Source organism: Talpa occidentalis, unplaced genomic scaffold, assembly GCF_014898055.3.
Source record: "Talpa occidentalis isolate TD23 unplaced genomic scaffold, MPIMG_talOcc4v2.1 talOcc4.10, whole genome shotgun sequence".
Classification (NCBI taxonomy): domain Eukaryota; kingdom Metazoa; phylum Chordata; class Mammalia; order Eulipotyphla; family Talpidae; genus Talpa; species Talpa occidentalis.
This window is the reverse complement of record NW_023600993.1, coordinates 95,439,557-95,726,686: the sequence shown is the minus strand read 5'-3', so window position 1 is coordinate 95,726,686 and position 287,130 is coordinate 95,439,557. Positions and strand designations below refer to the sequence as shown.

Below are 287,130 nucleotides of genomic sequence, written 5' to 3'. Positions count from 1 at the left end.
GAAGCAAGGCATATTTTTTTTTGCTAGTTTGGAGCTCCTTTAAAAAAAAAAAAAACATCTTTTAAACTTGTGAAATATAATAAACATACAAGCTTGGTAAAATATAAATATATAGTTTTGCGAATATTTTAAAAAGCTTACATCTGTGACTACCCCCAGGTAAAGAACCAGAAGACACGTTAATATTGGTATTAATGGTGAATATTACTATTTATTGTTATTATTGGGATCCCTCTGATCCCAGTGTCCTCCCTCCACCCCATAGGTAATCCTTATACTGACAGTGGGAGACTCGGTTCCTTGCTTTTATTTCTATTTTTCCCCAAGTTCCTTCAGAATACAAAAGGCCCCTCCACCCAGGCTTCAGCCCTGTGGCTGCGGGAGAGAGGAGGGTCTGGGGTCTGTCTACAGGAGCCCTTGCCAGAGCAGGGAGCAGTCTGTAGGGTGGTGGAGGGGGCCGGGATTGTAGGGTCCAGGGGAGCCCCTGGACTGCCCCGCTGTGGTCTGCACAGGAACCCAGCAGGATTGCGGCTCTCCCTCAGCAGCCCTTAGGGCCAGCTAGCTTAGCTCTGAGGCCTCACCCCAGGGAGTGGCTACCCTGGCCCCTCCGGAGGCGCCCCTCCAGAGGGGAGCTCAGAAGAAAGGGATTGGTGCTGGGCAAGGATGCTTTTGCTGCTGGCCAGGAGCTGTGAACCAGAGGCCACCCACAGGGAGAATTACTGGGCGGCTACCCTCAGCCTCTTTCTCCTCCCGCTTCCCCAAATTCCGGCCAGTGTATCCTTTCAGGCACAGCCGCCAAGTAAAGGGCACCTGTGGGTTGCTCACCCTGGAGTGGCCGCTTCCCATTGCTCCTCAGCCAGGCCCTGGCCAATGGATTCTTCTGAACTCTGCTTCCATAGAAATCATCTCTTGCAAGAACTCTTCCCTGCTGCTCCCTGGTCCTATGGAGTTCTTCCCTCAGTGGCACCAAGCATCCTCCACGTCACCCCTCATCCTTCTACTCTCTGACTCAAGGGCCAGGAAAAAACCCCTATAGCGATTTCATAACCTCTTATGATTTAAGGGATTTTTAAGGTTTAAAATTCATAATTCATAATTTATTTTAAAATAATTGCATACTTATTTTCGATTATTTTCTGCTGTTTCTCTTCTGTTTATCTAGGAGTGAGCTTATATTTCAAAATACTTTCCTTTACATCAGGAGATAAAACATTCTTCAATATATTTAACATTAAAGTAATGATGACTATTAGTGATAAATAGTAACAGAGTTCTAAACACTTGGGAGGATGCATCAGTGAATAAAATAAGCAATGTTCCTTACCCTCTGGCTGACATTCAAGTGGAGGAGACAGAAAATGAACAAATGAATCAATAGATTAAAAAGTACAGTAAATTCTCACTTAACAGTTTGACCAGGTTCTTAGAAACTGTGACTCGAAGCAAAAGGACACAGAAACAGCAGGTCCTGGAATAAGGTGGTTTGATTCAATATCAGTCAACTTGGTTTTTTACTCATCAACATTATAATGAAACAATTTTATTTGAGGACCTGATGATATCATCTCTGGTATTATTCCTAATCCATAACGACTGCCTATTGCTTTTTGCCATCTCATCAGGTAATATAGGCCAATTTACTATTTTTTTACTCTTACCCACAATTTATATTAAAAGACCAAGATTATTTCAAAATAAAGATCTCTTCTTCAATGGAAACACTTTTTTTTGTATTCTGTACCAGTAGAAGTTACCCTCCTTATGAGTCAGTAGCAGTCTCATGAAATGTGGTTATAAAGAAGAAAAATTCTTTATGAAAAGACAGCATCAGTTTTCATTGCCTTTTTGTTTTTTAAAGATTTATTTTTATTTATTTATTTATACAGGCACTGGGTACAGTCAGAAGGGCAGGAGGGTGAGAGAATTCACCAGAGCCAGAGTGGGGAGCAGAGCAGGCAGAAGGACCGAAGTACACTGCTGAGGGGAGCAGCGGGTATAGCAGGAGAGGTCTGCGCGCCATGTGGGACCCTCCTCCGGTGGCCGGAGAGCAGCCGGGGATTGAACCGGCGCTGCAGAGGCTGCGGGCAGCCTCGCAACCCAGCGCTCAACCGCTGCGCCGCCTGGGAGGCCCCAGTTTTCATTGCCTTTTATTTAATCTTGCAGTTTATGTATATATTTATGTCCAATCTGGCCAAAGCACATTTGTAACTTCAGATAATTTCCCTGCAACCATTCCACAAATTTAGAGATTTGACATTTTTCAAAAAAATTAAAACTACCATCAAAACAAAGACATGAAAAAGTGACCTTCAAAAAATTAGACTAACAATATTTCTTTGTCCCGGAGAGGCTGGGACTTCTAGATAATTTCTATAATCTCTAAATTTGGGCAACAAAAGTGATACATATATGACATTTATGAAATTACATTTAGCATTCAATAAAAAATGTTACTTTTTGGTAGCAGACAAATTTTTGGTGCTAATTTTCCATTTCTGTTGAAAACGTCAAGTCATGTGCTTCTTCAAATGTGGTTCTAACAAATCTAAACCAATAATCTAAACCATTAATTTCTGAACAAAGGTCAAAATTATGATACTGTGATTTAAAATTTTGAAACCTTAAGAGATGGATTTTTTAGAGATTTAATTAAAAATGGTGCTGAGCATTTACTTTATTAAACTTTTCTCTTTGTCAGGATCTGTAAACTACTCTTTAATATGCAAGTCACCCATATTCCAAACCAACATTTTTACCTCCATGTCACCTATGGTGATGTTACAATTCTGTCCTTTCTTCATTTATTAGTTGAGCTGTTTAACAAGAAACTCATCTACTCTGGCTACTCAGTGCTTCAGTTCACATAGGAGAGGCAAGAAAAATGTTCATTCTTTATTTACCAGTTTTTAAAACAGTGAGTTGATTTCTTGTAAGGTGGCGTTACTTTTAAAGTACAACTTTGAATCCATGGATTTAAACATAAGTATGTGTTCCATTCACAGCAATTAATCTTATTATGCTCAAGTTGTCCCGCCTTCAGCCTGTGAGAGCCTTTCTTTCATTGGCTCCTTCCTGTGTCCTCCTGAAATGCCCTTTGTGAAATGTGGCTTCAGGATCATCCAGCCTCAAACCTTGGAAATGTGTTTCAGCAAATTGTAAAACTTTATGGAGAGATTTTATTTTTTATTAATTTTTAAAGATTTATATATTCATACAAGAAGTGGGGTGTATGCCAGAGGTGCAAGGGGTGGGAGGACTCATCAGAGACAGAGAGGGGAGCAGAACAGGTGGATCCACTGAAATCCACTGCTAGGAGGAGCCGTGAAGCAACTCTAACCCTTCTGCTCACAGAAGTGAGACTATTTTTAAAGGCTGATGTATCTGCAGTTATTAAGGAAGTTCACCCATTCAAAGCCAGTGCTCCGTGCATAGTAAATAGTTAATAAATGTTGACTGGCTGAATAGATGATCACCTTCCCTTGATTTTAAGTATCTTGATGTTAGAGACCATTGGCTTCTAAGAAGTCTTTGTTGAATAGATAAAGAAGGAATGAAAACCAACAAGTGGTACCACTGTTCTTAGACAGGTTAGAACCCCCAAATACGTTGTTTTCTACCACCCCCTGGTGGGGAAGGGCAGAGAATCATCCTCTAATGCCTTAATGTCTTCTAGTGCAATGTTTTCCAAACTTAGATCCTCACCCATTAGTGAGTTGTAAAATGTGACCAGCATTTAAAAAAAAAACCATGAATTGAATTTATAATTGAATTGAAATATAGAGCTCCTCACATATAACATAATCTTCAAACTGTCATGAACTGTCATGAAGCTATAATTATAGCTGCATCGATATATCTATTAGTATATTTATTCACACATATGCTACACATACAACTTTATGTGTATACTGGACCACAAGCTGTGTTAAATGGATAGATGTTAACGATTAGCTATCTAGAGGAAAATGCCTAAGCATAGATGTACAAAAGTTTACCATACATATTTCTTAATATGAAGACTGTAGAGCCCATAATTTACAGAGGAGAAAATAGACAAAGACTGTACTGTAAATTCTATAGAGTGAATTGATTCTCACAGAATGCTGTCATTGATTTTTGCTGGACTCTTGTGTTCATGGCCAACCTACATTTTCAATTCAATTGTGTTTTGACAAAGATGTATCACAATCTAGAAAATCAACAAACCCCTTCCCCCCAAAAAATAAGCCTGGCACTTCCAATTTCCTGAGTGTAAATACTTCTGCTGTGGCTAGTTTCAAGCAACCAATATGATGTCACTGAACATGGACTTGGGAGGAGCTGGACAGTAGCAAAATGGACACATTTTATAAATGTAAGCCTAGATAATAATAAAATACAGTAAAAATAATTAGAATGAGTTTTGAGTATTTGTTTTGAGAATTGTTATTAATTCTTAGTTTATCTACTTTTTAATAATGGTTGTGTTTAATAATCAGCTTGCAAAAGTCCTAAAAATTTAATAAGCGTCTCACAGGCATACCACTGGACTCACAGCATAAATATGTGTGTCCTAATAAGGGCAGAAGTTTTAAAAAAGGAAAGATGGAAAATCCCCAGAGAATTACAGTGTTTCAGCTCTATAAAATTACAATTTAACTCAGTCTTCAAAAATCTCTCCAGGGATAAAGCTGCAGACCTCAAATGAAACACACCAATTTCCGTTCTATGGAAATACAGATATGAAATAAACAGACCAAATTCAAGGTGGTTGTAATGGGTTGAATGGGGATCTCCAAAGAGAGAAGTCAAAGTTTTAATCTGTGACACCTATGAATGTGATTTTATTTGGAAACACAATCTTTTTTTTTTAAGATTTATTTTATTTTATTTTGTTTTATTTTATTTTATGCATACAAGAGCTGGAGTGTAGGCCAGAGGTGCGGGGTATTGGGGGGTGAGAGGATTCACCAGACAGAGTGGGGAGCAGAACAGGCAGATTGACTGAAATATACTGCTGAGGGGAGCAGCCAGCAAGACAGGAGAGGCCTGCTGCGCCATGCGGGTCACCTCCCTGACCAGGGATCGAACTCATGTTGCAGTGGCTGTTGATAACTTGATAGTGCTGACACTTAGCCCCTTGTGCCTTAACACCAGGGAGGCCCTGGAAATACAATCTTTTAATTAAGGTAATTTCAAGACTAGACTATCCTGGATTTAGGATAATAGACAAGAGAGGACATTCGGAGACACAGAAAGGAGAAGACCACCTGGAGAGGAGGCAGAAATTGGATTTATGCCAGGGATGGCCAGCAGTTACCAGAAGCTAGGATACAGGCACTGGTATTAAAAAGCACAAACCACAACTTTCCAGATCTAATTGACTTTATTAAATGATTCATGAATCAGGCAGCATCCCATCTTTAGGCTGCAAATTGCAGAGTATTTAAAAACAGAAAGCGGGTGGGGCAAGGTTATTAGCAGAAGAAAAGATTATTTCGGGTAAAGCCAACTTCCCTGGGTGAGGGGGAGCGTATGATGTGCAAATGACTTCACAGGTGTTTCCAGGTGCTGATCAGGAAACCCCTGTTTGGTTTAGGATCACACATTGGGGAGAGGTTGAAACTGCAATGGGTATTAAGTCTGAGTGAGGGCTCAGCATAAAGAACTCCATCTTAGGCCTGTTTTTTCTATCTTTAACAGAGGGAAATCCTCTTTAGAGCCTCCAGAAGGCCCTAATTGCTAATAGCTTGATTTTAGACTTCTGGTTTCCAGAAGTGTGAGAGAACAACTTTCTGTTATTTTAAGCCAACACATTTGTTGTAATTTGTTATGGCAGCCCTGGAAAATGAATACAGTGGCAAAGAAATGACTCAAGGTTGGGCAACACTGAATTAGATACCCGCCAGGGAGAGGGTTTAGCTCCATGATCACTTGAGTGACTGAATTACCAATGCGCTCATCTAATCTTACTAACTCCCAGAGCCCGGTATTTTCACTCAAGATAATAGGTTTTCTTAAGTAAAAATAAATGAGTATATAATTTAAAATTTAAAGTTAATAACTACTGTGTGCATTTATTTCTAAGGAAATTTAACCTCATGTTTCTATACCTGGATCATGGTAAGGAACCCCTGAGTTCACCAATGGAAGGGTGATCTCTTGTCTTCCCATTTTACAGATAAGCAAACTAAGGCTCGGACAGAAGCGATGTCTCCAAGAGGGACTACATGATGCTGTGACTGAAGCAGTCTTCAGTTCCCACAGTGCTACATTTATTCTTCCAGCAAACAGTTGTGCCAACGCTTTTTCTGTTTTCCCAGAACAGAGCAAGAAGCAGCGACTGAAAGTAAAACCAGTTCACAGACCTAGTTGTCCAGCTGCGAGACCCATAAAAATAAAAATAAAGCAAGGGAGGGCCTCCCCGGTGGCTCAGCGGGTTGAGCACTGCGCTGGGACGCTATCCACGGCCTCTGCAGCACAGGTTCGATTCCAGGTCAGCCAGGGAGATACCCACATGGCGCGGCAGACCTCTCCTGTGGTGCCCGCTGCTCCCCTCAGCGGTGTATTTCGGTCCATCTGCCTGTTCTGTTCCCCGCTCTCTCTGGTGAATCCTCTCACCCTCCCGCGCCTCTGGCCTGTACTCCAGTCTTGTATAAATAATTAAATTAAAAAAAAAAAAAGAAAAGAAAAGGCACTGGGATCCGGGAGCTCGGCGACGCGGGGCTGCAGAGGCCACCAGCGACCAGCAGGGGGAGCACGCGGGCCCCGGAGCGCCTCGGGGGCGGGGCGCGCCCAGCGCGCATGCGCCCGCAGGTAGCCTCGGCCCCACCCGGGCGGAGGCCGGGACGGTGGCCGAGAGGGCGCGGGCGGCGGACGGTGGCCGACGAGGTCCGGCATGGAGCACCTGGAGCGCTGCGCGTGGCTCCTCAGGGGGACGCTGGTGCGGGCTGCGGTGCGACGTTACCTTCCCTTGGCGCTCGTCGCCTCCATGCTGGTGGGCTCCGTCCTCAAGGAGCTCTCCCCGCTGCCCGAGAGCTACCTCAGCAACAAGCGCAACGTCCTGAACGTGTGAGTGCGCCCCGGCCCCCCCTGCCCGCCATGGCCGGCCCGCCCCGGGTCCGGGGAGCCGGGCTTGGCGCCCCGAGGGATGTCAGGGGCGGGCAGGCCGTCTCCCGAGCGTGACAGCGGCACCTGCACGCGCGGAGCGCCCCTGCGGGACTCCAGGACTATGTGGTGTCCCTGACAGTTCGTGTTTGCACACCCAGGCGGGACACCCTGCGCTTGCCTGGGCAGTGACAGCCGCGGGGTGTGTGCACTGGGTGTGTGCAGAGGGGCGTGTGTAGAGGGGCGTGTGTCTGTGTGTGTCTTTATATGGGGAGACATGGCGGGGAAGATGCACAGGCCTATATCGCTGCTACCCCCCAGTTCTCCCCTCTGGAGTTAGGAGTTGGGCCCTGGCCTGGGGAGCTGTCACCCGCCTCCTGCCTGCTGTGTCAGACCCGCGCCTCCGCCCCAAGGCCTTTCCCTGGGCTGGGGACCAAGCCCGCCTCTCCATGGCGAGAGCCTTGTCCCAGCCTGTGACTAAAGTCCCACTCCAAGATAGTGGCGCTGGAGTGGAACCTGCCAGCCCATGACCTTTCCTCTGGATCTCCGTGGACCTTCTAAGTGCTCAGAGTTGATGGCCATGGTCCAGGAAAGCAGTCCCAGCCAGCAGGGCTCTTTGCAACATCTGCTGAATTCTGCCCACTCCCTCCTTCTTTCCTTAACTCCTGAATTTTAATGTTTCCTACTGGAACAATTTGTTCCAGTAGGGGAAACTTTGAGAAGTTTCTCCCTGATGTGAGCCTGCATTCTTTTTTTAGAAGAAGCGTCAGCTTGGTCTCCTAAAAGACAACCCAACTTTGTTTATGGACTTCAAACCCTGGTTTCTCTCCCAGGCAGCTTGGTCACATGCCTGGCAGGTCTTGGTTGTGGCAGGATCCTTGCATGTTAGTCCCAGAGGAGATTTTGGTGACAGGCTCTTGGGTGGTCTCTGTGAAATCTTTGGAACCCAGGGAAGAGTCATTCTGTCCTTGGTCCACCTTTCTTCCCTCTGGAGGATGGGCTAAGAATAGAACATGAAAGCGGAGGAAGCCCCAAGTAGCTTGTAATGTGTTTACTACGCCAGTCTCCGGGGCAGCCACCTTTGGTGAGAGCAGGTGAAGCAGATGAGGCAGCTGCTGCTTTGTCTGGCTTGGGTGAGCAGGGCCTAGGCAGCCTGGCAGACAAGTCTCTGTTTGGTGGTAGCCTTGGATTCTGGCATTTCGTTACAAGCCTCTGCTGCTAGTGACTCATTGGCTCTGGAATGTGGTCCCCTTAATTCTGTTCAATAGCTGAAGAAACTGGCCTAGAGAGTGTAGTGAGTCAAGTCAGAGTCAGGATTTGAACGTGGGTCACCTAGTATGAAATCAAGTTCTGTTCCAAGATCATTTATGCCATGCAGGAAAGACCCATGGTGCAGAAAAAGCATGGGCATTGCTGGCCAAACCTTGGGTTGCTCTGCGACTGGTTGTGTGAGTGACCCTCCACTAGTTACCTAATGTTTCTGAGCTTTGATTCTTTATCTCAAAAGGGAGCAAATGAGAGCCTCCCTGGTGGTGCAGCAGTTAAAGACACAGTGCTATCAGGCTATTTCCATCCACTGCAACATGAATTCAATTCCTGGCTAGGGAGCTGACCTACATGACGCAGCAGACTTCTCCTATCTCGCCCGCTGCTCCCCTCAACAGTGTATTTAAGAATCTCTGCCTGCTCCCTACTCTGTCTCTGGTGAATCCTCTCACCTCCCTCACCTCTGGCCTGTACCCCAGTTGTTGTATGCATAAATAAATGAATCATTAAAAAAGGGGGGGAGCAAATGATACCTTCCACCCAGGGTTGTGACTGTTCTGTGAGAAAGTAAGTGGATGTGAAAGCTCCTGGCATTTGCTAGATGCTCGGTTATTTGCTAAGCAAACCCTGGATTTGAATCCTAGCTCCACCATTTATGACCTCCACTTTGGACATTATGCTGCTCGTGGCTCAGTTTTCTTATCTGTAAAATGGTGTGTGTGGGGGGGTAATTACAATCCCTACCTCATGGAGTTGTTTAAGGATCAAATAGTTAAGATCTTTAAAGTACTCTGAAGTGAGGCTACTCTACTGTTGTCTGTGACTTTTATACAGTTGTCTGTCAGCTTTTCCCTTTTTCCCTCCCTTGGAGGGAAACCTAGAGACCTGAGTCATGTCCCCTGTCTTCACTTCTGCTTTCCTCCTCTGCTAGGTATTTTGTCAAAGTGGCCTGGGCCTGGACCTTCTGTCTCCTCCTGCCTTTCATCGCCCTCACCAATTACTACCTGACAGGCAAGGCGGGCTTGGTCCTGCGGCGGCTGAGCACCCTGCTTGTGGGCACAGCCATCTGGTATGTCTGCACAGCCCTCTTCTCCAACATTGAACACTACACGGGCAGCTGCTACCAGTCGCCGGCACTAGAGGGGATCAGAAAGGAGCACCAGAATAAGCAGCAGTGCCACGGAGGGGGAGGCTTTTGGTATGGCTTTGACATCTCGGGCCACTCCTTCCTGCTGACCTTCTGCGCCCTCGTGATTGTGGAGGAGATGGCTGTGCTGCACGAGGTGAAGACGGATCGAGGCCATTTCCTCCATACTGCCATCACCACCCTGGTGGTTGCCCTGGGCTTCCTGACCTTGATTTGGGTGTGGATGTTTCTGTGCACGGCTGTTTATTTCCATGACTTGTCCCAGAAAGTGTTCGGCACCCTCTTCGGTCTGCTGGGCTGGTATGGGACATACGGCTTTTGGTATCTGAAATCCTTTTCCCCCGGACTTCCTCCCCAGAGCTCTTGTTTGAATTTGAAACGAGACAGTTACAAGAAATAAAAGAGAAGCAAAGGGGGTGACACCAGGACAATGGCTAATGTATTTTTCATTTATTTTTCTTAGTTATTTGACTAAATGATTGCTCCTACTTCAGAGAGGAAGCTTGCCAGTTTTGGTGAGTGGAGGTAGAGTCTGGGGAGTGAGTTCAGCCCTTGGCAACTTCACCTGGTGTCACAAGCGCCACCATTACCCATCGGGTACTTTTCATCCCTGGCAAGACTTGGACTGTCCTTTATGTCCCTAGAGGACGGAGTCAGGAAAGCCTCTGTTGTGACTGGAAGGGAAGCCAGGGCCTCGGCGCCCTCCCTGCTGCCATGACTCCTCCTGATTCTGGTTGTCTTCTGTTCCAATGGCTGTTAATGCTGTTATTTAATCATTATTCCCTCTGGTCAATTTTGCATAAGCATTTATTTCCAGCAGGGTTCTTTAACAACCAGCTGCCTGAAAGACACCATCAGGTTGTAGTATTTATTTCATCTGTGGAATGTTAAATATTGCAACTGGCTGGTGATTAGCTATTTAAACAAACTGGAGTGCCTCTGTGTGACTGAATATTGGGTGAATTTTATGTAATGAGCATTGATGATGTTCTGTCCATGTTGTCTACTGTTACCTATTGGTTTTAGAACCATTTGTCACTTTTTTTTTTCCTTTCCTTTTAAGTGAACACTTTATAGTTTTTAATGACGACCATGGCATTTTGTTCTTGGTTGATAAAACTCCTGAAAAATAACTCAGAACTGCAGCGCTGCACCTCTGGCACATGTGTACATGCCTTGAGGTTTTTTATGAACATTAATTTACTTTTTATAAACCAAGCTCTTGGCTTATGGTATAAAATTCCATCTCACAGGGCTGTTTGTTTATAAGAATTAAACCAGAAAGCAGACATTATAACAATGACTCCATGAGTTATAAACTGAGTCAGAATAATTTTGCAAAACAGGCGTATTTGCACTGAAACTTTCCTGACCACACACGAGTGGTGTGCACCATCGAGAACGAGGAGTACGTTGATCACTCAGCTGAAAGTGGCCCTTGGCACTTCACCTTTGGACAAGGTTAATATAGTGGGAGATGAAGGAAATGCTTCTAATGGCAGGGAGCCAACCTGTTTGCAAAGATGTCCTCATTAAATGGTGGCATGTCTTTGGCCCCACCCTTCTCTTGCATCATCAGCCAAACCAAACCTAGACCTCTTGAACTCTTTTTTCCCCTGGCAGCAACTCTCCATTTCCAGCCTTGTCCTGTGACCCGCACTGTGAGGGTGCTGGGAAGAGTAGAATCCTGTCACCCCATCTCACAAGGGCACAGTTACCCACACACACACACACACATACATACACGCTCTCACTACAGGCTAGTCTCTTTAAATCCTTTAAACCAGGCCCCTTGACTTTTGGGTAGTCCGTGAGGGTGCTCTGATGTCCCTTCCCCACCCCCCAATCTAGCCTGATAACATTAACTGACAGGTAAGAATTATACTTGACTGACTTAACTCCAGCTAAGGTTGCTAGGAGCACGAAGGCTGGAATAGCCTGGGTAAATTGTATTTCATAATTCATATAAAGATGTATTTGAAATATGTATTCTTAAGGGCTGCTGGTTGATTTGTATCGCTCGAAGTGTGTGGTATGTTGTACCCACAGTGGCAGAAGCACCTGTGATGGTGAGAGGGCGGAAGTGCCCACCCAGTGCCTTCGTGGCATTGGCAAAATGGGGTGACCTCCAGGAGCGGGTTTTTTGTTCTGGGGTGTTTATAGCCATAAACTGGGGATAGGATCTGTGCCGGGGGCTTGTTGAAAGGATTGGAAGTTCTCCTAAGTTTCATGTTCAGCAGCAACAGGCACAAGGTCACTCCAGAGTTCATTTGTTACATTTAAATCTGATATCTCCTTCAGCCTTGAATCAGCAAGTGTCAGTTTTCCAGCCCAGTGTACTGATTAGTCTTCCACTACTTCCTGCTCATTTTTGCCTTGTTCTTGGGAACAAGATCTCTCTCCCTACCAGAGAGAGTATGTGTAGCTGAACTAGTTCGATTTTAGGCAAACATGAGATGTGGGTTCAGATGGTGGCACTAATGTGATGGCTGCCTAACCACCACGGGCAAGCCTCATTTTCCTCATCTGTAAAGTGGGATGATAATGTCAGGATTATGGGAAAGGATGCATGTGACCTGACTATCCCAAGTGCTGGCAGGCGATCATCCTCAGCCTCCTATTCCTTGACCAGGCCTTGGGAACTTTGTGGCGCCTCTGGAGAAGGCAAGGGAATGCACATCTGTTGAGTGCCATCTGGGGACTGAGTCTCCTGTTGAAATAGTCTTGTGTCGTCTTTTGGAAAGTGTCTGTTGCCCCCAGGTGCTGAACAAGAGGCTGCCCAGGGCTTCCATGATCACGGAAAACCGCCTTGCTGTGTTATCTGTCGGTGCTGGGGTTCTTGCACTGAAGCCTCATTTTTCACATGCATCTGTCATAGTCTGAGTACCAGATTGTATTTAGAGAATGGCTCTTGCCACTGTTATGTACACACAGATCGCGCGTGTGTAAACAAGCGAATTAAGTAAATTAGAGATAATAAAATCCCATATTCCAGCATTTCGTGTGTTCCTTTCTAAAACCCTTAATAAAGTCCAAAACCCAGCGAAAGATCAGCCCACTTTGTGAAGGCAGTGTAGCTCTTTCTTGAGCCACTTGTTATTTAGAGGGGAGTTCTTGGCTGTAGTTTTTCTTATTTTTTCTCCTAAATCCTGTAAACTAAATATGTGTTCAGTCATTTCTTAGCTTGATTTACACCTTCCCACTGCCATGTCCGTGTCTTAAAGTCCTGAGACCTGGATCAGAAAACTGTTGGGAACAGTTTTCTTGGCAGAGAAGAGTTAAGCCTCATTGAAGTAACATGGAAGAACAGCTACAAAGTTCACGCAGATGAGCCTTGTGGCCCTGGAAGCTTCTACATATGTGAGGGCTTTTGTGTCATTTAGTGCCCACTCATTTGTCAGCCTGACCTACTTGGCACCTCCAGTGAGTGTGTTGAAATCTCAGTGGCTCCCAGATTAGAATCTCCTCACACGCAGACTTCCCTGTTCAGATTCCTTCAGCAGAAGCAAACCCTTCATGATTCATACTGCGGGCCAGGAACGGGTGGGATGATAAATGCCCTCCCTCAAAGCTTTTGTGGCCTGAAGTCCATCCTTTTAGTGCTTATGATGTGTGCTGGTTACAAAGACAAATGTGATACATCTCTGCATTGGAGGGAGTTTTTAGTCTTTGGGAGAAGACAGAAGGAACCAGCATCACCATAAAGTGTTCTGAGTACCTGGGCCAGGTCAAGGCCTGGGAACGCAGGAGGAGACAACCAACAACCCTGGGAATTAGAGAACATTTTCAGAGAAGTTAACGATGCTTTTGGGTTTTGAAGGATAAAGAGGAGTTCAAGCAATTGGACAGAGAAGGAAATTCAAGAAAGTAAGGACAGCCCACAAAGACACACAAATATGTTGCCATGGTTTTTACTGAGACATCCTTTCTCAGGAAACCAAGCTGTCCCATCATTTTCAAGAGTGAAAGAGCCTACAGCGAAATAAGCCAGAAAGAAAAAGAAAAATACCGGATGGTCTCACTCATAGCAGGAACTTAGAAAACCTAAATAAGAGACCAGGAAAAAGACTAATCAAGACAAAGTAAAAATCAAAATCAACAAGGGCCTCCCTGGTGGCGCAGCGGTTGAGCGCTGGGTTGCGAAGCTGCCCGTGGCCTCTGTGGCGCCGGTTCGATCCCCGGCTGCTCCCCGGCCACTGGAGGAGGGTCCCGCATGGCGCGCAGACCTCTCCTGCCGCCCGCTGCTCCCCTCAGCAGTGTACTTCGGTCCTTCTGCCTGCTCTGCTCCCCGCTCTGGCTCTGGTGAATTCTCTCACCCTCCCGCGCTTCTGACTGTACCCAGTGCATGTATAAATAAATAAAAATAATACTTTAAAAAAAAAAGAGTGAAAGAGCCTAAAGAAAGGCAGAATTTCTAAAGGGCTGTCAATGGAGGTCTTGGCTGTTCCCTGCCGTACTATAAAGAACACTCAGCTAGAAGTTGGAATTCATGGCTCTGAGTTGTGTTCTGCCACACTTTTGCTAAAATTTTTTGTGTGAAGTTGAATTAGTCACTCAGTGTCTCAATGTTGGTTTCTCTGTCTGGTAAGTGGTGGGAGTGGACTGGATAATCTCACCAACTCTTCCATTCCGTTCTGTTTCTCTGCTTGGTGAAACGTTCTTCCCAAGGTAGTTATGACCTCTAGGAAACTGCCACTTAGAGCTAAAGTCGCAGCTGGTTCCCTGGTAAGTAATGAGAGAGACCCGCGACTTTCTCTGCTTCAACAGAGACCCTCCTCTGTGGGTCCATGTGGACTTAACAGAAAAGGGGGTGGCATTGAACCTAGTTCCCAAAGGGATGCACTGCAGAAGCCTTTACAACTCCCCAAATCAAGCCATTTTTGATGACTATGAAGGAAAAGGTAAGTTCTGTTAAGAAAAACCCTTTGCTGTATCATCATTACCTTCAGAGAAAGCCCCAGAAACTCTTGTCCAATCTCTGGTGAACACAAGCAGCAAAGAAAGCAGCTACTCTCATGCCTTGGGGAGGGGGAGATTGCACATTGGTGCCACTGCCGTGGTACCTGAGGCAGCCTAGTATCCAAATTTAAGATGTGCAGACTAACAGTCTCAATTTAGGGAATTGCACTGTGATATTTAAAAAAGTTCATCCCATCATGCTCAGCGAAATAAGCCAGAAAGAAAAAGAAAAGTACTGGATGGTCTCACTCATAGCAGGAATCTAGAAAACCTAAATAAGAGACCAGGAAAAAGAATAACTATAAGAAAGAAAAAATCAAAATCAACAAACAACTGTGAACCAGAGACACACAGTGGGGGGTGGTGGGGGGGGCGGTGCGGGGAAAGGAGGGATTGGGGTCAAAATAAGGGGGGTGCAATTGTATGGGGAATATAAAAATAAAATTAAAAGTTCATCCCAATAAATTTTGAAGATCTATTTGGCTTTGTTCAGTGATTCATGCACGAGGCACATCCCATCTAGCAAGTAGAGAGGCACTAGGGAATTACACAAAATGCAAAGATTATCGTCAGAACGTGGGACAAGGTTATTAGCAAAAGAACAGAAAGCTTAGTTCAGGCAGTCTCCCGTGGGGGATACTGGGGTCTTACCATGCAGGTGACCTCTCTGGTGCTGACCAAGAAGCTCCAGGTTGATTGGTTTAAAATTTCACTTGAGGGTGTTGGGCAGGGAAGAGAGACAACGCCTCCTCCAGTGGGCGATGGAAGGCCTGTTGGGTCCCGTGGTTGCTGACCCGTGCATGGGTGGGCACCCTTTCTGGCCTCCTGGCCTTATTCGAGCAGGGTTCTGAATATTGACATTTACAGTTTCCTAATTCTGGTTCTGCCATGTGCTCTAGATGTGTGACCTTGAACGAGTTCCTCCACCTCTGGGTCTCAGTTTCCCCATCTATAAAAAGGGGGATAATGTCATTGTCCACCTCAGAGTTGTGAGAAGTAAATGAATCGATACCTGTAAGGTCATAGAACGGGACCTAGTATGAGAGGCTCTATGTAAATGTCTTCCAAGTGCACAGTAAGTCCCTAAGGTGCCATCACTACCCTGACATTACCCACCGCTTGTCAGTGTTTCCATTTGGAACAACCTGGAGGTACTTGAAAGGTCTAGTCAGTGAATGTGCAATGTTTGTGACCTAGTGGGGACAGTCTCCCAGACAGCAGTCTGGTTTCAGGGTTAATGGGGGAGGAGAGCTGGGGAAATGAGAGAGATTTTCCAGACGAGCTGAAAGGCAAGGGCGCCCGTGTATCTGTGGGGTCCTTTTGGCCAAGGTAAAGTTAGCCCCCTGGCTGAGTGTATCTGCCGACAGTGAGCGATGGCTTTGGCCCTGCGAGAGACTGAACACCTGTCACGAGACACGAAGTGACTGTGCAACCTGAGCTGCTTATTTTGGGGGATGGCTGGGAGCTTGTCGTGGGGCCCTTGCGCCCGCTGCCTCCCCCTCCCCTCTGCTCTGGCAGCGTGCGACTGCACGGCATGCGTGTGTGTGAGGTGGGTAATGCCTGGGAGGTGAGTAGGTGGCAGGAGCATGGAGCCACCCTGATTAGCATCTTAGTTTCTGAGCCAAGTTATCCAGGTCCTGCCCAAACAGGCCGCTGTCTCCCTTTCCCAACTCCACTCCTTTCAGCTCTTCTTGCCTTCTGCTTGCATTTCCTGGGCATGCTGGATCCGTGACAGACCCCTCTGCTCCTGGGCACCCATAGGTGAGTGGGGCATAAACTGACTCTCATCTGGAGTTATTAGAAGCACCAGCCTGAAGCAAGCAAACCATATTCAAATCCTGCCTCTCAGCTGTGTGATCTTAAGCAAGTCACTGAGCCTCTCTGGACTTGTAACTCATCTATTAAAAGGGGATAATACTGTCTTTCTGCCACTAGTCTTTGGCTTAATGAAATCACGGATGGGAAAATAATCTATAAGCTGCTTGTTGTTGAAGAGATTTACCTTGCCCATTGAATGTCTCTCAGAAGCCTGGACATTGTAACTCCTACTTGTCCCTCATACCCTTGAGATGTTTTGATGCCATCAATGTAATTTTTAAAGTAATATTGGGTACACTTAGTAGCAACTGGGGTGGAATTGTGAGGAAGGCTTGCTGTGTGGAGCCTCCAGTAAGCCCCACTAGGAGAACTCACCACATACCCCTAGGACTTTAAATCATGTCACATGCAAATAACAATTTTCCTATTGAGAAATCGTCTGGCTTGCTACTGAGCTCTGGCAGAGAGGGAACACCTGGCTGGGAGACTCCAGGTGAGTGTGCAACCAGAGCGGCTCTTCGGAGCTATATGTCACCTGATGCAGCAAGGCACAGAGCCAGGCCTGGGCAGCAGCAGGTTGACATCTAGTGAACGTGAAGCAGCTCAGAGTATGTCACCTATTCCTGCCACATGGCCACCTCTTCCTCAATCAGTGCCTAAAGCCTTGTGACAAATACCCAGTGCTCAATTGATGGAGGAAGAAAAAAAACAACTGGAAGTGGATAGTTGCAGCACTGCAGGATGTCCTGAAAGACAATGGAGAAGGAAATCTTTCAGTGACCAGAACTTGAAGCAGGGCACTTTGTGGTCCAGCAATATGGATCTACACATGTTCAGGGGATGAAAGGCTTCATCAGACATCAGGAACACAGAAGGGCAAGGTTGCCTGTTGGTGGTCTGCGGGAGAAGGTATGTGGATGGGCTGCTAGCAATGTATACAGAAGGTGGGGGATCTTTGTCTGTGAATATTCCTCCCAAAGGTACTTAGTATAGGAGACTCTTAACAAATTGGAGGATAAAATGACATTCTGTAGGTGTCAGTCATTTCCTTTCTTAAGCAACTCTTTCCTTGCCCAGTGGCTCATGTACAGATGGCCATAGAAAATGAGGTAGAGTTTATAAGTGGATACAATGTGGACTTCCTCTCAACGAGATTGATTTAGTGGGCCTCCCCGGTGGTGCAGCAGTTGAGCACCGGGCTGTGAAGCTGCCTGCAGTCTCTGCAGCGCCGGTTCGATCCCTGGCCCCCAGCAAGGGTCCCACATGGTGCGCAGACCTCTTCTGCTGCACCTGCTGCTCCCCTCAGCAGTGTATTTCATCAGTCTGCCTGTTCTGTTCCCTGCTCTGGCTCTGGTGTATTCTCTCACCCTCCCGCGCTTCTGACTGTACCCAGTGCTTGTATAAATAAATAAATCTTTTAAAAAAATAAAATAAAAAATAAAAGATTGATTTAACGATAATGGCTGAGAGCCTGACTTGCAAAGGAACCACCTGTTACATTGACCCCTTTCATCATAGAGCAGCAATTTGTATGTAGATTTGGCTTTTTGACCACCATATCCATATAACCGGTCATGCAACATTGCATTATCACAGCAGAAGAAATGCAGCAGTGTGATTACACCTATGGAATTTTCTGGTCTCACTGGGTACTCCATTATCTAGAAGCAAGTGGACTTACAGAACATTGAAATAGATTGAAGATTCTGTTATAGCACCAGCTGAGAGACATGCAATGTCTCACAGCACTAACCACAGTGCTGTTTTTCCCACACCAGGATAAACTGGATCCAGGAATACTGAGGAATACTTCTAGTGGGGAATATATCAATTGTCCATAGAAACTACTTGCAAAATGTAAGTTTCTCTGCTCATTGGGGTGATTGGTCCTCATCACCAAGGGTAGATTAGCTTGTTGCAACAATAGTGGCATGGAAGACTATGTATGGGGGCTATCGGATTCTCTGAGTGCCCCATAGTCCTTCCATGTCCAATAGTACAAGATTAATCAAAGACCACAGCAATTCAAGATTTGAGTCATTTAACCAAGTAAAATACCCCAACCAGCTGGGGTAATTGCTGAGGGAAGAGAAAATATAGACTAAGTAGTGGGGAAGAGGCTGATCTGCATCAACAGCGGTCTTGGCATCAACTGCAGAAATGAGGACTGTGTGGCTATGAGTACCTTCTCCCTTTCGTGTTGTGTGTGTGTGCTTCGTATGTAAGGAATAATGGTGATGGCTAAATGTATACATTAACCTGCCTGTTATAGTGTGTTAAGGTAAGACTGTGATTCTAGAACTGCAAGAGAACCCAGAGGCATCCAGAGTGGTGTTACTGACAAATGGGCCTTTGTGAGTCTCATGTTTGGAGAGAGGCTGGGTGTGTCCTCATTTCAGGAGAGCAGTTGGTCCTGTTAAGGTCACGCATGATGATTGCTGTTGCCTGAGTTCAATTATGAGTGGAGGGCACTGTAAGGGGTTTGAGTGGCCAAGGGAGTGGACAGTGCCAGGTGGTCTCTGGTGTCTAAGTTCCACCTTTCATCCAGGCTGACTTTCCTTTTTTTTTCTTTCAAGATTCATTTATTTATGCATACAAGAGCTTGGGTGCAGGCCAGAGATGTGGGGGGTGAGAGGATTCACCAGAGACAGAGTGGGGAGCAGAACAGGCAGATCTACTGAAATACACTGCTGAGGGGAGCAGCGGGCAAGACAAGAGAGGTCTGCTGCGCCATGTGGGTAGCTCCCTGGCCGGGGATTGAGCTAGTGCTGGGGCTGCAGATAGCTTCATAGTGCTGTGTCTTAACCCCTTGAGTCACCAGGGAGGCCCCTGGACTGACTTTTCATCTTGATTTTTAAAAAGGCAAATTCTTTTGTATTTTTGCAAAATAATTAAAAGTTTGTCTTATGTTCTATAAGCTATGCTCCTGGTTTAATGGTCTTTGGACATTTTAACACATTTTCCTCTCTGGGAAATTGTGGGTCCTGGGGCCCTGGGTACACCCTGAAGGTCCACTACAAGTGGACATGAGCAGACAGTTGTGAACATCCTCCGTAAACTGTGACACTGTGTCCAAGCAAGGTGGGCTTATGTCAAGGTCACAACTTTCAGTCTATCCAGAAGCCACCCCCCACCCCCAACCGCAGCAACTTGAGACCTGGGCTCAATGCTGGTTCATCTGCAGAGAACTGAGTCTGAGCCTCGTGTCTCAACCCCTCTGGCCCCAAACTTTGGAAAGGAGAGCTAGAAGGACAACACAGGTTTAGATATGAAAAGCAACTGCTCCTCCTGAATGCTTTATTGGGGGCTTTCAGTGGCTCTAAGCAGGAGCGGCAGTGACACCCAGACCCTCTCCCAACATGCAAAAGGCACAGGAAAGTGAGACACGACCAGGGTGGGCAGCGTGGATGCAGAGACCCCCCTGCGTGACATGGTGAGGAGCCCCAGGAGTGATGGGAAAGGTGGGCATTAAAGGAGATGGCTTTGGCAGAGGCTGGGAGAGGGACCCAAGGACATCGACCTCCAGACCCACCCCTGCGCTCGGGCCGGGACTGACCTTCCGAGAGAAAGTCAACATGGCTTTACTGAAAGTCACTTCACATGGTGGGAAAACGCAACTCCAGGCAGGGAGAGGATGAGGACAGGATGTGGTGGCTGCCTGCAGGGACTTCTGGTAAAGTGCCAAACCCCAAACCAGGAGGAGAATGAGAGAGGTGTTCCTGGTGTCGGTCCCAGACATGGCCTGGTGGTTGGGTGCCACTGCCTCGGCTCCAGCCAGTGCCGTCTCAGTCCATGGCCAGGAGAAGACGAAGCCCCTTTGGTCTTCAGGGGCCGCCCGCAGGGTCTCCCGGTCTCCAGCCCCACCCAGAGGTACTACTTAGAAGAGTGGAGTCTTGATGTTGGCTTTGTCCTGTGGAAGAGTTCCCTGGGCAAGAGGGAAGGGAGGCCAGGGGTCAGACTCTCTGCGCCCCAGCACCTCCCAAATCTGGGCCCTGGTGGATGAAATGACCTGGGACTCACCTCAGATCCTAACCAGTGCCCACAGTTCATCTGGAGACCTCGGATCGAAAGAAAAGGCGTTCGTGTTCTGCTTCTGTCCTCTCTCGCTTACTCTCTCTCTGCTTTAGCGGAGTCGTGGCCTCAACTCGCGGCATTGGCAACGTCTACTTCTAAACTATGGAATGTTTCACATTGACGATAGAATTACTCCGGACAAGGGGCGGGGAGGGGCTGCCCAGATGTTCATGAGACAGTGCGTTACTGAGAGCTCGTTGGGAATCACACAGCACAGAGACACCGACAGTCAGACACCAGCCAGGCTGGCTCTAGATGTATTTTTTCTTGAGGTACCAGTAGGCAAAGTAGCCCATCCCGCCCAGGGAGCCCATGAGGAAGGACGCCCCAAAGAAAGACGGTGGTTTCCGCTTGACCAGCCGGAAGGCGTTGGGAATGACGGCCGACAGCAGGGTCGTGTGGATGTCCCCCAGAACTTTCCGGAAGGCAAAGCGCTTCTGGACCCTCTCGAAGAAGGACTGCAGGTTGGGCCGGCTGCCGTCTTCCCAGTATTTCTTGGACAGTCCCAGGAACTTGAGGCGGTGCAGCGTGGCTCCCAGGAGGACGTCGGCCAGCGTGAAGGCACAGCCGCAGAGCCACAGCTCACACTTCTGCCCTGCGGGGGTTGAGAGGAGCGGGAGGAGAGGGATCAGCCCTTCTCCCTGATGCCCACGTCTCTCTGGTTGGTCCTGACTTTTGTCTGCTTGCTGTGGTTTCCCCAAAGTCATTCATGCCTGTACAACTTGGCTGATTTTTGCCTTACCTTTGAACTACCTCTACTGTTATTTTTTCCTTTGAATCAACTGACTTTTTAAGTGCAAATATGTGTATTCAAACCCTCGTCTCATATACCCAACTGTCCGTTCTACATCTCCACTGGGGTGCCCACATTGCATTCAACCCCAGCTGAATGCCTGATCATCACCCTCAAGCCCAGCACCCTGCACGCCAGTAAAATCACCTCCACACCTCTGGTTGCCCAGGCCTAATGCCTCAAGCCTCGTTCTCTTTCTCTCAAGTCCTTCTCTTTCTTTCATTCCGCAATACAATTTGTGAGCAATTCCCAGCCACTTTATCTTCAAAATACACCCAGACCCCCAACCATCCTGGTGCCAATTAACTCTAACCTGACACGTGCCCTTCAACGGTTTCCTGTTACAGCCCGTGAGTCCCTACAGTCTACTCTCCGCTCAGCAGCAGGAGGGGGCCTGCTGAAACCTGAGTCAGATCACGTCACTTCCCTGCTCAGAATCCTCTCGTGACTCACCATGCTGGACAAAGCAAAACTGAAGCCCCTCCAGGGGCCTAGAGGCTCCAGGGGATCTGACCCTGAGGAACCTTTCAGACCCTGGACGACTCTTCTCCCCCCCAACTGCACCCCAAGTCCCTCTTCTTTGGTCACCTGGCCTCTTTGTGGGTGCTCTTGTGGGCATGTTCCCATCAGGACCTTTGCACTTGCTGTTCCCTCTGCCTGGAGCAATCTCCTGCCCCCCACCTTCCCTAGTCACCACCCCATTTCACTTTCCTTCTGCAGCTGAACTTCCTGAGTCCTCTGCTTGAGCTTCCTCCCTCCCTGGGGTCTCTGGTTCAGGGGAAAGCCAGTTGTCTTAAAGAACTTCGAGCAGCCGGACAGAAGTGCCTATGTGGTGAGGTCTCTGGCCAACAGCCAGTGGGGAACCGAGACCCCTAGTTAAGAACCATGTCCCCAAGCCATCTCAGAAGTGGATGGAGCCTCCAGCTCAAATGACTGCAAGGCCCACGAACAGCTTGGCTGCACTGGCATCACAGAAGCCCAAATTAGAACCACCCAGCCAAGTGCTTCTGAATTCCTGACTCACAAAAATGTGTGATGTATGTTTCTGGCTTATCACAAAAATGTGTGATATAATAAATGTTTTTGGTTTAAGCCACTAAAGTTCAGGAACAGTTTGTTACACAGCAACAGATAACTAATACAGCAGGTCTCGGTTCCTCTTTCTGTCTCCCTCCACTCGCTCCTCGATGAAACCATCCAGTTCTACAGCTTTACACATCATCTTGAATAAGCCCAGTTATCTTGCCACAGGGCAGTGAAATGCTGCCTTCTCTTGGGAGACCTCCAGACCACAGCAGAGAGTGGGGATAGGAGACTCCCCATCTAGGGACCACCCGAGGATGCTTGTCCAAAGCTGTTCTCTAGGACCTTCCACTCTGGCCTCTATCAGGTTAGACCCTGATCTCCCTGGATCATACAGGCAGTTCATATTTCCAGACACTTCCATACCACATGCCGGGCAATGTCCTAAGCCACTCACATGCATTTTCATATGGATCCTCACAACAGTCCTTCTACAGAACAGAAGAGGCACTGAGCTGGGGCTCTTCCATCTGTGTGACCTTGGGAAGGCTGCTGAACCCCCTGTGACTTCCTTCCCTGTTAACTGGGGCTACTAATATTACTGCCTTCTGGACTTGTTATGGGGATTAAATGATTTGCAATATGTGAAATACTTAGAGCAGTTCCTGGCATGCAGTAAGCACTACTAAATATATAAATTGAATGGGCTGAAATGCATCCCTGCTCTTTCCCCAACGCCCCTCCCCAGTCATTTGTTAAAGCCCTGCTATCTCAGAATATGACTATATTTGGAGAAGGGACCTTCAAAGAGATGAGTAAGTCAAAATAGGCCATTAGGGCTGGCCCTAATAGAATCTGGTGATGTCCTGATAAGAAAAGGAAGTTTTGTCACACAGACCCTGGGGCAAGTCTACAGAGGAGGGGCCCCTTGAGGACACAGTCAGAGGTAGATGTCTGCAGGCCAAGGAGAGCGGCCTCAGAGAGCCAAACCTGCCAACACCTTGATCTTGGACTTCTAGCCTTCAGAACTGTGGGGAAGGAAATCTCTGCTGTTTAAGCCACCCTCTGTGATGCTTTGATACGGTAGCCCTAGAAAACTTGATACATAAACACATAAAGTACACCTAAGAATCAAGGGCATCCCATGGGCCAGTATTGGAAATGCCATGCCCTTTGAGCCCTCAGCACTCTTCCAGAATGGCTCCCCTCAAGCACCCTCTGACAGAAATGAGACAGTTCCTTGGGCCTTGCTGGTGGCGCAAGGGGTTAAGTTGCAGCTCTATGAAGCTATCAGCAGCCACTGCAGTATGAGTTGGATCCCCTGATCCTCTGGCCAGGGAGCTGACCCACATGGCACAGCAGACCTCTCCTGTCTCGCCCGCTGCTCCCCTCAGCAGTGTATTTCAGTGGATCTGCCTGTTCTGCTCCCCACTCTGTCTCTGGTGAATCCTCTCACCACCCGCACCTCTGGCCTGTACCCCAGTTCTTGTATGCATAAATAAATATTTTTTAAAAAGACTGTTTCTCCTTGAGGTCTGTGTTATTTTTACTCATGTATCCATACCATATTTTTTTCCAGAGAGGATTCAAGGAGTCATGTGAAGGTGTCTTGTGTGGGGGACCTCAGCTATGAGATGTTGGAAGAACATGGTCCCATTGAGAGGGCACAAATATTTTTCTTTAAAGATTTATCTTTTGGGCCTCCCCGGTGGCGCAGCGGTTGAGCGCTGGGTTGCGAAGCTGTCCACGGCCTCTGAGGCGCGGGTTCTATCCCCGGCTGCTCCCCGGCCACCGGAGGAGGGTCCCACATGGCGCGCAGACCTCTCCTGCCGCCCGCTGCTCCCCTCAGCAGTGTACTTCGGTCCTTCTGCCTGTTGTGCTCCCCGCTCTGGCTCTGGTGAATTCTCTCACCCTCCCGCGCTTCTGACTGTACCCAGTGCATGTATAAACAAAACAAACAAACAAATAAATAAATAAATAAAACATGCCTCTATAAAAAAAAATAAATAAATAAAGATTTATCTTTTATTTATGCATACAAGAGCTGGGGTGCCCGCCAGAGGTGCGGGGGGGGGTGGGGGGTGAGAGGATTTACCAGAGACAGAGTGGGGAGCAGAACAGGCAGACCAACTGAAATACACTGTTGAGGGGAGCAGCGGGTGAGACAGGAGAGGTCTGCTGTGCCATGTGGGTCAGCTCCCTGGCTAGGGATTAAACTCGTGCTGCAGTGGCTGCTGATAGCTTCAAAGTGCTGAGACTTAATGCCTTAGGCCACCAGGGAGGTTCTGGGACATCTATTCTTACCCAAACAGCATCTTATGAGCTGTGTGGCCATGAGCAAGTCACTTATTTCTCTGAGGCTGTTTTTCCATTTGGGGAATATGTGAGCTCGTAGCTGTCATATGTATTAAACTAGTGTGTTCCAGGCACTGTGCTGAGTGCTTTTCACTTTTTATGAGTCCAGCAAGGTGAGGGTCAGGTTGTATTTTAAGTTGTATTATTAACATCCCATTTATAGATGAGGAAACTGAGGCTCCAAAAGCAAAAGCAACCTGTCCAAGTCAGCTGGAGCTCTAACTCACATCCACCTGACTCTCACCCATGTCTTAGAGCACCGTGCTCCACAATCTTCCCCCTACCTAGACATGTGTGTGTGTGTGTGTGTGTGAGGCTGTGAGTGTAGCAGGGTGCTCTGTGTAGGCTGCATAAATTTGCATAGTTGATGATAAGATTTATAGGTTACCTAAAACAGAGCAAGCCGGGAAGATTCAGAATGAAATTTGAAGAAAGGTGCTGTGAGAATAGTGTATAAAAGGGAAAAGGAGCAGAATGGTGAGTGTACTCCAGGCTGGAAAGGCTGTGGGAGCCAAGGTGTGAAGATGGGAATGCAGCTGGTGTGCTCAGGTCTGGAGGAGCTGCTTGAGCTGGAGTTAAGGTCAGAGTCTGGGTGAGCCTGGATGTCTGGCTGCAGCAGGAAGAGGCTGTGTCCTCAGGGGAAGGGTGAAATGGTATGGTGGGGAGTGATCACCACCACCACCATTATCTCCACCAAACTTTATTAAATTCTACTATGTGCTAAGTGCTCTGTGTGAATCGCTCCATGCAGCGTCTCAACAACTCTCTGAGGCAGGCTCTATTATTATCCCCATTACAGATGGGAAACTGAAGGGCCAGAGAGGCAAAGTACCTGACTCACAGTCTCTTAACTAGTAAATGGCCAACCTAGGGCTTAAACCAAGGTCTTGTAGTCCATGATCCTAACCATCTGGGATGCCCTCTGAGGTCTTTTGGATAAAAGAGACTGGGACTGGACAAGGGCAGGTAGGGCTGGATGGGTTCCAGCACCCACCTACCCACGAGCTGCCACCTACCCTCGTTCTCCAGCTTCCTCTTCTCCAGCTCAGCCTCGATCTGGTCCAGCACCATGGCCAGCTCCCCGAGGATCTTCTTCAGGTAGCTCACGTCATCATGCTCCAGGATCTTGGCCTAAAGGGTGGGACAGGCAGGAGCCAGAAGGGCTGAGTTGACCTCAAGAAAGACCAAGGATGGAAGGAGCTTGGCCCAACCCCTCTCTGCAAACCTCTTTCAAATATCTTCTGCAGTGTCTAGTAGGCCTCACTGTTACAAAGCACTCTGATCTGGCATGCACAACAGCTCTGGGCTTGGGTGTCCTGCCCAGATCCCTTTTCTGGGTCTGGTATACTCATGCACCCAGCTGTGAGGGTTAACTGATAGTGGCTCATAGCTCCCCCTTCTCAATGGAATTTTCTCTTGGACAAAGAAGAGCTGCCTGGAAATACTTGGGAGGTTACCCCACTATCTTCCCTGCAAGGCATATACAGGCAATGACTGGCTGATGTAGGGGTATAAAAGGCCGGCCTTTTGTCTCAAGTTGATTGATTCTGTGGTACCCACCACATATGCTCAGAGCAGCCTATGGTATCAGGTGAATTTGGTCCTTCCTCCTTCCTGTCCGTCCTGCCCCTACTGAATTCTCCTCAGAGCACACCTCAATATTTCACTTACCTGAGAACCTGTGTCCAGTGCTCTCTGCTTTTAGGGATACAACCTAAGACATGATAGAACAGAGGCTCCAGGGGGACAGCAACTTGCCCAAGGTAATTAACCAGTAAATAAATGACAGACGAGGTGGGGCTGGAAAAGCAAGCCAGTAGTTTTCCTATTTCGTGTTATCAGCTGATCCTCCACTTAGAACAAGCTTCTCCCGGTTGTTATGTTACAGGGAAAGGACAGTGGGGGAGAGGAAGGGACACAGACACTCACCATGAGTTTCTTCTGTTTAGAAAGGTAGGGCTCAGAGAGTTGGGGCTCCTCTTCATGGTCCAATTTCATGAGGTCTGTGGTGGCGTTGGCTAAATGTCCTGGGGAGAGAATGGGGGTGGTCCTTCCTTCTGATACCAGTGCTGCCTCCATCCCTTCCCCCCACCCCCCACAGCTTGGAGTGGTCCCATTCAAACACTGATCTGGGAAGTAACAATACCAGCAGCCAACACTGTTCCTTTAAAATCCAGGACAGGTCTTGGCAGAACAAGAGCCCATGAGGGATGAATGAATGAATACATGAATGAATGAATGGTAATGAGTGAGAGAATGACTATAACTGTTCAGTCTCTGCCTTTTGAGATTTAATCATTCACCACCCTACTTCCTGGCCTGACACCTCCCTACTCCCACCCCAGTAAGCATTCTCTCAGCTCTTTCAGCTTTGGGGCTCTATTAAGTTTCATGGATGTTGATGAATGTGAAGGTCAAATACAGCATCCTCTCCTGCCAGTCGCCTGGAACTGCCCAGGTGGTCTCTTTAGACTCCAGGAGGGCAGATCAGGCCTAGGAAGGACTTTGGACTGACGGGGTGGGGGGTCACCTCAGGATGACTTGTGCACCCTTTGAAGTACCTCTTCCTCTCCCCAAGCTGGGCACAAACCCCGAGATCTCCTGGGCCTCCTCAAAGGAGAAAGTGGACTGGCTCTGCTCTGGATCCTCCATGCCTTCTAGATAGAAGCGTTCTGTTTTTTTTAAACAACTGCACAGCCCTTGGTTATTGCAGCCATTCATACAAGTCATCCTCTGGTGACACCCGCCCCCCCCCCCCCCAGTCAGCCCAAGGTCCTCCTGGGCTTGGTCTGCCCTTTTGGAGTCTAACGAGACCACATGGGCAGTTCCAGGGAAGTGGTAAGAGAAAAGCTGCTGCATTTGACCTTCACTTTCATAAAACATCCATGAAACTTAATATAGCCCCAAAGCTGAAAGCTGGGTGCACACGTCCGTGTGTAACTGCAGGAGAAGCTCCATGGCCTGGGCCTTTTCCTTTTTGACCCAGAGGGCCAGGCTACCCTCCGGACAGATGGGTCAATGTCCTTTGTCTGCCCTGGAATGACTACTTGTCATCTTTCTGCCCCCAGGGAGCTATGGCCCTGAGATGGTAGCAGCTGTGCCTGTCCCATTTGACCCAAGCCCCCTGCCCAGGGCCTGGGTTTTTGACTGAGGGGTCAACAACCCCTTATATGCTGTTCACTGAGGGGCAACAGGACAATGTAGGTAGATCCTGCTTCTTGTCCACAGCTGTAAGGAGAGGAGACTGAATTCCACTCTTGTCCCCTTCCCCACCTTCGACCATCAGCCTCATTCCTTTGGCAGGGAGAAGGTGACACTGAACAACAGTTGTCTCCTTAGAGGCATCACTCTCCTGCTGTCTACAGGACTTCATGGTGTCTGCATAGAGCCCGGACCAGTCGTTAAAGAGATGCTGATGGATAATCTGATTTAATCCAACTCCCACTGACTGGGTGCTGGGCAGGAAAGGAGCCAGGCTGTGGGCACGAGCAGGCTGGCGGTCAGAGTACCTGGATGATGCTTGAGAAATCAGAGACCTCACTGGGGGCCTGGCCATACCTGGGCAACCTTCCTTGGGGACACCAAACTTGATGTCACTCAGTGCCCTGGGTCTCCAATCACAGTCCTGACTTTCCCGGGCCCTGATCCCAGGGGTCTGGGTCTAGGGCTCCTGTGGGAGGGTGCCCCAGCTCCCCATGGACAACACAGAAGTCTGGGGGGACAGTCAGCCCTGTAGCCTCTGTGTGGAATGCTAGGACAAGAGCAGGGGGCAGGAGAGGGAAATGAGAGAGAGCCCCGGAGAAAGGGGTTGGGGGTGAGAATAAGGTACCCCAGCAGGAGGAAGAGGAGGAGGGCAAAGAAGAGGGCCCTGGGGGGCTCTGGCGGCAGCCCCGCACTCACTGCGGATCTCGGCCGTGGCGTACTTGGGGATCATGGAGTCGGTGGTGAGCTCAGGGTGCAGGATGCAGCCGTGCGTGTAGGCGTCCATGGGCAGCGCGTCCAGCAGCTCCCGGTACTGCAGCACCCGTGCGTGCTGAGGGCTGCCCGCCTCGGGCATCAGGGCCACCACGTGCTCTGCGGGCACCGGGACTGGCGTGTGGGCGGGCCGGGGCCAACCTCACTGCCCACCTCCCGATTCAAACAGACCAGCTTCTGGCACCACCCCCACCCCAGCATCTTGGAACTCTGAACCCCTTGTGGCACTGCCCACCCGCCCCTGACTGGTGATAAAGTCCCCACCCGCTGAGAGGGGATCTTTTGGGTGGGGCCACTTCCTCACTGGAAGCAGCCCAGCTGTGCCCTGGGGGCAGTTCCTCTCAGCTCTAGGCTTGTTGCCAGACTTCAAGAGCAACTGGAAACCTCAGTATTTAATACCGAACTCTCCTTGATTTTTAAGTGTTGGCAATTCATTCGTAGTCTTTTTAAACAGTGCAGGTCAGAACCCCAACCCCTCCCAGCAGCTGTTTGAAGTCTCTGCCAAGGCCAGCAAGCTCCTAAAGCTGAGAAAGGCCAAAGAGGGGGAGAGGGCATAGGGTTCTGTGGGATTCTGGGGTGTCGTGGGGTTCCTGGGCATGCTTACAGGATGACTGTGCTTACAGGAGTGTTTCAGAGCCCTGGACCCGACCCAAGCTCTAGCATCCCTGGAAGATCTGGGCCCTGCCTGTGGGGTTAGCAGGGCTTGGGGCCTGCTAGGGCCTGAGGGGCTGTAGCGGTGCCTGTGACTCCGGGGCTCTTGAAGAGGGAGGTCATAGCCCCTGAGCTCCTTAGGGGAGTGTCTGAGCCATGCCATCTCCCTGGAGTGTCAGAGGGGGTGTCTGTGGGTCCCCCAGGGATTTATGGCTGCGCCCATGCTCTGCAGTTCCTGGGGGGCATCTGAGCCCTGCCTGGAGCCTCATGATTCCTTTCTGGGGAGACTGGGACTCCCCCATGGCCCCAGTGGGTTTCCCCTGACCTCCGTGGCCCCTGCCTGAGTCCGCGGGGCCCCAGGGCCCGTGCTCACCCCAGCGGGTGGGGCAGCCATACCTCCCGTGAAGGTGCGCTCCACGTAGTCGATGATCTGGTCGTAGTCGCTGATGATGTTGTCGCGGTGGATGATGACCGGCACCTCCTCGCCCAGGTTGAGCCGCATGAACCAGGGCTCCTTGTGCTCGCTCTGCGGCAGGCTGACATCCCGCTCCTCACACACCAGGCCCTTCTCGGCGATCACCAGCCGCACCTGCAGGTGCCAGGGTCAGAGCGGGGAAGGCGGCGGACACTGCCTGGGCGGGCGGGGCGTGCGGGGAGGGAGTCACACACAGGAGGGACACGTTGCTTCCTGCCCATTCTCGTGCATCTGGCGGGGGTGGGGACCATGGGGGTGGGGACCATGGGGGTGGAGGGTGTGATCTCCCAGGTGCCTGGTGATGGAGGAGGATATTTCCCCTCTGGGGAAGAGGGGCGGTGCTGCCTGGTGCCCAGGGCCAGGGGTTCATAGCTGGACACACCTGCGGAGATTTCTAGCTCTGCTGTGTGAGTTTGGGCAGATTCCTTGAACTTTCTGAGCCTCAGTTCCCTTATTTGCAAAATGGAAGCCTTAATAGCACAGCATAGTGCCGGGCATGCAGACAGCACTGGGTGATTGTGAGTGGACTCGGTCTGGCCTCAGCAGTGGATCTGGTCAGGAAATTTGCATAAATTCGTATATAATCAACAGCCAAAAATACTCAATTATTTGGGAAACAAAGCAAGGTGAAGAATAATTTGCCAGTATCAGTCAAGCCTTTTATTTCCCCCAATACCTTCCCATATGGTTGTTAGACAGTAGCCTCCAGAGAAGGGCAGAGCAGGAACTATCGCTCTGTTTTTCTTTCTCTTTTAGAGATTTATTTTTTTTATTTATGCAAAAAAGAACTGGGGTGTAGGCCAGAGGTATGGAGGGTGAGAGGACTCACCAGAGACAGAACAGGGAATAGAACAGGCAGATCTACTGAAATACACTGCTGAGGGGAGCAGCGGAGTGAGACCGGAGAGGTCTGCTGCACCATGTGGGTCACCTCCCTGGCAGGGGATCGAAACCGTGCTGCAGTAGCTGTTGATAGCTTGATAGCACTGAGACTTTAACCCCTGTGCCACCAAGGAGGCCCTCTTTGTTTTTCTTGATGAGAAAACAAAAACCCAGGTTTTGAAGGCAGACCAACCTGAACTTGAAGTCTGCTTCTGCTATTAATTTGCTGTGTGACCTTGGGCAATTCAGTTGACCTATGTGATCCCTAGTTTTTGTGAAATGAGGACGTGGTCCACTCCTTCAAGAGTGGTACCAAGGAGGCTGAGATGGGATGACTTGGATTAAGTCCCAGCATGGGAAGTTGGTACATGGGTTTTAATGTCACTATTAATAAGACTTTACTACCACATACACACACAGAGAGACACACCACCAACTGCCCTGCACCCCTGGTTGATGTCCTAGAGTGCTAACATGAACAACCCTTAAGTTTGGTTGACTGTGGGAAGGGAGAACATTCATTCACAGTAGAATTTGCTTCATTAGCCAGAAGTGGGTCCTGCAGGTGGGGCTGGGAGGCAGGGACCCGGACCCTCACCTCTGCCACAACTTTGCTATGTGACCTTAGAACTACCACTGCCCCTTTCTGAGCCTCCTTTTTCTCATTAGTAAAACAAGAGTCTGGACAAGAGCTGTGCTTCGAGCTGACACTACATCAGACCTTGCAGGAGTCAGGACTGGCTCCGCCACCCCTCCCCAGCAGCGGGAGGGAACTGCAGGTTCTGTCTGAGAGTGGGGAGGAACTGTGGCAGAGTGAGCATGGGGGAGGCATCTGTTGGGTCTGGGTGTGTGAGTGTGTGGGTGTGGGAGTGCATGCACCTAAGCATGAGTGGGAAGGGGGCGTTGAGTGCGTGTGTGCATGCGGGTAGGTGTATCTGGATGAGTGTATGAGTGTGAGCATTAGAGATCGCATGTGTGTGCAGCAGACACATGGGCACAGACCCATGTATCTGTAGGTGAGAGCATGCCTGAGTGGGTATATTTGAACTCATGGGTGATGCCCACGCCCTGGAGGAGTCCCAGAACAGTCAAAGCTGGGGTTCTCTGGAGCTGAAGGCCTTTTTCCCTTCCTCCTGCCCATCCTGGTGTCCACTGGCCTCAGAGAGCAGGCTCCCTTGGCCATCCAGCCTCTGGACCAGGCTGAAATCAGACCAGGTCTTTGGGTTGGCAGGACCAGGTATTTGGCTTTCTGTCCTGGCAGGGGGCCTGCCTCCAGGGACAATTCCCAGAGCTCTTGCCCTGGGACTCAACTGAGGGTGCCAGGTGGGGCTGCTGCCTGGGGAGGGGACTATCTTAGAGGCACAACAGTCCTGCTTGGAGCTGTCTCTGGGTCATGCCAGCAGGCGGCCAAGGAGACTTTCTCCTTCAGCTGAGCTTCAGGCCAGAGCTGTGTGCTGTCCTGCGGGGGAGGGGACACGGGAGGAAGCCAGGCCTGGGGGAAGGGCACGCATCTACCAAGGCCATCTGCCATCTCTGCCTCCCCAAGCCTGGCCCAGGCTGTGATCACCGCTCAGTGTGACAGATCAACCACCCAGGGCAAATGATCTTTCCTGTGGGTGCCTGGAAGTCACCCATGGGTATGTCATTGTCACTATTAGGTGCTGTCCTTCTTCACCCGGGCCCTTGTTTATGAGGGCTGGCGATGGGGTGAGCTGGCGTCTTTGCCTAGCATTTTAGTTGCTGTGTGACTCTGTAAAAGACACTTAGAGTCTCTGTGCCTCTGTTTGTTTATCTCAAATACTTCTTAAAAAATTCATGAACTATTTCTTGGAGCAGTTTTAGGCTGACAGAATTGAATAGGTTTGTTAACTCTACCACCTTATGGTTATAAATCCATCGCTTTTATTTCACACTTTATTCATGTATTCATCACACTTAGTCACCGAGTGCCCACTCTGCACCAGATCCTGTTCTCAGTGCCGGAGACTCAGCTCCCTGCCCTTAGGGAGATGGCATGCAAGCGGGACAGGCAGGTGTACCAGGTAAAGTAAGAAGCTGCATCAAAAGATGGTGAGTTCGCAGTAATAAAGAAAAACACCGAGCAAGATAAAAGGATCTGGAGATGCCAGAGCCCAGCAGGGGGATGGCTGACAACTTAAAATAGTGTGATCCTTTCTGAGATGGAGACATTTGGGCAAAGGCGAGCGTGAGTGTCCCCACAGGGGAGTCAGGCAGAAGAGAAGCTGGTGCAAAGGCCCTGAGGCTGGGGCATGACTGCATGTTTGACTAACAGTGAGGAGGCCTGGGTGCCCGGCTGAGGGTGGATGGGAGACAATGTGAGGAGGCAGAGGGATTGTGCTTTTAATTGAAACACCCAGACCCAAGGGTCCATGAATTCAGGGAGTCCTTGACCTTGGATGGGAAAATTGCGTGTTTATTTTCAGTAATCTCAAACTGACAGCTTTTTCTTCAATTATGAGTGTGGGCGGCCAAGCCTGGTAGTGTTAGCAGTGCCTGGATATATTGTCACCAATCGAAGTCAGATCCAGCCCCCCTTCACAGTTGTTGTAGTGACATTCCTCACGACTCCCCATCACAGCAGTTAGCAGACCTGCCTCTAGCCAGTTACATAATGGGTTAATCCAGAAACATTTGTTATTATATAACAGCTATTTTTTTAAACTATGTGGATGCTATTCTTCAATAGGATTGGTTTCCCTTCTAATCAAACCATCCCATGAGACTTATTTTATTCAATTAAAGGCAATGTTTTGAGAAAGGTGCAGAGGCTTCCCTGAGAGATGAGGGGTCCATGATCCAAGCAAAGTTTGGATCCCACGGTAAGACCTGGGGTTGCTGTAGGTATGCTTGGCTTTTTCCTGGAGTGACCTGGTGTCAGAGCAGAGGGGTGTTGAGATCTGCAGTTCTCAGCTGTGTGCCTGGGGAGGGAAGGCAGTGCGGGGCGAGCCAGCAAGGCCAGGACTGGGGGGACCAGTGCCCAAGAGCTTGCAGAGCAAGGCCCAGAGAGGGAGGGAGCAATAACAGGTCACTGTCCTTCCCTACTGCCATGTAGGGCAGGACTCCAGGACATCTGCTTGGTCTCGGGCATGAGAACTGACCCCTGTTCAGACCCAGAGCCAGGTCTCTAATTTCTAGGGGATGAAGGCCAGGCCAAGGGCTCCCCATAGGTATATCCAAGACAAAAGCTGGCCCTGAGCAGATGGGGTAAGGGAACTTTGAACCAGGCCTGCTACAGGGAGCCAGGGCTGGCCCTCCAAGACTCACCCTGGTGGAAGCAGCAACAGCAATAGCCAACTCTTATATAGCGTTTTTCTAAGGCCTTTACATATATTAACCCACTTAATCTTGCAAAAGCCTAATGCGCTCATTCCTAGTATCAAGCTCATTTTACAAAAGCAGAAACAGACACAGAGAGAGTAAGTAACTTGCCCAAAGTCACACAGCTAGTAAGTAGCAATCTTGGTTTTGAAAAAAATGACGGTGTGAGGACAGAAGGACACTCAAAGAGCTCAGAGCACAGAGGTAAGACAGCTCTTCCTGCCTGGGGAGGGAGGGAGGCAGCTTGTCTCAGACAGCAAGACTATTTTCCTGTTGAGGAAGCTGAGGACCAGAGACCATTAGGACTTACCCAGGTCACACAGCCAGTGAGTGGGAATGCTTGGTGTTTTACTGGTGTTTTAACTCCCTTCGACATGAGGAAGCTTGGGGCAGGAAGAGCCTCAGAAGCATGCTAGCACACATCTAGAGTCTCCTCCGAGCCACGTGTCCCTATGTTTGTGCCTGAAAGTTCACTATTGTGACATTGCTCTAAGGGTGTGACCAGCTCAAGACGGTTGCCTCTTCACATCCCTCTGTGTATCTGCAGCTCTTGCTCCTAAACAGCTGAGGAGAGCCTCAAAGCTGGGGCATGGCAGAGGTGGGGTGTGCCCTCCTGTCCTGCAAGTACAACAGCACTAACTGAGCACTCTGCCTCCCAGGTGCTGTTCTAGGTGATTTGTCTGGATTGTTTTGTGATTCCTCACAAGTATCCTACCAGGGAGGTGCTATTGTCCACCCCCCACCCCCACCTCACCCCAGTAGTGGGGCGACTACCCAGCTGGTTAGTAGTGGGGCTGAGACTGGATCCATGGTGGTATGGCCGTGGGGTTTGGGCTCTGGGCCCCCTCGTGTCATGATGCCCTCCAGCTCTGGCATAGTCCCTAGGGGCTCATGGCCACCGCCATACCTGGGGGTGGGCTATTTTCTGTTGTCAGTAGTTCATGTGCCATTAAGGACAGGCTTCTGAGGGAGCTGGTGCATGCAGGGACCAGCTCCCTGTCCGCAGGTCCTTCAGGAATGAAGGGAGGGAAGGAAACTCACCCACTAAGCAACTGCTACATGTCCTCTCAGTCCTGCCCGAATTCCCTACATAGGTCCTCTCAATCCTGCAGGAATTCCCAGATGAGGATGTTGAGGCACAGGGAGGTAATGTGATTTGCCCAAGGTCACATAGCCATGAAGCATTCGAGATGAAACTGGAGCCCAGTCTGACTGCAGAGCCTTTGCACCAGGCTACACTGCCTCTAGAACCTACCATGGACCCTTGGGCCATATGATGGCCCTGATGGGAGCGGGTGGAGGATGCCCAGGCTACACTGGTCAGAGGCTTGTTTACAAGTGGAATTGCAGTGAGTGGTTCCGTCCCTAACTAAAGTGTCACCTTAGCCCTGCGTTCAGGCCGAATAGGAATTATTCCATGAAAGGAAGAGCAAGAAGCTCCTTCAGGGATGGTGATGGGAGGTGTCACCACCCCCTACCCCCCGCCCTCTATCTGGTCCCCCAGCTACGGGGGCCTGGCTCCTCTGTGTGGGAGGTGATTCAGGAGTCTGGAGGTCAGTCTGCTTTATCTCTAACCTCCCAACAAACGGCTAGGGACTGGCACCCAGTAGGTGCTCAGCAAGCATGGGAGGCACACAGAGGAGTCCCAGGGTGACCTTGGTGAACACACCCCATTACCTGACACTTTAGTGACATCAGAACACCTATATCCTGACAGACTTAGCCCGCGCCAGGCACTGCCATCAGCACTTTTTGTGCCTCGTCTCCTTTGCATCCACAAAAGCCTTTGAGGAAGGTGCTGCCATGACTCCATTTTATAGATTATAAAACTGAAGCTTTGGAAAGGCAAAGTGGTCTGTCCAGAGATCGACGGTGAATTTCGGGGGAAATAGCTCTTCCCCTGGGGACTCTCTGACCTCAGGGTCTACTCAGAGGTGGACCAGCTTGGTCATCATCACCTGGTAGCTTGTTGGCAATGCAGCAGCTGGGGCCTCCCTCCAGACCTACTGAATCAGAACCTCTGGATGGGACCCAGCAGCCTGTGTTTGAACCAGCATCAGGCAGTGAGCCGATGAAAGCTCGAGTTTGAGCAGTGCCCGCCTAGGACTCTAAGCTACACTGCCTCTTCACAGTCCTCTCAGCAGCCCTGAGAATGGGTTGGAATTAGAATGCTCTATTATTGTTGTTATTACTATTTCTGTTGTATATCCCATTTTCCAGATGTGGAACTGAACCAAGACTCAAACCCAAGTCTTTTGTTTCCAAGGGCCTTTCTCTGTAGGGAATCTGTTTCTGCATCTGGAAAATGAGTGAGTGAAGCCAAAGAATCTTCCAGGGAGAAGACAGGTCCCCGGGTGCCTCTTGGGCCCAGCAGGACCTGGGGCTGCTGCGCCCTGGCCATGGTGCTGAATCCTTGCCTCCAGCTCTTAACAGGGTGGGGGATTGTGCCCCTACAGGCGCCGGCGTCTTACAGGCCCAGAGCCGGGCCCTCACGCTCAGGAAGCGGGAACCCCTATACCTCAGCACCTGGCTGGATTCCCAGCTGGCCCCCACTGATCCTGGGTCTGAGAAGGGGCAGAGGGGCGGTCTGTGCCTTTAAGAGCAAAACATAGATCTTAGGGCCTGAGCCCTGCTGGTCTGGGGAGAGGGTTAACTCCTTCCTTCTCAGCTCAAAATAAAGGGGTGGGGGGTGGGAAACTAGGGCCGACCCTCCAAGTCCAGGCAGAGGAAGGCCCCGGCCAGCGGGGGCAGGGGCCAGAGGAGCTGGGGGGGGGGCAGTAGTATCTGGGACAGCAGCAGGGAGGGAGGGGCTGCGAAGAGGCGACCAGTACTGGAGGCTGGACCCCAGGAACCGCTCCTCCTCCTTCCCCGCAGCAGCCACCCCTTCCTACAGGCCGCCTTCCCGGCCATGCCCATTGCCTGCCCCTGGCCTTTGTCTCTCTCGTCAGTCCTCCAACAGACCAGGTGTTTCCAGGAGGGAAGGGTGCAGAATGGGTGTCCCTAGAATTGGGGACCATGCCCCTGGAGCCCCAGACAGGACTGGTCATTCCCTGGAGAAGAGACTGGCCACCAGACTCCTGGCGCAAAGCAACCCCAGATTCTCCACTCGCGGCCCTCCCCAGGTCCTCAGACCCCTGGCGCCGGCCCCCCCACGATCCCCTCCCCCCACGATCCCCTCCCCCAGCCCGCGCCGCGGGCTCCCCGCTCCCCCGGGCTCTACCTTCTGCGAGCTGAAGGACTGGGTCCAGTGGTACAGAACCAGGCTCTCCTTGGGCCAATGGGCGGGGCTGGACGCCTCGGGCGCCTCTGGGGCCTCCACCGGCTTGGCCGCATCGCTCTCCAGCGCCGAGATGGGCCACCAGCTGCAGTTGGTGGGGGTCAGGTTGTTGGGGGTCGCCATGACAGCCCGGAATCGGAGGGAGAAAAGAAGGAGCCTCCGGTGGCGGCAGCTCGCTCTCGCCCTGCATCACATGGCCTCCGCGAGCCTGCCTCTCTCCCTCGCTGGCTCCCTCCCTCCCTCTCCGTGAATGTCATTACTCACTGGGCGAGTGGGGGAGGGACAGGGGATCCCGGGGCTCCTTCCCTCCTGTCCCCTTGGCCCGCCCCGGCCAGGGCTTGAGAAGCCATCCATCCTCTCCATCAGGCTCCCTGCAAGGATGCAAGCAGACATAGGGGAGTGGGCCATGCCCCCCAAATAGCTCATGTTTGGCCAGTCAGCTGCTGAAGATTCCACCATTATAAATACATTTGGCCTCAATCTTCTAAGAAGCAAGTACCTCTTAGGACAACCGGTTTTGTAGAGACTCACTCCTTTTATTAATGAGTGTCTGGAAATAAACTTGTCTCTCTTTGAAGCTGTTATTTTCTAACTTTTCTCCTAAGGACCTCTAAGGGCAGAAGGAATAAACTATGATTTATTATTGAACAGACACATAGCACTTAGTGTATGCCCAGCCCTCTCCCGAGGGCTTTGCAATCAGCAACTCATTTAGCCCCCGCAAGAATCTTACTAGTCTCATTTTACAGAGAAGGAAACTGAGGCACAGAAAGGCTAAGTGACCTTGCCCAAGGTCACCTAGCTAGTAAGTGGGGGAGCTGAGATTCAAACCCAAGGCTGTCTGGCTCCAGACTCTATGCTCTTAGCCATGAGGTCATGATAACATGATATTAATATAAACAACAGCACAGCAAGCATTTATTAATGTAGGCGTTTTACATGCATCATCTCATTTCATCTGCACAGTAATCATTTTTCCTCGATGAGGAAGGTGAGACTCAGAGATGTCAAGTCATTGGTCCAAGGTCACATCTTCCCTAGAGGAGTCGGAGGCACAGCTCGAGGTGCCCAGAGGACGCCAGTAATGCCTTTGCAGTTACTTAGTTTATTGTAAACATTCATGGGCTCTTTACCTGAAATTCCTTGTATGCCCATGCTTCCCTTCCTATATATATTGTGGTAAAAATTTATTTAGAATTGAGCAAAAGATGCACCAGGAAAATCAGCCTCTCAGCTGCCACCAGCCCCACCCCATGTCATGTCACTCAGTGGTCCTGGGCACATTGCCCTTCAAGGAGTATGGCCCTTGAAAATCAGTGTCCTTCCTTCTACCCCACAACAGAGTTCGGTGGCATGCAGATTTCCCTTTTCGCTTTGGCCGCCAGGAAACTTGTAGCTACATTTTCTGTTAAGTCCCAGTTGCCTGGTTCAACAAATCCTCTTCCTCACCCTTTTATGACATTTTAATTTTTTCTTTCTCCTCAAAGTGTCTTGCTATTCATGCTCTGATTTTGGAAAGGATATGACATGTCTTGAAGGAAAATCCAAATGTCTGAAGCCAAAGAAGCAAGACCTTAAAATTGTGATTGTGGTGGAAAAATTACCCCATCTGTGCTTTTGACCTGAATGCATCCACAGAGCCTGAATCACAGCACTTACACTCAAATGTATGCTCACTCTCTCAAGAAATATTTACTGTGGGGCCTCCCTGGCGGTGCAAGGGGTAAGCACAGCACTAAGAAGCTATCCACAGACTCTGCAGCATGAGTTTGATCCCTGGCCGGCCAGGGAGATACCCACATGGCTCAGCAGACCTCTCCTGTCTCACCCGCTGCTCCCCTCAACAGTGTTTTCAGTCAGTCTGCCTGTTCTGCTCCCCACTCTGTCTGTGGTGAATCTTTTCACCCTCCCACACCTCTGGCCGGTACCCCAGTTCTTGTATGTATACATAAATAAATCTTTTTAAAAAAGAAATACTAACTGTGCATCCTCTAGGTACTAGGTACTTGGATGGCATCAGAGAGATAGTGATAATATGACAGACGTTGGTGTGCTCTTTGCATTTTTTGCTTTGCAATGCATCTTGGAAAGAGTTTCCTATCAGCACAAAAGGTCTAACCCATATTTTATAACAGTCTACACTGCCTGGATGTACCATAACATACTTGCTAAACAACTACTATTGATGGACATATATGCTGTATCTAATCTTGTTATAAAAATGATGCAGTAGATATCCTTATTCACATATATGCAGGCACATGTTTGACTATAACTTCTATGATACATGCCTAGAAATGGCATTGCTGGATGAAAGAATAAATCTTTGTCAAGGTTCCCACCAAGAGGCTGTACCTATGCTCCCCACTAACAATCTAGGAAAGTGTCTTTTTCCCTAAGCCTTGCCAACACGGCATATTTTTAAATATTTTTTTCTTCTTGAATCTACAGGTGAAATGGAACCTTACTTTTTATTTGCTTTTCTTTCATGACTTTTTATCATAAAAATTCAAACACATGAAACAGCAAAGAAAATAGCTCAATGAACACCCACATACCCATCACCTAGATATAGTCATTGTTAAAAATTTGCCATATTTTCTTTAATTTGGGTGGAAGAGTTTGAAGCATTTTGAAATAAATTAAAGGCATCATATTTCACCAACTCAATAATCTAATTTATATCTAACATAGGCCCTCTTCTTACATAAAACAATACTTTTCCCCCCATGTTTAAAAAATTAGCAAAATGGCCCTAATACATAGTTCATATCCAAAGCTCTCCATTTATATTTGAAATGTCTTCATAGCTGATTCCAAGCAGGGTTCAGTCAAGGGCTCTGCAATGAATTCTGTTGTTATATCTCTCAAGTATCTTTTAATCTAGAAGAGTCACCCCTGCATCTTTCCCCCCAAGACAATGACTCATGAAGAGACAGCTGGTTCTCCCCCCTCAAGTTCCACTTTGGGGTCTGACTGTTCATTGCGGTGTCCTTTAACTCATGATACTCTCCTTCGTGCTGCCCATGAGTTAGTATTTAGGTCTAAAGGATAGATTAACGTCAGATTAAACATTTTGGGCCAAGAATCTAAGGAATACTTGAAGTACCGTGTGTACTGTGAGCTTCATTTTGCCTTCATCAGGAGCTCCATAATGCCATGTTGTCCTGCTATTGATGATGCCAGTTTGATGGCTGGGTTAAGTGGTGACCATATCTCTCCATGATCAATGTCTATTTCTTCTCCTCTTACCTTGTGGGTATCCGGCTCCTTCCCATCCATTGACCACTCTTGACCGAATCAATTATCAGGGGTTGCAAAATGATTGTCTAAGTTAGTCCTTTCATCTGCTTATCAGCTGGCACTCTTTATTTGAATTTCATTAATTATGAGTGAAGTTAACCATCCTTTCAAGTGTTTAAAAGCCATTTTAATTTCTTTCCTAGGGAATTGTCGGGGCAATTATAGCACAGTGAGATGAGTGCTGTGATGGGGTGAGGATGGGGGTTGTAGTAGGGCTGGGCAGAGACACCTTCCCACCCCACCTGAATACTGGACACATCAAGGAGGGCTTCACGGAGGTGGTGGCTCTCAGTATGGGTTCCTCCAAAGCAGCCCCTGAGACAAGAATGTAGGATAAATCGTAAATGACACAGGAAAGACAGCCAAGAAAGGTTGTTGTCAAGTAAGTTAGCATTATGGGCAATTGGAGCGTATCCCATGGGGAAATTCTGCAGCCCATTTAAAGTGGCTGGGCATTAGCCCACCCAAGGAGGGAGAGAGCTGGGGTACTTATACACCTAGTCCTGTCAGTCACAGTGCATCTTGGGGTGCTTCTTGGGACGGTGTTCATTCCCCAGCATTTCAAGTTTGCTCTGCAGTTGGCAGAGTGGGTTCCAGTGACCACAAAAAGCCCTTACACTTAGGCAATGAGTGTGGGTATTGCCAGCTGGGTGTCAGAAGCATGCACTGAAATGGTAAAAGTAGGGGGTCCAGGTAAGGCACCGCCCGCCTCTGCCCAAGGACCTCTAAGCAGAAACTTTAAGGATGAGGAGGAATTAACCAGATGAGGAGAAGATGTGGAAAAAACAAACGCTCTAGACAGCGAGAGGAGCAGGTGCAAAGGTCCTGAGATGAGAGATGAAGCTGAGCCGTCATGCCAGGAATTAACACGTCTGTGTGTTCTTTAGCCAGACCCTTCATAGAAACGCCATGAGAATACGAATGTCCACACTGGCAGGTGGGAAAGCAGAGGCTGAGAAAACATGAAACATGACCCCTAACCAGCTAGGATGCAGCACAGCTGGGGCTGGGATTCAAGTCTAGCTGGTCCCCCAAACACCCGAGTCTCTTGCGCAGGGCCGGTGCAGTGGTCGGGTTGGGAGGCAGTTTCACCTGCAAGGATCATCAGCAGGTTTGGCTTCCAAATTCTGGGCAAGGATGAAAGCCTCTCCTGGGAGGTAGAAGTGGCCTGAAGGAATTCTCTGGAAAAACCCTACAGCAAAGCCTTCTCTATCTATGACATCAGAACCAGCTGGCACAGGAAGCTATTGAAACCAGAGAAATGTAAATGTGACACGACCAGGTATGAACACCAGGTATGTTGGGGACGGGGGTCTCATCCAGGGGGCGGGGGTGGACAGCGGCTCCTGACCTGCCACCTGGTGCCCTGGTGAAGGCACATGTGACAGCCAGCCATTCCCGGTTTTCAAGAACCAGGAATCCAGATGTTTGTGTGAAATTGCTCATTTAAAAATGTGTAACTAAATTAAAAATAAACACACTGGTGCAGAAATAACAAAACACATTTGTGGGTCAGATCAAGTCCTCACATTGTCAGTTTGCAGCTTGTGCGTGAGATAATTTAGGTCTCGCCACCATCCTGCAGGCAGCACCGGCTACCGGGTCAGAGAAGCAGCCCAACCCAAGTTGCTTTACACAACGTAAGTTTATTTTCATTCACTTAAAATCCAGTTGCAGGGGCTGAGGTGTGCACCCTCCCCTCCACATTGCTACCCAATGGGTAGACAGCGGACTGAGGAAATGGAGGGCTGGGTGTGTGTTCCTCACCTCTGTCCTGTCCCCTTGGCCAGGACCCAGTCTATGGCCCCTCCCCCTAAATGCAGAGCAGAGCTGGGAAATTTGGTCCCCGCTGGTGGCAGCCACGTTCTACCAAGGACTACCCTGTGTATTGAGTACCAGACCTCCCGGAGGTGGTTGCCCATCCCTGCCCCTCGGGGTTGTTACCATCTCCATTTAACAGATGAAGAAATGCATCTCAGAGAGGCAAAGCAGCCTTTGAGAGACTCTGGAGCCAGGGGCGCTGTCTTTCTGACTCTCATCTAGGGATCTTCCCTCCACCTCAGTGTTCCCCAAACTTGCGGTCTCCTAAGAATCACTTCTGGCAGTTGCTAAAGCACAGGTTCCTGGGCCTCCCTCCAGAGCTGGCACCTGGGGCCCTGTATTTCAGTGGAGAATCCCAGGAGGTTCTTCCACCAGACTCCACACCAGAGTGCACTTTAGGATTATCTGTGGAGTTGTGTGAAATGCTAATCTGTTCACCCCAACCCTTAGAAACTATCCAGTTGGTCTGCAGGGAGTAGCCCTGCCAGGGAGGTGTCTATAAAGCCCCCAGGTGAATCTGACACGCATCTAAGGAAGGGGACCATCACCTCTGTACCCAGACCAAACCGGGGTGTTCATCACAGGGACCTGTGCTTTTCTAATTAAAAGGGGGCAAGGGGCCTCCCTAGTGGCCCAGCATGGGTTAGTCTCAGTGCTTTGGTCTCTGCAGCCTGAGCTCGAGCCCGAGCCAGGGAGCTGAATCACGTGGCGCAGCAGAGCTCTCCTGTCTCGCCCGCTGCTCCCCTCAGCAGTGTATTTCAGTCAATCTACCTGCTCTGCTCCCCACTCTGCCTCTAGTGAATGCTCTCACCATCCCCCACCCCTGCACCTCTGTCCTACACCTCAGTTCACTTACTAAATAAATCTTTTAAAAAAATAAATAAAGGGGGACTGAGAGAGAGAGAGTGCAATGATCAAAATGAGCTTGTATCCTGAGAATCAACATTTTAAAAACTCTTCAACTGTTCTAATGTGTAGTCTAGGTTGAGACCTAAGGATAAACCAGCCAGTGAGTCAAACCTCCCTCATTTTGAAAGCAGTCCCAGGGGATGTGCTACTTCTGCCCTAGGCGTTCTCTTCTCAAAGGGTGGTCTGAATTACAGCACATCCTAGGGAGCTTCGTGAGAAATGCAGAATGTCAGGCCTGCCCAAGACCTGCTGAATCAAATCCACAGCTTAACCAGACCCCTGCCCCCCACCCCAGCCCTGCACCCACATCATGAGAGGCAGGGCTAAGGCACATGGGCTCTTTTTGGGACACAGCAGGTAAGGGTCCCTGATCAGAGCCCACACATCTTCTCTCCCCTCCACACCCACCTCTTGACATGGCAGAACATTTTCTGTGGTGTCACCAGCAGAGTCTCCTCAAAGGTCTGGGCCTCACTGCCCCCATGCTGGGGCCATCTGTCCCAGATATTCAGCTGGAAGGTCCAGACATGCGCAGTTTGATGGGTTAACAGGGGCCTTGCAGGCCCCCCCCCCTCCAGGGAAACACATCACTCACACCAGACTTGACCAGAAGACCAGGCCAGGGGGTTGGCCCCTCCCCTGAAGAAGATCTTCAGATCTGCAGGTTGGAAAAGACACTTGTTTTATGAGCTTAGGGAATCTATCAGAGGAAGTTATAGGGAGGGAGGTCATGGTTCAATAAAAGAAAAGTTTCTGATAAACAGGAAGGGGCTGCGGGAGGGTGATAGCTTCCTGTTCCTGGAGAAGAAAAATTGTTGAAAGGCCTTCGTTCAGTGTCTCAGGACTGGGTGTGAGCCAGAAGGAGGCTTCCACTCCAGCCTGAGACAAGCAGGCCCCTCAAAGCAGGAAGACTGCATCACAGGCGAGAAGAGGTCAGGGAGAAGGATTCAGGCTTCCAGAACCTGGGCCCAGGATTCAGGCTTCCAGAACCTGGGCCCAGGTTACTCCCTCATGGCAGCAATTTGCTTAAATACAAACTACTGGTTGTGTGTGAGACAATTTCTGTGTTGGCCTCCACCTGTTTGAAAGCTCAGTGAGGTCAGGGGCTGTTAGGTCCACAGCGTGCCTGGCATAGGGTCTGGCCTGCAACAGCATCTAGCCAGTAAAGATTTTGTTGACTTAAATGTGATTGGTTGGAAATAAGAACAAATCCCTTGTTTGCCCCTCATTGGTCATTTTTATACACTCTAGAAGCTGATATCATTTTGTGTTCCTGAAAGCACTTTAGTGGAGTGTTCAAATGTTCCATGTGTTTCTTCTTGTTTTTACATTAAGTTCTAATTTTTCCCCCTCCACTTTATATCTGCATGGCTTCTTTGTAACAGCCAAACAACCAAAATAGCCTCACTGGCTCACAAAGGGGGCTTGTTAAGCTATGCCTAGCTAAATAATGGAACAGAAGTTGCCAGAGTATCAAAAAACAAGTTCCATAAATTAGTGAGTGAAAATAGCAGGTGGCAAAATAGCTTGTAAAGATCCCATTAAAATACTTTCAATGTATGTGCTAGAAAATGTCTGAAACAGTGGTTCTTGTTTTGAGGGGAGAGCCAGAAATCTGACTAAGAGTTTAATGAGAGGTAGAAATCCAAACTCACAAACAATTCTAGTAGATTCAGGGTGTCCTTCCCCCCAAAGCCTGTTATCTAGAAGAAGCCCAAAAAGACCCCAAAAGCAGGGCCTCTGGGTGGGAAAAAGGTGGGGCTACTTTTTGCTTGACTCTCTCTTCTGACTTTATCCTGTTCTGAGCATCTATTACTTTAGAGTACGAAAAACTCACCAAGAGGAACTGATTGCTTTAAATTCCATTTTCAATCTCTAATTCATTTTATCCAGCCTTATCTAATTGGCAATGTTTTTATTTGAGAAAATTGCAAATTGAAAACTAGAGAACTCTTCCGCTAAGCAGGGAGCGAGGCAGCTGAGGCTCTGGCAGGGAAGTGATGGGTCCCAGGGCAGCTGCCAGGTGAGAGCAGAACTCAAGTTGACCTGCAGGGGCGTCATTCCCCTGCCCTTCCTGAATGGTTCTCTCTGGCTTACAGGTTGGGTGCTTGACTCCACCCGCGTGATTCCTGTGGATTCCACCTGTGCCTCTGCTGACCAGAAACCCACAGCGGGCAGCAGACCAGCACTGAACTGTGAAGTCCTGTCCCGGGCACCTGGCCATGAACCTTCTGCCCACTCTGAATGTCTGTGTTGGGCGACTTCACCCCATGCGATGGGCAAAGGCTACAGCAAGTCTATGCCATTTCTGCCATGTGGGACATTTTCCTGGGACTGTCCAGGCTTTGCTCTGAGCCAAGAGAAAGGGGCAGACACTTCTCCAGGAGTCCTGACCATGCTGGGCCAGGCTTAGCAGCCGGCTCCACTCATTTTCCACTCACACAGGACCCCCGGGAGGGAGGGGAAGGCAGTCACACTGCACCAGAGCCTCAGCCAGCAGTTCCCAGCCCCGTAGAAGCTCAGGGCCTTGACCTAGTGGGACATCCGGGGAATCTCACACTGCCAGTGGTCTGAGGCTTCAAATTGAGACATGAGGATTGTTTCTGGTGTGTAGGCGGATGAGTTGTGACAATGTTTTGTGTGCCCCAAGGTCAGCTGCACAATACATTTTGTTCTGGGACCTTGGCCCAGCAGTGTCTCTGGGCTGACATGGGTCTTGGAGGTGGTTCATGGGTGCCTACCAAGAGAAGAGGCTTTGAAAGAGTAAAAGCGAAATTCTGAAGGGCAGAGGATGCAAGACTTGAACCTGAAATATTGATGGCTTCTCAAGACCTATACTGAGGAATTTTTAAAGATTTATTTATGCATATAAGAGCTGGGGTGCAGGCCAGAGGTTTAGGGGGTGAGAGGATTCACCAGAGACAGAGTGGGGAGCAGAACAGGCAGACTGACTGAAATACACTGCTGAGGGGAGCAGCGGGTGAGATAGGAGAGGTCGGTTGTGCTATGTTGGTTAGCTTCCTGGCCTGTGATTGGGGCTCGAACTCGTGCTGCAGTGGCTGCAATAGCTTCATAGCTGCTGATTGCTTCATAGTGCTGAGACTTAACCCCTTGTGCCACCAGGGAGGCCCCTGAACTGAGGAATTCTTTCTACACCTTATCAGGGAAAAACAAGTAGGTATATCCATGATTAAATCTTAAGAACATAGTAATTGTAACGTAGGTCTAAGAAGCGTAATAGCTGCAGGAAAACCAAAATAATACCGGCAGCGGTCCTACATGGCAGGATGGCCTATTTCCCTGCTATTTCTTTGTGTATTAATTTGTACTCATGATCCACACACGTGAACCCATATACACATGAACCTGTACTCGTGATCTTCATACAACCCTGTTATTCTTAGAAAAAAGACTAATGGGATATGCTCCCTGGACATAATGGTGTCGTTAGTCTTCCATGAGAGGAACCCCTACTAAGCAGCAGTTGCGAAGACCCCGGCCAGGGTGGGTGGTATGCGTTCTGCCTTGCCTGCTCTCCTGTCTGCGGCCCCCAGCAGTGAGGACCCCCTAAATTACCCTTAATGAAATTTAAAGATAACTAAAGGACATGCCTGCTTTGTTCTTTGGACTTAAGAGATCTCAATTTGAGGGAACTTATTTATGGCTGGACAATAATGACCAAAAAGGGGTATTGATTAAAAAAAAAATCTCTCATGAATTTTCAAAAAGATTACAAAAATAACACATCTACCATAACAAATTGAAGTAATAAAGAAGTAAAAATAACTCCATTCTCCCAAAGAAGGATGGAATAAAATAAAGCATCAATTTTAAATTACCAGATTGGCAAGATTAAACAATGACAATCAATGTCCAGCACTGACCAGGGTGCGGGCCAGGGTTTCCAGCCTTGGCATTGGTCACACAGTGCTTTGCATGGGGGCTGCCCTATTTATTGAAGGATCTTTGGCAACACTTCTGGCCTTTACCCACTAGGTGCCAGCAGCGTCTTCACTACTATCTCCTAGGCTGTGACAACTGAAAATGTCTCTAGGTACTGCCAAATGTCCCGATTGGTGGGGGGATTGAGTGTGTGCCAAATTGTTCCCGGCTGAGAGGCCCTATAGGCACAGGGCCGCCCAGACATCCCTGGTGGGAGCGGGGAGCAGTAGTGAGTCTGGAAGTTTGACATGGCTATCAGGTCCCAACGTGTGTGCAGCTTCACTTCATACAGCTTCACTTCATACAGTTACAAGAGTACAAACTTCCTTGACAAACATTTATGTTGTACCTTTGGGAATATTTTAAAAACTGGCATGAGCCAAATGATTTTCCTAGAAGTTGGGGAAGTGTGTGTGTATTTCTCTCACCAAAGATGTTGAGAGATCTTCAAAATAAAACTGTTGAGGGGAAAGAGCAAGGTGCAGACCAGTGTAGAGGACAAGTCTGTAAAATGTGAAGAACCCAATTGTGTGAGCATGTGCACACGTGTTACATGTTGAAAGAATACACACAGCCATGGGTGGAAGCAGAAGGAAGGAGGGCTCAGTGGAGTGTGGAGGAAGATTACTGGTGCTTTGGTGGTAGGTGTGGTGTGACCCTGTAGCCTAGAACACAGAATGTTGTCAATCCAGTTACTTTAATAAGCATAATTTTAAAAAAGAAAATAGACTGAAGGCAGATGTCCATATACACACAAACAAGGATTTTTAGCCCAGAGTTCTTTATTTTTTTTTCTTTTAAAGATTTATTTATTTATACAAGCACTGGGTACAGTCAGAAGCGCGGGAGGGTGAGAGAATTCACCAGAGCGGGGAACAGAACAGGTAGACTGACGAAGTACACTGCTGAGGGGAGCAGCGGGTGAGGCAGGAGAGGTCTGCGCGCCATGTGGGACCCTCGCCCGGCAGCTGGGAATTGAAGTGGTGCTGCAGGGGCTGTGGGCAGCTTCGCAACCCAGCGCTCAACCACTGTGCCACCGGGGAGGCCCCCCCAGAGTTCTTTATTATAACACACACATACACAACTACCCAAAAAACAGAAAATGGTTCACTGAAAAAGAAATTATGAATTTATTTAAATGGACTATTACAGCTATTAAAATCATATTTTTGAGGAATATTCTGTGATAAGGAATGTGCTTACAATGTAATAGTTAATGAAGAAAAGCAGACTATAAAAACTGTACAGAGAGTTTAGCAGCAATTAAAACACATACATTTAATATAAAAATAGCAGCTAACACTGATCGGGCATTCCCTGTGAGCCAGGCTGTCCCGTCACACTCAATTCTCCGCAAGCCCCACTTTTCAGAGGAATAAATGGAGACACCGGGACTTGGGCAGTGGTCCGAGGCCACTTAGGGGTGAGGGTGGTGAGGCAAGACTTGTAAAGGGCCACCAGGCTCTCAGGGCCTTCAAAATACAAACAAGAGGCTGACTTGGTCATCCCTGTGTGGGGGCCCAAAGGACACACAGTGTTTTTCTTTTTATTTCCCAAATTTTCTATAGTGGTATTATTTTCTTGTTGTTAAGATTATATATCAGAAAAACAGTAAGTTAGCATGTTAAAAGGCTTCCAAAGTACAGGGGGTGATAAATAATCTGTAGGAGCCAGATGGATGAGAGCTCGGCAATCCAATTCAATTGGATTCAGTTGACTGGAAAGGCCAGGTGACAAAGCTCAGGGAACCCCTTCCATTCTGAACCCATCGTGTCCTGACAGGTGTTTATGGCAAAGATGGCCAGCAGAGATGACCATTAGGACACGGGGCCTGAGGTGTGGTGAGGAAAAGGTCCAAAGGGTGTAAGGGATAGTGGTGGGGGACCTTTACACCACGGGAAAAATCTGGAAAGGTGAGAGAAGAGATGATGCGTTTGCATGCATGAAATAAGTGGAGTGAGCTTCCTGAGAAGGTAGGGGAGATGGAAGTGAAGTGCTGCTGGAGGAGGTCTTAGGGGAAGAGCATCCGAAGAAGGAGGGAAAGATTGGCTGCAGAGACACGCGTGCGAGAGGATGCAGCCAGGCCCGATGGCTTCTGGCGCCTTTCTGATGAAACCTTTTCTTATTCCCTCAGGCAGGATTACGTCCTCATGAACATCTAAGCAGAGAATGAGGAAATACTTTGACAGATCATAGTTAATCATCAACACCGAGAGGGGAGGCTGGCTTAGAGCGCATGCAGGGCAGGGAGACAATTCCTGGGAGTTTGGCTGAGCCACGAAACTGAGCTCTGACAGTTCAAACACGGAGTAACTTAAAGACTCTTAGGGAGGAGACAGGCTCAACTCCAGCTAACTAAAGGCTTAGTTCAACAGCTTCAGAGCAGGACCCTTTAAGCCCAGGATGCAGGGTCAGGACTTGAGTATCATCTGGCAGGTCCATGCTATAAAGTCTGGTGCCCCGGCCCTGCCCACCATCCTAAGAGGCAGATGCCACTGCTTCTCAGTGCCCTGAGTAGCTTCAGCTTTTCTATCTGCAGATACACAGTGCAGATAGACAGTCTTAGCTTGCATCTATCTTACAGACCTTTCCTCAGTTCACAGAGAGCTTCCTTTCCCAGTCACGCAGCATTTCGGGGTGCCGACGCACCAGTTCCTGTGCCCAGCCCTCTCCAGTGGCCACCTGGCTTGTTTCCAGTCTTTTGCTTTTGTAACCAATGCTGCCATGGCTAAGTTATTACGTTTACGTACAAATGTCATCTACGGGTGGATTCGGGTAGAGCCATTTCACAATCCACCAGTACTGGGTGAAAGTGCCTCTTGCCTACTGCCCTGCCCGGCACCTCTAACCCCCTGGAGTGCTGTCGAACCCGGGGAGTACTGCTGCCCACCTGACAGGTCAAAGTCGGTAGCTCCGGAAACAGGTGTTTATCTTGAAGCTTGAGACTGCCTCTTCAATAGGTGTAAGGGACATTTGTATTTCTTTTTCTGCAAACCCCCATTCATGCCCTTTTCTGCCCTAGTCCTTAACTTAGCGTCAGTGGCTTTCTCAGAGGGTCATGTGACTCAGACAAGGTCAAGAGTCACAGGAAGAAAAGAGAAGCTCCCCCTGACCCAGCATGTATCTTGTGACATATATGTAGATTGTTTTAGTTTTAAAAATGTTTTGTTGAAGTGCAATACATATACAGGTATATGCCTATTCTACATGTGTGCGGATGAATTTTCACAAACTAAAGATCCATCAGCGTCAAGAATATTATCAGCACCTTGAAGCCCCTCTCAATGCTCCCTTCCAGTTCTCACATTTACAGACTCTTCTCTTCTGTAGCTTTACTGCCTGGTTCTATTTTTTGGCTTCAACACCATCCTGATGCTACCATACAGCTTAGATTGCAAAGCTGAGGTGGAAGGTGTGATTCACTAGCCCTGGGTCTTCAAGTTTGGCACAGCAAAGGGCTCTACCAGTCAGGGCAAGAGACTCTGCCATCCTCAGGCTCCCTCTGCTGGCGATGAGGCGCTACCAGGGAACGCTCCGAGGAATGCCTTGAGTCCTAGGGCTCCTACTGCTGTCAATTTTACAGTTATGGTTCTGAGAAATCAGTGGGCACGTCTTTCTCTGCGGAATGAGATGGTGGACGTGGACCCACTCACACATTTGATAGGCGCAGGGGAGGTCCCTGTGCCAGGCCCCAGGGACTTTGCTAAGACCAGCTCTGTTTCAGTGTCCTCATCTGGAAAATAAGGATAGTAACATTAATCTCCTTGGATTGAGAGAATTAAGATGAGTTTTCTGACACAGAGAAAGTGCTCTGAAAGTACTAGCTTTCATTATTATCTTCCATCTACACGTTATCTTTGTTTCCTGCTGACTGGATTCAATAGTCATATTGTAACAGGGTGGTTCCCAGATGGCAGAACCCATTTAGAATAGGCAGGTTTGCGGGGTTTGGGCTGCCCCTCTCCCTGTCCTATAACAATATTAGAAAACAGGCAATAATATCCATTTGGCAGCTCAGACTAGAAAGCCAAGTGTCACTGCCCACTTTCCTCACTTCTGTTCACATCCAGTCTCTCGTCAGACTCTTCGGGACAGTCAGTCTGTGACCGTCTCACCTCCCGGTGGCCACCTGCTCTTAGACCAACGCCAGCCCAGGCCAGCGTCACTGTGCCACCGCCGCTGAAGTAAATGTGGGATTTCTCTTTCACAGCTCCCATGGTCTTTAAGATAAATCTCTTAGCAAGGTCTTTCTGCCCTGATTTCTGCTTTCATCTGCACTTCAAATGTCCTGTGTCCAAAACTAAATTCTCCGCCTTCCCCAAATCTGCCATCCTCCAGGGACGTCCCTCCTTGAACGGCGCCACCTCCGGCCACTCGTTCCCTCAGCCTGGGCACAGCGGCTCCCTGGGCTGGCCTCTGTAGGCTGTGCCCTCCTACATCATCCTCTGGTCATTCTGGCCTTCACTTAGGTGACGCTCACATTTTCTGACTGGCCTTACGTTTCCCTCCACCCTCTAAGAGGCCACCAGAGAGCTACAGCGACCCCAGCACACGCCTATTTTGCTTCAGGACAAAATCCAAGCTTCATAACAGGATTCTGTCCTTGAGTAGCTTTGGATTCTCTCCCCAATCTCACCTCACCCCCCTCCCACTTTCTGCATCAATGTCTGATTTTCAAAATCAGTTTAGACAGAATCTCCTCTAGGGAGCTTCTCTGAGACACCCCTTGCACCTCCAGACTGGCCAGTGCAACCTTTCTGGTGGCCACAGAGTGTCCAGCGCCCCTGCTTAGATGGTGCTCTCCAAGGAGCCCGAAAGCCAAGGGCTTCTGCCCGGCACTGGGCAGGGCGCTCACTCCACTCTCTGGAAAGCAGAAGTGGGAACTTGGGACGTGAAAGGTCCCATGGCTACAGCTCTCTTCACTCTCCTAGTCTTCCAGAATGATCAGCACACATTCAATTCCCACTGCATTGGTAACAGAGAGTATTTTATAACAGGATAATTGTGGTGATTCAAAATATTTAAGTAGTTTTTGGCACATAGTGAACATTCAATGTGACGAGTAATTAGAGTGCCAGATGAGAGGTGAGCCCTGGGGATATAAAGTATTTTCATCAAGCCTGGCATGCCAGCATTTTAAGGAGTCACCATTTATTGTTGGTATAATTAAGAAAAGAAATGCTCCAAATTAAACTAGGAGGATTACAAAATGCATCCAGATTTTCCGAATGGGAAAATGTGCTTCAGTGGAAAAAAGTAGTTGAAAAGAGACAAGTCTCTGACTTCAACTAGCTATTCTATTCTATTCTATTCTATTCTATTCTATTCTATTCTATTCTATTCTATTCTATTCTATTCGATCCATCAGTGAGGGGAGCTGATGGATAATGAATGTGTATTGTTAGGCAGTGGTAAGTACTAAAATGAAAAATAAAGGGGCAGAGAGAGGGGGGCTACTGTGAAAGCTAGGGAAGCCTCTCTGGGGGCTGGTAGGACAGCAGAGATTTGAAAGGAGAGAAATTGTGGGTAGACAACATTCCAAGCAGAGGGAACATCACACAAGAAAGACCTAAGAGAAGACACAAGCATCCCCCGCTTTCCCAGCGTTTGTGTTATGTCACTTCACTTTTATGAAGGGTCTATTCTAGGAGCTGTTTTCGCCAATGGAAAGAAATCCAAAAGAGACTCTTAGCTTTTACAAAGAAAAAGGAGAAAAGCAAAGGTAGAGTTCAGCACAGGCTTTGCAGGGGCCATGCTACAGGAAGCGCACACCTGAGCGGAGAGCGGCTCTGACAAGCTGCTCTCCTGGAACTACTTTACACAGTGTGTGCGGCATTTCATTCCTGCTTCCACTATGTTAGTTTCTGTGATATTTGGTAAGTCATTTTTTGGGGTCTGGAATGCTCACTTTTCCACATAAATTAGTGGTAGCTGCTTATCTGCTTAACATCATTTTTGCTTAAGGTTTCATGGGAACACTCTACTTTCCAATAGTGAGGGAAACTTGAATACCTGGTGAGTTCAAGGATTGGCAAAGCAAATCTGGAACACAGACCCAGACTGTGGGCAGTCAATTTCCTCAAAGGGTAGTTCCCATCAGCAAGTATCCCTGATCCAGTTGGAGGTTGTAAGGGTGGTGAGATTGAGGCTAAGTGGAGTAACTCAGTTATGGGAGCGTGACTATAGGGTCAGTCCGACTAGATTTGAATCCCAGTTCTGTCACTTATAAGTTATGTAACTTTGGACAATGTTTTAAGCTTAGTTTCTTCCCTTAGCTGTTAAATGGACATAATAAAAGCACCTGTGTGTTCAAGTTATGAAGATTAAGTGAGACAATCCTTAAAATTAATCATTATCACCATCTTTTACTTCAAAGTAATTTTAAAAATTATATCAAATATAAGAAAAAAGTTAATTTAGTTGAGCTGTAAAACACAGACTTCTCTTCCAGATTACCAACTGTAAGCTGGCAGTCACACTACTGGGGAAATAAATTTTTTAAGGCTCTGAATTTGCCTTTTCCAGATGTTTTTAAAGTTATCTTCCTATATAAATTGTTTTTGCAGCATAATTGGTGGAATGAAGTCTCCCCTATCAATCCCTTATAAGATTCATATGACAAAAAGAAGGTACTGTTTAAGGTATTTTACAGCTTTCTGATTAATTTAAGTCCAAGTCAATTTCTTGAATATAAAGCCCACATATAAGTTCAGGGTGTTTTTCCTTAGGAAAGATCTTACGTTGCTGGTGCAGGAGGCAGGCCTGGCTTTTTGTTTCCTCAGATCACATGTTTTGCAGCTTTTCTACCTCACCACACAGTAGACCATGCCTATAAGTAATAACTTGAAATTCAAGGCTACCACAGTTAATGCAAACGGACAGAGTTTGATATTTCTAAGAGGTTCTTACTTTCCAAGTACTTCCTGAGTTGCGAGCCACATTTTCTGAAAGCACTTGACTTTATGATGGAGTCATGCTTATATAAATAAAACAAAGCACTTTAAAGCTTTTTTAGTTTTCAGAATTTTAAACCATAATAGGTAAAGAAGGTAAAATGATGAATGGCATTCCAAAATTGCATTGTGTCTGACACCTCCAGGAACTGTGTCAGACTCTGGGAATTTGTTACTTAGAATTAGTCCTTGCTCTTAAGAAAGTGTGAGTTTTAGGCCTCCCTGGTGGCACAAGGGGTTAAGCAGCACATTACGAAGCTGTCAGCAGCCTCTGCAGCACGAGTTCGATCCCCAGCTGGCCAGGGAGCTACCCACATGGCGCAGCAGACCTCTCCTGTCACGCTTGCTGCTCTACCCTCAGCAGTTTATTTCAGCCTGTCTGTCTGTTCTGTTCCCCACTCTGCCTGTGGTTAATCCTCTCACCCCCCAAATCTCTGGCCTGTACCCCAGCTCTTGTATGCATAAATAAATAAATCTTTCAAAAAAAGTGTGAGTTTTAGCTGAAGCAATATTTTCAAATGTTGACTTAAAAAACATACATTTGATCTTGATGCAATTCTAAAAAGCACCGTATTTTCCTTTTATATTCTTTTCTAAGAAATGTTGAGAGATGGGCAGTCTTCTGACATCCTTTAAACTCTGACTCACTCACTGGCATTGTGTGACATAGGACAAGGGCTCCAGAATAAGCTGTCCAAAATCTCTGAGCTCCAATCCTCCCCACCTGTAAAATCACAAGGATATTAAATGAGAACATGCACTTGGGTATATGGAAGGCAGTCATATCACTAGAATCATTAGACTCCATGTTGAATCTTTGCAATTACCAGGTGTTTCATTCATCCCCTGTGGATTATTGTGCCTCTGATACCAGCAAGGAGAATTTAAAATGTTTTAGCCAGGGTCGAATACATGCTTCATGTTTAATAATCTTATACAATGACCTGCAGATTCCATTCCCAGAAAACAGTCAGGCATTCTAAGGCCTGGCTATAGTGAAGATAGATATACTGAACAATTTTCAGCAGCCTGTCTCCTTAGGTGATTATAACTGAGGTACTGGGAGGATGGGCGGAGTGATATAGTTTAGGTCCCTCTAACAACCCTCAACCTAGCGTTGGCCCAGAACCAACTCCATTGAGGAAAGCCAGTTTTTTTTTCCATAAAGCTCTGAAATGTGCAGGCAGAAAGCCAGGATGTGGAGGGTCAGGAGGCAAGTCAGATCAGCAGAGCCAGTCCCTGCAATGGAGGGGTGACAGCTGCAGCACTGACCACCCCTTCGCTGTTTGCCGAGCAAGCAACTGAGACACAAACGGAAAAATACCTAAAGTCACCTACTGAGGGGAACTGCCTTATACCTCTTTGCAAAAGTTGGTGTGCATGTGCATTTCTCTGTGAAGAGAGGCTATAATTTTCACCATATCCCGGAAAAGTTCATGCTTGGGAAAAAAAGAGATTCGAAGATACAATCCAACGTCCTCGCTTCACAGATAAACTGAAGCCCGGAGAGGGAACAGCAGCTGCACTAAGAGGAGCAGGGGCATCACAAGCGAAGGCATTCCCGTTCCCATCCCGGCCCCCGACGCTGGCGCCCCGCGACCCCCGCTCACTCCTGGCGGCTGGTCCAGGGAGGTCCCGGGCGGCTGCGGCCGCGCGCTCAGACCCGGCTGCTTGTCGCGAAGATTCCGCACCCCGGCTTCACCCGCAGAGGCCCCTGTCTTGGTGGCTCGGGCTAGGGCGCCAGACTCAGGGCGACCTCGCTGCCGCGGAGGGGGAACAGCGTCGCTCGCGCACCTGCCCCCCGCTGGAAGCGGGCGCGCCCGGAGCCCGGGAGCGAACCCGCGGCGGGAGGAGGAGGGAACGGAGAGAATAACAGGAAGTGACGTCAGGCGCACGTGCTTCCGAGAGGGGCGGGTTCGTGCTGTTTGGGAGGCGCGGCAGCTGCCCCGCGCCTGCGCAGCCGCCGCCTGACGCGCCGCCGAGTCACTGGGGTGGGAGGAGCATGAGCAGGGGGCGGGGCGCGCGCCTGAGGGACGCAGGCGCAGTGCGACTCGGAGGCGCGGGCCGCCCCCTCCGCGGGTTTGGATCCGGGTCAGTCAGGCGCGGCGACCGGGGAGAGACGATCTGGACTGACGGGACTGGGTCCCCGGAGCGCCCCCGCCGCGAGGAGGTGAGTGTCCCGACGCCGCGGGGAGGGGCCGCGGGGCCGCGTCCTGGTGTCCGCCGCCCTGGCCGCGGGCGGCTTCCTGTGGGCCCGCCCGCCCCTCGCCGCGTCGGCCCCGGCGCTGGCTGCGGGGCTGGGCCGGGCTGGGCCTCTCCGCGCCCCTCGGCCGCCGCGGCCTGGCCCGCCGGGCTCGCGCCCGCCGCTTCCCGCCTTCCTGCCCGCCGCGGCCGCCGCCCGCTCCCGCCCGCCCCGCCCCCCGCCCGCTCCCCGCCCGCTCCCGCGCGGCGGCCGCTTCCCCTTTCGCCCTCCGCGGCCACCCTTTGCCCCTTCCCGCCCTTTCCTGCTCGCTCGGAGCCCCGGGCCCCGGCGGCCTCTGCGGCCCCGGCTGCAGCCCCGCCGGGCCGGGAGCGCCCCGAGGAGCGCCTTCTAGCCGGGGCCCCGGCGGGCGACGCGGGGCCTGGACAGCTCCCCGCTCCCCGAGGCCCCCGAACCCCGGTTCTGCTCCTGCGGACGAGCCGCGTTCCGGGGGCGGAGGACCGGCGGCTGCTCAGCCCTCGCCGCGAGAGGGGCGCGCGGAGGAGGGAGCCCCGTCCGGGGCCGGGGGTTGCAGCCGAGGCCGGGGTCCTCGTGCCCGGGGCCCCCGCTTCCTGGGGCTGGGCAGGGTCTGAGTCTTCAACATTGTGATGACACGCTGACGTGCGGGGCCTTTATTGATCATTTTCGGGTCTTTTCAGGGTCCTGCAAAGTTGGACCTCGGCTTGAGGTGAAAGAGTTTTTGGTTAAAACTGCAGGATATTAATGAGTGTGACACATGCCTCTCGTTGGTGGTCAGGGAAAACCAGAGACCGGCCCTTTTGATGGACAAATGAATAATTTCTCGTTTTTGAAAAGTTGGGGGAAATCCGGGCAACCTTAAATTGGCTCGTGATTGATCTTCAAGCAAAATAGCTTCAAATAGGTCTTTCAGAGCTTTGGTCTCTGTGGAGGTTGTTCTACCTCGATAAGTCAGTGCAGCTAAAACATCAAGAATCGCTCCCACAAATTTAATATTAATGCAGAAGGGCAAGCCAGTCCTTGGTTTCCTGAAGTTAGTTGTACAGCTCTTGATTTCAGTGAATGGGGATCTGGGACTACAGAGTGGCATAATAAGCCTCTGGTAATTACAAATAGGCTCCAATTTAGCTCTTCAGGCCATGCTTGAGACTCACCTTTGCTCTGAGTTAATGTAGCTCTGGAAGAACCTGAGTAATCAGAATGCAGAGTCTGAAAATAGTTTAGATGGAAGTTCATTTCTGAAGTTTCAGTCTGTAGCCAGTTTTTATTTTGGTCTGTTTGGGTTTTTAAATGATAGTTCTTTTCAGTTGACGAAAATATTAACCAAGTTTGTTTTAATGTCTAGAGTGATCCGGTCACCTGCAGTGCTATTAAGTTAGCACTGTGTAATTAAAAGTTCCATATCTGGGTGCAGAGCTTCTCAGCACAGTGTTAGGGCAGGGATGAGAGTTCAGTCCTTACAGCAGTGGGGTTCCCAGTCCCGGTATGCGTCAAGTTCATCCCTGTATCCCTAGCATCCTCCAGTCTAGTGCTAAAGCACATGGTGGGAACTCTGTAAATATTTGTGGAAGGAAGGAATTTCTGCCTATAATATTCAGCAGCATATATTTATATGTACTGATTTCCAGGGAAGCCTGAAGAGGGGTTGTATGCGGATTTTTTAACTCTGCGGATTTTTTAACTCTTAGAGTTAAAAAATCTTAGAGGTTTTAACTCTAAGAGCCAATAGTTACAGCATTTGACTGGTCATGAAGTTATTGAGGAAAAATACAGGTCAAACTTTAGTTCTGCCAGCAGGAAGAAGTTGTTTACAATCTGTGATAGCACCCTTATGGATGTAGTGGAGCTTCAAAAATATTAGACTATGTGATCTTAGCTTACCTCTCCCAGGTATATAAGGTATTACTGTGTATCCGGGGAAGATTGTTCTCTAAATCGAGAGACCCGTGAAGTATAGAATCGATAATGTTTCCTCAAGTTCATCTACTGGTTAAATAAATCAGCACAGTACATGTGGGGAGTGTACTTAAATTTTTTTTCTTAAAAACTTGAGGTAAAAGCTAACAATTCTTTGGAGACTATTTTCAAAGACATCTGCCTAAAATACTTTCTTCTACACATAAGTAAGTGAAACAAATGATTTGGATTCCTTGATTCTCTTTTCTGCTCCTGATACTACATATTATGACACCTTAACCTTTGGAATATTAGAGATCTCACAATAACATCAAACCCACCCCTGAGAAATGAGCAGATATGGAACCAGAGAGGGTCCAAGAGTCCATAGAGGCACTGCTCCCTTTGAGAGTGCCTGGGGGTGTAGGGTGGGGGGATGGGGCTAGGGGTAGCAAGTTAGAAATAAATTAAGGTGAATCCTTTGCTTCAAAAACTTGCCATTTTCTATTTGTTGTTTTACTTTTATTCTTTCTGACTGCCTGTGATAGGTTCATAGGTACTGGTTTATTTTTTTGTTCAAGATTTGGTATTTATTACCCTGAATGAAAAAATAATTGGGGGCATTAGATTCAAAGAATTTATTAACAAATTTTCATGCTGTGTTTCTTGTTGCTTTGGTCAGTCTCCCTCTATCCCTCCCCTCACCCCCTTTTTTTGTTTAAATATAAAAATTGGGGTGGAAGAAATGGAGAACTTTCATTAATCAAGAGTAAAATGATTAAGTGGAGATCATTTAAAGGCTTAACTATAGAAAAATAATTTGTATATTCTGCCTCTTTGGACTATTTATCTTTTTGAATTACGAGTGCAGTTCATTTATTTTTTTATTTAATAATTAAATTGTTTTGTTTAATAATTCTTCAAACCTATTAAATGAAAATAGATCAGCTTTATAGGTAACTTGTGGCATAATTTGTAATCTTTAAAACATGTTTGTAAACTTGTTCTCTGAAGCATGTCTTCTTGAATCTGATAACTGGGTCAGAATTGCTTTTTAAAGAAATGCTCTTATGTGTCATGAAGTTAAACTTAGCTGGAAATTTTAGGGTTAGACAGATCAGTAGCCTTTTAAAGAATCAGAATGCTGTATGTTATGCTTCCACCTCCCAACCCCTCTTTTTCTGATGGAAAGATCGTCTTGTCTGTTGGTCTCTAGACCTCTACAACTGGATAGGACCCTTCTCCCCCCTTGTTAAAAAGTATGCTTTAGTGTTGATTTTAGGTCATCTAGTTTCCCACTGTGTAATCATATTGGCATCCAATTTTTGTACAGCTTAAATTCTACTATAGCAAATACACATTTTTTTTTTTTTTTGGTATCATTTGTCTCCTTTTAAGAAATAAAAACCTACAGTCTCCTAATCATCAGCACGGAAACTTCCTTTTAGAAAAGAAATTTGCTTTTTTGCTTTCTCCTCCCACTCCCCAACAAGCAGAAACAGAATTAGGAATATAGAGTTCGACAGCAGGTATACTTTTGGTAAACCTACCTGTTTTCACTTTCCTCATTTTATTTTTATTTTATTTTTCAGTATTAACGGGAACATCTATAGTAGTGTGTAAAAGCTTTCACAATGAAATCCGAAGCCAAGGATGGGGAAGAGGAGAGTCTACAAACTGCTTTCAAGAAATTAAGAGTAGATGCATCAGGGTAATAAATATGTAATACTGTATTTGGAAATTGCTTACCTGATTTAAATAGCCTTTCCTCTGACGAGCTCTTTGTCTTCTGAAATCACTTATTATTCTTAGAACATTTTAATGCTAATAGTATGACATCCTGCTAGATTTGGTATAGCATTGTTTTTACTTATAAAAGAAATGCTTCTGTTAAATTTTGAAAATAGCACTAATTTGTACTCCAAGGTTGGGTGTTTTGGTTTTCCTTCACCACCCCCCTCTTTTTAATCAAACATTATCAAGCAGTGTCCCATCAGGGATTCCCTACACATCTTTAGGGAATCATAGTATTTTTCACTAAAAGTGAATTGGCTCAATAGAAATCTGTGCAGACATTGTCGATTTCATGGGCTCTGATTGCTGAGCTTATCACTATGGAAACCTCTATTCATTAGGATTCTGTTACTGAGATCAATAATCTTGGACCCTTTGGCCAAACTAATTAGAGCACCTGCAGACCAGCTGCTGTCTCAATGTTAATATTTTACCCTTTGTAAAATGTTGTGTGCAGAATTCTGCTCATCACTATTCTTTACCCCAAACCAGAAGAAATCTCACGTTTTTAATGGATACAAGTATAACTCTTTTCCTGAATGAAAAATAAACACGGGAAGCTCAGAGTAGAACACTCCATACCAAGGAATAATAATCCTTAAAATGAATTACTTGCTTACCATTCCTTAGACTGTGACTTATGTGCGCCCTATACATTGTTTAATCCTCACTACTAACTTTGAAGGTATGCGCCACTGTTATTCCAGCTTTCAGGTGAGCCCTAGATGAATTAAGTCACTTGCTAAACATCACATTGATCAGAAGTGGGAGAGCTGGGATTCAATCCCAGACAATTTGTCTCTAGAACTGGTGCTCTTAACTATTCCTTTATGTGGCACTTTGAAGACAACATGAAGAAATGCATACACACCTGGCATACCAGGTAGTGAAAACTAAATGGATGTTAGTTGTTTTTATAGCTGTCTGCTGATCTAGTACTATTCTGGCCAGAGGTATTATCCTAACAGGTTCACACAGTCACTCTAATAGGTGCTCACATTTGCTTCCATGACACTTCAAATAAGTTTCTTTTTCCTCTCAGTGGTTTTTCTTACATGGTCAGCTCATTTTGAAATTGATCAGTGCTTTATAAGCCATTTGGGAAACGGAAACACATTGGCCCAGATTGTGGTCATAGGATATTCCTTCGTGATTTCTGGTGTAGAAATAAAATTCTTTAAAATTGGAATGTGTACACACACATAAATCCTACCGTGTATGAATTCATATAAATAACTCTTGATTTACAGATGTTTTTCCTGGTGTTTTAGAAGTTGGAACATAAAATTAAGCCATTTCAGTACCTCTTAGGATGACTTGGAACATTAAAAAAACTTTCAAAATATCTATAATATGTGGTTGAATACAGTGTAATTGTGGCATATGATATGTCTTAAGTAAAATTATAGAAAAAGAAGAGGTAGTGGAGAACATTTGTGAAAACCAAATGTAAGAAGAAGATGTGAGTCATTAGCATGACTAAGGGAAAAAAGACTTGTGTGTGGTGTCTCATATATTTCTGGTTGTTTCATATTGTTGCTGATTTACAAATGGGACATCTGAGGTACTGACTCATAAACTAAACAAGCCTTGCTAGGAATTTAGTATGATCCTGTTCAACAGGTTTTGATTCATAATGGTATTTGTCTTATCAGGATAAATCTCTATATTTATATAAAACATATAATCTTTTTTTATCTGACTAAAAAGTAATACATGCTTGCCACAGAAGAATTCACAGAAACAGAAAGTAAAAATCAGTTTTTAACCATAACCACTGGCTGGTAATTACTGACATTCTTCACATAGCACCATATTCTTTATATAATTGAAAAATAATGTGTATAGACATGTATATCCCTACTGCCATGCCACTAAAAGTTCTTTATACACTAATTTTTAATAATTTCCTACCATTGCGTTGTATGGCCATAATTTATATAATACAGTATTTCTATTATTAGACACTTAGTTTATTCCCAGTTACCTTTTACTTTAATACCTTTTTACGTTAGATTAATGTCTGTAAAGGATTTTTTTCAATAGCACAGCATGAGTAATAGTGTGTGTATGTGTATTGAAAAGGCCTGGAGAGATTTATCCCAAAGTGTTAATGTTGGTAATCTCTGGGTTGTGAGATTATAGATAATTCTTTTTCTCCTGCCTTTGAAAATTTTCTTCACAGGGAACTCGTGTAATTTTAAACTGCAAGGATTTAATTCTGAGTAATATTTCAAGTTTATTACTTGTGAAAATTATTTTCCCAACAGTTGCATAATATTTGAAAATACTCATTTTCAAGTTAGATTGATTCTCCTAAAGTTTTTTTTGCGCCTGAACTTAGCTCCCATGGCTCTGATTTGCTCACATAAAGTAAGTGGTCAGTGTCATTAGCATTCTTCCTGGACATGAGGCCTGATCTGCCCCAGATAAACAGCCTAAAGGTCTATTTATAGCCTGCTGCTGGTTATTCTTAAGAATCACTCTTTGACTTATAAAACTGTGGGCTTCTTGGGATCCTCTAAATTTTATTTTGGAGGAAAATTTATACCAAAGCTGAGCAATTTTTGAGAAACCCAACTAGAAAGAAAACTGAAGTATTCATATAAGTTGTATTTCAGCTGGTGAGAGCAGTAAGTTCTCCTTTCACAGTTTCCTGTAACTGTAAACTTTGCTCGTCTTCAGGTCCATAGTGTCTCTGTCTGTGGGAGAAGGCACCAGCGTCAGAGCATCGGTCAGAACAGCAGCAGATGATAGCAAGCCTAAAACTGCGTGTGCATCTAAAGACAGTTGGCATGGGTAAGCGCTTCTTATTGCAGATGGTTTTTATCTCAATACCTTAAAATATTACTGACTTTTCTCTCCTGAGTATCCATCCAGGAAAGAATGTGTTAGGTATAGAACCTAAGACCCCCAAATTAGAGAAGACCTATGCTCCTCAAGTGTGAATTTGCCCAGACTTGCTGTGTGGCCTGGCCCATAGTCATTTTTCATGAATGTTCTGCATATGTTTGAGAAGAACAAATCATCTCTACTCACCCCTGGGTTCTATATAAGTCCACTAAATAAAACTTTTAAATGGTATTTGAATCTTTTTCACAAAAAATTTTTGTCAGCTTGACTTATCAGTAATTGACAGTGGTATGTTGAAATTGCCCCGGTGGGAATAAATTTGTGTATTTTCCCCTTACCTTCTATATTTTTGCATTTTGAAGCTATTTTATTAGGTTCAAACAGTCTCGGTTCATAGCCGTTTAGACTGTTTTCTTAAGACTATACTTTCAGGGATCATTTTAATAGCTCGTTTCTAGAATGTTTTCTTCCTAGTAATTTGAGATTTTTATTATATAGTGACATTCTTTATCCCGCAAATGGCTTTTGTCTTCAAATCTATTTTATCTGGGCTTAATACCGCTAATCCAATTGTCTTTGTTTAGTATTTGCCTGGTGTGTAGTTTTCTATTTTACTTTCAAACATTCTGTCTTTAAAATTTTTAGGTCTGTCTCATATAAAAATACCTATGGCTAGGTATAGTTTTGTTTTATCTAACCTAATAGATTTTTTTAACTCCTAAATTTAGTTATTTACATTTGTTTTGATTATTGATACATTTGGACTTGTTTCTGTTGTTTCACCTTTATGCTATCTTGTCTTGCTGTTTTCTGTTTTGCTTTTCCCTCTCTTTCCACTTTCTCTCCCACCTTTAAAACACTGTTTGAAATGGGTCTGTTTGCTTTTCCCCCCACTAGTTTTCCTTCTGCTGGCTTGGGGATGGCGTACCTTATTTCTGTTCTTTCAGTAGTTAGCCTTGCAGTTCTTGCATACATGCTTAATAAAGACAAAATATCTTAACCCTCTTCCTTAGAAATCCTTTTATTATGACTTCCTGACTTCTTTGGTTTAGTTGCCCAGTATTTTAGTTCTATTCCTACTTTTTAATCTCACAAATTAGGTTTTACTTAACCTATTTTATTACCACTTCAATAGGTTATTTAGGTTGATCTCATAATTTTTTTGCTCATCATTCTTGCATGTCAGGCCTTATGTATAGGATCACTTTCTTCTGAAAGCACTTCCTTCAGGAATTCCTTCAGGTCTGTAACTTGTAAATTGGGCCTCTGCATTATGCAATAACTTCACATAGAATAAATTTGAATGGTGCCATCTGGATTTGTATAGCCTGTCCTGTTGGTAAAGATACTTTGCCCTATCTGAAAATGTCCATTTCATTTTTGTTCTTGACAGACATACCTAATTTAATATGTTCGCAGCCACAGTTCTAGGTTGAAAGTTAAATTCTCTTAACACTTGAAGGTATTCATTGTTTTCTGGTTTCATTGTTGGTATTGAAAAGCCTATTTTCAATCTGATTGTTGTTTTGGAAATGATCTGTCTAGTCTCTGACTGCTTTTAAGATGCTCCTATTTTTGGTATTTTACAGTTTGCCTGCAGTGAGTTTAGAAGTGGATTTCTTATTTGTCCTGCTTCAGTGCCCTATATCTGTAGATCTCTCCTTTCATCAATGCAGAAAATTTCTTACCCATTATCTCCTCAAAAGTCACTTGTCGTCCGTTCTCTGTGCTCTTTCTCTTAGAGACTCCAGACTTCCCATTCTGTCTTACAGGCCTCTCCTACTGCCTTCTAGGTCAGGGCTTGGCAAACTTATTCTGTAAAAGGGCCAAATAGTAAATATTTTAGGCTTTGGAGGCCAAGAGGCAAGATCTAAGGATATCGTGTATGTGCTGCTGTCAGGGAGAAAACTCCTGCCCTGCCCTGCGTGCCTGGTCATGGTGGGTGGGCACGCTGTGTTCAGTGACTGACAGTGTCAGGATGAAATGTCTGGCCTGGCAGGGTGGATGGGTGAGGGCCGTGGCAGGGTCACTTTTTGTCTCAGTGTCGCCCAGATTCTGTCCTGGCTCTCAACTGAGGTTCTCCTATCAGTGCCCCGCGCTTGCCCCCAGCAGAGCCCCAGTGTGTAGATAGATGGTAGCCTGCATGAGCCCTGGACAGTGGTGTGGTGCACCTGCTGGCAGTGTGGAGGGGAAAATGGGTGAAGGGGTCACCCTCGCCTGGTGTCTGTGGCTCATGGACGAAAGCAGATAGTGGACTGATATGACCTGTAGACTGCAGTTTACTGACTTCTGAGTAATTCAGATTTATCTTCCAGTTCAGTAACTCTCCCTTAGTTTTATGTGCTCTGCTGTTTAGCCCATCTGTGTTTCATGTGTAAAGCTTTATTTCTTAAAGTTATATTTTCACATTTGCTTGGCAGTTTTGAGTGTCTTTTTTCTTTGTTTAGTTCTTTAAATATTTTACAAAAGGTTATATAGTGTGTCTGATAATTCCCAATACCTGAGAACTTCAGGGAGTGTAAATCTGTGTGTCAGCTGTTACCAGTGATAGAAATGACCCCTGATCTGCTGCCCTGGGCAGTGATCATGGCATTAGCCTCACAGTGATATGGTCATGGTATTCAGGACCTAGGGCGCAGTGCTTAGGTTTTGTACATCAGTTTAAATCATCAGTGCAGGGTGCTTCCTCCAGATCCACAAGCCAGAGGCTCCCAAACCACAGCTCGGAACAGTAGATACTCTGCCTGGCCCACGTGATTCAGTTAAAAATTACCCGTTAGCTTACCTGTGTATGTAGCTACTTAATAAAGAGATGTTGAAGTTTTTGATACATAGAGACTTAGTAGGTAGCTTGAAAATGGGGGCAAACGCAGATAAGGTTTAGATTCAATGTGAATATACAAGCTGTCCTGCCTTGTGTAGTTTGTCACTTCAGAGCCAGTAAATCTGAAGGTGGTCCACTTTCATGGAGAATCGGTTCAGGAGAGTTCTGTACCCCAACATCTTGTGTTTTTTTTCCTTAGGTCTACAAGAAAGTCTTCCCGAGGAGCAGTAAGAACCCAGCGCCGTCGACGTTCTAAGTCTCCTGTCCTTCATCCTCCAAAGTTTATACATTGCAGTACAATAGCTTCTTCTTCCAGCAACCAGCTCAAGCACAAAAGCCAGACTGACTCCCCTGATGGCAGCAGTGGGCTGGGAATTTCAACCCCTAAAGAGTTCCATGCAGGAGAATGCTCTGCTTCTCTCGATACTAATCACACAGGGGCGGTTGTTGAGCCTTTGCGAACTTCGGTTCCGAGGCTTCCATCAGAGAGTAAGAAGGAAGACTCCCCTGATGCTACCCAAGCCTCCCAAGCAAGTCTCAAGGCCAATGATCTCTCTGACTTTCAATCCGTTTCCCAGCTAAACCAGGGCAAGCCATGTGCATGCATAGGCAAGGAGTGCCAATGTAAGAGATGGCACGATATGGAAGTGTATTCCTTTTCAGGCCTGCAGAACGTGCCTCCATTGGCCCCAGAGCGAAGATCCACGCTTGAGGACTACTCTCAGTCGCTCCATACGAGAATTCTGTCTGGCTCCCCTCGCTCCTGTTCTGAGCAAGCGCGAGTCTATGTGGATGATGTGACCATTGAGGACCTGTCAGGCTACATGGAATATTATTTGTATATTCCCAAGAAAATGTCCCACATGGCAGAAATGATGTACACCTGATAGCAGGAAGCTAACTAATATGCTTTAAACCAATGAAGGGTTGTCAGAGAGATGTAGTTAATAATGGCAGACCTGCGGCCACTTTGCGTGAGAAGACATCTCCTCCTGCTCACTGTGCTTGCAATAAAAACTTTTCTTGGCATCTCAGTTAATCTCCATTCTTTAAACTTACTCTCTGAGTTCTTATATACCCATCAAGGCAAGCAGATCAAAGAGAAGTCCCTCTCATTTACTAATGTTTCGAGGGGTGAAGAAACGATAAACTTGTTGACTGGTAGCAGTGGGTATTTGGTAAAGCCTTTGTAAAAACAGTGCATTTTTCAGATGTGCTTAAGATTTGGTGGCCAAGGAAAATGCAATGTGGTTTTGTGACTGGACTGAACATTTGTCATGCTGTAGTGGCCAGCCCAGAATATTAGAAGTGACATGACTGATTTAAGCCATCTCTGATTTAACGCAAGATTTATTGTGTCTTTAAAGGTTTCTTACGTTATTGTTAAGCCAGAGATCTAAGGTTTAGATTCAATATGAATAAAAACTAGCTGGCCTGCCCTGTATTGTTTGAGAGACTCATTAACCATCACTAAATAAACCCCTGCTGGTGCTGTTCACCCTGAGGCGTGTCACGTGAAGTTTCTCCTTTAAGAAACCACTGGCTGGGGGCTGCTTCAGTTGGAGGGAGGGGGTGTGCTATTTGGTAATGACCTCCATCTCTGGCACTCGAATACTGTCAGCATGTTTTTGGCAATTATAATGTGGACCTTGTGCCTCAGTTTCACGTGTTCTGGATAGATATCTCCTTGGATGACCCTCCTAGCCCAGCACCTCCACAGGGGTTTTATAGATGCTGTATTCAGTATTTCTGATCATCCAGCCCCAAAGCCCCCAATTTCAGCTGGAGAAGGAGTTCTTGTCTTGTTTACGTGACTCCAAAGTGGATTTTGCAGATGTCAAATAACTTGCATTTTAATTCAGACCATCTTAAGCATACCCACCAAATGGGGTGATATCTGTGCAGCTATTTTAACAATGTTAACAAAGTTTGTTTTATTTAGATAATAAACTCAGTTGTTACTCTGAGTAAACACCCCACAAACATTAAAGTTTATTCTTAACGGTGGGACCTGGGCTTCACCAGAGTCATGTGTACCTGGAGAGTTGGGAAGGACATTTACTAGAAAATCTGGACTTGTGAGAGACCCCTGCTAGTTACTAGCTTAGTATGGATCCAGTAACATGTGAAGGCTGCCGTGAGCAGGAGAACAAAATGCGCTGTCATCGCACCAGAAACAGTGATGGAGGCTGCTGACTACCAGGAACAGAAGGCCCAGGATTCATCTAAGGCTTGGGCTCAGAAGCGCTGTCTCAGGACGCGGCGAGACTCTGCTACACTTCACACTTGTGGATCCCAAAGAGCCTTTGTTTATGTGGGCTTTATTTATCACGTTAGAAACTAAAGCTAGGAAGCTTTGAAACTAGGTATTCATTTTTTAAAAACCTACTGCCTGTTAACATTTCCAGTTGAAAAATTATAATATTAAGGAGAAAAGTGGCATTGCTTTAACATTTTTGCAAATCTAATGTTTGGCTTAATAGAACACAGATTCTGGTGGCAGCTGCTGCATTCAACTTAGGATGTTGCCTGTCATGTGGCCTCTGGAAAACTAATGAGAATGAGCATGAAAGCAATGTTACTATGATGAAAATGTTCTCACCGCGCTATGTTGAAAGATCGGCTTGAGATCATTTGGAGAACCACTAATCTGGGCTATTTGAGAGCTTCTGGGTATAAAGTACCAATGAGCCCACTTTCACCTCTGATGAGAGTAATGGAATAAATTGGGTTTAACATGTTACATGAATTAAGGTAGTTCCCAAGTCTCTTAAGTCCTTTTTAGTTTGCTTTCAAACCAGTGGTCTGGTTATTTAGTCAATTCTGTCTACCAACTAGACAGTCACCAGAGAAGGAAAAATGATGCCTGTTGTTCTTGCAAGGCTGTCAGGAAGGGAGTCAAGGTGGAAAAGACAGAGTTCCAATGGTTGGGTAACCTGCTGGAGTCCAAACTCAGATGAGCGCTTAGCCATGCCAGGTTCCTGGAAATCAGCTGTAAGTAATCACATCTCAGTGGAAAACTTCCTCAGAACACAAAGCTGGAGCTAACAATGGCAGCTCATCCCACTTAGGCCAAGTGTAATAAGGGCATCTCATCTGGACATTGACCTTTTTGCCAGTGCAACTTACTGAACCAATCAATACATCCTGGAAAATGGATTCAGATTATAGATTGCAGGAGGGTGTTTTACTCTGATGTTTTGAAAAGCACCATCCTGACGTGCCTTCAGTAACTAACCATTGAACATTTATTCAACAAATATATATCAGAGGCCTACAACACACCAGCTGTACTCTACTGGGTGCTGGGAATAGAACACCTTTCTGTCCTCAATGGAGTAAGTGCTGTGAAGAGGGTTAGGAGACAGGGCTGGCACAAGGGGAGGTTTGCTATCTTACTGGGGTGGTCAGAGAAGTTTCTGAAGAGATGGTGATGTGAGCAGAGTCCTGAGGAAAGGGAGGGAGTGAGCCATGTGGATTTTGGGGGTGAAGAGCATTCCCTTGTTCAAAAGAAAAAAAAAAAAAGGATATTGGTGTGGTTGAAGTGGGTGAGGTCACAGCACAGGCAGAGCTGCCCAGATTGTGGAGCACCTTGAAGAAGGAGCCATTGGAGAGGAATTGGGATGGATTATAAGTCTCGTCTTTTAAAAAGAGTACTGGCTACAGTGTGCAGACTAATTGGGGAGCGGGGGAAGGGGATGCACAAGGGTGGTTAGGAGGCTACCGCAGTAAACTAGGCCATGGTTTCTGGTGGCTGAGATGCCGGGCAGTGCTGCAGTGATGGATTCTGGAATTATTATTTTTTTTTTTATAATTTTTTTTTTATAGAGGCATGTTTTTTTATTTATTTTATTATTTGTTTTGTTTTGTTTGTTTGTTTGTTTATACAAGCACTGGGTACAGTCAGAAGCGCGGGAGGGTGAGAGAATTCACCAGAGCCAGAGCGGGGAGCAGAGCAGGCAGAAGGACCGAGGTACACTGCTGAGGGGAGCAGCGGGCGGCAGGAGAGGTCTGCGCGCCATGTGGGACCCTCCTCTGGTGGCCGGGGAGCAGCCGGGGATCGAACCGGCACCGCAGAGGCTGCGGGCAGCTTTGCAACCCAGCGCTCAACCGCTGCACCACCGGGGAGGCCCGATTCTGGAATTATTTTTAAAGTTGAGCCTGAAGGGGTTTGTTACAGGATTGGATATGGGGTGTTAGATTTAAGGGTGACTGCAAAGATTTAAATGATCTGGGATTTGACTGAAGGAACAGATCTGAGAAAGGAAATTGGGAGTTTGGTTTTTCTTCTTGTCCCATGCAAGATGCCTCGGTCTCACCTAGAGAAGCTGAGTTAGTGATGGGAGATGTGACTCGAGATTGGGAGAGAGATAATGGGCTTCGAAGCCATCAGTATGGATGTTAGCTGACTCAGTTGTGATGAAAGAAAATCACCTAGGAAGTGATAATCTGTCACACAACAGATTATCCGGGAGTCCTCAACTCCCAATGTCAGGGGCATGTCCTACTCAGCAAAAGACTGAGTAGGAGAAGCCAGTGATGCTGCTCCAGGGGTTCTCTGACAGGAGTTCTAGGATTCAGGTGCAAAAGCAGTTCAAGAAGGGAGCTGTCCGCTCCCAGATACTGCTGAGAAGGAAAGATGAGGAGCACCCACTATGTGCAGCCACTGGGCATACAAGGGGAGGTCAGCCTAAGTGCCATCACTTAGTAGGTGTTCATGCATTTTCAGAGAATGAAGGTAATCCTTGCTTCAAAAAAGTTTGGAGGAGAAGCCAATGTGTGGGACCCACCCACAGCCTGGAAACTTGTCTGGAGAGACCAGCCTTCAGCCGAGTCCTCAATGACAGAGGAAAACTCAAGTGGATTTCAGTGTGCAGTGCTTTCTGTTCTGGATTTTCAGTTCCCTCCCCTCCAGACTCTCCGAGAAGCCGTGATGCTTGAGAAATTTCTAAGAAGAAAATAGAACAAGTACTGCCTCCACTCCCCGCCAACCTCCCCACTAAATAACAAAGACCCCTGGAGCGAGAAGAGACCCGGGGAAAGAATGGGACAGCCACCTTCAAAGCCGTTTGCAAGTCCATTCCAAGTCCAGTGAATGCCCTTCCCTCAGAACTTGGTTCCTAAAGAAAATCCGCTGTGGTGCACAGCGGGCCACAAGAGGTCTCCCTTTCCCTTAAAGGGAAGGCAAAAGCCAGAGCTCATGAAAAATCTCAGGTAAGGTCAGTGCCACGTCTGGCAAAGTCTTTTCTCGCACCTTTAAGGAATCAACGTGTCCTTTTATTGACAAGATAGATCAGCAGTTTCAAGCATGAGGCTAATGTTTAAAACCAGAGGGTAATGTTGAGTAAACACTTGCTGGGAGGAAACGAGCGCTGCAGTGTCGAGATTTAGGGGAGATAGACAGACTTGGGGTGATACGCTCCTCACTCTTTGGTAACTCTTATTAAGCATAATGGATTGAAAAAAATACTTATGTGAGTAAAATATTAATAGTATTAATATTTGTAAACATTTGTTTTAAACATTTGTTTTAAGTATTTGTTAAATGTTTAGTGTGTCCTAAGTTGCAGTATTAACTCATGTCATCCTCAGCCAGTGGTGTAAGGTAGATACTGAGATCTTTAATAGTAATGAGGTCTGGAGACAGCCACTTTCACAGATGGAGAATTTGTGATTTAGAGGAGTTAACAATTGGTCCAAGCCACACAGAACTGGGTAGAATTGCAGTTTGGATACATTTCTCACTCCACAACTCCCTACCCTCCGTAGTAGCCTATGGTAAATAAATGGACTCATTAATTTGGAAATGCTATTAAGAATCAGTTTCTTAATTTGAAGACAGACAGTTCTTACTCAGGGATGAAAGTTGGATTTGTCTGAGACACTTTTAAAAAGAATACAATTGAGCAAATCTTCTGGAACCTTCTGATTCCATGGTGGAAGCAGGAGGGTCGCTAGAATCGGTTGGTGTTTGTTAAGTTCTAAATGCATCTTATGTGCACCCCGCCCCCCACCTTGGTAGGGCCACCACAGGGAGCCATGCAGATGAACAGAGGCTAAATGTGCACAGGCAGAACAGCTCCCTGGAGCCTAGACGTATGAACGAGATTGATTTGCCTGGTGTTAGTGCGAACGGTACTGAACTTGGGCGACTTAAGCTCCTCCAGCTTCCTGTGTGAGATGCTCTTTCCTCTCCCCTGGAGAACAGAGCTGGGAAGAAACTGCTGAGTCTCCAAAGACCTTGGTGAGACCTGGCAAAAGCAGAAGTGGGGGTGGGAGCCGAGGGGGGACCATTGAGGTGTCCTTAGAAATGAACAGCGAAGCAGGCAGGCTGTCAGCCTGGCTGGTGGTGGCGGGAAACCCCGGAGGATACAGTCTTTACCCACTGGTTGTGCCTGTCCGCCTCGCAGACAGCCAGTGACAGTGAGCGACCGTGAGCTGAGAGGCTGCGTAGTGGCTGGTGGAGGCACGTGGCCCCAGAAGGAGCCCTAGAAGGTGGGGGGCTGTGAACGACAAGGAGCAGACTAGTAAGAACCGGGAATCAGTGGGAAGAAGTGAGAGAACATTTTCTATCGGGTTCTGAAGCAAGAACGAAACTTCTGCAGTGACAGTGGCCTGTGACAGCCACCCTGGACATCAGGGTCTCCCTGAGGATCCTCAAGGCAGATAATAGTGGAATGTTCTCAAGTGCTTCCACTTGCTTTTCAGTGTTTCTACCCTACTTCCTATCCTCCCCTTCTCTCTCTCTCTCTCTCTCTCTCTCTCTCTCTCTTTCTCTCACACACACACACACACACACACACACACACACACACAGAGCTTCCTCTTCTTGCTGGCCCCACCCTTCCCAGGATCTCTCTATACTCTGTGCTCTGTACTCCTGTGCCCAGGCTGGCTGGGTAGGGGTTTCCAGTCCTTAGCCCAGGCCACAGCTTCCTGTCAGGGAGATTTCTCTGTCCCTTTACTGGAGTTGGTGGGAATCCCCAGTCCCTTCACTCCCGACGCTGCCCCAAGCGCTGTCTGAAGTGTGGCCTCGTAGGACAGCAGCACGAGGGAGCTCGGAGAGGCCACAATACCTGTGGGTATTGCTGAGAAGACCTCATTCCCCCTCCCGCCCCAGCGCAGCCCCGAGGCTCAGAGACAGAGACAGGGCAGGCTCCCGCCCTGCAGCGGCAAAGGGAGCCGATCTGTCTGTGCCGGTCGTGGTGGTTCTCCGGGGCTGCCCCAGGATGCAGGGACTTAGGGGGTGTGCTTGGGCACTGGGCTCAGGCGTCTCCGCTTCCCAGACCCGCCCCCCTCATCTTCTCACTTCCCTCCTCTGCTTTCAAAAGCCGATGTCAACCCTGCCCGTTCCTTTCTCTTTAGGTCACCAGATTCCTTTATGGGGTTGGCAGTGCCCTGTGGCCCCAGGTCCTGTCAGGGCATGTGCGGTGGGGGCGCTGAGCTTGGCCAGCCTCTGCGCTCCGGGAGATTGTAAGTGTCCCGGCACGGGGTGTTCCCTGTCCCTCCGCTCCCCTGCTGCCCCTGATTACCCTGGCGGCTTCCTTCCCCTGAGACCCAGGGTACCCTGAGGGTGGAAGGCAGGCTTCCCCCGGGCAAGAGGAGCCCCCGAATGGCCCAGCAGCCTGCTCCGTCTCAGCCTCCGGTCCTCCTCCTCCGGCCACTCCCTGGGGCTGGAAACACCCCTCCTGCTTGGAAGGAGGCTGGGCGGCCGGGGGGTTATTTTGGGAGCAGCCTCCGAGATCCAATGGCCTTGTTAGGGCAACACTGACCTTTCCGTCTGGGAGGAGGGCAGGACTGGAGAGGGGGCGGGCAGCAGGGAGAGCGACAGCCCGCACACCCACCGGGGCAGCCGAGGAGGAAGCCCGCCTGGGAGGGGGCTGGCACCCCAGGGAAGTCTCCCCTCTTTGAAACAGACTGGGGATCCTCCACCCCCACCCTTCCCTGGGCTTCTTAAAGGGATCACACCGTCTTTCCCTTGGACTCCGTGGGAGCCAGCCCCGGGACACCGTGGACACTTTGAATCTTCGCCTCCCGCCTGCCTCCTCCCCGCTGGCCGGCGCCCCTGGCCGGCGCGGGCCTCCCAGGCATGGCACTGACCAGCCGCCCCGGTGCTGACCTGGCTCCTGGGCTTTGCCCGCCTCCTGTGGCATCTTGCTTTCCCAGTCCTGGGGCTCCGTGGTGAGTCGGGGGGGCCCAGCCCTGACCCTGCTTGAAGAGCGTCGGGGGCAGCAGCCCCCGCCCTCACCCGCAAGCTGGAGGACCGCGAGGCTGTCGGCGGCTACGATGACATGAGCGGAGGCCGCTTTGACTTTGACGATGGCGGGGCCTACTGCGGGGGCTGGGAGGCGGGCAAGGCCCACGGGCACGGGCTGTGCACCGGCCCCAAGGGCCAGGGCGAGTACTCGGGCTCCTGGAACTTTGGCTTTGAAGTGGCGGGTGTCTACACCTGGCCCAGCGGCAACACCTTCGAGGGCTACTGGAGCCAGGGCAAGCGGCACGGGCTGGGCATAGAGACCAAGGGCCGCTGGCTCTACAAGGGCGAGTGGACGCACGGCTTCAAGGGGCGCTACGGCATCCGGCAGAGCAGCAGCAGCGGCGCCAAGTACGAGGGCACCTGGAACAATGGCCTGCAGGACGGCTATGGCACCGAGACCTACGCGGACGGAGGTGAGCCCTGCCTGGGTCTGCAGAGTGGCGTGGGGGGCGGGATGCTGAGGGCACTGGGAGGGTGGGTGGGATCGGGGGATAAGTTACTGGCTCTGGCCAGGCGCTGCTGCCTGCTCTCAGCATCCATCTGTTTGTCAGTAAATGTGAGAGGATGGGCAGGAACGCTCAGTGCCCTGTACACACTCATTGAACACACATTCCACAAGACCTGGTGCCACTGCTGGTGTGTCAGGTAAACAGCTGGCGCGCAGACTCTACCTTGTGCTCTAGAATGGGGTCTAATTTCAGCCTTGCCGTGGCATTTATTTTCAAGCCCAGATCATGGAGGGTTCTGTTCATTCATCCAGTGTCTATCTGCCCACCCACCCATGCCCTTACCCACCTAGGCACCCACCCGCCCAATTGTTCAGTGTATATTTCTGCTACCTCCTACTTGCCAGGCATTGTAGAAGGGGTTAGACATAAAGGGAAATAAGGGGTAGCCCAGGACTTCAAAGATAGGGGTGCAGACAATTATACCCAAGTTTACACTGAGCGGTGGTAGACGAGCAGTTAGAGGTAAGGAGGGCTGGAATGATCGAGAACAGGGGACTCTGGGCTGGTCTGGATGGGAAATTGTGTTTGTGAGCGTGGGGGTGGGAGAGGGAAGAATGTGTGAAAGGGATCCGTAGCTTGAGAGTCCTCAGCGGGTTATGGAAATGGAGAGAAGTTTTCTGTGGCAAAACCGCCCTGGGAAGTGGCCGAGCAGATGACAGCACTAGTCCACGGGGTGTATCATTTTTCTAGGTCTCAGTCTCCTCGTCCCGAAAAGGCTGGCTCAGCTGAGGTCCAGAGAGCGCTTTAGAAAATCAGTATTTTCTCAAATGCAGGTAGTGGACAGGCAGCACCCACCAGCTAGAAATGCAAATCCAGGGCCTCACCTGGACCTTCCGAGTCCTCAGCTCTGAGAGTGGGCACGGAAATCAGTGCCGACATGCTTGTTGGGCATTTTTTAATACATGTTAAAGTTTAGATGTTTTGCTTTAAATCCAGGGTTTGCAAACTATCGAGAGAGCCTGCCGCCTATTCCTGTATGATCTGTGAGCTGAGAGTGGTTTTACGTTTTGAAATGTTCGAAAAAAATATAAAGAATACTATTTGCGACCTGACAATGGTGTGAAAGTCTCTACATAACATCCCTGACATTGCCTTGGCTTACGAAGCCCAACATATTTACTATCTGACTCTTTCCAGAAAGTTTGTCGGCTTTTGCTTTAAATGGCCATTCAAGCTCCTTCCAGCTCAGGAGAATCCCATGAAATCTCCATAAAGTGGAGGAGCTGACACAGTTAACTCAAAACTGAGGCTCATTGAAAACATAGATTTGACATCCGGAGGCATTTGTAGTATATTATAGTCGCCGCTGTTCTCTCCTCCTTATGAAGGGGGCAGGACATGGGGAGTCAGGAGTGGGCTGGGGGGTGCAGGAAGGGGCATGTACCAGCCGAGCGTGAAGGCTGGCTCAGCTGAGGTCCAGAGAGCGACTCCTGTCTGGATTGCCGGCTGGTGGGCATTTGGGGGAGGCTGGCTCTCAAATGCGTCTGGATGGTAATGGGGTCATGTCCCTGCGGTTCTGTGGGCTCATGGCAACCACACTGGCGGGAACTGGGCAGTGCTGAGGACAAATTCTGGCTGCACACTTTCTAATTCGCTGACCTTGAGCCATTTGCTGAACCTCTACAGTTCAGTGCAATTCAATCACCAGAGGTTTATGCCGGACACTGTGCTTAGCACTGCGATGAGCAGAGAGCCAGCCTCAGTTTCTCCAACTATAACATGTAGCTGATCCTGGAATGCTTCCGAGGCGTCAGCTCCCGGTATACCAGGTCCGTGGTACATCTGTGCCAAGAGTTCCTTTCCTCCGTTCCCCACCCAGCTAAGGGGGGGGGTGTATGAGTGGGGGGGATTGGATGGGATTCACAGGCACACACCTTTCTGGGAAACTGGACTGATCCCCCAGTATATCTAAAGGGGGGAACCATTCATTCACACAGCCAATATGACAGAGCGCCTATTACATGTCAGCACATCCCACAGAGAGTTCCAGGGCCGGAGCAGTCAGCAAGCAAAGTCCTCAGGGAGCTCTCTGTCCAGTGAGGAAGATAGAAATAAACCAAAAAACAAGCATATACGCTATCTCCAGAAGTTTCTAGTGTTACCAAAAAAAGAGCAGAGCAGGAAGAGAGGGATGTTTTGGATAGAGTGATCTGAAAAGCAGGATGGGGAGGACTAGCAAGGGGATAAAGAGGAATTGTGACTGCAAAGACTGAGCGGCAGAGCTGGGCTTGTAGGTTTGAGGAACAGCAAGAAAGCCAGGGAGACTGGAACAGAGTGAGCGAGGGGAACAGGCAGGGTTGACAGGGAATTATGGGCATGGGCCAGATCACACAGGATTTGTAGGACTGTGGGGTTTTCCCCAGGTGTGCCCAGGAACTTTGCAGGCCAGGTAAACAGAAGACCTGCACCTCTGGTTTGTCAGAGCCCAGATTCTGCTCCCAAATGAGAAGGCCCCACATCCAGGGGCCCTAGAAACTTCACAGATCCTCTCTTCCAAGCCACTCAAGAGGTGCCACTCTCCAAAATTAGATGTGGCCACTGCTTCGGAAAATGTCTTTAATCAACCTGTCATCAGTTCCCTGAGGGTTCGTTAAGGACCTACCCTTTGCCCCCTCCTGGGTAGCACTGAGGGGAACGTGGGCAAATAAGAATGTGTGCTTAGGAAGAGTTGGGAGTTCGGCAGCCCTGAGTTTTTCCCCTGGCCCTTCTGTACTTTTTAATGTCTTGGAGTCTTAGTTTCTCGTCCTTAAAATGGATTTACATGAACCTCTACTAAGATATTTCATGGGATAAATGGGTAGGCAATAAATGGCTGTTGCTATTATCATTAACTATCATTAGTTCACTGGCTGAAGATTTATTGTGTGGTTATTATGAAGCCAATACCACATAGACTGTGCATTGTGGGGAGTGTGACATGAGCAGGCCCCTGCCTGTGACAGAACTTGCATTAGTGTGCTGCTGGGTGCTAGGCAGATGGGTACAGGGCCTTAAGGGAGCAGGAAGCCTGCAGCTAACCCCACTCTCGCATTCAGGCATTCGGGGAAGCTTCCTGGAATAAGTGGCAAACAGACCCTGGAGCAGGGAGTGAGCCAGGTGACAGCATGGAGGTGAGCGCTGCGGGTGGAGAGAACAGAGTGCGCAGAAGCCAGAGGTCTGAGGCCTGCAGCTTCTGCCCAGGTTGGAGAACTCTTGGGCAAATGCCCCTTTTCCTACCCTCCCTCCCCGCTTTGGCTGCAAGGTAATTGCTGTGGAAAAAGGCCTCCCAAACTGGAGGTCTGGCAAAATCAATCTGGTAGCTTCTGATCTGCACCTTTTAAATGAAAGCATGGCATGGAATGGAGTCGAGAAGTATCAGTGTGTTTCACAGAGAATCGGATAAAGCTCTGTGTATACTTGTAAGTGGATACACGTGCCTGAATACACGTGGGGGTGGTGTAGAAGGCAGTTCTTACTGTCGGTCATGGTCAAAGTTTGAGGATCCCTGCTCTAAAATGACTGGACCTGGCCTGCTCATGGAAGCCCCGTCACGCCTGCCTCCCCAGACCTCTCCCTCCTCCACACCTGTCATTGGGGCTGAAAGTCAAACTCTCCGGTTCTCTTGTGGGAGTGGAAGTGGTGAAGGCAAAGGCGCTCCATCCTCCCAAACCCTAGTAAGTCTCTAGGCAGCCCCCTCTCCCTGCCACCCCCAGAGTCCTCATTCCTCCCCTAGCCATATATAGAAAAACTAAAAATAGCTGCTGACTTAAAGCTCTGAAGCCAGCACGCATCCACTCGAGCCCTCAAGTAGTCACTCTCTGGGTGGATGCTGGGTGGTCCCGACCCCAGAGACCCACAGATGCCAGCACTATGTGGGCATCAGTGACCTTTGCTCCTGGAGGTCGGTGACCTGGGGCCTGCGCCATGGCTCAGAAACCCAGGAACACCCTGAAACTTCAGGCAACATGTGTGCATGAGTGCTCGGATTATCTGTGTTTTCTTTTTTTTTTTTTAAGTTTTATTTATTTATGCATACAAGAACTGGGGTACACGCCAGAGGTGTGGGGGGTGAGAGGATTCACCAGAGACAGAGTGCAGAGCAGAACAGGCAGACTGACTGACATACACTGCTGAGCAGGGAGTGAGACAGGAGCAGAGGGGAGACAGGAAAGGTCTGCTGCGCCATGTGGGTAGCTCCCTGGCCGGGGATCGAACTCATGCTGCAGTGGCTGCGGACAGCTTCATAGGTTGCATCTTAACCCCTTGCGCCACCAGGGAGGCCTATCTGTGTTTTCTAGAAAGAGAAAGCAATCTGCTGCTTGAATAAATTCGAGAACCATTTGTGTACTGGTGTAATCCCTTCAAACTGTGCTGGGGAAAAAACCAGTCTTTTTTTCATGAAGCTAATATTAATAGTTAACATCACTGGAGCACTTACTATGTGCCACGAATTGTTCTTAGCATTCAATTTATGTTGCGTAATTTAAACCTTCGTGACAACCTCATGGGGAAGTGTTGTTTTGACCCTACTTTACAGATGATGAAACTGAGACAGGTACTTTAAGTCTTACTCATGGTCCTCTAGTGAGTAAAAGGCAGAGAAAGAATTTGCTTATAATAATTTAATTTTTCATAGAATAAATAAGTATTTTAGCAAATAACAAACAACCCTCAAAATAGTCAGCACTGGCTATGTAATTTGTGGGATACTGTGCAAAATGAATGTGGGGCCCCATCTTCAAAATCATTAAGAATTTAAGATGGAGGTAGCAGGATGTTAAACCAAATGCCAGGCCCTTTTAAACACTAGACCTGTGGGACTGCACACGTTGGGTGTCCATGAAGTTGAACTTGACAGCAGCCATAATTGTTTTTCTCAATTACTGAATTTGGCCCAGGCTCTGCTATGGCCCCTGCATGTATCACTCGGCTTTTTAATATCTCTCATCTACTATATTAGTGGCTTTCACCTTTTTATGATTATAGCCCACTGCAAGATATGTACTTCCCTGGTGGCGCTGGTGGTTGAACATAGCACTATGAAGCTGTCAGCAGCCTCTGCAGCGCGCGTTCAATCCCGGCAGGCTTGGGAGGTACCCACATGGCACGGCAGACCTCCCCTGTCTTGCCTGCTGCTCCCCTCAGCAGTGTATTTCAGTCAGTCTGCCTGTTCCGTTCCCCCCTCTGTCTCTGGTGAATCCTCTCACCCTCCCGCACATCTGGCCTGTACCCTGGTTCTTGTGTGCATGAATAAATAAATCTAAAAAAAAAAAAGATATGTATTTCCCATTGTAACTCTGTACACACACTAACACACACATGTAAAACTGAAGTGGCCATCATCAAACAGTAGTTCCCTTCCTAGATGTAGTACCTGCCAGTTTCTCTTTAATTCTGTCTTGTCCATAGAATCTTTCATTCTATCCGGCTGGTACCTCGCCGAGAGAATTAAAGAAGGCCCTGATGGATGGAAAGCACTTAGAGCAGAGTTTGGGCCATGGTTGGTGCTTTTATAATCATAATGACATGCTGAAAAGGTGATGGTTGTATGTTTAACTATGATAACTAGGTCAACATCCAAGCTTCTTGCTGTGGATCCAGTTTTCTTCTTCCTGCTCAAGGAGGATGATTTAACCTCATTTTAGTTCTATTGACTCTGAATGTGGGAGTTAAATGAATTTGCCAGGCTAGCAGCCTGAGCTCTACCTGCTGTCACATTATCTGTGCAAACACATTATCACATTCTGTAAATAGGTGTTTTCTTAAAACAATTTAACTTCCATGGTTATGTGTTTGCTCCCCAAATGAGTGCCTGTTCTATTGATCTGTATGGCTGTCTTTGTGCCTGTATCATGTTGCCTTGGTGACTGGGCCTTAAGAGTAAGTTGTTTTTTGTTTTTTTTTTAATCAGAGAAAATCCTCCAACTTTGCTCTTCTTACTACAGCCGGTTTGGATTGTTCTAGGTCTTTTCTATATATATTATACAATCAGCTTATCTATTTTTATAAAAAAATCTACTGGAAATTTGATTGAAAAGGCATCAGATCTACCCATCAATTTGGAAAGAATGAATCTCTTAATGGCAGTGAAATTTATGGCGTATATTCTTATTTAGATCTTTAGTTTCACTTGGCAATGTTTTGGAATTTTCAGAATCTTGCACATCTTTTGTTGAATAATATTAGTAAGTATTTTATTTTTTACGATATTGTAAATGATGTTTTAAATTTCATTCTTCCAATTCTTCATTGCTAGGTTATAGAAGTACGTTTTTCTTGTATATTGACTTTGGATCTTTTTATCCTGCTAAAATAATTTCTTAGTTCTAGTGGGATTTGTTTGGTTTTGTTTTTCAGTTTTAAAAGAAATCCTTTAAATTTAAAATTTCTTAATTGGTATTAAATTAAGTGTACAAAAATGTAGAGGCCCTAGGAGAATCTGAGCAAGGTAGTCAGAATCTGAGTAAGAGGTCCTAGGAGAATCTATAACTCAAGCAAGACCGGAGGTACTTAGAAACTTGGGGCTTACAGTGGAGTCAGATCCCCGCTATGCCACTTAATGCTATGAATATGGGCATCCTTGAACCTCTCTCAACTTCCACTTCCTTTAACCATTGGGAATGGCAAAAGTCTCCTTCGAAATATGGTTGAAACAGTGAAATGAGATAATTCATTAAAAGCACTTAGCATAATGCCTGGCATATAGAAAATGCAAAAACATGCTTTCCTTTCCATATTTCCTTCACATTCAAAGGGGGAACAAATTCCAGATGGCCTGAACCACAGCTGTCCTTGTTTGGGGGACAATATTTAACATAAAAATTAGCTTCGGGCTTTGAAGAAATTAATAAGTCAAGACTTTAATTCACTTAGTTCTGCCTTGAATCCTGCCAGTATAGACGGAACCCTGGCTGGGCAGGCTTCCACTTCAAATATAGAATCAGCATAATTTAACCTCATCTTAAAGATCTCACGTCTTTAACGTTCACAGCCAGGGCTCAGCATGACAGCTGACTGAGCCACAGTCAGGGCAGCCTCTTGGCGTTTTCAGGGACCTCAGGGGAGCAGAGCAGACCCTCAGAAAGACAGGGAAGTGCTTATGACTGGTCTTTCCTCTTTGCCACCTTTCTCTCTGTGTTGTATGTGTCCAATCGGCCAACTTTTGGCAGACATGCTCCTGTTTAAGCCAGACCCTGGGGATTCATCGAGCTTGCTTATTTCCAGGGCCAGCTAATTCCCTGTCCCCAGCAGCTGTTCCCTGGACCAGCCCTTGCTGCCACACCCTTACAAGGAATGTCGAGTCTCATTTTCCGATGGCCCACATTGCGGGCAGGGCGTGGGGTCAGGGGGATAGGGTTGCAGGGAGGCCCCCCTCCTGCTCTGTTCTCTCCTGTCCCTTCTTAAGCTGGAGCCACAGAGTAGGGGGTGGTTAGGACTGGTTGCCCATGAAGCATCCCGGGCCTCTGCTGGCTCCTGCATAAGTGAGAATGGACTGATCCAGACCCGCCAGACAAAACCCATAGAGCCATCTGGGGCAATGGGAACTCCAAAACCCCCTCTTCCCCCGCAGACGAGTAGCGCATCATGAGCCGTGGCATCCCGGCAGGTGCGGCTGACCACCGTGGGGCAGTGTGGATGGGGCCGTGCCCAGGTCTGAGAGCTAAACACGGGCTGTAGAAATGCTCTGTTCTGCTTGTACCTGCCTTATCATTGTATTTGTTAATGAATTTGGAATCCTCAAGGATAACATCTAAACAAGTGATCACGTTCACATCAGTAATGGAGGACAACCTGGCAGCCGGCCCGGATGGAACTAAGGAGAAAGACACCTGTGTGGTCTTCCTGCCAGGAAGGTGTGGCTGGGGCACGACTGGATTCCTTGGCCTGCTGTATTGAGAAGACACTGGGGAAGAGGGTGCAGAGGGCGGAGCAAGGAGCCCAGCTAGTGAGTTTATGCAGCAGTACAGGAGATGCACATCAGGGACTTGGACCAGTGTCTTGCAGAGGCCCAGGGATAAGGATCTGGGTTTAGTTTGTTCTTAGACTGAGCCGCGGGAGGAGGCATTACCATGGACTGAGCAGGAGGAGTGTTTGAAGAGGGAAGGTCAGGCCTTGTTGCTGAGCATCCTGGGAGAGAGATGCCTGTTAGTCGCCCATGTGCGGGAGGATGCAAGCCGGCTGTGCCCAGACAGGGTGCTCTGAGCCACCAGCAGGAGCCTCCTTTTGAAGCCAGACCCGCTCCTCTGATCCCTTTTACCTCAAGGCCCTTGGGGTACCCAGCTGACCTAGGGCCTGGCAAAGGAGCTTGTACCCAGGCTACAGGCCCTGGAGCTGTCAGCGCCCAAGCCATGTTGCCTAGTTAATCCCCTGCTTCTATGTGAGCTGTGGGGCGTCACTTGGGCAGCAGCCTCTGGAAGTGGGGGTGTGGAGTCCTGTAGGCTACAGGGCAGACACCAGCTGCAACCCTGGGAGCCTGTCACAAATGCTGCCGGCTCCTCCATTCTGGGTGGCCTAGGGGGTCCTGAGAGCTTTGATGGGTGGATGGGGTGGGAGCCGTGGGGAGGGACCTGAGTCCCACCTTGCAGATGAGCCAGAGAACTAGGCTGTGGGATGGTTTGGGGGAAAACAGGGCACAATCTAAAGGCTCACCCCACAGACATGAACTTGTGAGAATACGCCAAGAAGCACTGAAATCACTACAAAGACAGACCAACCCACCTGTGCTCAAGGCCACCTGTGCTCACCTGGGGCGTTTCAAGTTTCACATAGTCAACAAAGACTATTTGACAAATATTTATTGAGTGCTGACTATGTGGTAGGCAATGTTCTCAGTGATGGGGGAAGTCGTAGAGTGGGGAACAGCAAACCTTAGAGTCTTTTATATGTAAAGACTGGTAAATGAGTAAAAAATATTCTGGAAGGATCACAATAGTTAATAGCAATTAACCCTGGGAATATGAACAGGGTTTTACATTTTGAATAATCGTTTTTTTTTAATCTTATGCAATGAGCATATATGATTTTGTAATTTTTTTAAAAAGGGCCCTCAACACATAAACAACATTTATGTAAAACTTGATAAAAAGTCTTCTGGGTGCAAAAGGCATTTGGGAACTCTAGGTAGAGTCCTTTATTATCTAGGCTGAGGTCCCAAAGGATCTCTCTTTGTTCTTCCTCACCCTGGGGTATTTACTCTTCAAGGCAAAAAAGAATTAAAAGAGCAAGTGAGGCAGGAGATGTGTTTTCAGTCCCAGTTGATGCTGCCTAGCTGTGTGACCTTGGGCAGGTCCCTCTACCTCTCGGTAGAGAGGTAAACCTTCACCTCTGAATAATAAGGGGGATAAACCACACTTACTCCAAAGGGTAAATTGATTTTCTCTCACATGCAACGCTAACTAAATGACTCTAACTGCCTGGAGACATGGTGAGAGGAAATTGAGAGGTCATATTACCATCCAGCATCACAATTGATTAGTAATGTCTGTTGTGGACCCAGAATGGGGCAGAGGTGGCCTGTGTGGCAGATTACTTGTTGCTTGAATGAGATGGTCTCCAAGGTCCATTCCAGCTGTGACCGTCTCAGGACTGAGATACCCAGACTTACCCCCAAGTTGAGCTTGTCTGAACGTGTTACATACTTGCAGATATTGGGAACATGTCAGTTCCTCTTAACAGTGGGGTACTGGCACCAGCTCTTACCAGAAAGATCCTGATGCGACGAGAAACCACTGTCACATTTCCAGGAACTCTGTAAGCTGGCTGTCCAACTGTCAGTGGCATGACTAACCACAGTGGCAATATTGATATGACAGAAACTGGCTAATGCCACAAATCAGACTGCTCATTTGTTTTTCTTTTTTTATTTTTTAAGATTTATTTATTTATTTATACAAGCAGTGGGTACAGTCAGAAGCGCAGGAGGATGAGAGAATTCACCAGAGCCAGAACGGAGAGCAGAGCAGGCAGACTGACAAGGTACACTGCTGAGGGGAGCAGCGGACGCGGCAGGAGAGGTCTGTCGCGCCATGTAGGACCCTCGCCAGCGGTTGGGGATTGAACCAGCACTGCAGAGGCTGCGGGCAGCTTCACAGCCCAGCGCTCAACCACTGTGCCACCAGGGGAGGCTGTCATTTGTTTTTCCAGAGAGTCCTTTACTAGCAAACAGTGAACATTGTGCCAGTACAAAATGCCTTTCTTCTTACCCAGATTCAGGGTGACCAATCCTAATCCCTGTTTGCCTGGGAACTGTCCTGGTTTTAATACTGAGAGCCTCGCATGTCAGAAAAATCTCTCAGTTTCAGGTAAACTGGGGTGACCGGTCTCCCTGCAATCCTTTCCCACAAAGTGAAGGGAGTCAACATTTGCTGAGAGTAAGATCTCTGCCAGATAACCCACGTACTATTCACAGCAACCCTGCAAGCAAACTTGCTGTGTTCCTCAGCAGGCTCAGACTCAAAGAACTCGTCCAAAGTCATGGGCATGGTCATCTCTTTGACAGTGTCCCCTGAAATCCAGCCACTGCCCTGAGGGCTGGAGATGCTGTGTGAGAAAGGCAGTCTTGGTTCCTGCCCCCGGGACATGCATTCTAAACAGCAGAGACCAGCATCATACAGTTATTAATTATAACATGGTACTGGTAACTGGGAGGGACAGGTAACTTGGAGGGAAGGTGGAAGAGACCAGAGAACCTGGTCCAGTCTGGTAGTCAGGGAAGGCTTCCTTGAGGAAATGATGTTAGAGCTGCCTGGACCAGAGCCTGACCCCTGGATTCTCTGGTGCTCGCTTCCCTACCTGCCATGCTCCATCTTAACCCCTGTCTAAAATCTGAAATCTGATACCTCTGTGATCCCACCCAAAGATCTTGTGCTAATATCTAATAACACATGAGAGGACTTGGTGAAGGAGTAGGGATGGGTATTAGACAAACAGACAAGATAAAGACAACTAGCTGCCCTGGAGGGCAGAAGTGGCAATGTCTCTGGCAATGAGGCTTTGGAGGAAGGGAGGAGTCCTGGGAAGTTTCCCAAAAGAGGTAGCTTTGCAGCTGGGTTTGGGAGGATTGGAGACCAGGCTGGGAAGGTGAGTAGGGACCAGGTCATGAAGACCTGTCCTGTTAGGTGAGGACATCCCAGTACAGGGGGCCTGTGAGTCCTGATTCCTTTCTCCCCATCTCTGTTCAGTCCCCAGGGACACTGATGTCCCAACCTCAGACATCTTCCTGGACACAGGCGGTGTCACTGGCCAGAGGGCGTGGCATCCCAGGGCCCATTCTGTATCTGGAGGCAGAATCCCCGGGGCCTGAATGTCTCCTCTTCTCTGGCTCACAGTGGACGCTGGACCTGCTCACTTTTTCTTGGGTTTCTGAAATTGTCCTACTTTCTTCAGAAGTGAGCTCTGGGTGAGGACTTCTGAGCCTTTGACTCATAAGGGACATTCTCTGATTCTTAGAAACATAGAGTGAAAACCACTGTAGGATACTTGGCACCACCCACTGCTATGCTTTGTGAGTATGAGCAAGTCATTTAAATTCTTCCTTTCAATTTTCCAACAGTAAAGGCAGAATGAAGGTACCTGTTTTTGTTAGCATATTTTTTTTTTTTGTCATCAGGTGATAGAAAACCCTAACTACAAATAACGTAAATCAGCATTTTATATAGAAATATAACTAAACATTTTCTAGTAGTCACGTTAACAAAGTTAAAATAAACTTTAATAATATATTGTATTGAACCCACTACCCAAACTATTATCATTTCTACATAAAGTCAATATTCAATTATTAGTGAGATATTTTACATTTTTATATTAATTCCTTGCAATTTGGTGCTCAATAACCACATCTACTGGCTACCATAGTCATACATGATAAGGATATTTATGGTCTCACAGAAAGAAGAATCATGAAAGTAGGGCAGTTTTAGGATGCTTAGCAGCATCAACAAGGATTCATATTCCTATCACATTTTGCTCTGCCGTCCATAGCTCTCTCATGGTGCCAAGGTGGCTGCCAGGAGCCAGCTGTCATTCCACATAAGAACACTCAGCAGCAGAGGGTATGCTTCTCTGCATGTTTCTCCTGATAAGCACTAAGAGACCTGTCTCGCCTCTCTTGCCCCACCCCTCCAGCAGATCTTCCTTAGGATAATTTCATCACCAGCTTGTATTGAAGCCAATCGCTGGCAAGGTAGAAAGACCTAGTAATCTGGCTTAACGTAATTGGGATTTACCCCTGGATTGGGGGCACTGGACCCTGGAACAGAATTGAGTTTCTATCAGCAAAGAAAAAGAGAGTTGCTGGTCAGAAACCAGCCTTAAGCTAGTTCCTACAGTGGGTTGTATGGGGCACTAGTCCCGACAGGCGCTCTGCAAAAAATTGGGCCTTCTGATTAAATTCCATCACCTCTTGGAGATTCACAGTATGCCTGTGAATCTACAAGGGCTCTGTAGCTACAAAGGCAAATCCTATTTAAGAGTCTGATTAAGTTCCCCAGCCAAGAAACCTATTGTTTTATTTATTCTTTTCCGACTTTGTAACACATTTTTGGTGATCCTGACTTAATGGATTATTAGGGGGACCTTCCACGGGCTACATGCCCCCAGCTTGGCCTTTTGTGGTTGGAATGGAATGACTAGCACCAAATGTGTTGGGAAAATTCCTACAGAACAGGCAGAGGACAGAGCATCCGGTGACAAGGGCCACAGCCATCTTTTTCCTGACAAAGAATCAAAAGTGCAGGTTTCTCCTCATTAACCTCTTCCAAACCTTGGATCCACACCCTACAGGGAAGTCGCACAGAACTGTTGGTGTGTGGTCACTGGCTTCCTTTCCTTGCCTGGTGATCCATCGGTGCCTTCCTTCTTGGGATGGACACTCTTTGTTAAAACAAATGCACTCGGCCTTGCAAGGAGTAGTAATTGAAGCCAGAGTGAGCTGATGCACATTTCATGCATCTGTATCACATATAATGTGTATAGGCAAAAATATTGCATTATAATTATGGAATGCAGCAAAGGCAATCCTATTACAATACATAATTGTGCTACACTGTACACCCTAAATGTCCTCAATGCTCTATGTCAAATATATCCAGTTAAACCGGTCCAATTTCAATTTTAATGCTGCTCACCTGAAACTTATGTACTGTTACAACGCAATGTGACTTCAATAAAAAAGTAAAATTCACTGCACCCATATTCATTGTTTATTAAAGTCAGTGGGTTAGAAACTTATTGAAAAATGAAACAAAATATATTTTTAAAAGGAAAAAATAGCAAATATATTCAGACTGAAGCTGAAAACCACACCTGAGAAGCTGTCTTTTGTCACCAACAGCAGTTGTAACTTGGTTGATTGAATAAGTCAGTAAAAGCAGAGAAAGAGTTTTTAAAACAATACTTACACCTTATAATGTTGTGGTGTTAGTCATGTGTGTGCAGTGTACAAACATTCAGTCTTTTTTTTTTAAGATTTATTTTATTTATACAAGAGCCGGGGTACAGTCCAGAGGTGTGGGAGGGTGAGAGGATTCACCAGAGACAGATCAGGGAACAGAACAGGCAGACTGACGAAATACACTGCTGAGGGGAGCAGCGGGTGAGACAGGAGAGGTCTGCTTGCCATGTGGGTTGCTCCGTGGCCAGCGGGGATCGAACCAGCGCTGCAGAGGCTGCGGACAGCTTCCAGTACTGCCCCATTCAGTCTTTCTTCTTCATTCATTGACCTTCTGATGACAAGACTTTTGTTGGATGGAGTTTCACACTATCTGTGTTCCATTCACATTAAGTATGTCTATGATTTCCTGTTTCTGTAAGTGAAATGAGAAGTTAAAAACACTTGAAAAGCAGTGTCCTTTTTAATAATATAATCCTTTTTAATAATTTCATTCCCAACCTTTTATAGTTATTCCATTCTTGCCAAATTTGAGGTCAACCTTTTAGGGACTCTCTTAATGGAGATGCAAAAATGTTAGTTTTGATCTCAGAGAAATAAAACCTTCTTCTGTACAATTTTACTCCATGGGTTTCAGTGACAAGTATTATAAATCACATAATATGAATAACGAACAGGTCTGGGAACAGCCTTCATTATCCATCCCACACAGCCCAGCAGCCGGCAGGCCTGGGTGCCAAGGGCATCTGTTAGCAGGTTCTCCAAACAGTGCTGGCACCCCCGATCTTGGGATTCCAGCCTCCAGAATCGTGAGAAATAAGTGTCTGCTGTTTTAGCCCAGAAAACAAATGAGAACCAGAAACAAAAAACAAAGCAGATTTTCCAGAAGGAACAAAGCATGTGGGTTCATTGGAGGTCACCCCAGGTTGCCTATTAGAATCATCTGAAGTGCTTCAAAAAACTCCAGTGTCCACAGCGACTGAGTCATGGACTCTGGAATAAGGACGGACATGCACATGTGGCCTCCAGAACGGTCCTGTGCTGTGTGTTTGGGGAACGTGGCACAGGTTGTCTCTGGGTAACAGAGCCACCATTTTCCTCCTCCAGAGGATGGAAACTCTGAGGCCTTTCCCCGGGGCAGATGAACCTGGGCATTCCCGACACATGCACACCTGTTCTCTTACAAGCAAGTCACCTGAGGCTGAAAACTGGTCTCTTTCTCTCCCTGAGTCCTCTCTGTCCTCCTGGTTCCGTCTTCCCAGTGAGTCCTTTTCTGGGTCAGCTTTACTGTGCAGACGCTGCCTGTCAAAAAGTTTGTCTTTATTGAGCACTTACCATGTGCTAACTGTCCCACGTATAGTTCACTTAATCTTTGGTCACACAACCCTCTCTACTCACTCTACCCAAGACCTGGACTGTTGTCTTTCTGAATGGCTGCCGTGTCTGCTCAACATTTGTGTTTGTGATTGTTGATTTATTTTATTCCCCCATGGCAATATGCTCCAAGCTCCTTGAGGGAGCTCGCACCTAGCACCAAGAATGCAGGGCCATAAAAATCCCTGTTGAAGTCAAAGGGATGAATGAACAATTGTACAAAGTGAGGATCACTACCTCCATTGTACAGGAGGACAAGCTGAAGCTCAGCGGGCTTATCATCTATGCATGTTTAGGGCTATTCAGCGTGAGTTAATGATAAAGCCCAGACCATTCTGTACTAAACTGGAAGGGGAACTGTAGGGGCAAAGGGATACTCAGGTTTTACTAAATTTAGGAAACTATTGAAGGGGGTCAGACCTGTATTTGGGTACAGTTTTCACCCAGCTTTAATTTAATTTAATTTAATTTTTTAAAAGATTTATTTATTTATGCATACAAGAGCTGGGGTACAGGCCAGAGATGTGGGGGGTGAGAGGATTCACCAGAGACAGAGTGGGGAGCAGAACAGGCAGACGGACTGAAATACACTGCTGAGGGGAGCAGCGGGCAAGACTGGAGAGGTCTGCTGCACCATGTGGGTTTTTCTCTGGCCAGCCAGGGATCTAACTCATGCTGCAGAGGCTGCGGATTGCTTCATAGTGTGGTGCTTAACCCCTTGCACCACCAGGGAGGCCCTTCACCCACCTTTTACAAGTACCCCAATAACTCCCAGCATTCAAGTTGCTGAATCTAGCCCTGAACACGCTTGGTATCCACTGCCATTCAGTGCTGAGCCCTCCCAGGTACTGAGTCAGGAGGGAGGAAAGAAGACATGGTCCCTGCTCCTGGGAGAAGGGAAGGGGTGATCGGGAGAAGACCCAGATTCATCAGATGTTTACTTCTCTGGTTCTGGGGACTGGCTGGATGCTGGGACCATCCCAGAGACAGCTAATAAGCCAGTAATAAGCTAGGCATGGCCTCCTCCCTCTTGGAAGGCAAAATCTGGTCCAAAAGGCTGACGGTGAACAAATGATTGCCACTACTATTTGACTGTCATTGGGAAAAGCGTAAGAAGTTTGGGGTAACAGGACGTCATGTGGCATTACTCAGGGAATGGGGTTCAGGAAATCTCCCAGGATGAAGTCACATTGAAGCTGAAGCTTGAAATAGCAGTCAGAGTTAGCTAGGGGAGGAAGAAGGACAGGGGCGGGCCAAGACACAGGGAGAGCAAGTGCAAAGGTCCTGAGGTCGGAAGGCAAGATGAGTGGAGAGTCAGTTCAAGAGGAGTGTGGACTGTGGACAGGGGCAACGCCTGCAGAGCCCGACAGGCAGCTCCCAAGACTCTTGGTCCTATCCTGAGGGTGTTGGGAAACCCTGCAGGATTTATAAAGCCAAATGAGGGGTTCTGCCCCGAGGGCAGCAGAGGAGGCTCTGGCACAGATGTTGTGGGCTGAGCCGCCCTGCTCTCCCTCTTGCTGTGCTCTTCCTGTCCCCAGGGAGACCTGCCCTATCTTAGAGAGAGTCAGGCTGGGGCTGGCCCCAGCACTTGGCTTTTCCCCTTCCCAGGCCCCATCCCTCCCAACCTCCCCTGGGTGTCTGTGCCTCTTGCCACTCGCTTCTAAGTTTCCTAATATAGCCTGGCCGCTTCCTCCCCACTTGGTGGCCAAGAGCTGCTCTCCTGTTGCAGTCTGTTTTTCTGGGGCTTAAAGGGGCCATGTCAGCCCATCTCATGCCAAATTTAAGCTAAAGGTAGACTGGCTGATTTAATTTCACCAGATTGTCCAACCCAAAGATGAGATGTTTTCTTGCCTTCCTCCAGTTTACCGCCTTCTCTGTGCTGGTTCCCTTTCTCCTTTCATACTTTTTCTTTTGACACAAGGGGAAGGAGCAAAGCTAGACCCGGCTATGAACCTGGGCGCTGGTGTAGGTACTAGGCATGTCTTCCTGGGTGGATCTTATAGGAACCGCTCCGTACCTCTCCAGTCGTGCATAGAGTTGTTTTCAGATGGATCAAGTTGGAAGAAGAGAATGAAGGGATAGAAGATGCACGGTATTTGTTTATTCATCCAGGTATCTGTTAGGTACCTATTTGGTACGGGGAAGGGTCCAACAGTGAAGCAAAAGATGGGAATCCCCACCTTTATGGAGCTTATATTCTAGACAGGGAGATGTTAATAAGAGAAAAAGCAGCCTATATGTTACAGTAAGGATGCTTTGAGTAAAAATGAAGCAAAGAAGGGCGGTAAACCCTCGCGTAGGCAGCCAGGATGGAGAAATAGGGGTTCAGGGCATCAGGTTGATTTAATTTGAATCCTGCGTCCTTGGTCAAGTCACCTAACTTCTCAGACCACCAACTCCCTGTCCTGTGAGTGGCCGTCATCACGGGATCCGCCTCCCAGGGCTGCTGAGAGGTTAAGTGAGCCCTTGCACAGTATGATCCTCCACAGAGGCCCTTCGTGCAGGAGGGCTGGGGTGGGCTAGGGGCAGGACCCTGAGCTGGAGGAGACTCTGCAGGGAGCGGCCAGGTAGTGCGGAGCCCGGTGGGTGCTCTGTGCCTCACCTCCAAGGTCACAGTGCGCCAATTCCTGGAGCTCCGTGTCTCAGAGGTCGGTGGGATCTTAGAGAGCTTCCTATTCAGCACCGGAAGGCAGAACATGAGCAGACCAGGCAACTGAGGTCTTTAGAAGGGAAGAGAGTTGTCCAAGGTCATGCACTGAGGTGGAGTTTCTGAACAGGTTCAGCCAATCAAGCAAGCATTTATGGCGCACCTCCAAGTGCCAGGCATTGTCCCGGGGATGCATCAGAGAACAGAACAAGAAAGATCCCTGTACCCACACATCTTCCATTTTAGAGGGGGGCACTTTGTAAGTTAATGAATAGATCACATGGAATGTTAGAAGGGGGTAGATGCTATAGAAAAAATGTCAAAGTGGATCAGATATGCTTGGCTACTTGCGGGTGGGAGGTACAGGCAGACTGGAATTTTAAACAGGTGGTCAGGGTCTCAGTGCGCCAAGATTTGACAGCTCTCTGGAGGGGAAGGGGTTCAGGCGGAAGGAACCACCCGTGCAAAGGCTGACTGGGCTGAGCTTAGGAGCCCCTCCCCGGCTGGCTGTTTATCACCTTCCTGGGCACTGTTGGGAAGAATACTGTTAGGGTTTTTTGGTTAATCCCTGGAAAGTATCAGCTTGTATTTAAAACAACTCAAATATCCACCCTTGACTCAGAGATCATGCTGTAAGAGGCACTGGTTCATGTGGTGCAGGCACAGAAGCGTAGGGTGAGTGGCTATCGGTGGTGCTGCTGGGGAGAGAGAGACCAGGAAGGTGGCGCAGGGGTGTGGGTGAGGAAGATGATGAGCTGGTGGGAAGATGAGGGCTATGTGACATCCAGGGGGCCTCCATCTCCAAGCTGACATGTGGAAACTCAGAAGGGTAGGGAAGGGGTTGAGGATATATTTGGGGGTGGACACAGATGACAGTTAACAAAGTGCCAGATAATGCTGTCACTCAGGGGGGAAGGGGAGGGCACCCCAGGAGCCTAGCACATCAAGAAGCATGGGAGAGAGAAGGTGATTTGTCAGCATGTTTCACCTTTTTCTTATAACTCAGGGGCCCTCATATACTAGCACAACTTTGTAGAGCCACAATATCACACATGCGCCTTTTCTTTCAGTTTTTCATTTATTCAAACAACCTTATGAAGGGGTAATTATTAGCTGTTTGACAGCTGAGGAAGCTGAGGCACAGAGAGGCTAAGTCACTTGCCTGAGGTTGCACAGCCAGAAGGGGCAGGGGCAGGATTTGGATCCAGCAGCCTAGCTCAGGACTCTGCGCTTCTAGTCACCAATCTTTGCTATTCCTCATTCACACAGTCCACACGGATTTACACAGAAGCTCACAGGCTCACACTCACTGACACGCAAGGCCTCTGTTGCTGACACCCAGTTCCACTAACACCCATAACCTTGCGTGTTCACTCAGCTGAGGGCCTCCTACGATCTGTGCTTTAGCTCTCAGATGACCCCTCATACTCAGAGCCTCACCCATACCCACCTTGCACCTTCATGGGACCCTGGACTCTCACCCACCGTGTACACACTGCTCGCACACTCATGAGCCCATCCACAGTAGCCCCTCTTATCTGTGGCTTTGCTTTCCACAGTTGCAGTTACTTTCAGTTCAAAAATATCTCGAGGGCCTCCCCGGTGGCGCAGCGGTTGAGCGCTGGGTTGCGAAGCTGCCCGCGGCCTCTGCGGCGCCGGTTCGATCCCCGGCTGCTCCCCGGCCACCCGAGGAGGGTCCCACATGGCGCGCAGACCTCTCCTGCCACCCGCTGCTCCCCTCAGCAGTGTACTTCAGTCCTTCTGCCTGCTCTGCTCCCCGCTCTGGCTCTGGTGAATTCTCTCACCCTCCCGCGCTTCTGACTGTACCCAGTGCATGTAAAAACAAAACAAACAAACAAATAAAATAAATAAATAAAACATGCCTCTATAAAAAAAAAAAAAAAAAAAAAACAAAAATATCTCGAACAAGAAAATATTTCGAGAGACAACGTTCACAGGTTTATTCCAGTGTATTGTGATAATGATTCTATTTCATGATTACTTGTAAACCTCTGGCTGTACTTACTTTATAAATTAAGTAGTTTGTCAATTAAACTTTATCATAGGTATGTGGGTCCAGTGTAAGCAGGGTTTGGGATGATCTGTGGTTTCAGACATCCACTGGGGGTCTTGGAGCTTATCCCCCGCAGGTGAGCCACCACTGTCGTCACAAGATACTGACATGCAGGCCCGTAGAAATCTTCAGTACGCACAGTCTTACACCAGTACACATACACACTGTCCCATCTCTCCAAGACAGACAACTATGCACACTCACCACCTCATCTGCTCATGCCCTTGGACACCACATGACCTTGAACACTCGGGCAGGGGTAGCCGTGCACACACACTGAACCTGACGTGCTAGAGAGCCTGGCCTGCACACGGGCTGACGCTGGGACAGTCGGTACCCACACTCAACCTTGCCTTTCCCTGAATGCTCTCATTATGATATACTCATGTGATCCCAGGGACCTCTGTACACTGCCTTGCACACTCATGATTTTATGTACTCCCACAGTACCTAGCCCTATACACCTTGCATACTCACACACAAGCAAATATCTACTGAACAAACTTATGGTCTTACAAGTCCATTCATGTTGTTGCATTCTCTCTTGTGTGAATCATTTGTGCACACTCGTTTGTGCAGTCATTTTCATCCACACTCACCGCTCACACAACACACTTTAAAACCAACACACGTCATCTCTCCTATTGTACACCCTAAAAACCCGACCGTGTTCTCACCAAGTGCTCACACCTCTGTGCACATCAGCATCCTCACTCACACGCACTCTAGTCCCCACGTCATGTTTCCCCCAATGGAAATAGTCACAGGGTTGTGCCACCCCTGCCTTGCTCACCGTGCGTGACACGCTTAGAACCTCACCTCCCGGCGGCCTCGCCTGCTTCCATAACGTCGCACTTCCCGCCCCGCGACGGCCTCGCGCGCTCCTGCCCGGGCGCACGCAGGTGGCCGCCCGCGCCAGGGACCCTGGGGTGCGGCCGCACTGACCCCCCTCTCCTCGCCCGCAGGGACCTACCAAGGCCAGTTCACCAGCGGCATGCGCCACGGCTACGGCGTGCGCCAGAGCGTGCCCTACGGGATGGCCGTGGTGGTGCGCTCGCCGCTGCGCACGTCGCTCTCGTCCCTGCGCAGCGAGCACAGCAACGGCACGGTGGCCCCGGACTCGCCCGCCTCGCCCGCCTCGCCGGCCGCCGACGGCCCCGCGCTGCCCTCGCCCGCCATCCCGCGCGGCGGCTTCGCGCTCAGCCTCCTGGCGCACGCCGAGGGGGCCGCGCGCGCCAGCAAGGGCGGCGGCCTCTTCCAGCGGGGCGCGCTGCTGGGCCGGCTGCGGCGCAGCGAGTCGCGCGCGTCCCTGGGCAGCCAGCGCAGCCGCGTGAGCTTCCTCAAGAGCGACCTGAGCTCGGGCGCCAGCGACAACGCGTCCACCGCCAGCCTGGGCGAGGGCGCCGAGGGGCCCGACGAGGCGGCACCCTTCGAGGCCGACATCGACGCCACCACCACCGAGACCTACATGGGCGAGTGGAAGAACGACAAGCGCTCGGGCTTTGGCGTGAGCGAGCGCTCCAGCGGCCTGCGCTACGAGGGTGAGTGGCTCGACAACCTGCGCCACGGCTACGGCTGCACCACGCTGCCCGACGGCCGCCGCGAGGCGGGGAAGTACCGCCACAACGTGCTGGTCAAGGGCACCAAGCGCCGCGTGCTGCCGCTCAAGAGCAACAAGGTGCGCCAGAAGGTGGAGCACAGCGTGGAGGGCGCCCAGCGCGCCGCGGCCATTGCGCGCCAGAAGGCCGAGATCGCAGCCTCCAGGTAGGGCTCTCCCCGGGGGCCGCGGGAGGGCACCCCACTGGGGGAAGGGGACGGGGCAGGGGACAGCCGCAGTTTGTTTCTGCTGCTCTTACCATCGCAGAGATGCTGCCGTGACCTTGAGAGGGGTCGTCGGAAATGCTTTGGGAACCAAGGTCACCTGCTCACCCACCCGTTCTTCTATCCAGCCCCTTCATTGATTTCCCCGTCCAGTCACCCACCTGATGACAACCATCTCTGCACCCAACAACTGTCCACTCCACCCGCCTGCTCCACTGCTTGTTACTCTCAGCCGCCTTGTCATGTGCATCCACCCAACTGCCCACCCTACTCTCCAGGCAACCACTCTACCACCCAGTCAGCCATCCCTTCACCCAACTTATTAATTCACCTAACTTCTCTACTACCACCCAAACAGCTACCCGTTGGGACAGCCCCTCCATTCCACCCGCTCGTCTGTTCACCCAACCAGCTGTAGTTGCTCCACCTTTCTGACATTCACCTGAACAACCATCCATTTACCCAATCATTTGCTCATCCACCCCGTGCACCCATCCCACTTTGTGTCCTTCTATCCACCCACCCATCCAATCACCCACCCACCCAACCCCCAGGTACCCATCCAAACATCCAGACCCATTTAGCCAACTGCCCATCTCCTAATCCACCAACCACTTACATTCCATCAGCTCTCACCCCCGCCACACCATCATCCTAACATGCACCCATGCATTCATTCACCCAGTTACCTCCATTAATCTATCTCCATCCCCCAACTGTGCTTCCATTCAATGAAACAACATCCGCTCCCACCACACTCCCAGTTTTCCACCCACCAACCCACCCACCCACCCATCCATCCAACCAAACACCCACCCATCCAACCAACCAACTGCCTTTATCATCCAACAATGCATCCACACGTCCATTCACTCAACCACTCCCACCCACTTGTGCTGCATCCATCCACCCTCCCATCCACGCAGCACCCACCCTTTCATTCATATAAAACCCCTCTGTGTCTTCCCATTGTACTTCAGAGAAAGTTCCAATGTGTTCTCCAAGCATTTATAGCACCTATGGTATATGTGGCACTATCTTAAGTGGTTTTCAAATGTTGATTCATTCAATCTTCTTAATGACCTTTTAAGATCAGTACTGTTTGGCTTTCCATTTTATAGCTGAGCTGAATGACGCTCAGAGAGATAAGGTGACTTGTCCCAAGTCACCCGTGTAGTGAGTGGCCTTTCATAATCTGGGTCCTCCCCTCCTATCCAGCCTCGTGGTCTACCACTCTTGCCTTGGACCTGGATTTTTTCCTCTGTGCTAGGCACACTGGCCTAAGGACTCTGTCTCAGAGAGCTTTTGTTCCTGCTGGTCCCCCTGCCTGGACCACCCTTCCTTCCTCTTGCTGCCACTTCATTCCTATTCCTCCTTTGCAGCTCAGGTCAAGCCTGACACCCTTGGAGAGCTGGCAAGACTAGTCCCTTGTCGCTGCCGCCCGGCTGATTCTCATGCAACACAAATGTCTTCTTAGAAAGTCTCACAGTTGCTTTGTGATTCATTTTTTTAACCTGCTATGTATAAAGGGCTCTCTATGTACTGGTGACCAGTCGGAGGTGTTTGCATATATTAACTCATGTAATTCTTACAAGACCTTGACGAGGCAGGTGCTTTCATCCTTCCCCTTTTGCAAATGTGAAAGGAATTGCAGGGACAGCAGCGGGAGTGGAGGACAGTGGAGAAAGGCACTGGCCTGCCCAGTGCCTACATCAGTCGTCCTGGTGGCCTGAGTGGTAGGAGGTCCTGTTGTTGGCCGTCAGAGGCGAGCAGACTGAAGCTCTTAGTTCCACCGTCTTTCAGCTCAGAGACCTGGGGGGCTCTCCTTACCTGCATGAGCTTCACCTGTGGCACCATTACTAAGCTGCACATTCGTGGCTAGACCATTTGTCTTCTTTAGCCTCCGTTGTGTTGTGTATAAAAATGGGGCCAGGCTAAGAGCGCACAGGTCTGTGGTTCCTGATAGGGCTAGTTTCCCTGGGGAGCCAACTTTGAGGTGGAGGTTCTGTGCAGGAAGTTCACCGGGAGCACTGCCAGGGTCAAGCCTTGTGCTGGACAGGAGGAGGCAGGATGGGCAGAGGGCGAGCGGCTGCCCTGCCCACGGGGCGTGCTGCAGTACAAATGACCATCAATACTGCCAAGGCTGAGGGGAGAGGGGAGAGAGTTGGGGCTTTCTCCCCTCTGCTGCCCTCCATATAGGGGCCTGCCCTGGGGCTGGAGAGCCCTCTTTGGCCAAGGGCAGGACTGACAACTGGAACATTCTGAGCATCTGGGGGTAGGTGGGTGGGTGGGGGAGTAATAAGTCCTCAGTCCTGAATGGGAAACTGGGTGACACATCACAGTGTCCCCTACAGTGCTGGACACCTAGCATGGGCTCAGAAGCCTAACCTGTCATTGTCACCACTCAATGAATTCATTTTCCAGATGTGGAAACTGAGGCCCAGAGAAATCTCAAGACTTCTTGGTTAAGGATAAGGCAGGCTTGTAACCAGAGCATACTAGAATTTCTTGTCTGATAGTGCTCCTCGTAGTAAAAGGGGGATCTTTTCTCTTTTTAATAAGCTTTTATGTTAGAATGATTTTATACTTTTAGGCTTTAGAAACAATGCAAAGCTGTACAAAGAAATCCCACATCGTCTGCTTAGTTTCCCTAATGTTCCCATTTACACTACCTTTATGCACTCCTCAAAGGCACGTGGTATGTTATTCCTAACTGAACACCAGACTTTATTCAAATTTTACTAATTTTTCCAGAATTGTACTAGTTTGTCCTTTTTCCACCCTAGGGTCCTATATTGCTTTTACTTGCCAAGTCTCCTTAGTTTCCTCTGGTCTGGGGCAGCTGCTGCTTTTTATTTTCCATGACCTTGATGGTTTCAAGGAGTCCTGGTCAGGCATTTTGTAGAATGTCCCTCAACTTGGGTTCATCTGATTTTATCTCATGATCAGACTGAGGTTATAGGTTTTGGGGAGAAGACCCCGAGGCAAAGTGCCCTTCTCCTCCCCTGGTATCACGAGCACCTGATCTTGAGTTAACCCCGATGGTGTTGACCTTGCTCACTTGGTCACGGTGGCGTCAACAGTTCTCTCTCCCTTCCCATGCTTGTTTCTTTGAAAGAAAGACGTTAAGTTCCACCACCATTCAGGAGGAAGAAAGATCTGGAATTAAGCTTTGGGGCAGGGGAATCAATGTGTATTATTTGGCATCCTTCTGTGAGGGTGATTTGTCCCTTCTTGCAGAGGGAACATTTAAAATCATTATGCCAGGCGTGTGCAGTCACCACGGCCACAACCCATGGGCCCCGGCCATGCAGCACCCCAGTAGGTCACAGCAGAGGCGCTTGATTCCAGAGGCCATGAGTGGAATCCTGGCTCTTCTACTGAAGATCTGTGTGACCTTGACCAAGTAGCTTTGCCACTCTGAATCCGGGGTCCTTTTTCCTCCTGGCATGTAGTGAAGTGTAAATGTGGTAATAGAGCCTGTAAAATGCCTGGCCCAGAGCAGCCAGCAGCAAAGCAGTCCTTGTCATCCCGATGTGTTGGAGCTTGAGGGGAGGAGATGGAAGCAGGAGAGGAGGGAGGCCCCCCCAGCCTTGTCCTTCCTGCCAAGATCCATGCCCTGGAACATGACAGTGCTTTGCTCCAGGGGACCTGAGTGTCTGGCTTGAGAGGTGCTTTCCTCCAGGCGCCTCTGCTGAGAGGAGGTCCCGGGATAACTTGGATTTCTATGTATCTGTTTCCTCTACCCATAGGGCTGGTGCCATGTGTGTGTGGGGGGGGGGCAGCTGACTGGCTAGATTTTGAGCTCAGACTGAATTTCCAATTAAGGGAATCTTTGGGAGAAAAAGCAGGGCCGTCTGCCTCCCAGGGGCTGGGCTGAGTAACCCGTGGCTGCAGAGGAAAGGAAGCGACTCCAGCAGCCACCATCCTCCTGGCCTGGTGGCCTGGGGTTTCGCTCCATGGCACCTCAGGGTTACGTGGAACGTATAAATGGGCTCACGACAGCTTCCCCAGAGGCCCTGAGAGCTTGCCCAACGGGGAGTGTGCATCTAGAAAGAGTCTAGACCTGCGTGGTCCAGTGTGGCAGCCGCCAGCCACGCATGGCCATAAGCTTTTAAACCCAGGCTGGTCTGAGTGGGCAGGTGAGTGTGAAATCCATGCGCAACTTCAAAAGCTTTAGTATGAAAAGAATATAAAGTATTATATTTTTATACTGATTTTTAAATTGTGAATTATATTTTGAAATGACCGCATGGTCCGTAGACTGGGTTCAATAAAACATATTCTTATTCTTTTTTTTTTTTTTAATAATACATTCACATAATTTATTTATTTTTTGTGGGACCCTTGCCAGTGGCCGGGGATCGAACCGGCGCTGCAGAGGCTGTGGGCAGCCTCTCAGCCCAGCGTTCAACCGCTGCGCCACCAGGGAAGGCCCTCAATAAAACATATTCTTAAAGTTCATTTCACTGGTGTCTTTTTACTGCTTTGAATGTGGCTAGAACAATTTTTAATTACCTTGTATTTTTATTGGACAGGTTGCTCTGACTCATTTAGAGTTCTTGGAGTAAATTCAACTCCATCCTGACCAGGTGGGGAAACCGAGGGACAGAAAGCGCCAGAGCCACTCAGTGGTGCAGGGGAGCTAGCCTCACCGCTCCTGATTTTGTGATAAAGGACCCCTTATCATGCCTTTTAAGGTCATGGATGCTGGGCCGGGTGGAGAGGAGCTGGGATGTTTGGGGAGGTATTTGAATCTCTCCGGTTGTCACACCAACACCCTGATAAATAGCTTCCTTCTGGAAAGAGCTCAGAACGCAGTTAAGAGGGGGCTTTGGAGCTCTCTCTTCTTGCCACATCTTGTTTTCTCTCCAGACTCAATTCTTTCATCTCTAAATGGAGAATAATGCACCTACCTGGAAATGTTTTCATGAGGGTTAAGTCAGAGACTGTATACGAAGCTCTCAGCACAGGCCTGAAAGCGGGAACATTCTGTAAATGTAGCCCGGCAGCGGGAGGGGTTCTGGTTGCCCCCAGGCTTGAGGGTCAGAACATCTCAGGTTTTGTACCAGGGTGGCATCAGGTGGCCCTGAGGACAGGGCCGTCTGAACCGTCCATCAGCTCACCCCCTGCGCCTCCATCAGCTCACCCCCATCTCTTCCCCAGGCTGGCCCTGGAAACTTCCAGGTGGAGAACAGGGCTAGAGTTGGCTTTGTACGTTTGTGCTGTGTGGTACAGTAGCTAAGGACTCAGTCTGTGGCATTGGATGGACCCAGGTTTGAGTCTGGATTCAGCTTCATATATGCCGTGTGACCTTAGGCAACTTACTTCACCTCTCTGCGCCTTACTTTCCTTTTCAACCAAGTGGGAATTATATTAATTCCTCCTCCAGAGTATTTTTGCAGAGTAAAAGAAATAGCCCATGTCAAGGGTCTGTGCGTTGAAGGTGTGCGAGGCGGTATAAGCTGTTGTATCACTCAGTGCTGATCTCAGCGTCCCCTGTAAGAATGAGCTTGCCCTGGGGAAGGCCCTGTCTTCTTCTGCTCTCTCTACAGCTGTGTTTCCCAAAATGGCATCTCCTGCCTGCCACAGACCCAAGTTGTTTTTTTTTTTTTTTTTTTTAAAGATTTATTTATTTATTTAAGCACTGAGTACAGTCAGAGGCGCGGGAGGGTGAGAGAATTCACCAGCGACAGAGCAGGGAGTAGGACCAAAGACACTGCTGAGGGGAGCAGCGGGTGCAACAGGAGAGGCCCCCACAGACTCAATTTTTGCTGAATGCAAGCACCACCTCTATTTACCTTTTTAATCACAATCTTTAAATCAACTTACTTGAAAGCACCTGTGTGTGCTCATTGAAAGGGAAGACTTTCTAGTTACTGTTGAAAAGGGGGGACCAAGTTCTGAAAACAGAACAGTCTTGCTCCAGCGTGAGGTCATGCTGTCGATGCCAAGGGCGCTGAGCTGATAGTCTGCTCCGTTTTTGTTCAAAAGGGACATTGAAGAAATCCACGGGTGGGAAAGCCCGTCGGCGCCTGACCGAGGTCTGTCCCAGCCCAGCGAGAAGGGAGCTGGTGCTGGTTGAGGTGTGGTTCTCGCTGCCAACACACCTTCGCAGCCCTCCAGGGTCTGCAGCTGCCCCGGCAGAGAGGGCCTGGCCCCGGACTAGGTCTGCAGAGGGTCTTGGCAATACCCCGGGTCTGAGCCTGTTATTTATTGATATTTGCACACATCCATATAGCCCTTATTTCCGGGAGCTGGGCAGGACTCTGAGTACATGTATCAGGTTAGTGAATCCTCCAAACAAGACCTGGTTCTGAAATGCGCTTAACCATGATCTGACCTTCAGCTGTTTCTTTCACAAGCTTTGATCAGCACTTACTGCTCTGCGCCAGGCTTGTGTGGGGACACGGGGCGGCCAGCGGGTTGACATGGTCATCCTGCAGGGACTCCCAGACAGGACTGGACACCATCAGCGCTGGGCGAGAGGGGGAGTGAGCAGAGAGCTTCATGGGGGCCGCAGGGGGCTCCTGGGAAAGCTCCCTGCACGGGGCAGCTGGCTGGTTGGGAGCCGGCTGGGGGACGAAGAGGGAAAGGTCGTTCCAGGTAGAGGTATGGGGGTGTATTTCGGGAGCGGTGAGTCACCGGGAGCACTGGAGTGGGCGGGGAGAGTTTGAGGTGAGGTGGGAAGGCAGCCTCGGGCCAGGTTAGGACAGACGGGCTCTGAATGCCAGGTGAGGTGTTGCCATCGGCCTGTGCGGCGGGCTCTGTTCCAAGGCTTGAACTGAGTTAATTTGTCTAACTCGGAGTCTCATAGTGAATTTTTTTTTTAACTTGCACCAAGTCTTATAGCTAGTAAGGACAGACCTGAGATTCTGGTCCAGACGTTATGCTCTCAGCCCCCATCACTGCTCTCTTACCCCTTCACATACAATGAGCCCCCCCTCCACCCCTGCCCTCTCTGTCTCCATATTTCGGCACACTATGTGTGTTAAAATGTAAGTAAATTCAGAATAATAAACTATAACAAGTAATAAAACCCCTCTCCTGCTTCTGCCTGATGTTGCTCTGAGGTCACGGTGTTCCAGCTTCCTCCAGGCTCCTCCCAGAACCTGCTGGGTGGTTTTTCCATAGTAGGGCTACCTGCCTAATGTTCTTCTACCTGCCAGCTTGCTCTTTTGACTTACGTGTTTTGAGGTTTTTTTCATTGTATGCACATAGATCTACCCTGTTCTTTTTAACGGCTGCGTAATAGTTCCCAGGATGGCTGCCTGTGCTTTATTTACTGTTCTCTCTTCATGGGGATGAAAAGACTTCATGTTCTTCTGATCACAAAGGAGGCTGCGAGGCTCTCTGCACACTTATTCTTGCTCATGGAGCTGGTTAACAGCATGGCTCTGCCAGGCACCTTATCCTATCAGGGACTTTCGGGCATCATTGGAAATAGTGCCAATTAACCCTCCTCTCTGCAAGGGACTGGCTCTCGATACATGCTGTCAAACTGTAAATTTGGTGATCTCGCTCCTGATGAGGTGCTTAGGAACCTTGAGTGAATTAATACAAACAAGAAAATGCCAAACTCCCTGTCTGATGCCCTGCTCCCCCATATAGATTCAATACATATTTAGGAATAATTGTTGCAAGGGGTGTCGGATTATTAGTCTATTGGAGTGCCCCCATAGCTCTCTGGCTGCCCTTGCTTGCACAGATCTACAAGGTTAAAATAGCATTGGAGTTGCTGAGTCAAAAAGAATATGCATTTTAAGTTTTTTATTTATTTATACACGCACTGGGTACAGTCAGAAGTGCGGGAGGGTGAGAGAATTCACCAGAGCCAGAGCGGAGAGCAGAACAGGCAGACTGACTAAGTGCACTGCTGAGGGGAGCAGCGGGCGGCAGGAGAGGTCTGCGTGCCATGTGGGACCCTCGCCCGGCGGCCGGGGATTGAACCGGCACTGCAGGGGCTGTGGGCAGTTTTGCAACCCAGCGCTCAACTGCTGCGCCACTGTGGAGGCCCAAGAATATGCATTTTAATTATCATCAGAACCCCAACTAACCTCCAAAACGGGTCACATTGAGTTTATATCCTCCACCCACCCCGCCAACAGCATGCTCTTGGGCAGTTGATCTCACGCCATCAACACCATAGATTACCGGCCTTTTGCCGCTTTGTCAGATTGTTTGAGGAAAACCAAATCCAGTGGCCAGGTCAGCTGGCCCTGCCCACAGCGCACAAGCTTGCTCTAGCGCTCACTGTCTCTGACTCTCCTCCTGAGATTTGTGGGTGGGGTTGCACTGAGGGTGGACTAACCTCCCAGGCAGTGGCCTCCAAATGTTGGAAAGGCCCCTGAACCCCAACTCCTGGCCTCCATCACATCCCTCCTTTAAGAATTGCCACATAGACAGAGCCCTTTTCTCCTGAAGGCAGAAGCTGGGGTGCCTGGAATTTCCTGAGTGGTCAGAGCTGGATTCTGTGACATACACGAGGCAGCTGGGATGGCAAGGCTGGCCTGGGTGGTCTGGGAGAGAGAGTTTAGCAGGGGCCCTGGCAACAGAGGGTTGTGTTTGGGAGGAAATAGGCCTTCCGAGCTTGGACAGTGGAGAAGCAAGGAAAAGGCCCCTGTGCTCAGTCACCAGAGAAAGAGCCTCAGAGATGACCCATGTGCCCTTTTCACAGATGCAGAAGCCGAGGTCCAGGGTCAGCACAGAGACCCAGGGGCACAGAGACAAGATCTGGAGGTGGACAGGACATTTTCATCTTGCCCACCCCCGCCCTGTAAACTTCACTTATGGCCCAGCCCATTTCCAGCTTGATTCTCTTCAGCCTAGACAACAGTGACAGCCTAGAACAGACAGGCCAACGGCTGCATCTTTGGGACAAAAATGCCCCTTTCTCCCAGTGCGAGGGTTCCCCGTGTCCCACTGAACAGTCTGATAAGTGAGGCTGAGCTTGGCCCCGACCTGGAACCTGAGCTGATCCCCAGCAGCACGGGCGTCCCGGAGGCCAGAGTCACAGAGGCCGGACACAGGTGTTGAGTAACAGCAGTGATGGGGGTGACACTGACTGCTGTAGGTAAGTGCATAAGCATCTGGCTCCTGGGCCCTGACATCCCTTAGCCGTGCAGCATCTCAGCTAATCCTCACAAGGAAGGTGCTACTTAGGACATTAACCCATTTCACAGATGAGGGGACTAAGCTCCCCAAAGTCCTCAAATCACTGACACCACAGGGTTTCACATTTTCAGGTCCAGGCTCAGCCCCTTAACTCCCCCTGAAAGAAGAGGCCTCGGCTGTAGCAGTTCAGGCTGCTGTCGGTGCCTTGTTCTGTGCCTCCTCCTTGGTGCCCGGCTGTGCTTACCAGCCAGAAACTGAGAGCACAGGTTGGGAGACCTCGAAATGGTGGTTCCAGTCTCCTGTCTGACAGGCAGCTGCATGTCCTTGGTCCTCCTTGTGCCTCACTTTCCTTATCTGTAAAACGGGGGCTGTAGCAGCTTTGCATCCCAGGTTACGGTGAGATGAACCTGGGGTGGGTGTGGAGGTTTGCATGGGTCTGGTGCTCAGCAGGTGCTCGGGAAGCAGAGGTCGCAGCCAGTTTCACCCTTGTCCTTCCTACTCAGAGACTCAGCAAGTGCAATGGGGGAGGCCAGCGGCCCCTCCTCTGGGCTGCAGCCTCTCCCCAGTGCAGGCTCCTTCACTCTCCTGGGTTTCCACAGCCCGGTCCAACTTCCACTCGACTTCCTAAGTCCATACCAGTGAGCCCCTGCCTTTGGGAGAGGAGATAAAAATAAAGCCCAGTCTTCAAATCCTTCAAGTAAACACCCAGCGCTCTAAAAATAGTGTCTTTGCAACAGGTCTCTGGAGCTGCTGGGTTTGGGAGATAAAACTTGGTGAGCCTGGTTCTGCTGCCAGGAGGCCTGGCCGGGCCTCCATGTCACCCACCTTGCACCCCTGATGTGTCTGCAGCCTCCTCTTTCTGTCTCCACTGCTGCCAGCCCTCTGCGGGGACCCCTTTGTGGCTCTCCCCACCTGTTCCTGTGCCACTCCCCTCCCAGTTGCTTGAGTGAGCTTTTGAAACGTGTAAGCCTGACATTTACCACACCATTCTGGTATGCAGGCCTTTCATGGGGCCATTCATTTGGATTCTCCCCAAAGCAGAGCCTGAGACAAGGATTTGGGTGCAGATAGTTGATTTGGGAGGTGATGCTAGGAAGGAGGAGGTGAGAAGGGAGTGGCAGAGTGAGACAGAAGAAGCAAAAGCTGATAGGAATGGTATTGCTGAGGTATAACCACAGAACACAGGGCCTGGATTGGGCTGGGACCTAGGTATGGAGCACCCCCATTATGCGCCCGAGGGATGGGGGCCAGGGGACGAAGCATTATCTGCTCTCTCCAGCCCCTGTTCATTGAAGTGTCCTGGGGGCCGAAACTGTCCCTCTCCATGTTTCTGGTTTTACATGCACCTGAGCAGGGGCATGGGGACCCCCTATAGCTTTAGGGCAGACCCTCTGCTTGGGTGGCCCAGGCAGTGCCACAGGGACCATAACCAGATGTGGACCTGCCCTCATCCGCTACTGTGAAATTAGGGGTAGATCAGGAGATGTGATGGGGGCATCGGTCTTGTCTACCTTGGTGGAAATGCCAGAGCCCTTCCTGTGGCCCACAAGCCCCTCCTGTCTGGCTCCAGCTGTCTCACCAGCCCATCTTGCATCACCCTCCCATCACTCAGCTGCTGCCACGGGTCCTCCGAGGGGCTCCCCTCTGTCCTGCCCGTGGTCCTTTGCACGTGCCGGGCCATTTGCCTGAGATGCTCTGCTCTTACTCTTTCCTTGCCCGCACCTTCTTGTGCACCAGTCTTCACTCAGCTCAGATGTTCCTTGCTCGGGAAACCCCGCACCCCATTTTAGTCTGGGTTCTTGTTGCAATGTCCCTGGCTTCCCATATCCCCTGAATTGATTGCAGCCCTCGCCTCCCCACTCACTTCATTGTCGTTACTGTGCTGCTCTCCATTAGGTTGTGGCCACCTTGGGGACAGAGCCCATTGCTGTTCCAGGCCAGGTGTGGCCCTGGGCGCAGGTGAGGCTCAGGAGGCAGCGCTGGCTGAGCATTGCCAGATCCCGGCGGTCCTGTCATGGGGGCGCCCTATCTTTCACTCATTTTCTCTGTCAGACACATTCAACAAGTATTTATTGTGTGCCCACCGTGGGCCAGGTACTGTTCTAGGCTCCCAGGGAAGGAAGCTAAATATCCTGGCTGTATGGAGCTTACAAATGTAAGTGGGGAGACAGACAGCACAACAGACATAATAAGTGATTGTGTGTGTGATGGGGGGCAGGTTGCCCTTGTAAAGAAGTGGACAGGGTGCACACATGCCTGGCACGTTCCAGAAACAGCAGGGAGGCCCAAAGCTGATGAGAGTGAGGAGTGGGCAGTGTAGAGAGTGGGCAGGCTGGGGCAGGGACAGGGGGCGATGCCAGTGGGGAGCCACAAGCCACCTGGGGCAACCTCAGTGTCATTTAATCAAAGGCAAGTAAATTGAAAGTTTTATTCTGCAGCTGCGGGAGCTGCGTTCACGTGCCCAGTAGCACCGTGTGGGCCAGCACAGATACCGGCCATTTCTCCCATCACTTCAAAGGCCTACTGGACAGCGCCGTGGGGGGGCTTGCAGGGCGTTGCGAGGCATCAGCCTTGCCCATACACTACCGGGCACACATCCTGGGGTCCTGTCCTCACCTCCCAAAGTAGGTATGATTAAAGCACGCGAGGCCGTTTGGCCCATGCCCAGCTCATGCCAGAATGCCTTTCCAACATCCGCGCCAGGCGGTCTTTCGTCACTGCTTCTGTATCTCCAGGTGCAGCAAACTCACCCCTCGTGAGATGGTCCAGACCAGCTCTGGAGAGCTTTGACTATTGCATTTGCTAAAACCAGAATGTCAGGCCTCTCTGAGCACCCACATGGTGGTCCCAGAGGACCGGCTCTGCCCTTGGGGACCGTACCTGTTAGAACTGTGTTCAGCTGCAGGGAACGGAATCGGCCCGTAGCGCCTTCCCCTCCGCGCTTCTCTTCCCATGCGAGACGCCAGCACCGAGGCCGCCATGACACCCTCGGGGACCTGCCTCCATCTGTCTCCCCCAGCTGCTCTCCCTCCAGTGTGGCCCCACAGTGGCGTTGCACCCCAGCTGCAACTCTGCATTCCAAGGCAGGGTCTGAACCCCAGGCTCATCTTCAAGGGGGAGCAAATCCGGCCCCAGTTACACCTTTTTCTCCCAAAGGGGTCACACAGCTTCCAGGGTGCTGGGAGTCTGGAGGCAGTTGTTTTTAGCCAGACGCCTTGCTTCCCAGAACAAGATGAGGCTCCTGCGGGTGCAGAAGCAGAGGATGGGGATTTGCCGAGCGGCTAGCCTGGTGACCCCGCAGAGATGAAGACTGTGATCCTAACACCTCGAGAGTGTCCTCAGGTCTAAACATCTCCCGTTCTTCCCTCATCATCTGTTTTCATATCTCTTCCCTTTTCCCCTTTTGCAGATGGAGAAAGAGGCACAGACTCATGTAGTGACCGAGAGCGCAGGTCTGGGGATTAGGTAACACTTGTTCTTCAGACAAAGCACTTCCTGAGCCTCAGTTTCCCCATCTGTGGAATGTGGCGGGAATTAGTAGAATGCTCGGTGCTTAGGCCATTGTGAAGGCAAAGTGAGACAACCCCAGAAATTACTAACCCCGGAGCCTGGATGGTCACGGCCAGTAGTGCCAGGTGCCTTGTCTATGTTATAACTAGGACAGCTCTTGCTTCGTGATTTCTGGTGTCTCTGAAGGAAGAGCCAGAGGGCCCAGACAGCCCAGCTCTCTGCCGGGACTGCTGTGTCTCCCGGATGCCAGCAACCACCCCAGCGCCCTCTCTCTAGAAGGGGTGTGGGTGGGACCTCAGACCGGAGGGAGGGCCGCAGTGGGGAGCCATCTCCTGCGCCACCTTTGGCCCAGCCCCCTCACCCGGGTTATCACATTACTGCTGAAGCACTGTTCCCATCAGCCTGAGCCGGTGCAACCTTATCTGGGAGGGGGTGTAACCGCAGCTCCCTGCCAGAGCCGTCACCCCGCAGGACTTGCTGAGGTGATGAGGCCTCGCCAGGAGCCTGGCCATGGGTGACCCCCCGGAGCCCTGACCCACCAGAGGGCCGGAACTGCCACCAAGCAGGTCCTCCAGCAAGGATTTTGTCAGCCCCCCCACCCCGGCTCCCGGCCTGCGCAGTGCTCCCCAGTTCACCCCAAGTGGGGGACACAGAGGCAAGCCCCTCAGCGCAGAAAAGCGTTGCTGGCGAGCTGATCATTCCTGCCATTCCTTTCGTGAGGGCTTTGCTCTCATGTGGTTGAAGACCCCACAGTTATGAAAAGTGACGTCTGTTGCTTCCCCGTCCCCGTGGCTGCCACCCCCTCCCCACAGGCGACGGTTGTCTGTTTCTTTCCTGCGCGGGTTCCTTTATGCCGACGTGAAGGGGAATCTGAAACTGCTACTGAGCGCGTTGACGGCCCCACCCGAAGAAGTTCCCAGCTCAGCGTGCAGAGACATCCTGCACCCCCCGCCGCCCCTTTGTTCTGATTCACCCCCCTCTCCCCGCTTCCCTCTGGGAACCACCGATTAGGCTTGTCATCCAAAAGTTTATTTTTGTTTAGTTCACCTGTTTGTTCTCGCTCTCCCCTGTCTGGGTGAAATCACGGTGTTTCTGTTTTCCTGCCCGGCTTATTCCGTCGAGCGTGATTCCCTTCTCGGTCCATCCAAATTGTTTCACCAAACATCTCTGCACCTCATTAAACAAAAAAGCTCAGATGAAGGCTGCTTGAGGCTCTGTTCTTTCTCTGTTTAAAAAAAACAAAACAGAGGATGAGAAACATAGTAAAGGCATGTAAACACCCCACGAGGCTCTTGTTGAAGAGCCAGGGTGGCTGGAGGCCAGCTGTAAAGGACAGTGTTCCTGAGCATGTCCTGGTACCACCTACTGCTCTCCGTCCTGCCGAGGAAGCAGCCCGCGGACACTGGCTGAGGGAGAGAGTCCTCCTCTCTGTCCTTCCTCCTCCCAGAGCCTCAGCAGAGGAAATGCCCATTTTGGGAGGACCCTGAGCCCCAGGAGGAGGACCAAGAGGGCCCTGAGCCTGGGCAGGCACTGCATACAGCAGGCACTCATTAAATGCTTGTCGAGGGCTGACTCATTAGCGGGCCTGAGGGGCTCTTAGGGAGAAGGACGGTCACTCAGGCTGACCGGTGCTCCCTGAGTCCTGTCCAGAGAGCAAACCTCCTCTCGCTCTTTCCCGCCGCCTCTTCCTTCGCGTCTTCTGTGCTGCGTAGGAAACAAACACACGAAACTGCAGAGCAGATCAAGCCCGTGGAGCTCTTGCTCAGGTGAAGCCCAGAATGGGGCCCTCTCCTCCAAGCAGCAAGGCAGAGCCCCGGGCTGCTTCTATTGTGCGTGTGGCGCCCGAGGGCGTCCGGCCCTACAGCACCCAGCCCGTGAGAAGGGGACGCGCGGAAGGTGCAAGTGGAAGTTTTCACCAGCCAGGCCAGGAAGGAGGCGCATCACGTCCTCATGGGCCGGCTGCCAGGATGTGCCCTGCCTTCCTGCCGGGAGGTGGGGAGAGGCGCTGGTGCGCTCAGGTAGAAAAGGAAACGTCCATCAGGTGAACTGCTGACTCAGCGCAGGTGTGCTCCGCGAACTTGGCAGTCGAGGGCTTTATCACCTGCTCGTCGATCTCTTCATTTGTTCTTGACATTGTCAGGCCGAGCTTTGCTCCGTTCCTTAGGCACTCAGTGTGTGTATTCACGCCTGTATGTGCTTGGCTCCTGCCGGACACACTTCCTTCTTTGCTCTCTTCTCACCAGCTCACACAGATGTGGCAATACGAGCCTAGCCTCGGGATTAAAAGTGAGAAGTCGCTATTTTCCACAAATGCACAGGGAGAAGAGGCCATACCTGGAGGCATCCACTTCGGCTCCCCAGGGCGAATTTCAGGTTTCCTTCTGTTGGCACACCTGCTCAGAGGATTGCCCTGGGATACATGGGGCAGGTCGATTCTCATGATCGGAGAGGACAGACTTCAAGAACTTTCTATTAAGAGAGCTAGCCATTTGTTTTTCTGGGTGGGAGGGGACACAGAAACTGTCCAGGGAGAAGGTGAAGGGCCTGAATCTGCCAAGACAGTTAACTTTTTCCTGACTATTCCAAGGAGGCGTGATTCGATAGCTCTTGGCGGGCAGGTGTTTGGGAAGAGGGGAGCCTGGGAACCTTAACTTCCTAAAGTTGGCCCATTTCCATGATGCAGGTACTCCAGTGGGGCCCATTCCAAGCCACCATTGTGCTGTCTCTGCAGGCAGAGCTGGGAAGGGATGTGGGTAGCTGATCTCATGAGCAAGCAAGAGCGGGCGTGGCCGGCTCCAGGATGCTTCGCACAGGGCTCGACTCCTTCATTTCTGCTCTGCTTCTAACTGGACCTCAGAGGTCTCATCTGCAGAGAAGCTTGTGGTCCCCCACTTTTTTCTGAGTCCCCTGTTCTAGAAGCCTGAACTTCTCTAAAAGGCCTTCCTGGACCGGTGCTCTGGGTGAGCTGTGTCTCTCCCTGCCCCCAGGGCTTACCTGCGTCAGGACTGCTGTGGTAGGAAGATGCCATAGGATCGGAATCTCCTCTGGAGCCCGGTGCCGTGCCGGGCGCAGGGCCTGTGCAAATACACTCTCTGGGAAGGTATTTTGAACCAAGGGTGTGATCTTCCAGGGCTGGGCTGGGTGTGGCCCCCCGCCCCCCACCTTGGTTTCTTCCTCTGTCCCGGGGGTCAGTGGTCAGCGTGGCAACAGAGATGCCAGCCTCTGGGAGCAGATGGAGCTGCCTGGAATTCCTCCCTAGGCTCCTTATCAGTTTTCAGAGCAGTCTGGGGTGGGGTGAGAAGGGGGTCAGGGACACTGGGGGCTGCTCTGGGGAAGGCTGGCATGCCATGCTGAGCCCCACCTGGGGAGGGGCCGGAGGCGGGGGAGGGTGCTGGGCCCCAGGGCTCAGCTGTCACATTCCTTCTGCTCACAGAAAGCTCTCCGGGGCGCCTTGTCCTTATTTAGGCAGGAGATGTCTGCTGACTGGGCCTGTAGGATGCTGTTGCCCACTGGCTCACTGGCGTGGGGTGATGGGCGGGGCAGTGCACCCCCAGAGCCAAGTCAGCTGGTGCTTGGGCAGATGATCCCAGCACACCCATACTCCCCAGTTCGAGAAGTGCAACCCTCAGGGAGAAAAATCACTCTCAAGTAATAATACCAAAAATAGCAGCTACACTTCATGGGGTGCTGACTCTGCCAGGCATCATGTGAAAGCTGGTCTGTAAGCCCCAGGAGGCAGGTCTCCCCTGCTCGCTGCTGTTCCCACCCCCCCCTCAACACACAGTAGGTGCTTAGTAAATGCTTGCCATGATGGAATGAATATATACTTCACTTGATCCTCAGAATAAGCCAGCGGTAACTCAGTGCTGTTACTAACCCATTTTACAGATGGTGAAACTGAGACTTGGGTCAATTCTATGAACCAGCAAAGGTCTCACAAGTTGGAAGTAGGGGTGCTGGGGTCTGCAATAGTGACACGTGTTCCACCTTCTTATTCTGGGGTTAGCCACACTGAATTCCCAGCATTCTCCTTTTATTGACTATGTGAGTTGGATGGGATCGTTACCCTTCTCCAACTTAGTTTTCTTACCTGTAAATGGGAGTTGATAGTGAGAGCTACCTTAGAGAATACTGTGAGGATTAAATGAGCTAGCACATGCAAATGACTTGAGACAGTGTGTGGCACATAGTATGTGCTCAACGAATATTACTTGATGATGATGATGATGGGCTTCAAGGGATTCAATCCTCCTGGCTGAATTCGACCCAAGAAGCAGAGTGGGCAAAAGGTGAGGTGGTTCTCCGGCAGGCTTCCCCCTCCCCCACCTCCTGGAGGACAGTGACAATCCCAGCTGTCTGGAGAGGGCCACACCTAGGCTGTCTGAGGCCTCCCGATTCCCCGAGCAAGAAGCTGGAGGGGTGTGGGGTGTAGTCTGTGTTAGCACCTGCTACCTGATCAGCTCGACTGCCCCAGTCCCCAGGAGCACCTGTGTGTGCCCAGGCCTGGGCTGGTCTCCACAGAGGCAGCAGAAGCAGGGCCTGCCGCCCTCCCTTGAGGGGCCCATGGCGCCAGTGTGGAGTGGCAGCAAGTGGAAGGTTGGAGAAATGTGGGCTCTGGAGCCCGCCTGTCTGGCTTCTAGTCACTGCCTAGGTGCCTTTGGGCAAATTGCTGAAATGCCAGGCCCCCAGTTCCTCCGCCCGCACACTGAGGACTCGAAGCAGCTGATCCCGGTGTTCTTCTCCATCGTTGCTGTTCCAGTTAAGTGACGGGTAAGCACTTACACTGGGGCCGGTCACACAGTCAGTGACCCTGCAGCTTGCTTCTACCAGAGTAACGATCACAGTGATTAATTCTCAGTTATGATCACACAGCCTTGTCTCAGCCTCGGTTTGTCCCCCATGTTACCGTGTTGCTATGAAGTGAGACTAGATGTTTTCTGAGGATCTTTTCAGCTCTGTGAGTCTCAGCAGGCGATGCCCACATCCCAGCATCTACACTTCCTGGGCACCTGCTATGTGCGATCCCCTGAGCACACGACTGAGGCCATGGCCCGTGTGGGGTCAAGGACAAGTTGGAGGAATAGCAAGTCACCTTATAAACTAACCGTGGAGGAGACACCCCTGCTCCTTTACCATATTCTCTTCTTTAGAGCCTGTCACTTAGTCCAGGCCACACTCAAGGGGAGGGGGCTCCACAGGATGTGAACCCCACGAGCCACCTGTGAGATCCGCCCACCACACAGATCTGCCTGCCACAGGGCGTGGCTGTGTTTCAGTAGGATTTTATTTCTGTGGACACTGACATTTGAATTTCATACCATTTTCACGTCAGGAAATAGCATTCTTTTGGGTTTTTTCTCAACTGTTCAGAAAAAAACATTCGTGGCTCTTGGGTGGTACAAAAGCAGGTGGTGGGCTAGGTTTGCTGACCCGCCCCAGCAGGAGGGGGGGAGCTGCAGGAGGGGTGTCTGGACGCTTGGTTGGCTGACGTGTCTGCAGTGCCCACTGGGTGCCCAGGCACTTGGCAGAGGCTCCACCACGCTGTATTCCATGAATGAATCAATGTGCAGATGTGGTCTCAAGCTGGCCCTTTAAGGCTGGGAGGTGGAGGGAGGGAAGCTCATTCCAGGTGGGGAGAGGCAGAGTCGGGGGGAGGTCCAGGGGTGTCCCCTTCAGCCCATGGAGCCGTCAATGCCTGCTGGACATAACTGAGCAACCGAGTCAGCTGTGCCCAGGCAGTTAGGGGCCTGCATTGGGGACAGGGAACTAGCATGGGGGTAGCGCTCTCAGACGTGGTTCCATAGTGTTGTCACCCGCCCCTGCCCCAGAGCCGCCAGCCTTATTTTTAACCCTCAGGAAAGATAGTCTAAGGAAACCAAGAAGAGGGCCCCCTGCCCTTCCTTTTGCCCCAGTAACACTCCGTCCTCTCCCCAGCTGGGGCAGCACCAGCCTAGGACACAGTCCCAGAGGCATCGGCCCAGCCTCTGGTGTGGCTCCGGAGAAGAAGGTTCCCTGCTTTCCCCCGGAGGGCCCTGGCCATGGGGAAGGGAGCTGGTGCGGAAAGAGAAACACCCAAAGAGTAGCCCGAGATAGAGCTGCCTTCTCCCTCTCAGCACCTGCTTCTCAAACTTCAGTGGGCAGCGGAAACACCTGGAGAGCTTGTGACACAGATCCCTGGTCTCCTCTCCTAGAAAATTGGATTGTGTAGTTCTGGGGTGGAGCCTGAGAATCTGCATCTCTGGCGAGCTCCGCAGTGACGAGGCTGAGGGTATCCGGCCCACTCTGAGGGGCAGTGGCTAGGAGAGCCCTGCGCAATGGCGTGGACACCCCTCACTCTGCAGCCTGAGGTATAATCCATCCTGACTGTGCCCGGCCGGCGTTCTGGGGACCTGAAGGCCAGGCGAAGTAGTTTGGACTCAGTTTTGAGCACAGTAGGACGCCTTGCAAAAAATTTAAGCAGCGCTGAGGCCAGTGGATGAGGTTTGGATTCAGCAAGCTCACTGAGCCGCTCTGTCCAGGACCAGCCAGAGGAAGGGGCCTGGGGCGGGGAGGGGCAGGTGGGAGTGAGGCTTTGCAGGGGGAGTGACAAGGTGGAGGACCGGCAGACTCAAGAGCGATGGAGGGAGTACTGGAGACTGGAGTTGGTGGTTGGTTGGATAGATTCAGACTATCTTTCCTCAGGGGTAAATAAGGCTGGTGGCTCTGGGGTAGGGGCAGGCGATGACAGCTTGGAACCACGTCTGAGAGCACCCACCCCAACGCTAGCCCCTGGTCCCCAGCCTCAGCGGGGATTAAAAGATGAGCAAGGAGGGTAGGGGAGAACCCTAGGGTCACTGGCTGAAGTCTGGGGAGCCAGAGAGCCACTCCTGAAATGGGGGTAGCAGTCCCCAGACAGACAGATATGGGCAGGGGAGTGTGCTTCCTCCCGACACTGCAGCCCTCACTGTCTTGGGCTGTAAGGCCACCCCCTTTGACCCCTGTTCTGGCTGCCCTGGAGGGTCCACAGTTGGGCCTTCAGAACCTTCCAGGATGCTGTGTGAAGGCTGCATTCCTGCTGGAGAAGCCTTGAAGCTCAGCTTCCCAGGGTGCGCAGGAGATAGTCACCAGCTCCCCTTACCAAAATAGGACATTTTCTCAGTTTGAAGGTTTGCCCAACACTTTCCCTCCTCCCCTCACCTGGGGTTTCATGTTTCCAGGGCAGGGTTTCTGGAAAGTCTAGGACTTTGAATCACACATACTCAAGCAGAGGCAATTATGAGCCTGAGGATATCCATGTACTCCATTCAGTTGTGACGTCACAAGTGGCATTCCCCTCTGCCCGCCCCTCCTCCCATCACCACCACCATCATCACCATCCTCACCAGCCCACCCTGACCTAAACACTCTCATCAGCTGATTTTCCCTGGTTTCCACAGCAGCACCAGAGGGGAGACAATTTGTCTCTATTTACAGCTAAAGACACTGAGGCACAGAAAGACAAAGCCCCACCCAAGGTCCTACAGTCCAGTAAGGTCTGGACTCCGGGAGGCAAGCAGGGAGAGTCATACTAGTTTAGGGTCTGATCTGACCTTTATTTCAATTTTGCTCATCAAGGATTTATTGTTTGCATGAATTTTGACCTTAAAATGTTACATTAAAATATTATTCATTTTGCTGACTGAGTTTTGGGGCACTCCGCATCCGTTTGGAGCCTGAGGTTAAGTCTTGTTTGCCTCATCCTTGGCAGAGCTCAAAGGGAATTGGGGGTGCTGATTCCAGCCCTTGCTCTTAAGGCTGCTGCTCCTCGCCTAAAGCAACCTGCCTGTCTTCTGCGTTCTCTCAAGTCGTCTTTCTTCCAGCGAGCATTGTTGTGGCCTAATGGGGAGGGCGGGGGCTTGGAAATAAGAAGGTTCTGCATTTGGACTTCACTGCTTGTTAGTGAGGGCAAGCGTTGCCTGCTGTTTAAGGCATAGACTCTAGACCCAGAATGCTTTGCATGGAAATCTTGCTCTGCCCTCTTAAGCTGCGTAAGCCTGGGTGCATTGCTTGAAACCGTCTTATGCCTTGGAGTTTTCCTTTATAAAGAGGGATGATGGTAATAACATCTGCCGCATTAGGGGAATTAAGCAAGTTCGTTTCTATAAAGCCCTTGGCAGATGGTGATGCTTTGTATAAGAGTCATCTTGCCCCTGGAGCAAGATGCCTGTCTGAGGCTCAGTTTCCCCATCTGTAAAGTAGAGAGAGTAAAAATAACCTCCCAGGCAGTTTTGAGGATTGAAAGTCATCAGGGCAGTAAGGAGCCTGGTGGGTGGTAGGAGCTTAATAAAATTTCTGTCTCTTGAGCCCAATTCTATACCAGAAACCGATACACAGACCCCCCACATATGGACTTGCTGGGGAATGAACTCATCTGCACTCATGGATGCTGACTTGACCTTTCAGATTCCCAAAGGCCACAAGCTCTTAACTTTCTCAGGGCCTTTGCACATGCTTTTCCCTCTACCTGGCATACTGTCCTCACCTTTAAAAAATATATGTTTATGGAGGTAATAACGATTTACAAACCATCTGTGTTTTAAGGGTGTCGATTCACATCTCTGCAAGTGTATGCTCTCACACTGTGCCTGCGTCTCCTCTTACAGATCTAATTTATATGTTTCTTCAAGTCTCCACTTAAAATGTCAAATCCTCAAGTAAACTGTCGCTACCACCCACCTGCGTCGCTGATCTGTACTGTCTCTCTCGTCTGCATTTCATTGCATTCTAGACATTTCCTTCATGGCACTTCTCTCTATTGCAACGCCAGACTTTTTATTTAGTGACATTTTATTAAATCATTTTTGTTGTTTGTTCACTATCATCTCCCTCTCTTTGCCAGTGAGGGGCAGGGACTAGGTTTATCTTGTTTACAGGAATGGTCCTCAGTGCCTGACCAGGTATGTCACATGCTGCAGAGTCAAATGTCCCATGGGTTTTGGAGTTATCTTGCTTGGGTTTAAAATCCCAATGCTTATTCAAAAAGATACCTGTACCTCCATGTTCATCGCAGCATTATTCTCAATAGGTAATAGAGGGAAAGAGCCCATCAGTGGGTGAGTAGGTAAAGTGAATGTGGCAATACACACCATGGAATACTATACAGCTATGAAAAGGGATGAGTTGTTGGGGGGTTTTTTGGGTCATGTGCAACAGTATGTATGGACCTTGAAGGGCTTGTTCTCAGTGAAATAAGTCAGAATGAGAAAAGACCACACGATTTCACTCATGTGTACTATAAAGAAACAAAACAAAAATGGGCAAACAAAACAACCATTATTTTATGACAACAGAAAGGGGAAGAGGGTGGGGGTGGAATGAGTGGAGGGAGTCAATTGGACCATGAGGGAAGGAAGCCAGATCGTTGGTGTTGGGTGTGGTGTGTTATATACATCTGTCCAGGTGTGAAGGTACGCTCTTGACAATTACACAATGTTGTAACCTGACATTGCCTCAATTAAAAAAAAAAATTGAACTTCAAAACAATAAATAAGTAAATAATAAAATCCCAGTTCTAGCACATTCAATGGCTCTGTGACCAAGGGCAAATTACTTAACCCATGCATGCTGCAGTTGATTTTTCTATAAAATGGGGGAAATAATCATAGCACTGGCTTCTGAAGACATCATAATCTCAGGCACAAATCATCATTCCTTTAGAACTGGGCCTACCCCACTTGTAAGTAGGGCTGTTCTTATTTCAGGAGGTACTTATGTTAGTCAGGTGAGACTCCGCTGAAACAAACTTCCTCCAAATCTCAGGTGCTTGATGCAACAAACATTGAAGCCTTGCTTAAATGAATGTTTGAATGTAACGTTTTAATGTTGTACATCCCAATTCGGCCTTTGGGGGGGCATCTTTATTTTTACTTACCTCTAATGAAAATTAAGCATTTTCTTCAATGATGGAAGCAGGCAATAAACTATAGCAGCAGTATCTGTGAATTTGTCATGGGCAGAAATAATATTTATTTTCACATGACATCACCACGGTTGCAAATGTTCTTGAAATAGCCCTTATGCCAATCTGTGGTAGCTAATGGGCCTGCTAGATATTTGTTTAATGTGTTGATAAAAGATACACATTATGTCACAAATTTGTTCTTTTAAATGTTTTTGAATAGTGTGGCAATATAATTGCATCCCTTTACAATCCAATGTACCTGTTGCATTTTACAACATTCAGAGAGGGGAAACCAAAGGCTTTTACCAGAGGTTAAGTACCCTGTTGGGGGGCCTTGGCATTCAACTAGCAGCATTCAGCCACATTCACCTTTGCATTCAACCAGCAGTAGAGGATTGCAGGTGAGTCCTGGAGAAAGCATAGATCACATCTTCCCACAATGCACTGACCAGAACTCAGTCACCTGACCACGTCTAACTGCAAGGGAAGCTGGGATATGTAGTCTATATGTGTGTCCCAAAAGAAGAGGAAACGATCTGGAGACTGCACAGCAGTCTGAACCTTAGGAGTCAATAAATGCTCATTGCCAGGAATGCTCTGTCTAAGGTGTCTCTGTGGGCTGGGGAGGAGGGGCAGAGGGCCCGTTCTCAGGAGGAATCCTGAGTCTGCCATTTGTCTTCTTAGGACAAGCCACGCCAAGGCCAAAGCTGAGGCAGCAGAACAGGCCGCTCTGGCTGCCAACCAGGAGTCCAACATTGCCAGAACGTTGGCCAGGGAGCTGGCTCCAGACTTCTACCAGCCAGGTAGGCACAGCCAGGGAGCAGATGGGTGGGGAAGGGGAAAGAGGTCCTGGGATGTGGATACTTTTCTTCTTGACTTGCTGGAAAGCGGAGATGCCCAAGCAGGTTCACAGATGCGTGGGAGTTACACAGGCAGGTCTCATGCTGACATTGTGGTGGAAGCATCAGATCCCCCTCTCCCCACTGTGGACTAATTCCTCTCCTGGCTGCCTCTTCTTTCTGCCCCAAGTGGGAACTGACATTTGGAGCTGATAAATCTTAGAGGAGAGAGATGCCTCTGGTGCATGAAGGGGCAAAGAGACTGATCTTGCTCCACAGTTTTCGTCAAACATCCATTGAACACTACCCATGAGTCACACACTGTACTGGACTCGGGGGGTACACTCTGGACTCTGGGGGTACACAGCTAAGATCCTGGATCTAGAGGAGCAGAAGATCACATGGCAGGGGGGAAGCATACAGGCCCTGCATACATTCAAAATCTTGCGACTCCACTGCTCTCCAGCTATGAGACCTTGGGTCATTTCTTTAATCTCTGTAAACCTCATTATTTGGATCTGTAAAATGGGAGTAAGAATAATACTTACTTTGCTGGGTTACATGCATGTAAGTTACAGAGACATGGCTCACTCCACAGCAAGTCTCCATAACTGCTGGCTGTTGCTTCACTATTAAGTTCCACACAGCCTGATGAGGGCTGTGTGATTAGAACAGGGGCTGTGGTGCTTAAGAAGCACTTAACCCATTGCAGATGTTAGGGAAGGTTGCTGAACCTGGAAGGCTGAACAAGAGTTCACCAGGTCAGTGTGTCGAAACATGACACAAAATGCAGCCACCCCACACCCTCCACTCCCGCCCTGAGTTTCTGACTCAATGGGTCTGGGTCAGAGCCCACGACTGTGCTTTCTAATGAGGACCAGGCCTACCGCTGTTGGTAGTCTGGGACCACATTTTGAGAACTATTGCACCAGGTAGTGCCAGGAGGGAATGGTAATCCAGGTACGGGCACTACAGCTACAAAGACACATAAACCTGGAACAGAACTACATGCCTGGAAGTGCGAATGTAAAACAGACATTTGGTGGGAAATGAGGCTACAGAGTAAGGAGGGCCTCCTGGCTCTGACACAGGCTTTGCACTTGGCTAGAGTGGGAGCCCCTGAAGGGGGAAGCCTGGTGTTCTCTGCATTGAAGAGTTTTATGGCGAGTGGCTAGATGTGCATTTTCTAAACATTACTCTGGCTGCATCGAGAAGATCAAAGGGGAGCTAAATGCAAAACCTCGGAATCCAGCTGTGCGCCTGGGAAGATAAGTCGCTTCCTTCGCAGCATGGGGCCCCCTACTGGTCCCAATGAGGATGACACCCTGGCTTCCAGACCCCTCCTTGGGTTGTCAAAGCAACAGCTGTTGCCCTGCCAGGCCTGACCTCAGCATCTCACATGAATTTCCGCAGGCATCCATCCATTTGTACAGAGGAAGTAGTTGTGATTAGCCCTGTTTTTTTGAGCTAAGGGAACAGAAAGAAACCAGTGTCCCAGTTAAGAACCTAAACTCTGGGACTAGACTCCCTCTGCTGGTCCCGACTCTGCCCTCTGTCCGCTGGGTGACTTTGGATAAGTGATCTAACCTCTCTGAGCCTGCCTCCCTCCCAGGACAAAGTGGGGGACCCCATCAGGGATGTGGGCTTAGTGAGTGGAGCCTCACCCACAGAAAGCTGGGGGGCCTAGGTGAGTCCTCCGAGTCCCTTGACCTGGGGCAGGGCCTTCACCTGCTGTCTGGTCAGCAGAGGGCAGCACTTTGGAGAAGGGGGCAGCTGGGCGCGGGGTGGGGGGTGAGTACTCTGACAGGTTCTGGGCATCTGGGTGGGCACCAGCAGCATCTGCTGCAAGGTGTAGCAGGGAGGGCCTCCTGGGGGGTGGAGGAAGCTCCAACTTGTGACCGGGAGAGGCTGTTTCAGAGACGGCTGGGACTCAGGCGGCCTCTCCCCACTGTCCCAGGTCCCCAACACGGTCCCAGGACCTTCCCCCGTAAAATGGACGCTAATACCAAGGACCCCGTGGGGTTATCAAAACGATCAAATTGCTCAGGACAGTGTTAGGCACACGGTAGATGGTCAAGCACATAAATGAGGCTCAGGGAACTGAAGAATCTTGCCCAGGCGCACCCCGTGGCGTCACCCGGGTTCGAATCCAGCCTCCCGTGTCGTCCCTGGCAGGCCCGGAGTATCAGAAGCGCCGGCTGCTGCAGGAGATCCTGGAGAACTCAGAGAGCCTCCTGGCGCCCCCGGACCGCATCCCGGTGCCCGCCGACCTCCCGGGGCGCCCCCGTGAGAGCCCGCAGCTGCACGAGCGCGAGACCCGCGGCCCGGGGGGCTCGCCGTCGCCGGCCGGGACGCCCCCGCAGCCCAAGCGGCCGCGCCCGGGGGCCACCAAGGACGGCCTGCTGAGCCCGGGCGCCTGGAACGGCGACGCGGGCGGCGAGGGCAGCCGACCGGCCACGCCGTCGGACGCCCGGGGCCGCCGCAGCCCCGCGCGGCCGGCCAGCGAGCACATGGCCATCGAGGCGCTGCAGGCCCCGCCGCCGCCCGCGCGCGAGCCCGAGGTGGCCCTGTACCGCGGCTACCACAGCTACGCCGTGCGCACCGGGCCGCCCGCGCCCCCGCCCCTGGACGAGGAGCCGGAGCCCGACGTCCCCAGGCCCGGCTCGGCGCCCCCGTCCCGGCCGCCGCCCCCGAGCAGCCCCCCGCGCCCCGCGTCCCCGAGCCCCGGCCCGCGAGCCCCGCCAAGCTGGAGCCCAAGCCCATCGTCCCCAAAGCCGAGCCCAAGGCCAAGGCCCGCAAGACGGAGGCCCGGGGCCTGACCAAGGCGGGGTCCAAGAAGAAGGCGCGCAAGGAGGCTGCGCTGCTGGCCGAGGCCGAGGTGGAGGTAGAGGAGGTGAGGCCCTGGGAGCGTCTAGCAGGAAGGGGGTCCTCAGGGGTGGGTGATTTGGGGGCCGGGGGATGAGAGCAGCAGGACCGGGTGGGGGACCCCATCAGGGGTGTGGGCTCAGTGGGTGGAGCCTCGCCCACAGACGGCTGGGGGGCCTAGGTGAGTCCTTCAGGTCCCTTGACCTGGGGCAGGGCCTCCACCTGCTGTCTGGTCAGCAGAGGGCAGCACTTTGGAGAAGGGGGCAGCTGGGGGCTGGAGTTGGGTACTCTGGCGGGTTCTGGGCATCTGGGTGGGCACCAGCAGCATCTGCTACAAGGTGTAGCAGGGAGGGCCTCCTGGGGGTGGAGGAAGCTCCAACTTGTGACGGGGAGAGGCTGTTTCAGAGAGGGCTGGGACTCAGGCGGCCTCTCCCCACTGTCCCAGGTCCCCAACACGGTCCTCATCTGCATGGTGATCCTGCTCAACATCGGCCTGGCCATCCTCTTCGTTCACCTACTGACCTGACCCTCCTCTACCAGGTGCGCTGGGAGCTCTAGAGAGTTCTGGGCATCAGGGTGACGGGAGGAAGGGCCTGCTGCCTCCTGGGCAACCGTCCTGGGGCGAATGCAGGCGCCTGCACTGCAGGGTTGATGGAGGGGGCCCTCACTCTGCCCACCCGCTCATTAGCAGGACATTGCAGAGCACCTGCGCTCTGTCAGGTGCGTTCTGGGGCCTTTGCTCATTCACTCACTCGACCAACATTTGCTGAGCACCTGCAGACCTGGGGATACGAGATACGAGGGAACTCATGCCTGCCCTAAGAAGTGGGGTGAACACCACAAGAATAAATCTCATACAGCTCATGATGTAAAAGTCTTGCAGTTCAAAGTCAAGCAGAACAGTTCTTGACTCCCTGGGCGGGTGGCGAGGGCAGCCGACCGGCCACGCCGTCGGACAGTAGCCGCGGTACAGGGCCACCTCGGGCTCCCGCGCCAGCGGCAGTGGGGCCTGCCAGACCTAGTCAGTCTGGCCCTTCCTCTCTGCCCTCCCTTTCTTCGTGAAACCTCCATGAACGCCTCATGGTTTTCTCCCTCTGGGTGCGAGTGCAAAGGAGGACTGGGCTGTGCTGAAGGAAATTGGCCCCTCTTGGTCTCAGAGTGAGGTATCAACAAAAGACAGTCTTTTTCCTGCTAGGACCAAACCGGGCACCCTAAATCCTGTGTTTGGCGATGCTAGCAGAGTCTCTCCTCTGGCCCTGTCCTGACCGAAGAGCCCCTTCCTGCGCCCTCGCTTACGGGGGGCTGGAGGCTCCTGCCCAATCCCGGGAGAGAAGAAATCCCTGGGGTGCAGCCTGGAGGTGGATGCTGGATCTGTGGGGTCCTGTGTCATAGGGGACCTGGGGATGCCTGCGGCAGAGACCGAAGACGTAATGGCCCGAGGGTGGGAAGGAGCGAGCCAGGTGCCACGGAGGGAGGAGGAGGGGGGCCCAGGGAACAGCGCGGGGTGGGGTGGGGGTGGGGGATAAGCAGAGGCAGCATCTGGAGAATGAAGCAGGTGCCTCCGGAACGCTGGTCTCTGACCCTGCTGAGTCACAGCCAAGGGCAAGGCTGCGCAGGGCCTGGAGAGGAGGGAGCTGACCCCAGAGAAAATCAAGCCTGAGTCTCGAACCTGGCTCGTTCCTTTCTTCCTTCCTCTCGTGCCTGATCCTCCCGCTGTCTCTGTGCAGAGCCTGGAGTTCCTGCTGAGGACGGCGGACCATCTTTATGCAGTGCCAGGCAGGGTGGCCGAGGAGGACTGGACTCTAGCTAGATCCTGGGGGTCCGGCTCACACCCATGCCGCATCGTTTAAGGAGGCCTCCCCCGGCGCCCACCTCCCCCGGCGCCCACCTCCCCCGGCGCCCGTGCTGGGTGGCGTTGCTGCCGGGACGGGCAGAGCGCGTGCACTGCCTCCCTGGACCTACCTCTCCACACGGCGGCAGGGGGAGCCTGAAGGAAGAGCCCTGGTCTCCAGCTCCCTGGCCTGCTCCTGTCCCACACCCTCCTCCACTGCCACCTCCCCCGGGGCCACCTCCTCCCTGGGCTTCTGTGTGTTTTCGGAGAAGTCCGCAAACCAGGATGTTAACAGGCAACCCGACCGACCCCCTTCCATCTTTCCCTGGCCGGCTTTTCATTACCCTCTGGCTGCTGGTCTGAGGCCTCCCAAGCACCAAGGAACGGATCCTTGGGTGGGAGAGCCCTTCCTGTCACTGTCCTGACCCAACACACTCTCCCGCAGAGAGATGACACAAGAGGACGTGGACACCCCCAAAGACAGTGCTCCTGTGTCCTCCCATGATCTTGTTAGCTTCCTTCTGCACCACTAGAGGTCTTGGAGCCGCCGCTGCAGGGCCACTGACCGGGTGGCCGGCTAGGATGAGAAGAGGGCCGAGGGGCAGTTAGGACAGCCCTGTCTTTGAATGGCCTGCAGCTGAGGCCGGCTTTGCATCGGGGACTCCCAGGGGGCTCAGGGTGCCAAGGGCTCAGCCTGCGGGGGCTCTGGGGCTGGTGAGATGAGCTGCTGTGCGCCCCCGTGACTTGGTTTGTCTGTTTTCACACCAGGGCACACCTTAGGCTTGGGGAGCATGAGCCTGGAAGCCCCTGGAGGCCCAGGCAGATTTCCTGGGGGCAGACTCCCATGCAGGAGCTGAGGACAGGCTGCTTATGAAGCATTTTCCAAGGAGGGTGAACAAGTCTGGGGCTCCCCTTGGGTACAGTTGGTGCCATCACAACCCCAGCTTGCTTGGCAGAAGATGGCATTCACGGGAAGCTCACTTGCAGGTGTTTCGTCCCATGCTCGGTCTCTGGCCCTCGTGCTACTAGGGGTGAGTAGAGGCTGGGAGGGAAGGGCTTGCAGGCCCCGCTAAGCTCGTGGAAGGACGTGGCAGTGACATCCAAGCAGAGGGGGAGGCTGCCTGCGCCCAGCCTGATGAGGGCACCTCTCCCACCTGAAGTTTGCTTCTGATGGGCTCAGCATTCCCTGTCCCCTCAATACTTGGGACCCTTCCACCAGCTTCACACAGATCCACGTACCACTGAGACTCGCGGCCTGGCTGGAGTTCTGGCTGCATTTGCACGCAGAGGAGCCCATGGAGAACCAAGCCTGGGGCTCTGCGCCTTCTGGATGCCTGGGAGGGGGGCATGGGCTGGGGGCACTGCTCAGCGCTCACATGCTCCAGGCCTCAGCTCTGGGATCCATGTCCAGGCTTTTTGGTCTGACCCAGGCCTGGAGTTAAGCTTTGGACTGTCAGCGCTTCCAGATCTAATTTCAGGACTGATGTTTGGGGTGAGAATTCAGGATGCTGCGGTCTGTGCAATAAAGCTGCATCTGCTCATGGTCTCTGACTGGGCACGGTGTCTGTCTGTTGGCCCAGGATAAGGGCCTGGCGGAGGGCGGGGAAGCTGAAGGGCTGCATTTGGGGTGGGAGGGAGGCTCAACAGCCACAGACATTCTAGGACAGACCCTTGAGTTTCTAAAGCAGGCTTCCAGAAGCTTCCTTTGCAGCAGAGGGTGGAAGAAAACCCTGCTTTTTGAGGTCAGGTCTCCCTGGGACCCCAACCTGTTCAGCCACTTACTTCATTTCTCTGAGCCTCAGTTTCCTCTTCTATGAAATGGGGAAAATAAAAATGCCTACCTTCCAGAGTGATGGTGAGCAGTACACGGACTCTTGAATCTTCTGGAAAGCCCTGCTGTAGAAATCCATTGAGAAGTGGAGGCTTGTGCCATTGTTGCTGTTATACTAGGTTCCTGTCATTATCCTGCCCAAAAGTCCTCTTCTATTTTGAGTGAGGATCCCCAAAACCCCAAAGGGTAGAGATGATTTCGGCCTCAGTCATGGAATGTCCCAGTCAGAAGGGGACCCAGAGGCCATCTTCATACTCTCCAGAAGCTCAGAGAGGACGAGAGACTCGCCAGGGTCACAAAACAAGTCAGTGGCAGGATGGGTGTCTTGGCCTGACAGCCCGGAGAGGGGGTGGTGGCTGGAGGGCTGGGGCCCTATCCATCTACAGACTCAAGTTCGGGCAGCTCCCAAAGTGACGGGGTCATCAGGTGTCCTGGTTCTCTCCCCAGGGCTGCCACTTGCTTGCTGTGTCCCCCTGCTTCAGTCATTCCATCTTTCTGTGCCTCAGTTTCCTTTTCTGCCCGGGTCACCATGCTCCTGTCCCATTGCCTCTTCACAGGGGTGCAGTTCTAAGGATCAAACTAGGTCGATTGTGGGTAATAAGAGAATGTTCAAAGCCTGGAATGATCCAGCGATCCCCAGGGAGAAAGATGGAATGGACGTGGGGGAGAGAGACCACAGGAGGCTTGGTGGGAACGAGGAGAGAGTTAAAATCTGCAGAGGCTTTGATAAAACTGGCCGAGGAAGCAGCCAACCAGGCAACTGGTCTAGCCTAGGGGTGTATATGCACAGGAAAGCATAGAAAGGGGGCGTGGGGGTGCGGAGCAGGGGAATGGCTGCCTCTGTATCACCTTGGAGGGTCTGAAAGCAAAGCTCATTTCTGAGCCCCCTTAGGAGCCCGCCAGTCAGGGCAGCTTGGCCGGTGTCCAGCGCCCCCTGGTGGCCCAGGTGCAGCACGGCCTGCCTGGCGCTCCTCAGGGCCTGAGCCGCCCGCAGGCTCTGGTTTGCTGGGCCCTGCCACATCCTGCACTCAGTGAGGGTGTCTGGTGCCACGGGGCAACTTGAAACACCCGGGGGCATTGCGAGTGCTGTGATCGCCGTGGAGTGTCAGCAGGACTCTCCCAGGGCAGGGAAAGGAGAGGCAGGCCTGAGCTCTGGGATTCAGGTTTGGGACTTAGGGCCAGAGGGGAGTTTTCTTTATCCCTAACAGGCCCCCAGGGGATGCGGCTGTGCTGGGAGAGATGCAGGCTCAGAGGACAGATTTTGGAGCCCTTGAGTCTGAGAAAGTTATAGGGAGCACCCTCGAATATGTAATTCAAAATAAAAAGATATCTAACCTGTAAAACACAAACTTGCATGTGTGTGGAAATGAAAATAGCTCGTTTTTTTCCTTTGTGCAAAATTCTGACTGTCTGTGGCGGCTGAGCTCCTCCCTCGCTCCTCCACACTCCTCCCTGCCTTGCTGTGCACAGAGGGAAGGGGGCCTGGCCTCAGGGGCCCCGGGCGCTGCCGTGGCTGGGTGTCCAAGCCCCCGCCCATCAACCTCCACACCCAGCATTGTGCGTCTTCGTGTATGTGAATTATACCTCAGTCTTCTTTCTAAGTTTTAAAATTAAATAAAGGTCTTTCAAAGCAAAAATTAGGTGATGGCTTTTTATTTTTATTATTTAGATATTTTTAAAAATAAATTTATTTTTTCCTTTAAGGTAACAGTAGGGACCGCCCCCCCTCCCCCCCCCCCCACCACCACTAATCAGGTATCAGGTTTGTGATGATTTTTTAAAGTCAACCAGCCACACATCAGACCAGTCACACTCTCAAGGCTTGTCAGTGTCTGTCCAGTGATTTATGTTCATTTACAATCCATGGACAGTGCTTAGTGGCCTCTGTGTTAGGGGGTGCGGTGGGGAACCCCCAGCCCATGGGAGCTGGCACCAGGACCACAGAGCTTTGGAGCTCTGTGACCTTGGACAAGTCCCCTGCGCCTCTGAGGTTTTTAAATCCGAGAAGAGAACTGCAGGGCGCCATCTTGCATGGGGCTGGTGAGCTGAGCAGGGGCGGCGGTCTCTGCACCTGGATGAGGCCGGCTAGTTCTCATTCCCCACCTGGCAGCAGGAAAGGTCACCCCAGGAGCAAGTGGAGACCCCTCTGCCTGGGTTTCCTGACATAGGGGCTTTGATCTGCTGGAAAAGGAGGCCAGAACCCTCCCCGGGGACATGAGCAGAGTGGGAGGAGGGGCAGGGCCCATGTCGGGGAGTTCTGAGCCCAGGCTTGGCCTCCAGTCCTCGGCCTCCTGGCTCAGCACTGCCAGCCTGTGGGCAGGGCTCCCCCCCTGGACAGGCGTCCTCAACATGCTTCTGGCTCCATCTAGGCCCTGAGGAGGAAGGAAGTCTCCTGGGGCCTCGGGCAGAGACAGCAAGGTGGAGTGGGTGGTGCGGGTGGAGTGGGGCCCAGCTGGAGGTCACGAGCAGCTGCAGTGCCCTGCTCCCCAGTGTCCCTCGTCCCCGCCTCGCCTGGGATGTTGCCCACTAAAGAGGAGTCTGGCTAGAGCGACAAATCATCCCAAGGAGTCCCTTGCTCATGGGATGAGGCATCTACAGTTTGGTCATGGGGTCCAGGCCAGAGTAATTTCTCCTTGCCCCCCCAGTAAAAGAAAAAATATCAACCGGACAGCCACCCATCACACCTTTCACAAGAGGGAAGGATGCTGGTCATGTGGGACCAGGGGTGTTGTGAGCGCTCGAATATGTTAGGATCATGCTAGTCTCGTGCAAGGATCATGTAGGGATCATGAAAAGATCACACAAGGATTGTGTTAGGATCACAGCTTATCAAGGGCTTACTGCATGCCAAGTGGTACAGTCTCTTAGGTTGTCAGAGTCACTCCACGGGGTCATAATGTTGAGGGGGATGAGCGGGTGAGGGGGTGAGGGTGGGGGTGAATGCACTGGGTCACCTCTCTGTGTACAGCAGAACTGGACTCAACCATTGTCTGACCCTAAATTACAGTAGCCCTAACTTGGGCCCTCATTGCAGTAGTCCCCCCTATTCCAGAATTTCACTGGCCCATAGTCAACTGTGGTCGACAAATACCACACAGGGTAAGGTTTTGAAAGAGAGAGAGAGAGAGAGAGAGAGAGAGAGAGAGAGAGGGCGCACAGTCACGTGACTATTATTACAGTATTTTGCTATAATTGTTCTATTTTGTTAGTAGTCACTATTATTAATCTGTTACCATGTCTAGTTTCTAAATGAACTTTATCATAGGGATGGATGTGTGGGGAGAAGCAGTGTGTGTGTGTGTGTGTGTGTGTGTGTGTGTGATATAAAGCTCGGCACTCTCCTTGGCTTCAGGCATCTTCTGGGGTCTCAGACCCGCTCCCCTGTGGATAAGAGGCCCCTTCGATAGTCAGTTGGTTCGGCTACAGGGCATCACAGTTCCTGATTGTGACCACTAGGAGGCGCCGTCTCTCCACACAGGCGCGCTCTCCTAAGTGCTGACGAAGAGAAGGCTGCTTTTATAAAAAAAAAATTATAACCATCACTGATCTCTGATTCACCACACTAACAACTGCTCTAAATGAAGCACTTATCATGTGCCAGCCCCTGCACCAAGCACTTCGCATGCACTACTTCATGTATTCCTCACCACAGCCCTGTGATTTGAAACATGACTATTTTACAGATAAGAAGCTGGGTCGGCCTGTCGTCTTCAAAGCAGGTACTTTATATCCTCAATGGAGGCACAGTCTAGGTGCCTGGAAGCTGCATTTGGCTTGCAGACTTCTTTGGGCTCTCATTATGTCTTAAAACACACCGAATTTAAATGCTTTGTAGCAGAGCAGTCACTGTCCACTTAGGCACAGTCCTCACCATGCCCTGTTGTGTTATCCTGCCCGACTCTGATGTCATTTGAATTTGAAGCTCCATTTAAGCCATGAACTGTTCCTTGGCATTTGTGGACTGATTTGGGGGGTTTAGGAAGGCACCCAGGGAGGGTGACAGATGGCCGGAAGTCGTTCCAGTGATGTGGGGGCAGCCCTGCCCTTCAGCATTGTCCCCTGACATGTCAATAGATGCCCTGTGACGCCGGCATGCATGGCCCGTGAAGGATGTTTGGATTTCTGGGAGGGCCGACGGTGAGTTGAGGCTCACCTCACAGCATCCTCCCAGCAGAGAGATGGGTCACCTCCTGCCCCCCTTCAGAAACCTACTGATTTCTGTCTCCTTCCCTTTGCATGACCCATGAACCAGAGGTTGGACTTAACCAGCGCCATGGGTTTCTAGACATCATTGAGCAGCCTGTTTGCTGTGGACTGAACTGTATCCTTGCCCCAAATTTATATGTTGAAGCCTTGACCCCCCCAGTACCTCAATGGGACCATATTTGGAGATAAGGGCTGGAAAGAGGTGATGACAGTCAAACGAGGTCACGAAGCCATCCTATCTGCAGTTGTTAAATAGAGCATCACCTCCCGGCGGCCAGAGGCTGGGAGGCGTGGGGAGCAGAGGGCAGCTGTGTTAAGGGATCACAGTACACTTTGACTTTTTAAGGGACGTGCAAGTCTCATGGAGGTTTTTAATAATATTTTTTTTTTTTATAGAGGCATGCTTTTTATTTATTTATTTTTGTTTTGTTTGTTTCGTTTATACATGCACTGGGTACAGTCAGAAGCGCGGGAGGGTGAGAGAATTCACCAGAGCCAGAGCAGGGAGCAGAGCAGGCAGAAGAACCAAAGTACACTGCTGAGGGGAGCAGCGGGCGGCAGGAGAGGTCTGCGCGCCATGTGGGACCCTCCTCTGGTGGCCGGGGAGCAGCCGGGGATCGAACCGGCGCCGCAGAGGTCGCCGGCAGCTTCGCAACCCAGCGCTCAACCGCTGCGCCACCGGGGAGGCCCGTCATGGAGGTTTTTAAAGTCGAAGTCAAGATTGACATTTGCTCCCACGCAGGTGCAAGCTGCTGTCATAAAGCAGGATGAAATGACTGTGCCGGGGTTGTGGGCACACGGTCCACTGCTGAGCCCTGCTGGGTCCCTCATGCTCCCGGCCATGTGGGATCCTGCCCCCACCCACACCCCACACCCCCATGGGTATGATTCTGGGGCTATGTTATTCAGCTTGGGATTGACAGGATTACTGCTGGGCAATCTTAGGACCAGCCACACCTTTCCTGGAGTGGGAGGCTTAGTTTTTCCTGGGAGTTTTCCTCCTGCCAGGATCCCAGGGCCTCTGTGGAGGGAGGGCGAGTTGGAGGAATGTGAAGCAGGCACTTGCTCCCAGGAAGGGCAAGTGGCTCAGGGCGGGGGCCAGCACTCTGGACAGCGGGGTGGCGCAGGCAGAAGCTGAAGGGCCTCTCCATGCTGAGGGCACTACTCTCGGGTCCAGGCAGCGCATGGCCTGGCCTCATCAGACGGGAGTGTCACAGCGCCAGCCGCACGGGTCCATTCCGAGGCTGTGGAACTAAAGCTTTGGGGCACAGGGGTGCAGAGGCCTCTGCTTTTACAACAGCTCTGGCACGGGATCAGCGGTGGCTCCGTGGGAGGTGTCTTGTTATCTCGGGACACAATAGAAGGAACACAGCAGCGATGCTACTTCCTGGGGAGAGGACTTCTTTGTGAACGCACGGGAGCCTCCACCCCTGCTGCAGCTCGGTAGGTTTCAGGGCTGAGAGTCCCACAGTGCAGGTAGGGCCAGGGCAGGGAATGAGCTCCAGACATTGCTGTACGGCCCCACTGTGTGCAGCCTGTACTACAGGGCTGTTTCCCTAGAAATCAAGCTCTACATGGGGATTCCAGGTCAGGTGACCTATCAGGAGGCTGCTCTCCGGGGGGGCGGAGGGCAACAGGCAGGCTGGGGCAGGAGCTCACCAAGGATACTTGCTGCAAGGAGCCCTGCCTGCAGGGAGCTCTGGAGCATCAGGGGCACCAGAGAGTTGGCGGCTCCACTCTTTGGTCATTAGCTGAGGGCAGCTCTGAGGAATGAGGCTTCACCTCCTGGGGATGAGCAATTACAGGGACAAAGGGGCAGCTCTGAATGGTGAGCAGCCAACACTCAGAGCTGGGGGTTGGGCATTGCTAATAGAGGGATCTGGGCGGGCACCAAGGGCCTACACTATACTTGGCATCGTGCAGCCCACGATCCTGAAACCAGTCTTCTCAGACCTTGCATTTTGGCAGGTGCCTTTCACCATTCACTCTGTCCCCGCTCTCCAGCGCCACAGGACACACCCACTACCGACCTCAGGTACCTGCAGGTGGGGTATTTCCTCTCTGCCCCGTGTCTGGGAGGCCAGCCCTGGCATGTGGACACTTTGCAGGCTCCCGAGTTCCTGGTGCAGCCAAGGAGGGGGCGTGCACAGATGCGAGCGTCCCCTCAGAAGCAAGAACCTGATGGCCTGGCTCGCTCGGCTGTCTGCGCGGATCCCAGGGATGCCGTTTACTCAAATGGAGAAGCGAGAGTCAAATATTAAACTGTCTAAGTCATCACCCGGTTACTGACAAGCTCCACGTCGGAAAGGAAATTGTAACCACATGAAATATTTATGCCGCGCATCTCGAGGATGCCACTGACACGGCAGCACGCTGCTGGGTTTGTTTAGCTGCTTTTCTTTTTTTCTTTCTCCAAAGTGGATTACAAATGCCCTCCGGCAAAGAGCAGCTCTCAGAGAAGCCACACCGGGCCCTGAGACCGAGGGCAAGAGGAACGCGGGCTCCCTGCCGGCCGCGCACCTGGCGCAGGGTGGGCACCTGCAGCCTGCCCACAGCGCCTCCCCCCAGGCAGCTGTTTTTCCAGATGCAGCTGAAATAGTCACATAATTATGACCTTTCTTTGATTTCAAGGTATTTTATTAATCTGGCCATGGACTATGTTATCCTCTTCTGCTTTTAAAGATAGGAGTGGAAATAATGTAAAATTTCATATTGCTTTTTTCTTTCTTTTTTTTTTTTCCCCAGTAATTACGTTTTTGTTTTCATTTTACCTTGGCGTTCTTAGCACCACTGGCTCGCCTTTGTTTTTTTCCCTTCTTAAGCGCAGGTCTTCCCTGCTGTCCCGAGCAGTGTCCCTGTGAACTCCTCACAAACTGCAGTGGCCTAAAGTCAAGTTATTCCCATTGTTCACCATGGAACATTTCTGAGCCTTCCCAGAAGGGACAGGAGGGAAACAAAAGAACCAACAAATAACCTACCCAATAATGCCAAAATCACACAAAAGCCAAAATCACACGGACGCATGGCGGGAGCAGGAACGGCATGAAGACAGTGGCAAGGCCTTCCCGGGGGGCTGGCCAGGGCGTTCTCTGCTCAGGGATCTGCTGCCTCCAGAAGGGGCTGCTGCAAAACCCACCCTGAATACGACTTTTGCTTCTTTTGTCCTAAAAATGAAGATCCTCTTCGTGCTTCTTTTGGTAAAGCCAAGACAGGAACTTGCATAAAAGCAAAATGGGGTGACACAAGCTTTTGAAAAGTGGGGGTGTCCACATTACCACCTCACCTCTGTTGGGGTGCGTGGTTGGGAGTCCCATGTCTAGGATGCTTTCTCTACTCAGGTGTAGGCATCGCCCATCCCCCCAAGCCTCTGCACCCTGAACCCAGCTCTCAACTCCAGCAGATGTTGAGCTTCCAGAGGACAGAGGTCCCACTGGTGACTGGTGGGGAGGAGCTCCCAGCAGCTGGTGAGCGCTCCCTGGGCGGCCAGCACCCTAATCCTCCCAGGAGCCCTTTATGCTTGCGTCACTATCATCCATGTCCGTAGGTGGCCAAACTGGGGCCGGGGCACCCCCACCCACCCACACCCTCAGCTGAGACTTAGCCTGGCCCTGACATCAGGGGTTCTGTCCTGGCAAACCCAGCACCAAGCAGCGCTCCGGAAGGTCTGCTCAGCCAAGCAGAAGAAGAGGAGCACTGGTTTGCAACTTTTTCCAGGTTTTATTACAAAGAAATCGGAGAGAAGCACTGGGCACCGAGACAGACATTGGCCGGGGCGGGAGACAGCGGCAAACCACATGAAGGACCCGAACCCAACCCCGACCCCGAAAGCACGCGCACTGCGTGACACGCCGCGTCTCTGTCCTCAAGTCGAGTTCAGAAATAGACAGACGTCACCGCTGGCCATTTTAAATAGATGGACACGAGGTCGGCGAGGAGAAGCGTGAAGCCCCGCGCGCAGCCGCCCCTGGCCGGGCCCGCGGGGCAGGCGGGGGCCGGGGCGGCCGCGTCTTCTGTGCGTGTCTCCCTTCAGATAAAACTTAAAAAACATGTGCTAAGGGTCATAGAAAACGCTTTTTACCTTAAGGGAAACTACTTTTCTTCCCCCCCACAGAATCATCTCACAGAAGTCTCCAGCACGGTTCTAAAACACTTAGTCAACTACTTACACGGAGCCACCCGCTGGGAGGTGCCACCCTCGGCGCACCCTGGACGGCCGGAGGCGCCCCCTGCGCCGGGCTGGCCCGAGCCCCGAGCTCCTGGGGCGCGTTTCTGTTGGGCAGCGACCCCTCCGGGGACAAGCCCGCGAGCCTGGGCTGGGGCCGGACGTCCAGACAGGGGGTTCGGTGTGCAGGGACAGGAGCGGGGTCCGCCGTCACCCTGGAGCAAGCGGTCGGGGGCAGAAGGTTCCTGCAGGTTCTTTGGGCGGGCGGCGGGCGGCCTCTGCAGAGTCTGGCGGGAGGTGGAGGGACAGACTCGGCCCTGGGCGCTGGAGTGTGACTGCTCTGGTGCTCGGTCACCCTGCTTCCTGCCAAAGCCTCTTCTGCTTAGGTCCTTCCGGCTCGGAGCAGCTCCCTTCCCGCAAGCCTCAGGGAGGAGAGGGAGGCGGGATTAGGTGAGGTAGAGAGATTTATCCCTGGGGAGCAGGCTGCGGGGGAGAAAGGAGGTGCCGTCAGAGCCGAGGTGACCTCACCCAGACACGGCGGGCACCCGGGTCCCCTGCTCTGTAGCCCTTCACCCCCATCCTGGCATCGGTAGCTCCTGTGAGGATGACGAGGGACAGGTGCTGGTCCCCACCTGACTGCCCAGGGGTCTGCGGGGCACCCCGTCCCTCGCTCCCACCTTCCCTTCCCGCGTCACACGTCCCCACTCTGTGTGAGCAGGACGGGCAGCGCCACAGAGGGACCGACCTGCAAGTGCTGATGCCGCACTCCCCGCTGGGGTAGCTGCTGTCCCAGTCTCCGCTGCTCGAGGGGTTGGGTGGGCCTGGGGAGCGGGATCCTGAGCCACTGGGGAACTCGGAGATGTGAGGGAAGTCCTGCCAAGTGGGAGGGCCGGTGGTGAGCCGAGGAGGGAGCCGGCTGGGGCAGCTGAGGGGCCTGGGGCATCAACACACACTTCCTCCTGCTCAGACTCCACCTGGCCTCTGCCTGCCCCCTCCAACACCCCCCCACCCCGCCAGGGGAGCGTATTTTGAACACTTCTGCCTTGTCTGAGCTGACTCAGGGGTGCAGGATTTTGCCTTTAGGGTTTTTCCTTTTTTGGCCTCAGTTTCCCAACCTGTATGAGGGACACTGGGCTGGATGAGAACCAGGCCAGTCATCCCAGTCTCTGTGCTCAATCAACGGGGTGAGGTCTCAAGGGCTTAGGGGAGAGCCGGGGGCGGGGGCTGAGCTGGCCGATGCTGCAGTGGCCTTGCCCCTCCGCCAGCGAGCAGAGGTGGGCCCAGGGTGAGCAGAGGGCCTGCGGAACCCGGGCATCGGCAGCAGCTCTGTCACCTTGTCAGCTCTGCACCGCCGCCAGGACACCTTAAGGTGCCCTTTTCCTAGATATGGTAACTCAGAGGCCAGACATTGCTAACTGGCAAGACCAGTATCCGAAATCCCCAGCTGCCTCCTCTCTCCAAGGGTCCCCGGAAGGGCGTCTTCCTACTCACCCGGCTTACCTGGGGCCCTGGAGGCGAGGGGCTCATCGCCAGCTGCACCTGGAGTGCCATGGGGGTGGGCAGGACCGGAGGCTGGGGGGCCGGGGACATGCTAACAGGGGGACTGAGGAGGGCGCCCTGTGCGTGGGGGGGCAGTGGCAGCTGCTGGTGCAGAGGGGGCTGAGCGGGAAGGCGGGGGGCGGTGGTGGGGATGCGCTGAGGCCGGGCAGCAGCGATTTGGAGCCCAGTGTCCGGGCCAGGCTGGCGGGAGAGGCCCCGCTGCGGAAGGCCTGCAGGTCGGACGGCGTCAGGAAGGATGCCAGGCCTGGCATGGCATACATGGGCTGCTTGGGAGGGAGCATTTTGGCTGGCGGGTTGGCCTGTGTGCTCTTGGTCTCACCCTGGTCTGGAGAGCTCTGGAAGGAGACAGACACCATCACTCTGGAGAAGATCAATGAACCAGGATTGGGCCAAGAGACTGGCAGTTCTGTAACCCACAGACTTGGCCCTGGGCTGACTTTCTAGGGAAACCCAGCTCCTCAGCCTCACCCAAGACAACTGGGCCATTCTCTGTCTATGCTCCTCCCCAGCCTCTGTGCCTTTGCATGTGCTATTCCCTCCACCCAGTTTGCTTGGTCCTGTATGGCCAACGCAGATGCCACGTCCTCTGTAACAGCTCCCAGGGCTACGTCCCTGGCCCCCACTTGGATCACACATCTGTCACATGCCGAATTTCCTGAGAGGCTGGTATAGTCTGGAGTGGAAGGGCACATTTGATGGTGGGCAAAACTGGGTTTGAATCCCAGCACAGCCACTTAACGACCTGAGGAATTTTAGGCTTGTTGCTTAACCCCTTTGAGTGTTGAGTTCTTGCTGGAGGAACTAAATGAAATGAGATGCATGGAAGGTAACTGCACGAGCCGAGCACATAGTAGATGTTCTGGAGAAGTGGTCACATGGTCTCGCCCACTCTCTCCCAGACCATGGGGTTGACCATTCCAAGGGGCCTCCTTGCTCCTTCCCTCAAGTCCTCCCCCCAAGACCAGGGGTGTGTCCAGGGATTCCAGGCCTCACCTTGGAGACCAGGCTAGCCCGGTAGGCAGCCAGAGCCTTCAGATATTCCTTCTTCGCTGCCTCAGTTTTCCTCTTGTAGGCCTGAAAGATCCAAGACACAGGCAATGCTGGGAACATTACAGAGGAGATGTGGCCTGGGGTGGGAGGGAGCCCGGCATGGTGAGCAGGCCCCCGGGAGCAGGAGCGGGGCGCTCAGAGCACAGCACAGGGGGACGGAGGCCAAGGAGAGCCCAGATCCTCAGCCACATTGCTGGTGCCCTTGGGCAACATGTCTCACCTGCCTGGGCTCCAGATCCCACCACCAAGCACTGCTGGGTGGACCCTCCTGACCACCATTGGCTGTCCAAGTCTCCATTCAGGGCTCTCCAGGCCCTTCTAGTTGTGGCTCCTGTGCCAGGAACCCCCGCCCCCATTTCAGGTGTCCCCTGCAGACTTGGTCCTTGGTCTCTTTTCACTGTCGGGTGCCACATGCTCCCCTGGCCCTTGGCACAGTTCCAGCTGTGATTTCACAGTCGCTGCCTGCTTACTGGAATGTTTATGCCTCCCTGGTGAGCCTCCTGGTTCCACAGATCAGAGTTCAAATCCCCAATCCTCCCTGGCTCACCATGGTGCCCTCAAGCAAGTCACCTAGCTTCTGGGTGCCAGTGTCCATCTCCTCCTGTCCAAGTCGGAGCCTATGGCTTCTCAGAGGGCTCAGTAAAGATTGAGTGATAAAGAGGGAGAGCCCAGCACAGACCCAGACTCAGGGAATAGTAGCCAGTATCTCTATCATAGGCAGGATATTTGAGGCTCAGAGAGGTTAGGTGATCAGTCCAAGGTCACACAGCTGGTTACTGGTATTTACCAGTTACATGCTGCTCCCTTTTCCTCATGCAGGTCCTCAAGGGGAGCCAGAGGCACATCGTCAATGGAATAGGAAGCTCTGACCTGAACTCCAAACTTTTAAGAGTTGGGGAGATAAGATGGATGGAGATGTTTGAGGAAGCAGGGGTCCAGTTAAGTTGCTAGTAGAAAACAGCAGAATTGGAAGGGACCTAACTTCCTAGCTTGTGGCAGGACAATCCAAGCACAATAAGACCTCCGCAAGTCTCTAGTTCCAGAGGCCGGCCCTGCTTTCAAACCTTCAAAGATGGTTATTGGTTCTGGGTCTTCAAAGCCCTAGGGAACAGCCCAGAAAGGGAAGGAGACTCACCTGCTTCTGCTCCTCTCCCAAGCTGTCCCACATGGAGGCCACGATTTTGGACACATCCCCGAAGGTGGCACTGGGATTCTGCCCCTTGATGGCAGCTTGAGTGTCTCTGAAGAAGAGCGCATAGGCTGACACGGGCTTCTGTGGCTCATTTGGGTCCTTCTTCTTCTTCTTCTTTGGGTTCTTGGCCTTTTTCCCTGGGTCGGTGGAGGGTCTCTTCTCTCCAGAGATCTGCCCGGGTGAGGAGAGTCAGAAAAGCACAGCCCAGGGCCTCCAGCCAAAGGCACCAACCAGCCTCTGGCAGAGCGGGGCTTTCTCTGCAGGCTGCCCCGTGCCTGTTCAATCTGCTCACGGGGACAGTCGATGGGGTTGGCAGGCCGCCACCCCCGGCCCCCTGATGGGCAGCTAGGTGACACCATTGGACCAACACCTAAGTGGGGGAGGCACTGGACACATGTGCACGCAGGCACACATACACACATGCACACACATGCACACACATGCGCCTGAGCACATGCACACACACGCGTGCCCTGGGTGGGAGCCCTGGGTTTTTTGCTGAACTCATTAATGATAAAGTTAATTCAAAGAAATACATGAGCGAGGGGAAGTGGCTAGTGCTCTAGGGAGCAGTAAGACCGCCCGTCGCCTCTGGGGCTTTTCATCTTTCCTACTTAACATGAGTCAACTCGAGATGACATTTGCATGTCCACAGGGAAACATTAATTTGCCTCATGATCAGATCAAAATTATTCACATCTCTGTCACCTTTTTTCTCCAAGTTAACATCTACCTTGACAGAGCGTGAAATCCCCTAATCAATAATGAATCAAAACCAAGGTACATTCTCCCAGAGAATCAGGTTACTCCTGCGTGAGCCTGTTACACCATGCCGTGGGATGCCACTGGAAGGAGGTGTGCTTTGTTTGGCATATATATATTCTTGATAGCCCTCCCCTCACGCAATCACAGATAATCCCCCAAGATTACCCGTGATTTTAAAAGGTCTGACTCTTCCACTTTTTAGGGGTGCAACTTTGGGGAAGGTGGCTTTGTCCCTGGGTCTCTGGGAAATTATTGGGTGGGAGTGATGTTACTGTGACTGTCTCCCCGTGATCTCATTCTGGACACCTGGCTCTGGAGCAGTGAGCCTCCAGGACCCCAATCCTGTGAGCACCTGGCTTAGGGCTTACAGGATAAGGGGGGCGGGCCTGGGAATGCTGGCCATGACCTTGTGGCTCAGTGATAGCACCCTCAGCTCGTGAAGGGACCAGACTTTGGTCCAAAACCCTGGATCTTGCAGCGAAGACCCTGACGGAGAGGGGCCATTTCACTGAACAGGTGTTCTGGCCCCGGTCCCTGGTCCACCTGCTGATTTTCTCCCTTCTTGTTTTCCAGCAGAGGATAAAGTTATCTCTTGTAGTATTTTCTAGAGGTAGGTGGTGCGCATTTGGGGCTGATGGGAGGCCAGCTTAGGCCATTTTAGTCTCCACCCCTACATACCTTGAAATGGGCTTCTGACTCCTCCTCCTGAGTTGAGCTGGAGGGAGATGGGGTTGCTGACTTGCTTCCTGGGGGTGACGGGGAGCTGTGGGCGATGCTGCTCCGGATGCCCATCTGAGAGATGAGCTGGGACTGGCTGAGGGCGCTCATGTGGCTGGCCAGCATGGCTGGGCGGCCTAGCAGGGGTCCTGGCCGGCCGGAGTCATAGGCAGCAACCTCCGAGTGGACCATCTCCTGGATCTAAGAGAGGACAGGGCATTTTTGAGTGAGCAAGGACCTGCCCAGCCACAACATCACATCTGCACATGGCATCCAGAGGAGAGGCATACAGATGAGAAGTGAGCACAGGGTGGCTCCACTCCCAGCTGTGGCTTCCCCACAGATCCCTGACAGGCGTGTGTCTTGCCTCTGATGTTTGCACAATCTGGTGCCCCTCTGGGGGCCTATGGCTCCTTGACAGTTTGCCATTCTGTTAACACTCCTCCTGGACAGTCGGTCAGCCTTTCGGCTCTTGCCAGACAGCTCAGTCCAGCTGTGAATAGATCACTTAGTGCTGAGTCTCCGCTCCTGGGACAGTTAGTGACTACGCAGCAGCAAAGAGCACAGATGCTGGACGCCAACCGCTTTTTGAGTCCTGCTTTTGACACTAATGTGCTGGGTGACTTTGACCAAGTTACTTAACCTCTCTGTGCCTCAGTTTCTTCACTTGAAAAACCCAGGTATTAATTAACCCTACTCTCTAGAGTTGCTAACAATTAAGATGCTTGCCACTTAGCAAGTTCTGTATTATATATGGATTTGTTAAATGCATAGAGTAAATAAATCCTTTAATCAATTACTTTTCTTCCAATAGGTCAGTGGAGTTTTCTTATTAAATATTCCTCATGATATTTTCTAAGTGGTTATTTTTGGATATTAAGAAAACAACTATTGATTTTTATATACAGGCACTACCCATACTAAATATAGATTTAGAATAGTGTGTACTTTCCACCTAAACATTATGTTTACACACACACACACTGCTCGGTAAAGCATACCAATTTGCTTATTTTAATTTCTTCTGCATCTGTTGTTATTTTTCCTTTCTAATATCTAATGTCAAGTAACTGTGTTTTACTTCAATAGGCAAGTTCATGGATTTTCTAATTTTATTATGTGGGATTTTTTTTTCTCCTCAAAAGAATCAAATCTCAAACTTCTTTACAACTTATATTACTTTTCAGTTTTCTAATTATTTAGTATCTAAGTTTATCTTTATTAATCACTTCTACTGATTTTTAAATATTATTGTTGCTTCTTCAATTTTGAGTTGTATCTTTAATTCATTGTTTTCATTCTTAATTTTTAGTAAAATATGTGTAATGCTATGCCTTTTCCCTAGCTTAACCTTAACATTCCTCATGTAAGATTTCCATTATTGGTTTTTTTACATTCTTATTTTTAATTTTAGCTTTAATTTCCCCTTTGATCTGAGAATAGTTAAAAAGAGTTTAAAATTTTCTTTCTTTTTTTTTTTTTTAAAGATTTATTTATTTATACAAGCACTGGGTACAACACGGGAGGGTGAGAGAATTCACCAGAGCCAGAGCGGGGAACAGAACAGGCAGACCGATGAAATACACTGCTGAGGGGAGCAGTGGGCGGCAGGAGAGGTCTGCACGCCATGTGGGACCCTTGCCGGTGGCTGGGGATCGAACCAGCGCTGCAGAGGCTGCGGGCAGCTTCGCAGCCCAGCACTCAACCGCTGCACCACCAGGGGAGGCCTGAGTTTTAAATTTTCTAAGAGGTTGTTTTTTGTTTCTTTTCTTTTCACTACTGATTTCTAGTACCAAAAGTGACAAAAGAATAGGATCTGTATTATTTGCACTTTTGAGAATTTAGTAAGCTTCCTTTGGGACACAAATACATTTAAATTTTGCACCTATTCCATAGTACATACAGGTAAAAGTGTTTGCAGATTAATCTAATAGTGTAGCATTCATCTATCCCATCCGTGGTGACTATATTTTTTTTTATTTTATTTTTTTAAAGATATATTTATTTATTCATACAAGCACTGGGTACAGTCAGAAGCGCGGGAGGGTGAGAGAATTCACCAGAGCCAGAGCGGGGAGCAGAACAGGCAGAGGGACCGAAGTACACTGCTGAGGGGAGCAGCGGGCGGCAGGAGAGGTCTGCGCGCCATGCGGGACCCTCCTCCTGTGGCCTGGGAGCAGCCGGGGATCGAACCGGTGCCGCAGAGGCTGCGGGCAGCTTCGCAACCCAGCGCTCAACCGCTGTGCCACCAGGGGAGGCCCGACTATATTATTTTGATTCCTTTCTTACTTTTTGTCTTTTCTAGGTTGCCCACAATTCTTCTGGTCCTATCAAAATCTCTCCTTAATGCTTAACATGTTTGCTGTGGGAATTGGAGTTGGTTTTCATTACAAAAAGAAAACTACCAATTATAGCTTCACTTTGGGTTGCTTTAATAACTATAAAGTGTCTCATTTTTTCTTTTTGGCTAGAATCCAGTGGAGTCTGAGATCCTTCCCTGTGTGAAACTGTCTGGCATACCTTCATTTCTGAGAAAATCTCTTCTTTATATTTCTCTTCATTCCCATTTTTTAGGGTTACCTTTGTTAAATGTTGGTGTTTGTGTTACTGTCAACTTCAGAAAAAGAACTGAGATGCTCCCCTTTTTTAATTATGCCCTGAAACAGTATAAATCACACAGAAATCTACCTATTTCTGAGAGAAATGAATGAAACCAGAGATTAAAACCACCTGAGGCACAGAGCTTTCTGAAAGACTGATTTTCACATTTTCCATGGTTAACAGGTCTATTTTAGTTTCCACAGTCTCTTGAGTTAATTTTGGTAAACTATACATATATACATACATACATATATATAAATATTCAGAAGAGTATCTACTTCATTCAGATTTTCATGCTAATAGCATATACCTGGGATACTATTATCGTATTTTTTTTACAATATTCTAAGGTTTCCAATGTTAAAACCCCATCCACAATTCTAACAGTGTATAAAGCATGTTGCATTTCAAAATGTTCCTTCTCAGAAGTTTATATATTTTAACTCTTCATTCAAAGAACCAGTTTTTATACTAAAATCAATTCAACATCTCCCCTGATCATTAATTAAATTGCTTAACTCTTAATTAAATTTTGCTTTCCACACTATAAATGTTGACCTCTGGTATCATGCTAAGTGAAATAAAGACAAATGCTGTATGTTCTCACTCATACGTGGGATCTAAAAATACCAAACTCAAAGACATAGAGAGAACAGTGGTTTCTGGAGGTCAGGGGTGGGGGCAATGAAGCCCGGCGTGTAAGGCACACACTTCCAGCTGCATGAGGAATGCATTCTGGAGACCTTGTGCACAGCCTGGGGACTAGAGTTAATATTTTTTTGTTATATACTTGAAAGTTGTTAAGAGAGTAGATATTAAAAGTTATCCCCCACCCCCAGATAATTATGTGAGGGGCTGTTCCAGATTGCCATGATTGATTCATGATTTTTTATTAAATATTTCAATAATTATTTTTCATTTGCATTAAGTTTCATAACCACGGTAATGATGGAGGTATTAACTAAAGGTTTTGCTGTTTTCACTGCTCACAAACCTGCCTTTTATACCGTGTTGCTCATACTGGACCTATTTTCATCCATTTCTCAATCAACTGTGCTGCTGCTTTAAGTGACTTACCCCAAAGCTGCTTTGAAATCAGAAAAATCTGCATGATGCTATTTTTACATAGTTATTTAATTTGTGTAGTTATGTAATTGTGTAGTTACTTGGCGCTTTTGAGCCAAACCCTTTCCATTTTCTTCAGATAAGTGACATTTTCTACTATTATGTCTTTGATTATTGCTCTTTTCGATGGGTCTTCCTTTTCCCCAGAATTTCCCATTAACCACATATTGACTCATCAGGATCTTTTATCTTTTCAGCCATCATCTTGAACTCTTTAACGTCTTCCTTGGCATTTGAGAGAGAATCTTGAGCTGATCACAGTTCTTATTTGATTGTCTCATGTTCACGGCTTTCACTGCATTTTCAAATCCAATAATTACACATTTCTTCTGAAAGCAATCTTTCCTGATTTCAATTTTTTCTCATCACATGGGTATACATTATCATCGAACTTTGTCAAGAATGAGTGTTTCTCCCCATTTCTTAAAGTAGAGTCTTCAGAATGGAACTTTTTTAGAATTAAAGATTTTGTCAATTTGTCCAGCAATTTTTCTTCATGATCTTAATACCTAGATCAGCACCTTGCACACAACAAAAGCAAAATGCTTGCTGGACCTACTGGACATATTTAAAAATAGAACAGCAAACTGGATGTGATCTGGGAGTGATGTCTAGTTTGGCTCTGCTGTGTCCAGGGTCTCCATGGAAGGGGGAAGGGTTCTGGGTCACTCCTATCCTGTCATCATTACAAATACATTCTTTTTTTTTTAAGATTTATTTATGCATTCAAGAACCGGGGTACAGGCCAAAGCTGTGGGGGTGACAGGATTCACCAGAGACAGAGTGGGCTACAGAACAGGCAGATCTACTGAAATACACTGCTGAGGGGAGCAGCGGGCGAGACAGGAGAGGTCTGCTGCCCCATGTGGGTAGCTCCCTGGCCAGCCAGAGATCGAACTCGTGCTGCAGCGGCTGTGGCTGCGGTGAGCTTCATAGGTTGTGTCTTAACCCCTTGTGCCACCAGGGAGGCCCCACAAATATATTCTTAATAAACAATTATTAGACCTTTCATGAATGTTTCCTTTGTGACAAACATAATGCTAAGTCTGGGAATGAGAAAGCCCCCCAACACTGGCCCTTCAAGTTCCTAAAGTTAATTAGGGAGACAGATCCCAACACAAAGATAATATATAACCATTAATAGATATAACCCAACAAGACATGGGCCCATCAGCCACAAGGCATCCCAGAATTTCCAGGGCATTAGGAAATGTGTCCTAATCTCCCCAAAGTGAAATCCATGTCCCCCATTTGAGGCGTGATATTTGGGGATGCCGCTGACATAACCACCACAGAGGCCTGACCCAGAACCCCGTGCCTTGCCGTGGCACTCATCTCCCATGCTGGGGGTGCTGGCCCCTTCAGAGATGTGCTTGTGGCCAAATGGGAGCTGTGTCCCCCAGAAGGCTATGACATCCCAAGGCCCCAATGACCCAGCCTGCAGCAGATGGGGGGTACTAAAGACCAGTCCCCTCCCGCTGTGATGGCGCTGAGTCTCTTGTGATCAGGCTGAAGCCTTGTCGTGTGGACGCCCCCTTCCTGCAGCCCCTTCTCCCAAGCACACTCCCTCAACAGCTTTCCTGCAAACCCCTGTCTCCACCGGGGCTTCCAGGGGCCTCACCTAAGTCACCCTCCATCAGGGCAACTGGTCTCCCTGCTCTGTGGCCGGCATCCCATGGCATCAAATGTGCACGTCTCTCCCGTTTTTAAACAAAGACATTGCCTAGTTCCAGGTCTCCTGAGAATGGTCTATTCTCAGTCTCCCGGGGTCTCTCTTCCGTCAGGGTCAGCAGCTCATCTGGCATGTGTTCTCATCACCGTCGGCAGGTTGCACCATCATGGTCTTCATTGTCCTCACCACCGTCCTCACCAGGAGGAGGAAGAGAGATTCTTCTTTTTGTTGTTGTTAAAGATTTATTTATTTATGCATACAAGAGCGGGGGTGTAGGCCAGAGATGCAGGGAGTGAGAGGATTCACCAGAGACAGAGTGGGGAGCAGAACAGGCAGACTGACTGAAATACACTGCTGAGGGGAGCAGCGGAGAGACAAGAGAGGTCTGCTGCGCCATGTGGGTAGCTCCACGGCCAGCCGGGGATGGAACTCGTGCTGCAGAGACTGCGAATTGCTTCACAGTGCTGTGCTTAACCCCTTGAGCCACCAGGGAGGCCCCCAGGAAGAGATTCTTAAGAAGCACTTAATATGAGCGGAAGCAGAGCTAAGTTCCCCCCTCACCCCCTTCAGTGTTCTAGTGTTCATTTCATCAGCTCAGAGGTGATGTGGTCATTCCCAGCTGAAGAAGCCAACGTTCAGAGAGGCTCAGAGACTTGCCGCTGACCACACAGCTACTAAAGGTAGCTGTGCTTTCTCCTAAAGCTGTGATATCTTCCTCAAAAAAGCTTCCTCCTTGCTCCTCCTGGGATTGCTGCCTCCCCACAGCCCTCTTCCCTCTGTCCAGGGCCTGACTCTGGCCTCCACACAGACTCTCACACTCCCCCTGGATGAGCCCACGGCCACTACATGGGTGCCTACAACTAGGGAGCATCCCCCGGTGATGCCACCAGATTCCCATGTCGCACCTAAGACAGTATCTTATTTAATGCCAATGTCAGACTTTAAAATAGAAAAGGTGACATTGCAGGAGAGCTACACAGAAGTGGTCATGTGCATCCCCCAAGCAGTCTAGAAGATTCTCTTTGCTCACAGGATCCAATCTTCAGCCAGAATCCACCCCTCCGCCCACCAGCACGCACAGCACCCTTGCCTGTTGTCCCCACCCTCGTTAGCCATGCTGTTGGCCTGTCGCTGGACACCTCCCTTCAAGGTGCCCCCCAGAGTTATGGCCCCACTGACGGTTTCCCACAGCTCCCTGCTTCAGAGAGTTCTCTGCCCACGACAGCCTGCAGACAGAGCACTCAGGCCCCAGGAGTGATCCTCAACCAGGAGTTTGTGGACAGAACCTCCGCATCCTCTCTCCTCACCGTGACTGCCCTGGGGTGGATCCCACATGCTTCTTACAGGGCCAGCAAGACAATGCTCCACGCGTCAAGTGTCACCACTCCCCAACGCACCCTTCACGATTTCCTCCTCTGGTCTCCTTCCCTCTGCCTTCTCAGGGCTTCTGGGGTCACCTCACCCCAAACAAGCCACTTGCACCCAAACCTCCGTGGAGGGCCTGCTTTTATGGGGATCCCAGACTAAGACACCAGCCTTCCTTTCTGCCCTCAGCAGGGCTTGAGTCCATCAGGCACCACGCAGGCCACCAGAGTGACCCTCCAGAGTAGAAATGTCTCCACACTGCTCAGACCAGCTGTTGCTCCCCTGCGGCCATCAGCCTTGCCCCTCGCCTGGCAGAACACCCCGGAGGTCTGTACCCTCTCGCTCCTGCCCTCTCCCACCCCTCCCCCCTGGCCTCCGGGGTCCAGAAGGTTTCTCTGTAGAGGTCAGACGACCCCCATCCCCCTCCACCATGGCTTTCGGTCCCGTCCGTCCCCTGCCATCATCCTAGCTCACCTACAAGGCCACCTCCTCAGAGAAACCCCCCTTCCTCTCCCTCCTCCCCTCTCTTCCCGAGCCTCTCCCAGGCGGACAGCAAGCAGCTGCTTACGGCAGCCACACAGAAGTGCCTCCCCAGGCCCAGGCAGGCGGCGGCTCGCAGCTGGCACTTAGGCGAGGCCTGGTAATCCAGCGAAGCAAGCCTCCTGCTGCCCTTCTGGAAACATATGGACGCGGCCGGGAGCCACATCTGCACCCTCTCGAGGAAGGATGACACCCAGGCAGCGGTAACGAGCGCCCTGGTGAACATCATTAGGCTCGCCTGGCTTAATAGACTCTCCAGGTTGCAGGAACACAAAGGTGGCTTTTGCAAATTCCCCATGTGCGCTCTCCATGGAGAGCAGCCTCAGGCGCTGAGAGTCCCCAGGCACCGTGGGGAGAGGGTCAGGAATCGCCTTTCTCCTTCCCGCCTGTTTCTGATTCACAGGAGGGGCACCCCGCCTGCTTCCTCCGAGGCAGGGGCGCAGGGGCGCGGTGTCACTATACACAGCCTCACACTCTGCCTGGGAGCTGGAACACCTCAGAGGTGACAGCAGCGCTGCTCAATTTCATTCATTCCTGGAAGCCTCTGCGAGGCTCCACAGGGTCTGGAAACTTCTCCTTGATGTATGAGCACAACCAGAGCCCAAAGGAAAACGAGCAAGTCACTGACCAGCATTTTATAACCCCTTCCACAGTGTCCCAGGAGCCCTTTCCAATAGGCACCCTCAACCCTACTTTTACAGAGATGGGAATAGTAAGAACCATACTGATACTGACTATTCTATTTCGCAAGTGCTCACTGTGTTTGGGCACTTGCAGGGGCTCTTTGACATAAATACTCTCTTGACAATAAAGACCCTGAAGCTCAGAGAGGTTAAGTGACTTTTCTGAGGTCACACAGCTGGGAGGTGGGAAACTCGGCATTCTGGCTGTCTTCCCACACGGAGGTCTTTTCACAGATCTTAGTGGCTCTAACTTGGCTGGAGGGGAATCATATTAAACCTTCACTCATGGGGCAGCTGTGAGGAGCCGAAGAAAAAATAACTTTGCACAGACTTTGGCACTGAGTAGCTATTCCACGCGAGGTTTCCTTCCCTTCATCCCTCCATGAATTTGCTCAAGGTGCGAGCTTGAATAGGATCTTGGTTGGGACAAGACCCGTCTCCCCCACAAGAGCTTGCAATTACATCATTGTGCCCTCCCAAAGAATCCAGAATAATCTCCCCATCTCAAGACGTTTTGGTTTTTTGCATTTGCAAAATCCCCTTGGCTACATAAGGTAACAGTCATAGGCTCCAGGGGATGGGGCATGACCATCTGTGGGGGGGGGACAGACAGTATTCAGCCTATTGCACCCCAGGATCAATGATGTCAGAATGACAGCCAAAGAAAGCTCCCCCATGCCAGTCTCTCAAGGGAGCACGGTGCTCCCTGAAAGCTTGGGCTTTGAGTCAAATATTTGAAAATTACTTCTTTTCAGCAAAAAAATTTCAGTACAAAAGAGGAGCCAATAGGAAGTCTCCCCCAGGGCGTCCCTGGCTCCAAGGCCTCGTCAATAAGTATTTCTAATAAACTTTCATGCTTGGCGGGAGATCCTCCGCACGCTGACAAATTTCTCCTCAAATTTGAGATGTCTTGTTCAGAGTAATAGCTATAGTGCACAGGTGCCCAGCTGCTATTGTAAAATCAGTAAGCATTTAATTGAAACAAACGACTATAATAATAGTACATTATCCCTGCAGGCCGAACGCCAGCACAGTTTTAATTATTGAGTTAAGAGTCAGACTAATTTATCCTTTAAAGCAGCAGCCCCATTCCTGGTTACACTGATCATCCTGTTATGAATATGAAGGCACCAGCGGGAAAGGATGTAAATGGAAGGCAATTTGTCCCCTTCGGGGGCTGGTTTTGTCTTTGAAGAAAGGTTTGCAAACACAGGTCGCTGAGATGCTGGGTCTGGGAGAGCCTGGCTGAGGGGGTGAGATTTCTGCTGGGGTCAGGACGGGGCTGGGCAATTAGTGGTCCTGTCTCTGAGATCTAGGCCTGTGTTCCTCTCTGCTCAGAGCCTATCCCAGCTACCACTTCACGCTAAGTAAAATCTGAGTCCTTACCAAGCCACAAGCTCCTAGAACACCCCCTCTGGCACCTGCCCACCACCTGGTACCATTCTGAACTCCCCGCTCCTTGTACCCACCCTCTCCACTCCACTCTACCACGCACACCTCCTTGATGTCCCGTCAACATCCAAGCAGGCACCACACCAAGGCCCTCCTCTAGCTCAGTGTGTGTGTGCCACCCACCCTCCACCCCAGAACATCTGACGATATCTGGAGCCACAGTTAGTAGTTACAGCTGGGAGATGCTACTGTCTAGAGGGCGGTAGGTCAGGGGTCTGCCAACCATCCTCACATGCGCAGGGTGGCTCCGGCACGGAGAATGACCCATCTCAAGACAGCAAGAGAGCCAAGGGTGGGTAACCCTTCGAGTCAGTTGCTGTCTCTCTGTGGGATGCTCTCCCCCATCTGGGCAGGGGACACACACCTCACTGACTCCCTCACCTCCTACCAGTCTCTGCTCAACTCTCCCCTTTCCTAGAAGGCCTCCCCTGCCCATCCTGCCTGATACTGCCACCGATGCCAGGCCCACTGCCCCTACCCACCCAATCCCCTGCATCTGCTGCTCTTTCTCGTCTTCCAAAGCATGGGCCACTTAAGAAGACACTCGGTGACTGAGTTCGGGAAAGATTGAAGGAATGAGCCAACTGCACCTGTGGGCTCCAGGCCCCCGAGTGGCAGCCTCTCCAAGCTCCAGCCAGGCCTTGGATACCAGGCTCTTAAGTGTGACCTGCCTCCCACAGCCTCCTATCAGTACCTAAGACAGGCCACGGCTCATGCAGGCCCCTGCTGCCCTCACGCCTCTCCTCATCTGCCCCACCACAGTCTGGCAGTTTCCTGCCTTTGCTTATTCTGTTCCTTCTGCCAGTGATCTGCTCCCACATGCAGAGACCGGCTGCGGTCACTGCCAGGGGACCTAAATGGAGGTGGCTAACACTTCATCTTCTGGGCATGCTCAGCTGGGGAGCTAGAAGGGGCAGAGGTGCAATGGGATTTACATTTCAGAAACTGCACTGGCTGCCCCGTGGGGATGAGCCAGCTCGTGAATGAGCCAGGGGGAGAGCGAGCAGGGAGAGCATTTCAGGGGATGTGACAGGGGATGTCTGAGTTGGGATAGGGCAGCGGGCCTGAAACCGTGGCACAGTGGAGGTGGGAGAGACTCAGGAGGCAGACGCTGCCGGGCCTGGTGGCAGGCTCTGGGTGGGCACAGCTTGGCTCAGATTCCTGGCAGGTGGCAGGACCCCACGTGAGAGATAAACACAAGGAAAGGGAAGGGTTACTCACCCCCCCACCCCTTCATGCTTAACATTCTACATTCTGAATTAGCACATGGGCTAATTAAAACCATCTTTCCAAAGAATTTATTATAGGATATTCCAAGCTAATTATAAATTCTCTGTAGCTGATCCTGAGCAGTTTGCTAATGCGGTGTTGAAATCTCTTTGGCCACCCTCATTTAAATTATTCATCAGGCCCTGCAACAGTTGTGAACTGTAATTTAAACAGTCAGCTCATGAATATTCAATTAACACAACAAACACTGGCATGTTTTACTGCCTTGCCGCTCAATATTTTGTATCCTCACCCATGTTTACATGTTTTTATGAACTCTTGAGAAAAGCACAGCCTGTCGAAGTCCCTGGTTAGGCTGAGATCGAAATCCCCGGGAGGGGCTGGAGGCAGCAGGTACCAGCTCTCAACAGCCCTTCTCAGAGATTTGTGGGTCGTGGGTGGTCAGGCTGGAGAGGGAGCCCCTGGGCAGCTTCACACTGCTGAAGAAGGGAGGCCCAGAGAGGGCAAGACTGGCCCTGAAGTCACACAGCGGACCCAGGGCCCCGACTGGACTCAGATCCAGGCCTGTTCCTGCTGCCTAATCTGCCATAATTAAGTGGCAAAAGGGGATCTGATGGCCCCTGGCTCTGAGACAAGGTCAGGAACATGAAGGAAGCCAGTATTCTCTGCCCCAGCCCCTTCATAGCCAAGTATTATCAAAGCAGGACAAGCTGCTTAGGGCAACAGGTTGTTTAGAATCCAGGCTGGCCACGCCCTTAAAAAGCAGAGTTCCCACCCCTCCCAGGCTAGGTCAGTGGGACAGAAATGCTTGCTCCCTCCTGAACCTCAGGCCCCCACAGCCATTATGTTTTGAAGCCTCTACAAAGGGCTCATTTACTCTCACATCCCCTGTGACAGGCACTATGATGCTCCCCACATGCGGATGAGAAGAGCAGGGTCAGAGGACTCAGACCTTGCCCAGGTGAGAGCTCTCCCCTCCTTCTCTGAGACCCTACTTCAGAAGCTCATTTTCACAGATCTTAAGGAAGCCATCCCAACAGGGTTTTATAACAGAGAAAATCCAGAAACCACCTTGATGTCTGCCTAGGACATGTTGGCACTCACAATGAAACATCCACATGGCGGAATATTATGCAACCATGAAAAATAAGGGCACGACATAAATCATGGAGACAGAAATACATGCATTTACACACTATAGGAGAAAATCAACAGAAAATCACAGAACAGACTAGAAAGCATAGAAAAGGCACCATATATGGTCCTATTTCTATGAATTATATGTGTATAATACACAAAGATGACTGAGGAGACATTTAACAAATGGTTAGGTTAATAATGGTTATTTGCAGATCGTGCAGCTTTAATCAACTCTTATTTCTCCTTTGTATTTGCTTATGTTTAAATTTTTCTACAATGAATATGTACCATTTTTATAAAAATCAACAAAGCTATGTTTTTTTTGTAGAAAGAAGTAAAACATGTAAGAATACTTTATTTCAAAATTTATAGGCCACAGGGCCTCCCTGGTGGTGCAGTGGGTTGAGCGCAGTGCCGTGAAGCAGTCCACAGCCTCCGCAGCATGGATTTGATTCCAGGCCAGCCAGGGAGAAACCCACATGGCGCAGCAGACCTCTCCTGTTGCGCCTGCTGCTCCCCTCAGCAGTGCTTTCGGTCTGTCTGCCTGATCTGCTCCCCACTCTGTCTCTGGTGAATCCTCTCAACCTCCCGCACCTCTGGCCTGTATCCCAGCTATTGTATAAATAAAAAATAAATCTTTAAAAAAAAATTATAGGCTACAGCCAAAGCCATGCTCCAAAGAAAGTGTACAGCCATTAACTTTTTACTATTGAACACTAAATAATAAAGACTAAAGACTCTAAAACGAACAATTTAAATATCTACAGAGGGGCCTCCCTGGTGGCATAAGGGGTTAAGACGCAGGACTATGAAGCAATCCACAGCCACTGCAGCACGAGTTCAATCCCCAGCCAGGGAGCTACCCACATGGCACAGCAGACCTCTCTGTCTTGCCCGCTGCTCCCCTCAGCAGTGTATTTCAGTCAGTCCTCCTGTTCTGCTCCCTACTCTGTCTCTGGTGAATCCTCTCACCGCCCCCCCACATCTCTGGCCTGTACCCCAGCTCTTTTATGCATAAATAAATAAATCTTTAAAATTAAAAAAAAATCTACAGAAAGAAAGAGGGCAGGATTAATAAACATAAAAGAGGAAGTGAATAAATTAAGAGAAAGAAAAGGCACAGAATTGGACGATAACTTGATGGTAGGTTCTTTGCATGAAACAATAAAGTGGAGCAGGTGACCCAACAGCACAGATGAAGATGAGCATGGAAAAGGATGGAAACGCACTGTCATGTTTTGGGGGCTCCAGTGCTGGGAGCCCCAGCTGCTGCCTCTCCAGCTAACCAGTGTGCCTTCCCAGCAGCCGCACTGGAGTCGGGGACCCCCAGCCAGTGGGAGAGGAAGGTTGAGGTGGGTCTATCTGGGGAGACATGGGGTCCTCTGAAGGGCGACTTTGGTCTGAGGACTCCTTGTGGGCCTGGTGAAACCTTTTCTGACATTGTGCTACTGCCCAAGACTTCATCTCCAGCTCCCAGAGCCCCTCCACCTCTCTCCACAGATGCCAGACTGAAATTTCCCCACGTCCTGCATCCCCTTCCTCCCTCCTCAACTTCCATGCCTGCTGCCTGCTTCTTGGTGCACCTGAACAAACGCAAGCAGAGCCCCTCTCTGGGAGAAAACTGTGCTGCTTGGACTCAAGAGACACAGATGCCCTGCTCGGGGTGAAGGGCGGACCCCAAGGATGCTCAAGGGGCCCTAAACTAAGCTTTAGGGCAGGCGGGTGCTGGGTAGGGAGTAGTCTTTGCTTGGTGGGGCACAGAGGTGCATCCTGCTGTTAGTCTGGGGGAGATGCCGGGCTCAAGGAACTGCCACATGAGACAGAACCGAGGGGACACCTGGCCACATCCCCGGAGAGAGCAACAAGAGCCAGAGGCCACCATAATATCAGTGTAGCTAAAGAGGGACTTGGGAGCCAAGAAATATGTCAACTGTCTGATGGGTACCATTTTGCCCACCAGTATTTGGGCAGGTGTGTTTCTTGGGGGAACAAGAAAGGGTACAGAGTTTATGCCGGTGGGCAGAGAAGAAACACAGGGGCAGCTCATACACCCAGTGTTTAGAGGCAAAGGACAGCACCGCCTTGGCTACCACACTGAACATTTTATAAGCATTCAGGCACTTCAATTTCAGTACAGCCCATAAGGCAAGGATGAGAAAATGAAGTTCAGGAAGGATGGGTGACTTGCTCCATGGCTGGGGGAACTCAGATTTCAATTCAGGCCTCTGCATGTGCAAAGCCCATGATAGTCATTCTGAGCAAGGACTGGCCTCTTACAGCAGGGCAATGGGCTGAGCACATAGAGGGGCTGTATGGGTGGCCAGGATCGGGGGCCGCAGCAAGCCAGGCTCCTGCTCCCAGAGGGCAGTTTGATCTCCAGCACCAGTCACTGGTACTGTGGACACTTGCATGTGCTGGGTCACAGGGAGCCTGGTCCCTGCCTCGTTTGGGAATCGCTTTGCAGGGACTACAGGAGGATGCAGATCTAGTTTAGTGTGATCAACAGGACAATAGTGGGGCACACCGAGAAGGGTGAGGCCAACTTGCTGGCTGGAGTTCATCTGCTCCTCCTAGCAGGGACAGAGTAAGAACAAGTTAACAAGATAGATGGGGTTGGGGGTGTGGAGGGGTTCTGCGTGCAAAACATGAGGGTTCAAGGTCTGGATTTCCAAGGCAGAAGGCGAGTCCTTTGAGATAAGGGAGGGGCCATCCCAGCTTGGCCTTTTGGACCCAGAATCCCGTGCGGGGCCCCCACGCATTGCGGTCACCCCGTGCATGACCCCCTCCCCACCCCACTGCACGCCATTTCTAATTCTGCATAAGCCCCGGGTGCACGATTACCTGGCAGCCACTCAAGCATAAGACATCCTGAGGCCGCCTGGCCTGGAGTTCTGATACAGGCTGGGGACATGCAGGGAATCTGCTTCAAGGCCTGAGGCAACAGGTGGCGTGAGGGCACTTGTAAGAGTCAGGCACCACGGCAGAGGTGTGGATCCTCTGGCTTCTCTGAGGACTAGGTTTGTGACTGTTGCAGGTGAAATGAGAGCCTCACGGCAAACAGAAACACAAGCAGCAGGTCCAGTGTCCTAAAGGTGAGGGAGCCCTCGGGACCCAGCCAGGAGTGGTGGCCGTCCAGGGCTGAGAGTCGAGGGAGGGCCTGAGAATCTGCATCTCTAACAAGTCCCCAGCTACCGCTGACCTGCTGGCGTAGGACCTCATTTTAGATGCAGATGCTGCTGGGGCTCCACCCAGATGGCCATGGCCAGTGGTGCTGCCAAGGGCTCTCAGCTGCCCCCTCTCCAAGCTGCCCCTCCCCCAGGGGTACAAATGTGGTCAAATTCATGCTCCAGAGCTCCCTGTGGCACCAGGCAGACCTCCTGCTGGCATGGATCTGGATGCCATCTGGAATATCCCATTTCCTCCTCAAAACAACCCCGTGTGAAAACTGGCACCGATAGGTTCAGCAGCTTGGCTGAGGTCGCATGGCTGTCACACATGCAGCTGTGACCCCAGAGCAGTCCCTCCCAGCCCACGGGGCTCTCCTGACTGTGATTGTGTCTCCAACCCCTCAAAAGGACCATCCATGACACCATGGGGACTCTCTCCTTTGACTCCTCAGCTCCCTGCAGCAATCTGGGGCTTATCCCATCAACATGTGATGAAAATAAGCTGCAGGACAATGACGTGCCCTGTGCAGTCTGTCAGGGTGGTGGAGACAGGCCTGAACCCAGGCTTCCTGACCCTGGGTCTCTCTGGCAGGAGCAATGGCTTATACAGAAGAGAGTCCTCAGGGCTGCAGCATGCCTGGCCCATGGCTCTGTCCAACACACGCAACCAGTGACAGGTTCTAACTGCTCATCCCCAAATTCCTATCTGTCTCGCTCGCTACCACAAGTTTGGAGAAACAGCCAGGTGTACTGATTTTGGATTCGCTCCCGTCACCTGTCTCAGGTGAGGCTCTGACACCTGGCACTGGCTGGAGAGACCGGGGGAGAGTCCCACCCACAGGCCAGAGCCTTGGGGCTGGGCACAGAGGCCTGCATCTGTGGGGAGGGCTACATCTGTACAATGATGAGGGCACAAGGCACTGGGTCAAGGGAACACAGTTCTTGTCCAGCCTCTGCCATTCCTGACTGTGTCTCCTGGAACAAGCACATGCCCTCTGAGTCTCAGGCACACATCTATAAACAGAGACACATCTCCCTCCAAGGTCCACGGAGGGTTAGGTGAGACACGGAGGACTGCCCTGTAGGATGGCTGGGCCGCGGGGGGCACATCGGCTTACTTCCCAACATAGGTAGAAAAAACAACATTGTTTTTTCATTCATTCATTCATTCATTCAGACAGTCAGTCAGTTAGTCACTCAACAAACCCTTATCAGACACTTGCTACATCCAGCACAGGAGCATATTAGCACATTTGGTATCTACTATGGGGTAGGTAGCACCAGCTCCATCTTAGGTAATGTTCACAAAGGGTGAAAAACAACCAAGGTCACCCACAGGGGCAGAATAGGGACCCCAGGACTCCAGACATCTAGTTAAGAGCGTGGGTACCAGGTTGCCACCACCGCAGAGGGCTAGTGAGCTGAGATTCGCCCAGGACGTGCCTCTGCTGGAAATGCTCCTGGTGCTTCAATGCATCCACACTCCCTTCTGGAGCTGGAGTATTTAGATGAGCTGTATCTGTCTTGCTGCCTTCTATAAAGACTCGGAGTTCTAAATGGACAAAGCCGCAAGATGAGAGAAAGCGCGCACGAGACTGACTTTTTATTATCCAGCCAGAGCCGGGGGAAAATGACTCCAATAGATCTCAAGTTTTATGTGCTCCAGACGTTCTGCAGAGCCAGAGATGGTTTCTCAGCAATGCCGACGGTACATTAAAAGCTCATTTTCCCAAACATGGCACTGAATATGCACTCAGAGGAAAGAGCCATTAGACTGGGTAATATCGAAGCTGCAGCCGACGAACGCGGCTGTGATTTTCTCTGAATTCTCCCTCGTGACTCGGGAGCAGGTCTCAGCTCGTCCTCGCAAGCTTGGCATCTCGCCCAGATTGGAAGTTAAACGCCTGGCCCTTGCACCCTTCACAGCCAGAGGGTCACGGCTCCCATTAGGAGCCTGGCAGGGGGTGCTGAGGATGGGCACCAGAGGGCGCCTCAGCCAACATAAAGCCCATCAAACTGTTTTGCAAATCCCAGCAGAGGGTTGCTGATGGGGACCGACAGGAAGGCCAGGCAGGTATGAAATTTCCTCCTCTCAGGCTTCTGCAGCTGTTCTCTGGCCCCTTAAATCCCAGCCCTCAAGTCCAGCACCTCCAGGAAGCCTTCCTGTGACTCTTCTCCTCTGAGCTCCTGAGTATTTCATCTGTTCCCCCTTCCAAGCTCGAGCACCCACCTCACGCTCCACGCTGAGGGTACTACGAACACAAACGGCTTGGCTCGGGGTCAGAGAGGTGAAGGAGTCTCAGCCCTGCCCACTCACCCCCTTGCTTGTTCATTTATACATCCCTGCACGGGTTAGAAACTGAGCTCTCCCCTTCCATGTGACCTTGGACAAGGCATCTTTGCTCCCACTTATTCAGTCAGCAAACGCACCAAGGCTCATCCGCTAGCCGGTCCCTCTGCTCAGTGCTGGGGCAGAGAAAGGCACAAAGCTCAGACCCGGGCTTCAGGCTGCCCAGGCACACAGGGCATCTCCGTGGACGAGCACCTGTGCCATGAATACGGACCCGTCCCATCTTTACGTTTTTGACAGACTGGATTTTTGTGGTAATTCTTAAAAATGCTGCACGAAAACACTTATCTTGACTACTGAGCTTTTTGGCACTCCCTTAAATTTTGTGATTGAAGCAATCGCCCCACTTGCCTCCCCCTACTCCCTGGCCAAGGAATCCAGAGAGCCTCAGAGAGGAGAAAAAAAGGACCCTCTGAATCGAGTTCTAACGCAGGAATAGGAGTTCACAGCTTGCCCTGGGGGGAGAGCCGTTCAGGCCGAGGGAAGAGTTGTGGTGGTTGTTACCCAGAGACTACTTTGTCCCTGGGGGGCACCTGGCAATGACTGGAGACACGTAACATCTGACCCTGACTCTGACTGGGGGAGTGCGACAGGAGGCCAGGAGTAGGCAGAGGAGAGGGGTGCTGCTGGAACCCCACGATGCCCAGGGCAGCCCCTGCCGGAGAACTACCCCCTGGCAGGGCAGTGATGCGATGCTGAGAACCCGCTGCCAAAGCACAGACATGGGTAACACAGTTGCGGGGGGGGCCCTGTGAGACCCTGGGCTGATTCCTTGGCCTCTCCAAACCTCGGCTTCTGCATCTGGAAAATGGGGACAACAATGGTACCTACTTCAGAGGTTGTTCGGCAAAGCCATGGCCCAGCGCGTACACAGCAGGCGCTCAATGCATGTCCACGCCATGCCCTTCCCACTCTGCACACACCTCAAACTTGGGAGCAAACGGTTCTCAAAAGAATCAGCATCCCCGGGTTCCAAAGAAAACTGGGACACGGAAAAGAACACATTCTGTTCTCTTCCGACCTTTCTCTCAGTGAAAACGGTGAGTCTTATCTCTCGACAAACGTGAGTCTGTTCGCAGAGAACCAGCCTGTGTGTTCGCTTATCACTGGCCTGAGTTTTAACAGGGAGTGAATTTTTATGACCGAGTTATAAACCTTGGCAAAAAAAACACCCCATTCTTAAAGTAAAAAAACGCTGACAGGTTTTTAACTACTGTAGCTGCTAAATTAAGCATGAGGGATGGGGTGGGGGTGTGGAGCCCGAAAGCAGACGAAAGTGCCCTAAAAGAGTTAGTGGCGGTAAAATAATGTTCATTAAAAATAGAAAAACAAACACACACACACACACAAAAATCTTTTGTGTTCAACTTCACACTCGTACATCATAATGTTCCCGTAAAAGGCCATTTCCCCCTGAGATAATAAAAGAATTGAATTTTTCCTTATCGGTCATCTATTTTTCTAGCTGAAGCTATTACTCCCGCTCTGGGGTTGCTAGGCAACAAGAAATATTAATAGCAGCTTTTATTAGCTTAGCTTTTGCAGCCGAGTACCAGAATGAGAAAATGGGGGACATAAATGTGTTACATAAATCTTTCAACCTTTCAGAGCTGGTGTTAGTCTCTGTTTTCATAATGATTTATTGAAGTGATGGTTCATTTATGAGAAAAAGGAATGCAGGATAAGAAAACGGAGCAGTCCCCTGCAGGAGTGTTTGAAAATAAATAATTATAGCAGGGGAGCAAAAGCTGTTTAAAGCCATTTTTCTGAGTTTTATAAAATGTAAAAAGACATATTTCTTTTGCTTACTGCCTCTAAAAAACAGAGCGAGAGTTTCACCCAGACGATGCTGAATATAAAGAACCCTCTGGGCCTTGGGTTAGGCCCATTTGGGAGATCACTGCCACCCCCCAACTCCCACCTCCAGGGAGAAATTAGACCAACATAGGGCTCCAAGGAAAAGTGTGGTGGGAGGTACCCTGGTGGACCCCACTTTTCTTAAGATGGACCCTGCCCTAAGTCACACAGACAAGAAGAGTTGGTTTGGGGTCCATGCTTTCTTGGCATGCAGGGCACTGTCACTTCACTGTCGCTCTCAGCTCTGAGTGAGGTCCTGGGGTGACTAATCTGTGGCCCCTTGCACAGCCCTCAACCGGGACCCTCTCCACACCTGCTGCCACCTCAGACTCTACCCACTTTTTCCAATACCCACCTCTTGGAGCAAAGTCCAACTGACCCCTGCCCTGGCAAAGGAGACCCCGGGGTCAGGCTGGACAAACGTGAACATGAGGTGGGAGCCCCCCAAACCACAACAGTGGAAGGAGCAGCTTAACAGAGCAGCTTGCACTTACCGGATGCCTGCTGTGGGCCAGGCCCTGGGGATGCACTTTCCCTACGGCTGCTCATCGAATCCCCAGGAACTCTTACAAGGCAAGGAATATTACCTCCACTTTACAGGTGAAGAAACTGAGGCGCAGGGAGGATTAATCCCTTTCTCTGAGTCATAGGGTGGAGGGTAGCACATGGTGGAGGTGGGTTTTAAACTTAGGTAGGACTAACCCAGAAGCCCAGCGCCTGGCCACCAGTACTGCTACACATCAAGAAGACATAACATAGAAAACATACATCTCAACAGATTACAAAAATGGCCACAAATTCCTGTTCTCCCTGAGTCCAGGCCTTTCTGCAAGGTGGCTCTCCCTTCAAGAGTGAGTCCAGCTCTCCACACTTGACTCCGGGCTTGGCCGTGTGACTTGCTTAGGCAATAAGACATTAGCAGATATGAGGCAGGCAGTGGTTTGAAAAGGGCCTGCATAATGTGGCCTTTCTTTTCTTGGTGCTCTTGGGGAACCTGTGACCAACGCCATGTGAACCAGCCCAGGCCACTCGGTGATGAGACACTGGTGACAGGGGCCAACTCCCAAGCCTACCCAGGACATCCCCCCGAGGCCATGCAGCCCCAGCTAATCTTCAAGCTGACCCCCACAATCAGCCAAGCCAGCTCTGATGAAAAGAACGACCTTCCTGACCTACAGGATCAAGATACTAACAGTTCACTGTTTACTTTAAGCCATTAACTGCTGGGATCACTTGTTACACAGCAAAAGCTACAGTCATACTGATACAATCATAGAATGAAACAAAAATGAATTATCCATTAAGAGCAATAAATGAACAGATTGGATGGGGGAGGGGAGTGTTTCTACCCCACCCCGTCCCTGCTCCAACTCAGAAGTCCAGAGCACCAAAGACTGGGAGGGCATCCCCTGCACATCAACTCACAAAAATCAAATACAGCCACATGCTATTTACTGATGGGGAGACCTGCCCAGTAACTTATCCTTGGGTGATTTTGTCTATGTGGAAACATTAAGAGCAGAATCACAGAGCCTAGATGGTTCCACTATGACACACCCAAGCTGGAGGGGTACCTCTGGGACCACCATCATATACGTGATCTGTTGTTGACCAAAACTCACTAAGCAACCCATGACCATGGAGGTAGACCAGGTCTCCGCGGGGAAGAGGGCTGAGGTAGAGAAGGGAGAGAAGGTTGGAGGAAAAGAGTAGAGAACAGGCAGAGAAGGGGGTAGGTGCTGGGGGGATAGCAAGGACCCTCAGTCTCCAGGCCCTAACCCGGGCTGCAGCCTCTCTCACAGGAACCACCTCTAAAGCAGGAGAGTAAAGAGGCAACTAAGGTACTTTCCAGGCCCTGCCCAACAGGATACTAGCCTGGAAAGACCCATCACTTGGCACTGGGGGCCCTGGGCCATCTAGCTAAGCCCTGTAAAACTGCCAGTCTACCCCTTGGCATTTTGATCCAAGCTGATGGTATTTGTGTTGCCTAGGCCAGTGGCATGTGCGGCGGTGGTGGTAGGGGGGCGGGGTGTCTAACTAACCTCAAGCCCCTCTCCATGTCCAGAATGCCGTAACTGACAAAGCCATTTTCCCTGTTTTCCTGTGTGTGAGTTCCCCAGAGCTGGCTTCCCCCATTCCCAGATGGGAAAACAGAGATTGGCACATAAGTGGGTCCAAGGTCCCAGTGAGAGCAAACAAGATTCAAAGCTGGGAGGAATGGAAGCTGTGTGCCAGCCTCTGCCAACTGAGGCCCGAGTGGGACCCCAGGGCTTGGCTCAGGCAACCCCCATCTCCTGAATCACCAAAACCCAAGGCTGATGCAGGGAAAACTCTGCCAGACTCATTTCCAAGGGGCCCTGTCCCCCGCACCCCTCCCTCCCCCACCCCCCCAGGCAGGAGAGACTCCTGGGGGTACATCTGGCAAAAGGTGCAGGTTTCCGAGAACTTGTCTGGGGGCACTGGGCTTTGTCCCCTCCCAGGATACTTCCTCTCCTGGGTGAGCCAGAACCTTGAGCTGGAACGCTGCCCAAAGACGGTTCCAAAATAAATGATTTCATCCTTACAGAGGCTGCTTAATAAATTCCACTCTTCGAGTTTCTTTGGGTATTTTAGAAACTGATTTATACATACAATATCTCTCTCAAAATGAGACAATCAACACAGGATAAAATTATTGAGTTATGAAAATAGGGGTCAGATGGAGGTGCAGCGCTTTAAATTAAACTGGCAAAATATATCTTTCATACTAAATTGACTCTTTTTGTCTTGGAAATGAATGTTTAATCAGTGAAGATACCGGAGTTGAGGAAGAAGCCTAAAGCATATTTAATTTTGTAAAAGGGGCTCGATGCCAGCAGTGCACACTGGCTCCTGCCAGCAGCCACACCTTTTAAGCAGAAGGCAAGCTCGCGGGCTGCGCTGATTGGGCAGGAGATCAGGAAGCATCAACGGCCTTGGGATCAGAGGCAAGGCGGGCTGGGTATGTATGACATGGCATCACATGCCGTGGCCTTGCCCACCTCTCCAGGCAGGGCGTCCTGGGAACTCTTCAGCCTGCGCAGACAGTGCCTGGGGCCATGGAGCACAGGGGCATCCTCTGTGCCCTGGAAGCTCTGGGGTCCAGATGCTCCATCCTTCAGACGCCTGGCGGAACCAAGCGGTGCTTGCCAGGAAACAGAGCTGTGTGTGAATTCTGGCTTTGTGCTTCGTGGCCATCCGACAGTCACTCATTCAGATTCCTAAAGCACCCATGGGACCTACTGTGTGCCAGGCCACACCTCCTTGAGGATGGCCCACTTCTAATCCAGGAGCCTCTTCTGGGTCCACCCAGCATCAGACACCGACCCTCTCGAGCGCTGACTACATATTCAGAAACAGGTTCTGCTCTGCACCTGACTCTCCACCTGCACCTGGAGTTTCCTCAAGGGCGCCTCGGAGATGCAGGGCCCCAGACAGTGCCTGGTACTGAGCAGGCTCTCAACAGAGGCTGCTGCATAGTCCATCGTGGTGGTAGGTTGAGAAACAGCCCCCTAAGAACATCAGGTCTTAATCCTTGGAACCTGTAAATGCTACTGTATTTGGGAAAAGAGTCTTCGTGAGCCTGATTAGTTAAGGCTCTTGAGATGGGAAGATTATCCTGGATTCTCCCTAAATGCCCCAGACACCATCATGGGCATCCTCATGAGAAAAGCAAAGGGATATTCTGCTGGCAGAAGAGAAGGTGATATGAAGATTGGCAGAGCCTGGACTGATGCGGTCACAAGCCAAGGACGCCGGCCACCAGCAGACGGAGTGTTACCCAGAACCCCATAGGAAGCACCCCCTTCCTGACACCTTGATTTTGATGCACTGATTCAGATTTTGGACTTCTAGCCTCTAGAGTTGTGAAAGAATAAACTCCTGTTGCTTTAAGTCATCAAGTTTGTGGAGATCTGCTTGATCAGTCACAGAAAGTTAATACAGTTTTCTGAACGGAGCACCTGCCTGCCCGGGACTCCATCTCCGCTTACAGGGATACCTGCCTCGCTCAGGGTTCTTACAAGCATGATGTCAGAGACCACTTGGACAGCCCTCCAAGCAGTGCTGGACACACAGCAGGTGCTGACACGTCCCTGATCACTCACATAGTGTGCACACATGTGCACACACACCTTCACCCTGCAGCTCACGTTAACTTAAAGCATTTGTCTGTACGGGCGCCTTGTCTTGCTTCACCGCCACAGTAAGGACACGTTCTAACGCAGTTTCCCGATTGCCACCAGCCCCTTTGGGTAAATCGGTTTGGTGTATCTTTCTTTACATAATGAGGGAATATAAAACCCAGTGAATCTCTGCAAACTCTTGACTAATGAATGAACAAAAGCCATCTGAATTTGTAAAGCATTTAAGCATGAGCTAGTTATAAAGGAGTCTGCAGAACACCTCTTTGGACCTAGGCCAGCGAAAGCATTTCCTAGCAGGGGTGACCTAGGGTCATGTGTGATACACCCGTGACGTCCTCTGTAATGAGCAGAGCTACTATAACCAGGTGGGCTGACGAAGGTACCGCAGAGAATCTGCAGTCTGTTCCTGCAGGGTAAACACTGCCAGTGGGTTACTCTGGGAATTCGTTTTTATTACTAAGAAGAACAACAGCAAATATTCCCTGATTGCTTACTCTCTGACACGAGTTTGCTAAGACTTTACATACACATCTCATGACACTTCACCGAAATCCTGAGGATACTGGTGTGATTTCAAGACAGGGGAAATGAAGCTCAGAGGTGCAGCCAGGACTGAATGTGGGCTGGGGGGCTCAGCCTGCACACCGGCCACTCCCCCACATGGTCTCTGCAGACCTCCATGGAGGAAGATGCCTCCATGGCCCAGAACTGCAGCATCTACAGCCCTCAGCTGCCAGGTCCTACCCCTGTTGGGTCACCATGAACCCCAAGCAGGGCAGCTGGAGAAGTAGAATTCAGGTTAGGAAGCTACCTGGGCAGGCATCGACAATACATGCATTCGAGCAAAGCAGAATCAAAACCACATGGCTTTGGAATCTTCAGATCTTCCAGAGAGAGAGGAGGAAGCTAAGGACCTGCATTATTGATGGGCCCCAAAGGAAAGCGCTCCTCAAGAAATGGAGCATTCTTTTTCATGGAGTTCTTTAGTCAGAGCCCAGACTTCTCAAAATGTGAAACAGTTGGTTCCCTCCTTTGCTTCCTTATCTCCTTTTATTTCACATCTAGTTTCAAAAAATGTGATGTGGCTTAAGAAAATACATACAGTATACCAGTTTTTTTAAGCAAGGAAATTTGGTGGTAACAAGAGTAAACAATGAAATAAATTACAGCGGAGACTGTTAAAAGGTAAACTATACCTGAAGGTCCCGGGCATCTGCTAGAATGGGGTCACAAATTTGTCTGTGGCCTCTGAGCAGCTTTTGCAGAGATTAAAATAATCCACTCAACCCCATGTGATTCTGAAATCACTGGGGCCAATGCAGTGGCCCATCTCCCCCTACGACAGATGTGGCTTCTTCCTGGGCAGTGGTTGGTCCAGTCATACTCAGTCACGGTTCTCTCTGGACAACCCAAACTTCTAAGCATCAGAGAAGAAGTGGGCTGTCGTGGGGAAATGAGAATGGAATATGGACCTCACAGCACTGCTGGATCCAGCCACGCCTGAAACCCATTGCCTACCTGACATTTCAGTGTTTTCAGCTAGTCTGAATTTGCTAGCTGTCACTTAAGAATGCATCTGAGAACTGTGACCCAATACAGTGTTAACTATGAAGGAAAAAGCAAAAATAAGCACAAATCCGTTATTCATGGGAAGTACTAGAATCCCCTCAAGGAGCTTTTTCTAGTACACAAAAACTACTCTACTGGGTTTCTATAGCTCTTGATTGTTCAAATCAGCCATTCATGCTACAAATCATACATCTCCTTAGCAGGGGATTCAGGGCCCCATGAGCCGGCCTCTGATGAGCTCCTCTCCTTCTCTCTCCCCCGCCTCGGCTCCAGGTCCTTTCTCTCCAGCACAAGAAAAAGAATGAGACACACATCATTCCCAAACACGACGTGAGCTGTTCTGTACATGCTGTTCCCCCAGCCTGGAAGATCCTTTCCTGCTATAACACTGCCTACCAAATTTCTACCCATTCTGCAAACTTTAACTCAGGATTCACCCTTTCCCCTGCAGTGTAAGCCAGAGGGTGTTCAAAAAGCAATGGATTCCATTTATATGAAATGTCCAGAATAGGTAAATGTATAGAGGCAGAAAGTGGACCAGTCGTTGCCTAGGGCTGGGGGTTGTGTGTGTGTCGGGGGGCACAGGGAATGATGTCAGAAATGATTGTTAAAGGCTACAGGATTTCTCTTTGGGGTGATGAAAATAGTCCAACATAGAATGTGTTAACGGTCACACAATGCAGTGAATATACTAAAATTGACTGAATTATATACTTTGTTTTTGTTTTTTAATTTTTTAATTTACTTATCTATCTATATATATTATATCATTGTTCTTTTTTTTTTCACCTGTTTGCTGTGACACTTGGCACCTGACATTGCTCATTTTTGTACAATGTATGCTTTTTTCTCTCAGGTGTAGTCCCCGTAAAATTCCCACCAATTCACCCGTGCACCATCACTGTAGTCCCTTGTGCTCTCCCCTGTTATACTTTCAATGGGTGAATTATGTATATGAATTAGATCTCAATAAAGCCATTAGAAAATAAAAATGAGATTTTCCTATTCAAAATAACACTAAAACAAGTAACACCAAGATCCTTCAGAGTTCCGGAAGCAAGCAGTGTGAAGACAAAAATCTGCCTTTATACGCAACGCCCACAATCTGCAGACCCCAACCGAAGCAACAGACTGAGCCCAGCGCCTGCACTCGAGCAGAGGGTCCTCCTCAAGGCGTGGGCTTTCTGCCCCCCTTTCAACCCCCTCTCCTGCCGTAACTGCAACCAGCACAGCGGGAACCATGACGGACGACAGGGACTCACCGTGGGCAGCTGGCCTGAGAGAAGGTGGCTGTCCTGCGCCAGCATGTTGGACACCATGATGGCCGGGAGGTCCATGGCCTGGTAGGAGTAGGCGGGGAGCAGTCCGTTGGGCGCCAGGCCGTGGCACAGCGAGTGGTAGCTGGCTTCGTGGTCCCCCAGGTGCAGGAGGGATGGCTCGGGGAGGTTGGGAGGTGTTATTGGGGGGATCTCATAGTCTTCGTTGCTCTCGTTCTGGCCGTTGTAGGTCTAAAACATCAAAAGGGCATGTTGCCGGGGATCAGTGCGCTACAGTCACAGAACACGCTGGACAGCCCCGTAACAGCAGAGACAAAACAGCCACGTGGCGCAGGAGAGAAGGGACCATCGCTCTGCAAGGCCGACAGTCACGATGGCCCCATGGCCGGGTCAGACTCCCACTGCACCCCCACATGGGCGCTCCCTCCTCAAGGGAGGAGGGAGGATTTTGTGCACAAAATCCTGCCCTCCCTGCCCACTCATTTCAAAGTCCATCGCAACCTGCCTCCTCCAGCCCCGGTGCCCTCGGCCACCAGAGAGCTCCGTGGCACCAGATCCCAACCACTTCTCTGCCGCCACATCCCACTTGTTCCCTCGGTGGTGTGGGTCCGACGGATCCCTTGTCTTCATCTTGAAAACATGCCTCGCACCGGAGGAAAGACCTCACCTGTCCTGCTTATTTACCCGCCGTCTTGCTTCTCCTCCACCGCCCACTCCTCCCGCGCCCGGTCACTCATGCCGGAGGCCCTTGGGCTCAGCCCCAAGCGCGCCTCTCCTCCCACCCTACATGCTTCCCCGCGTGGACCTCACGCAGCCTCGCTCGGTTCCAGTGCCCAGCCAGGGGCCACATTTCCACCTCCGACCTTGGTCACTCACCTGAGCTCCAGATACCAACATCTAAATGCCCGCCCAGTATTCCCATCCGGTGCCTCACAGCCTCATAAGCCAACACGCGCATGCTGAGACCACAGCCCCTCCTGCTCCCTGCACCTGTGTCCACCCTTCTTGGGTCCTGCAGTGAGTTAATAACACCACAAACTGGAGGCCCACCCTCAATCACCCCTCCAATCTAATGAAACTCCTCTAAAATATCTTTCATGCCTGTCCACTTCTCTCTATCCCCACAGCCATGATGCTGGCCCAGGGGCCACCCTCCCCTGCCTGGACCACTGCCCCTGCCCCTCCCTGCTCTCCCGCAGCCCACTCCTGTCTCCACCCATCTATTCCCTTCAGGCAGCGGAGGGAGCACTCACCATGCTCGGTTGTCTCCCACTGTCCTTAGGATAAAGTCCACAGTCCCAAACATGGCCCTACGTCCTCTCGTGGCCCGGCCACAATGACCTTTCCTGCCTCTGGGTCCTCACATACTCTGTTCCTTCTGCTGGAATGTTTTGCCCACCGTAGACTCTCCTTTCATCTGACTCATTCCTATTCATCCCTCAGCCATAAGTTTGGTTTAACTACCTCCCCTGATATGCTCTGTAGGAGGCCAGATCCCCTTGCACATCCCAGCTTGCCGCCATTCTCCTCAGAAACACTCACCAAGCATGCACTTTAACTAGCTCACCTTAACTAACATCACTTGTTTGATGGTTAAGTAACATCACTTGTTTGACGGCCAGGATAGCCCTTGTGGGGCTAATCTTCCAGAATCTAGCACAAAGCTGGAATTCAGAAATAACTACTTGAATGGAGGAACAAGCCAGGTCCTAGCACAGTGCCACAGGGCACATCTCACAACCGTGGTGACTGTCCTGGAGTCTGCAGTATGTCCCACTGGAAGGCAGCACCGAGTAGCAGTTAAGAGCCAGAGGGACTGGGTTTGGATCTTGGCTCTGCCATGGACCAGCTATGTGACTAGGGGTGTGTTACTCAGCCTCTCTGTGCTGAGTTTCCTCATCTGTGAGGAGAGGGTAGCCACAGTATGTACTATGGGGTTGCTGCAAAGAGTAAATAAATCAGTATGTGTGAAAACTGCCCGGGACACTGCCTGGCCCCAGTGAGTCCTCTCAGTGCTGGCTGGCATGTTATTGTTGTCATTGCTGCCCTTCTCTGCGATTTCAGAGATGTTGAGGAACTTCTCCAAGGACACAGAGCAAGTGAACAGCAGCTCGCGTGTTCACTATGCTCTTTCAATCCCCCACTGTGAATACTCCTAACTCTTCACAAGCACTGGGGCTGATGTCTGCCTCCGGCTGAACCACTGATGAGCAAGCAGTCAGCTGTCTTTAGGTGGGTCTCAGCCATGGGTATCACATCACCCAGAGAGCAGAGTCCCAGGAAGCCTTCCCCAGGCCCCTGCCCATCAGGTGGCATGACTCCCTCCTCTCACCCCCTCCGCAGCCCTTTGTATGTGCTCCCCACATTGCTTTTGACGCTTTGCTTACCTTTTGCTTGTCCCTCCCTCTAACCCCCACCGACCCAAGCTCCATGAGGGCCTTCTCTGCTTTGTTACCAGTGCGAGGCACAGCAGGTGCTCAATTAGAATGTGATGTGGGGGCACCTGAAATGGGGGGATGTGCCAGGTTTGAGGTTGAGACCTCACTAGGTATTCCATTCCTGTCCTTCCCCATACACCCTAAGTCCCTCGGTCACCCATTGTTTGTGTCCACCACCTTCCTGCCTGCCGGCCCCCAACACCCAGAACAGGTGCTGGCACATGGCTTGTGCCCAGTGGGTAACTAAACTGCATACGTCCATTGCTTTCATTTAAAAACCAAACCACAGCACACTGGAACCATCCCAATCGGCCAGAAGCCTTTTGCAAAATAAGCATATGTTGTATCAAAATATTGGAATAACACAAATTATGACAATTCATTTAAAGAGGCAATTAGCACATTTAAAAATAAACATGTGAACATGGACATACCCCCTTCCAATGCAATCAAATCCTAAACTCATGATACCTGAATACTAACCCATCCTGCTACTGCCTCCCACCCGGTACCTACTGTGTGCTGGCCCTGGCCCTGGCATCTCCACATCCTTCCTCTCATTCATATGAGTTCTGCAAAGAAGTGGCTATCGTCTCCACTTTGCAGATGAAGAAGCTGAGGCTTAGAGAGTGGAGGTGTTACATAGTGAATAGTCTTGGCTGGGATTCAATCCCAGCTCTTGCAACTCTGAAGCCAGCATTTCCCCATGCTAAGTCAGAAGCCTCTGCCAGATTCATAATTCTCTCTTTCCCTGAGCCAGAGATTGCCCACTCCTTGGTCCCTGATGTGCCCTCTGCCACCAGCGTCCTCACAAGAATGTAGAAAGAGATGCCAAGCGTTAAGAGCTCTAGAATCTCAAAATATTAGCAAAACCTTTCACAGAAATGGCCTTAAACTTGAAATCTAGAAGATTTCAGCTAAAAGTTGTGCCTTTTTCTTTAGAAAAGAAGTTATAGCTAGAAATTATTTCTATATAAGCTGCAAAATATTTGTTCTAATTTTTAAAAATTTATTCAGGCTAAATCTACATCATATAAAATGAACAACTCAGGGGTATTCAGTACACTGCTGATGTTGTGTAACCACCACCCCATCTATTGCCAAAACCTTCCCATTCCCCCAAAGGAAACCCCAGACCCCTAAACTAGTCCCTCTATGTTCCACTGGCCTCCCAACCCCTGCTAACACCAATCTGCATTCTGTCTCTGTGGATTTACTGGATATTTTCATATAAATGGAATTATACAATATATGATCTTTTGCAACTGGCTTTTTCCTTTTAGGACAAAGTTCCACTCCATGTTGTACCATGGATCAGCAGTTCATTCCTTTGTATCAGTAAATAATATCCCAATGTATGCAATACCACAATTTGCATATCCATCCATCCATTCATTTACACTGGGTTGTCCCCTCCCTCAGGCTACCGTGACTCGTGCTGCTAGGAACAAGTGTAGACAAAGATCTGCCTGAGTCTCTGTTCTCAGCTCTTTTGGGTAGAGCTAGAAGTGGTATTGCTGGGTCATATAGTAATTCTACATTTAACTCTTTGAATTAATTCTATGTTTAACTGTTTTCCATCATGGTGGCATATTTTCCATTCCCATGAGCAATGTATGAACAGCCCAGTTTCTCCACACCCTGCGGTAACACTTAGTCTCACTATTTTCACTCCAGCCATCCTAGTGTATATGAAGTACTTCCGGTAGCTTTGGTTTATGTTTCCCTAATGACAAGAGATGATGAACCTCATTTGATGTGTTTCTGGACCCTTCGTGTATCTTCTTTGGAGAAATGTCTAAATTTAAATTGGATTGTTTGTCTTTTTGTTGTTATGTTGTCAGAGTTTATATATTCTTGATACTAGACCTTTATATGATTTGCAAATATTTTTCTCCCATTCTGTTGGGTATCTTCACTTTCTTGATAATGTCTTTTGATGCACATAAGTTTTTAATTTTAATGAAATCCAATTCACCTTTTTCCTTTTATTTCTCAAGCATTTGATGTTATATCTAAAAATCTGCAGCCAAATCCAAGACCATGAATTACCCTCATGTTCTCTTCTAAGAAATTTAGGGTTTTAGCCCTGAGACTCAGGCCATAGATGCATTTTTAATTAATTTTGGATATGGTGTGAGGTAGAGTCCAACTTCAATTTTTTGCAGGTGGCTATCCGGTTTGCCCAGCACTACTTGGTGAAGAAACTACTATTACATGGTATGGACACCGTCACCAAAAATCACTGGCCATAGGGGTTTATATTTGGTCTTTTAATTCTATTCCATCACTCTACATGTCCATCCTGATGCTGGTGACACAGTGTTGTGCCTACCATGGCTTCTACATGGGAAGTTGGGAAGTTCTACAGGAAGTTGAGGCCAGATTTGCTCTTCCTTTTCCAGATCATTGTGGCTGTTCAGTGTCCCTTGCAATTTCCATGAGTTTGAGGATCAGCCATTTCATATTTGCCCAAAAAGGCTGATGGAAATTTGATAGCATTTCATCAAATCTGTGGATCACTTAGGTAGTACTATCATCTAACCAATACTGTCACTCAATCACAACTACAGATGTCTTTCCATTTTTAAGGCTTTTTATATTCTTCAGCAGTGCTTTTTAGTTTTCAGTGTTCAAGTATTTTACCTCCTTGGTTAATTTTATTCCTCCATGCATTTTTTGGGGATGCTGTTTGTTACATACAGAATTATTTTCTTAATTTCCTTTCTGGATTGCTTATTGCTAGTGTATAGAAACACAACTGAATTTTGGATGTTGATGTTGCACCCTGAAACTTTGCTGAATTAATTTATTCTAACCCTTTATTATAGTTTTAAGGGAACTCAGACATTCTATACCACTGGAAACAAAAACTAAAAACAAAGACTTAAAAAAAAGGAAAAGAAAATAGAACTGATTAACAAAAATTGTAAAGAAAACAGGAATGACCTTTGAAACAATAAGGAGCTTCATCAGATGGCAGCACTAATACTAAATATTAGTAATCACAGTAAGTAGGAATGATTTAAATTCCTTTACTAAAAAACATAAAATTGATATTGTGATTAAAGTACACCCCACATATGACATGTATAATAGGCATGCCTAAAATAAAATGACATGAAAGGTAAAAAAAATCAACAGATATATCAGAAAAACAAAAAGCAGAAGTGGCAAAATTATTAACAAATTAAATACAATTCAGGGAAAATGGCATTAATGAGACAAAGAGGAACTCTTCAGTTGATAAATGATAGGTCTACTCTACTGAGAGGAAATGACAGACATAAACTTTTACGTAGACTGAGAAACCACAGGAATGTAAAGGGCAAAAAACTGTTAGATTTACCAAAATGATTTGTTTTCAACCATAAGGAGACATTAACATACCTCCTCAAAAACGGTCAAATCAATCATATAAAAAGAGTAAGGATGTGATTTACCCAATTGACCCTTTTGGTCAGTCCCAGTATTTAAAGAGTAGACATCCTTTTCAACATCCAAGGCACACTTGAAAAAAATGACCATGTACTAGCGATACAGAAATTCTCAAACTTTTCAAAAGGTAGAAAGGACTGAGACCACTTCTAGGTCTAACCTGTTTATTCACAGACAAGACAAGGTACTAACCTGTTTATTCACAGAGAGACAGAGAGGAAGACTGAGCAGAAAAAAATAGGAGGATGCAGGTCATCCAACATACCTGGACACTGAAGAGCCAGCCATCTTCTAAATAACTTTCAGAATAAAAGAAGAAATCACAACCGAAATTACAGACAATGAGAATGCCTGTGAGCGGTGCCCACTGAAACATTTATAACTTTTACCTCAATGGATTTATGCAAAGGCAGAAAAGACAAAATCGATGATTTCTGCACTCCACTAAAGAACCCAGCAGTAGAATAACAAAATCAACCATTAAGTCAGTAGGATAAAGCAATAAAATAGAAAGCACACTTTAAATATATATAAGGAGGAGCTGAACTTTTGTGTAAAAATAGCAAACTGCTGAAAAGGTAAAAAACAAGGAATGAAAAAGGTATTGATTCTTGGAAAGTCGTTGAGAATTACAGGAACTCTCATAGGAAAGGTTAATTTTCATAAATGTTTACTGTTTCCAGCTTAATTCTGCTGTTCAAATCTTCTAAATAAATCTTTGCTTTCTCTTTTTGCTGGATTCATTGGCTTCTAAGAGAAGTGTGTTAAAAATGTCCTCCTAGATTGTAATTTTATCAATTTCTTCTATTTCCGTTCATTTTTGCTTCATATATTTCAGTGTTAGGTTGGTAAGCATTTACCATTTCATTATTATCTCATCTTGGGGCTGTGTTCCTTTCCTCATTTGATAGTTTCCTACTGTACTGCGGTTAATGCTTACTACAAGATGCTCGGGCTGACATTTTGACTTCATTTCCATGGCTCACACAGAGACCGTGTGAGACAAAGGTGGAAGGCTCCTGGTGGGGGAGTGGAACAGGGTTGGGGATGGCCCCTCCTGCAGGCCAAGTGAGAAAGGCCCCAGCAGCACAGCACAAAGGGGGGATTAAAGCCTGGGGAGAGAGGGTTCTAAAGAGGCCCCACCCACCGTGTCCCAGAGTTGGAGGTCTAGGGGGACTCTGTTCCCAGCAGGCTAGGGAAGATAGGAGCAGGAGGGACTGAGAGATGGAGAGAGACAGAGACAGAGGCAGAGACAGAGATGCACCTGGGTGAACAAGGTTTGCAAGGCAAGGGGGGAGGCGTTCCTGGGTGGGAAGTGAATGCCAAGGAAGGTGAGCTGCCAAAGGCATCTTCAGGGCTCCCGATCAAAATGGCAGCCTGAGAGGGCAGGGGCCCAGCAGAGGAGGCATGAGGTAGGTCAACAGGTGTCCTAGCCGCAGAGCAGGTCACAGAGGTGAGCTGCAGTGGATCCCCGGCTCAGTGTGGCTCCTAGGAGAGGGCCAGCCGGCGGAGGAAGCCTCTGTGCCAATGGGCATGGATTGCAGCAGGGCATCAGCATACTAGTCAGCAGGGGGCTCTGACCCTGCTGCTTTAATCCTTCATCGAGTCCTGGCCTTTGAGTTTCCAGCAGCAGCAGAAGGGATGCGAGTGGAGGCAGAGCTGCAGACCAGCCCCAGCCCCACAAGAGTAAAGGGCCCGGGCCAGCCCTCTGTCTTCTTGTACCTGCAGAGCCCAGTTGCCAAATGACCCGGAGGGACAGCAGCAACACCTCAGGTTGACACAGGACGTTCATGTCCCAAATGCTTTTACATATTTCAAATATTTTTACAAGGAAAAAAACCTAAGAATCTTGTTAATACATAGTGTATATTCTTTTTTTGTTTTTTGTGTTTTATTATTATTTTATTATTATTTTTAAAGATTTATTTTTTATTTATGCATACAAGAACTGGGGTACAGGCCAGAGGTGCGGAAGGGTGATAGAGGTGCTGAGGTGAAAAACTGCACGCCTGAAACCTATACAGTGTTGTAAACTAACGTTACCTGAGTTTAAAAAAACAAAAAAGGAAAATGACTTCTGGGCCTCCCTGGTGGCGCAGCAGGTTGAGTGCAGCACTGTGAAGCTGTCCACAGCCTCTGCAGTGCCAGTTCAATTCCCGGCCAGCCAGGGAGCAACCCACATGGCGCAGCAGACCTCTCCTGACTTGCCCGCTGCTCCCCTCAGCAGTGTATTTCATCAGTCTGCCTGTTCTTTTCCCCACTCTGTCTCTGGTGAATCCTCTCATCCTCCCCCACCTCTGGCCTGTACCCCAGTTCTTGTATAAAATAAACAAAATCTTTAAAATAAAAAAGGAAAAAGGAAAATGACTTCTCTGAAATCACAGGGGTAGATTTATGGTAACAAGGACAAAACCATTCTCTAGGGTTACTACTCATACCCGTCCCAACACACACATGAATCCTCGTCAGCCCGGGAGGGCCCAAGTTTACACCTCTGGTAATTTCTAGTAGTGCCTTTGTTCACTCGAAAACTGTCCTGATTTGGACAAGAAATAATATGGCCGCCCTAGCGCCTACCACGTTGCAAGTAAACAACACTCCCCACCCCTCAGAACATCCCAGCTAAAGGACTGCCACTCAATTCAGTGGTTCCTGACTGTATTTCAAAACAAGAAAAATAGCATCTTACCCAACCCTGAAACCCTATAACTGCAGCGGGACACCCAGTGTTAGAACTTCGTATTCTGTGTACAGTGATTTTATGAATTCAGTGGGGAATGAAATGCAATTTTGTCAGGCTTGTCTGTGTCCATAATGACCGAGTCAAATTAATCATCCTGGATAATATCCCTGTGTCACCCATCCCAGAGATGTTTAATAGAATCTTTCTGATTCATGTCTCGCAGCACATCAGACCTGGAGTATTGCTGCACTTCTGAAAATCAGCACAATTATGCCTTCTTGTTGGGCTATCATTTTCCTGGAGGAAAAATGCTTCTTAAAGAAAGAGAGAAATAGAAGTCCACGCCATATATAAATGAAACGGGAGTGAAAAGGCCATACTGTTAAAATTAAATGTGGATTCTGAAGGAAGCGAGGGTGGGCATGGAATGTAATAGCGTCTTAAGCCTCTATTTACAGGCAGAACTTCCAAGCCGTGGCCACAGGGTGGAGGAGGATGTGTAACACCCTCCCTCGGTGGTCCTAGCCCTGAAAAGCTTGGATGGGAGACGATAGAGCCATCATAATGGGACTCATTAGACACGAGTCTTATTTATTACAGTGGTGTTTGGGTTTGGGAACACACATGATCATAGCTGCATGCTTTTGCTTTGGAAATTATGAGTCACTCTAAGGTTCGAGTCATTTTCTGTACTAATACACCTGCAGTGCAGGAGGTTCGGGATAACCAGCAATTAATGATCAGGTTGCCTTCTTTAGGAGGAAGCAATCCTAATAGCACTTAAGCAAGGCTGGGGATAACCTGGGATCACAGCATTCAAGGGGAGGGGGGATGCCCAGAACCAGACAGTAACCCCAGTTTACAGATAAGGAAGCTCACTTTTCCAATAAGTGGTAGAGTTTTGCTTATTTTAATGATATTTTTGTAGCCACATCTCCAATGGCCTCTTTGACACTTTCCCTTGTATGTCCTAGAGGAGAGGCCAGCAAAGTTTTTTTGTTTTTTGTTTTTGGCAAAGGTTCAGATAATAAATATTTTGGCTTTGCAGGTCATAGAGTTTCTGTCAGAATTGCTCAATTCTGATGCTACAGTGCTAAAGTTGCCATGGCCCATATTTAAACTAACAAGTATAGCTGTGTCCTAATAAAGTTTTATTGACAAACAACAAGTGAAGGGCCAAATCTGAGCAATGGGCATGGTTTGCTGATCCCTGTCCCAGATGTAGTTTTTCTTCCCCCGTAGAACTTTGCCATCTAGTATGCAATACAGTTGCCTGTTCCCTTCACTAGAATATAAATTTTCCTGTTTGGTCACTGATATATCTCAAGGGCCAAGGACAGCACCTTATATTGCAGGACCTCAATGAACACTTGCTGTATGAAGGAATACATGAATGAATGAGAATAGGAGTTTTGGACATTGTGTTCCAACATGCAGAACATTGCACGCATGTAGTCAGAACTCAGTAAATCTTATTTTAATGAGTGAATGCACAGATAAATTTACAATGGTCTACTACAGTATATGGCCTGGTTCTACACCATCTTCCCTGTAAGCTCTATGAAGTCATCAAAGGTCTAAAGCAGCCTTTTCCACAGAGAGGCTGCTCAGTACAAAGTAATTCAAATTTCACATATAAGGGTCTTCCCTGTCCTCATGTTGAAAACCATCTCTCTTGATGGTTAGCATCCCAGCTTTGTCACTGACAGACGGTGCAACCCTGGGAAAATCATTGCCCCATCCTGGGCCTCAGTTATACCACCTATGAAAAGAGGGAATTGGACCAACTGATTTTTAAACCCAGGTTTAATTCATGTATGTGCCCCTGGCTTGCAGGCACATGGGCAGACATGAGGCAGTGCTGGTTTTTAAATGATGAGTGGGCTCTCCAGTTGTTTCTGTGTTAAAATAGCTTCTGGAAAAAAATATGTCTATTTGCAGTTTTTTTTTCTTTTCCATTTCTACCTTTTAAAAACTACAGAAATAGCATTGCCTAAAAATGTGCCAAGCCAGCTGCCTGGGGATGAAGGCTCCAAGGTTCTCTGAGACAGGACTTTGTGAATGTTTTGAGGCCCCTGACACCAGGCTGAACAGAGAAGGCCCCTAGTTCTTGCTGCTGCAGAGACAGGGCCCTGCTCAGACCCATCCAAGGCTTACTACATTCTGGGCAGGGTCCCAGAATCCACCTGGATTCAAGGCCTCCCAGACAGATCCTGCAGCTGCACCAGACAGTGCGCTCACTAGAGCACCCCTAGACACTTTCATGCCACCCACCATGACCTGGGCACATAGAATCTCTGCTCAGATCATTATCCCTGCAGGTAACAGCTGTTCTTCCTTTCTGCCTTCCCAGATGAAGGCACCAAGCCTGGTGGGCAACCACCTCCTGCCTAGACTGTCTTCCCTCCAAATAACGGTTTTTGGGAGTTTATGTGAGATGGAGAAATTGGCTGTCTGGGCTAAAGAAGGTCTTTTAATGTTATTGAGAAGTGAATCAAGGAGGCTTGGCAAACTCAGGTGTTCTCCCAGCATGGGCTAGAGGGTGGTGGGCTGGAAATGATCAGGAGGCATCTTTGATTTTGTTATTTGGGAAGAGAAGTACATTTCTTGGCACATTTTAAAAGCAAGACAGATCTAATAACATCTTTTCAGTTTCAGCCCTTAACATAATTTGATTTGCATTGGATGAAACAGCTGATTGGCCTCCCCTTTGCTCTTGTTTCGGATGCTGCACTTGACTCCTGCATCCACTCTGTTCAGGGTGGGTGCTCTGGACAAGACTTCTTGAAAATCAGTTTTTCATGCTAATCATCCTTTGCCATGTACCAAACACAATAGTAACTTTGGGTACAAATGACCATATTTACCTTCCCCCACATTACACTGAGGAATTTCTAAAGGCAAAATTGAGGCTCATGTAAGTTGGTTGATTTATCTAAGGTCACCCAGACATGCTATGTCCAGACCCGAAGTGAGCCCAGGACTATCTGTCTTCTCATGACATCACTCTCGTTACCCTCCTGCCAATAGCATCTCTCTGTTGTCCCCGGGGGTCAGCAGAAACCTCACTTGGAGCCACCAGTCCCCATCTCAGGGGCTCCCTACAGCACTGGGGTAACTGAGCCAGGTGGGGCTCAGACCAATCCCTTGGCTGCAAGACATAATCTAGAAGGTCCCTCAGACATATCCATTCAGCTCCCATTTACAGATGCAATACCAGGACTCAGAGAAGGAAAGTGACCCACCCAAGGGCACACAGTGAAAGAGGTTTAACGAGGTGCCAGACCCAGCTCCTGACCTTCCAGAAGCTAAGAACCCAGTGCCTCTCTGGGAAGCTCCTACCCCTGGCCCCTTTTCCACGTCTAATCATAGGTAGAGCTTGCATGTAGTGATGAACAAAGGTCTTAAATCCCACTAAGTTCACGGTGGCTGGGAGCAGGAGAGGGGTGCTGGCTGAAGGAAAATCCCTGAAATTACATGGCCAAGCCACTGCCGTTCCCTCTCCTAGGCCATCAGCTTCCTGCACCATCTTCCATTGTTCCTGTGCCATTGAGAGCAAGTGAACATTTCCTGAGATTCAATTTCTCTCATAATAGTTGGAAGGAAACAAATCTAGACGCTGTAAACATTCACTGCATTGTATGAAAATATCTTTATGACAGGGGAGGTGTCATGGGAACAAACCCATGCCCTGATACCTCCAAGCCTGTGTCCTCAAACGCTTAAACATCCCACCGCCAGCAGTCTAGAGCTTTAAGAGAAATATTGTCAGCAACTGGAAAGCAAAATTAAGATTGGTGAGATGTAAGTACAAATTCCCCCTCAGCAGTTTCTCTCAATGAAAACAAGAGATATGGGTCCATTTTTCCCAGCACGTGTCCAGGGCTGATGTGGGAAAGCTCGTTAGTTGGGTCTGACATCCACTCCATCCTCTCGATATACATAGGATGGGGCATTTTCCCTCCTTGTATTCTGTTCTCCAGCTGCGAAATGATATTAAATTTCATCAGATTTGAACAAAATCTATGGTCTTGAAATGGTTTCCTTTAAGGTCCCTCATATTTATTCAGAATTCATGAATCATGTTCCGATAACACAACCATAATTATTTTTAAAGTGCGATGTTTGTGGCTTTAATAGGAAATGCTTGCAAAAGGCCTTTTCTCCTTGATTGTTTATAATCTTAGCAGTAATCGCTGCGTTCCCTTCCTTGCACCACAGCAGGCAGAACACCATTTCATTTTAATATGAATCGCGAGCTCTTCACCCAGGTTTTAATTAAAGCAATAAAAGTCGAGGTGCCTTTGCCCTTTACACACATTCAGAGGCCACAATCACCAGGCCTGGAATCTGAAATTTCAATAATGACAATCCTGACTCCTGATACATTTGCCGGGAAGTATTTTTGTTTGTTTCCAAAAAAAAATTCAACCACCTCTCTGTTGGGACAACAGCAGTTACCTGACAGAAAACATTTAGTGCCAGCCTGAACCCAAGCTAATGCACAGTGTGGGTTCATCGTCATTATCATCATTATTTAGGGCTGGAAAAAATCAACAGACCCTCTACACTCATTATGCACTCGAGGAGACGGAGGCTCAGGGTCAGACTAAAACAGGTGAGGGGGCTTCAGCAGAGCTGAACTTGGAACCCAGCGCTCCTGGCTCGCTTCGGGTCCTACACTGCCCCCTGCTGGAAGGAGGCTGTGCCTTCACGGCCATGAGCATGGTGCCCAGGACTGCAGCGCTGACCTGCCCAGCTCCATGTCTCTGGCCTTGCAGGTATACCCACTGGAGACTTACCCTTGGCGCAAGTGGTATGAAAAATAGACAGCTTCTGTTGATGGAGGAAGGCAGTTGCACAGATGCAGCAGGGTTTGGAATCTGCTTAACTCCAAGCGCTCCGTGGCTATCTAGTTCTAGTGTGGTGGAGGCACTGGGAGGCCTCGTTTCCAGGTGTGGGAGGCCAGGCCTTTAGGACAGGGGACTCCACTCCAGCACACGCCCTGCCAGTCCATCTAGGAAGGGCCACTGATGGCGCTCCTTCCCTCTCTGTGTCTAACTGTCTGTCTGTCTGTCCGTCTGTGTCTCTCTTTCACACACACACACACACACACACACACACACACACACACACAGAGCCACTGTTGTTAGTTCTCATAGATCCACCCAGACTCACTTTAATCAAATACAAGCAAACAGTAACATATATTCTCTCTGCTTTTTTTGCAGAAATAGTAACACACAGCACTTACTGTTCTTCACATGGTATTTTTCAGTTAATAATGTGCCTTTATCACTCCAGTTTCCTCATTCCTTTTTACAGCCACACAGAAGGCCATTTGATAGATGCACACTAGTCCCCGGTTACTGCACATTTGGGCTGTTTCCAACCTTTCCCATTATAAACAATACCAACATGAATAATCTTGAATATGTTGTTTCTTATGTGTGCAAATATATCTGGAGGATGTATTTCCAAAGGGGGAATGGTTAGGTTAAGGGTCAATGCATTTGAATTTTGATAGACGTTGTTGATTTGCCCTCCCCAGGGGCTACACCAATGGACTGCCTTCAGCCACATCTAGAGGTGCTGTTACCCCACTCAGGCACCCAAGGAATGTGCAAACCTTTAAATCTCTGCTAATCTGATAGGTGAAAGCGGTGGTTTTACTTTGTTTCTCTTATGAGCTACTTTTCAGCATCTTGTCATAGATGTAAGATCCATTTGTCTTTTTCTGTAAACTGTTGCTTTATCTCTCCTACCCACACTCCTATCAGGGATTTGAATTGACTTCTAGGCGCTCCCCATGCATTAGGGAGATTAGTCCTTTGTCTATGTTGTGAGTTGAAAATATTCTTGTCCAATTTTTCATTTGTCTTTTGACTTTGCTTATGTGGTTGTGACCACAAGGAAGTTGTTTTTCATTTTAATTTATGGTCCAAGCTTGTCTTTTCTTTATCATAGAAATGTCTTTCCCACTCCAGAGTTGTTTTTTGCTGTTAGCTTTATGATTTTCTTAAGTACACTGAAATCTCGGATTTATTTAAAATGTAATCTTTGAGGGTCCTCCCTGGTGGCCTAGGGGTTAAGTCTCAGGGCTGTCACCACTAAAGCCTAAGTTCAATCCCCGGCCGGGGAGCTGACCCACATGGCGCAGCTGATCTCTCCTGGCTCACTTCTGCTCCCCTCAGCAGTGTATTTCAGTGGATCTGCCTGTTCTGCTCCCCACTCTGTCTCTGGTGAATCCCGTCCCTTCCCCTAGTCAGCCATCCCCCACACCCCTTCCAGATCCCAGTTTCAGTTGTCAAGTCCAGTTCTCCAGAGAAGGCACATCATGAGTAGTTAGCAGCCAACACTGCCACAATCAGGCCGTGGGTGCCCTGGCCCATGAAGGAATCTGGGTGAGGCCCCGAAGAGTCCGCCACACACACACCTTCCACAACACCCTACAAAGCAAGCGACACTCTTCCCATTTGTCAGATGACATAACTTGCCTCGGGGCATTGGGTGGAATGTGGAAGAGCTGGAATTGGAACCCAGGTGAACCAAGTCCCAAGACCAATTCCTTTCATCCTCACCCTCATCCCAGGAAGAGGGAGACTCTTCCCGCGTCACATAACCAGGAAATAGTGATCCCTGGGCAGGGTGTACTCTTAACAGGGGGAATAGCTGGTCTTTAACTAGTCCTCCATCCCCAGAAGCTGCTGAGAGGCCAGAATCATGCCTGAGAGCTGGTCTCGGCCACCCAAGCAAGTCTGGTACAAAGAAATGTCAGGTCCAGGGAGAAAAGTAATCAGGGCTATTAAGGCAGCTATGCAGGAATTTTGTGGTGACTTGCAAAAATGAAAGATTTCCTGAGTGCTTCCTACGTGCCAGGCATTGTGCCTCCTGGGGGAAGTGACAGTAAATAAGGAGACCAGATCTTGTTCTCACGGAGGTCACAATCAAGTGTGGAAATCAGATGTTAACCAAGCATCACACAACCACAAACACCACGAATTAAAAGGACATGGTGCCACGAGAGTGAATCACAGAGCAGACACAGAGCCCCACCAAGTCCCTCTTCCCCTTCTCGGTCAAAGCACAATCCTGCAGCAGGATTTGAGCCCAGAGCCAACTCCCCGGCAATACGGTCCCAGTGCCAGGAATCAGGATGCTAAAATGCAACAAAGATTGCAAAAGGGCTTAGATAAGACATTTGGGGGTCAGCTCTGGTCTCTTGAGACAACCCCATTTCCTAGCTGATGGTGGACAATTAAATCACTCAGTTGATTCTTCCAAAATGATCTTTCCCAGAACCTGAGTGTTGCTCACCAGTGTCTTGCAGGTTGACACAAGCCCAGGCCACGTAAAGGCACCATGGTGCCCCCACGGTCACAGGTGAGATAAGGGGAGTGGCATGGCAGCCCTGGCACGAGCACCTTGCAGCGGCAAGGGAGAGGGTATAGTGCCCTTCAGCAGCAGTTCCACACCCCATTGGGACTATAGCATCTCTCCTCTCTGACAGTGCCCCTTAAGGGCCACAGGTCCTTGCTTACATTGGACCCACACAGGACTTGTGATTCCAATGAGAGCTAATGGGTTTCTGCTTCCCAACCTGGAAAATGTGGGCCCAACAGTCTAACTTGGATTGCATGGCCTGGGGGTGGGGGTGAGCTCCAGGGGTACATGCCTGGGGTGCTGAGGCTCCCCAAGTCCCTTGGTAACTATGAAATTCTTTGGCTCTCCATCCAGCACCCCAAGTAGCTGCTACCCTGCAGGCACCAGTGTCTTAGGAACAACTGTCTGCCGTGAGGACCGTCCCAGCATCAGAGTCTGCAGTGAGGACTGCAGTGAGGACCCTCCCACCTGACAGGACCCTTAATTTTGGAGACTGGGCCTTCAATGGAAGTTCTGATTCCAGTGACATCTAAGACTCCGAGAGAGGTCGGCTGGGCTTGAGGCCAGTCTTGTCCAGAGCTGACTCAGCAGCCTTCACCACCAAGGGAGACCACACAGAAGCTTCTGCTCCCCTCCCTTTGTGCCACATCCACAACCCTCCCCCATGCCATCAGAGGGTCAAGAGAACCCTGTGCCTATGCAGGTCTGACCCCACGGGTGGTGGCAAGAGGCAGGCAGCACCAGAGAGCATGTGACTTTACTCAGCGTGCTGGAAATTTCTCCTCTGCACATGGGAAGAGTTTTATCAAGTTCTAATGATGCCCATTCAAAGCCAACAGTAGGCAGGGAAAGGATTTACAGAAAATATTATAGTCCCAGTTTGATGGTGCCTTTTAAGGGGGCTCCAAATGGTATTCTCGATCATTCTGAGAGAGGACAGTAGTGGGCTGTGTCCCCCTCCCTCTCACTTCCCAACCCCACCCCAGGAGCCCAAGGCCAGATCCCACTCAGGAGGAGCGGGCACCCACCTGGCTGGTTGGCAGGAGCTCTGGGTTTCCGTCACTCATCCCCACGTAGGCACTGTCACCATCAAACTGGAACAGACAAAGAGAGAAGCAGCTCTGAGTACAATGTCCCCAAGAAGGCCCCAGGAGAAAGCCAGAGGCGGTCAGGGGAGAGGACACACTGAGGGGACAGGACTTCGGGATCTGGAGAAGCAAAGATCACAGCCCAGCGTGCCCCAAGTCCCCATTTCAGCAGCGCTCCTTCCAGGGGGGACAGCACAGCCCTTGATCTGTGGCCCCTGAGGGTTCAGGTTAGCGCCATTAATCACACTTAGGATGAAGAGAGGGAAAACTTTCTGTCCTTTATGCCTCATCCATGATGTAGCAGGCTACCTTTCCAGGTACGAACTGCCTGTCTCCGGAAGTCTGCAATTAAATCTGTTGTCCAGGGCCTCCCCACTGGCACAGCGGTTGAGCACTGGGTTGCGAGGGTTCGATCCCGGCTGGCCAACAAGAATCCCACATGGCGAGGCGGACCTCTCCTGTCTCGCCCGCTGCTCCCCTCAGCAGTGTATTTCATCAGTCTGCTTGTTCTGTTCCCCGCTCTGTCTCTGGTGAATCCTGTCACCCTCCCGCGCTATACCCCAAGTTCAACTGGGCCTGTACCCCAGTTCTTGTATAAATAATAAATAAATCTAAAATAAATAAATAAATAAATAAATCTGTTGTTCAAATGACGTGGGGATATCGGCCAGAGCTGGAATGACGTGCGGTGGAGGGAGGCCAGGATCTCCAGGGCCTTAGGGCAAACACAGCTTGGCCCCTTCACATTTGCCCCTTAAGTCACCTGCAGCCACAGGCAGTGAGGACTGTGGTGGGCCATGTACAGGAACCACAGTCCTGTCTTCTGAGAAGCTGCCAAGTCTGGATTCAGGGAGATTTCCCCACAATAGGTAGCAGGAATTGTGGGGGAAGTGTGGGCTTGGGACACTGGCTCCCCTTTTCCTTGATGTGTGACCCTGAGCTGGTGTCTAAACTGCTGGCAAGTGGGGGTCAAGAAGAGGCCCCCTCTCCAGGGGCTGCTGCACTGAAACATGCAGAGCACTTGGCTCAATTCCTTCTGCCCCTTCCCTTCAGCTAAGTGTCTCCTACTGGCTTCTGGAAGCAGAGCCTGAGACAGGTGTGCATGCATGTGACGTTTGAGCTGTGCCCCTGGGAATTGCTGGGAGGGAGGCACACGGGGCAGGGCTAAGCAAGGATGTGGTCTCAGCTGGAGACTGGCTGTGGCCCATCTCATGGGGCACTCGGGGCCCTTGGAGTGTCTCACCATAAAGCAAAGGTCTGTAAGTCAATCACTGGCCATGGGCCACCTTTAGGGGACAGTAGGAGGCATCCCCTCCCAGCAGGGTGGCCCCCACTTGGCAAAGGCATGTTCTCCGGAGAACAGTGCCCGCTCTGAGCCCAGTGTTCACAGCCAGTGAAATGGCCACTCTGGCTATCGGGGCCGGGGGCCACCAATGGCAGCTGCTCATTTTGTTTCCATTGAAAGTTTATTTTTATATTCACATGTTTCAAAATCCCCCAAGTGCAAAAAGCCACACAGTGAAAAGTGTCCCCACCCCACCTCCAATGGCTGGGGTCTTCCAGCTCCCTCTGTTTCCCTTCTAGATGTCTATATTCATACATTTCACAGTTTCTTCTTTCACACCAATAACAGCATACGCTACACACTGTTTTGCACCTTATTTTTCTCTTGGCAACACAGTTTGCAAAGTGTTTTCTATCAGAACATATGTATTGATAATTCGGTCTTCCACTACCTTGTGTTTCGCAGCATGGATGTAACATAGATATTTAACAGGCAACTGAGCCGTTTCCAGTCTTCTGCTATTTCAAAGTCACTCCCATGAATATTTTTGTGTAGCCATCATTTCACATGGGTGTGAGTTTGTCTGCAGGATGAGTTTGTATAACCACCTATAATTTTGACGAATACGATTTTAACAAATATCACCAAGAGAACCCCGTGGGGGCTGTAAAAATCCCACAGTCACGCCTAGATGTCCGTTCACCCAGACCCTCCTCACTCGGAGAGGTGCTTCTCCACAGCCAAGTCAGATGCCAGGCTCCTTCCGCCGTGAGTTCTGAGAGACCCCCCCACAACCTGCACTACCCTCACCACCCCCACAACCCCTACCATTCCCGATTCCCTTGCCCCATTCCACCTTATTCTTGGCCCCACAGCCCCTTGACCGCCCAGAAATCTATATAATTGATCTATTTACTATGTTGATGGCTTAAAGTTGGACTTCCCTTACAAAAATGGAGTCTCCTGGAAGTCAGGGGTCTTAGTCTATCCATACAGTAAAGACCCCCAAGTACCCACAATAGGGCCCTGTGCAGAGTAGATAGTCCACAGTGCTCATGGGTGGGTGGTGGATGGATAAATGCATGAATGAAGCAACCTCTACATCACCCACAAACCCACCTATTCCCCACACACGGGTAACACCACCGGCACAAACTGATGTGGCCAGGGCACAAGCACAAGTGTGCACAGAACACAGACCCTCCATGCAGCTGCTGCACAAGGACCCTCCGTGGCGCAAGGACAGAGGGCTGTCCTTGACCAGGTCAGTCTTCCCATCAAGGCAACAGGATTGGTGGTTGCACCCAAGTGCTTCCCAGCACAGACGGGCAGAGTCCTTCCATGACTGCTGGACCAGCAAAAGAAAAGGCCATGCCATATCTAGAGTTTGTGCACTGACCCCCAAATGCAGGGCTCCATCTGCACCGCACTGCACTCAGAACCCATGCTTCAAGGCCCTGTTCAGAGACCACCTCCTCCAGGAGGCCTGCCATGCTTTAACCTCCTCTGGCTGTCCTTTGCGGACACCGATGTACCCACATCTGTCTTCTGCTCAGAGTGGGAGCAATGCAGAGGCTGTAACTATGTTCTGGTCACGCCCAAGGCCCCCAGCACCTGGCACAGGCTAGTCTCACAAAAGCCAGTGAGGCAACTATTATTTCCCTGTTTAAGCCAAGGAATTGTTGAGAGGACCAGTGTCCAAGGTCTCAGCGTCTGGGAGAGGCTGGCTCGGGTGTGGCTGCTTGTTTCTCCTGCCTGGTCCCTCCTGTGGCTTCAAGCTCCTTGGCCTCAGGGGTCAAGGCTTTGCTGCTTCCAACTATTTGTACTGATATATCCAATAGTCAGTACAGGGCCTGGTACAAAGTAGGTGTTTGATAAGTATGTGTTAACGGTTGGGGGGTGAGGAATTATCCTCCATCGTGGGGAGTGGTGTTGGGATGTGAGGAAGAGCCCCTGGGTCTGGATAAGTGTGTGCTGACCCCAAAGAAGGAGGCTGGGCAGCGGAACCTGATAAGGTCCCCAGAGCACGCCTCTGATGGGCTTGTTCATTCATTTATTCAAGCAAGGAAGAGCCGCCACATGTGGAGGAAGCTTGCTTCCTGCTCTCAAGGAGGACCTGGGAAGTTGGTGGCAGTTCCACAGGCTTGGGCAGCCTCTGCCCAGTTACCTGGTGCCTCTCACAAGGCCCCTGGAGGCTGCTGAGCAGTGGTGGGGGGATCTGTTTTCTGCCACCTCGCCCAAGTTCCCACCACCTCAGGACCTTCAGAGGGGAAGGTCGGAGGGAGGGGAACTCTAAGGGCTCCGGGGCTTCTCCTGGCTGGCCCCCAGGGCACTGGCGCCTCATGCTACCCTTCAGCCCTTGTCTCTAGGGCTCTTTCTGGAGGAAAGAACTTGGAAGCCAAGGAAAAAGTCTCTAAGCAGGTGGGCATAGGCAAAGCTGAAAACACCCACGTCTGCAACCAACACAGGAAATGCTGAGTGTACCCCACTGAGCACGGTGATGGGGTGTGCACCACAAACCCGGGGGCCATGTCACATAGGACCCAGCTTTCAGGATGGCATGCATCACACCTATTCCCCACACACGGGTAACAACCACCGGCACAAACTGATGTGGCCACGGCACAAGCACAAGTGTGCACAGAACACAGACTCTCTGTGCAGCTGCTGCACAAGGACGCTCAGTGGCGCAAGGACAGAGGGCAGGCCTAGAGGTGTGAGTCACCTGCATGTGCACCCGCACATATGGCACGAGTGTGTGGCGCACACGGAACAAGACACAGAACTTAAATTCTGTGCCTATTTCATGATTTATCAGTCCTTCAAAAATTGTTCTTCATACCATACAACCTTCTACAAGCTTCAAAATGTGAGAAAGAAAATATAGGGGATGACAACAGCCTAAGAATTTCCACGAAACGCCAGGAAAACATCCTCTTCCCACTGACTGGAATAGATTAATTTTCCCCATTTCATATTCTAATTATAATTCCTTTTCCCATAGCCATCTTCAGTCCTCATTACAGCTGGAAGATTGTTCTGCAAAAGCCAGGCCTTCATCTTCTCTTCCCAAGAGTTTTGTCATGGAAATGAGTTTTGGAATCTGAAAGAACCCACATTTTTGCAAATCTCGAATGTGTGGGGATAACCCTTTCATGGCGGCCACCAGGGACTCTGTGCTGAGAGGCTTCTAAAGCCGCCTCTCCCCAAACCCCGCAGCGTCTCCTTGGCAGAGGGGTGGGTTCCCACACCCCCACTCCTGGCTATATATATATTTTTTTTAATCTCAGCAAGTAGGCAGCCAAGGTAAAAGGTGAGAAACCCCGATGCAGCCAACTCAGGCAAGCTCAACTGCTTGAAGCCTCAGTTTCCTCATTCTTATGACCCATGGAGTCACTGAGTCATAATACACTTGATCTTAGCCAAAGGCTAAGAAATAATTAAATCATAATCAGTATATTATGTGGGGTGAACAAATTAAATACATATCTTTGGGTGAACAAATGTGATAAGTGGGTGGATGTGTGGGTAAAGGAAGAGGAGTAGAATAGGAGGAGAGAGGGAGGGAATGGAGGATGGATGGGTGGGTGGATGGATGGGTGGAGGGATGGATGGGTGGGTGGGTGGATGGGTGGGTGGAGGGATGATGGTACAGATCAATGCAGCTCAAAAGAGATACAATTCAGGCCACGCATGTACGCCTCATATGTGATATTTAGTTTTCTAGTTTAAAAAGTAAATATAAACAAGTGAAATTAATTTAATGACATTTCACTTAACCCAATATACTCATAATTATCATTTCAACATGTAATCAATAGGAAAATTATGAATGAAATGGCTTACTTTTCTTGGTACTGTCTTTGAAATCCGTTGTGTATTTGATCTTATAGCTACCTTACGGTTCATCTCAATTTAGACTATCCACAGTTCAAATGCCAAAAGTTACACGTGACTGGTTGCCATAATGAATAAAGTAGAAAATAGTAGGGCTAGGTGAGATGAGATGGTGGATTGTGGGTAGGTGGATGGATGGATGGATGGATGGATGGATGGATGGATGGATGGATGGATGGATGGATGGATGGATGGATGGATGGATGGATGGATGGATGGATGGATGGATGGATGGATGGATGGATGGATGGATGGATGGATGGATGGATGGATGGATGGATGGATGGTTGGATGGATGGATGGTTGGATGGATGGAAAGATTGGTAGGAAGGGAGATATGTGATTTGGGGAGTGAATGAGATAGATGAGTTAACAGGTGGATAAACAGAGAGCTGAATGGTTGGACAGATGTTCAGAAGGTGGGTGGGGATAATGGGATGACTGGATGGATGGACAGGTGTGTGGCTGGAATGTGTGGATTGCATGGTTGAGGCAAGAGGGATGGGTGAATGGAAAGATGAGAGGGGACAGGTGTCCTCAGAAAGATAGGCGGCGGGAAGATGACTGGGTTGGCAGGTGAGTCAGACACAGTTGGAGGGTGTGTGTGAAATGCATGGAGAGATGCCTGGAATGGCCAAAGGGGTGGGTGGGATGGGTAGGTGGGTGACAAGTGGATGTGATATTTCCTCCTTCCTCAATTCGCTTTTTCCCTGGATAACTGCAGAACTGCACCATGTCATGACTCCCAAATGGTCATCTTCGGCCAAGTCACCTCCAGATCCTAATGGGTAATGACCCCCTGGATATCTCCCCCATTTGTTCCACAAACACCTCAAATTTAGCCCACCCAACACAGAACTCATGACACGTGCACAGACCTGTCTTTCTCTAGTGCTTTTCCAACATGAGAGACGTTGTCATCTACTGCACCTTCCAAAATCAGTAACCCCAGGTGACTCTGAGCCTCTTCCTCCTACATCCCCTGGATCCAGTCACCTGCAGAAGCTTCTGCCCCATCTCACCCATCTTCCATGCTGGCTAACATTACCATCTCTGGGCAGTCGCTTCACTGCTCAGTTCAAACCCTGCAGTGGCTCCTCATCACCAAGCCTGGCCTCAGGACCCTCAGGATAACCGAGGCTCAGCTCCCATGGTGTTCCTCAATGTTACGGCAACCCCCGAAGCCCTTGTCTTCACACACTGTCCCATCCTCAGCCTGGAGCACCCTCCTCTTCCCGTTCTCTATCCCCGGATGGAGAACTTGAAATCCAACTTGTCCTGGGTCGTTTTTTCCTGGCCATGCACTCCAACCTTGACTCTCTTGCTTGATTTAATACACCTATATCCTTGGGTCCAAACTTACAGCTTCCCTCCTAGGGCAGCTTTGGACTAAATGTAACTTCTATGTGTATGAAGTGGACTCCCCAGGCAACAGCACTGACTCCTGAATTGGAGTATTGGTTCCACCATTTTCTAGCTGTGGGTGACTTTGGAGTTGACTTCTCTGTGCCTTAGTCTCCTCACCTACAAAACGGTAATGCTGGCAGTTATTAAACATTCCCATCTTGTAAGGTTTTTGAGCATTGTCAGACATAAGTTAACATCTGTAGTATAATGCTTAATAATGGTAACTGCTTTTGACAGGTGCTTGACAAATGTTTTTATTATTATTTGCTGAACTCTATCTCATCAACCACAATCCCCTTCGGTCTACAGAAGACTATGAACCACCAGACATTCCCCAACTTCCTGCTCCTTCCCCTTCCCCATATTATTTTCATCCCAACTCCTTTCCTTTAGTCTGAGAGGACCCCCTCGTGCTCAAGGTCAGTCTTTTCCCCTTGACCTGGTGCCTCCCAGGTCTTCCCCTCATTATTTCCACTCCCAGTCCTAGATCTAAGATCTAATTTAAATGTGCTAAGAAAAATGAAACCAGTCAATGCCTGTGTGGGATCATAGACCAGATACCTACAATGCACTGAGTAACACACTCCCAACTAGTGGGGAATTACAATAAATGAAGTTCGCCCCAAGGCACTGAAAATCGGTAAAAGCACAAGGACTTGGAGGCTGCTAAGGGCGCAGCAGTTGTGGGTCACTGACCGGTAAGCAGTGAGTACCTCCTGTGTGCCAGGCACTGTACTGACACCACGCACGCTGCAGTGATTGTGCCTAGCCCCTGGCCTCAAGGAGCCCCCGGTCCTCTGGAAAAGTTTGGGAGACTAAAACAATCCTGTTCTCCAAATCCAAGAAAGGAAGACAAGTCATTCTTTAGTTTTAGCCCCAAGATGGAACAGATAACCATGAAATTTGCCTGAAGCCCACCCCATTCTATGACAGCCTTGCAATCCCCAGCTCAGAAAGTCAAGCAGCCAGTAACAGCCCTACTCCAATAGGCACATGTCTCTGGCTGGGAGTCGGCCAGTCCCAGAACCTTCTGCTTCTGAAAGTCCCCTGACCCCAGGACTCCATGCTTTTCAGGACCCTACAAAAGATCAGTTCTTGCTTGATTTGAAGAGGCCAGCTCTGCGAAGAACAGTAATGAATTCAGCCTCTTGTTTGACCTCTTCGACAAAGGTAACCATGGTGGGTGAGGTATCCTAGGCGAGCAGAAGCAAGGAGAAGGGTCTTTCAAGAGAGTCATCCTGAAACAGGTAGCATGAAAGTTCAATGACATTGGACATGCAGGAGCTGGCCAGGGCAATAGCAGGGAACAGGGCATCCACGGCTGCTGCAAGCGCTGCCAGTGAGCACCTGCAGCATACCAGACCTCCTCCGGGAGTTGTGCCGGTGGTCTCTGGAACACACCCCCGCCCAGAAGCTCCAGAGAAAAGCAAGGTGAAGCTCAGGGTGGTGGGAATTTGCCCAAAGCCACCCAGGCAGCACTCAGCTGGCTGTGACTGCATGTTCCAAAGCAACAGCTGTTCTGTAAAAGCCGCTGCCCCTCCCCTCTGCACAGAGACACAGATCAAAGACCAAGGATGCACAGCCCCCAGCCCAGTCAGTTGCAGACTCCGCAGGACGCGCCTGGCAGAGATCTGAAGAGGAGCAATCAAAGGCACTACACTGCTCCCGCCACCCCCGCGCTGGGTGTGAGAAACGCTCCACACAGATAAAACACAGCTCAAAAGACGCAGGCAGCTGCAGCCTGCGCCCGCCGAGAGTGCGGTTTTATGTGGAAGTCTAGCCGAGAGATAGGCATCAGGACGGGGATGCTGGCGGAGGGGGAGGGAAACAGGCCACACAGATGGACAGAGACAGGGATGAAGGCGACCTGACCAGCCCCTGACCACTCCACCCCAGGTCTCCTCCCCTCAAAGCAGGATGACAGCCCCGTGGTCACAAAGATGAAGCCAGGCAGTCTAGGTTCAAAGGTCGAGCTTGCTTTTCAAATTAGACGACTTTTTCATGTAGTTGCTGTCTCAGCTTCCTCATCTGGAAAATGGGTGTGACTGTCACTTGTATGCAAATAAGTTAACAGAGAAAATGCTTAGGCCACTACCTGGTAATTACTAGCTCTTACTCATTCTGCTACTCTCGTGGCAGTCCTGCCAGGCTCTACCTCCCTCCCTCCTGCAGATGAAGGAACTGAGCCAGCTTTATGCAGATATCTGAGGTCATGAGCCTGATGTCATCCTCCTGATGCTTCTGTTCACTCTATATGATCTGGAATAAAATTTGTACATGAAAATCTTCATCAGAGTCCAACTGAGGGCTGGGTACCAAGATGATGACTTTGCTTTGTTCCTGAAATGTGAAAGGTTAATTTCTCTCCCAAAAGCATGGTGCTCCCTGTTGGTGCTCTTGCTTTGGGATATAATGCACATTCTTACCCTGCCCACTGAGAAACCCGGTGCTGAGGCTGAGGCCCAGAGACATTAGGGGATCTACCCAAAGCCACACAGCCAGAACAGGTCTGAGCTGGGTCTGAAGTCCCCCAAGCCCACTGCCACCTCTGCCATTTTCAAGCTGTGTGAATCAGAACAGCTGATCGCATGACCAGGGCCTGGGGCCTGATCAGCCAGGCAGGTGGACGATGCCTGGGGCACAACCATCCAGAGGAGCTGGGTGTAAGCCCAGAGCTGTGGCCGCTGCAGGACCTTCCTGCCCACTGCTGACAAGGAATGGCGTGGCCGGGACCACTTGTTTCAGTCAGTAACATCAAGAGGTAGAGTAAAAAGGCAGTGTCACTACAGCCTCCACAGTCAAGTGCTGCCAGGCACCTGGCACCCCTTGGGAGCCAGGAATCACTGTCCCCATTTTACGGACAAGGAAGCAGAGTCCTCCTACCTGGCTCAGACCACGTCCCTCCTAGACCTGTGCTGTCCAGGACAGTGGCCACCAGCCACACACGGCCATTGAGCTCTTAGAACATGTCTTGTCCAAACTGAGAACGTGTTTAAATGTGACATACACACAGGTCTCAAAGCCTTAGAACAACCAAAAAAGAATGTAAAATGCCTCAACATATTTACATTGATCACATGCCGATATGATAATATTTTGGATATATGGGGTTAACTGAGATGCATTATTAAATTTAATTTCACCTGTTTCTTTTTACTCTTTTTAAATATGGCCACTAGCAAGTTTCCAGTGACATCAGTGGTTTGCATTGTATTTCTACTGGACAAGGCTGGTCAAGATGCTGTCCCAGTCACCCGTTGCTCCAGAACTCCAGAGATAGAAAAGACCACTTCCGCAAAAACTGAATCCAATTCTCCATAGAGGACCTGAGGAAACTGAGGCCCACAGAGGGAGAGTGACTTGTCTGAGGCAAGAGGCTGTGCAGAGGGAACTGCACAGTCCACAAGACTGTTTGAGGTTGGCTGCTGTTCTGGGATGCCATCCAGGGATGGCATGTGAGGATGCAGGATTGCTGGCTCAACCAAGCCACAAAACCTGTTGGCAATCAGGGCAGCTGAAAACACAACCCTTCACCTCTGCAGAGTTGGTTCTCACCAGAGTTCAGGGAGCACAGACAGGAGCTCCAGTCCACAGGACATGTGAGGCCACCGGGCATCAGTCAGCTGCAGTGGCCAAGAGGCTTGGCCTCTTGTGCAGCTGACCCATGGCCACACGGCAGGTCTGAGTCCCCACCACGTGTGGTAACTTACACATCGTCTGCATTACCACAGATTTATGGCAAAAATTATCCTCTCTCTCAGCTCCATTTAAAGTCATTTGGAGCTCGCTCCAGTCCCCGATTATAAATCTAATTGCACATTCCAAACAGACAAGCGCTCATTAAGCTTTAATTATGCACATGTTGTTTTCAACAAACATTTTCATTTGGCCGCTGTGAGAGAGAATGGTTCCAAGGGGGCTGCAGATGCTGCCTGTGGCTGGAAGGAGCTGGGAGAAGTGGGTCAGGGTGTGGTCAGAGGGGGTGACCAAGTGCCGGGCCAGGGCGCCATCAGATGTGCCACATGACTTTGATGCTCGACCACCAGGCTTCAGGTGCAGGCGACAGCAAGTGTGTGTTCTCAGCTGGTCCCACCAGCACCTGGTGTGCCCAGAACCCGGTCTAAGCTGGCATTGATGGGCCTCTGTGCGGTGGGGAGGGACTATAGGGACCTTCCCTTGCCAGGAGCTGGTTTCTTCAAAGCCTCTGGACTTTGTCCCTGCCCCCGGCCACCCTCCACAGCTGGAGCAGCTTGGTCCAGCACAATCATCCACTCCCTCACTTGTTCACTCATTTATTCCACAATTACTAACTGAGCACATATCTCATCAGGCAGTGAAGGGCCAGTGTCTGTCTGGTTCTCCCCAGGTCACTCCCCTTCAAGCCCATCCCCTCCCTCACCCCAGGAAAAGTCTAAGTCCTTGGCTGTAGCATCAGAAAGCTTGAGAATGTGCCTCTGCCCCGCTGGCCGCAGGCTGGCCTGAGGCCCCACTCACATCCCTCTGCTGCATCCCTGTACTTTCCTACATGGAGGGGTGTGCCTACCACCCCCATCCCCCCAGGCCTCTGCAGCTCTGGGTCTCCTCCCGAGCCTCACTTCTCTCTCCTCTCCCCTGCTGCCCCCTCCAGGAAGACAGCCCTGGTTCCCTCTCCCAGCCCAGCCCCCTCTGCGGGGGCATCAGCAGAAGCATTTATTTGACCACAAATGCTGTAAACCACCGCCAGCTACAGGCTTCCTACCGCAACCTGCCAGTTCCTCTGCACAGCGTCGCCTCCCCCAGGGGCGGAGCGGAGAGGACCTTGCACTGTGGTGTGGTCCTGACTGAGGCCTTCGTCTCTCTGGGCCTCAGCCTCTTTGTTCCACGGAGGGGCTGAGTGATGGGAAACTCTGGGCCCCTGGCAGCTTAGTCCATTTTAAGTTCATGGTTTGTCCAGGGGCTAGACCTTCCTCTTCCCACCCCAAGAGAGGCCCTGAGGCCACCAACTGGACTTCAAGGGTTCAGCCAGGACCCTCTGATCCTCCCAAAAGGGAACGCACCATGGCATCTCTATGCCACACAAAGTGGGGCACACCCGGAGATCAGCAGGCCCCAAAGTCACTCCTCAAAGATCTTTTGGAAAAACAAGCGAAATAAATGTATATTAAAGTGGTCATCAAGATGCACTCAGCACCTAGCGGTGTCCGTGGCTTCAGGACAGGGCCCCTGGGACAGTCTTGAGAGACAAGTGGGATGTCTGAAGCCCCAGAGGGGAGCGAGGGAGGCAGGGCTGTGCTGGGCAGGGGGCTAACCGAACTGTGATGCAGTCACACCAGAGGCTCTGCCCGTCCCCAGGCAAGTTCAGAAAGGGGGAGGGGCAAAGATGGCCCCCATCCGAGTGGGGGCCGCAGTCCTCCAAAGTGGCCAGCCAGGGTCCAGGCTGCCCCAGGGGAAGGGGATGGATGCCCGTGGCCAAGGCCCCCTCCTCCCAACACAGGCAATACCCAGAGACAGACCCAGCTGGGAGATGGCAGCAGCCAACACTCGAGGCTGATAGAACGAGCATCTCAATCCAGGAGGGGTCTAGGTGACTTTCAATGACTCCTTCGTTCGCTTTAATTAATTTTGGGGGGCACTGAGCTCGCGCTTACGTGAAGTCAGGCCCCCTTCCCATCCACGTACACATTTTAACTCATGTCATCCTCACAACAATTTTAGGAGGTAAGTTACTTCTAGCAAGGCCCCCATTTCACAGATGAGGAAACTGAGGTCGAGCGAGGTGAGGCAGCTGGCCCAAGGCCATGCAGCCAGTAGGTAGGTGCTGGGCCAGAGCTCAAAGCCGGGAAGTTCGATCCAGAGCCCGGGTTCCGGCCAGCAGGCACGCGGCTCCTGCAGGTCACAGCTGGCACACAGACCCTCCTCCCCGAGGCTGAGCCTCTGCCCAGAGCCTCCAGTGCCCGGCACTGCCAGTATTTGCGCTTGACAATTATCTATCATCCGGGCGGCTGGGAATAAATCCCAAAATTGATTCTTGCCAAAGACAACTAACGAAAAGCCACACGAGTGTGCGAGTGGACGTTGGGTGGGTCTGTGGCGTGGGGGGAGCGGGTGTGACTGAGACAATGAGCAGCAGATGAATTCGGAAGATATTTTCTCCCCGGCACTACAAAACAAGCCCTCAATCATGCCACAAAAGGCTTGTATTGTTGGAAGGGAAATATGTCAACGACAGCGTTCAATCGTGGGGCGGTTAAGAAAAAAGGAGAAGAGAAAAAAATCTTTTGAAATTGTAATTTGACCTAGAAAGATTTTCTAGGTCACCTGAACTTGCCACTTAGGCATCTAACCCCAACCCTAACACAAACGAAGTACCATGTTCACTTCCTTCTGTCAGTACCAGGTAACACAGGAAATGGTATTTGTAAACCCCGCTGCTATGCTTTAAGTGCTGTACTGAAATCAGCCCTGGGACTCGGTTGTTGAGAGAAGCCTGGAGCTGGGGCTGTGGAGGCCCACAGACCTACGTTCACAGCCCAGGCTCTGCATGGCCAGGCAGGGAGCTCACTTGATTCTCAGACTCCTCTGCTGCAGGATGGAATGGACCTGGGGGATTCTGTGTGCCCCCTGGCAGCGTGCAGGCACCCCGAAGTGCCATCCACCCAGCAGCCTATCCTTGACTATGGAGCCCCTAAATCCCAGGTCTGAGTTCTCCCTGGGGACCCTGCAGCACAGGAGCCAGGAAGGAATGGGCGAGGGGAGGGGCTCGTTCCTTGCCAGGACTTCACTGCCCAGAAGGCAGCAAATTGCCCTCCCAGGCACGGTGCATACCAATGAGTTCTAATTCATCTTCACTATGGGGCCACTAGGTTTTAGATAAATCATGGGGCCTCAGGGTTGATAGGACTTCAGAGACTCTCATTATCCCATTGGGGTAACTGAGGCCAGGGCTGGTAGATGGTCCTTAGTTATTGGCAACGGCAGGCTGAGGCTAGCTCCACTGCATTACTGAGTCTCCTGAGCCTGTGCCTCCAGAAGGGATCAGAGTCAGCCCAATTCCTGTCCAAGCCCAAGAACATGGGGAGCAGCCCTGTTTTCCCTATGCTCTGAACTGAGCACCTAATGTGCTCAGCCAGTGCCAGAATCTGCAGGTACTGGGGTCATAGAACCAATCCCAGCAAGTTCAGGATCCACAGAGAGCAGAGGCACCAACACCAATGACAGTGGGGGTGACAGGCACTCGTGGAGGTAGGCCATGTGACAGCAGCCGGTGCACACCTGTCAGCTAGAGAGACCAGAGTGACCAAAGGCTGGGCAGGGGAGGGTGAGAAAGCTGGGTGCGTATGTACAGAGGTACCTACCAGTCACTGGGGTGGGCTATTGTGTAGAGGAATCAGCTATCATTCAAGCAACAGGTTGAGAGTCTGAAGCAACAATCCTGAATGAAGAGGAACCGAGGGTGCCCAGTTTGACCAGAGAGTAAAACATCCTGCAAAGCAGCAACTAGTCATTATAGTGGAGTGATGGTGGTGTCAAAGGCAACAAGGCAGTGAAACAGAAGAGAAAGAAGTAGACCCAGCACCGCAGGAAGCATTCCAGTCAAGGAGAGCACTTACCATGTGTGACATGCCTGGTGTACAGTATTTCACTGTGTCTTTGCAACGAGACTTTATGAGCCCATTTTACAGAAAAGCTCCACTTAAGCAACATGCCCAAGGGTCACACAGTTAGAAAGCAGCAAAGCCAGAATCTTAACCCTGCAAAGCTCACACTCAGAACAACTTTCTATTTTGTCTCTCCTTCTGGAAACAAAGACACCATGATCAATTATGTCATAAAATGGGGATTACGGGGTTACCCAGTTCCTACTTAGGAACACTGAACTAGAGACCCAGCATAAGCCACCCACCAAAATGTACTCTAAACAGATTAAAGAGTTAAGTATAAAAAGTCGTGGTAGAGGGAAATATCAGAAAACAGAACAGAATGTTTATCAGATTTGCAGCAGTGGGATAACTTCCTCAGTCCTTGAAGCAATCACGGAGGGAGGGAGATTGACAGATTCAAATATATACGCATTAATATCTTCTGTAGAGGGAAGCGTAATAGAAGCAAAATGAAAAGGACATCAGACTAAGAAAATATCAGCACCAACTAGGAGGCAGCTAATATATACGATGTAGAAATGGTTCAGTCAAATTAAAGAGAAAGTAAGACACCGCTAGACATAAAGACGGGATACAAGCAGGAAAGTCACACAAGAGACAATATACCGAGAAACAAATCCACAGGGAAAAATGCACACTTGATTCAAGATCAGGAGAGAAATGTGCAAGAAACACATCTACTGTAACGACACTGGGTATTGCATGCCAGTGTTTCCAGCCCACTGGCAGGAAGCATGGCAGCCACCCCCAGGGAGAGAGCTGGCAGAAGCAGGTTGGGAAGAACCCCAGACTGTTACCTGCTACCTCTGGGGTCACTGCCTTCCCACAGGGGCCATTTGTCACAAGTACACCCAGCTGGATGATAGCAGTGGGGAGGGATGTCGACTTTGCCTTCCTGATGTTTAGAGAGGGGACAGGACCATTTTTATGCCTTCTCCCCTCACCTGGCTAATTCTGCTCATCCTGCTTGGAAGCCATCTCCCCTGGGAAGCCTTTCCATGTGGTTCTTCTCTAGGATCCCATGAATTCTGGCTCCCAGTACACTTATCACCCATATTGTTATTCCAGGGCTACACTGCAGAGTTGAGATGGAACCCTGGAATATGCACTGCATTTTAGAATCGGACCCCTGGTTTCAGGGTGGAGAAGGGATTGGGGAAGGTGTCTAGGAAGCCAGGCAGAAGTTGGGGTGATGATGTGGAGTCAAGATCAAGAAACAGGACTCTGAGCAGAGCTTGGGCAGGGAAGGAACATTCAATAAAGCAATAAGAAGTAAAACAGTATGGCAGTGAAAAGGTGATTCAAAGTAGAAATTTATATTGAATGCTAGAAAAGGGAGTGGGGTGGGAGTCAGAATAAAAACCACGCAGTCCCCAGTGTGTTTTCCAAAATACGGAACTGAGAGTCTCTGAGATGAATGAAAGTTGCCAAGAGCAGGAGAGTCAGAAAGGGGGTGACTCACGCCATATGCAAACCATAGCTTCCTCTGCTTGGTCACAAGCTTCCTTCTGATTGCTTTTTTCTGATGATTCATGAGAAAAAAATTTCCCTTTTTAAATTCAAAACAGAAATGCTTGAGCACCTGGGCTCACCCTACCCAAGTTTTAACCTCTGCCCCTGAACTAACAAAACCCAACAAAACCCCAGGTGACTGCAAAGACCTGGTTACCGACAAACTGAGAGGAAGCAAAAGGTTTTCATGTCTGGGACAGTTGTTGGTGTGGAGGGGGCGAAGACCCTGCTAGCCAAGGAGGCCCTTCAGGGGCAGTTCACACACATGGGGCCACCCCTTAACCAGAATCCACAGGGCTTCTGAATTTGCTTAGATTTCAGCAAAATAAGATTATGTAGTAGCTCAGTGGGGGTTGGGGCAAACATATTCCTGCTTCTCCAACGAGTGCTAAAGCTTGTTACACAAACAGTGAAAATCGTAAGAGCAGTGTCAGGTCAGTTGGGTTGGGTTTGGGGGCCAAAGGAGTCTGCAGCATTTTTACAAAACACCTTTTTGATTGCAGAGGTGTTAGAACTGAATCAAGCACCAGTCACCTGTGGTGTTGGGAAGCTGTCTCTCTGTGTGCCCTTGAACAGAGAAAAGTGAGGCTCAGAAAGATAAACTGCCCAGGTATCAAAGCTATAAAGTGACTGAGCTGGGATTCGAACCCAGAGCTGATGGCTTTCCACACGCACTTGTGGATTCACCAGGCTGCTCAGTGCCAGGCAGAGCATTCAGCATTGCAGGGAATGGATCTGGGAGTAGGTCAAGACCTGTGCAACAGCAATTAGCTGCTCCTCCTCAGGTGAATGCTGCAAGGTCTTTGCCTCCTCAGGCAGGTTCAAAAGGATGGGGCCAGCCTTGCGGCCTGGAGCTCCCTGCACCCTCCATAGACCTCAGGGTTCATTGGGGAGGGTAGGTGACATCAAGCAAACACACAAAAGTGCTACAATTGTGAAAAATGCTGTGATGCAAACTGTAGAAGATGGAGAGAAACAGACTTGAAAAGATCTCCCTAAAGGTGACACTTAAACTGGGGGAGCCCTGAAGAAGGAACCAGCCATGCAATAAACAGGGGTGGGAGGGCTTCAGGCAGAGAGTAGCAAATGCAAGGTCCGTGGGGTCAGCAAGCAGAGCGTCCTCAGTTGGGGGAGCACAAAACACACAGAGGTAAGGGGGTGAGGTCAGAGAACGTGGCTTGGATTTCATCCCAAGTGGGAAGTCTTGGAGAGCTTTTGCTGGAGTAGCATGCTCTGATTTATATTTCAGAAGATGACTCACCTGCTATTTGGAGGATGGATTCCGCGAGAATCCATTCTGAACCTCAGTGTTGTCATCTATATAACGGGTTCTCCTCTCCCCAATGGGTTCACCCTTGTGAGAAGCTCAGTCAAGGGTGTTTGGCAAATAGTTATTCTTGAATGATGGAAAAACAAAGACTTAGTTTCCTCACTTGATCACAAGCCAGGAGAAGCCAGCTCTTAATCCTCCATAAGTCTCTTACCTATTCAAAATCTTTCCAAGGCTCCCCACTGTCCTCAGGATGAAGACCCACCTCTTTGGTCCCCAGGTCCTGCGAGATGTGGTGCCTGCTGGTTCCCCAGCACCAGCCCTCCCCATCACCTGGATCTCTACTCTCCTGCTAGCTGAGCATGTTCCTCCCAGAACATTCCAAAGTCCTTTGTCCAGTTCACGTCTCCTTAACACAGGCATTACTATCCATCTCCTCTCCTGCCTGTAACCATTTGATGAACAGGTACCTACCCGGGTCAGCCCTGTCCCAACAATGAGAGGCTCAAGAAGTGTCTGAGGGCAATTGTGTGCGTTGGCGGGCATGGAAATGTGTACATGAGACAAGAGTCCAGATGAATCCAGCCTGACCCTCTTGTGATGGCCGGGTTGGTTCTTATCCCCTCTCTCACGTGTCCATTTTCTACAGGAATATTTACTGAGCACCTGCCGGGTGCCAGGCACTATTCCTGTCCCTTGAGAGATAGCAGTGACCAAAGTTCTCTGAAGTCTCCCTCTTGCAGTGGAGGCAGTAAACAAACATCAAATATAGTTAACAAGTCATTTACATGGTATATTAAAAGGTTCTAAGAACTACAGGAAGAAAGTCTAGCTGGTGAGATGAATCAGAAGGCAGGACAGAGGGTATGCAAGTTTACACAGCACGGTCAAGGTCAGCCTCGTGGAGAAAATGACAGTTGGGCAAAGACTGGCAGGAGTTGAGGGAGTGGGCCAGGCGGGCATGGGGCATGTGGGGGACAACAGCCGGTGCAAAGGCCCTAAGGAGGGGGTAGGGACCAGCCTGGTGGGCAGAGCAAGCGAGGGCGAGGGGGAGGCAAGGTCAAGGCATGGGGGGTGGAGCAGACCCCGCAGATGGCACTGAGATTACCCCTCCCAGAAAGAGGAAGCCAGCACTTTTTGTGCAGCCTTATCTGATGCTGTGGTCAGAGGAACCAGCGAGGGCAGGCCTGAGGGCTGCAGAGCTGCACACATCCGAGGAACCTCAGTGAGGCCTCAGAGCAGCTGACATCCGCTGGGCCTGTGGCTTCTTCCTGCGGCTTCTGCATCTCAGGTTGCCCCCGACGGCTGCTATTTTTGCTCCTGTTTGGGGTTTATGCGAGGCTCCTTTGTACACAGTACCGGGGGCCACTGAACCTGGTCCCTCTTTGGATTTGCTTGGCTCAGAGCAAAAGGAAGAGATATTTAAATGTTCAGCAGGCAGAAAAGAAGAGGAAATTTGTTACAGGTGTCATCATATCAATCTTTACGATTCTCCAGGCTCACAGAGGCTAGGGGGGTTGTCTAAGCCAAATCCAAGCCTAGGCTGAGGATTCTAATCCAGTCTGTTTATAGAGCAGTGGCATGCTGCCCTCCGCCTGCAGTGCACCCACCCCTACTTATTGCATGGCTGGTTCCATCTTCAGGGCTCCCCCAGCCTAAGTGTCACCTCTAGGGGGATTTTTTTCAAGTCTGTTTCTCTCCATCTTCTGCCTCTGCACTGTTTATGTAGCAGATCTGAAGGTCCTTAATTTGCAAGGAGTTCTTTGCATTGATGCTTAAATCAATGCCTCCCAAGCAGATATTCGGTGCTCTCCAGCCTTCCAGAGGCATGAGGATAAAAGTGCACCATACATGGCTCAGTCCCCCAGGGCATCACAGCAGTGACGGAAGGACTATGATGGGGTAGGTACAGGCAAGGGGCCCTTGGTCCAGACTATTGGGGGTGAAGTAAGGGAGCAATCAGAGAAGGCTTCTGGAAAGCAGTGGTGCCCCAATTCTATCTGCAAGAATAAACACTAGTTGCAGGGCGTGGTGGGGGGTCCAGGGGGGAAGGAATATTCTGGATAAAAGGGAATCAAAACAAAATCAAAATTTTGATCACCTAGGCACAGTGGAGGAGAGATTTTAGGAAGCCAAAAAGCAGCGATTTCATCTGAGAAGGAGACAAAAGCTAGCTTGCTGGTTGCAAAAAAAATGAGACAAATAAAAAAGAGCCCCAGACCCCAGTGGGCATCTGAAGGATACTGGAACAGAGCTGGGGGCTTGGAACAGAGCTGGGGGCTAGAGGGACCCTCCAACCAAAGGTTTTCAGCAGGGTGAGGACATGTAAATGGGTTCACAGAGATCCCGCTGGCTGCAGTGAGGAGAACAAACTCTAAGAGGAAAGGTGGAGGCAGGAGGCCTGGGCAGAGGCTGTGGTCACCAGGGTGACAGATAATACTGAAATGGGCAGATGTAGTTGTACCCCCAAAAGTGCAGCCAGCAGCACTTGCGGGTGGGCCAGCTGCAAGGAGTGATGCAGAGAGGGGTCAGGATGACTTGCACCAGAGAGTAATCATCATGGTATTCACCTGGATGGACATGATGGGGTGCGACAATCGGGGGTGGATGCATATGAATCAAAAAAAGCACCTTTTAGAGTCACTGTCTCCATCCAGATGAATGCTCTGGGAGCAAAGCAAAGCTGTCTTTCCATGGACCGCCCCCATCCTAAGGGGCTGTCTGGCCATGGGCTCAATGGCTCTGCACAGCAAGTAGGACCTGGAAAAGGTAAGTCATGTGGCTTAAAGTCTCACAGGTAGAAATCAGAAGGACAAAGCCTGCAAACCCAGGCACCCCCACCCCGATTCTCATTCCAACGACCAACACCCAACAGAGCTCTGGTGCCCCCCTTGAGAAATGGTGCCCCCCTTGGTCCCCAGGGTCCGGAAGAAACTGGAGAAGCTGCTCCACATCTGTGCTATTTCAGGGCTTCATTTACAATTGTTGACACATGTGAATATTTGCCAGGCCTTCTGGTTGCACAGAGAGGGGGACTCCTCAGTCCCCAAGGTGCTCCCAGCAGGGAGTCACAGAGGCACCCCCAGATGCCTCCTCAGGAAACGCCACATCCCTGCCTCTGCTCCCCATTTTATTGATTACTGGTTTGTGAACACACCAGGCAGCAGGGGGGAGAGAGCCGTTAGGGGCAGCACTGATCACGGAAAGGCAATTAATTTCAAACATGAACCTCATCCTCTCTGGAGGTTCCACACACAGCCCTGACTTCCAACATGGAGTAGAACAGAGGCTGGGGGGTCCAACCCGAATTACCGTCCTGAGGTAACCAGAGACCCCAAGAGCTTGGCCCAAATCACAAAGCAATTACATAGCAGGCTACATACGTGTAACTCCAGTTTCCCACTTCCTGGGCTTCTCTGTTCTTTCCATAAATACTCTCTGGGTGCCTGGTGGGTGCCAGCAGTACCCTGGGCCCCAATCAAAGGCCCCCCAGGACCCTCATCCCCAGGAAGAAGAGCATTTTTTATCTCCAATTGTACCAACAACATGCTTCATGAATCTTGCCCCATTTAATCCTCCTTGCAATCTGCTATTTTGCAGGCAAGGCAGCTGGCTCAGAGGGGTAAGGTGATCCGCCTGAGGTCACACAGCAAGCAAGAACAGAGGCAGGGGTCAGTCAACTCTAAATCCTGGGTTCAACTTCTGTTCTCCAGGCAGGGGGGTGGCATTCCTCTAGCCTTACCCTCTCTTCCAAGACCACTCCCTCCTCCTTCCCCCCCAGCCTGGGGCACTCAGCAAACACTGGCAAGCCGGTCTCCCCAGGCCCCACTCACACAATGCTGGTGATTGGTAGTCAATAAACTGTTCAGGAGGTTTAAAAATAAAAGAGACAATTGCTTCAAGATGCCACTGAGTCCCTGTAATCAACTCCTCTCCCAGCCAAGAGACCATGGAAGTGACCAGAAACAGAGAAAATTGTAGCAGCCAGTGCTGTGAAGCAGACTGTGGTCCCGCATTTCAGCTCCCGGAGAAGAGAATGGGAAAAGAGCCTCTACCCATAAGACCAGGGGGGAGCTCCCCACATCTTGTATATACACCTCCTCGTGCTCGTGCATGTGTGCGTGCACACACACACACACACAGAGTTCTCTTTCCAGTCTGAGCTGCATGTTCTAGGTTCATGCAACATACACAGAAGTGCTACCACATACTAAGCAAAGTGTGTGTGTGTGTGTGTGTGTGTGTGCATCTACACCCACAATCATCACAACAAAGAGAAGTATCAGTGTCCCCATTTCACGGACGAGGAGCCTGAGACTTAGAAGGCTGTGTCTCAGATGGCAAACTGAGATTTAAAGCCAGTACCTGACCCAGAGCCTGGCACACAGCAGGCGCTCCACAGCTACTCCTGAATGGCTGGCTGACTGGCTCCGCGCCTTCCCTGCAGACCCGGGGCCTGTGGCCTCCTGCTTACTTCAGAGAAAGTGGAGATCACACAGGAGCACAAGTACCTGTTTCTTGGTCTTTCTTCATTCACTTGGGATAGCCCAAGCAGGAAAGCAGGCAAGGGTGGCTTCCATTTCTGTGACACAGGTACAGGGAGCCAGTGTTAATCAGAGCATCTCCCAGCTGGTTGGGTGCAGCCCTGTCCACTGCAACCAGCCCCACCCCCACCACAGCCAACTCCCAGTGCAGAGGCAATCTCCCCAGGGATGGCTGGGAAATGCCATTAATACTAGGTTTCTGCACGCAAGTCTCTGTTGCCTATTATGTATGTCTGCGTTTGCCCTGAAGTCCCTGACTATGTCCCTCCTCGTGCTTTGCTGTCCTTTTTTCTACCGAAGGATGGCCACTGGAGATCCCAGTTGGCTGTTTTTTCAATATTCTTATTTGACAAAAAAAAAAGGTGGCTTTCACCCAGTTTGGAGAGGAATTTTTATTGATTCCCAAACCCTAAATGAAGAAGTAGTTCAAACTTTGTTCCTGATGACCTCCCCCGCTACTCCTCACCCTCCTTTATTGAAAGGCTCTTCCACTCCTCATCCCAGGTAATTTCCATGCTCCTACCATGCCATGGGCTTTTCCTATCAACGTTTCTGGTCTGAGTCAGGCAGGTCCCCCCCCCCAGCCCCCCGCACCTGGCCAAGCCCACTGCAGGGTGGACAGATGAATGGACAGATGAATGAATGGATAAATGAATGAATGAATGAACAAATGCTTTCCGAACACCCTGGGCACCTATGATATTCTGAGCACCAAGATTCTGCGCTTCTTAGTCCTACTTCCAGAATTCCTTCTCTTCTTTCTAGAGGGAGCTGCAACCACAGGCCTCCTGAACCCTCCAAAGCATCTCCATGCCACAACGTGACCAGGTCTCTGCCTGCCCCCACCTAGCCGTCATCGGTCTCCAGCAATGGCAGCGATGACCTGACCATCTCCACCCCAGGAGGCGGTGGGCACCCACCGCTTACCTTCCGCTGAAACACGCCTGCAATGCACCAGCGTCTTACAAGTAGGAGCCCGCGTCTCATTCCACAGAAGCCCAGGCAGCGAGAGAACGCGCCCGCGACAGCCTCTGTGCAATTCTGCTGCATAATCAGCAGAGAAAAAGAAAAAAATGCCAGAAATAGCAAGCTTTATAAGCCCTCCTGACAACTCTTGGTCCTCTATTGGCTGGAGGCCCAGCACCCCCGCCCCCCATCCCATTCCTATAAGGTGAAATGGAAAAACCTGTTATTTAACCACTTTTATCAAAATCCATCTTCTATCCCAATATGGGCCTGTGTGTTCGGAGCTCCTGGCGGCAGTCTCCACACCAGGTCTCAGGGAGCCAAGCGGGAGGCAGCCCAGCCTTGCATCTTTGTGGCGTTAAGAGCTTCAGGATGCATACACGTTGCCCTGGGAGCAGGTGTCCGGCTGGACCGGCTCTCAGAGGCAACCTGGCAGCTCCTGTCAACGTGTGCAACTTGCTTGCCTTTTCACTCGGCAATTAGACTTCTGAGCATCCGTCCTGCAGAAATACCTGCCCTCCTACGTGTGATGCATGCCCACGGGTGTCATTTGAGGACTTGAGAGAGGCAAGTCGAATGTCTAGAACCAGGGTCTGGTTGAACAGACTGAAATGCCTCCTTTCTATGGAACATGATGGAATGAGGCTGGTCTGGTGGTGCTGACTTGAACTGGTTAGGAGGAAAAGTCAAGGACACAGTTCCATTTAGAGAAACAATAACTCGTGTGTGTGTGTGTGTGTGTGTGTGTGTGTGTACAGACACTGCAAAAGATGCCAAGCTGCTTGGCAGTGACTACCCTAAGGGGTACAAGGAGGTATTTTCAGTGACTGCATTTTTCTTTCTTGTGTCTTGTTTCATTTTCTTTTCCTTTTCCACAAGCATGGATTACATTTGTAATTTTGAAAAAACTGGAAGTACCTCCTCTCCTTCCTTCTCACTCTTCTGAAGCCAGCAGGCCAAGGGCCAAGGTCACCCACCAGGTTCACCCGGGCTGGGCCCGTGCTGGCCTGCGGGACATGGATTCCTCAACAGACTTTCACAGGAGTGCAAATAAATCAGGGCTCATGAAGAACATGGGTTTTGGAATAAGATAGAACTGGGTTCAAATCCTAGCTCTGCCTGCTAGAATCATTAACTTTCCAGAGTCTGTTTCTTCATCTGTAAAATGGTGATAATATAAGCTATGAGTCCCCATGTGCTGGGTGCTATTAAACCAACTTGAATGTTTTTGCACTTTCGAGAAACACCAGAGGTTACTGAGGAAGCATGGCAGCGCTCAGAGCACCCAGGACAGAAGGGGAGGAATTCTGGCGAAGCATCCCCCTACTCACCACTCGTAACCACAAACTACCTAGAGGAGAGACGGGCCTGGGAAACAGTAAATGCCACGTGGCAAAGGGGGCTGACGCCCAGCATGTCTGCAGGAAGAGGGAACCAGGGGATTAGAAAAGCTTCCAGAAAAGAAGAAGTCTTGCTTCTGCGTCTTCCACATGCTGGTCCCTCTGCCTGGAATGCACTTGCTGGGACCGTCACACAATTGACTGCTCATCCTTTGAGTCCTGGTCAAAGCTCTCCCTCCCCAGAAAATGCTCACCTCAATTACTGTCTTCATTGCACACTCCTCCCGTGGTGTCTGCTTGTTTGTTTCGATGAGTTTTATTGCTCCATTTATTGCCCCCCTTTCTCAACAGGTTCTGAGCTCTCTGATGGCTGGGGCCATCTGTGCTGTTCATCTTTGGGTCCCACCTCCTAGTACCGGACCCTACACACAGCAGGTGTTCAACAAATAGAAAGTGTATACATCCTTAGAGCTAAGGCCAAGAGCCAAGCACACCGAGCTTTTGCACTGTGATAGAAAGATGGATGAAAATATCTGACATCCTGAGCACTCGGAAATATAGTCAAAGAGCTGTAGGGGTACAAGCATATGCTCCATAAATTCCCATGCATATTTATATAAGCTTAGATGGGAATGAACTCTATGCCCAAATCCATATGGGCAAAGACAGTTATTTCTTCACTGCAACATTATGAAAATGGAAATGATATAAAATCCATTGATGGGGCATTGGTCCTTTTTATAATGGAATACTATGCAGCCCTGACATAGATAAGCACGTGTTGATATGGAAACAAGCCTATATTGCTTTTTTAATGTTAAGCTTGCTAACTGGAAACTAGAGACTCTTATAAGTAAAGGGTATAACTGACTGTCATAGAAAATGAGCAAAGGTAAAAATCTTTGGTTATGTATTCATTCACTCAAAAACATTTTCCACTCCCTATGCCTGTCCTCAAAGACATCCAAGTTCATACATAGGTGAGGAATGATGACATAAAGGAGATGGTGCTCACACCTAAGAGCCCAGGGTCATCAGCTGATCGAGGGTTCTGCAGAAATGGTGTCATTCAAGCTGGGATTGGAAGGAGCCACAGAGGTTGGGTATACAGAGATAGAAGGAAGCATTTTTTTAAACTGAAGTGACACTGGTTTATCACATTATGCAGCAATATCTGTTTCTACTAGAGTATGTTTGCCATCATAATTCCAGTTTCCATCCATCACCATACAGTTGACCCCTTTAGGGTAGAGGTGGCATGACCAAGCCAAGTGTAAGAAATTCTGAATTCTCCTTCAAACACTAACTGAACCCCACCATGTACAGGACAGAAGACCTGGGGGTGAGTGTGGAGACAGAAGATACTGGATTTGATTCTGCCACAGATGCTGGAAGGAGGAGCTCTGGGGACATGACTACTCCAGGACCGTGCCGCAGTCAGAGGGCAGTTTCCCGGCTTCGACTCACTCGCCCTGCAAGTGCCACTCCCACTGGCAGACAGACCGGGGCAGGTGTGGCAGCGTGGGTAGCTGGGGCCCAGCAAGGCGACCCCCAGGATGTGGGATTTCAGAAGCAGTGCTCTTTGCTTTGCACTAAATATGTGGACCAAGGGACCCAGTGCGGAGCAGAAGGGGTTCCGGCTCTACGGACCCTCTGCTCAGCTCCTTCTGGGGTAGAGCCAGGAGAAGCTACCGCACCTTAAAGGAACTCAGCACTTTTTATTTTTATTTTTTGGATTCTGAGGCAGTTCGATGGTTATGGTTCAAAACAAAGAGAGATGACTCAGCTTCCTGTGGAGGAGCCACAGACTTTTGGAAAAGATATTTCTGTTGTAATGCGTTTCTCTTCTCAGCCACAGAGACTCGTCCAGGCAGCCTTGTTTTCCTGTTCAAGTGTCCCCAGCACAAGAGGCAGAGACGGTGGCCAGGTCAGGGGCCAGACTGCCTTAGTCTGAATCTTGGCATTCCTCTTACTCCCCAAGAGATCCTGGACTAATTGGCCTCTCTGAGCCTCCCTTTACTCATCAGAAGCCTCCCTTGCAGGGTCAGAGTGTGAAGCGGCTGTCACCTATGGAAAGGGTCTGAGCCCGTGCCTGGCACAAAGCAGGTGGGCAGTAAATACCACTGTAATAACCACGGCCACCCAAGCTGAGGTTATACTGTGCCTGGATCATCTCTTTGAATGCTCACACCTGCCGAGCACAAGTGCCCTTTTTCCAGATGCGGAAACTGAGGCTCAAAGCAAAAAGTTCACTTGAGCTCCCACCTCCCGGTTCAAGAGGGTCTGTGCACACCCCCAGGCCAAGCCCACATTGAAACCGTACACCCTTTTCTTTCTGCCTCTCTCTGAGCCAGCGGCCAACCACACACCAGTCCCACTTTCTCTGCTGAATGGGGACAATATTCTAAGGTTGTTCGGAAAGTCTAGTCAAGGTTTAATTAAGGGCTCACATAATTCCTTCCTCTGGGTCCCAGAGGAGTCAGTAAAGATCTGAGCTTTTCAAGGGCAACATTCCAAGGGGAGATACCAAGCTGATGGAGACAACCGCTTACAAGCCCCCCAAAAAGCATGAAAGCTGAGAAAGAGGAGAGCGCGTGCAAATAAGAAGAGGATTTTAAAGTGACCCATCACTCAAAAGGCCCCCTGTAGCGTGACACAGACACCGGGTCTTCACACTACTGTCTGATGTGAAACAGCAATCTGCGCAGGTGAACCCCTGGTAACCAAGACAGCCAAACCCCAACTTTCTACCCTTTTCCCTTACATCACCCTGAAGCATCTGCTGACAGAGCAACCTTAATAGTAACTGACTAATTTTAAACCCTGTGATTACCAGGGTTGATTTCCATGGAACCTTCCTTTCACAGCACCGAGAACCTCTCACAAGCAGTAATTGCCAAGTTCAATTTTAGCTCTGTCATATCCAACCATCGGTGCTAACTAAGGCGGCTGCTTTCTCGCCAGGTAAGCTGGTAATGAAGTCGGCTTTGCTGCTTAATTTCACAATATTGTGATGCCCCCGTCAGCACCTGTAAGTGCTGGGAAGCTACACGCTTCTATGAAACAAATCTCGCCCCAGGGAAGTGACTGAAGCCAACGTGTGCCTCCAGGCTCTGCTGGATCCTCCCGCCCGCTGGGACCTCGTGGCTGCTTAATGCACGTGCCTCGCCACCAACACCACTGACCACCACAGGTCAGGCAGCACGCCAAGGCCGCCCTAGGCTCTAAGGCCTCCCATTCACTCCACTCCCATCTGCCCTCCCAAAATTTGGACTCAGGTCTGACAGCACGAGAGTATCACAGGATCTCCTGATGGCACTCACTTGCTCTCCACTCATCTGTAGGCTCACGCAGCACACCATGTTCTAGCCTCACCCTGGACAGTGCCCATTGGTCTTGGTGTATCCTAGTATCCATCACTTTCCAACACCGCCCCCCCCACACACACACACATCTCACGAGCCCTCCCCTAGCTAAGTCCAACAGCAGAACTGTACCCCAGGCACGGCTTGGGGTGCTTGGGCTGACTTCAGCCTCTGACAACAGCTAGCCTTGATGGCACAAAGAGATGGGAACTATGTCTCCAAGCATCCACAACATGCCAGGCATGCACCAAGTATTTCATATACACATAATCCCCTAAATCGGCCAGAAAGGCAAGGGAGCAGGAGCTTATGCCCTGTTTTTACATTTGGGGAAACAGAATTTCCATGGCCCTGATGAGAGGAATTCCTTTTTAGCTCCAACTGCCAAATAAATTTGTGCTTCCCCTGAGGACCTGCCAAGCTTCTTCCCCCAAGATGGAGAAATCATGGAGCAAATCTATTTCCCTTTTCACTTGTCTGCCAGGAAGCTCAAATTTATAAACAGATTTCAGTAACTGTAGAGCCCAGGGCCAACATCTTGTTTCCAATAGAATTTGTTCTATTTTATATTCTCTTTGGCTCTGATTTTGTAATATCTTGTACATACTTTCATAGCTTTGAATGTGCAAGTGAACAGACGACCAAAAACAAGCCCAAAGGGAAGCTCAGAGAAGCCAGGAGAGTGCCCGAGGACGGTGCTCTTCACAGCGACTCAGTCTCCTATGTTCCTTTTTGGGCATCTGCTTCCCACGAACACAAGGAAAGATCTGCTACATTCACACTAATTTCCCAACAACTCAGAAGCTGACACTAATAGTCGCAATCCTCTGTCCCAAGTACTGTGTCCTGCGTTTATATATACTGCTTCTCATGACAGCCCTGGTTAGGCAGGTGAAATTATTATCCTCATTTTACAGAGGAATCAGGTGCAGAGAAGCTACATAACTTCCCAGATGTGCACAGCTAGCGTCACAGACCCGACTGAGCTAAGGTTCTGGGTTCTACCACCCATGCCCACTGCAATGCCAAGAACTGAATAGATTCATGCATTTTACCACTAAGGCCCTGAAGTTCTGAGGGCAAAACAAGGGGTTTGCCCCAGCATGGGCTGTGCCCAGTGTGGGTGGGTGCAGATGCAACAGGCAAAGGCAGGGACCCCATACCAACTCCTAGCCAAGGCAAGGGCACATGTCCACTGCTGCGAAGGTGCAAAGGAAGAGGGTGGGTAGAAACAAGAGGCTGAAAAAGCTTCCTAGCCTCCGAGGCCACCTCAGTGGCAACTCCACTACCATCCTGGACCCCGCTGTGCAGCAGGCAGGCCAGCAGTCCCACCCAGGAAGTAGACAAATGCCTTCTCCCCTGCCACACTGGCAGCTGACCCCCACTTCAGCCAAAGACAGTGTGGAAATGAGTTCTGAAGCATGAAGATGTGGGTTCAAACCCCAGCTCTGCCACTACCAGCTGTGAACCTGGGTAAGGGGGAGCCTCTCCGTAAGTGAGGTGTTAGTGCCACCACTCTGCTGGATGTCTGGGAAGGCTGGCAGAGCCCACTGGCCCATGCCCTCCCCTCTGAGTAGACTTGCTGCCTTTTCAGTGTCCACCTGCAGCATCTGGGCATCTCGGTCCAGGGCAACAGTCAGAAGATAACAGCAGGGAAAGCAGGGAGCTTTGCTCCAATTTAACTCATTCAAGACATGCTTTCTGGGACAAGACTGAAAAATAAAGTTTATTAATAAAATATGAGGTTGCATAGAAACCCAAAGTCAGGATCAATTTTTCTAGAACTTCTCAGTCCTACCTCAGGCAGGGAGGGAGGGCTGAAGGGGGCCCCCAGGGGTCATCCCAACGCTGGTGGGCTTCTGCCATAGGCCCACCTCCTTGGTGTTGGCAGGTTGGGCTGCCAGCCCACGTGACACGTCCCTGTTGCCATGGTTTCTGTTTATTCTGAGGAAGACAACTTCCCTGACATCCGGGGCCTAGTAAAGAGGCATGTTTGCCTCATTCCCACTGTACGGTCACATGGTCTCTCCTTCTCGGTCACACATCCCTGCTGCACAGAGGCAAAGGCCCCAACGTTAACTCAGCCCCAGGAGCCCTCCCCACCTGGCCCAGGGAGGGCAGGACCAGGCCATTTCACATGAGAAAACCAAGGCTTGCGGTTCCACCAGTGTTTCAGTGATTGAGTGAGGAGCAGGGGTTCAAACTCCGATTTGTCTGACTTGTCCCACTTTCCAACTCTGTGCTGGCTCATTTATGATCCTTACTCTGCTTCCCAGTGACCCCAGGCCCTTCCTAAACCATGCCCCTTAAGGAAACCTGCTGAGGGCTCAGGGCATCAAAGGCTGCTCTTGGGAGCAAGCAGGAAGCTCCCCAGGGGGGCCTGATGCTCAGATCCCCACCTGGGACACACCTCCTGGCCTGGCACATGGACACAATAGCCTAGCAGGGCTCGGAGTTAGGGGGTTGATGTTTGACTGGGGAGAAGAGTCCCCCCCCAGTTTGTGCACCCACCCTGCAGATTTATCACATCATTCTCAGAGAACTCAACCCAAAACCCTTGACCCAGCACACCAGTACCTGCTTTGGATATATGCCAGACACACCCCCCACCTTGGTCCTACATATCTGACCCTGCCCACCATCCCCTAGTCTTTTCCAACATTCAAATCCCTCCTCCAGCGTAAGAATTCCCTGAGTGCCCATGTGAATGCCAATCTCTCCCTCCTGCCAATGCCCACCAAGCCCAGCTGCCCTGGATGCCCACGGGAAAGTCAGTTCCATTCCCTGCTGAGATTGCATCACAGAGGCTGTTAAGGGCATCTGTAAACCAGTGACTTTCTCTGCCCAAGCCTGCTGAGGCTTAGGAGGAAGTGGCTCTTTACTGGGTGCTCAAATGTGCCAGGTCCCTTCTACCCCAGGGCCTTTGCACATGCTATTCTCTGCCTGGAGTGCTCCCTCTGTCCCTCCACCTAACTCCTCCTCCTCTCCCTCCAGTCACAGCTGAAGGGCCAGGGAAGTCCTCACACACTCTGCAGTTCTAGCTTCACCTGCATGCTCATGTGTTTCATTACGTGACCAGAAGCCACAAAGGCACAGCTCTACGTTCATCTTGTTCCCTCTTGTTCCCCCTGGAGTCCTGCCACAGCACCTGGCCCCCAGCGGGGCTTGCTAAGTGTGTGTTGTCTGAAAGAGCGAGGATGACCGTGGCAGGTTGTGGTGAGCCCGGGTGCCCTTGCACACGTGCCCTCTGCGCTGTGGTGCTGCAGCGCCTCTCATCAAGAGGTGGCTCTGTTTCTTCACACCTGGAAGCCAGGTTTGGCCCTGTGACTTCATTTGGCCAATGAGAAAGCAGCAAACGTGCCACCAGCAGAGACTTGGAAAGCGCTTGCTCAGTGGGGCACGCTCTCTCTTGTGCTGGGATTCCCGGAGCAGCGCAAGCAGCCCGAGCCGTCCTGCTGGAGAGCGAGAGACGACAGGGACAGCTGACCCAGCAATCAGCCACCACCCCCACCACCTCCAGCGGCTGCCAACTGCCAGACAGGTGAGTGAGGCCATCCTAGGTGAGCCGGCTGCCAGGTGACCAGCTACCTGACCACAGATGCAGGAGAGCACGCTACAGAGACCATAGGTGCAGCCCAGAGAGCTTCGGGTCAAGCTCAGATTGCGAGATAAAAGGTAGTTCTCCTGAGACGCGTGTTTTGTGTGGCTTCTGTGCAGCAGCAGATAACAGACACCGAGCTCATAGACGAACACTGGCTGGGATGTGCTCACACCTGAAGAACATGGGTCTGGGCTACACAGCACCAGACTGAGAGCAGTGAAAGCCTCCGGGGAGGTGGGAACCCACAGAGGGTCACGATCAGGCCAGGGCTTGGGCCCTGCTGGCCTGTGACTTTAGTGTGAGGCTGAACAAGGTCTGCGCTCTCCACGGTGGGAATAATGCACCCTGTACCAAGTCTTCTCGAGTGCGAGGGTTGGGCAGTCCACAGGGGGTATGCCCAAAAGCCTGCGGAGACCCACCCCACCATCAGACTGCTGGGAAGGTTCCCAAGGGCACCTCTGGGGAAGATGCCAGTATGAGGAGTGGGTGGGGTTCTCCAGGGCCCTGGAGGAGGCGGGGTGGGAGAGCAGGGCCCCTATGATCTCTCTGCTTTGGGAAAGGAAGCTCCTGGCTGGTGCTGAGTCAGAAACAGTGGGAAGGGCAGCAGCCCCTCTTCAGAGGCCCCACCCGGGGTGTGAACCCCTCATCCTGGAGTGAGCCCCTCAGAGGCCCTCCAAGGGGATGTCCATGACCTTTGCAAAACTGAATGCAATAACCAAGTCCTATGTGCCAAGCGGACCCTAGGGCCAGCCCCGGAGGCTGCAATAATCCAGACGCGTGTTTGGACAGGAGACACCCTGCAAAGCTCGGTCAGCTCTGCCTGTCGCCTGAGGAGGGAAGCGGTTCACCTTTTGCTAATCGCCCTAATTCATTTTTTATTACTAACTTTCCTGTTTTCTATTTGCCGACTGATTGAAGATATTACCAAAGGCATTTAAACAGCATCAGGCCACACCACAATGGCAAACATAACTCCTTTTATTGAAATCGGCATTAATATACATATAATTCCCTGCTCACAAAGACCTCGTGGTCCACATGCTAGACCCTAAGTGAAGGCAGGTTTGATGAGCGGAATATGCCCAACTGAAGATTTTCCAAGGACAGTAAGCTGTGCGGGAGGGCCTGATCATGCTGTCAGTAAACACAGAAGACCCTGCTGGGCAATGCATGGCGACCCAAACCATGCCTCGTAAGGAGGACCCACCTGCTCCACCTTTGACCCGTAGCCAACAGCCTGGGACTCATCCTTGACACCCCCTCTCTGTCACACCCACATCCCACCTATCCCCAAATCTCATACATTCTGCCTCCACTTATCTCCCATCCGCCTTCTCTCCCACCCCACTCCACCACCCCAGTCCAAGCCCACAGCGTTCAGCAGAACATTCCGCAGTCAGGGGAATATTCTATAACTGTATGTCCCAAAAGGGCTCACCCACAGAGGTTGCAGAGCACTTGATATGTGGCTAGTGAAACTGAGGACTAAATCTGATTTGATTTGAAATAGCCCCGTGTGGCTAGTGGCCACCACACTGGACAGCACAGCCCTGCGTCAGCATCAATCCTCTTCTGGACCACAGTGACCACATCCCCACTGAACTCCCACATGCACTCTTGGTCCCATCTGACATTGTCCCAGAATCTCACACAGACTCTTCTCAACTATTCCCCACCCTTGAGGCCAAGTCCACGCTCCTGGACATGGCCTTCAAGGCCCTATCTCCAAGGGACAGCAAGCATCCCAGCTCCTAGGGCACCAATGGGGAGGACAGGAACACACAGGACAGCAGCCAAGGCCCCCCAGAGGGGGTGGCATTTAAGCAGAAGCTGAAAGACATGCCTGTAGAGTTTGCCAGTAGGTGCCAGAGGAGCCGCAGCAAGCACCGCTCCGGCAGATACACACGTGAGCCAAGGGCAGAAGACACCCTGGGAAGCTGATGCGCAGGCTGCAGGTGGGCCAGAAGCAGCAACACGACTGTTAGAGCAGAAAGACCGGCTCGGGGGTCCTGGCCAGGTGGGTGGAACACTGCAACACTGAATATTAAGAAGGAAAGTTTCAAAGAAATGCTGTTCTTGAGTCTACATAGGGGGTAGTCTTGGGTGACGTCTGCCACCTCCTAAACTTTTGAGCAGGTTTCACACTCTTCATAAACTATGGTTTAATAAAACGAAAGGGGTGATCACTTGAGGAGAGAAGTCATGAAAAGTCTGGCTTGCTCTACAGAAGCGTTCCCACGGGCTAGAGACTTCCTTATCTCTGAAGGCCAGGCTGACTGTGCCCCAGCCACCAAGCAACTGCAAGTGGTGCCTCCCTCCGAAGATGGCAAGGTCACCACCTGCAGGCACAGGGGAAGTGGACAAAACAGGGGGGTGGAGGCTGCCAGCCTTTGTCCTGCAGAGTCAAGCATTGATGAAAAAGCATAAGGACAAGGATGTCGAAGTCAGCTTTTCGACTCCCGTTTCAACTGTCTTCCTTAGGCTCAGCTGGAGGAGAGAGTGGCGCATTGTTATCATGAGAATTCTCAGTTATTAGCATTTCTGGCCCCAGACACATTTACGTCTTTAATCCTCCTGGTTACTGTGCCCAAATAAGTCAAGTCCAGAGAGGGAGACTGAATTATTCTTGGAAACACAGCCTGGAATATGTTACCACAGTCATCTCTGGAAGACAGAAGTGCCACGTGGACCCAGTCATCCTCCCTGCTACTTTTATTGAGCACCTACTACAAAGGAGACAGCATACAAAGGGGCTGGAGACTCCGTGGTGAAGAAAACCAATCTAACCCTAGAGATTGGAAAGTTGACCTTTCTCCAGGGGCAAGAAACACTCCAGTCATGTCCCAGATATATCAAGCAATGGGGAAAAATATATACTAGAAGCAATGCAAGAGAGAAACAGGGTAACTCCATAAACTAGGGGGTAAGAGTCTTTGAGACAATGCGGATAAAGCTGAGCCCTGAAGGCTGAGCGAGAGCCAGCCGTGTGAAGGCAAGAACTCACCAGGCAAAGCAAACAGGGAACAGCGCATGCAAAATCCCTCAAGTAAAAAAAAAAAAAAAAGCATGGGAGCGGGGGAGGGGAGGTGCTGGAAAACAGCAAGAAGACCTCTGGGTAGGATGGATTCAACTGGCTTTGCTCGCCACCACATGCCAGCATCGTGTGGAGCCTGGTACCACAGACAGAACAGCTGGGAGCAAGTCTGGAAAAGCAGGCAGGGGCTAGACCACACAAGGACCTGTGAGCTACAAAAGACATTTGATGCTATCTGCGCTCCAGGGAAAGCCATGGAAGGCTTAAGCAGAGGTCTGATAGGTTGTTAAGAGTTCAGCAGCTCTAAGAGAGAACCAACGAATGGTTTTGCCCAGAGAAATGACAGGGTCCAATTTACACATCAGAAAGAGCTTGACAGTGGCCAGGATGTCCCCTGGGCTCATCCTGATGTGTGACTTATGGTCACCGGATAGTAAATGTCTTCAAAGTGCACTGAAAGCTAAGCATTCCCAGCTGGGAGGTGGGAGGTGGCCACCTTTCAGAGAAGCAAGACAAAGCAGCAAATGACGGGCCATGTTAACGGAGCATCAGGCAGGCTGTCGCCAGATGGAAAATTGTCCCAGAGAACGCCTCGACAGGGTCGTGGCTTATTGTTAATGTCGAGCCATTAGGAAAACACAATTATGTGCTTCACTGATACTGTACAGCATAATCCAGGACGGCATGCAAACATTTACTGCTCCATCCAAAGGAGAGACAGGACGGCGAGCAGGAGAGCATCGCAGGAACGTAGGCATCAAACTCGGGGGGCGGGGTGCAGTCCCCTTGGGTGTCACTTTTTTCTCTGTCTCACTTAAAATCAAAGCCTGGCTCTTAAACACCCATAGACAGATTTGGAAAAGGAATGAAAATTAACTGTCCCAGGGGTGTGAACATGCATTATCTCATGAATAGGAAAGCGCTGTTAGTCCCATTTTGTAGATGAAAAAACCAAGGTCCAGAGATACTGAGTAGCTCTCCAATGTCTGTGATCTCCTCTCCAGCCTCACCTGACATTCTCGTTCCTTCCTAGGCTGGCTCACATGCTATTCCTTCCATCTGGAATGCTTTTTCCCACCTTCTTTGCCTGGTAGATTCCCCTTCAAGCATAGGTCAGATGTCCCCTCCTCTGAGAAGCCTTCGCTGGCCTGGCCTGGAGCTCCCTCATCCATTTGGAATTGCTCATTTGTGCCTGTCTCTCTCAAATAATACTGTGGCTCCTCAAGGGCAAGGACCAGGTTTAATCACCTGTTTGTGTCTGGCATCTCCTGCAAATCCCTGCATATAACAGACACCAAACGTTCTTTGGATGGCTGAATGAAGGAATGAATGAATTCTTAATAAGTTGCAAAGCCAGGATTTGGTCCCAAGCCAGCATGACTCCAAAATATATCTATTGACCAGAGTTTGTGTGTTTTCTTATATAGATCAATCAGATTGCACACACAAGCATGAATATATTAGAGGACACACTGTGGGCGTCCCTCCTAAAGAGATACTGAAAAGCACCACCCCCGGGGGGAGGGCGAAATAAGATGGTGAATATGGGTAACTGTCGAGCAGAACTCCCCCTGGAAACCTGATAAATTTAGGATGTTAACTTTGTGACCAGGCAACTTGGCTTATGGTAAAAATGACCCCGGAGTTTAAGTTGCTTCTGGATTGAAAGGAATTATAATTAAGATATAAATATCTATTAAAAAGCTATATTTTAGGTTGTACGCAATTCAGTGACTCTTACACCTGGAAAGTACTTTGCAGGGACCTCTGAAGGACAATGAAGCTGTTACAAGAGACATGGGTCCTTTGGGGATGAGGCCTCCAAGTCAGGGTGCAAGATCACCTATGTGGGTGTCATTCCTTTGCACCTGAAATGAACTAAAACCTGGATGGGGGTGAGCAGTCGGCAAAGCAGAGCACTCCTGGCCACCTGTGGAGTTTTTGCAGAGATTTCTGTAGAAACTGCTCCCACAAAGAGGAACAAATTGAATGCCCCGATGGTAGACTACAATTCCTGTCCCAGCTTTTTCAAGGACACCACTACCAGTTGTCCCTGGGGTGAGTCTGTGGGGTCTGAAAGTTTAATTGAACCTTAAATGGCCCCTATGGAAAGCTGCAATGAGAAACAAGGGGACTAGAGAGAAAAGAGGCCATCCCAACCCAAACCACCACTACACCTATTTTGAACTGGAAATTTCCTTAATAAAAGACATAAAAACCTAAGAAGGAGCCCATGTTTGTTGGCCCAAAGAGGGACCAGGTGACCTGAACAGGGTTTAGCAGCACAATAAGGAAGTGAATGTCTTACTCAGTCTCCCAGAGGACTCACCATAAACCTGAGATGCAAGTGTGGTTATATGAGAAAACATGTTCAGAGAAGTTAAGTGACAGGTCCAAAGTCACACAGCTTGCAAGTGCCAGAACATGAACCTGGGCACTTCCATCCAACTCAAAATCCCATTTGAATCCACCATCTGATTTTGCATAAAAATTAACTTACAGTTCAAGTGGACATAGAGAACAGAGAAAGCATGAGGGGTGGGTGGAGGGACCTCCTTAAATCATGCAGGTAGCACTCAGTAGGCACTCAGTAAATATCTGCAGATACATGAGCAAGAAAAGGCCCAGGGTCCGTCTGCCAGCATTTCAAGTTCAGTTCAAGTCAAAACACAGCACAATGGAACAATCAAATTTATGCATGAGATTGACCCTGGGTTATACTACTGAGTTGGATTCATTTCCAACAAGTTTCTAAATCATTTCTGCAAATTAGGCCCAACTTTGAGATAAGCACGTTTTAATTAGCTGTAATATAAAGGCATTCTATTAACAAATGAAGTTTCAAGTTGAAAACCGAGGCAGAAGGCTCAGCGGGAAAGCCCTGGCCCCTAAAAGAGCCCAGCCATGCACAATGAAAACAAGAGGTACAATGGCCCACCTTTCCAACCCCCCAGGGGGCCTGCACCTGGCACCGAGGAAGCTGCAGAGAGATGGGCAGAAAGAGTATAGTCCAAAGGCCAGGATTACCTCTGCCGTCTTCTGTAACTTGATCAATGGGGGTCTCAGTTTTCTCACCTATAAAATGGGTACATGTGTGTCCAGTACTGCTCTTATGAAAAACCTAACAAGAAGACCTGAGTGAATGTACCTGGGAAAAGGTAAATGCTCAGGGGTTACTTTGTGCTTACTTCTACCTGACTTTTTGCCACAAAATTTAAAAGTAAACAAATCAGTGAGAGGGGAATTTTGGTACAAGATGGCTGACAAAGTACATACTATTTATCTCTCCTCTCTTCTAAACTCCACTAGAATGACAAAAAAGAGATGCATGACTAGTCATAATTCACATTCATATACACACACACACATATGCATAATTTGCATATATACACATATATCATAATTCGGATGGATGGACAGAGAGACAGACAGGTAGATAAAAATGGAACAACTTCATAAGAGCTCAAAGGAGAACTAGAAAAGACTGGATTTGAAACACTGAGAGTGTGCTGGAAAGTAAGAGCAAGAGACAGACTGACAAGGAAACCTGTCAGCTCTAAAGAATCAGCACAAAGGGGCCTCCCCGGTAGCACAGTGGGTTGAGCGCAGTACTGTGAGCGCCGTGCTGTGAAGCTGTCCACAGCCTCTGTAGTGCAGGTTCGATTCCCAGCCAGCCAGGGAGATGCCCACATGGCGCGGCAGACTTCTCCTGTCTCACCCACTGCTCCCCTCGGCAGTGTTTTCAGTCCATCTGCCTGTTCTGTTCCCCGCTCTGTCTCTGGTGAATCCTCTCACCCTCCTGCACCTCTGGCCTGTATCCCAGTTCTTATATAAATAAATAAATCTTAAAAAAAAAAAAAAGAATCAGCACAAAGCCTCAGGGAGAGCTACTTTCCTAACTGGGACTCCAGAAAATCCCCGGAGAGAGGCAGCAGGGACGCAAGCACTGGGCAAGGGAGGAGATCAGACTTCTAAGTTAGGTCTTAGGGTCTCCAGGCTACAGCCAAGGAGATTTTCCAAGTAAAGTGAGACATCTACTGAGGGGTTCCTGCTATGGTGGGCATGAGGCACAAAATCAAGTGAATCACTGCCCACAGATACCTGCTGGGCTACAGAGAGACAGGTGCCCCAATCTCAGGTGAACCTATCCCACTCTCTAGAACAAGTTCCCAGCTTCCAGCATCCACCCATATACCACACTCAGGGCACCTAAAATCAACATTTACATTGCCTACCCACATGATCATGGCTTTCCCAGGTGTTGAGGAAACTTGAGACCACAGGGAAGATCAAAGGAAACCCCTGCAGACAAATAAATGTCAACCAAGAATCAGCAGGCATTTGTAGGAAATAAAAGGCCTAATAGTGAACAGAAGAACGAACCACCAAGAAAGCAGAGTTAATGCAGGAAACAGAAGATAACTTTTTAAAAACTGAATTATCTTCAAAAAGAGTCAAGACGGGCCTCCCTGGTGGTGCAGCAGTTGAGCGCTGGGTTGCGAAGCAGCCCACAGCCTGTGCAGCACTGGTTCGATCCCTGGCCACAGGCGAGGGTCCCACATGGCACGCAGACCTCTCCTGCCACCCGCTGCTCCCCTCAGCAGTGTACTTCATCAGCCTGCCTGCTTTGCTCTCCCCTCTGCCTCTGGTGAATTCTCTCACCCTCCCGTGCTTCTGACTGTACCCAATGCTTGTATAAATAAATAAATAAATCTTTAAAAAAAAAAAGTCAAGACAATTACATATCCTCTAAAAGGCGGGGGGGCTGCTGTGATATAAGATCAATCAAGGAATATTACAGATTCTAGGAAATGAAAAAGTGATTACAGAAACAGAAACAATAAAAGTAATAGAAGTGTGACGTGAAGACAGGACTGGAGTCCACCCACCAAACCCCCTCTGTGGTTAGCCTGAGGTGAGCAAGGCTGAGAGTATAATGAGAGGGAGTCCCTGTTCCCATTATATTTGAATACATTTCTGTGTGTTTTATAAGGAGCAAGATCATTTTGAGAAAGAAGAATGATGAGACTCAAAAAAAAGGAAGAAAATGATTTTTGTTAAGTGAAATGAAATTGGAAGTGAGTTCATGAACAAAAGCCGACATGATATCCTATGTTAAGTCTCCCATGGCCTATTCATCAGCCTCTGAGCTTCCTGGTAAAGAGAATGGGGAAGGACAAAGCCACTGACACTGAAACGATATGGAGGCAGACTCGGGGCCAAGAGCCGCTTGTCGGAAAATGTGACCGGCCTCTAGTCCAAGGAGAAAGCCCCGGCACCCTCCCAGAGGTGGCTCCCTCAGGCATGGCCCAGAAATCAATCTGGAGTTGTCCCCACCACCCTGGAAAACGTGTGACATCTCAGTATAAGAGTGCTGGAGACCTACCTGGAAAACGTAGGAGAATCTCCACTCGAGTCCCCAGAAAATTCTACTAATTGTCTTCGCTCTGACCACAGAAGCAGCTATCCTGCATCTCTGACTCACATCATTAGCAGAGAAGAAGAATCTTCAGCAAGTGACTGCAAGTCTCTAAAAATCATAAACATGCTGGGCCTGGATTTCCTGAGACCCAAGAAGATGAGTTTTCCCCTCAAGGTGTATCTCTCTGAAATGGACACTACACAGTCATCTGACAACTGCTGGGACTGTCCGCTGGGCTCACCCCGCACTGAGAACTGCTGTCTGCCACAGGGAACCACCGGTCCGAGGGGCTGCCTGTAGCCACTGACAGGGCGATGTGAGAAGCAAAGGCATGGGCAGCCTCCCGGCCTCCGTCTGAGACAACTCTCGAGAGCCAGCTCAGCTGCAGAGCTCCCCATGGCATGGCATGTTCCAAACCGTCTTCTCCCGCCTCCCAGTCATGCTTCCTTCACTTTACAGGTGTGCCTTCTGGGGCTTCCTCCCAAATAAGCCTTCCACAGACTCCATCTCAGAGCTATATCCAGAGAACCCAACGTCAGGCTCTCGCCAAGGTGAAGGACACTCTCCCCATCACCTCTAGGGGGCAGAAGAAGACAGGAGTTTTGGGGACACCTGACAGTCCCAGCCAGAGCTCCATGCCTCAAGCCAGCAATACATGCCCGGAGTGCTAGCCCAACGTGGGAAAATCCTCCCATTTTCTCACCTAGAACCGTGATCTTTTAAGTCTGCTCCCCTGACCACTGGCGCCAGCGGCATCAACTTCTTAGCCATTCAGATTCTCAGCCCTCCCCAGACCTACTGAGGCAGACTTCCAGGAGTGGCCCCCAGCAATCTATATTAACACCCCCCAGGTGGTCCTGTGGTTGCACTAAAGTTTGGGAAGCAGAGCATCCCTGACTACTGGGGACAATCAAACACACGTCATTAAACCTCCCCCATCAGCAGAAGACCAAGAGACCGTCGCTGGCAACAGTCTGATCCAGCAAGGAGAAACATCCTCAACTCTGCAATGCACCTCTGGCTCCTATGTACTCTTCTGCTTCAATCCCAATTCTCTGGCTGCAGCCCTCTTTCTGACATCTCTCCTGGTGTCCTAGATGCCCTGCAGGTGGGTATCCCTGCTTGAGCCTGATAGTAACCCCAACCACGCTCCAAATCCCCTCCAAGATCTTCCCTCCACGGCACGTGCCCCCCATGTAGCCTTTCTGGTGTTTCCTGTAAAGCTCACAGTGTGAAACCTTCCCACACCTCTTGCACTGTGACTTCCCCAGACAATTATATATTTAATTATGACTCTGCACTTTGAGCCAATATATCACAGATCCACATGTCCTTTCATCTAGTAAATATAAGCTTCCGGTTGAGTCATTCAGCCTTCAGAACAGTGCTGAATCCCCCCAGCGCACAGTAGTCAGTCAACAGAAACCCAGGGAACATCTGAAAACCAGCAGTAAACAGGTTATCACAGATTGAGAAACCATGGTCTTGTTGCTCCTTCTAGCAGGCACCAGAAGTGGCAATTGTACAGCAGCAAGTTTAAGCATCAGGATAATTGATCAAAATGTATTATCTCATGTTATACAACATGTTTTCACTAAGATACAAAATTACAATTTATCACGACTCATTAACTTAATAACTACTCACCATATGGTTTAACTGCTGCTCCTAACCACACTGAAAAATCACTCTGTGCATTTTTGGTCCCTGTAAATAAGGTGACCGTCAACCACGTGGACACAGGATTTACTGGTGGGGTCACACGGGAACGAAAATACTGGGCAGAATGCAGAAGCCCTAAAGCTCTGCTACTCTGGTTAACCCCCACCACACATTCTAGATCAGTGATTCTCAAACAGGTGTGATTTTGCCCCCCCCCCGGGGTATTTAGCAAAGTGGGGAAACATTTTTGGTGACCATCATCAGGGAGAGGATACTACTGGCAGCAGCTGGTAGGGGCCAGGGATACAATTGCATTTTCTTTAATGCACAAGACAATCCACAACCAGGAATTCTCCTATCAGGTCCAAGATGTCAGTAGTGTCAGGGCTGGGAAACACTGTTCTAGATGACAGGGAACTTCTCTCTCTGCGACTTTGGTCTGAGCTTCATAGCAACAATGTGAGGAAGGCGCTACTGTCCCCTTTTGCAGATGGGGAACCTGAGGCCTAGAGCAATCGTAAGGTTGCCAGCCCATACCCGTGGTGTAACTGGGATTTGAAGGTAGGTTTCTAATCTCACCTTCCTTCCCACACAGAATTAAGAAGGGAACAGACACAGAGGAAATGAACAGCAAGCTGTCAATGCAGAACCCTGAACAGTCTAACAAGAGACGTCTTAAAACTGGAAGCCCCAGGAAAATTAGGTTCGTAGGCCCAGGCCTGGAAATGCCCCAGGTTAGAAAAGGCAGGCACTTCCCCACCAGACCACCCCCTCAGTGCTGAAACTAGGTTCCTCTCCCATTTTAACTCGAATTGTGCTGCTCTTTGTGAATAGAAATGAAAGTATTTCCTGCTGGGGCCCAGGGTTATATACACATGATCCCTAGCCCTCACTGGCAGCCCCACTAGAGGTGCTCATGTGTCCATTTTGCAGTTGAGATTGAAGCACAGGCAGGTTAAATAACTTGCCCGTGCAGACAATGGTGAAGAATGCCTTCAAAGCCAGGTCTGCTGGGTTCCAGTATCTCCGCTGCCTTCAACTGCAAGAAGTCGGAGAAACAAAATAGATGGTCCTACAGAATCCCTGGGGTCTGGCAGCCAGCTGCAGGGAGGTCCTTGGGACGAGGGTGGGATGTGGGGCTTGGCCCATGTGAAGGCTCAGAGCTGCTCTTCCCGCCTTTCTGGCTGCTCGCCCAGCTGGACTCAGCAAAGACGGTCTAGGAAAGGCAGGTCAGCCAAAGACTCCTGGCCCCTGCCCTGGCCTGGCCACGATGTGTTCACCACAAAGTCTTGAGATTATAAGAGCCAAAGAGACACTCTATTCCTCAAACTACAGAGGACATGTGGCCATTGGTTCATTCATTCATTATTTGTTGAGCACCTGTGATGTGCAGGCAGCTCTGGGGATACAAAGGCCAAGGCAGACACAGTGGTTCCTGCTCTAGGAAGCTTCTAAGGACCCATCTCCTCACAAAGCGGTATCATCCTCTTCCTCCCCAGGGCACCAGACTCTACAAGACACAGACAGTCTCTACTTCATTACATGTCCACACCACAGCGCCCTCTGCCACTAGGCTAATGGTGGCGGGTTTGCTTTCACAGCAGGCGGAAGAGGGTCGGAGAAAGGCAGCATGCTCAAGATCAGCCAGCCCACGGGTAGCAGCAGGGCCTGGCCTGGGCTGCTGCTCCTGCCATTGGAAAGAGTCACCAGTGTGGTCCTAAAGAAACCTTGGTAACAGGCTGGGGGAGGGGCCGTGGGAACACACTTAGATGGGCAAAAAGACACGGGCATCTTTCCCATCCCCAGTGGAGAGCCCACTGGGCCCAGGGCCCCTTCCACAGGACCCACCACAGCCACCTGTGTCCCTGCAGAGAGAAGCTGAGGAAACCTCACCCACTGGGGATGCTGAGCAGGACTCCCACATCTCAAGGCCAAGTGAGGCACGAACAGCAACTCCCACTCCACAGATTTCCATCATGAGGAGACGCAGTCACTCACTAACAGTTTGTCTCTATCTCACCCAGCTACAAGCTGCTGTGCCCAGAGCTATGAGGAGGAGAGTAGAATCATTCACCCACCAACACACATTCACTAATTATGGGTCAGGCACTGGGCCAGGAGCTGGGCATGGCTCCTGCCTGCAAGAGCCACAAAAACCTGCACATAAACAATCACACCGCAGCTACACGGCCTGGCCTCTGGGCCAGCAGCAGCTGCCGCTGGGAGCTAACCAGACATGCAAATTCTCAGGGTTCCAGCCCAGACCAACTGAATCTGAATCTCTGGGGCTGGAGCCTAGGAATCTGCTTTTATAATTTTGTCAGATTCTTAATGTGTACATCAGCAGCTGGAGAAACACTGGTCTAGACAAGACCTTCCCCAACCTCCCTATTTAAAACCGCAAGTCAGCCCCAAGACGAACAAGGAGTGGGTGAGTGTGTGCCAAGAACTTCGCTATGGCCTTAAAACACTACATGGGGAAAATGGTACCCAGGTTGGTCTTGACGGATGTTCAAAACAGGGATGAAGGATGCTTGGAACACAGAACTAAGCCTCTTCCTGGAAGAAGTTCCAGGTGGCTGATGCCACCTCTATCTAATTACTAGCTGGTATTTGCCAAGAACTATCCTAGCCTCCATCAACTCACTAAACTCTCCTGAGCCTCAGAGGGAGGGTAGTAGTCTACCACAACAACAAGGCTGGGAGGTATTAAACAACTTGCTCCAGACACATAAGACTTGTGTAAGAATGTTCACAGTTTTGGGGCCTCCCCAGTGGCGCAAAGGTTAGGTGTCAGCACTATGAAGCTATCCGCAACTACTGCAGCACAAGTTCAAGCCCCAGCCAGGGAGCTGACCCACATGGTGCAGCAGACCTCTCCTGTCTCACCTGCTGCTCCCCTCAGCAGTGTATTTCATCAGTCTATCTGTTCTGTTCCCCACTCTGTCTCTGGTGAATCCTCTCACCTCCCCCACTGTACCCCCGGTACCTCTGGCCTGTACCCCAGTTCTTCTATGCATAAATAAATAAATCTTTAAAAAAAAAAAAGAAAAGAATGTTCACACTTTTATTTAAGATAGCCCCAGACTGGAAACAAACCCAAATGTCCATCAGCAGGTAAACAGATAAACCAAATGAGTTAGATTCATACCATGAAACATTACTTGGTAATAAAATGGAACATGCTGTGGATAAACAAGAAGAATGAATTTTAACAACACTACTATGAGAAAAAAGGAATCAAGCACAAAAAACGTACATGCTGCATATGAAGTTCCAGAACTTAAAAGTACTTAGTTCACTTAGAGTAAACTAAGACAGCACTGAAAACAGAAATCAGATAAGTAGTTTCCTCTCAGGGTGGGGAGAAGGCGTGTTGCTGGAAAGGAGTATGGGGGAACTTTCTGGGGGGAGATGGAAATATTCTATATCTGGATTGAGATGGTGGTTACCATCAAAACTCAGAGAACCACACCCTAAAAATTTGCATTTTGTTGTATGTGAATCATATAGCAGTAAAAACTGAGTTGAAAATCACTGGCACTAGGTCACAAAGCCACAAGTGGAGGCTGAGCCCAGGTTTGCCCCATTCCAGTGGCCAGTTCACCCTGAGTGTCATCATTGGGCAAAGAAGCCCGGGCCATCCTCCCTGGCTGGCAGATTGCCTGCGCCAAAATCTTAGTGACAGGAGTCCATAGTTCCCCTAGGAAGAACATCACAGTCCCCCCAACCCCAAACCATGACAGAGACTTGTGGGGAGGCCAGATTAGTGTCAAAGTAGGAGTCAGCTCTGCTCTTCATTTGCTATGTAACCTATGAGAACTCTACTCCATGACTCAATTTCCCGTTCCGTGAAGCCAGGAAGGAGGGCTTCAATGGTCCCCAGCATAGGGCTACAGATCTTGGGGGCCACGAGGCTACACATCCCTCTGCTCACGAGACACTGTTATTACATGAAATAACTAAACTACCTGCCTCATATCTGGTAAGCTATTTTTCAAATGTATGCTAATATTATTGCGACTAATAAAATACCCATCTATTTCAAAGCAAAAATGAAACCATAGCAGCCTTTTGTCATTGTATATTTTCTCAAACAAAAGATACCAAAAGAACAGCCACTGCTCATGACTTGGGTTGAAAGAGGCTGGAATCTCTATGTGGAGTATTGCTAAGGGGACAGTCACCAAGGGAACGGTCGCTAAGGGCCCTTCCAGGTCAACTGCCCCTTGGTTGTCTGGTATCACTTGGGCAAATGCTCACCCTTGTGTTCTCAGGCCTGGGTCTCCTTGGGGAAAGCCTCCTGTCTGGACCCTAGGGACTGAGCCCCCAATGTGCTGGTTCTGCAGCCCAGTCTATAAATCCCAACTGTGGGGCACCTTGGGCCTCAGTTTCCCCTCCAGTGTTGAAAACAACCAGCTATAAGGACGGACCCTGGCCATTTTCCTTCCCAGCCCCTCACTATCATCTCCTGGTCAAAACAATCCCCATCCACCAACTACCAGCTCTGAAGGGGACTGTCCACTTGAGGTCTGCGACCAACAGGCCCCTGACGTGCCCCCTGCCTCCCCATTATATAACCCTGAAGGACCGTGAAGCAGGTCTCACATTCAAATGCAAGGTCAGACCTTCCTGTCCCCTGCCCTTGAGGCCCAGCAGGCCACCTGGACACACCCTTAGCTTTGGACCCAGCGCTACATCACAGACAGAAAGCGGAACCACTGGCTTCTCAACCCCTGCAGGGATGTCACCCCACCAGGCCCGAGTTTCACATGCCTCTAGGTGCTGAGTCAGAGCTTTATAGAGCATCAGAAAAAAGCAGGGGCTTCACTGAGTGCAGCTTCCCAAAGGTCCCCATATTGGCCACCCCCACCCCTCGAGCCAGCTTTCAGAATCACCACCCGAAAAGTAGCAGTCTCCGCTATGGGGTGCCCACCCACCCAGATTTTAGAGCAAATACCCAACCCCCAACCATGCCCCAAACCAGAGCCTGGAACCTTGACAACTTCATATTTAAAACAACAACAAAAAACACACACAGAAAGCCAAGGACATAGACGAGCGCCCCCACGCCCAAGTGTTCTCTCCCTCAAGACTCCACTTGCTACTTGTAATCAGTTTTCCCTCTACCCGCCTGGCAGCAGCGGGAGAACCCGTCTGTCTCCAGGACACCATCCCCCTCTTGGGCTTCTAACTTTGCCGGTCACCTAATAAAAGACAACCGCCCCCCACCCTCCGCAAAACCTCGCCGGCCGCCCACCCCGCCCCTCCGCTGCCCCGGGCCCCCGGGGTCCCCAGGCCCCACCCCCGCCCCGGGAGAACCGCGGGGGGCCTGGCCCCCAGACTGCAGAGGCCGCTCCCCGGCGCCTGAGGACGCGCCCCGAGAGGCCCAGGCCCAGAGGCCGCAGCCCCGCGGGGGACGCCCCCTTCCCGCAGCACCGCCTCAGCCAGGGCCTCGGCGAAGAGCCTACGGGGTGCGGGTGCGACCCCCGAGGTCCCCTTTCCAGCCCTCCGGCGCGCACTCACCCCTCCGCGCCGCCGGCCCGCGCGTCTGCGCCAGAGCCGCGGGGCCCCCACGCGCGCGCTCGATGCCGGCTCCGCGTGACGAAGAGCCGCGCTCGGCTCCCGCCGGCTCCGGACCCGCGCGCCCCGCGGGCGCCCCGCCGTCTGCCTTCCCAACTAAGTTGGAAAGTTGCATCCCCGGGGAGGGAGAGACGCGGGCCGCGCCTTCGCACCGCGCCGTCCCGGGCCGGGCTCGCGCGGGGAGCGGGTCGGCGCCTGCTGCGCGGGGGTCGGGGCGCGCGCGCTGCCACCCCGGGGGACGCGCGGGGCTCAGCGCCGCCGGCACGCGCCTTGGGGTGGGGGCGGCGACCTCCAAAAAAAGGGGCCGGGAGAGGTTGTCTTCAGCGCAGCCCCGGCCGGGAGCGGCGCCCGCTCTGGGTTCCCAGGAGGGGCGGCCTCGATGGCGGTGCCCACGCCGCCTCCGGAGCCCCGCGGGACAGTGGCGGCCAATTAGTAAGCGGCCCGATGAGTGCGCGGCGGCGCCGAGAAGTTAAAACCCGACGCGCGAGTGTGGACGGCCTGGGGGGGGAGGGGAGGGGCGCGCGGAGGCCGGGGCTGCCCCGAGAGCGGCCGTGACCGTCAGGGCGACCCGCGCGCCCGGGGCTCGCCGTCCGCGCGCGGCTGTGCGGCGCCCGTGGGCGCCCTGCGGGTCGTTGGGCGCGCGCGCGTGTGGCTGTCGGTCGAGGCGACTTCTTTGTGTGCCTGTCCCCAGTTGAGACGGGTGTGGGAGCGGATGGGGGCCGGGGCCGGGGTGGGCGCATCACCGTGCGCGCGGGGCGCCTTGCAAGTGGCGGCCTGGCCGTGCGTGTGGGCGAGTGCGTGTCATTGTGTATAAATGATGTCAGGGTGACTTGAGCGGGACAGTGAGACGGGGTGCGAGGTGCACGGCTGCCTGCGTGTGGCCGTGCGTCACGGTGCTTATGCATGGGGTGCTCGCGGGGGTGGGTGTCGCGGCGTCGCCGTGGAGAGACTGTCGGGTGACTTCTTCCTGCGACCCGCGCAACTCGGGCGAGCGGCGGCCGGAGGGTGTCGGGGCGAGCGCGAGCGCCCGTCGGCTGGGCTGCGGGGTGCTGTCCCCGCGCGCGGGCCCCGCCGGCGCCCCCACCCGCGTGTGCTGCGCGCGCGAGCGCCCCAAGCCGCCAGGTGACTCCAGCCGGGCGCGGCAGCCCGGGACGCTCGGGCGCGGCGCGGGGTCCGAAGGCGCGGGCCAGCCCCGCCCGCCTCGGCCCCCACCCGCCCCCGCCTACCTTGCCGCAGTGGTAATAGTCCAGGGGCGCCAGGCCGGCCGGCTCGGCCCCGGGCCGCGCGCCCACCGCGGGCGCCGAGGGGTACAGGCGGACGTCCATGGCGGGCGCGGCGGCGGCTCCCGCGGGCAGTGCCTGGGCGGGCGGCGGTGGGAGCCAGTGTGCGAGCGGGTGTGCGAGCGCGGGGGGCGGGCCGGGGGCGGCGCCCGGCGGAGCGCCCCGCCCCGCCCGCGCCCCGCCCGCGCGCGCTATTGTTCCGGCCTCGGGCGCCGCGGAGGGCCGGGGGCCCGGGCCCGGGGGGCAGGTCCCCGTTCCGGGCCCGGCGGCCGCCGGGTGCCCCGCCTGGCCCTGCGTCCCTGGAGATCCGGGTGGGTGGCCCGCCGGTCCAGACGGCCCTTGGCGTCCCGCCTGGCGCCACCCAGGGTGAGGGGAGGAGAAACCCGTGCGACACCCCTCCACAGACGTGGGCCCTCCCGTCCTGAAGATTTAGGGCGTCGCTGAGCCGCCCCAGGCGTGGGCAGGAGGGTTGGGATGAGGTCGTGACGGGAGCACCTGCGAGATGCGCGCTGCCGGCGGACCGGCCGGGCCTGAGGCTGATCTCAGAATCCTGGCCCTCCCTCCCGCCCCACGGGTCACCCGGAGAGGGACACTGGGGCTTTGCTGAGCTTTAACTCTCTCCTGACATATAGGGAAACTGAGGCAAGGACTTGGGACTTTAGTAATGGAGCTTCAGCTGAGTAGGGGCCACAGCCCGCAGAGGAGCCAGGATGAAACCGCAGGGAGATGGCAGAAGCATCCATCCCCGTTAAGAAGGCGAGAAGTGAATGGCTTAGACGCTAAAATTCTGAGGAGGGGCACAGATTCTGCACCTCCCACAGTCTCCTGGAGTGAGAGGTGAGAGGACAGAAATGGGACAGCTCCCAAGGGGGGCACAGAGATGACTGAAACAGACTCCCTCTGGCCCCCAGGAAGCCCCCTCTCTCCTCACATCAGCTGCTAGCCGCTGGTCAGTTGCTCCTGCCCCGCTATCCAGAACTGTCTACACTAGCAGCCTCTGCTCCTCACGTCCCACTGACTGCTCCATCACCGCCTGTGGTCCCCGACTAGCACACACCCCTGGCTTGCTAGGGTCAGGCAGCAGAAGTGCATAAGAGTGGGGTTCTTGAGTGGCCTTAGGAGGGGGATGACCTTTGGAGGAAAGGGAGTGAGTCTCTCGCCCACTCAGAGCCACCTTAGAACTCAGCTTCCAACTGCTGCTTGGGCTTTGCTGATCCTGGCCTCCAGGACTGCTGTTTGTGACCATAAAGATCCACTAATGCAAGATAGGTGTGGGAAAAAAGGCTTTCCCTAAAGGTTTGGGAACAACAGAGGGAAACTGCAGCTCAGAAAGGAAAGAACGTCTAAATAAATTTCACCAGTCATTGTTTCTAGGAATACATTGCCACACCTCATCAGAAGGAATTTCCTACTGGCACTTTTCCTTTTTTTCCATCTGGTCATCCAACTGACCTGGCACTATTATCGAAAAGGTCACAAACACACACACATCCCACACACTTTTCTGCAATGTGAACGTTATCGTAAATCACATAATCCACCTTTGCATGGGGCTGCTTCCGAATATTCTAATGTGTTCTGTTGGCCTATTTTTCTCTCCCATGCCATTCACACATGACCTGGATTACTAGAGTTTTGTACTAAGTATTACTGCCCTATAGAATAAGTTCACCCACTTTTTTCTTCAAGACTGCCTTGGTCATTCTTGACTTTTGTCCTGACATAGAAAATTTAATGTCAAGTTGTCTGTTTATATACAGTCTCATTGGGATTTTGATTGCTATCACATTGAATCTTAAGCTCAATTTAGGTAAAACTGATATTCTCATTATTAAGTCTTCCTATCCATAAACATGGTATGTCCCTTCATTATTTAATTTTCGGTTTTGGTTTTTAAGTTCTTTCAGCAATGTTTTATAGTTTTCTATGTAGAGATCTTGCACACCTTTTATTCTATTTAGTCCTGGCTACTTTGTTTTTGATGCTGTGTTAAATGGTTTATTTTATTTTGTTATTTGTTTTATAAATGGTTTCTTTATATAGTACCCTATTTTTTTTGTTTGTTGCCAGTATATTGTGATGATTTCAAACAAATCAACAACTTCTCTGACACTCCTCCCAAGGGTTAGAGTCAGATAACTTTCTCCTTAGGAGGTATTGATCTAGGGGGGTGATTTTTAACAAATAAAACATGGCAGAATTAATGCACAACTTATGAATCTGCTCATGAAAGTTGATACGTCTTTACCTTGGTCCTTCTCTTGAGGCATTTATCTTTGGAACCCTAAGCCATGATGTAAGAAGTTTTAGGCTCCTGTGTTTAGATAACCCATGTAGAGAAACCACATACAGAGACCACATACAGAGGCACCTCAGTGAGGTGCCTCTCACTTGAACTTAAAGATGAGCAAAGGTGGGGTGTGTCATATTCAACTCTATTTTCTTTTCCTTCAGCCATGAAAACCCTAACAAATTCCCGCTCATTCTATAACACCCTGCTCAAGTAAAACCTTTGTGGGTAAGACTTCTCCAAGACTCCAACTCCGTGATCCAATTTGCTGCTATAAAAATTGCTGTCGTACAAAACAGTCATACCTCTTATCTGAAATTTCACTTTTTGTGATTTCACTTATCTGTGATAACTACAATCCCAAAATTTTATCTATAATGAGATTATTTTTTGAGAGAGACAACATTCACATAACTTTTTTACAGTATATTGCTATAATTGTTCTATTTATTGTTAATTATTTTTAATCTTTTACATTTGCCTAGTTTATACATTAAAATTTATTATAGGTATGTGTGTACATATGTATTGGAAAAAGCATAGTCTATAGAAGGTTCCATACTATCATTGGTTTCAGCCATCCATGGGAGGGGGGTCTTGGAATATCTTTCTCGTGGATAGAGGGAATATTGGGCTGATTTCACTGAATGGCAATAATGTATTTACTCTACAAGTATCTCCAGGGCAAGAAAAATCACTCACTCATCTTGGTGCCTCCAGCCACTAGCACAGAGGCTAACACAGCATGGGTGCTTCATGGCCAACTCTAAGGAGTCAGAGCTTTTAAGGACCTTTCTATAAACACACACACACACACACACACACAGCCACATTTGCTAGTGAGAAGTCATGATTTACCTCATATGGGTGAGGCTAGCCACGTCTACCCCCCTGTCTCTTCCTTTCCTGTAGCCAGTGTCCACAAGCCCTGCCTTGGGTTTAGATGTGGTGGGATATGTTCAGCTGGATGGGGGTGCAGATGGTACAGAGTCCCATGGGAAGCTCAGCTTTCTTAGTGGGGTCCTCCAAAATCCAATCTGGAGGCAGGATCCTAGTGCAAGTAGCTTATTGGAAACTCACAGGTCAGGTAGGGGGTGAGGAAGTGAGAGAAGGAAAGGAAGATCAGAGATAAGGGGCACTTTGTCAAGCAAATCACCACTGCAGATGACTGGAGCTTAACTCCAACTGGGGATCCTGGAAGACAATGTGGAACACGAATTCCACTTGAGAGACAGGAAGTTAGGATCATTACCCATTGCCTCCTAATGGTCTTGGTTGACAGCTGCATTGGGAGGGTGATAATTCCCAGGCAGTTCAGCCTGACTGATAGAACGGGGCTCTGGCAATCAGAGAAAGTCCTTTGATGAAGAAATTTAGCAGTCAGAAGTTGGGGCTCTGTGTGCTGGCACGAGATTTGTGGACAGAGTGCTGGTGGTTTCTGCCACAAGCTCGAGTCTATGTAATAACAGCAGAACTCTCCTCGCCTGTGGCACTCTCGCCCCGTGTGCAAGTGGCCGGGCATGCATTTCCCGCAGGACCTTGGTTGACATGGGTGACTATTGTGTGGGGTAGTAGTCGGGCAGTCTAGAGCCCTGGCCATTGTACCTTCACCAGACAGCACTTGACCTGTCCATTATTTCTGACAACTGACCGGGTCAGCACACAACGTCCACTCCAAATGTCTATTGAACAAAAGGTGGACCAGTGCACGTGGAGCAAAGCCTCTGGTACAAGATGATTTGCTCAGGTCTCTGCACCAGAAGAGATGGCAAAGGCTCTGAGTTTAAGGGGTTCAGCTCCCTGTTTGGCCTCAGCTCTCTGAGTTTTCACTTCTGCAAACTGGGGTGAATCTTGCCTATCCCACTGGTTTGTTGTCAGAGCACAGATGAATAGAGAGCAAAGCACTTCTAAAGCTGGAAGCACTACTGTCAGTCACTATTATTAAAAGATATTTTCCTAATAGACCACTCTGAACCCCACTCCAGCTTTCCAGATGGCCAGTGCCGAGTCCATCTGGGAGATTTCACACTCCTTAGATTTTTGTGGGAAGATCAAGTTGGGTTGGGAAGGAAAGAGAAAGTGAGCATTTTAGTAGCCTGTAAGGTGAGTGCTATTATTCAAGCACTTTTTCAAAATAAGGAAACTAAGGCTTAGAAAAGTGAAGTTTCAGAACTTTAGTCACATAACCAAGACTTCATGGAGCTGGGATTCATACCAGAAATTCATGTTCCTTCTACAACAACATACTATACTTGAGTTTAAGTTACATCCTGCAGATTATCTTACAATACAGGGAGCTTGTAATGGATGAGCCAGCTGGAACCTACCCCTGAGAACTCTTGAGATGTCCTTACCTTTATCTGCCTTGTGCACACCTCTAGGTCAGTGTGTGCTGGTGACACAAAGAGAGAAGTTAGGAAAGTAAAACGAAAATGAATCCCATTCAAAAAAAAAAAAAAAAAGGAAGAAAGAAGACATCACCACGTGTAGGGGGAAATAAAAGAAATCACTAATAACAGATGAGAATTACTGAGTGTTAGATGTATGCCAGGCACTATGCTGAGTACTGGATATCTATTACTTCTAGTAACCTCGACCACAGCAACATGAGACCTCATGTTCATTCTCTATTTTAGAGATTTGAGGCAACTGAGGAACAGAGTTCATGTAACTTGCCAGCAGTTCGTACATGTGTAGCCAGAATTAACAACTAGCTCTTTTGGGTCCAAAATCCACACTCATAATCACTAGCCCTCACTAAACCTCTCTGATCTTACATTTATATTTCAACTTACGTGAAAAAGGGAAATCTTTATTAGCGCTTTGAAATTGCACTGAATTATTAAATTAATTTAAAGAGAATTAAAATTTTTTATAAGTCTTTCAATCTAGAAAGAAGACATGTATGCATGTATATATATAGGATATATACATATACAGATACATATATAAATGGTATTAAAGTTTTGAGTGTTTATCTTGTATCCAGAAAAATTTCTGAAGTCTTTTATTCTAACAAGTTTTTCTGTAGAGTCTCTTGGATTTTCTGCTAGATAATCATAGAAAAGAGTGAGAGGTTCAACTTGTCCTTTCCAATCATCTTAATACTTTTTCTATGTCTTTTCTTATTGTATTAATAAAGAGCACCTCTAGAACCAAAGTTAAACAGAAGTGTTGACATCAAGCATTCTTGGCTTGTTTCTTTCCTCAATAAAAGCATTGCTTACATTTTACCATTAAGCCATAGTAAGATACTTATTGTAAAGTTCTGATAATACTCTATTAATAAAGTATTTTATTCCTAGTCTGCTATGCAATTTATTTCTGGCAGGAAATATTTATAGTTTAAAATACTTTTTGTAATCTATTGAAATAATCAGCTGGATTTCATCTGTTAAGCTTTTAGTATTTTGTATTATATTAATAAGTTATTATTCATGTTGAACCATCCTTGGATTCTTGTGATAATTGTTGGAAGTTCTAGTTGGTCTAGAATTTATTTTTTAATAGACTGCTAAATTCCATTTGCATTTATTTCACTTTGGCTTTTTGTATCTACATTAATAATTGAAACTGGTTTTCAATTTTTTTGTATTGTTATTGCCAAGCTATATATGTCAAGTTTATATTGACTTGCCTAAGGAGTTAAGAAAAGGAATTTTGATAACTGATTCAACTTAAATTATAGTGGTAGTATCATTGTGCATCATTACGTCTTATATTTTTCTTCCATAAATTTTAATAAGTTATATTTCCTAGTTATTTCCTAGAAGTTGTTACACAAGTATATTGGAGTAAAGATGTTTTTAATATTATCTTATGGTTTTAGAAACTACCATATCTATTATCTACTTGTGTTCTCAAAGGCTCATACTAAATTGGGGAGATAGAAAATCAAATAATCAAAGTGATAAGCACAATAGGAATAAAGCAATAGGAACACAAATTTAAGCTCTCTTAAGAAGGTGATACTGAGCTGGGTACTGTAGAATGAGTAGGAATTAGGCAGCAAAGGAGATGGCTGTTTTTGGCTCCTGGGCCCATCTTTAATTGACTCAGCTCTGAGAAGAGGTAGACTGCCTGGACTCAAGAATCTGTGATCTTAAGAATGCTTCATTTCCACAAGAGAATGTCTGCTAGTGTTTCCTCTTCTGAGAATAATGACAATTCATTTTCACCTGTATTCTTTATCACCTGCAGTGGTCTCAGTGATGTACAGACTTGGGCAAAGGAGGATAAATTTAAAGTAGGTTGCTACTTCTGTTTTAAAGATGATATTTGATAAAGCCCCTCAGAGTGATAGCCACCCTCCACCAACAAAAGTGACTTTGTAAACACACCTAGTCTTAGGGGGAACATGAGAACAATTACATTAAAGTAAGAGGCATACTCCTTGGGGCCTCAAGAAATCATTTGGCAGAAGCCTAAATTTCCTACTCCAAAGATGTTCAAAATAGAGCTTATAATGGCTGAAGTTGAACAACAGAGAGAGCATTTTGGCTCATGGCCATAAGAAAAAAAAGGGGGAATTACAGAGCTCTGGACATTCAGCAACCACTCAACTATGGACTCTCTCAAGAAAATTTTTATTGAGCACTTACTATGTATTATGTGTTAAACATGTGTTATTTGCTTAGTTTTCTCAACCACCTGGGATGTTGTTGCTATCACTATCCCCAACTTACTGGTTGGGGAAACTCACAGAGGTGAGGTGACTTGCCCTATCAATCTCTGAACGTGCAATTCAAACCCAGACAACTTGGACCCAGAGCCCTTATACATACCTTTTATATGCGGTCACTCCCCAATGCCTAGGGCAGAGTAGACTCTGGGTGACTAAAAAACAAAGTGAGTTTTCATTTCAATTACCATGAAGACTAGGAAGAAATGTGGGAAAATTATTTTACCATAATGTTGAGTAAAAAGCATGTGACAAGGGCCTCCCCAGTGGCGCAGCGGTTGACCGCTGAGCGGTTGCGAAGCTGCCCTCAGCCTCTGCAGTGCTGGTTCGATCCCCGGCTGCTCCCCGGCCTCCGGAGGAGAGTCCCACATGGCGCTCAGACCTCTCCTGCCTCACCCAGTGCTCCCCTCAGCAGTGTATTTCGTCAGTCTGCCTGTTCTATTCCCCACTCTGGCTCTGGTGAATTCTCTCACCCTCCTGCACTTCTGACTGTACCCAGTGCTTGTGTAAATAAATAAAAATAAATCTTTAAAAAAAATAGTCTTTAAAAAAAAAAAAAGCAAGTGACAAAATGCTGTGTGTATTTGTGTGTCAGGGGTTGACTGGGAAAGAGCATGCAGGAACTTTCTGGAATAATTCTAATGTCCTAGATCTTGATAAAGGTGTACATTACACAGGCAAATGCAGTTGTCAAAACTCAGCAAATCTATTAAAATTTGTATATTTCATTGCATGTAAATTTCAAATCAAAGGAGGAAAAAATGTAAACAAATACTAGCCTGTAATTAATAATATGCATATTGATGTGTTTTAGGAAGATTTAAAGGATGTCTGTCTTTGAAATGTATCCAAAAAAATAAAAGATGGTTGATGGATGGTTGGAGAACTGGCTAGATGATAAAACCAGGGGAATAAAGCGTTAATGGTTGAATCCAGGTGGTGGATATGCAGACGTTCGCTGTAATATTCTTTCAGCCTTGTTTATTAAACTGTCATAATAAAGCGTTGAAGAAAAATATCTTGTATGTTGTGGTGGCGATAAAGACATCTGTGCCTGGCACTTCCAGCCTGTGTCCTGCTGTGAGGATGCTTCCCCTATTAAAAGAATGCCGATGGTCCTCTTCTCTCTCTTCCTTCTCCCTGCCTACTTCATTTTATCCAGCTAATAGCAACAAAGTGCCAAGGCTGGGCTAGCAACAAATCCTTTCTCACCTTCTCCCTCGTGCATCAATCCCTGCAAACCTGCTTTCCCCATGCAGGCTGGGTTACTCCCTCTGATAGGTGACCCCAACTGAAAGCTAAGTTGGGTTGTATGATCATCACAGATGCAGGAGAACCCCACTGTCCCATCAACCTTGGAGAATAAAAACCTGATTTATCTTTGCATCCTCCACCCCAGCTCTTGGCCTAGCCTGCCATCCAGGCTCCTGCAGGGAATGCAGGGGCTGAGACAACGAAAAAGTGGCTGGTGTCCTGCAGGTGGAATTTCAGACAATTTTCCCCCAAAACTTTCTTTAATAGCATGCGATTGCCTTTGGGAGAAGACCCCATGGGCCCCAGCAATGCCCTCCATGGGGTTTTTCACCCAAGTGTTTCTTTGAGAGAGAAGAACCTGTATGTTGACTTGTAATATTTTTGTGCTTGGCTATGTGTTTTTTCTTTCTTTCTTTCCCTTTTTTTTTTTTTTTTTTTTTTTTTGCTATATGATTCCTTTAAAATATCCAGAGAAGGAAACCACTGTGCATAAAGAAATTTGAATTTTTGAATGCCCGCTTCCCATCTGAAATGTCACTTGCACGTTAAGTCTGTGTCCCTGAGTTGCTGTGGCAACCTCAGCAGCACTCTTTGCCCGGGGTGACAAAGGGGCCCTTTGTTAGCCGGGAGGCCAGGTCTGGGTGCAGGGACATCCTATTCAACCCATGGTAACAAAGGAGCACACGTCCCCCTCTCTGAGCCGGGCGCCGTGGCCCGATTATGCCTGCGCTGTTGACAACCTTCCATGGGGAGACCAGGAAAAGAAACCCCCTTTATTGGCATCTTTGAGCCAAAGTTGTTGTTTTTTTCTTTTCCTCTCTGTGCTGCTTGCTGTACAAAAACCCCTGTGAAGGGCCCCACTCATGCTCTCGCAGAGAAAAACACCAATTGTGAGGCCTCCATAGAAGAGGGATGGGGCTCCCAATCTTAATTGAATCTCCTAAACTTGGTTATTAAAATGGCAATTCCAGCAGCAGTGGGTGAGCAGATGGGGTCTTCAAATTTTAGCGAGCAGCCTGGCCCTGGCCCTGAAAGGGATCCTGGCTGCCCCGGCTCTGGAGCAACCTCTGTACCCCAGAGCAAGGGGGCCGTGCTAAGGGCAGGCCCCCATGTACTCAGATCAGACCTCGGGCTCAAGTTCAGTCTGTGGCTGCCCCCGCCTCACCTCACCACTCAGAGTGGATGCCCCTAGAGAGGCAGCGCCTTGTCCACACTGGCTGAGCTGGCACCAAAGAGCACAGCTGAGCAGCTCACGTTCTGACTTCCTGACCTGGGCTCTTCAAGGTCACAGGAGAGTGGAGAACAGTCCCGGCCCCAGGCTACAGCCCGAGTCCTCCTTCTGCTCCCAGAACCCTACCCAGAGGCTCACCCCACGCCTCCTGGTTAGGCCCAATTTAGGTTCTTGTGGTCCTTTTCCCTTTCTTCTCTCACGGTTCGCCCCAAGAGCATCACTTCACATTTCTCTTTCTGATCCAGGGATGAATATGGAAGTTAAGACTGGGCATTCCGGGGCCTCCCTGGTGGTGCAGGCGGTTAAGCACCACACTGTGAAGCTGTTCGCAGCCTCTGCAGTGCGGGTTCGATCCCAGCCAGACGGCGAGAATCCCACATGGCGTGGCAGACCTCTCCTGCTCGCCCGCTGCTCCCCTCAGCAGTGTGTTTCGTCAGTCTGCCTCTTCTGCTCCCCGCTCTGTCTCTGGTGAATCCTCTCACCCTCCCGCACATCTGGTCTGTACCCTGGTTCTTGTATAAATAAAATTTTTAAAAATCTAAAATCTTTAAAAAAAAAAGACTGGGTGTTCCGATGTAACCAGAAGTGGTGTCTATCCAGTGATGGCACAGTATGTCCTCAAAATATTTGCTGAACAAGTGAATCATGAGTGAATGCATCTATCAGCATGAACTTATCTCCTCCAACAAACCACTCTTTGAGATTGAAGCCATTTCCTTTTTTAGTTCGGTTTTCTGATGTCCTCTGTTGCCAGGTCCAGGGTTAGGCAGGCAACCAAGATGGCAGATATGGTCTATGCCCAAGGGGAGCTGTGTTCAGATAGATGCATGGCAGACACTGCCGTGGAGGACACTGAATCCCCAGTGGGGATTACCCACAGGCTGCAGGAGCTGAAGGTCAAACTTCAGAGGAAAAGAAGAGGTGCCAGAAGTATACAGAAAGATCTCCTAGATGAGGACACCCCCAAACAAAGTGTCATGAATGACCAGGAGTGGCTGTAATGCTTCAAAGGAGAAAGACTCAGGGAGAAGAAACAGCAAAAGCAAAGGCAGAATGGTGTGAAGTTGCATGTTTTGTGCAGGGCATATGAAGTTGGCTAATGGTAGAGAACTCAGGGTATGGCAGAGAGAGCAGCTGGAGAGGCAAAGCCAGAGAGGGCCCCATGAGCCGCATTTAGGAGCTCAAGGCCAAGAGGTCCATGTACAGTTGTGCAGGTTGTGTACTGCATAAAGAGGGGAGCAGCACTGAAATCCAGCCTGCTCTCCGCTTGTCAAGCCCTGTGGCCCTCACTGAATCCTTCCACTTAAAGAGGCAGCAGGGACAGCTTGCAAAGGCATCAGCAACTCCAGGGTCAGTTCCCAGGGGTGAGCAGCAGTGTCTTCAGCCCAAACTTCATCCAGTGTGTTTGGGGGGAAGGGGTGCCTAGTCCAATTGCCCACTGATTGCTACATTTGATCCTCAACCTTAGTCTTGGTAAATGGAGCTCATCAGTTCACCGACTCCCTCCCTGCCACTTTTTTTTTTCAATAGATGAAACAGGTTCAGAGTGAGCGCCTTGAGCAAAGTCATCCAGCCCAGGGCATCTGTTTCCCATTCCTACAGCCAAATTAATCCTCCAAAAGGCCACCAGCAACCTGTCACCTATCAGGACGTGGTCCCAGGAGCCTGGGGGGAGGGGCTTTCGTCCCCGGGCCCACCTGTGGGCGGGGCTTAGCCAGGATGGTCCTGCCCTCAGGATTCTTGTGTCAGGAATTCTTCCATTATTGCTCAGCAACTCCCTTACAAAGTAGAGGATCTTTGAATATGTTTTTAACATTATCTACCCTGTCCGACGTTGCTTACATTTCTCTTTGTCCTGAAGCCAGACTGAGACAAAAACTTTTCCATCAAAAATTCAGTGGGACCCTTACATAGTGACAGTGGATGAAATCGCTGCATTTTTTATAAACCATCTCCAAACCCCCTTTTTTTTTCTTTTCTTTTCTTTTCTTTTTTAAGCTCACCACTAAATATCAAATGCCCAAAAGGCAACTGATCTAGGCTGCTTTGAAACAGACTGAGTCAGTGCAAAGGTTGTTTCTTTTTAGACACCGTGACCCTGAATTGAGGCCTTGTATTAAATTCATGAGCACCCCAGGACCATGGGTGATGTGCCCCCAGAGACTTGTCCAGTGACTGGTACTCAGCAGGTGAAGAATGGAAGCCCTGAGTTTCTCTGAGCTCCCTGAAAGCCAGTGAATTAGAGTCAACTGAGAAACCAGTTATATCTGGGGTTTGTGTTATAAGTCGAAGCATTCTCCAGTTGCCTTAAAAGTTATAAACACACAGCCCTGGAGAGTATTCCCAGTGCCTAGCACTGTGTGGCTCAGGGTAAATAATCAATAAATCATTTGATGAATGAATGAACCCATTAAATAATTAATGACTCCAGGCCTTTCACACATCCCATTATTTCCTGACAGCAATGACCTGAGGATACCTTCCCTGCAGCAAAAGGAGCTGACTGCAAATTGGCGGACTGGGGCTGCAAATTGTAGCTCTAGGGCTGGTGACACCCCCTGCTACCCCACTTCTGGCTCTGCCCCCCAAAACCACTTGCCTGTGGATCCCACCCCCCAAATCTTCCCCTCTTTGATTCCCTTCCTCATTGCACTCACAACCTCCAGATTCCTCTCTGCCCTGAGTCCATTCCCCCACCTCCCCTAGTCCTAGCCCCGCACCCTTCTGCTCAGTACCCCAGATACCCAGCATGGCCTCGGGGGTCACAGGATCACTCTGAGGAGAAGAGGACTCAGATGCCTCTTTCCAGCCCCCATCACTAGCCCCTGCAGGGGAGAAAACAGGAGGGTGAAGGTGGGTCACCAGGTGAGGGTGATGGAGGGAACCTTTCAGGTTCTGGTACTTAGGAACCTCCCCTTGGTCCAGCCTGCCCACCTCCTTGGGGAGGTGGAAGTTGGGGCAGGACAGCGTATAAGGTTCTTCTCCCCCTATGGAAGTGTTTATTTAACCCCCAACATTACGCCTACCCAGAAATTAAAATTAATGATATTTACCCTGTAACTTACATAAAGAAAACTCAAGTTTTTCTTCTACATTAGTATATATTTTTTAAACTTTATGACTTCTTTTGTGCAATAGGAATCTATTTTCATGCAATGAAAGTTATCAATTGTTTTCTTTTGTTTTTCTAAAGATTACTAAAATATTCTTTTCTATGTCCTGTATGGATTTACTGAGTTTTGTTTCATCTTTATTTCTGAAGTCTACTTTGGAGTAAGACCCAAAGATAGTTTCTAACTTAACTTTTCGTGTAAACAGCTAGCCAATTTAGATACTATTTAATGATTGATTCATCATTTCCTACCCAAATGTGAAATACCAACTTGATTGGACGTCCTATGGCCACAGACCTCCATCTGCAGCTCTGCTCCTTCCACCCATCACCCGTGTCCCTTTCACATGATGTTCATTATGGGCCTTACAATGTGTCCTGCTAATTGCAAGGTGGGCCCCAGTCCTTACACCTCCTTTTCCAAAATTCAATTCTGTCCTTTCATATCTATTGCTCCTGATGTATAATAATTTTGAGGGAGTGTTTTATTAGGGTTATAATGAAGACTAATCTGAGCAGCATGAACAGCCCTACTCTCCTAAATCTTCCTGCCCAGGAAAGGAAATCCTATTACTTATTATTATGTTCATTAAAGTCCCATTTTATAGCCCGCAATGGTGATTCTATAGAAGACCATTTCCACTTATAGGTTCTTATCACAAGAAAGAATGCATTGTAACTCTGTGTGATGATGGATATTAACGAGACTTATTGTGGTGATTGTTTTGCAGTGTTTACCAACAGTGAATCATTACCTTGTGCACCTAAAACTAAAAATGTTATATGACAATTACAAGGTATTAAAAAAATACTTAAAAAATAGACCATTTCCTGATCTTGGAATCCTCCTTAGTGCATTTTTTTTTTTAATTTGTTGGAGTAATGAGGCATAAAAACATTAAGTTTCAGATGTGTGTCATTAGAAATCAACTTCTGTGTATATTAAATTAAATTCACCACTCAGAGTCCAATCCTATCCTTCACCAACAATTGACCTCTTTTACCTAATTTTCTGAACCCTCACCGCACTTTCTTGCTCTTTCTCTAGCTCCCACATGCCTCCTTTTTGGTGTCTTTTACTGGCACCTTCTTTTCCCCCAGACCTCGTGGCATTGGGCCCCAGAGCTCACTCATCACTCTCAAGCATTTCACCCAGTAAGTAAGTAGTTCAGTGATGAATACAGCCATGCAGAGGGGTCTTCTGTAGTTCGAGTATTTTTCTCCTTGTGATTCCTCACCAGAGAGACCCCAGCACAGTCCTATCTCAGGTCAACACCAACTCTTGTTGCCTAGATTCCTGGGGGTCGGCCTGGCCCAGTGCCCAGAGCTTGGGGCAACCCCCTTGACTTAAAGTTAAGCTTCCATATTGATCTTTCAGTATAGTAATCTCCATCTGAAATGCAAATGCAGGCGCTGCATTAAAAAGGAAATTGTGGTTGATTGCAAAAATGTCCCCTCCTCCATCTGTGCAGAAATGATCTCTGGAGCAGGTCAGTCCCAGCTCCAAAACAGCTTTCCACTCTGCCCATAGAGTGGCCTTGGGGAAACAAACTTAACACCTTTTGAACCTCCATTTCCCAGTCAGTAAGATGATGAAAATAACTAGACATTGCAAGCCTTCACTCATTTATTCATTCAACAATTATATATCGAGAGCTTGTCATGTTCTTTTCACTGTTTCAGATACTGGGAACACAGCACTGATAAAACTAGACAAAAATCTATGACTTGTGGAACTGACATTCTATGTAAGACAAAAACAATAATGAAATAAAATTAGAAGAGCTAATAACAAGTGACAGAAAGAAAAACAAAGCAGGCACATGGGACAGGATCAGGGGCTGCATCTGAGGTGGAATATTCTGGAAGGATTCTGGTTAAAGTGACATTTGACTGGAGCAGATGAAGAGTGGCAGAAAGCAGGGAGACCTTTCAAAACTACGGCAATTATTCAGGACAGAGGTGACTTAGGCTTAGTTAAGGTGGCAGCCAGGACAGTGAGAAGGAAACCTTCAAAAATGTGTAGTCTGGGGCCTCCCCGGTGGCGCAGTTGTTGGGCACTGGGTTACGAAGCTGCCTGCGGCCTCTGAAGCGCCTGTTCGATCCCCGGCTGCTCCCCGGCCACTGGAGGAGGGTCCCACATGGTGCGCAGACCTCTCCTGCCGCCCGCTGCTCCCCTCAGCAGTGTCCTTCGGTCCTTCTGCCTGCTCTGCTCCCTGCTCTGGCTCTGGTGAATTCTCTCACCCTCCTGCGCTTCTGACTGTACCCAGTGCATGTATAAGCAAAACGAACAAACAAATAAATAAAATAAATAAATAAAACATGCCTCTATTAAAAAAAAAAAACAAAAAAAAAACAAACAAAAAAAAAAAAATGTGTAGTCTGCAATGGTAACAATTGAGTTCCCTTGAAGTAAGCTGCTGTTCACATCCAGGGTGGAGCAGGTTTGAGGGAGAAGACAGTTCAGTTGGGACAGACTCCTCTGGCGATGTCTGTTCACTTGCATGGAGAGATAGTGGGACATGGATAGTAGGACACATGGCTGTGGGTTTCAGGAGAGCAGTCCAGCTTGGCAGGGCACATTTAGGATTAAATCAGGATCAAGTGCAGTGTTCAATCACCTTAGGGATCCAGAAGAGGCAAAGTCCTTCCAGATGGGGCATCATTGATGTTGAACACACAGTGTCCCTTGGGAAGATGGCAGAACTTCCTCCAAACACCCATTCCAAGTTGTGCCCTCGTGGATTGCAACTCACTGAGTCTTGGCAGGAGAGGGTTAAAGTCCTGAGAACTCAGGGCTCTTCTCTCACAAGAATGGAATGTGGAGGGGAGCAGCTGAGAGGTGCGGGCTGTCCAGGGCCCCCCCACCTGCATTGTTGCAGAGCAATTGACCCCCAGGAACAGAACAGCAGACGCTAATTACAGGACACTTGTGCAGTGGTGTAATTATGAGGCCTCTGTTGCTATTAGCATCAGAAACTAAGCCCACTGGCTTGTTTTGGTCCTAACACTCGGACTGTCTGCTCAGGGGTGAGTGAATGTTGGGCTAAAATCAAAATCAACAAGCAACTATAAACCAGAGACACACTACAGTGGGGAGAGGAGGGAGTAGGATCAAAACAAGGGGGGGGGGGGAATTATATGGGGACTATAACCAAGATGAAAATGCATGCATTGTGCAAAAATGAAGAATGATGTAAAAAATATACATTAAAAAAAAGTAGGCTCTTGTTGGGAATGTGCTGGAAAACCAATGAATTTCTTTGAGCAAAGTGTGGTATTATTGGATTTTGGGTGCTAACGTGGGTCTCTGAAAGAGCTGGGCAGGTGCTGGTCAGTACAAGGGGTAGCAGGCATGAAAGAGGCCAGGGCAGTGGACACTGAAGGGTCACCTCCAGGAGAGTCAGGAATTTGAACTTCCTTTAGGGCGGTGGAGACCAGCGTCATGTGGAGGGGTCCACAGTGCTCCTTCCTCCAGGCCAGCGCCTTGGTCTCAGAGTCTTAGCCTCACTTCCACTTCCTCTCTGGGCTGTTTTTAAGCTCTAGACTCAGTGCTGGGCACCAGATGCAGCTGTATGGGGCCACAGGCTGGGAGTCGTTGGCTTTTCCTCCCCAGCACAGGGTCTTATCCTGTGCTATCCGCTCCTACTGTTGGCAGGTGCTTGAGCTCTGGTTTGCGTTTCTTTGTTTCTTCGTAGGGCATGGCAGGTATTTTGATCTCAGCCTGGAATGGGGGGTAGCAAGTGCAATGTCAGCCCGGGTTTGGGGTGGTAGCCTCTTCTTTAGGGAAGTCCAGGTGATCTGACCCGTTTCAGGCTACAGGTCTTCTGAGTTAAGAGCCTCAGACTCAAGCCAGTAGTGTTTGCTCTGTGTCCCCCACCCTGCAGCTCTCCAGCAGGGCACCCCCTCATTTGGTGCAGTGCCAGATTTTAGGACCCCGACACTGGCGTGTAGCCAACAACTGTGGGGGCCTCTGCACAGCAGCTGCCCCACCCTTATGGGCTATACTGCCCTGTCACCACTCTCAGCAAAGTTAACTTAGAGTTTTTCCTACCTCTTTCCACCACACCAATGTCCCCTATCATGTGGGATGGTCACCACTTTTCCCCTTGGGTTTTTTGCTTTGTTTTACAGCAGTTTTGTTGTGGCTATCTGGAGGAGACATCTTCACTCTGCCACCGTCTTGCCAGACTCCGGATTTATGTTTTTAGAAGGATCCCCTTGGCTGGTGAGTGAAGACTGGGCTGTATGGAGTCAAAGAGAGAACGAGAAACCCATTTTGATGCTTCTTGCAACAGTCTGGGTGAGAAAGAGGTCCCTAGCTAGGGCCCTGGTGAGGACGGCAGGGGAGGTATGGAGCGATCAGATGAGTGGTGAATGCTGAAGGAAGAGTTTGTAGAACTTGGGGATGAACTGGATGTGGGAGTTGAAGGGAAAAATCAAGTTGAAGAATCAAGAGTGATTCTTAGGTGTTGGAACCTAAGCAACAAGATCAATGATGCAATTACTGAGATAGGGAAAATGGGAGAGTAGGCGGTGGAGGGGGGACAAGATCAGTCAATGCTTCTGGATTCTGTGTTAGCCATTTTAAGTTTAAGATGCCGTAGTGCCAGCAAGGCACAGGGCATATTCTCTATGGATCCGGGCAGACGGGTAGAGTCCTGGAGCCCGCAGTGGCTTTTTCAGACTCTTAATGATCTTTCTACATCATTGTAGTGAGGCAACCAGGAGCAGGGCAAGTGGTGGGGGGCCCTGGAGAATCTTTACTCTCTCTGGGCTCTCTGGCATTGTCTCATGGTCCCTCCGCCACTCTCTGACACAGCCCTTATATGCACAGTCTCAGCTCAGGCGTGCCCACTCACACATGCCCACACCACATGGCAGGTGTCCACCATCAGGCATGTGTATCCCAAGTCCACGCTCCCAAGTATCACCCACACAGGTGATAGCCACAGAGGCCAACGGTGCAAAAGTCTGAGCAATCTTCACTTACCCTACAGATGCCTAATAGACATCAGTTGGAGGTGTTGAGTTACTAGGTGAATATATAAGCTGAAGATCAAGGGAGATGTCGAAACTGGAATTTATATAAAACTGAGAGACATCAGAGTATAGGTACATAAAACCACTGCACTTAAAACCCACTGATTGTTGGATCAAAGTGCAGGACCAGAAATGAAAAAAACATGATGAAAGAGGACCAGCGACCAGCAATAAAACCAATTGAATATGGAATTTATTCCAACTATCATACACTTCTAAAAATTTACTCTCAGAAAAGAATTGCCCTAAATTTGAGTCCTTTCAAAATCTCTCATATTATGGAAACATATTCTCAATTTCCTTATCTTGGGCAAAAATCCAGTCGGGGGAAGAAACATCCACATGAAATGACCTCAATCAGTGCTGGTTTGGGATGATGAGCAGTAACACCTGACAGAATCGGTAAATAAGGAAGGCAAAGAAATCTGACACAGATTTAGTAATTATTGCTGGAGGTATCACCTCACAATTCCAAGTGTCAGTTGTCTTTGTAAACAAGCTTTTAAAGCTCCCTTTAAAAATCAATACAGGAAATGGTTGTCTGTGGAAATCATGCATATACACCACCGGGACAAATTAAACAACCAAAAACCTGTGCAGACATAACGGGTTATTGTGGCTTGGCGGACAGATTTCTGTGATAGCAAAAATATAGATTCCAACATTAATGTATTTCAAATGCCTCCGATGGAAATGAAGGCAGTGCGTTGTGGAAAACTGTCGGGTGACTCAAAAAATGGCCCTGCTGATGATGGAGATGCTGCCTTCCCAGATGCCAGTGAGGAGTTTGAAAATATTTCTTCACATGAGTGGGGAAAGCAGTCCATTAAATGATTTTTGTAATATATAATTTTAAAATGTGATCTATGATGAAATTATTCCAACAAAATTTATAGGTAAATATCTATTTCTGTTGTGTCTTAATGCCTTTTTTTAAAAAAGATATTCAACTTGGACAAGAATTTAAGGGCTATTCTCAACTGGAAGATAGAGAAGCTTTGTGTCCTGGGATGCCCTGTATTTTAGCACCTGTGGTACTGGATGTAAATGAATACGGTTATAAAACTAAAGGCGATGTATGGCGCTCTTCCCACTTGAAGAGAAAAATGCATGGACTATAAGAAAATCAGGGACCCGGGCCTCCCCGGTGGCGCAGCGGTTGAGTGCTGGGTTGCGAAGCTGCCCACAGCCTCTGCAGCGCCAGTTCGATCCCAGCTGCTCCCCGGCCACGGCCACCGGAGGAGGGTCCCACATGGCGCGCAGACCCCTCCTGCCGCGCCCGCTGCTCCCCTCAGCAGTGTACTTCGGTCTTTCTGCCTGCGCTGCTCCCCGCTCTGGCTCTGGTGAATTCTCTCACCCTCCCGCGCTTCTGACTGTACCCAGTGCTTGTATGTACAAATAAATAAATAGATCTTTAAAAAAAAAAAAAAAGAAAGAAAAGAAAATCAGAGACCCAGTTTGCTACACAGAAAGCATTCTGAGATCATGGGAGTGAGATTGGGTGAGAAGAAGAAAGCCCCTCTCTATCAAACCTCTCTGATCCAGAGTCTTGATTGTGCTGAGGGCACACGTCAAAGGAGGTGGTGCATGCAATAGAGAAAATCATCCTGGAGCTATTTTCACAACTGTAGAACAACATCGTTAACAAACACCTGTTGGGGTGGGAATGCTGGTGGCCTTCAGCATGGAAGTCTACAGTTACGAGTTTTTAGCTTAACATCTCTTCAATATGGTTGATCTACTCCCAAAAAGGAAAAAAAATGTGAATGGCAAGGGGCCCCGCAGTGGGATGGTGTCCCCCTCCAGGTTGCCCTAAGGGTTCAACAAGCAGAAAAAATGACCAACTTCCAGTTAAAGACCAGGAACCGACATTTTGGGCAGTGCTTAAGAAATTAAGAAATTTCCTTAAGAAATCCCACAAAAGCAACGATAAAGGGGTTCAGTAACAACAAAGAAGGCACATGTGTTAATAAGAACCAAAAGGAGAAAAAGCAACAACTAAGATTTGGAAACTGGAAAGCAGAGATGCAACCACCCCAAGTTGCCAGTAGGTTCATTGTCAATTTTTGCAAACAAAATGAGAATTTTGGATCCCTTGGTAGATTTTACAGGCCAGCAGGCAGGGAGACAGCAACTAAGCCCCCTAACCTCAGGGTGACACTGCCACAGTTGTGAATGCCAGAGCTGAGGAGCCTCTTTTATTCCCCCCTTCTTGGCCCAGGTATCTGCATTTATGTATGTGCACACCCTGTGCCTTCTGGGCCCAGGTTCCATTATCACAGGTGTCTGTGCCCCGCGCCACGCCTTCCAGCCCCCACTGTCTGCAACCTAGGAGGTGTGCAAGACCTGGTCCTAGAGGCTAGTGGCAGGCAGCAAAAAAAAAATCCTGAGCCACTCCACTCATACACAGATACACAAGACAGGTGATACACTGTGCAAGCTAAGTTCTGAGACAGCAGAGAATAAATAAATGCAAGAACCAACTTAATTTACACTAACTCCCCTCCCCACCATAATCAGTAATTTTTTTAAAGATTTGTTTATTTATGAATACAAGAACTGGGGTACAGGTCAGAGATGCGGGGGGTGAGAGAATCCACCAGAGACAGAGTGGGGAACAGAACAGGCAGACTGACTGAAATACACTGTTGAAGGGAGCAGCAGGCAAGACAGGAGAGGTCTGCTGCGCCATGTGGGTAGCTCCCTGGCCGGCCGGGGATCGAACTCGTGCTGCAGAGGCTGCAGATTGCTTCATAGTGCAGTGCTTAACCCCTTGCGTCACCAGGGAGGCCCCATAATCAGTAATTGTAACAGGTATCTGTGGAGGCAGAGATGAAAATTCAACTAAAAGTTGAAGGATTGATTAAAAGTCTATTTAAGGGGCAGTAGGACACCCCCACTCTATTCCCTCCCCAACTCTTCACAGCCAGGCAGAAGATTTGATGTCTGGTTTCTACGCAAGGGACACCAAACATCTTTGAAGGCAACAACAGAAACAAGTAAACATGCACACTTGGATTTTGAAATCCCCAAGATTCCTCTCCTGCTCATTTTGCAGAGCTCTGGTGTCTAAGTCTTCTTCCTGCAGGCAGGAGATTGGGCAAGTCTTTTCTGGAAAATCTGATCAGTGCAAAGGCAAAGATCCTAAGATACTGACACTGATGTTACCTAGGAAATGGCTGGTCAAGTCACCCAGAGTGAAACTCACAGCCAACAAGCTCCTCTCCTTTTCAGATCTTCCAATACATGTCCTAGTTCCCTATTCTTAAATCCGTTTGGGTGAAGATTCCCAGACATTTGAGGAAAAGTTCTAAAATGAAAATCTGAGAATTTAAAAAAAGGGCAGGAGGCAGGAGATAGGATAGAATAATACCCCTCCCCCCATGCCTGTGGGGTTTTGTTTTTTGTTTTTTTTTTTTTTTTAGGCTTCAACATATACATTTTATTTTTATTTTTTATAATAAATTTTATTTTTATATTCCCCATACAATTGCAACCCCCTTATTTTGACCCCAATCCCTCCCCTCCCGCCCCCTAACCCCATAGAGTGTCTCTGGTTCATAGTTTTTTGTTGATTTTGATTTTCACTTTCTTATAGTTATTCATTTTCCTGGTCCCTTATTTAAGTTTTCTAGATTCCTGCTGTGAGTGAGACCATCCGGTATTTTTCTTTTTCTTTCTGGCTTATTTCGCTGAGAATGATCCCTTCCAGCGCCATCCATGTTGCTGCAAATTGCATGTGTTTATCTTTTTTGAATCATGCCTGTGTCTTAATCCCGAGAACCTGTGGATGTGTTCCATGACATGGCACTTTTGCAAGTGTTAAAAGCTGCAATTACAAGTGAAGGTTGATAGCAACTGCCTCTGATGACAGATTACCCTCAATTAGCTCAATCTCATCCGTGTGTCCTTAAATGTAGAGGACTTTTCCTGGTCCTGTCAAGGAGAGATATGGCAACTAGAGAAGAGAAGAAAGATGTGAGTTACCAGCTACGGAGCTGCGAAAGGGTGCCGTGAGACAAGGATATGGCAGTATCCTGAAGCTGGAAAAGGCATGAACCTAAATTCTTCCCTAAGGCCTCCAGAAGGAAACACGTCCTCCAGACACCACGATCTTAGCCCTTACCAAATGGTAAGACAATAAATTTGTATTGTTTTAATTTGCTACAGTGGCAGTAAAAAACACTTCAAAAGGATTTAAAGAAATAGATACAATTCAGGCAGAAGGCGATCTCTTTATAAAAAAATATTAATTTCCTCAAAGGAATGAAATATTGCAAGCATGAAATGAGAATTCTATTTTCAGAAAAACAACATTTTGAGAGCAATAAAGTGCTCTTAAAGTTAAAAATGTGATGGGGAAATTTTTTCAAGTTAACAGCAAAGTGGGAAGAAACAGATAAGGAAATTTCCCAGAAAGTAGATCAAAGGACAGAGATACAGAAAAATAAGCAAGAAAAGATAAGAGATTATCCAGAAGACACCACATCCAAGTAAGAGGAGTTCCAGAGAAACGTCAGGGAGGATGTGGACAACACAACAATCACAAGTTTCCCCCTGAGAAAGGTATCAATCGCCAGATTGAAAAGGTCCAGGAGTAGCCAGCAAGATGGACAAAAATGGACACAAGATAAAGTATGTCGTTGTGACATTTTAAAACACTGGTGCAAAGAGATTTTTTTAAATATTTCTGATTTTTTTCAGACCACCTAATCTGTCCATTTCTGAGAGGAAGATGATTAAATGTTCAAAGACAAATAATGAATTTTCACACCTCCCTGAGGCTCTATCAATGATTGCTTGATGTTTTTTGAAAGTATACTTTTAAGAGGTTTGTGTTCATTGTATTTTCTTAATATACTGTTCATTTTATGGGCTTTGTTCATTGTAATATTTTTATATTAAATGTTATTTTGTCACGTATTGAAAAATCTATGCTAGATCCCCTGTGATCTCTGTCTGAAATCCAATTTTTGTCTCGTTTTTTTGACCCATTTATATGAATTGTATTTTTTACTTTAAAAACCCATAATATTGACTCTTGTAAAAATCTAATCGTAGGTGTCTGACTTTTAACTTAGTGAGTTTAATTCATTTCCACTTATTGCAATTATTATATTAGAACATATTCTACAATTTATGCTTATTATAGGGATTTCTTTGTTGTTTCTTTTGTTCCTGTGTTCCATTGAATATGGATAATTTTCTTCTTCTGGTTCAAAAGTTACATATTTTGCTTTGATCTCGTAGTGGTTGACCTTAATTTTAGTCCCATACTCATGTTTATTTCCCTTTATTTATTTCTTGAACTTGACAATTTTTTATCTAAGCCTCCTTATTTTCTATCTTATTTACAGTATCCTCTAGATGTTGGTCTGATTCTTGTTTGCTGGCAATCTGCTTCATCTCCAAAAACATTTAGGATTGTCTTTGATGTTATTATGTTTCATTCTAATGCAGGTACAGGTTTTCCTTTATCTCTTGTTTGGTGTTCTATAAGCCTAAACCAGGGTCTCTCATCTTCAATTTTAGAAAGCTAAATCTTCACTTTCTTTGAATATTTCATCTCCATTTTCTTCTCTACTCCCAGAGCTCTTATTTTCTGAATATTGGCAGTTCTCCTTCTATCCTCCATATTTTGAAGTATTTTTGAAACATATATTTTTCCCTATTCATCTTTTCCTGCTCCCTCCAGGAAGAATTCCTCAACTTGATCTTCCATTTTATTAATTTGCCCTTTAGCTATTTCCATCCTGCTATCAGTTCCTCTTCTTGTTTTCTTTACTTCAACTGTTCTACTTTTTAAAGCTTAATATTTCCACTTTATTCTTTTAAACAAATTTTTACTTTTTCCTCACACTCTTAACATCTTCCCTTATTTCCTTAATTATTTTTATAATTCTTGTTTCACATTCTGAATCCATCATCTCAATAATTCTGCTTTAGGTGGCATGCGTTGTTTCTTGTCTTTCTTTCATATAGACATGCTGCTCAGGTGACCACTGCCTGTGAGTTCCCAGCTCCATGGTGGCCTCAGAGCACCTTCTACCCTGTGTTTATTCCATTGACACTGGGCTCTGGGCTCCTGCTTCCAGCTTCTATGAAGCAATGGCCATCAAAGATAATGGGGGCCTATCTGGTGGCTCAGGGGTTAAATCTCAGCGCTGTCACCAACACAGCTTGAGTATGAATTTGATCCTCAGCCAGGGAGCTAACACACATAGCGCAGCAGACCTCTCCTGTCATGCCCGCAGCTCCCCTGGGCTCCCCTTAGTAGATCCACCTGTTCTGCTCCCCACTCTGTCTCTGGTGAATCCTCTTACCCCCCCCTCCACACACACACCTCTGCCCTACACTCCAGTTCTTCTATGCAAAAATAAATAAATAAAATCTTTAAAGAAAAAAAAAAGATAGCACAGGGAATTCCAGGAGCAGTGGCAAGATCAGAACATTAAAAAGCTTCCCTCCAACCCAATGGTTTTCAATCCTAGTTCTGCATTCAAATCATATGAGCAGCTCTTTAAAAATGCCAGATCAGCACAGACTAAGATGAGAACTGGGATGAGAACTGGATGTGTTATAGATTTTCTCAATGCTGAAAAAGTTCAACTTACAAAGTCAGCTATAAAAAATAGAACAATGAACCCCAATATGTTCTTCACCTGAATTCACCAAATGTTACTTTACCTGTTTTCTCTCTCTCTCTCTCTCTCTCTCTCTCTCTCTCTCACACACACACACACACACACACACACACACACACTTTCTGCCTCTATCTCTGGGTTGTGGAAGACATTGTGCTTAGTTTTGCTTTGTTGAACCATTTGAAAACAAGCTGCATACATCGTAAATTTCACACCTAATACTTCAACATGAATCTCCCAAGAACAAATGTATTTTCTACATATCATTGTTATCGGTGTGGATATTCTTAAAAGCTTTCCCAGATGGTATATGCTATGCAGCCAAAAGAAAGAATCTCTGCTCTAACCACTGCTCTACCCATCTTCCCACCACTGCCTTTGCTGGCCTTACCCTTTACCCCTTAGCATACGTGGGTGCTCATACACACACACAGACCACACATATACACCACACACATACCACAGAAACACATAAAGACAATGCACATATATACAACCACATACCACACACTCCATTCAAGGCAACCTTCAAACTCCCTCAGGATTTCAAACAGCTCTTTGTTAATTCCTTAAATCCATGTTTGCTGCCATTTCCGTAGTTTCTCCAGGGCAAAGTTTGAGGGTAAGAACCATCAACCTGGGCTGCACAGTCACCTTGACAGGAACTTGAAGTCCTCATCTCAGCATATATTATAATGTTGATGTATTTGGTCAAGTTCAGTCTTGATAAAGCAGTGGCGAAATCAGCATTTTAGGCAAAACAAAACAGCCCAGAAAAATGGAAGGCAATCCTAATGCAAAATAAAGTCTGATCATGAGCTTGTTCACAGTGCTCTAAAAAGTACAGGAAACATTTCTTTAGCAACAACAAAAAAAAAGTACACAATGGCTAACCCACTTTGCCCATAACTCTATGTCAGTCTGGGTTTATAATGCCTGAAATGGTATTTTTTTCAGTCTTCAAGTTCCCTTTTTAAAAAATTTCTTGAAATGATGGTGCATCTGGCCACACATCTTTACCACATTAGATATTATAAAATTGTTTAAATGGTTTTTCCAATCTGATGTGCAAGAGATGATGTTTCAGTGCTGTTTTTAATTTGCACTTCGTTCAATATCAGCAAGGTCAAATATCTTTTCACATGGTAATTTAGTCACTTATAAATTGTATCTGATAGTCATTACGTTTGTCCATTTAAAAAAAAAAAGGAGGTCTTAAAAGAAGAAGTTAATAGTCTCTCTCTCCCATCCTACCTTGAAGTAACCAATATTTTCTGTTGAATTTTTATCCTAGGTCCTTCTTTAAATGCACCCAAATATATAGGCACTTATATGATTCTAGTGAGCAATTCCACAAAGCTACTCAGATACACAGGGGGCTTGTGAACTGTGGGAAATCACCAAGGAAAATCTGTCCATGCTAGTCTAAGACAAACAAAAATCCTATTCATATGTGAAAAAGTGAGACATAAGCAAAAATCTTGCCACAAAGGAGAATGAAATAAACACAGCAGCATAGAGCTAGGAAGAATATGTTTCTGAAAACTGAACCCACAAAGTAGATGAAATTTGGGGGCAAATCTACTTTCTACTCTCCATCAAATGGGAAAAAAAGATCAAGGCCTCCAAATGGGGAAAAGATGACAAATGAGATCTAAAACAACGGATAAGGTTAATAAAGAATGGGCAAGAAAAATATGGAAATGAACAATACTATTGCAACTTTTTAAAAATTGTGTAAGAAGCAATGAAGAGCAGAATCATCATTGAAAAAAGCCCAAATCAGCAAGTTTGAGAGTAGATTTGAGAAAGATAATGTAGAATATAGAGATAAAGGACAATAGAAGGAGAAACCCACAAAGGAAAGACAACAAAGATTCAATATAAGACAATCGGTGTTCCTAAGGAAAAGACTGGAACAAACAAGACAGAAACAATGTTTGAAACATCAAAGATCTTTCCAAATAGGAAAGCAGGTCTCGAAATGAAGCCTGAAGCTGCACACCCAAAAGGGGGTAGAGAAAGACAATACCATGCAAATTCTGATAAAAATTATTTCATTCTATGCATAAATAAAAATGAATGTAAATGTACCTGCAGAAAAAGCAGAACTCTGGTTTTTCTGCCATGTAATTCACTGCCAGAAAACAAGACAGAATTTGAAGGAATCCAAAGAACACAGCTCCAGAATTCTAAGCCGGAGTAAGGTGGAGTCACCTGTTCCAGAGATAGACAAGATATTAAACATTGGGCAGTTTGAGGGGATCATGTAAATACTCTTTCTCAAAGAACTAGCTGAATCATGAATATTTTTGAACATAAAAGTTATGTTGTGGAAGGACTGAAATGAGAGCTAAATCCATCCAAATTTTAAATGTGGAATTAAATTCCTAGACAGTGAGAGGTACATGATACAAATATTAAGAATTTCATAATAAAACACACTGGGACAAAAATTCAGGATGCACAAATCAGATACAAGATTTGAAGTTAAGTTGACAGAGGAGAGAATGAAAAGAAGTGAGAATGTGTAATTTTCCTCCTCTTTTATAGGGAGACAAAAGATAAGTTCTTCTAAAATTGATGAATTGGAAAATCTAGGACTAACTGTTATGCAAGTATTAATAGACCTAAAAAAGGGAATCCATATGGTTATTTAGTTGCTTTAAAATTATAAAATAAAATAACCTAACCATCTTTTTAAACAATTACATGACAATATATAAAAATGGGGTAAATAAATATAGTAGGAGGAAATTAAATTTGAATTAAAGCACAAAATCCAGCTCCAGAATGCCTACAAATACTCAACAAAGCAAAATTACTTCGAAAAATTACGAGTAAGAGGAAAAGCAAAATGTTCAAGGAAAGCTAATGAGAAGAAAGCAAATCTGAGTGGAATTCTCCCAAATGTTCCATGATCACAGAAGTCTGTTGCCATTTAAATAGTTCCAACACATAATGAAATAAAATTTTCAATTATTTTGACAAATTGCACAGGCCTTGGTATAAAAACATGGACAAAGCATAACACAGACCACTATAAACCCATTTACGAATACACACACAGATCACTAAATAAAAAGTCAGCAAATGAGCTCAACAGTACAATGAAAGAAGAAATACAAGATGACGCCAGGAGGGTCTGAAATTTGTAGGCTGTCAATATAAAAAGAAAAAGAATACTCTAAATAAATGTCCACAAGTCAGTTTTGAAAAGTAACATTTATCCCTGCTAGAAATGTTTCATAAAATAAGAATAGGATATTTTCATAGCAGGACCCAAAGGCACCTGCTTGGGAATAGGAACTGGGAACACCCCCTTCTGTCACAGAAAAAGACAAAGGAGGCTGCCATCATCACCCACTTTGCACAGTTCTGAAGTGCCACCGAAGCCACCAGGTCAGAGAATGGAATAAGAAGTAGAGATATTAGGGAAAAAGCAAAACGATTCCATATTTGCATGTTATATCATTTTCTACCCACCCAAAAAGCCAAGAAGATCAATTAAAAACCTGTTAGAAATAGTAGTTTTAGTAAAGCAGATGGATTAAAAATAAATCATCTAAAATCAATACTTTTCTTAGACTGTCTTCAATGACCAATGAGAAAATACAGCAGATTTTTTTTAATTGCACTCATGCCAGCAATAAAAAGCAAAAATACCTAAAAATGGACATAATCTATATGTTAAAAAAAAAAAACTAGCTAATTAACTCTACCAATGTACTTAGTAGAAAAAAAAAGAGAGGAATAACATGTTTTGGGATAAGAATATTCCATTGGAGAAAATACTCTTAGAAGAAAATTTGGCAGTATTTATCAAAATTGCAAATGAGCATGCCCTTGTATTCAGAAATCTCATTTCCAGAGACCCTTCAGAAATCCTACCACAAAGTACAAAATTACTATTTGCACAATGACTCAAGAATGTTGGCCTGAGCAACCGGGTGAATCATAGTGTTGTTTCCAAAGTTAGCAAAGTTTATCAAATTGGCCATATGTAGCAAGGGACTTAAAAAGTGCCTGCCCTTTGGGTTGGCAATTTTCTTAGGAAATAATCACGGTCAGAATGAGTTTCCAGGAAATCTATTGCAGCGGTGTTCATAACAAGGAAAACACACTGACAATTTAAATATTTAACAGTATAATGGGGAGCACTTATCATGCATAGAAGGATATCAGTGATAGTAGGCAGCGCTGATACACTGTATTGTGATAAACATCATGTTAAAGGACAGTGCATTCTGCATGTGTAATGTGATTGAAATTGGTTAGGAGAAAACTATGGAAGTGATAAGAATAAGCCTAGGGGCCTCAGACCTAGGATCCCGAGGGATCACCAGCCAGAAGCAACCTTCCAGCAAAACCCACTTGAGTTGGTGTAGAGCTATCCTCCCTTCTGGGGTAGCTCCCAGAATCCCCCAGAGGGGTTGACCCTCAGTTGCCCACCATGCTAATGGACCCCCCAACAATGCGCTTGACCCTGACTGGCTTCATTCCCCGACCTTCCTCCTCAACCCTTCTCCTGTGTCTCAGCTCACCTCCCAAATAAGATACAGGCTCAGAGATGCTTGTCTCTGGCTCTGCTTTTGAAGCAGCCCAGAGGTAGATACCACCCTCTACCCATCTCCCTTCCCCTCCAATCTCCTACCTTACCCCCTCCCGTGCTCAGCTGTTGACCTTGCTTTTTAAAAAATTTTGTTATATATATTTTACATCGTTCTTCCTTTTTGTGCAATGCATGCTTTCTCCTTTCAAGTGCAGTCCCCACACTTGATAATTGGTGAATTATCACCAATTCACCCGTGCACCATCACCATAGTCCCTCAGACTATGGTGCAGCGGGAAGAGGAATTCCGAAGCTCCCACCTTCCCATGTGCTTTACCTTCGTCCCATTACTGCCTAGTGTCTAGGTGGGTGGCTCTGGGGCTGGGTCTTCCAGGGGCATCACAGTTCGGCAGGTGAAGGAGAGAAACCATTGGTCAGGGAAGGACACAGCAAAGCCCTCCGGTGCCCTGGGCCCCCTCCCAGCGGGGCTGTATTCTGAGCGGCTGCATGTGACAGGGAGGGTCCTTCCTCGGTAGGCAGGAGGCTGACTAGCAGGCCCCAGGTCCAGTGCCTCTCTCCCTTTGCCAACAGCAGACCAGAGACTCTGTATCTGCTCTTTCACTTACAATCACACTTGCACCAACACTACTATCAACATCATTAACACACGCAGTGCTCACTACGAGGCTGGCGTGGGTATCAGGTAGCTCAAGCTGCCAGAACAGAATATTCCAGGCTGAGTGGTTTAAACAATAACAAATGACGCAGAGCAGGTAGAAGCAGCAGAAGCTCTGGCACATTCCAGGTGGGGTATTGTTTCCTTCCCTGGGGGAACCCCTTGGCAGTGTGGGGTGAAGCTGGAGATAAACAGATCCTAAGACCCAGTTCTGCTCTAGATAGGTACCCTGGCCTGACTCTTAGATGTGAGCTCAAGAGGTTTGAGTGCAGCATCGATATTATAAGACGGAAACAGCCTATTGATAGAGGACGTGAACTTGAAAGCATGCTCACCCTACAGCACGATATTAAGGCCAATGAACTACATCTACTGGTTTAAAAAAAAATGAGAATAGATCTTAGGAGCATGTGTTGAGTAAAATTAAGTCGTCACAGATCACAGCCTCAGGGCTATTTTATGTGACCCTCAGAAGCCCCCCTAACAGTGCCTCGGATTATCTGTGGTTGAACACGATGCCATTTGAGTTTTAAGACATGAGTGGGGCAGGTGGCCTCCCTGACACAGGCCGTGACCGTGCTACCTCTGGGGGTAGGACGATAAAGGCCTCGGTGTCTGTCAGACTTCATTTTTTCAAGAGAAATTGATTCTGTTTCTCTCAAAGGGCAGGGTGGGTGAGGGGAGGGGGAGAGAAAACTGAGAACAGACCAGACGCAAAGAAGGCCCAACGGTCACCTTTGCTAGATCTCAGTGGCAAGTTTGTGGTGTTTTGTCCTATTAATCTCTGCACTTTTCTGGAGGGTTGGCCTATGTCTGAATTTAAGAAGAAAAGTTACTGAGGCAGTGGGAATGTGCTATGTGTTGCTGTTGGTGGCTGGTGCATGAATGTGGACAGCCGGGCAGAGTGGGGGGGCTGGGGAGGGCATTTTCTCACGTGTAAATGAGACCTCAATCAAGTTGATTTTCAAAAGCGAGAACAATTAAGGATGGTGGCTGCCTGCGGCCCCTCCTGCAGGACCCGGGTCCCAGGAGGGGGGCAGGGGAGGGATGCCACAGACTGGGTCAGCCTTGAGGTTGTGTCCCCGAGCTGGAGCCTTCAGATTGCCCAGGACCTCAGGTAAAACGGGCCACTTTTTGTTTCAGGGATATGAGTGGACCGAGCGCGGCTCACAGTTTTCTGAGTCTAATTTTAGAGCTTTGGGGGTGGGAGAAGAGCTGACGGAGCTTCCACAATGAGTTCATCGTGTTCCTGGGCACCTCAATGTTCTCTCCTTTTAATTTTTCAGAAGCACCAACAAATCAGAAAAGAAGTCTGCCCTGAAATTGCTATTTGGATGAACGTGACATTTGTAGGCCAGCGACGGAAGCTGGAGGAGCTGATGTGTTTGCAACCTCAGCCTCATCTCGCGGTCCACACTCACAAACAATGCACACACTTGTAGGGGAGAGCCCTGCCTGGTGGAAAAATACAGCTCAATAGTCAGCCTCTCCGCGAGGCAAGGGGGAAGAGGAAGGAAGTAGGACAGGCAGGCTGGCTAGGATACCTCCAACATTTATTATGTGCCAGGCCCACTGCTCATCTCACCCTCAAAACACGCAGGAAACCCCAGGGCAGAGACAAAGAAGCAAGCCCAGAAGGGAGGTCATTCAGCCCAGGGCACAAAGCCAAGAAGTAGCAAAGGTAGATTTGATCCAATCTGTTCACTATCAAATTCCTTATAATGTGCCCATGGCAAAGAGAAGGTGAATGTTTCCCTGGTGAATGTTTCCTTCCTCTTATCCTTCCTTCCTTTGTCTTCCTTCATGAGGTAACTGTGGTCCAGAAAGATTAGGTGATGTGTGAAAAGTTATTGAGCTGGGGAGGGGGGTAGTGGGACAGAGGCAAGACAGGGGAGCTCACAGAATGGTGAAGCCGAGGATTATAGAAGAATCCAGGACCTGTGGCAGGTGTGGGCCTTGGGTTCAGGCACCCAGATGAGGAGCCTTCTAGGAAAAGGTGCTGTTGACAGGAAGTGGGAGAGGTGCTGGAATTGAGGTATCTCAGGAACAACCCACAGAGGACGCCTGAGACAGTGGGATATCTGGTTCTTTTACAGATGGGTAAACTGAGGCCCAAAGAGAGGGAGGGACTTATCCAGGGCTGCCCAGAAATAAAGGAAAGGCCAAGCTAAAGCCATGGCCGCAGGCCAATTCCCAGGTTTGGGTTCCATGGAATCTAAAAACTGAAAGGCAGGAAAAGCAGAAATTCTACAATTTTCATTCGCGCCAGAGAAGCGAGGCCCAGAAGTGCTATATAACTTGTCACGCAGTAGAGACAGATGCCACAGTGCTCTTTCCTCTGTAAGTCAGAAGTGATCCATCCCACTGTGGAATGGTCCAGGCCAAAAATTCTGCCCCACGGTGAGCCAACACTTTTGTTAGATTTCCTCCACTTCCTGTTGGCAGAAAAGAAAACCACATTGCATATAATTGCTCTTATAATAACACCTGCTTTAAAGGATGGTGAATTTGTTTTTGCAGCTGCTTAACAATAAGATAGAAAAAGTAATAATAAAAACTAAAAACCCTGGGTAGTTGTTCCAATTAAGTTCAATTAAATATACCCTTAGGTTGATAGATACCGCGAGCAGTGTCTTGTCAGAATCCAGTTTCCCTGACAAACACACTTGCCAGCAGACTAGGAGGTTATTATTCCATTTGTTGAAAAGGAGTGCAGTGTAGTGGAAAAGACACCAAGTTTGAAGTCAAACAGATCTAATCCACATCAACTCACAAGCTGCTGAGGAGCGGAAGCCACTATAAAATAGCATAGCTTCTATTTCAACCGGTGCTAGAGAATTCAATGAGATAATGCACAAAAAAAGAGTGATTTGAAAATGCACCCCAAATAGTAATTATACCACTTCTGAAATATAAAATTGAAAGACTGAATTATTTTGTGGGTTTTTTTTTTAATTATCTCTAAAACATCGGAGAAAATATGGGACAGTAAATATAGGCTTCCAAAATGCCCCTCTCTGCAAATTGAATAGAATGAACAAAAATAAATTTAAATGACCAAAAATAAATCAGGAGTTCTGAAACTGGCCCAACCACCTGGTCAAATTTAAAAAAAAAAAGCTTCCTGAAAAGGAAAAATTAGCACCTAATTGGAAAGCGACCCTGAGAGTTGATGTGCTGAGCCTCACTGCTGTGGCTAAAGCACTGCATGAAGGAAGCTCAGAAGAACCTCCTACCCAGAATGTGGGGGGCCAAGAATGCACCATCCAGGGGGGCCAGAGAACATGGTCTGAAACCGGCATTTCCCACAGTGAGATTTTACCTCACATCAGCTATTATCAACAAGTCAAGAGATAATAATGTTGGCAAGGATATAGGGGGAAAGTGAATCCTCCACCACCACTGGTGGGAATGTAAGTTGGTGCAACCATTTTGAAAACCAGTAGAGAGCTGCCTCAAAAAATTACACGAAGAATGACCGTATGATCCAGTCATTCCACTCTGGGCATCGACTCAGAGAAGGCAAAAGCATATTCTAAGGGCTAAATGCACACCCAAATTCATTACAATAACCAAGTTATGGAATAAACACCAGAACAAACCACTCTGACAGCAAACAAAATGGAGAGAGGCCGAAAGGAGAGAGGAAACAGCATCTCCTCTGGGCAGGGTAGCCTGGGAGAAGCTGTAGAATATGAAGAATGACCCACTCGGTCTCCCTCCCTGGGAGTAGGCAGAGGAGCCAGAATCTCTGGGACTCAAACTGGCAAAAAGGTAGAAGCAGGGCCTCCCCCGTGGCGCAGCAGTTGAGCGCTGGGTTGCGAAGCTGCCCGCAGCCTCCACGGCACCGGTTCGATCCCCGGCTGCTCCTCTGCCATCAGAGGAGGGTCCCGCATGGCGCGCAGACCTCTCCTGCCACCCGCTGCTCCCCTCAGCAGTGTACTTCGGTCCTTCTGCCTGCTCTGCTCCCTGCTCTGGCTCTGGTGAATTCTCTCACCCTCCCGCGCTTCTGACTGTACCCAGTGTTTGTATGAATAAATAAATAAATAAATAAATCTTAAAAAAAAAAAAAAAAAGGTAGAAGCACTTGACTGGAGTGAAACCTGAAACTAATTGCTTTGAAGCTGGAAACCACCTGAATCTGAGTGGGTCCCTCCTCCCACTACAGGACCTGTCCCCAGTCAGGCAAAGTGACTCCCCTGCAGGCCTTTAATTTGTGTGCTCTCTAGAGAAGGTCATGCAAGTTTCACTTACAACCATTGCCCTGAGACCCTGCCCCTCTCCAGAGGCACCCGTAGAACAGCCTTTAAATTCAAGATCTGAGGGTTACAAAGTAGACCCGGGTAACAGGTAAGGAGGTGAGGATGATCCCAGCTGTCTCATCCCAAATATGAGACTATATAATCAATCTGATAAAACTAAGCTGGTTCAGAGATAAATAAGCTGAAATAGCAACAGCAACCAAAAAATAGTATCTAAGTTATGGAAAATTTCAAGGGGAAATACAATACAAAACAGGTAAAGACCCCATTTTGGAAGAAGACAAGGAGTAGGAAACAGAAAAAAAAATAGACCACAAATGTATTACAGTCTCAGAGAAACTAACAATAAGGTGAATACTTAACAGAATAAGGTTAGAAGGATTGCAGAACCAAGGAAAGAAATTATGAACCAAAACAATCCCACGATGCTACTGCTAAGTAGGTAAGAAACAGGACTGAACTGTCACCGCAGAAAAATTAATGTGGAGTATTAAAAATAATCCATAGAAAAATCACATGAAATGCAAAGGAAAAGGTCAAAGAGGTAGGAATGATTTAGAGGAGATGATCACAATGGATGTCAGATAGTGGAGGCAAACATCCAGACGAGAAGCCTTAAGAAGAGAACGGAGCAAATATATCAGACAAACAAGCCATCAAATAACAAAGTGGGGCAAACGAATAGAAAGAGTGTATGGCATTGCAACAATACCCTTAGAGAAAGATGAAAATCCAGCTATATCATGATCCAGATGTTCAACTTAGAGGACTTAAGGGGGACTTACGTCAGCATCCAGCCAGGAAAACTCAGGTATCAACCTGATAACCTGAAAACTCAGGTATCAACCAGGGCAAGATTCCTGATCATAAAATCAAAGTAACATCTGCAAAGTTTTGAGGGAACAAAAGCATCAGTTGAGAATTTTATACTCAACAAATACGTTATTCACATTTATTTAAGGCCTATACAAGGACCCATCAACATTTGAAAAAAAAAATTTTACAATAAAACCCAGACAACCAAGAGATAGTTCAAAATAAGAAGTCAGAAATAGGCAAGCTATTGAAAGAAAGGTCAAGAACTGAGTCTGGGATTCTTTTAAATATAAAACCAAACCTCCAATAACTGTGAAAACCAATTTTAAATCAAAATGAAAATCATATTGTGCCTAAAGGAAAACCTATGTTCTATAAAAACAGACAACAGAAAGAGTATAATGGTCTGTGCTAAAAATGGCAGATCATCACAAAATGAGGATGAAGAAGAAATGTGAATCCTTAGTTTCATGATCTTTCGTAGTAAAGAGTTGATTTGTATTATTATTTTATGCTGTTTTATATCTTGACATATCAAGAAAGAAAAGTTTGAGTACTATTTTTTAAAATTAAAAACCTATGATAAACTATATCAGTAACCAATCCATTGAGTAGAGAGCAGACAAAGTGGGAAGCAAAGAGAACAACTGGGCAGGAGTTGAACATAAAATGATCTTCAAGGAGCCAGCAGGCAAATGCAAACTAAAAAAAAACCAGGATCCGTGACATGAATATAAGAAAAGGCTGAATTGAAACTAAAAAGTATTGAATGAGAAAAAATATCACCCCTAACAATAAGGGATATAAAATACGAGAATAGTTGTTGTGACACTTTATGTTCCAGATAATGGTGCTTCAAATTTATGAAGCAAAAACCAATGTGAAATCAATAGACATACAAAAGCAGGAAACCTTAACTCCCCCTCTAGGTTTTTGACAGTTAAGTTAAATAATTAAAGATATAAAGAATCTAAATAATGCAATAAAATTAACCAAACATGAGTGTATATGATATATGAAACTCTGAACACAGGGAACAGTAAATATTCTTTTTCTTCACATGCTAATGTGATATTTGCAGAAATTTACCAAGCACAAAAATTTGCTAAGCATAAAGGAAACCTAAAAATTCTAAGAGTAGTTACATTACAGTTCACAGATTCTGATCTTGATTCAGTAAAAACATAAATTAATAATAAAAGCAAAAACAAAAAGAAATTGAGCCATTTTCTACCCCCAAGAACTCTTGGTTCAAAGAAGAAATCAAGTTTAACAGCTAAGGCTATGTTCAGAAGAAAATCCATAGACTGAAATGATACATTAACTCACAGTCCTGAGACTTCCACACACTCTATGGCCACAAGGTAAGTTCCCCATGAAAAGTATTTCTGGGAACCCCCTCTACAAGTTCCTCCTGACCCTAACATCATTCTTCTCCCCTCTTGCTCCCACCTTCCAACCCTTTCATCTTGATTAGCAAGCACAAGAAGGCTCAGTTGTAGTGATGGAATTTTTCTATTATGGTGGTAATTACACAAATCAATATTTATGTTAAAATTTATAGAATTTACATCTCCCCCAAAAAGGTCAAATTTACATATGATAAATTTTTAAATACAATTAAGGGGGGAATGTGATACAGAGCATTTGGAAAGAAGAAACTTTCTGAAATTGTTAAGGAAACAAGTACATAAGTGACACTAAAAGCTGCAAACTGACCCCAAGACATTAAATAAAATGTCAACCAATCAATTATAACTGTATGTTTTTAAACTACCATAACATGCCCAAGCGGGGTTTGCCCCAAGTCTATAAGGACAGTCTATAAATATGATTTCACCGCATTAAAAAGTTGAGTTAGAAAAATGAAAATTTTCCCTTATATGCCAAAAAAGGTATTTCATAAAATGAAATCCTCACTTCTAGTGAAAAAGAATGAAAGGTTTTATAATATGATCAAGTATATGTCAAGATATTTAGATACCTATAGATACCTCTTGGATGAAGATATACATGTGTCTCCAATAATCAACATATTATTCAAATATTCAGCTGATATTAAAGAAAAAGGGGTTTATTTTTTTTATTTTTTTCTTTTATATATTTATATATTTTATATATTTTTGTAATTTATTCTTTATTTTTTTAATTTTTATATTCCCCATACAATTGCAACCCCCCCCCATTCTGACCCCAATCCCTCCCATCCCGCCCCCCAAAAAGTGTCTCTGGTTCATAGTTTTTTGTTGATTTTGATTTTCACTTTCTTATAGTTATTCATTTTCCTGGTCCCTTATTTAAGTTTTCTAGATTCCTGCTATGAGTGAGACCATCCGGTATTTTTCTTTTTCTTTCTGGCTTATTTCGCTGAGCATGATCCCTTCCAGTGCCATCCATGTGGCTGCAAATTGCATGTGTTTATCTTTTTTGAATGCTGAGTGATATTCCATGGTATATATGTACCACATCTTCTTGATCCAGTCATCTGTTTTTGGGCATTTGGGCTGTTTCCAAAGCTTAGCTATTGTAAACAGTGCTGCTATAAACATAGGGGTGCAGGTGTTCTTTGGAATTGATGTTTCTGTGTCCTTTGGGTAAATACCTAGGAGTGGAATTGCTGGATCCTATGGAAGCTCTATGTTTAGTAGGTCCAGAAATCTCCACACAGCTCTCCATAGTGGTTTGACCAGTTTGCACTCCCACCAACAGTGCAGGAGAGTTCCTTTTTCTCCACATCCTCGCCAACATTTGTTGTTGCTAGTTTTTTTAATATGTGCCATTCTCACTGGTGTAAGATGGTATCTCATGGTAGTTTTGATTTGCATTTCCCTGATTACAAGTGATGTTGAACATATAGAAAAAGGGGTTTAGATGACTTATCGGAAGTCAGAAATATGATCAGGATATCTATACGTAAATGAAAAAAAAAACAGGGTGTAGTTTTAGAAAGGAGGTAGCAAAATAATCGTATATAATTGCCTTCCAAAAAAACCTTATGAGAATCACTGACACTATTAGAAATATACAATTAATAAAATACAATAATGTAATATAATTATGATACAATAATTCAGGAAAATATATACATTTTAACAGCTCATGAAAACAACTCATTCATAAAATCTAAATAACAGCAATGGTGAATATTTGTTAAGGACTCATTATGTACCAGGAACACTGCTGTCAAATAGACACTATTTTTAACATTTTGCTTAAAATGAGGAGACTGAGACTCCGAGAGATGAAGTCACCTGCCCAGTCTCACAGCCTGCCAGTGGCAGCAGAGACAGAAACCCAGGGAGTCCCATTCCAAAGCCCGTAGGTTTAACAGCCAGGAGATAGATGCATCCTCCCAGTAGTCTTTCACTTGATGAATAACCATTAGAAAAAATGAAGTAAAAGACTCATTTCCGAACAGCCACAAAAACAAGAAAATACTTAGCAATGAGCACAACAGAAAATGTATAAACCATAATGCAGAGGAACACAAAATAAAAGACCTGCATGAAGTGATAGGTAATGTCTTCCAAATAGATTCGAACATCATCAAAATATAAATTATTCCCAAGATATCAAAATTTAATTCAGGGCCTCCCTGGTGGCCCAAGAGGTTGAGCACAGCACTGTGAAAGTACTGCACCTCTGCAGCGCGAGTTCAATCCCTGGCCAGCCAAAGAGCTACCCATATGGCGCAGCAGACCTCTCCTGTCTCATCCGCTGCTCCCCTCAGCAGTGTATTTTAGTCGATCTGCCTGTTCTGCTCCCCACTCTCTCTGGTGAATCCTCTCACCCCTCACACCTCTGGCCTGCACCTCGGTTCTTGTATGCATAAATAAATAAATCTTAACAAAAAAGAACATGAAAAGATACTCAACCTCACTAATGATCAAAGCATTCCAATGACAATATTTATATTTCTTTTAAATTATAAAATTGGCAAAATTAAATAATTGAAAATACCGAGAGTAGGAGTGTGGAGGTGCTAGTCAGTGGCCAAAGGATGCAAGGCAGGATGGAAAGAGTCAGCACCTGTAGTCACAGGATTGGTGAGGCAAGGCTTGGAGGGACTGCATGTGGGTGTGGACTTAACAGAGCAACCAAAGATGCAGGAGCGTGGGGAGATGGGTTACAGCAAGCAAAGAAGCATGTCAACTGAATTAAAAATTGAGACTGAGAACCAAGATTCTCAATGCCTGAGAAGATATTTTCAAATGCAAAAAGGGAAGATCAGAAAGCACCTAGAGGTGCTGGATACCCAATGGAAATAATTATGGAGATAATTTTATAATAATTTTATAATAACTTATTATAATAATATGGAAATAATTTTATAATAATTCCATAATTCTAAAAAATAATTATGGAAATAATTTATGATGAATAATAACTATGTGTGTATGTGTATATGCACACATACAGGTGTATACACACACAGAGAGATGATAGATGATAGATAGATAGACAGACTGACAGATAGATAGACAGATAAAAAGGCAATAACATCTCAGTAGCAACCAGCATATGGAGGTTCCTTACCTTGGTTTTACGCTTGATCTTAGCCAAAAGATCAAGAAGCAATTATCTGGGCTTTAAACACTATCCACCACTAAAATGAACCAGGGCTAATCAAAGAAATAATAGATTCCAAAACTGAGGCAGGGAAAATGCAAGATGACAAGATAAACCTAGAATATCCCATTATGCCAGAAAATAAGGAAATGCTGTGTGAATGATGAAGTCATATCAAATTATGGCTCATCCACGAGCCACTGCCCAAATCTGGCACAATTTGAACATCAAAATAAGTGACAGAAATAGTTTCTAAACTAAGGCTTCATGAGCTTCAGTCCATACAAACAAATGGGAGGATTTTTTTTTTATTACAGTAGAAAATCAACTCGTAAGTGCAGAAGGATTGTTGGGATGAGACAACCCTCATTCAGCACTCATTACAGAGGTGGCTGATCAGCAGGAGTCACCCACGCGGGCAGTTTGACAAGAAACAGAGTATTGACATCATCTCAGAAAGCCGCCCCCCAACATAACAGTCAATTCCAAAGGGGAGATGTGACTCTAAGGCAGAGAAATCTGGCTGGCACCAACATGGCCATGGGACCGAGGTGCACATCCCCAGTGGGATGGGGCACTGCCCCTGCTTCCTGCTTCCTGACACTGCACTGATAGCTCGTGGCATCATTCCTGGGCTTCCTGCCCAGGAAGCGCACCTGAGTCTGGAATTGAGGAGACATCAGGCAGGTCTGATTTGAGGATCATTCTAGAGAATCGAAGGCCCATACCCTTTTGAACAGCTGAGGATGCAAACAACAGGCTGTTTCAAACTGGAAGACACTGAAAAAGCGTAAGAATTAATTGCAATACATTTTCTCAGAGATCCTGAAACAGAAGGGAAAAGGTATATTGTTGGGACGGTTGATTTGAAAGGGGTCCATAGATGGGACTGTGGTGTCCGTGTCAAAGTTGGTTTCTTGCTTTGGCAGGTGGCATGGGAGTGGTTTGGGGAAATACACACAGCAGTGCTTAGAGATGGTGGGATATTATGTCTACAACTTGTCCTCCAAAGATTCAGTAAAAAGATAACGGAGAGAGAAGAGGGAGGGAGAGGGGTGGCTGGCTGAGGGAGAGAGAGATTGGGAAAGAGAGAGGCAAGGAAGGGGGAGGGAGGGAGCCAGCACAAATGTGATAAAATGTTAGCAATTTGGGAATCTGGGTGAGAGATAATGGCAGTTCTGTGTGCTATTGTAGCAATGTTTGCTAAGCTTGAAATTTCAAAATATATTATTTTTTAAATACTCAATGTTAGTATGAGTAGAAAGAACAGAAAAACAGATTCCCAGGTAATAGATAATAATTTGAGACAACCTATTGAAGGGCAATTTGGCACTATCAGAATAAGATTCTCATTGAGTCTGAAAAAAATGCATAAAGAAATATTCAGAGATGTACATATAAGAATAGTCCAGCAGAGCAGAAATAAGCTGGAGAAACTGGCAACAACTTATGTCCAAATGCCCATCTGTGGTTATAGAAAAACTTCATCACATGCACGTAACTTCATTCTCAGCTACTCTGAAGTGATGGAGTGTTGTTAAATAGGCTAATATGGAAAGGTGTTGATATCATTTTGAGACAGATTCATTTATTTGTTAATTGGGTTATTAGTTCAGCAAATATTTGTGGAATTCTACTATGTATAAATTATTGGACCAGGTATTAGACTTCTAAAGCTTAATAAAGCACAGTATTTCCTCCTCCGCACCTCAGCTTCTAGTTGGGAGACAAACATAGAAAGGAATCCGTTTGAGATTTAGGAGGGGCTGCAGTGGTAGACCACTTTACAGGGTATGTTGCTTGGAAAAAAAGAGAATTAAATAAGTACTCAATGTATGTATGTAACTTGCATGGGTGCAAAAGGCAACTCCCTTATCAGTGATTCTCTCTGGGGAATGAGTTAAAATGGGGGAAATTTCACTCTCTGTAGTGTTTGGAAATTTTTCCAAAGAGCTTGTATTGCTTGTACAATCTGGGATGTGCAGGGAGGAAAGCAATAAAAATATCTGTGAGTAAGAAGTAAACAACATAATGTTACCTGCACACAAAACAAGGACAAGATTGGTCTTTCTCTCTAAAATCAAGATCCAGTTTTGCCCCAGGAGAGATTGACCTAAATTATTATTAATTGCAGTTGTAGGCCTGAACGCTTTGCCTTGTCTGCAATTTTAAAAAGTAAACAAACATCTTGTTCTCAAGATAATCCTGAACTGTTTATATTTGGTCTCCCTGAGAAAGGACGTTTTGTGACTCACCCGGCTGGAGGGAGAAAGAATAAGCCTGCAGTTTTCAGGTTTGCCTGTTGCCAAGGCCTGCCCCCCACTGCCCCCCATTTTAGCCAAAGGAGGGTATGTTCATCAGGAGAACCTCTGTGCTGAAATCTCGGGGTCCCATGCCTTCCTGGCTCACCTCTAACTCCATCAATGACAGGGGAGTTTAAGGGAGGGGGTTGGTGAACCTGGAGGTGAAAACAAATGACATCTTTCTCTTCTCTCATCTCTAACTGAAATTTAGCATTTCCTTCCCCTCTGGATGCCAACAACAAACCACAGTATTTGCAGGGCCCGCGACTTTGTCACCATGAGAAATCACAGATATTTTCTTATCACATTACTGTCACTGCTACTATCTTCAAAGATCGTTTATGCTCATCAGCTATTCAAAATTATGATACTAATTAGACCTGTCCCAAGCTCTTGTTATTTAGTGCCTTAATAAAGAAGCACATTTATTACTATATCAGAAATGTGGGGTTTTTAATATTTTGATAACTGCATTTCAATGTAATTGGAAGCTTTTGTAATCTGACGCATTTTATTTGCATTAAAAGATTTACTACTCAGAGAGGATGTTCGTAGCTCTCAGGACGGTTAGGAATCTTTGACCTTGAGGGTTGCAACTGACCAAGCATCCTAAGAGACCTTACAGATCACCCCCAAACCCTCCTCCTATGGATTGAATGTTTGTGTCCCCTCTACTCCAATTCATATATTGAATCCTAACCCCCCAGTATGGTGGTATTTGGAGATGGGGTCTTTAGGAAGCAATTAGGTTTGGATGATTCCATGGGATGGTTTCCCTACAAGGCTTTGGAGAGAACAGAGCTCTCACCAGACACCAAATTTGCCTGTTGTCACTTTGATCTTGAACCTCCGAGCCTCTAGAACCTTGAAAAATAAATGTCTATTTACTCAGCCAATTGTTGATTTTTTGCTATTGGCAACCCAAACTGATTAAGATGCCCAGAGCTGATCTATCACCTTCAGATCTATCACTATCAGCGTAAAAGCCAGGTCTTGCAACATCTTGCAAGGCCCTGTATGTTCTCCCTGTCCTATTTCCTCTCTGACCTCATCCACTAGCTTCTCTCACCCCTCCTTGGCCCTCCCCACTCATCCTGTCATTCAGGCAGTTGAGCAAGGCCAGATTTAGCTTAGCAAGGAAAACTGCCTTCTGAGAGGCTCCCTAAGAGAGGTGGGGATGAGGGGGGGCCCCCGAGGAACCCAGGGAGACCAGCGGGGAGGCTGTGCCTGTCACTGGGGAGGTGGCGCTCTCCAGGCCTCCTGGTGGGACGGATGTGGAGTGTGAGAGGAAAAGCAGAGTCCGGGGTGACTCCCAGGTTTCAGTCTGAGCAACTGAAGTGGGGCATTGCAACAGCTGACCAGCAAGGCTGGGGTGCCGTGGGTTTGGGGGGAAGACCACCTGCCCAATTTTGGACACATGAGGGCTGGCAGACCTCCTGGACATTCAAGTGGAGGCACTCAGAGAGAGCCGAAGCTGTGAGCTTGGCTGGAGAGGGAGATCTGGGCTAGTGTTACTGGCACCCAGATGGCCCCCAGGAACCTAAATGGTCCCCAAGGGACTTTGCCCCTTCTGGAAATACTCTTCCTTCCAAAATCCCCATCATAATTCCCTGGATCCTTTGAATTTCTTGCTTAAGGGTCAACTTCTTAATAAGGCAAACTCTGACAGCCCTAGTGAACATGGCAACCTGCCCCCACCGCCAAGACCCCCAACCCTTCTTGCCCTGCTCTATCTCTTCAGCGTATTCTCACTTTCAAACACATACTGTTTGCTCATTTTTATGTTTACTGTTTCATCTGTCTCCCTGGGATAGAATGTAGAAAGTTTTGTCTATTTTGTTCATGGGCTTCTCGCATGAGCCTAGAACAGTGTCTGACACTTAGTAGGTATTCAGTAAAAGTGTGTAGAATGAATGGGAGAGTGGATCCCCGAGTACCAGAGCAAGAGGTGGTGCCAGAAGTTGATGGTGACCTCGGGAAACCTAGTTCCCACCTCTGATAGCCTCTTTCTCTGAGAAGTGGCCGGAGCAGGGGCAGGCCAGGGGAAGGTAGGGCTGGGTATGCTGTGTTTGCTGTAAGCCAGGACCCACAGGGAGCTCTCCTGGAGTAGCTGGCTTTCTAGGCAAGAACTTGGAGAGAGAGTTAGCTTAGCAAGGACAGCTGGCCTGAATGACACACTCAAACACCCCCACTCAGGGCCTCAACTCCCAGTTCTGACTGTAAGGCTTTGCCCAGACTCTCATCCAGCAGAGGCTCAGTTGCACCATCCATAAAGTGGAGGTGGGCACTGTACCCTAGGGGCCAGGAGTGGACTAAATTAGAAGATACTCGGCACTGCTGTTCTGTCCCCTCGCCAAGGTCCGGGTAGCTGGGTCCCAGGGCGCCCCAGGGACCCCAGCACATTGGCAAACCCTGTGCCCCTCAGGACCCCATGCAGCCCTTCCAGCCCCTCAAAGAAGCAGCACTCCCTCTGGGCCTTGTCCTGGCACCATGTGGCAGCTAAAGCAGGTGACCGGGGGTGGGGGGACTTTCAGCAGAGTTGAGCCTCAGCTAATGGGCATCTGACCCACTTTTCTAGCAGAATTATTACCTTTTTTCAGCCTTAAAGACACGGGTCGGTTGGCAGAGAAGCCTTCACAAATAGGGGGAGGGACTGGGATCTGGGTCAGCGGCCTGCCCGCCAACCCGCTGTCAGTGAACCCTGGCCTCAGCAACTAGAGAAGAGACCAGGTCTGGCAGAAGGTCCTGACTCCAGGACTGCGTCCACCAGGGAGGTGGCCTCCCTACGTTTACTCTTACCTCAGCCTGCCATGTGGCTCTGTCCCAGCCACCCAATGTCAGGCCGTAAGAGAAGGGCAGACCCCAGCGGCCCCTCCCTGCCTGTGAACCCAACACTTTCAGCCATTGCTTTCTCAGAAGCCTTTGAATGAATCTTCAGGCCAATAAGTTGAATAAGAGGTTGTCCAGGCCACCTCAGGCCTGACCATGCGTAGGCAACACCTTCCCTGGGGACCGAGGAGAGGAGCTGTCATGGGCTGCTCAGCAGACAGCCAGGGACACTGGGCAGTTGCCTTGTCTGTCCAGCCAGCAGCCTGCATCCCCAGAGTCAGTCCCTGCCTCTCTCTGGGCCTCAGTTTCCCATCTGTTGAATGCGAGTTTGGGGCAGATCATCCAGAGAGTTGTGCTGCCCTATTTAGTGGCCTGTAGGCACATGTGTCTTATAAGTATAAAGTAACACACTTTAGATTTCTAAGTCTTAGTACAAAAAAAAGAACATAAAATATTTCATTAACAGATTTTTATTTTGATTACATGTTGAGATGATAATATTTTGAGTAACTTGATTAAGAAATACGTGGTATTAAAATTCATTCTGCCACCTCCTCTTTACTTTGTACGGTGGCTACGGGGCATGTGAAGTCTAAGCTTGGTCTGCGTTGTATTTCCCGGGTCACATCAGCGACTTTCTAAGTTTACACCTGTTGAGGATGTGTGGACGTGGGCACCATGACTGTGTGAGTGTGTGCATGTGTGTACATGCATGTGGAGGGCTCACATGTCAGGGGGATGAGGGACAGTGTGGACATGTGCCTTGTGTGCACAGAATCCATGATGCAGCAGCACTTTGCATGGGGGATTGTCTGACCCACTTCTTTTGTGACCCTTCAGAGACCTCATAGAAACCTGTGGGTTATGATTTCTGGTCCTCATTTTAAGGGCAAGGAAAGTGAGACCCAAAAACCTAAGTGTGGGTGACAAGGACCTTCCATCCCGTCCACACCTACAATAGCAACCAGGGGCCCAAGTGGTGAGTCTGGAAGAAGAGGGTATATGGGGTGGGGGGAGGGGTGACCGCTCTTTTGTATTTCCTCTCATGATCCTCGCAACAGGCTGGAGAGTCCAAATGAGGAAACTGAGGTTCCAGAGGTGCAGTGATCTCACCCTACAACCAGCATTCTGACATTACTGCCCACCCAATAGCTACATGAGTAAATAAAGGGGGGAGGAGTGACCCTGCCTCTGTCCTCTCCTGCCCATTCACACCTACCCTCACCAGCTCCTCACCAGCTCCTGTGGGGCCACCTATCAGATTTTTCTCCCATCTCCATGCCTGCCACCACCCCTCCAACCCATCTGGTCTTCCCATTCACTCTCCCCAAGGCCACTAGAGGGAGTTTTTCAAGTCACAAGTCAGATTTGGACATTCCCCCTGCTTTTAATCCTTTGTTGGCACTCACGGAACTCAGCATAAAGCCCGAAAGCCCTCATGAAGGCACTCAGCTGGCCACGGCCCAGATCTCCAGCCTCATCGCATACTGCCCATTGGTGACTCTGCCTCGCCCCTGACAGCTTTGTTCATCTCCCCAAATGCACCACCATCCTTCCCACCATAGCATTCTTGTACATTCTGTTCCTTCAGCCTGAGATGCTTATCCCTCCCATTGTTGCCTAGCTACCATTGATTACTCTCTGATAATACAGTTCAAAGTCCTTTCCTCTGGGAAGCCTCCCTTGCCTAATATAACAACATGGTGAGGATGATAAAATGATGCTGATAAAAAATAAAATAGGTCAGATTTGAAGCTCATACCTCGTTCCCGGAACACACGAAGCAGTTTGTATATGTTGATTCATTTAAACCTCATAACAAACCTCAGAGGCAGGCCTCTTAATCACCTTCATGTCACAGATAAAGAAACCCAAGCAGGGCCTCCCCTGGTGGTGCAGGTGGTTGAGCGCTGCACTGTGAAGCTGCCTGCAGCCTCTGCAGCGCCAGTTGGATCCCAGCCAGCCATCGAGGGTCCCACATGGAGCGGCAGACCTCTCCTGTCGCGCCCGCTGCTCCCCTCAGCAGTGTATTTCATCAGTCTGCCTGTTCTGTTCCCCACTCTGTCCCTGGTGAATCCTCTCACCCTCCCGCGCCTCTGGCCTTGTTCTTGTGTAAATGAATAAATAAATCTTAAAAAAAAAAAAAAGAAAGAAAGAAAAAGAAAGAAACCCAAGCACAGAAAGGTTAAGCAATTTGCCCAGGGTCACACAAAAGTTTGACTATGGAACTCCCACTCAGAACCAAAACCAAATCCCATCACACGCAGGCCCACGCCCTCCCCTGCACGTGCTACTCATCTCTCTGCCATCCTGAGGTTCTTCTGTGTTTCTCGAACGTTCCAGGCACTGTCACACACATCTCAGGAGCATCAGTGCTGTTGTCATTTCACATCTGCTTGCAGGATTTTGGCTGCCTGACAGTTCATGTTGCTCACGTTCTTACTCATACCCTGTTTCGTTTACATCCACAACAGAAAGCTGTGAGGGGCAGGAAGCTTCAGGACAGGGGAGCTGCAATAGAAGTTCATGAGCATCTGGGAGATGTTGCCAGGACCCCCAGTGCCTCCCGGGGCCTCTTGTTGCTGCCATGTCACTACTGCCCTTACAAAGCACAGCCCTGGACTCCTGGCGCCCCCACACCAACTAGAAAGAATCTCAGCCGCCAGGAGGGCCCCTTTGACTTTTCATTTATGGGGGATGTTGAGGGAGGTGGAGACAGAACCCACAAAGTGTTCCTTGCTGGGTCTTACAACACCAGCCTGAAACTCTTTCCTGCTTAGTCAATTTGAAACAAAACCTCAAAATTAACTAATAAGCCAATGGCTTTTACTGTAGCCACAAAATACAAAAATCTCTAACATCAGGCCAAGAAAGCAGTCTTGCTGTTTCCAGGATGAACACATAATTAAATGTCAATCTACATTTTAACATGAATTTGTTCCCCTCATCAAACATGATATGTCATTTAAAGATGTATTTGTCAGCAAACTGTGCCGTTTGTTACATAATTAATTCAAAATAAATTGTGTATCTCTTTTTAAAGCAGCAAGATAAAAAATGTCTCTTGCTATGTAACAATTGTATTCAACATGAACTTCGCAAAACAACACTTGATAGTATGCCCAACTAAATAATTAACTACTTTTTAACATATCCCATATGAAAGAAATGAAATGATTATAAATCTTCTAGCAGGTTGGGAGAGATTATCTTTTGCCATGAATAGGAATACTCATGACACTCCCTCTAGGGTCAACTGGGGGAAGGGGTGTGACCGGCCACTTCACGCAGTGATCCCTCAGGGTGTAACGAGCCAGGAGCCAGGTCTTGTGCCCCCCAGCATGGACAGGGCTCAACCCTCAATCCAAAAACATCTCCCCATCCCAAGCTGTCACCTGGAGAGAGGTCACCACCACCCTCTACCCTCACCACATCACTCACATCCCTGCTGGCTATGTCTGTGGTCCTCTGAGCCCCCCTGCCTCCTCCAGGCAGGCCTCCTGCTGCCTGCTGTCAAAGTCATCCCCCTCCATGGCTCCCGATGTGTGTGGCTACTTAACTGTGTCATGCCTGGGCCTCTCACCTCTCTCTATGGGACTGTGACCTCCAGAGCCCGCTTGGGCCTCAGGCCTCTCTGAGTCTTCCTTGTCCAGCCCAGGGGAGGGGCGCGCTGGGTCGGCCCTGAACTTGGCAGAAGGGGCATCTCCCGAGCAGGGTCATCCACTTTCTAAGAGGCAAGGTCCCTGGTTCCAGCAGGTCACAAGGGTGAACAGAGACCTTGTTTAGAGCTGATGTGCGGGAAAGAACTCGCCTAATCATTCCTGGGGAGAGTGGGGGGGCCTCAGTGCTCACCTGCCAAATGGGAGCAAAGTCCTCATCCTGGCCCTGAGGGAGTCTCCAATACCAGGAGGTCAGCCTCTGCAGGTGCCTCCCACACTGGGTCTGAGCCTGACTGGGCCTTCAGCCCTCCCTCCCACACCAGCACCCCAAGACCACTCACCTGGGCTTCCTGGCCCATCTACTCGAGAAGAGAGGGATCTGGCACAGGAGCCTGTTCTTATCTCTTCTGCTCTGGCCCCTCCACAGCCCCACGTCCTTAGCCATGGCTAAAACGTCCTATCTCCATGGCTGCTGACCTGGTGGACATGAAATGGCCCCTTGCTCTCCCTTGTGCCCGCCCTGTCTCCCTCCACACAGCAGAAGCCAGAGTCCTCCCTTAATTCCCTGAACTTGGCCCCTTTGCTTCTCCTCTGAGCCTCACTTTGCCTTGACTGGAGCACTTTTCTCCCAACTTCAAAGAGCAGCTCCTCCGCATTCCAGTTGGAAGGCCTGGCCACCCTGTCTACAGTAGCCCCTCCCCCAACAAGGCCCCAGGGCCACAAATGTTAGGTTCAGCTCAAGGGTCACAAAGAGTAAGTCACTGATTTGATGTTGATTATTGTCTGTGTCTCCCACAGCTTTGTCCTGCTCACTGCCGCTTCCCCAATGCCCAAAACAGTGCCTGGTGTGCAACAAGTGCCCAATAAATATTTGTGGAATGAGTGAATGAACAGCTAGGGTTGATGGTACATGGTACCCCAAGAGGGACTCAGTGAATGGAGGGGAGACCATTCATTCATGAATAAGACAAAACAGATGTATGTATCAATAACTATTCACCTTGGGAAGGTTCTCTGTAGCTTGGCCTCTGTCCTGCCCAGGGCCCCAGCTCTGCACACCTTTCCTCATCTCCCCCGAGGGAACACACTCCACTCACCTCAGCCAAGCTGGCTAAGGCCTGATCAGACCACAAGCAAAGTGTGTTTTTAAAACAGCACAGGACAAATTACCATGCTGATCTCAGTTTGTGGGAATGTGATTAGTTCTGTAACGGAGATTTGTCATCCCCTCAAATGCCACCAGGCTGAACAGATCACCCTGTGGTCAGAGGCTCCATGGCCTCAATTTGTAAATGGAGATACCCCCCACCTCACCCCCCACGCCCTTCCCCCACACAAGAGGTTGTCAGGCTAAGAGACAATGCATGAAGCAAACCTGCTGTCACCTGGTATGGGCCCTGAGGACCCATATTAGTATCTCCAGTCCGGTCCCCATCACCTTCCCCCTGCAGCCCTCAAATTGGGAACATTCTGGAATGCAGACTGCTTTGTCACTCAGTATTCAGAACCAATTACCACATTTCTGTGGGTGTCTGGCTACCTCTTGGGGCCATCAGTGTCTTAATTAATTATGATCTGAAAGGGTTTGATGTTCCAGGAATAAAAAGACATGAGGGAGCCCAGACTATTTTAAGGGACATTAATTATTTAATGGACATTATTCGTAGAAAATTGGGACTGTTAGATGTAAGTTCGAGGTTGGGAACACTACAATTATTTTGACCCTAAGCCCTATTCCCTCACTGGCATCTCTCACATCCCTGCTGGCCATGTGGCATCTCTCCCACTAATAAGAGGCAATAGGTCTAGCAGAAGAAAGACAAGGTTCTAGTCTGAGTTACACTTTGGATTTGCTGTGTGACCTCAGGTACGGCACTGTCCCTCTCTATCCACCATTTTACCATCTGGTAGGATCTGTACTAGGTGGTCTTCCAGGCACTTAAGCGTTAGAATCAGAGACAAGTGCCACTGGGATCATCTCAGAGTATAATATATCAGAAATACCCCACCCTGGGTGCCCCCACTTCTAAGGTTCTCATTCAGTGGGGGGTAGCAGGGGAAATGGGTAGAGTCTTCATGTTAACAAACCTCAGAGTGAATCTGCCCCCAGGGGGCCTTTGGGTCACACTCCAAAGATTGCTGGCTGTGACTCTAGGACAGCCAAGGAGGGTCCCTCGGGGGAGACCTGACATGAAAGATGTACCTTTTAATTGACTGCCTACCCGATGAAAAGGCATGTTAACCTATATTCAAATGAATGTATCCAGTTCTTGATTTTCCTCTTCATCAAAGTCCATGTGGCTAATTTTGGGGGTCAAGAACATAAAAAATGTTCTCTTGTAATTAATTTCTAGTTAACTCACTACAGTGACCCCCCAAGGAGAAGTCATCATTCTTGTTCCATGAAGATGAAACACACACGGCTACGGAGAATTCACATCTGTGGGTGTCCTGAGCACAGAGAAGCTGGAATCTGAAACCCTGAGCTATCATCCTTCCTGCCATCCATCCATCCATCCATCCATCTATCCATCCATCCATCCATCAAGGAAATGTTTATTGAGGACCTACTATGTGCCAGACATGTAGTAAATAAGACAATGTGATCTCTACCTCTTGCATTTATAGTCTTTTAAGAGACAATTGTTAAGCAAGTAAACTAAAAATTACTAATTGTGAAAATTATGATGGACTCAAATCAGTCTCTGAAATAGAGAATGGCAAGAAACCTACCTTGAAGTAATCAAGGGAGACTTCCCTGAAAATGTGACAGTAAAGCTGAGAGTTGAAGGATGAGAAGGCATAAATGAAAAGTCTTTAAGACAAAAAGAACATTCAGAGCAAAGACTGTGGGCATGAATTGCTTAGGACTGTGAGACACTCCCTAGTCCAGCTCCTCTCCCAAGTGGCCAGGCGATCATCTTACCTCTGCCCACACAGTCCAGGTAACAGGGACCCTCTGCCTCCAGAACTGCCCATCTCATGGTTCAGGGACTTGATACGTCAATGTTTGTTCTCATATGATCCCTGTAATGTCCACAAAGGGTCCAGGTTATGATTTCAAGGCTGCCTAAGTTTCTCCAAGTTGGTTTACAAGACAATTTGGTGTAGGTGAAAATAACAGTGCCCCTCTTTGCCTGATGTACCCCTTTAGCTCACTCATTGCTTTCATGGCATCTGTTTCAATAACCCACATTTACCTTATCCAATGAACACAGAATTGATGAGGTCTGACTATAACTGCAGCAACTAGTACTCATCTCCTTTATTCTGGGTGTTATGCCTCTATTGATGCAACCATGTTTTTCTATTTTCTATTGATGCCATGCTGAGGTCACTGATGATTTTCCCTTGAAATGTATTTATTATTTGTTGTTGGTATTATTTTCTCTCATAGCTCAGGGAATCAGTTTGACTCAGCTGGGTAGTTCTCACTCAGGATCTCTCCAGCAGTTAAAGTCAGACAGCAGCTGGCTGGAATTGCTGAAGGTTTTGCACACACATTTCTGACAATTGATGCCAGTCACCAGTCAGAACATCTGCCCATGGCTTCTCCAAGTAGCCTGGGTTTCCCTACAGCATGGTGTCTGGGCAAGAGCAAGATGCCACCCAAGGGGAAGAGCCAGCGGAAGCGAATTCCCTTCCCTGACCTGACCTTGAACTCCAACATGGCCCTCTGCACAATCTGTTGGCTAAGACAGTCTCAAGGGGTTCATTCACCTTCAAGGATGGGGAACATAGTCACCACCTTTTGATAGGAGCAGTGTCAAGGTCACATTGTGCAAAGAGCAAGTGGAGTGGGAGATACTGTTCTCGGCTTCTTTGGAGAAAAATACCCAGCAGACCTGGCAAAGGCAAGAACACCAGCAACAGCTAAGACCTACATGCGACAAGTGTTGACCACATGACAGGCGCTGTGCTGAGTGAACAGTCTTTTGCTCCTAATCACAACCTCCTTCCGGGAGATATATATATATATATAACCCCCATTTTACAGATGAGAAACTTAAAGCTCAGAGAGCTGAAATGACCTGCCCAAGTTCACACAGCCAGTAAGTGTGGCAGGCTAGCTGCAGAACCCACCCCCCAACCCCTCTGCTGGGTTGACTTACATCAGAAAGAAGCTAGCTCCGCACCAGGAAGGCAAGTATTGAAAGAGGGAGAAGATCAACATTACCTGAACACCTAAACACTGGGTGTTTTGCAAAGGTTAACTCATCAGCCGTTACAAACTCTTCTACCCTTCCAAGGGTCAGAGGAGTTGAGTGACAAGTCCAAGGTCACCCGGCCTGGCATGGGGTGAGTCTTAAGTCATATCTTGCTTGTACAGGTGTTTTCTGGGCAGAAAGACCCAAACTGGGGCAGAAATCAGAACAGATGGTCCCAGGGAGGAGCTTGGGAGCAGGTGAGATTGGATCAGAGTGAGCAGAAGCACAGGTGGCCACTGGTTCAACCTCATCTCACTTGAGTTTCTCCCAATGGGTTGGCCTCAGTCCCACAGCAGCAGCCCCACTGTGTTAGAATTACTCCTGGGTCAGTAACTCCAGTGAACAGAGCTCCCTTATTTTAGGAATGTCCATGCAGCTCAGGTGAGGAATGAATGCACTGAATAAAGAAACTTAAAAATAAAGCATCTTCCCCAGAAATCAAACTTAGATCAATTTTGTTTGATTCAGCAATTCCACTTCTGGGTCTACAGCCAAGAGAATTTAAAGCAAATCTCACAGAGCTATCTGTATGCCCATGTTGATAGCCTCAGACCATAAGAGCTACAATGTGGATGCAAACCAAGTGTCCACGGAAAGATGAATGGATAAGTCAACTGTGGACTATCCATACTATGGAATATTATTCAGCTTAAAAGAGAAGGAAATTCTGGGCCTCCCCGGTGGCGCAGCGGTTGAGTGCTGGGTTGCGAAGCTGCCCGCAGCCTCTGCAGCGCCAGTTCGATCCCTGGCCACCGGTGAGGGTCCCACATGGCACAGCAGACCTCTCCTGCCACCCGCTGCTCCCCTCAGCAGTGTCCTTCCTCGGTCTGCCTGTTCTGTTCCCCTCTCTGTCTCTGGTGAATTCTCTCACCCTCCCGCGCTTCTGACTTACCCAGTGCTTGTATAAATAAATAATAAATTTTTAAAAAAAAAGAGAGAGAGAAGGAAATTCTGACACGTTACAACGGATGAACCGTGAGGCCCTTATGCTAAGTAAAATCAGTTATTCCTAAAAAGATGAACACAGTATGATTTCATTGGCATGTGGTGCCTTGAGTCATCAAATCCACACAGAGGAAGTAGAATGGTGGTTGACACAGGGAGGGGGAGGGTGGAAAGGTGTTTCGTGGATACGGAATTTCAGTTTTGCAAGATGAAGAGAGTCCTGAGACTGGCGGCACAACTGTGCGAATGTACTTAATGCATTGAACTGCAAGCTTAAAAATGGTTAAGGAGGCAAATTTTCTGCTCTATGTATTTTACCACAATCTTCTAAAAACGAAGCGTAACTCTACCTAGAGGCGGGACATGGGCTATTTACCTAGACTATCTCCAATCATGTGAAAACACAAAAGAAGAAAAGCCAGACGTGCCTTTTCTTCTTAAGCAGCAGTGAGAAGAGGTTGATTAGATATCTGATGATTGATTTTAAAACTTTTATTGAAAGACCTGATATGTATATTCAGAATCAGCTCGCCCTGCAATTAACTGAAAACCACTTATGACAGGAATTCATACATAATTGCTATCAGTGGAGTCAACTTGTAAGAATATTCCAAGCATTTAATTGACTTTTAAAGAATAGCTACAGCAAGCTAATTAAATATCAAGTTAGGAAATGTGTTAATTGATATTTAATAAGGATGTCAATTGATGTCTAACTAGCCAATATGTCTCTTAAAATATGTCAATTAGATGCCTAAAGATCCATTACAAGGGGATTAGGAGTTGAATGCAATGAGGATATAATTGGTTAATTTTTAAAAAAAAATTACAAACTGCAACCCTCCCTGCTGACTTTGCCTGGATGGTGGAGTCACATGTCTCCAGGCTGTCTCTCCAGATAGATCCAGAGAACCAGAGCAGGCTTTCCAGATGTTAGGGCTCTTGTCCAACATCTGGATAAAAGTGGAGTCCAGGGAGGGAGGGTGAACTCCATCCCAAGTCCTCATCAAGTCAGTGGTGGTCTTTGCCTATACTCACCATGGCCAGTTTTAGGGAGTCGGGTCCAGAGCCTGTATGTGGAGCATGTACCCTGCCTGACAACCGCCACCCCCTGTCCTGGCCTGAGATTCCTCCCACCTGGATGCCACCACACCTGAAACCTACACAACCCAAGATCCTCCTTCCTGTCTGCTTCCTGGTCACAGTAAGAAGAGGAAGAAGTAGTAGCAGTTTTCCTGCCTCCCAAATATGCCCAGCAAACAATATCATGACAATAGTATCTATCCTTTCACTCTCCAACATTTACTGTGGGCCAACCGCACACCAGGGGCCTATCAGGGCTAGAGATCCAGGCGTGGAACCTGCCCTCGTGGAGTTCACAATCCAGTGAGGGAAAATCAAGACAAGTCATCCAAAGCTTCGTGGGAAGGTCAGCATGTGATGGAAGCCCATGCTGGGCCCCTGTGGTCAGGGAAAATGCCCAGAGAATGTGCTGCTGGCACTGAGACTGAGAGGAGTCAGTGGTGGGCAACTGAAGCGATGTAAAGGCAGAAAGGGAGTTCCAGGTAAAAACCTAAATCTGCAAGACCTGAATTTTGGCCCAGTTTTCTAGTACTGCCCAATAAAGCACCCTAAGCAGCTGCCATTTTATTAGGCTCACACTTTCTGTGGGTCAGAAATTTAAATAAGGAACAACATGAGTTCCTTGTCTCTGCTCCTCCATGTGTGGGACCTCAGCTGGAGGACACTGATGACTGGGGGCGACTCAAAGGTTGAAGCGAGGAGGGGCCCTGGCACAGCAGACCTCTCCTGTCTCACCCGCTGCTCCCCTCAGCAGTGTATTTCAGTCAGTCTGCCTGCTCTGTTCCCCACTCTGTCTCTGGTGAATTCTCTCACCCCCCACACCTCTGGCCTGTACCCCAGTTCTTATATGCATAGATAAATAAAAATAAATCTTTTTTTAAAGAAAGAAGAGATACTAGAATTTAAAGACAAATGGTCAGTCAGCAGACTATGCTTTTGGTCACTTCCATGTGGCATAGACCTGCACAAATTGTGAGCTCCATACAACTCCTCTAAAATCTCAATTTGATTACTTCTAAGTGCAAACACGATTCTAAATCATGCAGGAGAATGAGCCAGTGGAAGTAGACCTGAGTGTTTTTTCAAACAAGAGTATTAGAGAAAGAGAGATGATAAGACTTAATGTAATACCCTCTGCTTCCCTAACTTAGATCCTCCTTGACTTACAATGCGGTGACTTCCCAGTAAACCCACTGTAAGTTAAAAACCACTGGCAACCCAGCGTGCTGTTGAGCACTAGTTGTTATTAGCCTGGTGATCCCGTGGCCGATGGGGGCCGTGGCTCCCTGTCACCGCCCCCATCACGACGGAGGGCCTGATCTCATATGTGGCAGCCCCAGAAAAGATCAAAAGTCAAAAGCCAACAATTGAAGAACAGTTTGTACTGAATGCATAGTCATCAAGTCACACAATCATCCTAAGTCTTTAATGCCAGGACTACAGCATTCGGGTTTCTGAACCCACCGCAAGCCAATCAAGCCACAAGCCTTCTTAAAGAAGCCTGCGAGGACCATGAGTCATCATGGGAGGCCACCTGGCCTCGCAAGTGTTAGCAGGACTCGAGGGTCACAAGGGAGGGCTGATGAGCTTCCCACGTGATCACCAAGGAAAAGGGCAGAGGCAAACAGCCAGGTGGCCACAGTCACGGCGAGCAGAACCACACAGGTTGGGCTCCAAATTCCTGATCTTGCTAGGTGATGCCCCCAAGCAGGTTTCTCGGCCTCTCAAAGAAGATTTGTTAAGCCAATTTGTCTCCCTCCTTAGGCCACAGAGGTTAGAGGGGGAAAAGGGTGACTTCAGCTAGCCCAGTATCACTAGAGACCCCAACGGGGGGCAAAGGGCTCAACACTTAGGGTCAATCAGCAAAGAACCTCGTCCCTCTCACTTTCAACTAAATGGGAGAGCCGCTGTTGTTGGAGATGCTATTCAGTTACCAATAACAACGGTTGCCATGGAGATGGGCGGTCCAGCCTGTCAGCCTGGAATGACTCTCAGGCCAGGGCTGGATTAGCCACATCCACAGACTTTCCAAACCAAAGAGGTAGCTGGAGCACAAGATCCTTCCACTACCCAGAAGGCATTTTCTGGTTTTTTTTTTTTCCCTCCTTCTTCCTGTCAGATGGCCCTGCTACTATATGGCAAAAACATGGAAAGTCTCATGGACTGTGCAATGACTAAGTCTTCGTAAAGACAGAAGACAGCTTGTGTTAGTGTGGTTGGGGGTTTCCTGGAAGGTGGATGCAGCAGTGATGGGTGTGAAGCCCTGGAGGTGTGTGCTGGGGTCAGACTTCACAGAGAAGGCCAGGGGTAGATGGAGTGTTTGCAAAGGCAGCCACCTGGACAGACAGCAGAGACAGTCTAGAGAAATGGTCATGCCTGTACCTGAAGAGGACCTCAGATTCTCCAAGTGCTTGGAGGTCAGTCCTGGACAAGAGGCCAAAGCAGAAAATCAATCAATCAATCGTCCAACTGGATAAAGTGGGTGTGGTCTACATACGTTATAAAATACATATATAGTATATAATGCATATAGAATGTATGCATTTTTTTAACCACAGCAAGTGTTGGCTAGCTATGTACAAATTGGAACCCTTGTGCATGGTTCCAAGGGTTGCAGCCTCTGTGAAAACAGTATGATGGCTTCTAAAACAACTAAGCACTAAGCATGTTTGTGTTAGCATGTAGTGGGATTGTTATTA

At 48.9% G+C, this 287,130-nt stretch overlaps 5 protein-coding genes across 8 annotated transcripts; 3 read left to right on the top strand and 2 right to left on the bottom strand.

The window, feature by feature from the left end:
• The first annotated feature begins 6,840 nt into the window (after nt 1-6,840).
• FITM2 (fat storage inducing transmembrane protein 2) lies at nt 6,841-13,626 on the top strand. The gene is made up of 2 exons (XM_037499125.2): nt 6,841-7,050; nt 9,284-13,626. The coding sequence occupies exons 1-2, from the start codon at nt 6,878-6,880 to the stop codon at nt 9,897-9,899; spliced, it is 789 nt and encodes a 262-aa protein (XP_037355022.1). The 5' UTR covers nt 6,841-6,877; the 3' UTR covers nt 9,900-13,626.
• A 6,952-nt stretch (nt 13,627-20,578) lies between these two features.
• On the bottom strand, nt 20,579-37,305 carry GDAP1L1 (ganglioside induced differentiation associated protein 1 like 1). Its single transcript, XM_037499112.2, has 6 exons — nt 37,064-37,305; nt 29,544-29,736; nt 28,422-28,595; nt 26,451-26,548; nt 25,538-25,652; nt 20,579-20,945 (listed from the first exon to the last, which is right to left on the bottom strand). Exons 1-6 carry the CDS (start codon nt 37,241-37,243, stop codon nt 20,602-20,604), a joined length of 1,104 nt encoding a protein of 367 aa, XP_037355009.1. The 5' UTR covers nt 37,244-37,305; the 3' UTR covers nt 20,579-20,601.
• An 18,785-nt stretch (nt 37,306-56,090) lies between these two features.
• On the top strand, nt 56,091-67,072 carry OSER1 (oxidative stress responsive serine rich 1). Of its 4 annotated transcripts, none has more exons than XM_037499086.2 (4): nt 56,091-56,218; nt 59,755-59,873; nt 62,642-62,755; nt 65,833-67,072. In XM_037499086.2, exons 2-4 carry the CDS (start codon nt 59,797-59,799, stop codon nt 66,518-66,520), a joined length of 879 nt encoding a protein of 292 aa, XP_037354983.1. In that variant the 5' UTR covers nt 56,091-56,218; nt 59,755-59,796; the 3' UTR covers nt 66,521-67,072. The 4 variants fall into 4 exon arrangements, with proteins under 4 accessions (XP_037354983.1, XP_054553746.1, XP_037354991.1 ...); XM_054697771.1 differs by lacking the exon at nt 56,091-56,218 and adding an exon at nt 56,887-56,975; XM_037499094.2 differs by lacking the exon at nt 56,091-56,218 and adding an exon at nt 57,969-58,389.
• A 6,852-nt stretch (nt 67,073-73,924) lies between these two features.
• On the top strand, nt 73,925-123,776 carry JPH2 (junctophilin 2). Its single transcript, XM_037499072.1, is given in 7 exon segments — nt 73,925-74,303; nt 94,829-95,627; nt 118,912-119,030; nt 121,242-121,742; nt 121,745-121,959; nt 122,377-122,471; nt 123,659-123,776. Coding segments are annotated over 6 exon segments (2,094 nt in total). The 3' UTR covers nt 122,458-122,471; nt 123,659-123,776.
• Nucleotides 123,777-134,367: 10,591 nt separating this feature from the next.
• On the bottom strand, nt 134,368-230,319 carry TOX2 (TOX high mobility group box family member 2). The gene is given in 10 exon segments (XM_037499060.1): nt 134,368-134,444; nt 134,707-134,834; nt 135,462-135,616; nt 135,619-135,856; nt 136,515-136,595; nt 137,707-137,934; nt 139,207-139,446; nt 165,422-165,667; nt 182,407-182,472; nt 230,221-230,319. Coding segments are annotated over 10 exon segments (1,518 nt in total). The 3' UTR covers nt 134,368-134,407.
• Nucleotides 230,320-287,130: the final 56,811 nt, after the last annotated feature.

Excerpts from the sequence above, each read along its gene's own strand:
- FITM2 (XM_037499125.2), top strand. The coding sequence starts at position 6,878 with ATGGAGCACCTGGAGCGCTGCGCGTGGCTCCTCAGGGGGACGCTGGTG. Across the intron at positions 7,051-9,283 it reads AAGCGCAACGTCCTGAACGT|GTATTTTGTCAAAGTGGCCT; the intron begins GTGAGTGCGCCC and ends CTCCTCTGCTAG.
- GDAP1L1 (XM_037499112.2), bottom strand. The coding sequence starts at position 37,243 with ATGGCGACCCCCAACAACCTGACCCCCACCAACTGCAGCTGGTGGCCC. Across the intron at positions 28,596-29,543 it reads GGAGCGCACCTTCACGGGAG|AGCACGTGGTGGCCCTGATG; the intron begins GTATGGCTGCCC and ends CGGTGCCCGCAG. Across the intron at positions 26,549-28,421 it reads CGCCACGGCCGAGATCCGCA|GACATTTAGCCAACGCCACC; the intron begins GTGAGTGCGGGG and ends TTCTCTCCCCAG.
- OSER1 (XM_037499086.2), top strand. The coding sequence starts at position 59,797 with ATGAAATCCGAAGCCAAGGATGGGGAAGAGGAGAGTCTACAAACTGCT. Across the intron at positions 59,874-62,641 it reads TTAAGAGTAGATGCATCAGG|GTCCATAGTGTCTCTGTCTG; the intron begins GTAATAAATATG and ends GCTCGTCTTCAG. Across the intron at positions 62,756-65,832 it reads TCTAAAGACAGTTGGCATGG|GTCTACAAGAAAGTCTTCCC; the intron begins GTAAGCGCTTCT and ends TTTTTTCCTTAG.